The sequence below is a fragment of the Piliocolobus tephrosceles genome, chromosome 5 (assembly GCF_002776525.5).
Source record: "Piliocolobus tephrosceles isolate RC106 chromosome 5, ASM277652v3, whole genome shotgun sequence".
In the NCBI taxonomy this organism is placed as follows: Eukaryota; Metazoa; Chordata; class Mammalia; order Primates; family Cercopithecidae; genus Piliocolobus; species Piliocolobus tephrosceles.
The window spans coordinates 23,930,926-24,211,492 of NC_045438.1; the positions used below are offsets into that span (position 1 = coordinate 23,930,926).

Here is a 280,567-nt window from a genome sequence, read left to right on the forward strand (position 1 = left end):
AGATAGATAGATAGATAGATAGATAGATAGATAGATAGATAGATAGATAGATAGATACATACATACATACATACATACATAGATACATAGATAGATACATAGATAGATACATAGATAGATGTGGGAGGAAGGGGGAGAGAGAGGTGTTATAACGGCCATTACTAGTTTACAAGCAGCCTCGTGAGTTCTTTTGAAATTGATATTGTTCCTTTAAATTGCAGTTTTATATTTTAGTTATTTAGTCCCTAAAACTGAAATACTGCACATAATTTGGAGTTAGGAACTTCAAAAAATTTTTGTTCCTAAAAGCTGTATGACAAGGTTTCATTTTAAAGCAAAGAAAAATTTTCATCTCTCAACCTTTCCATTTCTCCTTTCACAGAGCTCTTCTCTTTTTCCTGGATGATTTTATCCCACCTCCATAATCACTGACCAGTTTTTTTTAATGTAGTTATAACTACACTACTTCAGAAATTCAAATAAATACACTGTATTAGGGGAAGGGAAGGATAATTTTAAAGGAAATATGCAAAGTTGTGGCCTGTGGCCAAGGCTTGACTGACAAGAGTCAAACAACTACTGAAGGATTTGAAACACTTGTTAATTGTAAAATTCCCAATTGCATTAAAATATTCACTGACACTCTAGTCCCGAAACAACACAGTGAATAAAAGCTTACACTAATCAAAATGGTATCGAGAGTGTTTTAAATAAAATTTGTAAGCAAAGAACTCACATATGAATGAGTAAAGATGTGACTTGAATGGAGCAAGTACCTACTGCAAGTGCAATCTTGTCCGACCTGCAGGCCCCTTGCTGCCCAGGACAGCTTTGAATGCGGCCCAACACAAATTTGTAAACTTTCTTAAAACATTACGAGATATTTTTTGCAATTTATTTTAGCTCATCAGCTATCATTAGTGTTAGTGTATTTTATGTGTGGCCCAAGACAATTCTTCTTCTTCCAGTGTGGTCAAAAGATTGGACACCCCTGTCGTAGTGAAATAGAAAGACTATTTTTAGGAGGTCTCATTTTAGTAGCAGGAGAGCCGGGCAATTGTATTAGTCCATTATCGTGCTGCTATGAAGAAGTACCTGAGACTGGGTAATTTATTAAAAAAGAGAGGTTTAATTGACTCGAAGGCCTCAGGAAACTTAAAATCATGGCAGAAGGCACATCTTCACAGGGCGGCAGGAGAGAGAATGAATGCAAGCAGGGGAAATGCCAGACGCTTATAAAACTATCAGATCTGAGACTCACTTGTTATCACAAGAGCAGCATGAAGGAAACTGCCCCCATGATGCAATTCCCTCCACTTGGCCCTGCCCTTGACACGTGGGGATTGTTACAATTCAAGGTGAGATTTAGGTGGGGACACAGAGCCATACCATATCAGCAGTGTAACCAAAATATTATTTATTTTGATTAAATAATGTTAATTTAATTTATGTTGTCTTTTATTATTATTCATGCAGCAAAGTATGTACAGATAAAGATGGCTCTAATTTATATACAGTACCTTTCCATGAGGATTCTAAGTTGAGTTTCCAATTTTATCTCAAAGAGTAAAGCCTTGATTATAACATGGTCTCAGTGCTTGAGGCGGTGACTGCCACACTGTATGGTATATATGGTGTATGTATATATACTATGCCTGCACTGTATGGTATATATGGTGTACATATATATGTATATATGGTGAACTACCCAAAAATGAAATCCTTGTTACATGATGGGTGAAGCTGTGTTTACATGTAACTTGACTGCAACAATAGAGGAAGGTACTTAGTTGCACAGATGGTATTGTACAAACAGTTCTACAAACAACACATTTACAAATACTATTAGAGCTGAAAACTAAAATGATATTGCAAATACATTTATATCTGCTATCATTTCCTTCAACAAAGAGACTTCTGCTTTTTGATATTTATTCACAAAAACTTTTATGTAATCCTTTCTTTTAAGGAATATTCTTTATCTCTGCCTATTCCCCCAAGCTGGCTTATTCTTGCTGATCCATAGCAAAAACAAAATATATTTTCAAAGCGTTTTAAATTGCCTCCTAACCACTGAGTTAGGTGTATGTCTGGAAGAATAAATGCGTCTTCCTTGGAATGTGTTTGCTTTTATATTGGTCAAGACAATTGAGTACTTGATTGAGTACTTGAAATATTATCAAGCTCTGCACACAAAAAGTATTTGGTAAAAAGATAATCTTGGAGGGTATGATTATAAGCAAATTCACAGCCTCAGGAGTGCTATGAGAGACTTTTATTTTGGTGAAACTGGTAAGTGTTGTTTCATAAACAACCTTTGTGATTTTACTTTTTAAAAACTTGACTAACTTTCCTTCTCTTTCCCTCTCTTGCTGATACAGATCCACATCCAGCGAACTGAAGGATGTGACCATATGACCTGCTCACAATGTAACACTAATTTTTGTTACCGATGTGGTGAAAGATACCGCCAGCTCCGATTTTTTGGAGACCACACATCAAACCTCAGTATATTTGGATGCAAATATCGCTACCTCCCAGAGAGACCTCATTTAAGGAGATTAGTGCGAGGGTCAGTCTGTGGTGAGTGTCCGATATGCTTAAGGGTATCTTCCCTGGGAATTAAGTAGTGAAAATAGAACTTGGAAATGTGCAGCCATGGTAATTCAGAGCACCTGCCATGTGCCCTGTATTTACAGGAGGATATTCTCTCACCCTTTAAGATTAAAATTTTAAACTTAAATTTTGTTACCAGGACACTACTTATGTGAGCAAGTAGATTTTGTTTGAAAAAGCAATTTAGTCATCACTCATAGAAATCTGAAATTATTTGCCTCTTAAATTTCTGAAACCCTGTTGTAAGCCACTTAACAAGAGGGACTGTGTCATGTATATTTTTGTAATGGACAATATCCAGCAGCAGGTCAATATCCTCCACTCATTCATGGAGGACATGCAATACAGTACAGCATGGAGCATAGTCTAGAAAGGCAGGGGAAAGAAATCTACCTTTTAGAGCCCTGTAATAGAGTTCCATTATATCTATATAATTGGTAAGTTGTATATATTTTCCATTGTTTTAATTATTAATCGATAACAGTTAATATAATAATATCAAATGCCCTCAGTGCATACAAACCCAAGTTTAATTATCCAAGTGAATTATCCAAGTGAAAATGCTTTTGTGGATTGACCCCCTCTTCCTCAACAACACATACTAGCCTCATACACAACCCCTTCCCACACTGGCACACAAATACGCAAACAGAAACACAGACACCTGCCCATAGACAAATCACCCTGGCCAAATGCCACTGCCTTTGGGTAATACAAGGTTCTTTGATGGAATATTTCTTCTTCTCCTCCTCTGGAATGTATTCCATTCCCTGCTGCTCTGGAATGTAACCATGTGAGATTTCTTCCCCTTTTTCATCGTGTGGATGTCTGTTAGAATTCCTTTACTGGCAGTGTTTCTCATGTATAGGCAACACTTTTTATCATCTTCCACATTTCCATTTTCCTTCTACTTTTGCCTAGTTACTTGATGAAAATCTTTATATCTCTCCTTAGCCTTTGGTCACTTCATAACTGTTGTGAACCATTTTCCTCCTTAGAAGCGTATGATACCTGATCAGAATGAAGTTGATGTTAGTAATACGTTTCTATCAGGTAACAGATAGAACGTATACATGCAAATGCACTTTCACATATGGAAACCAGTGCCATCATTTTCTAAAATCTATGTGATTTCTATGAAAATATTCTTCCTGAGGTTAATGGAGCATAATTTTCCACAGCCAATAACATTCAATAGTCAAGACTGCTTTTAATGATTTTCCAGTGTGTGCCGCTTCTTAATTTGCAAATATGGTGGATGTTATCATTACATAACCAATATATATGTATTAAACAGACATTGGAGGGATAACTAGGGAATCTAACCTTAACCTCTAATACCATGAGAAAATCAATTGCAAATTAAGTTTTGAGATAGAATCTATTTGCAAATCTGTATATGCAGAGAGCAACATGAAAACACAAAATCACTGTATTTTCTGCATTGCTATTTTATTTTCTACTTCAGTGCCACCTCTAATTTTGTCATGGCAGCATGTTTCCTTCCATTCTTTACTTTAAATAGAGAAGACATTTATTTGGCTCATGGTTCTGGAGGATGAGCAGTCCAAGATCCAGTGGCTGCATCTGGTGAGAGCCTTCATGCTGCATCATAGCATGGCAGAAGGGCCAGCAAGCCCACGATACAGAGAAAATGGGAGCCAAACTTACCCTTTTGTCAGGAACCCACTCCACTGGTAACTAACACACTCCTATGGTAGTGGTATTAATCCAGTCATAAGGGCTCTGCTCTCAAGACCTAATCACCTCTTAAAGGCCCAACCTCTCAGCCTCCTTTTTGGCCTGTCTTTTGTGGGTGCACGTGCATGTGTGCACATAAAATTACATCAGGTTAAACCTGTCAAAGTAGGAAGCAGCTGGCTTTAAGATAAACTCTTTCATTCACATATACTTTCCCCACCCCAAGCACAGCTGCCTCTAATTGCTGTTGGACCATAACTCCAAGTGAAGTGGTCCTCCCTCCCCCATCTCCACAAAAAGCAGGAAGAGTAATGTTGTAATTTACAAAGTTACTTACTCCCTGCCATTTCAGAGAGAAGATGGAGTATAGGGAAGCCCTCCCACCCACTGTCCTTGTGTGATGTAACACAACTTGCTCCCTCGGTCTTGGAATACAGCCTCATGTGGTCCTTGGCCAGAGCCAGAGAAAGGGCCTTCATCTCTCACAGCTGAAGGGTTGGAAACATCGTCTTCATTCCGTGTAACCTGTAACCACGTGCTCAGCTAGAGATCAGAGGTTCTGCTCATATATTATAAAGGAGAAGAGAGATTTGGGGATGATTAGCAGCCTCTGAGATAGAGGCATCTCCCCAGTGAGGTGTGGGCAGATTATTAAAGGAATGGTACTGGGAATAAAAGAGGCTGAGGATAAATTTTAAATTCTCATATTACTCCATACAAAAATTCTGAGTTTTTAAATCAAGTCATGTAATTTTTAAGAATAGGTCTTCAATTGATTTCTAGATGACAAATAATTTATATGAACAAAAACAAGGAGCCGTCTCTGAAAACGAATACCCAATTAAAAAAAAGAAAGACAAGCCTGGAGCCAGAATTGAAGAAATACAAATAGCCAATACATATGCTCAAAAATATTCATTGTTACTAGCTGTCAGAGAAATGTAAATCGGCAGTCTCAAAATGAGATACTTTGAGTATTGAGTATTAAGTATTAACTTGATAAAACATCTGCTAACTATTGACTAGCAAATGTTTTATAAGTTAATACTTCATACTGGACTTTCATGCTTAATGAATTGAAAATTGTGTACAATTCTTTCTCAAAGAAATTTGATACTAATGTGAAGTACATTTTAAAACATGATAAATCTAGATAGACTGAAAATGGTTTATGTGCAAGTATAATTTAAAATACAGAAAAAGGAACAAAAAAGTATAGGAATATTTAAATAAAATATGATATATGGATATGATAGAATATTATTTCAGCAATTGAATATGATGTTTTAGAACAATGTTACTAACCTAGGAATAAGAGATATTATGCCCAGTCCCTTAAGACAGTTTCAAAAGTAGATGTAAATTTGTTTTGAACATGGATTACATAATTGGAATAAGCTTATTTCCTGTCTGGTCCCTTGAATTCTGTGATGTTTGAGAGGAAAAAGAAAATCAATGCTGTTAACTTTTTAGTCATGTTTTATTATTAGGAAAATATACTGATAATTAAAAGGAAATATGAATGAACAGACTGAGCTATGTCCATAGGAGAAAAACACATTATTTTAAAATATATGTGCTTATATATTCTCAACTCTTAAGCATCACTTTAAGAGTGTACTAAATGTAATTTTCAATGGGACTTACTACTTACTTGGATTCTGTCATTGGCAAAAAATATAAATAAAACCCATGTCTAGACATGGTGCTAATTGAATGGCGATCTTTTTAAATTAGATATTTAAAACAGTATTGTACACATGCCTGGTCATCTGGTTCCAAAGATCATTTCTTAATAATAAAAAAGTTAATATGTTTTGACAAACTTCCAACAAATGGCTGTGTTCGTTTCTTTTTTTAATGTAATTGGTTATTCTACATTACTGTCCTTAATTTATAGAATGATGTTGCTGTGTCATTCTTAAATTGCCATGTGAGTCTACTGCAAAGCTTCTCTCTCTCATCTCTTGTGGCATTTGAGTTGTGCAGCTCTGAAGCTGTGTCACATGCCTTGAGGTTTAAAATACAAAAGCAATATGTTATTTATTAGCCTCTTTTTTGTGCCTGTGTCTTTCAACATCAGTGGGATTCTTATGTTGTACTGTGCTATGTATACTTATGGCTACAGTTTATCATCACTGCTTAATGATTCATTTAGAAAAGAAAATGCTGGCTGATACCACTTGACATCCTTACCAGCACTTTGCCTTTTTACTTTATAAGTGCTTCCTTTTTCAATTTGTTAAAATGATTCACTTGAGTAACTTTCAGCATACTGCATATTTATTCGTAGTTTTCTCTAACATCTTGAAATGTCCCCTTTGTAGTTCAGTCCATTAGGCGTTCATATTATTAGTTTTCTTTGGACCCAGGATGTAAATAAACCACTTCTTTAGATGTGGGCTTGGACAGAAGCCCTCTGTAGAACCTACCAGCTCTCCATGTTGTGAGCTAACAAGATTTTCCCCTACCAACTCAAAATGTGCCACTTCTTTCTTAATCTTCTAGCATTGCGAACACTGAAAATGGAAAGGATCTTAATTAAGGAAAAGCACAAAGATGAACTGTCTTGTAGAATACAGTAAGCCAGTTGCTTTGGAATGTTTTTGGTTAGAAAGGATAAGTGATTTATATTTGATGCATGTGCTCAGGATTTCAGTGAGGTTACTAAACTTACACGTTTCTATACCTAATCCGGATATAGTTCTTAGATATATACAGCCTTAAGTGTAATCAGACTACTTAAAAAATAATATACACTGTGGTATTTAAAAAGCATCACTGTAATTATATAGTAAGTTAGTTTTAAGACTCCTTAAATTATTTTGCCTTTTGTTTTCCAGCTGGAAAATTATTCATTGCACCTCTAATTATGGTTTTGGGATTGGCACTAGGGGCCATAGCAGTTGTAATCGGTAAGAAACACTTCATGTATCTGAGATTAGAATTATCTGAGGGCTATAGAGAGAATATGAGTGTAAATGTAATAATACGAATCAGTTATTAAATGGACATAATTTCTATTGTATGCCTGCTTTAGATAGAGTACCAGCATATCATTTAAAAGATCAGAGGAGTGTGTTTCCTGTAGGATATATTAGTATGAATTGTTCAGTCTATGAACATTGTGATTCATGTATCTTATAAAGCATTATTAACTCTTTTATGATACAAAGTTAATAGAATTAGTATCTTAGGGAAAAAGGCAAGTGGAATAGAACTCAAATTTTCTAATTCTGAGTTCAGGTTAAAGCATCAAGGAAAAGAAGTTCTAGTGCACCTTATGTGTTTCGTTTGGTCCAATAAAAGATGCCATGGATACAAACAGATAATCAGTGTGTACAGGAACATATACCCAACATACACTTGAGCACTGACAAATAGAAAACCTTGTAGTGATTTGCTTGCGTAGTTTTATTTATGCAAGTATATTAAAATATATATTTTAAAGCAGTGGTTCTCAGACTCTAATGTGCTTTAGAACATCCTCAAGGGCTGGATAAAACACAGATTGCTGGTTTCTATCTGCAGTTTCTGACTCAGTATATGGGAAAAGTCCATTGATTTTATTTTTAAAAAGTTCCCAGGTGATACTCATGCAGCTGGTTCAAGGACCATACTTTGAGAACTATTGCTTTAATAATTTTAAGCTAAATGCTATAGATGAAGGCTGCTTTGATCATTGTTCCGTACATTAGATTTTTTTTTTTTGCTAAAAAAATGATTTTCATGTGTCAACTTCTGTTTAGCAAGTAATAAATGTGCAGAACAGAATTATAAAGCATCTGACATTTAAGTTCTTGCAATGTGAGTTAGGACATTATGAAACAGGTATTATTATCTGTATTATACAGTTGAAGAAATTAAGACTTACTAGGACCTCATAAGTGGTGGAATCGGGACTCAAACCCAACATTTGGCTCCACAGCCTGTATTGTTAAGTGATAGGCTATACTGCCTGAAACAAGTATGAGTATCATAGTGTGCAAATGATGAGACTGTGGACAGTAAAGAAGATTTAAACCAAAGTTTTGATATTTTGATAGGAATCATTATTATTAAACTGGTATCACTGAGGGTTCTAAAAGGGGAGAAAAGCTAAAGGGAAATATTAAAGAAGGAAGTATTGTAGAAGTAAATACATTTCATAGTGTAGATGTCTTCCTCTTTTCATGTTCATAGATTGCAAACAAATAAACATGGATATTTTAAAATAGGAAAACCTAAATGCCTCTCATCCTAACTAACTTTAATTTTTTTATCCCTAGGTTTATTTGTATTTCCTATCTATTGCCTTTGTAAAAAACAGAGAAAACGGTCACGGACAGGTATGCACTGGTAGCATGCGGATGATTTCATCCAGCTTAGCTGGTTGGAGTAGGAGCGATACCAAATGGTACACCCATCTGTGAGTCACGTCTTGAAAAATACTGAGAGGAACCTTCTACCATCTCATCTCCCAGTGATTCTCCGTGGGCCACAATGCCTCTAGCTATGGTGCACTCCCAACATGGTATCCTGTCCTTTCCCTAAACCAATTGCTGCTGCTTTTAAAAAATGGTCACTTTCATAAACTGTAAACATCTGTATCATAACTCTGACCTTTGTGGTTCTTGGAAGAAGATACTTTAAGAACCAGTTATCCTCAGAATTCTTCTGAGCACACCTCTTCTGAGAACTGCTTGGACTGTCTTTGAACTCTACACCTCCTTCCAGGCCATCTTGTGAGACTTGGTGTGAATAGCTGAAGTCCTATCTGTACCAACAAGCAAGGCCACTTTTCAGAAGATAAGAGTTCACTGAATGCACCTATTATAATCTGTGGCCCCAGCAGTATAATTTCTTTATCTTTCAAACGTTATAATTGCTAAAAGTCTCAATGTCCAAAAGGGAATGAATGAAAGTAAATTAATGAGAAGAATACTAAGTTACTGAAGTGTATATGTGTAGGGGTGTGAATGTGTGTGTATATAAATATATATTAAAACTAGGCCCAATAACCTTGTACTTACCCAGTTCCATACCGCTACACTATTTTTCCACATTTTTGTAGACCTATTGAAAGATGATGGTTCCTTTGTGAACGTAATTTGGCAATGTATTAAATTAAAGTCAACGTAGACAACAGGCTATTTTGATGCTGAACTTTTCTATTTCTTGCTCTTTCTTTTTGTCATACAAACACAGAAATTTGTGCAATGTCACCCCAAGGAGTATTAAGCTTTGTAAACTGACAAAACTGGCTGCTTTTAGGAAATCCTCAAGATCCAAATATTCAGTCTTTTTAAAAATCTCATATTTTGAAATACATGCTTCACTCTATAGATAGATCCTTCACATTGGGATTATTTAATCTCAGAAACAAGTTTGCCCTAGAGAACTACTTAAGCCTTTTTTTAAAAATCCTATTCTGCTAATTTTTTTAGCCAACTTGTAATTACAGAAAATTCTGCTTTAGGTCAAGGTCTTACATCATTTAATATCCTAACCCTGTTCTCTCTTGCCTCCTCCTCTCTGTTTTTATTTGTTCTCAAGGTTTTTCATAAAAACAAATACTAGTTTTGAAAGATTTTTTCTTACATTTAACTGCTCAAACATGTTATATTTTTGGGGGCGTCTTCTTATGGAGGAGTTAGTTTGAAAACTTTTTATGTTCTTGAGTTTGTCCAATATCAGCTGCTTTTGGAGAAGGAAACAAAAAAGTGAAGGAAATATTTTCAGGAAGTTTTTCTCAACTTACGAAAGCTTTAAAAATAAGAAATAGACAAGTAACTGGACTCTGATATGCCTTTGTTTTCATCACAAAAGTTCATCAGCAAACAGGAAAAAAAAAGACCCCTAAAAAGCCTAAAGCTTTGAATTGTCTCCAAATTCTTAAAATTAGTCGTCTGTCTTAGATGTACATTTGTCAGCAACCTTGTCTGATTTGAAATAGATGATATGATAAAACATGCATTAACATGAGTAGTTTGTTTTTGTTGAGCTCCAGAGTGTAAGAATATTTTATTTTTGTTTGACATAAAAAGTGAAGTTTACTTGCGTGAATAAGAAGCCAGCATGCTTTCATTCTTTCCAAATAACACAGAATAATTGTACTACAGTTTCTGGATTAGTTGTCTATTTCCACTTAGAGGAGTGTATGACATTTATGGTTTGAGAATAACATATTTCTAAAGCATAATATAATACAAGAAATAGTGATGCTCTGGTTTCACAAACTTATCTTTCCATTCACTCATCCATCCATTTGACAGATATTTATTGAGTGCCTATGTTAGGTGTCCTAGTGTTAAGACTGAAGGAAGGAGAATTTCTAGCCTGTCATAAGAGTACTTAGGTTTTGTAAATTCATCTTTCCTGAACTTAGGCATTAGTTTGGCAATATGTGAATATGATGGACTCTAAACCTAGCTGATCTGTATATGTATGATGTATATATATCATATGTATGGTATATATGAAATATTCCCATAACTGCATATGAACACATATGCCATATACATATGTACCAACTGGCTGAATAACATACTCTTTGGTCTTGGATAATCTGTTTTCTAGGTTATGTATCTGTTATCTTTGGCCTACTCAGGGATTTTTATTTCTTTCTTTAAATAACTTATCTTTTGAACATATTTTTATATTATTTAGAAAACTTTCCAATATTCCTATTACAAAGTGGTGTCTGTTTTCAGTGAAGGCTATTTCACCAATGCTTGAAGTAGTGTGCGCTGTGTTGCACAGGTTTTTCATTTTTCTATTGAGTAGATATTTTTAAATTAACATATACATTTTTCTCCTTAAAGGGTCATATCTATTAGGCCTTTCCCTGCTGGTAACTTAAAATGATTATTTGTGAATTTTTTACTAAGTTTCATCAAGATCTTTAAAAGAGAGAAGAAAATAAAAAGTATTATTTATATGTCAGTGCCAACTTTGAAGGTAAAACAATAGTAGTAACTTTTGGGAGAAATTCTAAAAACTACTTTAAAAAGAAACGTGCACATAAAATAAGTATCTTTCTATCCACGGCCTGTCATTTTATATGCTTTTATTGTAAATTTAATATATACTACTTTAAAAAATTGAACCATACAGAATTTATAAAATACAACTTTCTCTGCTTACCCCACCCCTTATTTTCTAGGGGTAACCACTGTTAATGGTTTGGTATGTGTCTTTGCAGACACTTTCTACAAATAAGTGTGTTTGTGTATGTGTCTGTGTGTGTATTCATTTTATACAAATAGAAAAATATTCTTACTGTGCTGTGACTCTTTGTCATTTTATTATATATCAGTAGATACCTTTCCGTAAGTGTTTAAATAGATTTACCTCATTCTTTTATAAATTACTGCATAATCCATTCTAGGGGTATACTTTAATTTATTGAATTAGTCCCCTGTTGAATGGACTACAAGATTATTTTCACTTCTGTATTACAAAGAAAGCAAGAGTGAAGACCCTTTTGCATATAATTTTGTCACCTTGCGTGAACATATCCATAAGATTGTATGTTTGTTTTTTACAAGATCTTTGTAAGAAACATTGTAATGTAATTTCAGGAGATGAGGTCATAGAAATAATATGAGACCCTTTTTTGGATAAAAAGAAAGATTGTACAGGAGTGCATAATTTTTAAAGAAAATCATCTTTTGAAGGATAATTTCCTTTCTGCCTGATTAGCCAAATAAATACCTTGCCAAAACTTACAATAGGAAATCTTTTTTTAATAAAAATAAAATTTGAGGAGATGTCTGTCAGATAAAGATGAATTGACTTTTGGATTGCCTCATTTTAAAACTTGAGGGATTTAAATGAAATACTCAAGCCAAATTGGTGATACTTTTCACATTTTTAATAACACTATCCATTTTTGTGTATGTTGCTTGACAGAGGAACTTAATTATGCCATTGTGAAAAGTAGAAAAGAATATGTTGGCAATTATAAATGCCCACAGCAATTCCCAGAAAAATAGATTATGTATGATTTAGTGATTTGGTGGGATAATTATAAATCATGGAATAGTGTATGTATGTGGAGTTAGAAGAGAGGGGTCAAACCTTTTGGTACAAGCAACATCGTGTTGCCACCACCTTGATTTGCTCATAGGTGCTATTGTATCCTAAGAGTAGAACAGACAAGAAAACAAAGATAATTAAACACAAGTCAGGTTACAACATGGTATCTGTAATTGTACTTTCTCTGCTGTGGTATCAAGATTCAGTGGTGCTTGTCAGAAAATACCTTGTTCTGTGACACCCACTATCTCTTAAGTCCCAAGGCTCCAACTGAGCCTTTATCTTTCAATCTTACCACCCAAATATATGACCAACTGCTCTCCTAAAATACCTATGAACCACTGTAATCGTTTCCAGTCCCTGGTGCCCTTCCTCATCCTCATTTTTCTCCATGCCTCTGCTATTCTAACTATTCCTCTTCACTGACGGAGAAGAAGAGAGACAGGAGGGGCCAAAAAACTCACTCTGGCATGTGCAAAGCATTAGCATTCCTTCCTGACCTTTGTCAAATGAGGGCACATCTGCCAAGACATTGATTCAGCTGCTCCCTTGTTAAGTGAATTTTTTTTAACATTACACTTTTACACTGGCTGTTACATTTAGAGTTATGAAAAATTTAGTGGCCTCTATAAACTTAACTGGCATACTTTATTAAGTACAAAAACAAGAAAATTTATGCCAAAAAACATTTTTAGATTTTGATTTTATAAGCAAGCTGCACATAAGCCTTAATGTGAATCTTCACATTGGATTATATTTTTATTCTTCCATATTTGTGGCTGAAATCGCTCCCAACTATTGAAAGTGATCTTTCCCATGGTCTGCTTTATTGTTTTATGTTAATATCTGTTATAAATATAGCCTTAAAATTTTGTAATGCACTTTAAAGTACTTGTACCATTTAAATAATGACAAAGTTAAAGCAATCAATGCATACATTTTAATGGAGACAATATGCAATATACATATATTTCGATGGAGATAGTAGGATAACAGTGTTAGCAAATATGTGTCATCTCTTTAAATTTGAGAGGAATCAGAAGCTAAAGATTTAAAACAAAACATACCTGAAGAAAAGTAGCAATTTCTGAAATAATAGTAATCTTGGAATGTTTATCAGGACCCCAAACCTAGCAAATAATACTCAGTAAGTGTTACCTAATATATCTACTTGGAATGTTTGTTTAAAATATTGAGTTAATTTCTACTGAAAGTTTTAACTGCAGTTTCATAATTCATGAGTTCTATAAAAGAAATCTCCCTGACTAAAAATACGATCAATCAAAACTACCAGTTTTGCATACCAATCCCAAATTTAAGCATATTTTGTGTTTAAAGTTATTATAATTTAATTATGATACTGTCCCCCCTAATATGGAAAATAAGTTATAAAATTCTTTTTTTTTTTTTTTTTTTTTTTGAGACAGGGCTTCTCTCCACGTTGCCCAGGCTGGTCTCGAACTCTTGGACTCAAGCGATCCCTCCTCCTTTGCCTCTGGAGTAGCTGGGATTACAAGCATACACCTACTATGCCTGTCTTCAAAATCACATTGTTAATTTGTATAGCCACAATTATTAATTTGATAAAACAAATAATTTTATAGAAGCATTAAAGTATTATCAGAACAAAATCAGAGTTCCAAAGTTTGGGGAGTATTTTAAGATTATGAAATCTTACCTTTTGGATGCAAACCAATGATACAAACATTTAAGAGAGAATTACAGTGGGACTCCTTTGTAACTGTGATTTTGAAAATAGAACAAATACACATTTCATAGCCAAAAATTGTGTGGGACTTCTATTGTTACTCTTTGTAAGGCTGAAACGTTAGTTGACTTCTTCCAAATCCAAGAAACAGAGTCAAAGTAGTGAGACTATTCTCATTGCTACTTTGGAGCATTAGCTGAAGCGTTACTATATCACATACCTTACAAAATCTTTATACATATTGCCAGTTTTAAAATAAGGCAATTATGCATGTTACAAACTATATATATCTTTTTGGCTAAAGAACTATTTTAGAATAACTATGAATGTAAAAGGCAATAATTTTTTTAATACACAAAACATTGCCATTGCCTTTTTTTGTCACTTCCTTTTTTCTTTTAAAAATTTTCATTTGGTGTATCTAACTTTGTATTACTTAAATTATTCAGACTTACTAACATAAAAAATACTTTTTTTCAGTTCTGTGCTATATTGTGTCACTCTATTCCATTATTAATACTAAATGACTTTCCTTGTGAAATGATACCCACATACTTCAACATCAAGCTCCTTTTTCTCTTAAATTTCCTAATTATCTTGATTTTTGCCTTTCAGTCTTCTTCCCATCTTGGCCAAGTGTAGGATAAATTCTGTCTTGCCCTTAACTCCTTTCACTGTAATGAAATGAATTCAACACTGAACACACTCCAGAATTTAGCTCTGGTAGTGAACATAATTTACCTTGGCTTATTTTATCGGTAAATGGAAATGTATTAGGAGTGCCTGGAGCACTTTTCCTCTTGATAGGAGTTGGAGAACACTGCCTAGCCCTCTGCCAAGAAGTAAGTCAAGCAAATGAAGATACCAGTTGGATCAGAGGGCCTAATAATACTCTAAAACCAAGCTTCAGAAATTGCTTCGTGACTGTTGTAAGATCAATATTGTGTTTGCATATTAGTTGGGCATTCATCCAACCTGACCCCAGGTCATTCATTCTTCATCCAAAAAGGGTTATAGGTATGGTTTATGGTCTTTGTTTCAGCAAAAAGTCCTACAGCTTGGACTTGGGGTGGATTTACATAGTGTAGCATTTGTATATAAGATTCAATCATGGATTCATACTCTGTGAACATTGTTAGATTTTTGATATTCTAAAGTAGATCACATTGAATGTAACTGATATTAATCCTATGCTAGAGAAAACATTTGTCATTTGCAAGTGTTTGACGTTTTTATTGATATGATTTAGATATAAGTCACACTCAATGTATTTAGTATAGATTCAGTACATAACAAAAAAGAACAAGGGAGAGGCAGACTTGAGTGTTAAAGGACCCCAGAAATTGCTGAAATGTCCTTTTAGATTCTTGTGACTGGCAAGCTATGCTGTCACTGGTTCTCTGCAAATTTGTGATGTGTTCACCTCACCATGCCCCAGCTTGGGAAGTATTATTAGTAATCCAATCAAATTCTTAAAAATAGCATTTTTGTGAATGTATTACTTCTTCAATATCCCAATATATCTGTATTGTTTCAAGCCACTAGTATCTAAATATTTGATATAAATATCTAAATTCTTTCATTTTATAGAAAATTAGCATGCTTTATATTTCTTTATAATGAAAATTTTAGGTAAAGCATCATAATTTCATTATCAGCGGACAACAAACCCTTCTAAGACCCATTTTTTAAGTGTCATATGGCAACTCCTCAATAACTTTTATTATTTGATCATTTTCATCACAATTACAATCCTCTAGATGGTATTTTAAAAAGTAGACCAACTTTATATTTCACATGAAACAGAATAATTAGTTTGTGTGTGTGTGTGGTGTGTGTATGTATATATGTGTGTGTGTGTGTGTGTGTATATATATGTATATGTAAAACCATTTACCTTGACAAGGACAATGTTACAGATTTTGAATATGAAAATTAATTGACAATTTTGTTCCTTTTAGAAGAAATTATTAACATAGTAATTAGTAAATTCCAAGAGATGACAGAAATGATTTTCTGTAGAAGGAACACAACGGTGATGTTAAAATATTAACGAACTAGTTGTTTTGATTCTATTTTAAACAAAATTGTAAGGCATTTTTATGAAACAAATATATTTATATCAATGTATATTTCAAAACTGTGGACAATTAAATTATTCATTCTTTTCCCAAATAGAGTAAAATAATAAAGAGAAAAAAATTGAGTGTTTATCTGTTATTACTGTATATTCAGAAATTACAGTTCTAAGGAATTATTGCCATCTTTTACTTAAATATCAGAATATATTCCATTTTAATTATGTTTTCCTTAACAATAGAAAATTAGAAGAAATTTCTTGATTATAAGATGGATAGTAATTAGTACCAGATCTTGTCCATCATTTCATTAGATTACATATTTTTAGTTTTCTACAAAATTTGCTGCCATTTTCCAAATAAAGTTATAATATTTTTCAAGTTTAAAATGGGCCTGGTTGAAAAGAGATGTCATTGATTCTTTTTAATGATATTGGAAAATATTTATGCAATTTTATTTTTAACTTCTCTATTTCATTAGTTATACTATTAACTTTGATAATCACAAAACTATGTGGAAGAAATCATTCTGAATATATTTCATGAAAGAGGGGGTAGAGTAAATTTTTTTCTTAATTAGACAATGTTGATATGTGGAAATCTCTCAAAAGAAATTGCAAAGGAAAAATTCTGTTGAGGTGAAATGTTAGGAAATAAGGAGTATCTTTAAAACCTGATTTCTTACACTTCTTAGAGCAATCAACTTATTTCCAAATGATTATTTCATGCTGTTCCATGAATTGTGTTTTTAGTATAGTATATACTTTTCTTCCACGTTAGCATTTACACTCTGATTGATGAAAGTAAGGGAAGAAGTTGGTGAATAAAAGCCAGGGAAACTGGGTTTATTCTCATTTTCCGATAGCACTAATGTATAATCCCTTTAACCTTCCATATGGTGCTCTGTGTGATGAGTATATAACATTTATATATGTTAATAGTGCCTTATTTTTTTTCACTTGACTTTATTTCTTATCTAAAGAGCCATATATTTTTTGTGAGTGTTCTTTGGTCCCTCTATTTAAAGTGCTAAGGAGACAGTGTATCTTTAGGGTTGTATATAGGCTGCATTTGCTACCTTAATCTACTGTATTATCTCTAGAACAGCAGGTTAGCCAATGTATTTTTCCTAAATTCATTGTTCATTTTTAAGCTAACCTATACAAATGGATGTTAAACACCAGAAATTAAAGCCATTAAAATTGAACTGTACTTTAAAACCATAACAAATGCTAATTAAGTTTAGAACAGGAGTGGAAATGACTCTCAGTTTTCTCTATAGCTCCAATTAGGACAAAACTACCAAAAGCATTAAAAATAAAAGTAACTGTATGGTACTTCAGGAATTTGACCAGTTCCTTACAACTTATTCTTGGCAATATTTTGTCAGTAATATACTTTCATACAGATGCTGGAGAACCATGGTGTCTGCTATTTACATGTTATTCATTCCCAGTGAGCTTTATCAACATCAAGCCTTTTTGTATAATATGTTATTTTGCTCTTCTTGATCTGTGCCTTTTGTTTTAGCTTTATACAAAATGCTGGGTTTGTTATATTCTTTATGTATCATAATATATAATTCAACCTTTCCTGATGAATGTATGCGGAATAATTAAAATAAACCATGTGCTTAGAAAAGACAAAGACAGGTTGTATATGCAGATATGTGTAAATATTTCACAAAGAAAAAGGAAAAGAATCTTCCTGCCAACAGGTAGGTCCTGCTGGACAGGACCTGAACATTAAGAGATTTTTTTTTTTTAAAGCGGTGAAATTTAAAAATCTATTACCTCAAGAATTTTCAGTCGATGTGTCAATGTACTGCTCCTTCTTAGTAAGTGCAGTCTCACGTGCTGCTGGCGGTAAAACCAACCCAAGTGTCAGATCACACAAATTTTAGGGACAAGTCTTTCAAAAGACGGACACCTTGTGATATTTCGGAGTCTAATTTCGGACTTTTCATAATGTCTCAATGACCTTTTGTTGTGGTTGGGCTTTTATAAAAAATTATTTTTGGTTGGTTGCTTTGGAATGGAAGAGTAATCTGAATTATGAAGTCAGATGCATGGAAGAATATAAAGACACTCAGATGAAAACTGTAATGGTTTTCAAACTATTTTGATTGTCATTGTACGAGCTATTGTATGGATTACTGTGGAGTGCTGTTTACCGCATGATGTGTGCAATACATCGTGCAATGTTATTTAGCAATGCGTAATAAAAGTTTTTAAAAGAGAAAATTCTTGTCTTTTTTTCCAATAGATTCCAATTTTTAAAAAATTAAAAAGTAAAATTTGACAGCAACAAAACTATCATGCCTAGAGTTACTAGAGTAATTTCTACATTGGATTCTAGAAATGGAGGAGCAGGAATGAACCAAGGGTGTGCTTTTGGGAAGGTGGATTGCGTTGTGTTGCTGTGGCATGTTTTGGGGAAAGAGCACAGAATAGTGAAGATCAGTGCGAACATTCTGCATGAGGCATGAAAAAGAAGCAGAGTGTGGAAGTAAGAGATTAGCTTAGGGTGGTCATTATTCACTATAGCAAGGGGCCTATACAGGGATGGGAAAGCAGAAACCACTAAACTGCTAAAGCCAAATATATATGCCTACTCTATAACCTAGCAATTATTTTCCTAGATCTGTCACTAAGGAAAGAATGGCCTTTGTTGACCAAAGGGTAAGTACAAGAATTTTCCTCAACAGTAAAATCATGAACACGTTGTAGTATATTCATAGAATGGAATATTATAGAACAATTGGAATGAAAATAATCTTAATTTCTAAAAATTACAGAGCAATCCACGCAAAAATACAGTTGACTCTCACAGATACTATGTTAAGCAGATGAAGCCAGGCACAATAGCGTATATATATTGTAGGATCACATTTATATGATGATCTAAAACAGACAAAATTGATCAATGATAATAGAAGTCAGAACAGTGATTACTTTTGGGGTGGGTATTATTGACTGGTAAGGAAAATAAAAAATCTACGATTATAGAAATAGTCTGTTACTTCATGAGGGTGTTATTTGGGAGGCTGAGGCAGGTGGATCATGAGTTCAGGAGCTCAAGGCCATCCTGGCTAACATAGTGAAACCCCGTCTCTCCTAAAAATACAAAACAAAAAATTAGCCGGGTGTGGTGGTGTGCACCTGTAGTACAAGCTATTAGGGAGGCTGAGACAGGAGAATCACTTGAACCCAGGAGTTGGAGGTTGCAGTGAGCCGAGATCGTGCCACTACACTCCAGCCTAGGCGACAAAGCCAGACTCGGTCTCAAAAAAAAAAAAAAAAAATCTGGATCGGGCGCAGTGGCTCAAGCCTGTAATTCCAGCACTTTGTGAGGCCAAGGCAAGCAGGTCACCTGAGATCAGGAATTCAAGACGAATCTGGCCAACATGGGAAACCTGTCTCTACTAAAAATACAAAAATTAGCCAGGTGTGGGGCGGGCGCCTGTAATCCCAGCTACTCGGGAGGATGAGGCAGGAGAATCGCTTGAACCCAGGAGTCAGAGGTTACAGTGATTGGAGATTGCACACCACGGCACTCCAGCATGGGCAACGGGAAACTCTGTCAAAAAAAAAAAAAAAAAAAATCTGGAATGTATTTTATACTTCCATTTTAAAAATTAGTGGAGCAAAAAAGATACTATATTGTCTTTCTTGGGTCACTAAAAACCTTTGAAAACATGATGTTTAACCTTTCAAATGGCATATATTTTAGCTCTTTATAGTTTCCTGCTATCAGCAGACTATAGTGAAAATTATTGAACAAAAATCTTGAGATAAACCCTTAGTAATGGACTTGCAAGGTCAAATTCTAAAAACAATTATGAAGCATGTGTTCCCACATATATCCAAATGATACCGTTTCAGTTGATGCAAATTTATGTTCCCATCACCAGTTTACAGGAGTATTTATTTCATTTCATTTTCACCAAAACTATTTTATCTCTTTTTAAAAAATACTTGCCAATTTGGCAGGTAAAAAAATGGCATCTAATCTTTTTAAATCAGACACACACACACAAACACACAGTGCCAAATGTGTTTTCTAAATTAACTTTTCCTTAAATCCATTTGCATTTAGTTCCTTTCATGGTAATAAGCCCTCATAATTTCCTTCTGTTTTCCTATATTTCCAAGCCCCAAGCTGCTATGTTTAAATACAAAAATGGTGATTTTTTTTATTATAGCTACAGTTGCCAACACACACATACATAGATCAGCAGAGATGTATTTAACTTAGACAATTTACCACAAATATGTGTCATGACATATGCTCCAACATAAACATGAGATGGGAATCAGGAGTCTCCTGTTTCTTCTGGCATTCTGGTTGCAGAGTACCACTTCCAGTGTTGAGCAGGCCGAATGTGATTCTGGCATTTAATAGCGTTTATCAAACTACATACCCCCTTATTTTGAGCCAATTATGTCATCTGGCACACAACAATTTTTTCTAATGCCTTTAATATAGCTAGAATAGTCCATTGAAAGATGATGAGTCAGTCACCAATGGAGCCCCTGCTTAGGGAGTTTCTTACTCACCGTTACCCAATCCTGTGCTCCACATATTTGTTAATTAAATGTATATTTCAATAAGGTACTGTTAGGAGACTGGTATTGAAAGTGAAATGGTTAGATTATTAAAAATGAAACTCCTGATAGGCCCGGTTTTAACTCTCAAATCACAATTAAGGTAGGTTTGTGAAGAAGGTAAGAGCTCTGACGCTAGGCTCCTGTATTTAAACCCCAAGTTGGCTTCTTTCAGACTATATAACCTTGGGTATGTAACTTAACCTCTCTGTGACTCAGTTTTCTGTAAATTGGGAATAACAGTGCAATGCCTCCAAGGTTAGTTGTGAGGATTAACTGAGTTTTAATACATGCTTAAGCACTTAAAATAGTGCCTTGCTTTTAACAAGCTTTCAGTAAATGTTAGTTCTTGTTAGTGACCGTGCTTCATTTTAAACATGTTGGCCAACACAAAATGATTCATTGATGTCAGTTACAAGTAGTACAGAATACTGGCTTAGTATCACTCCTAGACATTGTGTCAGGGCTGTGATATGAAGCATTCTAAAAGGCAAATTATTTTAATGGATAATGCTTAACATGTACATTTCTAGAGTAGCATATTGGTTAAATATAAAGTTTTGCTCAAAGAGTCAATTATCATATGTTAGCTGACATCTATTGTTCTGTCCTCTGAATAATTCTGTCTTACCCACCCAACCATGTTGTCCATTAGGAAGCTGCCACCTTTTCTCATGCTCCCCCCATCAATGAAACCAGTTGGTTCACAGAGGGACACCCAAGTCAAGTTAAGCCAATTAATCCGCTCCCTAGGATTTTTGAACTTGAGACAATAAAAAGCCTGTCTCTGTCCCCTTTTAATGATGTAGCTGTGAAATGTGAGCTTGGAAGCTTCCAGAAGCTATGTTTCTGCCACCTACAAGAGACGGTCACGTGACTAAAGTGATTCACTTAAAGCCAAGGAATGACAAAGATTGCCAACAAACACCAGAAACTGGAAGAGACAGGGAAGGATTCTCCTCTAGAACTGTCAGAAAGAGCATGACCCTGCCAACATCTTGATTTCAGACTTCTAGCCTGCAGAACTGTGAGACAACACATTTCTCTTCTTTCAACGCCCTCAGTTTAGAATGAAGCTGCTGACAGAGAGAATGTGAGATGAAGCTGGAACACTCCTGGCAGCATTCTCAAGAATCTCCATCATCCCAGAGACCTCATTGTTCCTCTGTTTTTTCCAAGCATTTGGTTATGTGAGATAGGGCCTGGGTTCTTTTTCCCATAAGCCTCACAACAAGCTTCTCTGGCCTTCTACCAATATGGTGGCTGAATTCTGAGAGCAACATCCCAAATAGCCTGGAAATTGAAGCTACCATTTTCTTTTCTCTCTCTTTTTTCATTTTCATTTATTTATTTATTTATTTATTTATTTATTTATTTATTTTTTTTTTTTTTTGAGGCAGAGTCTTTGCTGTGTCTCCCAGGCTGGAGTGCAGTGGTGCGATCTCAGCTCACTGCAAGCTCTGCCTCCCGGGGTTCACGCCATTATCCTGCCTCAGCCTCCCAAGTGGCTGGGACTACAGGTGCCTGCCACCAGGCCCAGCTAATTTTTTTTTTTTTTTTTTTGTATTTTTAGTAGAGATGGAGTTTCACCATGTTAGCCTGGATGGTATCGATCTCCTGACTTGTCTCCTGACTGTGACTCCTGACACAGTCTCCTGACTGTGATCCACCTGCCTCGGCCTCCCAAAGTGCTGGGATTACAGGCGTGAGCCACTGCACCTGGCCAAAGCTACCATTTTCTTAAAGCCTGGACCCAAAAACTGGTACCACACCATGGAAACAGTCACAGCAGATCATGAAACTTGTCCCTGTCTCCTGACCTATAGAGACTGACTCTCTGAGGCACAGTTGCCATTTATTCATGCAACAAATATTTTTTGAGTTCCTACTACATGCCAGACACTATAAGTCATGGTTATAGATTAGAGAACAAGAGACAAAAAATGTCTGCCATAGGAAGGTTATGTTCTAGTACAGGAAACAGAAAAATAAGCTAAATAAGTAAATCATGGGAGTGAAGGGAGAAAAATAAAGCAGGGGAAAGTGACAGGTAGTGGGGGTAAAAGGGCATGGGCTTCTGGGAAGGTAAAGTTTGAGCAAAAGTATGAGAGAGGCAAGAGAGCTGTATTGATGAGCTAACAGGGCATTCTCGGCAGAGCAAACAGCAGAGACAAGGGCTTAGAAAGGCAAGACTCCAGAGTAAGCTGGAATGGAAGGAGAGGAGAGGAGGATAAACAGAGAGGTGGGGGCAGTGCTGCAAATGTAGGTGAGTAATTATGGTGCATTTGCATTCAGTTCGAGTGAGAAGAAAAGTCCACTGAAGTTTGTAGGCAGAAGGGTGATATGGCCATCCCTAAGTCCCAACAGGATCATTCTGGCTGCTGCAATGAGACTAGAGTGAAGCAAATGGACAGAAGAAAAAGGTACAGATCAGTTGGCCAGAAGGACAGCTCCAAAATAAATAATGGCCGTATTCTTCTTCACGCAGCTGAACTTCTCCCCATCTTCGCTAATGAAAACCAAATCACTTCCTCGGTAATAGTTTACTTTTTCTCTGTATTCATTCAATAAATAGCTATTGAGCACCCATAGGAGGATGTCCGTGTTTTCATGGATCCCCAAAAGAGAATGGCAAATATCTTCGTGACAGTCAAACTCACAATTTTTTCAAAATTCTCAAAAGTTGGTCCAGAAAAAAGTTACACAGCTATTTTACGCTTAACCAAAAATATTTTAGTGGACTTCGGCATTCAAACCTTCAGCTATGTGAGGGTGAGAAGTTCCAATTTGGGGCATGGATTTGAGATGCCCAAGACAGAAACCTGGAGTTCGTCCTGTCTGGCTACCTTTCACCCGACCTAGCTCAATCTATCGTCAGCCCTCTCAGTTCTATCTCCTAAATGACTCTCTATTCACACCTTCACCCCTTAATTCAGATTGTCCTTATTTCTTACTCAGATAATAGCAAGCATTGGGATTCTTGCCTTCAGGTTTCCCCTCTGTTGTGTCCATGCCTGTGATGTGACTGGCCACAGGCACTGTCCACTGCATCCTTCACAGTGCTATTAGGGTGATGCTACAAAAAACAATCTGACTTTATCACTTCTGTCTCAGGATGGGGTTTTCTGAGAAGCAGATTCCTAAATGGAAATTTGCACGCCGGATGTTTATTGCTAAGGTTTACTGCACATCTACGAAGGAGTGAAATAAACAGAATTGGGCAGAGAGAGAAACTAGACTGCAGTGAAGTCCCCACACAGGCCTGAGCTCATCAGTCATAACCTACCGCTGGAAGCTGGGAAGGCCCTGCAGAGAGTTGTCCCAAATTGAAATGAGGATAAGCCTTAACACTCTGCATAGATCAGTCATTGAAGGGGAGCTGCCCTTGGGAGCATGACTTTGGGAGGAGGTGACTCTTTCAGCTGAGAACACTCCAGAGTGGGTTCAGATTAGAACTCTCAGTCATCAACACTCTCAGGCTGGGCAGTGAATGAATCAGCCCTGGGAGAGGGTGGTTGGGATGAGACAGAGTAGCTTGGGGCAGGAGGAGGGCGTGGGGAAAGGTAACCGGTGCAGGTGGAACCTGGACAGCACCTTCCAAGTTACCTTTCCAGTCCTTGCTCACTGTTGAGACATTGGGATCCCCCAACCCCTGACATTTAAACAGAACTCTTCCTTCCACCATGCGCTATTAATATAATCAACAACAGATTGGTTATCTATTTTTGCTTATATTATGCATGAGACCTTCTAGCAAGAACGTGAATTCCCTGAGGTCAGGGTTCATGTTCTATTCATTTTTGGATCCCCTGCACCGTCTATGGTAACTGGCAGGTACATCATAGGCATTGAAACGTTTGAGGAACAAATTACAAAACTATAAAGCAAAAATGTTTTATAAGAGATGTACCCAAGACGCCTCCAATTCAGAATGATGAAGCCAGGGATTCCAACTGGGTCTTCCTTCTCCGGAGTTGTAAGTGCACTAGGTTAGAATCAGTGGAGGAGCAGGAAATGGGAAGAACACGAGGCTGGAAATGGGAAACCTTAGTTCCAGCCTCGGTTCTCATCCTCCAACTGGCATGCTAACTTGCCCTCTCTGGGCTTCCTCGGTCTCTTATTCCTTAGATTGTAGGTCTTGTTATGAATAATTTCAAAACAAATATTTATCTAGCGCCTACTATGTGTTCACATAGTCTGTCCACGTGTATGTAATCCTTACAACCCCTCTGTAGTGTTATTAGTATCCTCATTTTACAAACAATGTGGGAAAGAAAAAAACAAAGCTAAACCCAGTTAAACTAAAAATAAAAATAAAATTTAAAAAATACAATTCAATGGTTTGTTTGAGGTCACACAGCAAAGGCTCAAATCAATCTCAAGTCTCCTGCTTGCCAGCCTGCGGTTCCTGCCCTGGGAAAATTCTGTTATCTCTTAAGCAAATAATAAGTAAGGGAAGAGAAAGATGCCCTTTCACAACTGCAAAATTCTCTCCTCCCCAATTTCCAGCTCCCATCACCAACAACGAAAACAAAAACAAATCCGGATTGCCTTTGTCCACAGTATAGAGCGCGAGGGCGAGGGCGAGGGCGTCGGCGGGGCTGCAGCCTCCACACAGAGACCGCTGATGGCCCCGCACCACTCAGTTGATCCCTTCCCAGCGCACTGAGCAGGAGACTCAAGGCCCACTGCCCACGGCTGCGAAAACCTTCCTTCGGGAAAGCGGAGCTGGTGCACGCGGGCATCTTCGTCCCCCGCAGCCCTGGCACACACAGGGCGGCGGCCTGTCGTCCAGAGCAGTTGTGCTGGCCGGGCGGGGGCTGCTCTGGGTCTGGGTGCACGGAGGGGAGCGCGGAGTGAAGCGCACGGTGCACACTGCGGGACGCTGCCTGTCACCTCCCTGCCCCTGTTCGGAGCACAGTCCCGGGAGGGCAGACGTCCCCTGGGAAGATGCGCGAGGAAAGCGACTGGGAGGCAGCAAGCAGCATCTGCGTGTGGGCAACACGACCCGAGGCTGTCTCCATTACCTGCGTGCTGAAAGCATAAAGGCTTTTTTTTTTTTTCTTTGTTTGAGGAAGTAAATGTATGAATTAAATTAAAGTACTTTGGCGGGGGTTAGAAAACAGTTTTCCTCAGAGTCCTGATGACATCTTCCATCTGCCAGTTCATTTTTCATAAACCTGCTGATACATTTTCTACATCTCATTAAAAAGGTAACCCAAAAGTAAAGGAATGGAAGGAGAAGGAGATGAATGGAGAGAGAAAGGAAAGACAAAACGAAGAGAAAATTTAAAAAAAAATAGGCTAGGAAAGAGGGCCCACCAGGAAGAGCCCTGAGGATGGGGTGGGGACGAAAGGTGGCAAGAACTTCAGCTGACTGGGTTCCTTAAACGAGTAGAAAAGTGCCGGGTTGTGTGTGATTTTCCTGGAAAATCCTCGCAACCCTATGAGTTAAACATTATTCCCATTTCAGAAATAAGGAAAGTGAAGTCAGGACAGAGTTGCATCATCAAGCTGATTTGAATACCAAGGGCAAGTTTTTTCCCACTACATCAGGGTATCCTGATCCGTTTTAAACTATTAGAATCACCATTGTTGCATTATTTATTAGCCTTGACAGAGACTGATTAACCTCCCCCCATCACAGAGTCTGCAAGGACAGAGGTGTGATCTAAACCTGGGCCTGGGAGCCCTGAGCTATCAGGCTAGACTGCTTCTCAGAGCCCTTCTCTTGTTAACCAGGGACTCTCAGGCAGGGTACCCAAACCATCCTTTGACATCTGCAACTCTAAAAGAGTAATTGGAGACTGGGTAATAATAACAAAACAGGTATGAAGCTTTTGTTCCCATAAAATGAGACAGTGTATCTGAAAGTACATAGTACAATACTAGTTATTTTCTTTCTGACATTCAATTCATTGAAAGTTTATTCAATATTACTTAATTCAGTTTATTATTAGTAGTAGTAAGCATGTTTAGGGCTCCTCCTGTGTTATTAGACATACCCTGTACGTGCAGTTTGGTGAAGGCTGGGCTCCAATCCTAGTCTTGTGGAGAGTACTAGGCAAAGATTTAGGACAAATGGATGCCTATCTTGAATTCTTACACTAATTTGCTCTGTGATATTGGCATAGCCACATACCTTCCCAGACTTTGGTCTAAAATCAAGGAGTGCAAGGGTAATCTCTAAGATCTCTTTCAGCAATTAAATGTGGGTCCATGTAACCTATATTTAAAGTTAGTTTCAACTGTTCAGTTCTATTATTTCTCTAACCCAGACAGGCCCTGTCAAGAGGCTGTGCATCTGCATACTCCCATAGACTGGGTCTCTACCATCTCCTCCTCCTCCTCCTCCTAACTCCTACTTCTTCATTGTCCACAGCCCCAACATTTTCTCCTGCTAGATGCCATCCTGCCTGTACCATCCAGGGTGCATCACCATGGCCCCTTCTATTAAGGACTCTTTGTAAGTCACCACTGAGTAAGGCACTTGTATTAGTATTCTAGGGTAGAAGTAGCAAAATACCACAAACTGGGTGGGTTAAAACAACAAACTTATTCTCTCATATAGAGGCCTAAAGTCTGAAATCAAAGTGTCAGCAGCACTGTTTTCTTCTGGAGGCTCTGAAGGAGATTGTGTTTCTTGTCTCTCTCCTCGCTTCTGGTGGTTGCCAGCAATTCACGGCATTCTTTGACTTGCTGTATCTTCACTTCAGTCATTGGATTTAGGACCCAACCTTATCCAGTGTCATCTTTGGGGCAGAAATGTGTTCTCTCTAAATTCATATGTTGAAGTACTAACCCCCACAACCTCAGGCTGTGACTGTATTTGGAGATAGAATCTTAACAGAGGTAATTAAGGTATAATGAGGTCATACAGGTTGGCCCTTACCCAATATGACCAGCATCCTCATAAGAGGAGACTGGGACACAGGCATACACAGAGGAAAGGTTATGCTGGTGACATAGAGAAAAAATGGCCAGCTGCAAGCCAAGGAGAGAGGTCTCAGAGGAAATCAACCCTGCTTACACCTTGATCTTGGACTTCTAGCCTTCAGAACTGTGAGAAAATAACTTTCTATTGTTTAAGTCCCTCCCACCCTGGGTCTGTGGTACCTTGTTATGACAGCCCTAACAAAGGAATACAGACCTTGACTTAAATACTACAATGACATCCACAAACACCCTACTTCAAATAAAGTCACTTTCTGAGGTACCAAGAGAACATTAACTTTTGGGAAGACACCATTCAACCCATTACAGCACTTTTCAGTTTCCTTCAGGTCTTTGTGTTCCTCCAAGGCAGGGACAATTATCCCCAACAGGGCACAAGTCCTGGCCCTTAATATGTGCTCTACAAAGGGGGAAGGAAGAAAGGAAGTAAAAAGTAAAAGAAGAGAAAGAGAATAATAACAGAAAAGAGAGAGGAAGGAAAGGGGAAAAAAAGGAAGGAAAGCTGCATGCTTTTCTAGTTTCCTTGTTTCAATAACATCCTTCAAAACAAAATACTGTTCTTCTTGAACAAAAGATATCTTAAAGCATCTTTGAATTTCTGTATGCAATTTACTTTGAAACATGCAAAGGAAAGAAATAAAGGAAACGTGATAATATCCTGTTGCCTCATTGCTGGCCCTGAAAAACACTTCCAAGGAGTTACCTGATTAAATATAATACACTCAGTTAAATTTTAATTTCAGATAGACAAGCAGTAATTTTTAGCATAAGTATGTCTTATATGTGAGAGAGAGATATATATGTATGTATGTGTGTGTGTGTATATATATATACACACACATGTATTTACACATGTACACTAGACATGATAGAAAGAACATAGACATTGGGCCCATACAAATTTAGGCTCCAATTTTTACTACCTTTTAGCTCAGGGACCTGGGGCAAGGTACTTAATCTCTTTGCATGTCAGATTCTCCATCTATAAAATTATAATAGACTTATGGGAAAGGGTTGTTGTGACTTTAAAATGTCTGGTATGTGGTGCTTCCGTAACTAGAACAGTGTCTAATACATAGTAATCAATGACTCAACAAATACTTTTGAAGGAATGAAAGAATACATTCCCTTCTTCCCCATATGGAATTGCCTGGAGTATTGGGACAGCCAACCCCATAATAGCAGGGGCCCTAGGACAGGCCACAGCACTGTCCAGGGAGCACCCCAGCCTTCCATATTAGAAAACCCACTCCACATCCACTGTTCCTCAGAATAATCTGGTTTTAGGATGCAGGGGACATACAACTAATTTGATACAGGCAGAGTTTTCCTTCTAGAAAATGTGTGTTTTTATTACAGAACAAAGGCAACAACATCTTACACTAAAATTCAAAAGTCTTTAAACCTTAGAGAACCTATTTCCATATGTATTGCATTGAATTTAAAGGCACACTCCTATTTGTGAAGGTGATTCTAACTAATTTAAATGGACCTAAATAGTTTTTAAATAGCAGTATAAGCAGATTCTATCTTATTAGAAAATCATTTGAGCAGCACATTTATTTCCTAGAGCTGGAATCAAATCATTCTGTCTCCTTCTACAGTATGCATTTTTATGTAATCATTTGGTAATAGTGAAACATCTTAAAAGTGTATTGTTTCTTGACAGAAGGCTATTTCTTGTCGGAAATAAAAATCATTATAAAAGAAGATGTTTATTCTTAACGTTACAATTGAAACTAGGGGTTTTGTTCTTGACTTGCTTCCTAATCAAGAAACTTACATCATATAAAAAAGGTGGTCTGGGTAGTGAAATGGACATTGAGTTAGGAGTCGAAAAGCCTGGTTTCTATTGCCTCCTCCTGGGTGCTGCGGCCTTGGACCAGGTGCTCAACCCTGTAGCCAAATTTCCTTCCCTTGACTATGAGGGGAACCAGCTTTCTCACATACTTATACAATACTATATAACCAATAATGTGCAATAAAATCAAACTACAGCAATTATAATCCTCTTTTACAATTTTATAAAGTTAAATTTTGCTTTAATAACTCTACAATGGGAATAAGGGTACTTTGGATCCCATTCATGTAGGAAGACCAAAGTAGTATTCAATGAATGGAAACTCCCTTCCCCCTTCCATCAAGCAAATCACTCTTCACCCAGAAAATGTTATTGACAACTGCTGGGTTATAATTGTGACCTCAAATTAATATGCTTCCCATACTGGCCATTCATTCGACATTGGATGAACACATATTAGCTTGCCAATTTAGAATGTTGTTTTGCTCAGTTAGACATGATTTCATACCTTAAGACTTTTTTAAGGCTTATATTTTTTAGCCTATCTACTATTTAAATTGGGTACAGGAAGTGCCATTTTAAGGAGGACAGCTCCAAGAAATGGTCCAGGCATTTCATGAGGGAGATTGGATGATTTTCCCCTCAACCAGCGGCACAGAGGCCCTTTCAATGCCTAGAAATAGATCTCTTATTGAGCCTCTGTTTATCTCCTCTGACCATAAAAAGCAGCTGGCTCTGCAGGAAAGGCTGGCGGCTGCAATTAACTCCAGGAGGCCAGAAGCCGGAATCCTGTGCAACAAGAATAAAGGCTACTCAAAGAACTTGTGGAGTCATGTTGCTAGCTCATTGCTAGAACCATTCAGTCTTCTGAGGAAGAAATCTGTGAGCTAAACAGCACACAAATCACTGTAAAATTTCCTGTAACCACCAGAGGCACTCCAAATCATTCCATTATTCTCAGAGTTGCTTCATAGTGACCAGGTATTAAATCTGCTGTGTGGCTAAATGCTGATGGCGTTTTGTTAAATGAAAAGCATAAAGAAGATTGGTTGATCCAATTTTTCTCATATTCTATTACTTTGTATTCAAGCTTAACTCAGTATTAGACTAACAGTAATTATGAAAATAAAAAGAAAGCAGAATCTGATTTGTTTAAGTCCACTGGAGGCAATAAGAAGTTTCTATTTGAATACTTCACATATCGTTGTTAAACAATTACCAGATTATTAGAAAACACTTTCAAACACCTCTTACATCTTTACTGAGAGCCCTGAAGAACATTTTTCTTACTGCTTATATTCACCACAAATAAAATACCAAGACCTGGAAAATAGCAGTTCACCTATCCCAGATGAACAGTTCAACTTAACTTGGTGCTGTTATTCTGTTTTGTTGTTGTTGTTGTTGCTTTTGAGACGGAATTTCATCTTGTTTCCCAGGCTAGATTGCAATGGCACGATCTCTACTCATGGCAAACTCTGCCTCCCAGGTTCAGGCGATTCTCCTGCCTCAGCCTCCCAAGTAGCTGGGATTACAGGCATGTGCCACCATGCCCAGCTAGTTTTGTATCTTTAGTAGAGATGTGGGTTCTCCATGTTGGTCAGGCTGGTCTTGAACTACCAACCGCAGGTGATCCACCTGCCTCAGCCTCCCAAAGTGCTGGGATTGCAGGCATGAGCCACCGTGCCTGGCCGGTGCTATTATTCTTAAACCAAAAAAAAAAAAAAAAAAAAGGCTCTAAATCTTCAACCTTCAACAAATGTGTTTAAAGCTATAGGTAACCATAAAGTAACCAGAAATCTGAGGAAAGGTGTTGACTGATTACACTTGATAGCAACTGACTGCCTCTATATGGTGGAAGTGAAAGGACAGACCTAGGAAATGTGAGACAGAGCATAAGAGGTATCAATACAGGGTGGTTGGGATAAGTATAACAATAAAGGTAAATAAAGCTTTTTTTTTGAGACAGGGTCTCCCCCTGTAGCCCAGGTTGGAGTCCAGTGATGCGATCATAGCTCACTGCAACCTTGAATTCCTGGGTCCAAGTAATCCTCTCTCCTCAGCCTCTCACGTAGCCGAAACTATAGGCATGCACCACCAACCCCAACTAATTTTTTTTTAGGTTTTGTAGAGACAGAGTCTTGCTGTGTTGCTCAGAGTGGTCTCAAACTCCTGGTCTCAAGTGATTCTCTACTTTAACAATATTAATTCTTCCAGTCCACGAACACAGTTTATCTTTCTATTTATTTGTGTCTTCTTCAATTTAATCAATGTTTATAATTTTCCAAGTAGAGATATTTTACCTCTTGGCTAAGTTTATTCTTAGATATATTCTTTTTCATTGCTATTGTAAATGGAATTGCTTTCTTGATTTCTTTTTCAGACAGTTCGTTATTAGCATATATAAACACTACTCATTTTTGTGTTTTGATTTTGCATCCTGCAATGTTAATACATTTGTTTATTAATTATAACAGGTTTTTGGTAGAGTATTTGGGAGTACTGTAAATCATCAATACTGACAGTATTTGGTGGAGTATTTCTGTATATAAGATTATGTCATATGCGAAGAGGAACAATTTGACTTCCTCTTTTCCAACTTGGATGCTTTTCATTTCTTTCTTTTGCCCAATTACTCTCGTTAATACTTCCAGTACTATTAATATGTCGTACAGAAGTGGTGAAAGTGGGCATCTTTGTCTTGTTCCTAGTCTTACAGAAAAAGTTTTCAGGTTTTCATTCAGTATGATGTTAGCTATGGGTTTGTTATATATGGACTTTATTGTTATGATACACACCTTCTGTGCCTAATTTGTTGAGAGTTTTATTCATAAAGTAATGTTGATTTTTGTCAACTGCTTTTTACTTTGCATCTGTTGAAATGACCATACACGTTTTGTCTTTCTTTTTGTTAATGTAATGTATCATGGTTATTGATTTGCATATGTTGAATCATCCTTGCAACCTTAGATGAATCCCACTTAATCATAGTGAATTATCTTTTTGATGTGCAGTTGAATTTGTTTTGCTACTATCTTGTTGAGAATTTTTGCCTCTATGTTCATCAGGGATATTGGCCTGCAGCTTTCATTTTTATGTTGTTTTTGTCTGATTTTGAAACCAGGGTAATGCTGGCCTCATAAAATTTATTCATTTATTTGTTTAGATAGGAGCTCACTCTGTTGCCCTGGCTGGAGTGCAGTGGTGCAACCATGGCTCATTGCAGCTTCAAACTTCTGGGCTCAAACAGTCCTCCTACCCTAGCCTCTCAAGTGACTAGGACTGTAGGCAGCCACCACCATGGCTGGCTAAGTTTTATTTTTATTTTTATTTTATTTTTGTAGAGACAGGTCTTGCTTTGTTGATCAGGCTGGTAGTTCTTTAAATGGTTGGCGGAATTCAGCAGAGAAGACACAAGTCTAGATTTTTTTTTTCTTTTGGGTAGAAGACTTTTTACTACTGATTCAATTTCCTCACTTATTATTGGTTTGTTTGTATTTTCTATTTCTTCATAATTTAATCTTGGTAGGCTGTATTGTCCAGGAATTTATTCACATATTCTATGTTCTCAAATTTGTTGGTATATAATAGTTCATAATAGTCTCTTATGATCCTTTGTATTTCTGTGGTATCAGTTGTAATGTCCCCTTTTCATTTCTGATTTTATTTGTATATTTTCTTTTTTTGTGTTGGCTAGTGTAGTTAAAAGTTTGTTGATGTTGTTTATCTTTTAAAACACCAACCCTTCATTTCTGTATTAGTTCATTCTCACACTGCTATGAAGATACTACCTGAGATTGGGTAATTTATAAACAAAGGAGGTTTAATTGACTCATGGTTCTGCATGTCTGGGGAGGCCTCAGAAAACGTAGAGTCATGGAAGAAGGGGAAGCAGGGACCAAGGCGGCAGGAGAGAGAGAGAGAGTGAGCAAAGGAAGAACTTGCCAAACACTTATACAACCATCAGATCTCATGAGAACTCAATCACTATTATGAGAACAGCATGGGGGAAAACTTCCCCCATGATCCAGTCACCTCCCAGTAGGTTCATCCCTCAGCACGAGATAACAATTAAAGATGAGATTTGGGTGGGGACACAAAGATAAACCATATCAATTTCATTGATCTTTTGAATTTTTTTAGTCTCTATTTCATTTATTTCTGCCTTGAGCTTTATTATTTCCTTCCTTCTTTCAACTTACTTTGAAAGAAGTATTATTTGTTCTTACTTTTCTAGCTTTTTGAGGTTCATGATTTGGTTGTTATTTAGGAATATTTCTTCTTTTTTGATGTGGCCATTTGTTGCTGTGCATTTCTCTCTTAGAACTGTTTTTGCTGTGTTCATCATTCTCATTTGTTCCAAGGAATTTGTAGAGTTCCCCTTATTTCTTCATTGACCCATTGGTTATTTAGGAGCATATTGTTTAATCTGCATGTATTTGTAATGTTTCTGAAGTTTCTTTTGTTGATTTCTAGTTTTAAACCATTGTGGTTCAAAAAGATGCTTGATATGATCTCTATCTTCTTAAATTTGCTAAGACTTCTTTTGTGGCCTAATATATGATGTATCCTGAAGAATGTTCCATGTACAGTTGAGAAGAACAAGTATTCTGCAGCTGTTAGATAAAATGTTCTGTAAATATCTGTTAGGTTTATTTAGTCTAAGGTAGTTCAAATCTGATGTTTCTTTGTTGATTTTCTGTCTAGATAATCTGTTCACTGTTCAGAGTGAGGTGTTGAAGTCCCCTACTATTACTGTATTACACTATATCTCTCCCTTCACATATAATAATATTCGCCTTACGTATTTGTGTCTTCTGGTGTTGGGTGCATATATATTTATAATTGTCACATCCTCTTGTTGAATTGATTCCTTTATCATTATATAATAACCTTGTCAGTTTTTATAGTTTTTGTCTTAAAGTCTATTTTATCTGATGTAAATATAGCTATTCTGGCTTACTTTTGCTTTCTGTTTCCATGAAATATCTTTCTCTATTCTTTCATTTTCAACCAATGTTTGTCTTTCATGATGAGATTGGTCTCTTTTAGGCAGCATATAGTTGGGTCTTGTTTCTTTATCCATTCAGTTGCTCAATATCTTTTAAATAGATAATTTAATTACTTTACATTCAAAGTTTTTATTGATAGATAAGGACTTTCATAATTTCCTTAATTGTTTTCTGGTTGTTTTGTAAATCTATTCTCCTTCTGTTTACTGCTTGGTTTGTTTTTTTTTTTTGGAGTGTTAAACTTTGTTTCCTTTCTCTCTCTCATGTATGTGCTGTAATTTCATTCTTTGTAGTTACCATAGAGTAACACAAAGAGTCTTGTAGATATAATAGACTATTTTAAGCTTATTAAAAACTTAACTGTAGTCATACGATAATACTCTACACTTCCTCCCCTCTCCCTCTCCCAAATAATTTACATTTGTTGCTTTAATGTACGTCTTCATCTGTTATGTGTCCCTTAGCTACTAATAGTAGCTGTTGTTGTTTTTGACCATTTGGCATTAAACTTTCATACTAGAGAGTTAAAAGATTTACATAGCACCATTACATAACTGGAGTAATCTGAGTTTGATTTATGAGTTTATCCTAATCGTCCTGAGTTTTATATTTTTAGGTTTTTATGACAGTGATTATTGTTGTTTCACTTTAGTTGTGACACTCTGTTAAGAATTTTTTGTAACACTGGTTGATATATTTTGGATATTTTTCCCCTCCACATATCCTGTTGAAATTTGATCCCCAATGTCGGATGTGGGGCCTTGTGGGAAATGTTTAGGTCACGGGGCTGGATCTCTCATGAATGGCTTCATGCTATTTCCCCAATAGTGAGTGACTTGTCACTCTTAGTTTTCAGGAGATCTAATTGTCAAAAACTATCTGGCATCTTCTCTCTTCTCTCTTGGTCCCACCTTCATCATGTAACACACTAACTTCCTTCACCTTCTGCCCTGAGTGGAAGTTCCCTGAATCCCTTACCAGAAGCAGATGCTGGCACCACATTTCTTGTATAGTCTGCAGAGCTCTGAGACAAATAAGCTTTTTTCTCTACAAATCACCCAGCCTGAGGTATTTCTTTATGGCAAGGCAAATGGACTAAGAAGACACTGGTCTAGTGGTGATCAGCTTTTCTGGATATAGTGTTACTGGCTGACCTTGTTTTTTTCTTTCAGCGCTTTGAAAATATGGTCATTCTCTCTTGACCTACAAGGTTTCTGCTGAGAAATCTGATGATAGTCTCATAGGAATTCACTTACATGTAACTTGACATTTTTCTCTTGCAGCTTTTAGAATTTGCTCTTTGTCTTTGTTTCATTATAATGTGCCTTGGAGAGGAACTTTTTGGGTTGAATCTATTTGGAAACTCTTGAGCTTCCTGAATCTGGATGTCCATATCTCTTCCAATACTTGGGGGAAGTTTTCAGTTATTGTTTCCTTAAACAGGTTTTTACACCTTTCTCCATCCTTCTTCCTTGGCGTATCTATAATGTAAATATTTGTTCATTTAATAGTATGTCGTAAGTCTCACAGGTTTTCTTCACTCTTCTTTACTTCTTTTTTGTCCACTGACTGGCTTATTTCAAAAGATCTGTCTTCAAGTTCAAAAAGTATGTCTCCTTCTTGATCTAACCTGTTGTTGAAGCTCTCAATTACATTTTTTATTCATTTATTGAATTATTTACCTCCAAGGCTTGTTTGATTCTTTTTAATGATACTTATCTCTTTGTTGGATTTCTCCTTCAGTTCATAATTATTTTTTGAGACTGTGTCTCACTCTGTCACCCAGGCTGGAGTGCATTGGTGCGATCTTGGCTTACTGCAACCTCTGCCTCCAGGTTCAAGCAATTCTTCTGCCTCAGCTCCCAACTGGCTGGAATTACAGGCGTGTGCCACCATGTCTGGCTAATTTTTGTGTTTTTAGTAGAGATGGGGTTTCACCATGTTGGCCAGGCCTGTCTGAAACTCCTAATCTCAAGTGATCCAGCTGCCTTGGCTTCCCTAAGTGTGGGGATTACAGGCATGAGCCACTGCACCTGGCCATAAATTGTTTTCTTAATTCCACTGAATTGTGTGCCTGTGTTCTCTTCTATCTTACTGAGTTTCCTTAAGATTATTTTGAATCCCTTCTCAGATATTTCATAAATGTCTCTTTCTTTGGGATCTGTTACTTGAGGCCTATTTGAGTTTTGGGAGTGTCATGTTTTCTTCCTTTTTCCTGTTTCTTATGTTTCTATGTTGATAGCTGCACATCTAGTATAAAAGTCACTTTTTCCAATTTTGTGAAGTAGCTTTTGAGTGAGAAACTTTTTCCTCTAAGTGGGTTTTAGGATGCTGGTTGGCTGTAGAGAGTTGGATTTAGTTCTGAGTGAACTTGGTATTTTGGTCTCTGTGTAGTTTCTTCCATTGTAATCCTTGTCAGATATGTCTGTGATTGCCTCAATGGCCAAGGCTGCTGGTGTTTGTGATGGTGTGGTTTTGCTGAAGACGGGGGCACTAGGCTGGATGTTGGGCCAGAAAAATGTATTTGTGGAGGATTGACAGGTAGTTCCATGGGCTCTTTGAGGAGACAGTGGCAGCTGCTTGGCTGGCTGTCAGAGGCTAGTCATGGGTACTCATGGGTGCAATGGGGCCAGGTGGTTCTGCAGTGGTCTGTTCAGAGGGCAGGGCTACTGCCAGGCCTGCTGTTGGAGGCCAGGTAGGGGTGCTACTGGGTGTATTCAAGACCAGGTAGCTCTGTGGTAGCTTGTCCAGAGGGATGAGGTTACTTCAGGACCAGCTGTCAGGCTGTGCATGGGTATTCATGGGCACAGTGGAGCTGGGCAGAATGCAGTAGTATATCCTTCAGGCCAGGCTACCACATGACCAGCTGTCAGGCCAAGTGGGAGCCCACAAAGCTTCATGGATCTATTAGCTGTGCAGTGTGGGTGTGTGCAAGCCTGGTAGCTGAAAGGCTGTTTGGCAGCTTCTCCTGTATGCAGTTCCACCTGTTCTCTGGAGGGGTGATATGCTGTATAGGTTCAGATGCTGGGTTCTTGGTCATTCCATCTGGTTTATACTCTAGACAGCTGGAACTGTGGTATTGCAGGCTCTTGTGTGAACATGGTGGCACAATGGCAGGGCCTTAGCAATGGAATCAGTTGCTAGTGACCACAGAGCAGGACAGACTCTAGTAGTGGTCCCAGTTTCAAGGTGGCACCAAACTAGAACAGTGTAGGTTGTGGTGGTGGAGCATGCTCAAGAAGAATTTTACTATGAGACAGTGTAGCTGCACAGACTCCCAGCTACACTCTAGACTTGATTTACAGCCTGTGAGGACTGCGATGCTCTCCTATAGCAAGGACTGCTAGCATATATGGAAGCAATGGAGGCCACTAGGGTTCTCCAGCTCACCTTTTCCTTGTAGAAAGAAGTTGCCTCTGACTCCAAGTTGTTCTCTGTGTGGGAGACGTGTGGCAGAGGTAGGATGCCTTGTTTTGTTCTCTAAGGTGCTCTTCTGGATTTCTGTACTCCACAGAGTTTTTGCTGTATCCCTGGTGCTCTCAGTGTTCTTCCTCAGTCACTCTACTTGAAATACAGTTGTTTATTCATTGTTTTTGCTCCTTTCTGTGGTTAGGATGAAATCCAGTTAACTCAAATTGGCCGTCTTGCTGATGTCACTCTGAGATATTATGTATTTAATGCACATGAAAATGCAGAAAGAGATAAAGGGAGAGAATTTATTCTGAGATCCTTGAGAGGTCATTTGCCTTAGTAAAATATGTAGTTTTAGCTTCCGACCGAATTGTCTCCACGAATAACTGCCTTACCATGTACTTTGAGCAAATTAATTAATCTCTCTAAGCTTCAGTGTCTTCATCTACAAACAAGGAATGCAATATACCATAACTCATAGGGTTACTGCAAATTATAACTGAGGTCATTTACATGGATGTCTTAGCACAGTCCTTTGAGCAATGTTAAATGCAAAAAAACAAATCAAAACAAAAACAAAACAATGAAACATTGTTATTATCTGAAATAGTCTCATTTACAGAATGGAGATAATAATAGTTACTTTTAATAAATATTGTGAGAAGAAAATGAGTTTATATATATAAATTGCCTAACAAAGTGCTTAGAACAAAATAGCTAATCAAGAAATTATAGTTATTATCATTGAATTTACCATTGAAATAAAGTCATCTTTAACATGCTTATATCTTAAAGTGTTTATGATTTGGCGCCCTCTGATGTTCATCATGGGCCCTGCAATTTTGAATCAGTTGATAAGTGTTAATAATGTCATCAGTTAGTGATGATCATTTACATGCTATTTTGCCATATCCAAATAAGCTGTTTTTATTTTAAATTTCTATTTAAGTTGACTTACTTCTTAAGATAAACTCAATATATTACACAAGCCAATTTTAATCATTATGGTAGAAAACCAGTATGTTTTAATACATGCTAAAATGAATACATAACTATTAACATAAAACATTCTTCCTTTGAGTGCCAACTAGAATCATACCTCATGCAACACTTTGGAAAAGCTAATTTTGTATAAATAGGTTTTATAGTATGAGGGTTCAGGGAAGCTGTCACAAAAAAAGTTATTTTTCAAAATTGAAGCAAGAATGATGAGAAGTTAGTTTGATAGGCAAAGAACTTTCCCAAGAGACACTAAAGTACATGTGAATGCAAAGTGTTGTGGAAACACTTGCCTCTTGGGGAAACTGCAAGTTGTTATAAATGGCTGGACCCCAGAGTGCAATGAATGATTGGACAGAGACGGGCAATGCGGAGAGAGAAGTGGGCTGAGGCCCCACTGGGTAAGGCCTCCTGTGTCATGCAGAAGACTGTGGACTTGCTTACTGTAGATTCATCACTTCTGCAAAAAATAGAGGCTCATGAAATTTTAAGAAATGTTCCCACCACTATTGAAATATGTGTATTTGTGGTGTGTGTGTTTGTGTGTGTGTGTAGTCAACTTTGGGAAATGCTGAGTTAAACCAAATTAAGCAGAATTTTGTTTTTAATTATAGAAATTTTTACAATATATTAAAATTATAAGAGGAGTGTTAATATGAAGATTTCACAATGTGATCTTGAAATCTGTTTACTTTTAAAAAATGTTATCTGATTTGTTTTTATTTATTTTGGAAGCAATATAGATAACATCAGGTAGATCAAATTTTGTGAAACGTCCTTGGGTTATGGAGAGTTTTTTTAATTTATGAAGATAGTAATAACATGCTTAGATTTGTGATAGTAATAACATTATTAGATCATGGATAACAATATGGTTGTGACTTTCAGGGGGAAAAAACTAGAAGCTGCCAAATAAGCTAGATGATGACTGGATCACCCCTAATTCACATGTAGAAAATGTAACACACTCACTGTGTGTGTCATGAATTTTACACTATGAGCGCATAAAAACAGATTTAGGGTATAGTAAATTCAAGGACAGTAGTTTATGCTCTTCAAAAAAGAGACTCATTAAATAAAGCAATGATCCTTGTTGGAAGAAATGATACTACCCAAGAGACAAAAAGAACTGACAGACTTCACAGAAAGATATATAAATATTACATGCCAATCAGAAATTAGTACAACATTAAGCAAATTTGAGTAACAACAAACAGGAAATTGTGATGACAGAATCAAATATATAATAAATGCTCCACGGCAATGCATAAATTACAGAATGTAACTATAATTATTATAAATAAATAATGTATGTCAATATTCTGCTGCTTTTATTGAAAACAATAGATCTAGGTGGAGCACTCTAGCTTATGAATTGTAGAAATCAATTGTGACTATTATCATTTGTGAGTTATTGAAACCAGATGAGGGAGTGTGTGTGTGTGTGTTAGTGCAGGTAAGCTGGAAATAGGGAAAGGAGGAAGGAGAAAAGATAATAAGGTAGAAAGCAAAATTCCTTGAATATTTGAGTTAAAGGGGAAGAACACACTTTTTCTACAGGCCATTGAATTATGCAAGCAGTTTGATGGATCTTGTTTGCTCTCAGATTGATTTTCTTCACCAGCATTTAGAGTGGCTGCTATATTCATGTGACAGCTATGAGCAATAATTATGTATTTTCCTTTCTGAACTGGTTTAAAATGTCACACAGCATGAAAGTTCCTACAGCTTGTCAAACTGTGTTAATTTTCTTCATTTTTCTAGTGAATGCTTTAAACTGTTGACCCAGTTCATGCATAGAGCAGCCCTTTTCTTCCTCCTCTGAAAAAACAGATGATTGTTTAACAGATGCCATTAGATATGCAGAAAATGCAGCATTCTGGTATAGATGGAGGTCAATATATTTAAGAGGAAGTTGCATATTTTTTCTTTTTTCAAGTTTGTCCACCAATATGGTGCAACATTTACTTCAAGTAAATTTAATCCACTAACCTTGGTTGTTCATTTGTATTTTCACTGAATATTTGCTAATGTTTTTTATAGGATGCACTGTGATAGTAATTATTTAAGTATTCCCAGGAATGGAGAGAAAGAAAACTAGAAATTGGAGGCAATGTGGCATAATGGTGAAGAACGAAGGCTGAGGAGTTAATCTTGGTTTATGTCCCAACTCCACTGTTACTGGCTGTTTGATCTAAGCCAGTCAAATGATCTAAGACTCAGTTTCTTCATCTGTAAAATGGGGATAATAACACCAACCTCCAAAGAGGTGTTACACACACACACACACACGTGTATGTGTGTTTGTGTATATATGATGATTATTTTAGCACAGTCAAAATAAACTTGCTAATATTTACTTAAACTAGTATAATTACTTTGGTTTTTCCTTTCAAAATGAACATTGGAACATAACTTCTAATACTATTGGTAATAGAACCATCAGGCTTTCCAGATTCTCTGTGGGTTCCACTTACCCACTTACCTATCCAACCTTATCTATAACTAATTCTCACAATTAACCCCTCATTTCAGTGGGGCTGGACTTATTAACCAGCCTTCCTCCACCTCTGCCATTCTTGTATCTGTCTCATACTGTTTTCCAACTCCTTAAAAAGCCTTTCCTTCTCCCCATCAACCATCTCACTACACAGATCTGATTGGATGACATCTTGCTCGAAGTCTACCTGCTTGTTCTTAAATACTGCCTGAGATTGCTATTAAACACACTGATTCTGAAAGTTCTGAAATCCCAATCATCATATTTAACATTTGTAAACTTTTTTTTACAAGTATAACCATCATATTATAGATAATGAACGATATCTCAAAAGTTTTTGTTTTTTTTTTTTAACATTCTTTGAACATTCTCTGGAACCGTCTTTCTTGCTTTCAATAAATTCTATTCTCTAGACACTCCAAATGAACCTTCACTTTGAAGTGACATACTATTTTTGTTTTTCTCAATCCAACTTACCAAACTCAAGTCCCTAATTCTTTTCTTGAGATATTAGCATACGGGGGTGTGAAAAGGGGGTAGAAAATGAGAAATTACTTAATGAGTAAATATATGTTATTCAGGTGATGGATACTATAAAAACCTTAGAGTTGACCACTACACAATCTATGCATGTACAAAATTGCATTTGTATCCCATAAATTTATACAAAACATGCATTCACATATGACAATGAATTAATATATCACCCATTTGTAAGAACATATTTGGTTTTTAACAAATATGTTAAAAACAACTGTCTTCAAGGTATCCAGAATAGTGACTCACAGGAAGAGTTCAAGCATCATCTTAAGAGTCAGGAGTTATTTTTGGCAAAGAGCTGTATTGACACCTCATTAACACCCCAAGGTGATGTGTGTCTGCTTTGTTCCTCTTTCAGTGCATCCTAGTTCCATAGGGTAAGATTTGAAGATGACAACTATTACTTCTTCAATGTCTAGGGAATGAGAAAGGAAAAATTTGGAATGAGAAAATATTGTATTAGTATTGTAAATTTGAATTTTACAAATGAACATTTTGAAATTCTTTAATTCTAATATGATACACTAGACAACCTGATAGCATTCCACTAAATACAAATGTATATATACTTACATTGTTGAAAATGTTAAATATACTTTTTATACAAAGAGATAAGACTAAAAAAAGTAAATATGAGGATGGAGAGAACTGTCAGAGGGTATCTGGAGAGATAAGGATCCTTGGAGGCATACACAGTTTCCTATTTCCATGATGAGAGAAATAAGGCGCTGGGCGGGGGGGTGGGGAAGTCTTGGAATTACAAAGGGTGAAAAGCCAAATGGGAGAATATCCTTTATAAAGTTTCAACTCAAAAAGAACTATAACCTCAGATAAAGGAATTGTTAAATCAAGTTGAGTGTAAAGCTGCCTCCCTACACATTTCAAGTTAGGCTTAAAGGTTTTTCTGTACATCATGAACTATAACAAGTGAAGGTGTAAACAGACTGTAGCCTACACCTGTGCCAATCACCAACTTTTGGCCAATCAAATGTAGCCAACTGTTCGAACGTGTTCAGATAAAGCAAACACTGAGCTGTAACCAATCCAACTGTTTCTTTTCCGCTCTTCCATTTTCTGTATGTCATTTTCCTTTTTCTGTCCATAAATCTACCATGTGGCTGCTCCAGAGTCTCAGAGACTACTCTGGCTGTGAAGGCTGACCAATTCGTGAACGCTTTATTAAATTAAATTCCTTTTCATTTAATTCTGCTGAAGCTTTTCCTTTTTTTTCTTTTCTGAGACGGAGTCTCGCTCTGTCGCCCAGGCTGGAGTGCAGTGGTGCCGTCTCGGCTCACTGCAAGCTCTGCCTCCTGGATTCACACCATTCTCCTGCCTCAGACTCCTGAGTAGCTGGGACTACGGGCGCTCGCCACCACACCCGGCTAATTTTTTGTATTTTCAGTGGAGACGGGGTTTCACAGTATTAGCCAGGATGGTCTCGATCTCCTGACATTGTGATCCACCTGCCTCTGCCTCCCAAAGTGCTGGGATTACAGTCATGAGCCACCATGCCCAGCCAAACTTTTCTTTTATCAGATAGTGATGAGGATGGGATCCGAAGTGGAGCTTCCAGCGACCCTCGGGAGCGCTGAGTGACCAAGTGAAGTACCTACAGGACCCATTTAGTTCCATGGATCTATTGGAGCAGCTGGGGATTGTGGAAAGTTCTCTCTGGCATTTCAGAGCTCCGAGGATGTGTGTTTTGAGCTCTCTGAGTTTCTTTGAGCAAATTTCTGATCCAAACTGGCTTTGGAAGTCATGACAGAACCTGGACTGGGTCCAGGATCAGATTTGATCCAGTAATTAACTGACTTGGATCCACTTAGAGGCCTCTCACATCTGACTGGGTCAGAAAGAAACTAGTAGTAAATAGTAATATTGCAGGGGGTGTAAAAATTTGACTTTTGAAAATTCAAAGGGATTTTTGTGTTTTTTTTTTTCTCTCGTTTCTTGCGTGCTTAGGTAGGAAAAAAAAATAATTGACTAAGTCAGTCAAGGGAATCTGAAAACAAAACCAATATTTTAGGTAAAAAACGAGATCCTTAAATTTGGAAAACTGAGTTCCCTCCAGCTTATACATGCATAAGGGTTAGGCCCCAGAAGTAGTGAAGTCTTAGAGTAATAGTGAAATCTTACCAAAGATAACTTACAGTGGAACATTCCAAATGAACAAAACTGCACCGAAGTGCCTTTGAAAATGAGGGCTCCCAAATTAGCCTCCTGTAGGCATACCTATTTGATATGCAGAAGTTTCTAAAAAGATTTCAGTATTTTTATTTAAAGACTTTACAAAAGGCAAATAAAAAACTTAAGCGACTAATTAATTTTAAAAAATTAAATCTGCCTTGCACTTTTTGCTGACAGCTATGGGTGACAGGATGAGGCATGTATAGGATCACTGGACATAGGGAGCTTTCTTTCTTTCCAAAGCGGGAAACATGAGAGCTGTTGGGACTGCTGGAAAAGATCCCTTTGTGGCTGACAAGCAACTGCCTGAACTTTTGATTCAGCATCACTGGTTGGTTGGGTCTTTCTCTGGCTTCCCTGAGCTCCTGACTTCCCGACTGCCACAGGCAATGCTTTTCTGTCTGTCTCTCTCTCTCTCCTTTCCCTTTCTTATCTTTCCTGTTACTTGGTGCAACCGTCTTCCCCAGAGACCACATGTTGAAAATCTTTTAATCCACTTTAAATGAATTAAAGATGACAGGGCCCATCCAGGGTCAAGTTTGAGACTTGCCAATTTGATATTTGGTGCTAAGCAGAGTGGCTAATGTCTATGTTTTGTCACATGTATTTTGCTCTGGCTGGAATGAAAAATGTATATTCAGTTCCACTGGTTGGGCAGCAACTTGCAAAATTGAGAGGATTTTGCCTGTGGTTCCAAGATTTTCCTTTATGATGTGGCTTGGCCCCCAGAGCTATGGTGTTGTGAGCAGGGTCACTAAGGCCACTCCAGGAAAAAGAACCCAGAAACCTGACGTGCCAGCAGAAGGGTAGGAATTTCTTACCAGTCAGACTTCTGGTCTCTTTCTTTCCATGCAAACTGGCTGAATGAATGGTAAAAATCACTGTTTATCTCCTCCATGAAGTTTTGATTAATGGGAAAAGGATTTGTGAGGCTAGTCATGAGCTGTAGCGAATCTGTTACTTTGTGCTATGAATGTCTTTCTGTATTTTTCTGTCAGAAAGAGGGTTGCCTTAGGATAGAACACGAGCTTAGGACCCCATTAGCCTCCTGTTCAAGATGGCCCAGAAAACTGGTCAATAATGTGCTTGGGAGTTTGACCTTGTAACCATGTGGTGGTACTTTCTCTTTGTCTCCACCACTCAGAGGGCAGGAATTTTGGAGATCGTGTTTTTACCGGTGGAAGGCATCCAGATTACTGGCAGCAAATCCATATGGGTCTGCAGCAACCTCGATTCTTGCTTCTCAGAAGAACGAATTCAACTGAGGGACATAAGGCAGAAAAAGAGACTGAGGCAAGTTTCAGAGCAGGAATGGAAGTTTTATATTTAAAAGGCTTTAGAACAGGAAAGAAAGAAAGGAAGGTATGTTTGGAAGACACTCATGTAGGCAATGAGGTCAAGTGTGATAGTTAGACTTGATCCTAGGACTTATAGGCTGGCCCCTTTCCCATGATTCTTCCCTTAGGGTGGGCTGCCCGCATATGCAGCGCCCTCCTTACGCTTGCGAGGTAAGCACGCGCAGTGTGTTTAGTAAGTTGTACGCATGCCCGTCTGAGGCTTTCTTCCCTTTCCTGGTGGAGTGTACCCAGAAGATCATACTCTGCCATTTTGTCTCTTAATGCACATTCCTGGGCCAACTTGCAAAATACCTGAGATTGTATTGGAAGCCCCTTTTTGCTTCTCCCTGGCATCTGCATTCAATTAACACTTTAAAGCAGCAGGTGTGGACCATCAGGAAATGGCCTCTCCCTGGTGCTGACTGCCAATTTATCACTCTTAGAGAGGCAATGTGATCATTTCTGAGCCATCACTCAACATTCTTATTGGGTGGGGAGAGCCCTCTCCAGTCCTGCTCATGCCTAACTACCTGTAACAATAGTTAGCTCTAAAAATTATCTTGAGTAGTTAAAAGCCATTGCAAGCTCAAAATGGACTGCCATAGACTGCTTCTGGGAAGGGCAATGGAAACTGCCCAATGCTGTAACTCAGCAGCTAAGGCTTTGCCATTTTACAATAGCAGCCCGGGTTCAATCCTGGCTTAGGGAATAAGTACTTTTTGGTTGATATCTGTGTGACCTTTACTATTTGTTGATTCTCTTCCCCTCCATGAACAACTTCTGGCATCCCTTCTTGAATTTTCCTTTCTTTAAGCACCTGGGAGGTTACCCTTGGTAAAGTTCAAAGGCCAGAAATACTGACCATTTGGCTTAGCTAGGGTCTAGCAATAAGAAATTTAAAAGGACTTTTTTTTCTTTTTTCTTTTTAAGAGTGCTATGGTTAAAAGTCAGTTTAATTAAAAGTGGGTATTCAAGCTCTAGGAGCCTGGGACTCCCTGGGAAGAACAGGAGGTACCACCAACCCTGTTTTTGGAAGAACATCTGATTTCCTCATGAAACCCCAGGAATTGGAGCCAGATAGACCCCTCTCAAAATTTGGGGCTCTGCTGTGTTTTGCATTGCATTCTCTGACATTTTTGGCTTTGGGGAGGTATCAGAAATTACTTCTCATTATGAGAACGCTTTGGTGTTCGATACCTAGGTATGAAATATACTTTAGTAATGGCTAATGGCAGTTACGAGGGAATACTTTGCTTTTGCACCTTTGGATTAGAGAAGCATGCTCTTGGCCACCTAGAAAGTATGAAAATATCTCCACTCCCCACTGAGATAAGACTCCCATGGGAGATGAGTTAATCACAGAATGGGCTGACTGACTGATTGACTTTCAGTTGCTTTGCAATGAAATGCATAGTAAAAGCATTGCACTGTCTTATTCCATAGCATTTCCTTCTTTTTGGGGATCCAGGATGTGATATAAAAATGGGACTCTTGGCCAGGCACGGTGGCTCAAGCCTGTAATCCCAGCACTTTGGGAGGCCGAGATGGGCGGATCACGAGGTCAGGAGATCGAGACCATCCTGGCTAACATGGTGAAACCCCGTCTCTACTAAAAAATACAAAAAACTAGCCGGGCGTGGTGGCGGGCACCTGTAGTCCCAGCTACTCGGGAGGCTGAGGCAGGAGAATGGCGTGAACCCGGGAGGCGAAGCTTGCAGTGAGCTGAGATCCTGCCCCTGCACTCCAGCCTGGGCGACAGAGCAAGACTCCATCTCAAATAAAAAAAAAGAAAAAAAAAAAAAATGGGACTCTTAATTTTGGAGATCTACTTTTGCCTTCCAACTGTGCCTGCTTATTAGGTCTTAGACACTGTATTGTTTTCCTACTCTGTTCCTCCAAGGACTCCACCCTAAAGCCAGCAATCCAATTAAGAAACTTACAAACTGGTAAATGAAAAATCCTACAAGCACTGGGTCTTCTATCTGTCTGTATAGATATATATGTGTTGTGTGTCTAATGTTTATATAAAAGAGCTCTAATTAATTGTCTTAAAGAAAAATAAGTGCTTAAATATTTTGAAAGAAAAATAAAAGCTATAATTCCTTTTAGTTTACATGACTTTAGTCATCTTTAGGAAATAAAAACAGCTTTAAAGATCGTTGGTAAAATATAGACATTTGGTCCAAATTAGGCAGGTCAGATATTAAGTTTACTAAATGCTTTAAGGTTGTAAATTGCCTTGACTTTTGAAAATTGTTCAACTTGCCTGCTTTACAGCTAGGTAAGGCCTGGGGATGTGTGGAGTTAGTCATGCCCCCTAGCTATGCTGGAAAGAGTCAGACCTTATCTGCACTTCTGTCTAATGTCCTAGGCTCAAACCTAATACATAATTAAAATTATTTACTGACCAGGTTTTTCACTAAAGTTGCTAAGAGTTAACAGTATAACATGTACTGGAGACTTCTAAAAAAAATAGTTTTACATGCCAGGTGTGTGAAGAAAGTGAAATGTGCCTTTAGTAAAAGATTATAAGAAGACATGGGAACGTACATTTTTGCCTAGTTTAGAGGGTTAAAGGATTGTTTTAAATTAAATAGGATGGAAGAAAGATAATCATGGCAGATGGGAGGCAGGACTAGATTGCAGCTCCAGACTGAGGAGTTTGCGAAAGCTCTCATTGTAAATTTTGGCTCCAGATTGACTGCAAGAATAAACCAACAATCCTGAGAGGACCCACAGAGCCTCTGAAGGAAGTGGACTGCTCCTACAGGACCCGGGAGACACCCCAAATACTGTGAGGGTCCCAACTACAGAAGTGGAAAAGGGAGACCCTCCTCTCCTGAACATACACCCCCACTGGAGAAGAGGAAAGTCTGTTTGCAGGAGAAGTTTCTGACCTTACCTGGAGCTGAGCCAATTTAGAGAACCAAGTGAAGTGCAGGGGTAGAGGAAGCAGCAGAAAGGCCCTGGGAGCTCGCTGGGTCCCCCAGCAGGCCATTCCTGCCTGCCACCACAGGGATCCATCAGGTGGGTGACCAAAGGAGCAGGGGGTAAAACCACACAGGGAGAAGGACATCTCTAGCAGAACTTTGTAATGTTTTGAATGGGACAGAAGCCTCCTTGCCAGAACTCGGGGGAGGGTGCAAATCTATTGTGCAGACTCCACAGGTGGAGGGAGAACCAAGCCCTTTTCTTCGCAGCTGGGAGGTGGGGTAGCTCCAGGCAAGTTTTCAACCCCATCATGCCCTCTGCCTGGCAACAGCCTCGGGGCTGTCTGTGGAGGGGTCACAGTGAGAGTGAGACTAACCCTTCATTTTGCGTGGGAGCTGGGTGAGGCCTGTGGCTGCCAGCTTTCCCCCACTTCCCTGAATGACTCAGCAGAGCCAGCCATAATCCTCCTAGGTACACAGCTCCAATGACCAGGAAGTGCCATCCTCATCCCCAGCAGCAGTGACAACAAGACCCTCCCAAGGACAGTCTGAGCTCAGACACACCTAGCCCTGCCCCCACCTGATGGTCCTTCCCTACATACCCTGTTAGCAGAAGACAAAGGGCATATACTCGTGGGAGTTCTAGGGCCCCACCCATGGCCAGTCCCTCTCTATACTTCTACAACTTATGCTTTCTGGATAGTACCACCTCCTGGGAGGAGACCAACCAGCACAAAAATAGAATATTAAAGCACCAAAGCTTAGAACCCTCACAGAATCCATTGCACACTGCTCCCCACCCACCCACGGTTTTCTCCACCAGAACAGGCGCTGGTATCCATGGCCAAGAGATCCTATCACAGGACTCTATGCAGACATCTTCCAGTACTAGCCCAGAGCCAGATAGACTCACTGGGTGGTTTGACTCAGAAGAGAGATAATAATCACTGAAGTTAAGCTCATAGGAAGCCATATCCATAGGAAAAGGAGGAGAGTACTACATCAAGGGAACACCCCATGGGACAAAGGAATCTGAACAACTTCCCTCTGACATAACCTACCCAAATGAGAAGGAACCAGAAAACCAACCTTAGCAATATGACAAAACAAGGCTCTTCAGCACCCCCAAAAAATCACAATAGTTCACCAGCAATTGATCCAAACAAAGAAGAAATCCATGATTTACCTGAAAAAGAATTCAGGAGGTTAGTTATTATGCTAATCAGTGAGGGACCAGAGAAAGGCAAAGCCCAATGCAAGGAAATCCAAAAAAAAGATACAAAAGTGAAAGGAGAAATATTCAAGGTGAGAGAAGAGAGACAGACCTTCTCATATTGTTTTATACTCAGAAATGGCAAGAAAAGTGAAACAAAAGGCAGGTAGCCCGGCACCCAGGAACCAGACCCGAAACCAAGGAACCAGACCCGAAACCAGGTCTGGGCCTGCCCGATCTAAGCCTGGTAGTTAAAATTCCACCCCTGACCTAGCAACTGATGTTATCTCTAGATTCCAGACAGTGTATGGAAGGACATTATGAAACCTCCCGTTCTGTTCTGTTTCACTCTGACCACAGGTCCTTGCAGCCCCTGTCATGTACCCCCTGGCTTGCTCAATCAATCACGACCCTCTCATGCGGACCCCCTTAGAGCTGTGAGCCCGTAAAAGGGACAGAAGTTGGGCACCTGACAAGCTTGGATTTTTAAGACGTTAGTCTGCCGATGCTTCCAGCTGATTAAAGCCACTTCCTTCACTATCTCCGTGTCTGTGGGGTTTTGTCCATGACTCGTCCTGCTACAAAGGAAATAGACAGCTTAAAAATAAATAAATAAATAAAAAATTCAGGAAACTTTGGAAACTCTTTTAGAAATGCTAAATGCTCTGGAAAGTCTCAACAATAGAACTGAACAAATAGAAGAAAGAAATTCAGAACTCGAAGACAAGGTCTTTGAATTAACCCAATCCAACAAAGACAAAGCAAAAAGAATAAGAAAATATGAACAAAGTCTCCAAGAAGTCTGGGATTATGTTAAACTACCAAACTTAAGAATAATCAGTTTTCCTAAGGAAGAAGAGAATTCCAAAAGCTTGGAAAAAATATTCAGGGGAATAATCAAGGAAAAATTTCCTGGCATAGCTAGAGATCTAGACATCCAGATACAAGAAACACAAACAACACCTGGAAAATTAATCATAAAAAGATCTTTGCCTAGGCACATTGTCATCAGGTTATCCAAAGTAAGATGGAGGAAAGAATCTTAAGAGCTGTGAGACAGAGGCACCAGGTAACCTATAAAGGAAAATCTATCAGATTAACAGCAGGCTTCTCAGCAGAAACCCTACAAGCCTTTGGCCCTATCTTTAGCCTTCTCAAATAAAGCAATTATCAGCCAAGAATTTTGTATCCAGTGAAACTAAGCATCATATATGAAGGAAAGATGCAGTCTTTTTTCAGACAAACAAATGCTGACAGAATTTGCATTACCAAGCTTCTACTACAAGAACTGCTAAAGGGAGTTCTCGGGCCGGGCGCGGTGGCTCAAGCCTGTAATCCCAGCACTTTGGGAGGCTGAGATGGGCGGATCACGAGGTCAGGAGATTGAGACCATCCTGGCTAACATGGTGAAACCCCGTCTCTACTAAAAATACAAAAAACTAGCCGGGCGCGGTGGCGGGTGCCTGTAGTCCCAGCTACTCGGGAGGCTGAGGCAGGAGAATGGCGTAAACCCGGGAGGCGGAGCTTGCAGTGAGCTGAGATCCGGCCACCGCACTCCAGCCCGGGCGACAGAGCAACCCTCCGTCTCAAAAAAAAAAAAAAAAAAAAAAAAAAAAGAACTGCTAAAGGGAGTTCTAAATCTTGAAAGAAATCCTGGAAACACATCAAAACAAAACCTCTTTAAAGCAGAAATCACACAGGACCTATAAAACAAAACTACAAGTTAAAAAGCAAAAGCAAAAACAATAAAAACAAAGGACACAGGCAACAAAAAGCATGATGAATGCAGCAGTACCTCACATTTGGAAACGGACATTGAATGTAAATGGCCTAAATGCTCCACTTAAAAGATACAGGACCGCAGAATGGATAAGAACTCACCAACCAACTATCTGCTGCCTTCGGGAAACTCATCTAACACATAAGGACTCACATAAACTTAAAGAAAAGGGATGGAAAAAGGCATTTCATGCAAGTGGAAACCAAAAGCGAGCAGGGGTAGCTATTCTAATATCACTTTAAATTAAAAAACTTTAAAGCAACAGCAGTTAAAAGAGACAAAGAGGGACATTATATAATGGTAAAAAGGCCTTGTTGAACAGGAAAATATCACAGTCTTAAAGTCCTAAGACTTTAAGGAAACACATACATCCCAGAATGAACCAGGTTTGCTTTTCTCCTGTAAACAGAACACTTCAGCATAAAGAGGTACCCTCTACTCAATCCTTATTTCTACCTTGCAAAACATTGTTCTATTGTTTCCCATTGGGTTTCAAGACCAATGGTGATAGTGACATCAATTACTAAACTTTTGGTCAATCTCTCAAAATTAAAATGACCAAAAGGGAGGAATTGTTAAATCAAGTTCAGCTTAAAGCTGCCTCCCTACATATTTTTAATTAAGCCTAAAGATTTTTCTGGGCTGGGTGTGGTGGCTCATGCCTGTAATCCCAGCACTTTGGGAGGCTGAGGTGGGCAGATTGCTTGAGTTCAGGAGTTCGAGACCAGCCTGGCCAACAGGGTGAAACCCCATCTCTACTGAAAATACAAAAATTAGCCAGGCGTGGTGGGAGGCACCTGTAATCCCAGCTACTCAGGAGGCTGAGGCAGGAGAATCACTTGAACCTGGGAGGCAGTGGTTGCAGTGAGCTGAGATTGTGCCACTGCACTCCAGCCTGGGTGACAGAACAAGCCTCTATCTCCATCTCAAAAAAAGAAAAAACATGGTTTTTCTGTGCACCATGAACTATATATAACAAGCAGAGGTGTAAACAGACCATAGCCTATACCAGTGCTAATCACTGAGTTTTGGCCAATCAAATGTAGCCAACTGTTTGAATCATGTTCAAATAAGGCAAATGCTGAGCTGTAACCAATCCAGCTGTTTCTGTACCTCGCTTGCATTTTCTATATGTCACTCACCTTTTTCTGCCCATAAGTCTTCTTCAACTTTGGCTGGGAAGGCTGCCTGATTCGTGAATCATTCATTGCTCAATTAAACTTCTTTAAATTTAATTAGGCTGAAGTTTTTCTTTCAACAGAATATTTGAATAAATTCTAAGCCTTAGAAGTATACAACAAGACTCTACTCTGTCTTTGGCTGAAGGTTAAAACACTTTTCCCAAAAATGTATTCACAAAGGCTGGTCATCATTTGGGTCTGAGGACTGAATTAACACCATTTGCATGGTTCAAAAAATATATATATACTAGCCTGGAATTGTAATTTAAAGTGGATCTTCAGTTGTCTGGCAGAAGCAAAGGCAATTTTTTTCAAGATGAACAAATGCTCCTCCTAAGGCATAAACATACTGCAGATAGAGTTTCAGAAACATGGAATCAAAATGAAAAATCACAAAACATAAAATGAAATAGACACCACTAGTAATAATCAACAGAATCAATGACTTTTATTAGAATGACTAGACATAATACAAAGTATGCTTACTACATTTTAAAAAGTTACAAGGAGAATTAAATCATGATTGTGGTAGGCTGGAAAATGACCCCTCAAAAGATAGCTGTATTATAATCTCTGGTATGAATGTATGGCCAAAAAATGGTTTTGCAGATGTGATTCAGTTAAAGATTTTGAGATGTGACTATTCTGGGTTAGCCAGGTGAGCCCTAAATGCCATCACATGTATCTGTCTAAGAGGGAGACAGAGGAAGATTTGACACAGGAAAGCAGAAGAGAAGAGAAAAGAAGAGAAGAAGGCAATATGACCTCAAAGACAAGATGAGAGTAATGCAACCACAGAAATTAGAAGAAGCAAAGAACAAATTCTTTCCTAGTGTCTCTGGAGAAAGTACAGCCCTGCCAACAGCTGCATTTCAACTCAGTGATACTAATTTTAGACTTCTGACCTCTAGAACTATGAAAGTATAAATTTATTCGTTTTAAGCTGCCAAACTTGTGGCAATTTACAGCAGCTATAAGCAATGAATACAATGATTAAATAGCATGAGATAATAACAATAAGATACTTTTTTAAAAGAACAAAATTAAACTTTTACAAATTGAAAGTGATATTTATTATTAAATGTAAATATTGTAACCATATACAGTATACAATAAATTAAAATTATAAATATGTATAATATATTAAATATAAGAAATAAAGAAGACCAAACACTGCTGAAGAGAGAAGTGTTTACTGGAAAGTATAACTAGATAAATTTCATAGATAAAAAGGATGTGAGATAAATACATGAAATATACGAAAGCTTTAAAGCGTATGTAAGCTTGATTATAAAGATTACTATATGTTACACCAGAATTATATAAAGAGGTGACAAAGAGAATAGAGGAAAAAACAATATTCAAAATGATTAAAGATTTTTCAGACTTGATGGAAGTGCAGCATAGCAAAACCAAGCATAACATATAAAGAAATTGAAACATAGACAAATGTTAAAAGAACTGCAGAATAAAACACCAAAGAAACAGAGAGTATCTTAAAAGTAGCTGGAAGAAAAAACAGAGATTATTTACAAATAAAAAGCATTATTTTATTTTATTAATAGCCAGCTTTTCAACTGGAATGATTAAAGGCAAAAGACAGTGTAATAATATTTTTAAATTTTGAAATAAATCAATTTTTGACCTAGAATTAAATAACAATCTTTCAGAAACAAATGAGAAAGCAATTTCTAAAAGACGTAATTACTACAAAGTTAAATGTTCCCAGAAGATCTGAAATGCAGGAGAGTGAATTTTTAAAAACGTACAATGATATAAAACAATAATGATAATGTTTAGCCTAGAGTTAAAAATAATATGACAGAGCTAAATTAATAGACACAATTATATATAAGGTGGGGAAGAAATGATTGGTGTTAAATCTTTCTTAAATACTTTGTATTATGCAGGAAGAGATAAAGATATTACCTAACTTTAGACTTTTTTTTTTTTTCCAGAGACAGGGTCTTTGCTCTGTTACCATGCTAGAGTGCAGAAGTATGATTATAAGTCATTGCAACCTCAAGCTCTTAGGCTCAAGCTCTCATCTCAGTCTCCCAAGGAGCTGGGACTACAAGCACGCACCACCACACCCAGCTAATTTTGAAATTTTCTGTAGAGACAGGACCTTGCTATGTGGCTTAGACTGGTCTCAAACTCCTAACCTCAAGTGATATGCCTAGCCTCAAGTGATCCTCCCACCTCAGCCTACCAACGTGCCGAGATTGTGGGCATGAACCACCATGTCTGGCCCTAACTTTAGACTTTCTTAAATGTGCATGTTAAATATAAAGGGCAATCACTAGAAGAATATAATTATTGTGTATATAATCAAACAGAGAAATAAATGGAGTCAGAGAAAAGATTTGGGGAAAAGTAAATTTTAGAAAGAAGGAAATGCAAACAATAAGATGGTAAAAATAAATTCATACATATAAATAATTACAATTGATGTTGAATGAATAAATTGTCAGACTATATAAAAGAAATAAAAATCCAGTGCTATTTTTTTTTCATAAGAGATAACCCAGAAAAATTTAAATTAAATCTTGGAAATAGTTATATTAAGTAACTACAAACCCAAAGAAATGCAATATACCTATGTTAATACTTGTTAAAACAGATTTTTCACCACTCTAAATAGGAAGAACTAAGCTATTTTATAGAAATCTTTAACACACAATTCTTAGTAATTGTACAGAAAAAAATTAGTAAGAATATTGAAGATGTTTAAACATAATGAACAAGTTTGATCTAAAAACATATACATATCTGTAACTGGCAGTATACACATTTCTTTCAAATCATGTGAGTGAAACACTTATAAACATTGATCATCTATTAGATGACACAGTATTTCTCAACAGATTTCAGAGAAATACTATCCTAGAGACCACATTTATTAAACACAATAAAATTAAATTGGAGCCGGTCATGGTGGTTCATGTCTGTAATCCCAGCACTTTGGGAACCCAAGGAGGGCGGATCACTTGAGGTCAGAAGTTCGAGACCAGCCTGGCCAACATGGTGAAACCCCATCTCTACTAAAAATGCAAAAATTAACCAGGTGTGGAGGTACCCACCTGTAATCTCAGCTGAGGCAGGAGAATTGCTTGAACCCAGGAGGCAGAGGTTTCAGTGAGCTGAAATCATGCCACTTTACTCCAGCCAGGGCAACAGAGTGAGACACCATCTGAAAAGAAAAAGAAAAAGGAAAAAAAGAAAATTTAAATTGGAAATAAAAACACACAAAAGGAATTGTACCCCAACAATATCCCACATATTTAGAAATTTAAAACAGAATTCTCAAACAATTCTTAGGTCAAAAATGAAGTAAAAATAAAAATTTAAAATTACTTAGAACTGCGTCATAATAAAAACACTACATGGCAAAACTCAGAAGGGATATATGAAAACCTCTATGTATATAGTAGATAAAAAAGACCAGTCTAGGCAACATAGTGAGACCCCACCTTTACAAAAAATTTTTTTAAATTACCTGGACGTGGTAGCACGCCTGTAGTCCCAGCTACTTGGGTGGCTAAGGTGGGAGGATTGCTTAAGCCCAGGAATTCGAGATTACAGCGAGCCATAATTGCACTACTGCACTCCAGCCTGGGCAATAGATGGAGACTTTGTCTCAAAAAATAGGAATCAAAAAAGAGACAAAAAATAAAGACAAACATGAAAGAAATCAGAAAAATAACAAAAGAATAAAGAATGTAGAAGAAAGGCATTAATAATAATAAAAACAGGAACTAATAAAAGAGAAAAAATAGAAGATTGATAATTTGATGCCAATAAATTTGAAAACTGCAAATAGACAAATTCCTAAAAAATACAGCCCACTGAAATTGATCAAAAAGAAATACACTAAAATTGCCCTATAAACAACTAACGAAATTGAACAAGCAGTTCAAAGTCTGTCTACAAGAAAACTTCCTGCCCAAATGATTTTACATGTGTGTTCTACTGTAGTCAGTAAAGAAATAATTCCAAACTTATACAACCATGCTGACATACGTAAGTAAAGAACTCTACCCATCTGATTCTAGGAGACTAATATAACCTTGATATTAATTACTGATGAGGACAATATGATAAAAGAAATACGGGCTCTTCTGAAATGACATTGCCTATTGACACTTTGCATCCATGCAAAAATATTTTTTAGCGGTAATTGGAAGGGGAAAAAAGTTGCGTTTGAAAATTACATAATTATTTACCAAGAAAACTCAAAGGAATCTTCAAAAATAATTGAGAGCTTAGCACATTTAGTAAGTAAAAAATCAATATTAGATCAATACTAACACTTCTAAACATTGAAAGGCTAGAGATAGTCATTTAAAGGACCTCTATTATTAATAGCAACAAAATACACAAGGAGCTTAGGGACGAGTATAACAAAACATATACGAAGCCTTTATTAAGAATATGATACAATTCTATTGAAAGACATTGAAAAAGACTTAAATAAATAGAAAGGGCCACTCTGTTTATGGATGGGAAATTCAAATTTCTTTACATTTACCTGTAGATTTCATAAAATTTAGATAAAAAGTCTAATAGTAATATTTGTAGAATTTCTCTTGCTGATTCTAACACGTGTGTGAAAGGATAAGGGCCATCGAGAGCCAAGACGTATTTGAAGGAGAAGTATGAGCTGGGAGATATTCTTGAGCAGATATTAAAATTTAGTATAAAGCTTTATTAATTAAGATGCTGTAGTATTGACCTAGTGGTAAACAAATTGAACAGTGAAACAGAATAGATATTTCAGAAATAAACTCATATACATGGAAATGTGATATATTATTGAGTTGGCATTACAAATCTCAGAGGAAAAATTACACTATTAATAGAATTGTACCAGGCCTATATGCAGGAGAATACACTTGGACCCCTTCCTCACGCTGTAAGCAAAATTAAATTTACTTACATTGAAAGAAAATTTTATTTAAATAAGAAAGGCAAAATATTAAGACTTTTAGGAGAAAATGCAATAAGAATATATTTGTAACTCTAGGGTAATGAATGTTTTCCCTTGCTAAACACAGAAGTACAAAAAGTAAGTGAAAACTGATCAGTTTATCATATTAAAATGAGAGTACCTTTTAATCAAAGATATAGAAAAAAAGAGAAGAGTCTCAAAGTGGAGATAATGTTTGCAATCCATGTAACTGACAAAGAACATACACGTAGAATATGTGAAGAACTCCCAAAAGTCAACCAGAAAATGCCAGCAATCCAATAGAAAAGTGAACAAAAGACATGAACATATATTACAAAAGAGGAAACAAAACAGTCAAATAATCATATGAAAAGATATTTAATCTCATTATTGTTCTGGGAAATCTGTTTTAGGAATACAATATAACGTGATTTTATACCCACTAGTTTGACAATGCTTAAGGAACATTTATTTAATTTGTAAAAATGTTTATAAAAATAAATACACATTGATGAAGTGTGTGCAGATAATAATAAAGATCAATATTGATTATATTTGTCCATTCTATTTGTACAGCCTTTACAATTTACAAAATATTTTTACATGTCAGGAAGGACATGGAGCAAGAGTAATTCTTACAGTACACTGCTAAGAAAGTATGAATGGGAATGCAAATAATTTTAAAACTAATTTGGAATTATATCATAAAATTGAATAATATATTCACTCCCTTCAATTCAGCAATTCCACTTTTAAGTATACCTGTTAATAGAAATATTGTACAATAACACCAGAATATATTTACAAGAATGTTTATAGTAGCCCTGATTTATGATAGCACAAAACTAAAAATAACTCAAAGGACATTTAAGAGAGGAATAGATACATAAATTGTGTTACATATTTAGCCCAACCAAAATTACATGTGTTTGTTTTCTTAATGTAATTTTAAAGTTTTAAAGTTTTCATTTTGTTCATTGGAAAAGTAGAGGACATTAAATGAGAACTGGAAAAACTCAGAAATCAAATCACTCATACTTCCATAACTCAAACAGGCACAACTCAATATAACAAAAATGTTACATTTCCTTCAGTCTTTTAAAAGCATCTGTTTTTTGCCTTGACATGTGGTTAAAATACATTTTTCTATATCATTTTAAACTTTTTTTATTTGAAAAACACTGTATCATATCCTTTTTCATGATCTCATCTATTTTTTATTCACCTCTCTTTGAAATCATAATTTTAAAGAACATTTAATGTTTCTCTAAGCAAATATTTCAATTTATTTAGGAATTCTCCCACAGTTGGAATTTTAGAGTTTTTGCAAATTTTTATGATAATAAATCTCTATAAATATGATTTTGTGCATGAAGTTTTTTCTGCACTTGAAAATGATTTTAGGATACATTATTATAAGTGGAATTACTGGGACAATTCAAACGTGATTTTGTGCATAAACTTTTTCTGCACTTAGAAATGATTTTAGGATAGATTATTATGAATGGCATTACTGGGAAAATTCTAAATGTTCCAGCTAAAGTTAAATGTTAATGTTAAATGTTGAAAGGGTTGCACCAATTTACTCTCCCTCATTTCCCATTTTGTAGAATGTTAACCTCATGTTTGAAAGTGGGATCATACATGAAATTGTAGGTTGGATGTTGTTTACAGTCTGTGAATGATTCCATCTTCCAACCAGTTGTGCAAGCCTGCAGAGTGAATCCCATGCCACTTTAATTTCCTTCACCCCATACATAAACCATACCACATGTTACATCTTATTGTTTTTATCTTCCAAGTACTTCTCACATCCCTCCACTTCTTTCCATTTTCAGAAACATCACCTTTGTCTGTTCTGATCTATTTCTACCCCTGAACTATCTTTTTAAAACTTTCATTTAATTATAAAATATATAAAAATAGTACTGTAAAGGACATAGTATGAAATAAATCCTGTGTGCTTACTACCTAATTCTATCCAATGCCTATATTTTGCCAATGTGGTGTCCGATTTTAAAAACAAAACACTACTGAACTTGTTAAAGCCCTGCGTGCTTCTACTTAATTCCATTCTCTTCCCTTCCTTCCATATTATTATGAATTTGCTACATTTCATTCCTGGAAATCTTTTATACTATTGATAAATATGTCATACCCATTAGTATTATAAAGCATTGTTTCATGTATTTTTAAACTTTATAGAAAAAGAGAGTACAGTAAATATTTTATGTTGCTTTTTTTTTTGCTCATCATTATATTTTTGAGATTTAACCATAGTGATACTTGTAACTCCAACTAGTTTATTTCAACTTATCTCTTGTATTTCATAGAAGTATACACTTATTTATCCACTGTCTGGTTGCTAGACATTTAGGCTGCTTAAAACATTTTGCAATTACAACCAATATAGCAATTAGTATCTGTGCATGTCTCCTCATGCGTGTGGGCAAGGGTTTCTTGAAGTCTGGGATGTAGATCTGCCTCTTCAACTTTACTAGACATTGCCAAATTGTCCTCCCATGCTGTCATCTAAATTTACACTCCCACCAATAATGGGTGAGAATTTATAATTCTCCTTGTCCCACCCACACAATTGTTAGTTCTTTTTACCTTTTAAAAATTGATGAACGTGCAATAATATCTTATGATGTGAATTTGCATTTCTTTGATTTCCAGTGAATTTGAGTACTTTTCATCAATTTATGAACCACTGATGTTTCTTCTTGAATCACATTTTCATTACTGTATTAGGCCATTCTTGCTATAAAGAAATACCTGAGGCTGGGTAATTTATAAAGAAAGGGGCTTTATCTTTCCATGGGTCTGCAGGCCCTCATCTATACAAAGCATGGCACTGGCATCTGCATGGCTTCTGGTGAGGGTCCCAGGAAGCTTTTATTCATGGCAGAAGATAAACGGGGAGCAGATGTCTCAGATGGTGAGAATAAGAGCAAGAGAGAGAGTGAGGGGGTGGTACCACATTTTACAACAAGCAGAGCTCATGAGAACTCACTCACTATCCAAATACAGCAAAAGCCTTGAGGGATCCAACCCCATGATCCAAACACCTCCCACCAAGCCCCACCCTCAAACATTGGAGATTACATCTCAGCATGAGATTTGGGCAGAGACAAATATCTAAACTATCTCACTTACCTTTGACCAATTTTAATAGGTTAATATCTTTTTGTCTTGATTTGTAAGTCATTAGATAAAACATTTATCCTTGACTTAGGACATTATAACATTAAGTGGTGGTTTTACCTTCTTTCCAGACAATCCAGGATTCTTAGAGCACCTTAACTCCTGACATAGATGCAATTATACCATATTCCTTGTCTTTTCCTAGATCTTTCAAAACTCACACCTAATGCTCTAGAGATATGTGTCCATTGTGCTTCCTTCCATCCCCCTCACCTCTCATGGCATTAAAATGTTCCATTCTCCTTGATCAATTACATGCCCAGTTGATTCTTTAGCACTGCTCACAGTATGCAAACTTGAAACTCCAGGCCGGGGTGTCCAATCTTTTGGCTTCTCTGGGCCACATTGGAAGAAGAATTGTCTTGGGACACACGTAGAATACACTAACACTAAAAAATAGCTACTGAGCTAAAAAAAAAAAAAAAAAAAAAAAAAAAAATCGAAAAAAATCTCATAGTGTTTTAAGAACGTTCAGGAATTTGTATTAGGCAGCATTGAAAGCCATCCTGGGAAGCACGTGGCCCACCAGCACGAGTTGGAGAAGCTTCCCCTAGACAATCCAATTTAATCCTTCCCCAGTTAAGATTTTTAAAAAGCATCAGAAGAAAAAGCACACAAGTAAACATAACCTTCAAAACACAACTGGAATTCATTGCTTAATGTCCAGGACTTTGTTCTGTGTATCACTTTAAGAGTTGGTGAATGGACTCTGTGCCGTACATTTTAATTCCTGCATATTTTAAACCACAAAATGACACTATTTTTAATTTTATTATGCAGTCCGTTTATTTTGCTTTACCACTCATATTTACCATTTCAATTGCTTTTCATTTCATTCTGTATTTTTTACCTCTCATCCAGATTCATTTTCTTCTTGCCTGACTAAAATTCTCTTACATTTTATTTGAAAATTTGACAATCAGATTTCATCAGACAGTATAAGCTGGCTCCAATAATCCACTGCTTTCATTGCTACATTTTCTGGAGTTGAAACCATCCATTGATTCCTCAGTTCAACCTGGATTGGTAAAGTGATACACACACACATGCACACACACACTTAATACACTACAGAATTTTAATTGCCTTCATTTTATTTAGAATGTTTGCAATGATAGTAATAATTTTTCATAATCTCTTTCCTAAGACTGTTCCTGTTGAGTTTTGGCATCAAGGCTATAGCCTTACAAGGTCTTTTAGAGTCTAGGGAATTCAGTCCATTTTCTATTGATGAAGTTTAGGACATACCATCCCAAAATACGACTCTAGGATATCAGAATAGGCCACCCCCAAATATGCCACTTTTGCATACTGATTACTTTGAGCTAAAAATAATTGAGAGCCAGCCAAAGCAAGAAAAGCTCTTTCTCCCTTTCAACTTCCTAAAATAAAACATAAAAATTCCCTTGTGTGCAGCAATTTACACCCATGAAGGAAATTTTCATTAGTAAAGATATGTGACAATTGCATCACCTGAGAGACTTTTACTTGTGTAAGAAAGCAACCTCTATTCACAATACATTTCCTCCGTTTGCCCTCCCGTAATTTGCCTTTACCATGACCTAGAATCCCTACACTCCTATTCCTTTCTGTAGGTCAGGATGATATGTAAGGCTAATTGTCTGGTGAGTCTTATATTTTTGTCAAACTCCTCTATGGACTTAATTAAAATTGTTTTTCTTCTGTTGATCTTTCTTATGCCAGTTTAATCCATAGACCAGCCAAAGAACCTGGAAGGGTAGCTGGAAATATTTTTTTGTTCTCTACATCTTTTTGTTAAATTATTTTTTAATTTGCTAATTTTGGTCATTTTTGATGGACAGAATTTTTAATTTTTGAAGCCACATATGTTAACCTTTCCCTTAATGATTTCTCTCTATCACTTTTGAACTCGGAAAGTACTACTCACACTTTAAAACTTAATATTCAATTATATCCTATTCTAGTTTTTCTACATTTTAAAAATATTCAATATTTTAATTTCCATGGAATTAATTTTGATGTATGGAGTGAAATGAGTGCATAAATTGATTTTTTTCAAAGTTCCAAATCAGAAACTTAAATGAATGATGGAAATTCTTGGATTCTTTTTCTCATTTTTAAATAAAATTTATAAATTTTTTGTTTAGTCTTATTAAAAATAACTCACAGATTTTCACTAAGAGAACATGATTGTTTTATGCTTAAACAATTGTTTAAAATTTTGAAGTTAATAAACTAATGTAACAATTCTATAAACATGAACAACAAAATAAAACTTAGAGTTCTTTTTACATAGATTGTGTGATTGATTGGAATTAGTGAATGTAAAATGTAAATAATTCCTGAATTAATTATAACCTAGTAATGTTGGGGAGGCAAAGGTGTGACACTTCCTCACCCATCATAAGAGTCACAGCCAACATCACTATAACAAAAGACAAGTTAACAAGGCAAAAGCACAACAAATTTATGCAATCAAAGTTTGTCGTGACATGGGATACTTCAGAAACAAAGACCCAGGTAAAACAGTCTATTTTAATGCTTACATTCATTGAAGAATAGACAGCTGTGTAGAAATGTGACTGGACAAAAGGGAATCATCTTATGGTAATAGACCCAGGAGGGAAACCCAGCAAGGCCTCGCTGCTCAGATTCTTCTCTATCTTTCTGTGTGGCATTCCTTCCTCCTGGATATGAAGCAGGGCCCTCTGGAATGAGTCTTACGATCTACTATCTGACAAGGTAGGTTAGACATTTTCCTTATGGCCAACTGGTATACTGAAAGGCAGGTTAAGGTTAGAATAATGTTTGTAGGTTTTATGACTGCCTCTGGGATTGAGGGGTTCTAATTTCTATGACCCACTGATGTGGTTTGGCTTCATCCCCACCCAAATCTCCTCTTGAATTTTAATCCCTGTAATCCCCAAGTGTCATGGGGGAACCTGGTGGAAGGTAATTGAATCATGGGGGCAGTTTCCCCCTTGCTGCTCTCATGATAGTGAGTGAGTTCTCATAGGATCTGATGGTTTTATTTTTTATTTTTTTATTTTTTGAGATGGAGTTTCACTCTTGTTGCCCAAACCAGAGTACAATGGTGTGATCTTGGCTCACTGCAACATCTACCTCCCGAGTTCAAGCAATTCTTCTGCCTCAGCCTCCTGAGTAGGTCTGATTATAGGCAAATGCCACCACACCCAGCTAATTTTTTGTATTTTTAGTAGAAACAGGGTTTCACCATGTTACCTAGGCTGGTCTCAAACTCCTGACCTCAGGTGATCCACCCATATCGGCCTCCCAAAGTGCTGGGACTACAGGTGTGAGCCACCATGCCTGGCCCTGCTGGTTTTATAAGAGTGTGGTATTTCCCCTGCTGGCACTCATTTTCTCTCCTGCTGCCCTGAGGAGAGGTGCCTTCTGCCTTGATTGTAAGTCTCCTGAGGCCTCCCCAGCCATGTGGAACTGTGAGTCCATCAAATCTCTTTTCTTATAAATCACCCAGTCTCAGGTATCTCTTCATAGCAGTGTGAGAACAGACGAATACACTCACCATGGGGAAGAGGAATTCTGGTTTCTATAACTCGCTTTGGGTGAGAAAAAGGAATGGGAGATAGGAAGGTAGGAGAAGATCAGAGGGAGACTGCATCTGAGACTGCTTCCGAGCCCTTCCAGTACTTCCTTCTTTGGTTCAAAGTACTCAGCATGTCAAAGTACCATACTTTGGGGTATTGTTCTCTGAGCCACAACCGTATTATATGGGATATACTTGACTTCTAATTTTTCTGATATAAATTTGCTTCATAAACTGATTGTAGGAATATTCCCTGAAAAACTGAGTTCTGTGCTTCAACTATTACCATGAGAAGGAACTTACCACCAAAAAACAACTCCTAAGAGATAGCTCATGAAAATGTCTTTCTCTGCAAAATTCTATAAGTGCATTTTCTTTGCTGGCTTTTATTCAAAAGTTTAATAATAGAATATTTGAAGAACTGAATTTTGTAGTGCTCATAAGAATTTTTAAATTCCAAAATGATTCCTTAAATAATTATTTATGCTAGACATTTTTCCTTCTTCCACAATATGCTGAAACACTGGGTAATATGCAGTAATTCAAATTCAAGTTTAAATTGTTTCATTCTATTTTATGGTTTGCCAAATCAAAAATTAATTCACTTATTTACATCCCTAGCAGAGCTGACATTCTCATTGGGTCTTAACTGAGACAAAGTCTACCTACTAGGCCAGGTCCTTGAATTTGACATCAGCTAGTGTAACAGAATTTACTGTGCCATGTTCCTATCGACCTACTACATAGATTTTTTTATTTTTATATTGTCCATTATGTTTATTTAAGATTCAGTTTAGGCTATGTCAATATGTGAAAGTCATATCGAAGATTTAGAAACTGGCTATTGTTGTCACTAAGCAATTATTTGCGGTTTGCAGTGTTGCTTATGGTCTACTCTGTGATCATGAACAATAGACGTGTTTGCCATGATCAAGCTATCACCCAGATTTCTGCTTTAAAAAATTAATGAGCCTTCGGACTCCTTCACGTTTCCTTAAGGACATTATCAATAATCTTTGTGACATTCTACTTCAACTTTCTTAAATTTGTCTATGTCACCTGTAAACAGTGAGCCCAGAAGTGCACATTTGTGTTTGAAAGGAACCTAATGACATACAACTTTCTGCTTTTATTTTATGAGAATGGTATGGTAATATTCATTTACTTAGAGGTCAAACTATGCAAGGGGAGTCATGGAAAACATTACCACCAACGTAATAATCCTCTAATCAGCAAAAAGCCATCCCGGAGCTGTAAAGAAAAAAAAAAAAGCATCTTTGAATAAATAAGTAAAAAACTTCTTTTTTTTTTTTTTTTTTTTTTTTGATACTAAATCTCAGTCTGCCATCCAGGCTGGAGTGAAGTGGCATGATCTTGGCTCACTGCAACCTCCGCTTCATGGGTTCAAGCAGTTCTCCTGCCTCAGCCTCCCAAGTAGCTGGGACTACAGGCGTGTGCCACCACCAAAGCCAACTCTCTGGTGGCCTCCTCCAAAGCCAACCCTCTGGTGGGTAGACTCCAATTTCCAGGTTTCCTGAGAACTGGGAAGTTGGTAGAGGTGGAAAAAAGGTGCTGCTGGCCCCCTTTCTGAGCAATCAAACTATCTCTCTTCATTCCTTTTGCCCAGCTTAGCAGCATGATGTGGGGTGAAGTCAGTAAGTCCTCCAGCTAGGCTGAGTTCTGAGTGCCTCTCCCTTTGTGTAGCCCCTCCTACCCTCATGAATGATTCTGTTGCAGCCTTTTCTTCATGTGGCTTCAGAAAATGGAAGCGGCCTTTTCCAGCCTCCTGGTAGTATTGACTTACTAGCTAGTTCTCTCCCCCGCTAACTTCCACACGCCACCTGGGGCTTCAGTGAAACTCCTCTCTACCTTCCTACACCACTTGAGAGGGTGAGAAATTCAAAGTGACAAAGAGCACTTGTTCTATCCCTAAGGTTCTCAAAACTATCTGGCCATCAGAGTTCCCAGTGCAACTGTCGAGGCCAGGTCTTCTTTGCTCTCATGGGAGTAGGGAGAGGAAGGGTGAAATCTGTAGGCAGAACATGTCTAAGTCTTTCATACTTCTCTGCCCTCCTCAATGTTTTTTCTCTCTCCAACTCCCCTGTAACTAGGGGTAAAAATTCTTGTGCTGCCTGCTCATATTTCTTTTTCATTATTGTCTGCTTACTTGGGTGACAATGTTTTAATTTAAAAGCTGAGAATATAGATCCTTTCATCTTTGTTGTGGACAGTTTCTAAAATGGTCATTATGAATCTTGGAAGCACATCAGTATCACAGAGAGAGATTTCAAAAGACAAATCAGAATACTTGGGGGTTAGAACCCAGGTATTAGAAATGTTTAAAAGCCACTCATGTGGTGCTAATGTAGAAGACAACTGGAAACCACTGCTTTAAAAGCACAGGTGCCCAGTGGGAGAGGAGGGAAAGAACACGTCCATTAATACCTCGAATAACATCCTGACGCAAATGCAGAAAGCCAGGCGCAGAGAGGCTGAGACACTTCCTTTGGGTGATACAGCTGGTAGTTTTCAGAGTGAGAATCTAATAGAGTCCCATACCTCATGTTCTCTCTCAATGTATTTGTAAGGTTCATAGGCCAGAGCAGCACACTTCACCTGTCCTTTCTACTCGTTCCTCTCATTTCTGTGCCCCTTCCACCTCCCAGGATGCCTTCACACCTGTACATTATAAGTGACCGGGAACTGGTGTAAGTAAAAACTGTTGAATACACTTTCCCTTTGGACAGTTGAGATTTCTACTGCATTTCACCACTACAGAATGATCAACTTTCTAAACAAACTTCGTACTTATATGAGTTATAGTGCTGTTGGTAGAGACGTGAGCTGATATTTCTTACTCTTTGTCATGCTTTCTAATCGCATGACCAGGCAAGCTGTGGAACAGGACTGTGAGTTTCTAGTCTTGTCTGAAAACATGACTGTCTCATGTTAATGTTAATGTCAATGCCAATGTTAATGTTAAAGCAATGAAATACATTAAGTAAGGTACTTTTAAACAGAATTTCATTGATTCAATCAAACACTTGCCCAGTGTTTTCCATGTAGAGTGGCTACAGAGATGAAGGAGGGGGTGAAGGTGGCTCTTTTACTAACTTTAAAAGAAGTTAAGAAAGTTCACCATCTTAAGTGACAAGGAAAAGACAAAGACAGAAAAGACAAAATAGAAAAATCTTTATTTTTATAAAATGTTAACTTCAATAATAGTCTTCTTTGGCTAAACCATTATTTGGGGGATAACACAAACTTACCCGGCTAATTCCTTTACTCTTAAGACACAGTTGATGCAAACATTTTGAAAGAAACATTTCTGCATCTTCTCACCAGCCTGAGTTAGGAGGTTTCCCTCAGTGCTAACAGATGCACTGGGCTTACCCTCTATGCACAGCACTTACCATGAGGTGCTGCTTTATAAAAACCTGTTTCTCCCTGCTTCTCACCAGATCATGAACTCCCTGGTAAGGAAGGATCATGTCCTTTACCCACACCCTTAGCATCTAGCACAGTCCCTGGCATATAGATGTTAAATAACTTTTTCAGAATGAATACCAATATTTTATTATTGGTATAAATAATGATTGAAAAATTAAAAGGGTAGTAACTTAAAATGTTATAAATCAGAAAAATGAGTCAGAGTATACATGGTTAGATGACTCAAGCTGGAAAATCATTAACTATTTTTAGCTCATTTTAGCAGCTGGGAGTCAACCCTAACCTGGTGTTTAATTTCCAGGGTATAGAAGACCAGAACAATTGAATAGACTCTAAAAGTGATTTAAGCACTGATTCTTCACTTCATGCATCCCTGGTCACTATTACCAAAAGTCATTTAAAAGCCCTATGCTTAGTGTTCTACACAGTAATTTTAATGGCAATGATTACAAATCAGTGAGATCTTCAACATAACAAAAAACACACTGAGATGCTTGTACATGTGCCAGGAAACCATGAATAGTATTCTTTCTTTCAAGAAAAAAATGTAAGACTCCATTTATGTTTATTAGTCTATACTGTGCAAACTTGGGTATGGATAAAATATAACCTACTGGTTAGTTAACTATTTATTCAATAAATCTTTTTAAGCTGCGAAATTTTTATAAGACTTTTTGGCAGGAATTATGGGAGGTTTAACATAATATCCACACTCAACTCTGACAGACTTTAACATCTATTTTAAGAAAGGAAGAGGAAACAAAACCCAAATGGCAAACTATTCAAGACCAAATGTAAATAAGTACCACACTGTATTTTACAGATGAAGATTGTGTAGATGTTGAGAAAAAGGGGAGATCTGTAACACCCAAAAGGCAGTGGAGTAGAGATGGGAGCTGATATTTCTTACTCCTTGTCATGCTTTCTAATCTCATTACCAGGCAAGCCTTGGAACAGGGCTGTGAATTTCTAGTCCTGTCTGAAAACATGACTGCCTCATCGACCTACAAGTACAACCTACAGGGACTCATGGACAGAGACCCCAGAAGACTCAAGTTTCCTGCTGAGGAAAAGCAGGGCGGCTCTGCCTTCTTGTTTCGTCCTCCAGTCTATAAGCAAACCTTTTTTTTTTTTTTTTTGGTGATTTTTCTAAGCTCCCAGGGATACCACTGAAGTACTGTCTAGTGTTCCTAGGTGCAAAAAGGTTGTGATGTGCCTTAGAGAGAAAATATATACATGAAATAAGCTTAATAAACTTGATTCTGGTATGAGTTCTAGTGCTGTTGACTATGAGCTCAATGTTAATGAAGCAACAATGTACATGATATACATGAAATAAGGTGTCTTTAAACTAAAATATACATAAAATTGTGTATTGATGAATTGACAAAAATGTTGGAACCACGGCTTGTGGAAATCTACCTTCATATCTCCACTAAGAGTGATGGCTCGGTATTGTAAAACCACGTTCTCTTCCTCTGTCCATGGCATAGCATCAGACCTTTACAGGCACACCTCATCTTATTGCACTTCTCTTCACTTTTTTTTGTTTTGTTATGACGGAGTCTCACTGTGTTGCCCAGGCTAATCTCGGCTCACTGCAACCTCTGCCTCCCAGGTTCAAGCGATTCTCCTGCCTCAGCCTCCTGAATAGCTGGGACTACAGGTGCCCGCCACCACACCTGGCCAATGTTTTGCATTTTAGTAAAGACAGGGTTTCACCACGTTAGCCAGGATGGTCTTGATCTCCTGACCTCATGATTTGCCCGCCTGCCTCGGCCTCTCAAAGTGCTGGAATTACAGGTGTGAGCTACCGCATTTTTAACAAATTGGAGGTTTGTGGCATCCCTGTGTTGAGCAAATCTATTGGTGCCATTTTTCCAATACCATGTGCTCACTTGATGTCTCTGTGTCACATTTTGGTAATTCTCACAATATTTCAAGCTTTTTCATTATATTATATCTGTTATGGTGATCTGTGATCAGTGATCTTTGATGTTACCATTGTAATTATTTTGGGGGACCATGAACCATGCCCATATAAGACAGTGAATTGAATCAATAAATCTTGTGTGTGTTCTGACTGCTCCACCGGCCAGCCATTTCCCCACCTCTCTCCCTCTTCTTAGGCCTCTTCATTCTCTGAGACACAACAATATTGTATTAATAACCCTACAATGGCCTCCAAGTATTCACATGAAAGGAAGAGTCACTTGTCTCTCACCTTAAATCACCTGTCTCTCACCTTAAATCAAAAGCTAGAAATGACTAAATTTAGTGAGGAAGGCATGTTGAAAGCTGAGATAGGCCAAAAGCTAGGTCTCTTGTGCAAGTTATTCAAGCTGTGAATGCAAAAGAAAACTTCTTGAAGGAGATTAGAAGTGCTACTTCAGTGAACCCACAAATGATAAGGAAGTGAAACAGTCTTCTTGCTGATATGGGGAAAGTTTAAGTGGTCTGGATCAAACCAGATCAGAGCAGTCACAACCTTCCCTTAACCACAGCCTAATCCGGGGCAAAGCCCTAACTCTCCTCAATTCTATAAAGCCTGAGAGAGGTGAGGAATCTGCAGAAGAAAAGTTGGAAGCTAGCAGAGACTGGCTCATGAGGTTTAAAGAAAGAAGTCATCTCCATAGCATGAATGTAAGGTGAAGCAGCAAGGGCTGATGCCAAAGCTGCAGCAAGTTCTCCAGAAGATCTGGCTAAGATCACTGATGAAGGTGGCTACACTAAACAATGCATTTTCAATACAGATGAAACAGCCTTGTACTGGAAGAAGATGCTATCAAGGACTTTCATAGCTACAAAGAAGTCAATACCTGGTTGCAAAGCTTCCAAGGACAAACTGACTCTCTTGTTAGGGGCAAAAGTAGCTGGTGACTTTACACTGAAGCCAATGCTCATTTACCATTCTGAAAATTTTAGAGCCCTTAAGAATTACGCTAAATATATTCCGCCTGTGCTCTATAAATGGAACAACAAAACTTGAATGATAGTGCATCTGTTTACAGCATGGTTTATTGAACATTTTAAGTCCACCGTTAAGACCTACTGCTCAAAAAAAAGTTTCTTTCTAATTATTATTGCTGGTTAATGTCATACTTTGTCACTCAGGAGTTGATGGAGATGTAAGAAGAGATTAATGTTGTTTACATGCCTGGCAAAACAACGTCTATCTTGCGGCCCATGAATAAAGGAGTAATTTTAACTTTCAAGCCTTATTATTTGAGAAATAAATTTTGTAAGGATATAGCTGCCATAAATAGTGATTCTTCTGTTGGATCTGGGCAAAGTAAATTGATAACCTTCTGGAAAAGATTCACCATTCTAGATGCCATTAAGAACATTCATAATTCATGGGAGGAGATCAAAAAGTCAACATTAACAGGAGTTTGGAAGAAGTTGGTTCCAACCCTCCTGAATGACTTTGGGGGTTCAAACTTCAAAGCAGGAAGTAATTGCAGGTGTGGTAGAAAGAGCAAGAGAATTAGAATTACAAGTGGAGCCTGAATACATGACTAAATTGCTCAATTTCATAATACTGAATGGTTGAGGAGCTGCTTCTTATAGACAAGCCAAGAAAGTGGTCACTTGAGATAGAATCTACTCCTGGTGAAGTTGTTCACAGCATTGTTGAAATGACAGCAAAAGATTCATAATTATATACACTTAGTTGATAAAGCAATGGCAGAGTTTGAGATGATTGACTCCAATTTTGCAAAAAGTTATATTGTGGATAAAATGCTATCAACCAGCATTGCATGGTACAGAAAAATCTTTCATAAAAGGAAGAGTCAATTGATGCAGCAAACTTCATTGTTGTCCCATTTTAAGGAATTGACACAGCTATTCCAGCCTTCAGCAATCACCACCAGGATCAGTCAGCAGCTATCAACATCCAAGCAATGCCCTCCATCAACAAAAAGATTCCCATTAGGTAAAGATGATCTTTAACATTTTTTAGAAATAAAATATCTTTTTAAATTAAGGTATGTACATTGCTCATTTTAGATATCATGCTATTGCATACTTAATAGACTACACATAGTGTAAACGTACTTTTATATGCATTAGGAAACTGAAAAATTAGTGCGACTCGTTTTGTTGCAATACCCGCTTTGTTGCGGGGGTCTGGAACCTAATCGGCAATATCTCTGCGGTTTGTCCGTATAGCGCCAGGAGTGGGTGCCTTCCGCCCGCTGTGCAGAGCGCCGGCAGGTGGCGCCCAGCGGCGAGCTCTTTCCAGCTTGGTTTGGGCCAGGTGGACTGCAAGGGGCGGAGGTAACCAGAAGCTGCCAGTGGCTGCTGCCTGCGTCCCCAACCCCCTCCGCGCAGCGCTCGAGACACGCGTGCCAGGAGTGGGAGAGAGCGGCGGGGCCAGCTGCGTTCTGAGGCTGAGCACAGCTGCCATCTGCTCTGGGAAGCACCGGGGTGTCCCCGCCGCCCTCAGCTCGAAGTCAGCCACCATGGAGGCGCAGGTACAAGGTGAGTGGACGCCGATAGCCCCGAGAGTCAGGTCCTGGGGCGCGCGTAACTGCTCTTTTCCTGCACCTCCTAACTTAGCTCTCGGACAGAACAGACTGGTGCCATGCTACGCGTCTAGAACTCCACTCCCACCCGCGCCTTCGGTATAATGCCTGCTCACCAAACTCAGGATTTGCTGTGGGTCTGGGGATCAGTAAAGTGACGGGGGATCTGTAAGTGGAGAGGCCCCTCCTCAGGAAATGCGCCGGTGGAATGCTCTACCCTCTTCCGCAGCCAGTCGCCCCCGGCCTTCCCAACCTCGCGGGTGTCCAAAGGACCTGTTGTGCCGGGTCCGGAAAGCGTGTTTCGCTCCCTTTCCCTTGAGGGAGTGGGGAGGGAATGTGACTCTTTTCGCCCAGGGCCGTGGACTCGCGGCTTGTGGGTCCCAAGTTAGGGAGTGAGGGGATCGTCAGCCGAGGGGGTGGCTCCGCAGCCCGGCTACGCCAGAGGCTTCCAGTGCGGGGACTCGCCTTCAGAGTCCAGGTGAACGTTACCGGCCCCCTGACCTCCAGCAGATCCACACATGAGTCCCGGTTTCCCGCTATCGGGGCGCGACCTCTGCCTCCCGTGGCGCGCGGGGCCCCTGGCAACCCAGCTCCCTGCTCCCGGGGCTGCCCGCTGGAGGAACCTGCGGTGGCTTCACGAAGGGCGGCCTCATATCTTGGGGTCACACTTGAACAGTGTTGGGGAATTCCGATGGCACCGTTCAAGAATGGGGGTAAACGGACCGTGGAAAGGGGCAGAGCTGGGCAGATGTGGAGCGAGAGACAGCTGGGAAGGAAACGGACTCAGTGATCTACCTTGGGGAGCAACGCCCAGAAGGTATGGCTTGCGGAGTTCAGCCTTTAAGGCAGTCATCGCCACCACCCTTTTACACTGTAGGAAACTTTGTGTTGGCTCTTAATATAAATAAAATCCCATTTAAAAAAAAAAAAAAAAAAAAAAAGAGGTTCATGACCTGATGCGCTCGCCCTCTAGGGGCAGAATGCCCTGAATGAGTGTGCTTTGGCGAGTGCGTGGGCCTGGAGTCGCCCAACAGGTTTGCTGCCAGGATTACAATTGTCTGAACAGCACGAACCTTACTCGTTTGTTCCATCCGCCTAGGTCCTACCCATAAAGCTGCCGCTACCCATATTCTTTCCTCTATTATGTAGACAGGAAAGGATAATTCAACCGAGGGTGCGGGCTGTTGGTCAAATTCAAAAGCAGAGGTCAGGTTGGAGGCCTTCACACCAGAACTGAAGCTGGTGGGAGCAGCACCGGAGCTTTCCAACCTGACTTGCAGATTAGAATTTAGAGAGTCTTCAATACTGGCCTTGGCCAACCCCATCCATCCCAATCAAACTGGAATCTTTGGAGCCTGAACATGGGTATATTTGAAAGCTTCCGGGGTAATTCTATTAGTGAGGTTGGAGAAGAACTGTAGCAGATGGGAAACATTCATACAACTTCTGAAGACATCCGAAACTACAGACTGGTAACCACTGGTGTCACTGGTTTGCTTTATTGCTTTGCTTTAGTTCCAAGATTTACTTAACAAATATTTCAGTGCTTTCCTTTGCCAAGCACTGTGCTAAGAAGAGCAAAGACAGACTTGGTATCTGCTTCATAAAATTTGCAGTAGAGGAAGAGACAAGTATTAATTTGATAGCTATTTGAAAAATAACCTGTAAAATCACTGCATGCTAATGCTAAGAAAGGGCCTCATGGTGCAGTGAGAGCCTGAAAAACTATAACCCTAGTATGCAATAATCAGAAGAGCAGATTGTTTATTGTGGGCCTGTGTCTGTTCTTTGTGCTTTGCATGTTGATGGACTCATTTCCTGTGCACAGCAGTCCCATGAGGTAGTTCATGTTCTCATTCCCATTCTACAGAGAGGAAACACGCATGGAAGGTAATAGATTGTGGCAAAAGTAATTGCAATTTTTGCCATGACTTTTTAATAAATTCCTTGTTTACAGCCAGATAGGTAAAAAGTAGCAAGGTTGATGCTGTGAGGGACTCATTCTCACTCAAAGCTTATGACTTTTGGAGGAAAGGTAAACTTCAGTCCCCTCCTGAATCTCCAGCTGCCCTGTGGTGCCCTTCCTTTCCCCTCATGACTGGATGGAACCTTTGGGTGTAAAGAGGACTAGTAAAAAGGCAAATGGATATGAGAAAAGTGAACAGATTTAAGAAATAAGAGGCCAGGTGCAGTGGCTTACACCTGCACCCAGCACTTTGGGAGGCCAAGGTAGGAGGATCACTTAGAGCCCAGGAGTTCAAGACCAGCCTGGACAACATGGAGAGACCTCATCTCTACAAAAAATAAACAAAATTAGCCGAGTGTGGTAGCATGTGCCTGTAGGCCTAGCTACTTGGAAGGCTGGAGTGGGAGGATAGCTTGAGATCAGAAGTTTGAGGCTACAGTGAGCCAAAATCCCATCATTGTACTCTAGTCTGGACAAGAGTGAGACCTTATCTCAAAAAAAAAAAAAAAAAAAAAAAAAAAGGACAAAAAAGGCCAGCCACACCTGTAATTCCAGCACTTTGGGAGGCTGGAGGAGACAGATTCTTTTGAGCCCAGGAGTTTGAGACCGGCCTGGGCAACATGGTGAAACCCTGTCACAAAAAAATTACAAAAATTAGCCCGGTGTGGTGGTGCGTGTTGTATCCCAGCTATTTGGGAGGTTGAGGTGGGAGGATCACCTGAGCCCAGCAGATCGAGGCAGCCGTGAGCTGTGATTATACCACTGCACTCCAACTTGGGTGAGAAGGCAAGACTCTGTCTCAAAAAAAGATAAACAGAAAGAGAACAACAACAACAAAAACTTAAGAAAAGTCAAAATTGGATTGAATGTGAAGGAGGGCAGTGTCAAGGATGACCCCAGCTTCCTACTTGTACAATCAAATGGAAGACACTTACCTCTTAAATCTTCATTTGCCTAGCATTTTAAAATTTTCATTTTCAGAGTTTTTGTTATTTAGAAAGCAGACATATTGAGTTCTTTAAGAAAAAACTTCTCACAAACTGTTTACAGCATATATTAAAGATAAATCTTTTTTTCCACTTGCACATTTTTCTGGCTAAATGAATGATCTCTCTCTTAGATTCCAGATAAGACAGTTCTGTGACTTTCAAAGTGTAAGTTTCCACCTTCGGCACAGTTTATTTTAGAACTATCTAGAGTGGAGATGGCTTACCTTTCTACCTGCTAATCTAGAGACAGGTAAAGATAAGTGAGATTAAGCAGGCAGGTGCTGATGAGTTGTACCTCATATTGTCCAGGAAGCCACCAAGGTGTTGTGGACATGATTCGCCCATATAGCTCAGTAAGTGCAGCAACTTAGTGCGCTAGAAACTTTCCCATAAGTGAAATTATGCCAATATGTTCTTTGGCTTTGTAAAGTAATAGACTACTTCCAGCAAAACAAGAGGACTTTCAGGGGAGGTGGTAGGACAGAAAACAGGAGGTGGGATTATGAGTGGAGCGGTTCACTGAGGAGGGCTGGAAAACAAAGTGGAGGGAGATGTCCACAGGAGAATGGCATTCCTATTTGCTTTCCACTGGTACCAGATAATTTTGCTTTAAGATAATTGATGTGTTAGAGAGGGAATTGGGTTAGAAATGCAGCATTTTCCTGAAACATATGGTAGTCCTTTAAAATAAAAACTTCCTGATCCTTTTAAACTACCCTTCAATATTTTATTATTCTAAATGGAAATAACTTTGTTGTTTTTGCCTTTCCCGATGTCTTTAATGTTAGAAGGAAAACTGTCTCTTTTTAACATTTGCATATATTCAAATTAATAACTGTGTTAGTTTCTCATTGCCAATGTAAAAATTACCACAAACTTTGTGGCTTAAAACAATAAAAATATACTGTCTCGTAGTTTGAAGGTTAGAATTCCAAAATCACTATCACTAGGCTGAAATCAAGGTATCGGCAGGGCTGCCCTTCCCTGGAGGTCTTTGCCTCTTTCAGCTTCTGGTGGCTGCCGACCTGCTCGGGCTGCGTCGCTCCAGTCTCTCTGCCTCCACGGTTACACTGCTTTCTCTTCTATTAGTGTCAAACCTCCCTCTGCCTCTCTCTTATAAGCACACTTGTGATTTCATGTAGCGCCTACCTGGATAATCCAGGATAATCTCTCTCTCTCTCTCTCAGACCTTTAACTTAATCACATCTGCAAAAGACTCTTTTCCACACAAGGTAACATTTCCAGGTTCCAGGAGTTAGGATATATTTAGGAGCCATTATTCAGTTTAGTATAATAATTATTTTTTATATTCAGACATCCACTCAAGAAGATTCTCAGATGTCCATGAATGAAATAAAGTGATAAACATCAGATTCATCGTACTGTTTGCAAAGTCCTTTAAATGAAAATGTCATATATACCTTTCATTGTACTTTGCTCACAGAACATTTATAGAATTGTCTCTTGTTTCAGGAAGGCAGTTAATAAGGCAGTTAATATGGATACTTGAAATGCAACAAGATAATATAAATTTAAAATAGATGAAAGAAAATAAATGAGGATAAGAAGAGAAAAGGAAGCAAGGGATGAAGCTCTAGAAAAATGAATATAATCACATTACTTTTATTGATATTGCATGGAAAACAAATTATTGCTTTGTAAAGGAAGTATGACATTTTGATATAAAACAATAAAAGAACCGTTCTTCCCTCTGTCAAACAGCAGCAGATTCAGTCTCTTATACAGGCATACCTTGGAGATAGTGTGGGTTCAGTTCCAGATTACCCCAAAGAAGTGAATATTGGAATACAGCGAGTCACACAAGTTTTTTGGTTTTCTAGTGCGTATAAAAGTTATGTTTATAGTATACTGTAGTTTACTAAATGTGCAATAGCATGATATCTAAGAAAAGGCACATACCTTTATGCAAAAGATCCTTTTTGCTAAAAATTGCTAATGATCATTTGTGCCTTCCCTGAGTGATAACTGTCTTACTGGTGGAGGGTCTTGCCTGGATATTAATGGCTGCTGACTGATCCAGATGGTGGTTGCTGAAGGCTGAGGTGGCTGTGGCAATTTATTAAAGTAAGACAACAAGGACGTTTGTCACATAGATTGACTATTCCTTTCAAGAAGATTTATATATTGCATGTAATGCTGTTTGGTAGCATTTTATCTGCAGTAGAACTTCTTTCAATATTGGAATCAATCCTCTCAAGCCCTGCCACTGCTTTATCGACTAAGTTTATATAATTCTAAATCCTTTGTTGTCATTTCCACAATGCTGTGAACATCTTCATCGTGAGTAGATTCCATCTCAAGAAACCACCCTTTGCTCATCCATAAGAAGCAACATCTCATTCATTCAAGTTTTAGCGTGAGATTAAAATGTCATAAATTTAGTTACATCTTCGGGCTCCACTTCTAGGTCTCTTGCTATTTCTAACACACCTGCACTTCATTTCCTCCACTGATATCTTGAACTCCTGAAACTTATTTAGGAGGGTTGGAGTCCACATCTTCCAAACTTCTGTTAATGTTGATATTTTGACCACCTCCCATGAATTACGAATGTTCTTAATGACATCTAGAATGGTGAATCCTTTCCAGAATGTTTTCAATTTACTTTGCCTAGTTCCAACAGAAAAATCACTATCTATGGCAGCTGTATTCTTATGAGATGTATTTCTTAAATAGTAGCACTTGAAAGTCAGAATTTCTCTTGGATCCACAAGCTGAAGAGTGGATATCATGTTAGTAGACGTGTGTTAGCAATGTTAATCCCTTTGTACATCTCCATCAGAACTTTTGGGTGACCATGTATGATATCGTTTGCCTGTGTCCCCACCCAAATCTCATCTTGAATTGCAGCTCCCATAATTCCCATATGTCATGGGAGGGAGCCACTGGGAGGTAATTGAATCATGGGTGCGGGTTTTTCCCATGCTGTTCTCGTGATGGTAAGTCTCAGGAGAGGTGATGGTTTTATAAAGGGGAGTTACCCTGAACATGTCCTCTTGCCTGCCACCATGTGAGATGTGCCTTCCATCATGATCGTGAGGCCTCCCCAGCCATGTGGAACTGTGAGTCCATTAAACCTCTTTTTTTAAAAAATAAATTTCCTATTCTCGAGTATGTCTTTATTAGCAGCATGAGAATGGACTTATACAGTTGTGTTATCAACCAGAAGTAGTATTCAAAAAGAAATTTTTTTTCTGAGCAGTAAGTGTTAATAGTGGACTTAAAATATTCAATAAACCATGCTGTAAACAGTTACCCAGACTTTGTTATTCCATTTATAGAGGACATTTTCTAAATCTATAGATTTAGTACACTTATTTATTTATTTATTTGTATTTGCATTTTCACAGATGAAGGATCTTGCTCTGTTGCCTAGGCTGAAGTACAGTGAGATCATCATAGCTCACTGAAGCCCTGAACTCCTAGGCTCAAGCAATCCTCCTGCCTTAGCCTCACAAAGTGTTGCGATTACAGTCATGAGCCATTGTGTCTGGTTACAGTTAGAATAATTCATAAGGACCTTAGAATTTTTCAAATAGTAAGTGAACATGTAACTTAAAGTCACCAGCTGCATTAGCCCCTAACGAGAGCATCGACCTGTCCTTTGAAGCTTTGAAGCCAAGCATCGACGACTCCTCTCTAGCTATAAAAGTCCTAGCTGACATCTTCTTCCAACATAAAGCTCTTTCATCTATATTGAAAATGTGTTGTTTAGTATAGCCACTTTCATCAATGATCTTAGCCAGATCTTCTGGAGAGCTTGCTGCAGCTTTGGCATCAGCCCTTGGTGCTTTATCTTGTACTTTTATGTTACAGAGATGACTTTTTTTTTTTTTTTGAGATGGAGTCTTGCACTGTCACCCAGGCTGGAGTGCAGTGGCACGATCTTGGCTCACTGCAACCTCCACCTCCAGGGTTCAAGCAAATTCTCCTGCCTCTGCTTCCTGAGTAGCAAGGATTACAAGTGACTGCCACCACACCCAGCTAATTTTTGTATTTTTAGTAGAGATGGGGTTTCACCATGTTGTCCAGACTGGTCTTGAACTCCTGACCTAAGGTGATCCACCTGCCTCAGCCTCCCAAAGTGCTGGGATTATAGGCATGAGCCACCATGCCCGACCTGAGATGACTTCTTTCGTTAAACCTCATGAACAAATCTCTGCTAGCTTCCAACTTTTCTTGCACAGCTTTCTCGTTTCTCTCAGCCTTCATAAATTGAGGAGACTTGGGACCTTCTCTGAATTAAGCTTTCACTTAAAGGAATGTTGTGGCTGGTTTGATCTATCCAGACCGCTCAGACTTTCTCCCTACCAGCAATAAGTCTATTTCACTTTCTTATGATTTGTGTGTTCAGTGGAATAGCATGTTACGTTTCTTTCAAGAACTTTTCCTTCACATTCACAACTTGAATCAAGAGGCCTGCTTTGGATCTATCTTGGCTTTCAATGTGCCTTCCTCGCTAAGTTTAATCGTTTCTAGCTTTTGACTTAAGGTGAGAGATATGTGTCTCTACATTTCACTTGAATACTTAGAGACTATTATAGGGTAAATTGTCATACTAACAATGTTGTTGTGTCTCAGAGAGTGGAGAGGGCCAGGGACAGGGAGAGAGATGGGGAAATGGGTGGCTGGCAGAGCAGTCAGAACACACACAAGGTTTACTGATTAAGGTCACCATCTTATGTGGGCATAGTTCATGGTTCCCCAAAACAATTATGATGGTAACATCGAAGATCACCAATCACAGATCACCATAACAGATATAATAATAATGAAAAAGTTTGAAATGTTGTGAGAGTTACTAAAATGTGACACAGAGACAAGACATGAGCACATGTTGGAAAAATGGCACCAATAGACTTTCACAACCTGGGGTTGCCACAAACCTTCAATTTGTAAAAATAACAGTATCTGTGAAGCACAATAAAGTGAAGTGCAGTGAGGTATGTCTAACTATTAAATTATCCAAGGAAAAAATTATTTTGCATTTTTGTTTCATATTTAAAATGTTACATTGCAGTTTAGGCAACATAATAATAAACCTCAAACTATGAAAGCAAGCTGTTATATATTTTGATTTATGATTTTTAAGAGTATTATTAAGACTATTCATACTGTTTTCAAAGTTGCCTCCTGTAGTTTTATTTCCTAGTTAAGTAAAGGTTTTGAAATAGGTGATGATGTGTATTTTAGATGAAGTCAGTCATTTGCAACAAATCATATACCATTGTTTTACTTTAAATTATTTTAAAATCCAATTACACAAAACGGCAACTATTATAGTACATGGGAAAATATTTTGAATTGCCTTCCCTAGTATACACATTATTAATTATCTGGGTAGGCAGAATCTGAGAATTTCTTCAAAAACTTGTAAGCAAAGGAGTCCATTTTTGTGGTCTATAATAAAATGTGCTACTTAATAATGTATAGTAAATAATAAATACGTCAGCAGATATCGATTCATTAAATATTTTAACAAATACTTATTGATTACTGTAGTAATAGCAAATATTTGACAAGCACATACTATTGGGAGGGAAAAGGACCTAGTGATTAAGATCCCAGGATGAAGGTCAACTGCCTGGATTTTAATTCTGCCAAGTTACCTACCATTAATATGACCATGAACAAGTTATTGATTTCTCTCTATCTTGGTTTCTACATATGCAAAGTGAAGATAGTACTAGCTCCAATATCATAGGATTGTCATGAGGATTTAACATGTTAATACATACAGAGTGCTTAAAGCAGGGCCCAGCGCATAGTAAGTAGTATATAAATGTTTGCTATTGCTTTTATTAGCATATGCTGAAAACTTTGCATCCATTATTTTATCGAAACCTTATAATAACATCATGAGGTAGATACCTTTACTTTTAACTCATTTTATAAACAGGGAAACTAAGAGTCAGAAAAATTAAATGAAGAAGACAGGATTCAACTCCAAGCTTAATTGGGTCCAGAGAATGAGCTTAACTGCTATATTGCACTGTGCCTTAATGTGTGCTGTGCCACATGTGCAAAGGGGAAGCTAAGATGAACTTGACATGGTGTCATCTTTTCAGGAGGATAGGCAAAAAAGAGTTGAGAGTCGTGCCTGTGGGTTAACACCTAGAACTAATAAGAGGACATATTTCCATCCTAGTGGGATTTTTTGAGTGCTAAAGTGCTAATTAGAGCTAATTCACATTGAGGGTGATAATAATATTTTAGTGTTTTTACAAATGTCAAATACCATGGCATGCGCTTTTTTAAAAAGCATGTTATTTAGCCAGGTGCAGCGGTTCCTGGCACTTTGGGAGGCCAAGGCAGGAGGATCACTTGAGCCCAGGAGTTTAAGACCAGCCCAGACAACATAGCAAAACCCTGCTTCTACAAAAAATAGAAATAAATAAATTGGGCGTGGTGATGCATGCCTGTATTCCCAGCTACTTGGGAGGCTGAGGTAGGAGGATTGCTTGAACCCAGGAGTTTGAGGTTGCAGTGAGCTATGATTGCATCATTGCACTCTAGTCTGGGCTGGACAAAGTAAGACCCTGTCTTTAAAAAAAAAAAAAAAAATCCAAACATGTTATTTAATAAGTACAACAGGCCGGGCATGGTGCCTTACACTTGTAATCCCAGCATTTTGGGAGCCCGAGGTGGGCCGATCACCTGAGGTCAGGAGTTGAAGACCAGCCTGATCAACATGGTGAAACCCCATCTCTACTGAAAATACAAAAATTAGCTGGTGGGCACCAGTAATTCCAGCTACTTGGGAAGCTAAGGCAGGAGAATCACTTGAAACCAGGAGGCGGAAGTTGCAGTGAGCCGAGATCATGCCTTTACACTCCAGCCTGGGTGACAGAGTGACACTCTGTCTCAAAAAAATAAATAAATAAAACCTACAATAATAATAACAAACTCACAAGGAAGGTAACATTTTGATTTTACAGATGATGAAACTGATTGACAGACTAGTTACACAACATTCTCCAACTCATACAACTTGGAAGTGTTGGAGTTGGGATTTGAAATCAGAAAGTTTGACTTCATACCTTGAGATTTCAATTACCATTCTATAGGTACTTCATATGCACAAGCAGTCAGTGTGCAAAGTTTTAAATAATGGTTTTGCTTTATTTTCTGTACTATCAAAGACGCTTTAAATGGGCAGAATTTAATTGTACAGTTCATTTCATATGTGGGCAGGGTCTAAGTCTGGGAATATGAATGGGACTGGAGATCTTTAAGAATAATCCTTGTGACATGTCAAGTTGTGGATAGAGGATGCTCATTTATCAACAGCTTGCTATTTTTGTTCTGTTTTCAAGAAGAAGAATTCTATAAACATCACATGACATGTGATTCTTAAACCAATACAGAGTTTTATCACCAGCTCAAACAAAAGTCAGTTCAAATATGTTATTCCTCTTGGTGTTCATCCATATTCAGTCATCTCAGGACTTTAAAATAAATAAAAGTCACAGGATTTGCATGCTTCTTTCCAGAAAGCACAATGTGCATTCTTCAATGCTAGCTGAAAGGGCTAATTTCAATGAGTACCCCAAAAAAGAAAGCATTTTATTGCCTCATGAACATTGTAATTACTTGCTTACATGAATATGTTTTGTTCATCTCACCATCTCCCAATCATATTAGCACAATATCTACTTTAAGAAAATACCTAATAAAACTGTTGAAAAAAATGAGCCATCAATGGATTTGTCCTTAAGCTACTCTAGCCATCTCTGTGTTGAATTTTCATGGTTTGAAGAGGCAAGTGCAGAAAAGAGGGCATCTGCCTCAGCCATTGATCAGCTGGCATGCTCTCCATGCAGGCAGAGGTTCACCATTACTGCTGTCGCGAAATGTCCCCAACAACACTGTAAACCCAGTTACTTCTTCAATTTACTGAGTTAAGCTGATCATGGTGGTGAGTGCTTATAGTCCCAACTAATCAAGGTGCTGAGGCAGTGGGATCACTTGAGCTCCAGAGCTCAAACCCAGGCTAAGCAAAATTCCTGTTTCTTAAAAAAAAAAAAAAAAAAAAATTATATATATATGTATATAAATTGTATATATTTATATACAAATATATATATATATAACTAAAAGAAACAAGTAAAACAAGAAAAAATTTACTGAGTTACTATGCCGTTAAGAACATGTAAAAGATGACCTCAAAATGTGGATATTCGCATCTGTCATCCCACTTTTCATTGAATATTTAAGCAATAAAGTGTAACGATTTAAAATATATGCATTAAATTGAGAAGCATAGTTAATGTACCAGGGAAGGCAGGAGAATATTTTAATGAATTTGAAATGGCTAAAAGGAAGCTTTGGGTCCTCAAGGAAAGATGAATTTTAAGCAGTTTCTCACAGTGTGAATCGTTTATAAGTGATGCATTTTGATGCAGAGGAAGTGAAGTTCCCAGAATAAAACCACAAATCTCCAAGAATACCCTTAGTCACCAACATATTGCTTCTTTCTCAAAAGGCAAAAATCTAGCACTTTGCTCTAGCCAGACCATGTACCACACACGAAAAATGCATGTATATGTTACACCTCATCTCCAAACTTACCTACGGTTATTTGTATCTTATACAAATTACAGTTTCCCTGACATATATCTAAAATATAGAAAACTCTTCAACTCCTTGGAAATACATTTTTCTTATAATTAGACGTTTCTTTTGTCCATTAATAGTAAGAGCGTCTTGTCAAGGATCATGGAAGGAGAACTGATTCAAGATTAAAGAGATCTGTAAAAGTCATATGACATGTAATTCTTAGAACCAGTATAGAATTTTATCACCAGCTGCTAGGAAAAGTCAGTTCAAATATGGAATAGTTCAAATATGTTATTCTACTTGGTGTTCGTCCATACCCAGTAATCTCAGGATTTTAAAATAAATAAGTCATAGGATCTGCGTGCTTGTTTCCAGAAAGTAGGATTTGTATCCTTTAGATGTTGGCTGAAAGGACTAATTTCAATGAGTACCCAAAAAAAGAAAGCTTTTTATTGCCTCATGAGTATTATAATTACTTGTTTACATGGATATGTTTTATTCATTTAACCATCTCCCAAGCATATTCACGGAAGCAGAACTGATTCATTCAAAAGAAAAAGCCAATTTGGGATGGGGGTAGTGGGAGGAGATCTCTTCAGATCTCTCAGTTTTAAAGTCTCTGATGGTTGGATATTTGTAGTTTTTCACTGATTTTTCTCCCCTTCACATGAATGAGGAAAGAGCTAATAGTTCGTTGTCTATAAATATTTTCCAACATTTTGTTTTCCAAAATGGACTCATTTCTACATAAAGACATCATGGAAAGATGTTTTTTCTTACTGAAAGGTTAAGTCAGCCCTGGAAAGAAGTATAGACCTTGGCTCCTGTTATTCCTCTTTAGATATCCCAGGGTTCCAACAGGAAGTTACAAGATACCTGCACTACCTGTAAAGTTTATTTTAAATGATAGGAAGGCTCTCATAAGCATTGGATGGGAGGAAAAACTTTTTTTCTACCCTTTTAGGTGAAGTGCCTAAGAGCCTGTGAATTAAACTTATAGCAGACAGATTAACAGAAGAAAAAGCTTACAAAGCTACTTATTTTAAATTTTACTTGCACAAGGGTGTCATGGAAAGAAATGAATACCCCAAGGAGTGATGAGATTTGATTTTCTGTATCATTTTACTATAGGAAAGGGAGGTGGAGAAAAGGCAATATTGAGAGAGCAAATGACTTCTTTTTTTTTTTTTTTTTTTTTTTTAATATAAATGGGCCCTTAGGAGAATAGATGGGAGATATGACAGTTTGTGACAATGTCTAGAAGAGAAGAAAGAGTTGCTCCCAGTGGGAGGAATTTCTGACAGCTGAGTTCTTTTGGAAACCTCTGCTTTTAGTCAGATAAAGGATTTCAGGAACTCAAATGCCTTCAGCTCAAAATAACTCTTATGTGCTGGGTAGGGTGGCTCATGCCTGTAATTCCAGCACTTTTGGAGGCTGAGGCAGGAGGACTGCTTGAACCCAGGAGCTCAAGACCAGCCCAGGCAACATAGCAAGACCTCACTTCTACTAAAAATAATAATTTTTAAAAATTAGCCAGACATGGTAGTGCACGCCTGTAGTCCCACTACTTAAGCGACAAGGTGGGAGGGTGACTTGAGCTTAGGAGGCGTTCATCCCACTGCACTCCAGCCTGGGTTACAGAGCAAGACCCTGTCTCGAAAAAAACAAAACAAAACAACAAAAAAACACCTCTTATGGCAAAGTGGCATACTTTGGCATGGAAAATGCTAATCCCTTTCAGCACTCATCATTTGCTCATATTTTACCCACTATATGAAGGGCATTACTGGAAAGAAAAATACCTGTTTACTGTTGGCCTACTGTGTATCTGGTGTGACTTCATTCATTTCTAAGATGTTCCACCAGGCTCTTGTAGCCCATTCTCAACAACAGTAGCCTTCAAAGCAGGAAGTATATTCTGAGATTAGGACTTGTAATTTTCACGTGACAATTTAGAGAACATGTAGAAATAAGAATACACATTCGGAAAGTGTTTGAAATATTGTTACAAATATTTTTGAATTTTTACAATTTTCAAAAAAACCTGCATGTAGAAAATATGAGAGTGCTATTCATCGGTCAGAAGATGTGATTACATCGTGCAGTGCATAACATGTGCACTTTACAGTTCCTCCTACATGTAGGAAAAGACACCAAGACGCTGACCCCTCCTTTACAGAAGTCACTGTGGCATCCACAGGGTAGGAAAGCCCCATACTCAGCAGTGAGCAACTTTATACATTTGCAAAGCAAATCTTGTACTGAAAACACAGAACAAAAAACAAAAAAAAAAAAGGATGGATTCAGTAACAGTAAACTATCATAAAACATACATCTGAAAAGAGATTCAGACATACTTTTGAAAAGAATTAAAGTCACAATATATTTGCCACCTTGAATTAAATTCATTTGGTTATGGGGTTGGTGACTTCTTTCATTAAGTGATGGGAAAATAGATCAGTTCTATCAAGCACTGCCAGTTTATCACTTACTATCTCAAATCTTTCAATTAGACACAAATAGAACTTTGTACGACCTTTGCTAATGAAGAGCAACAGTAGAAAATTATTCATCCCACGTTTGGGGTACTTACCATTAAATATACTTGTTTTCAATGACCCAGGAATTCACAACATATGAAAATACAAAACCTACCTTATTGTGACATCTGGCCTCAGGAAGAGAAAGAACTTGGTGCCAGTGTTCTTCGACTCTTGACCCATCATAAGGGACTCAGTAACCTCTCCCCTGAGATGACTCCGAGACCCATCACAGGGGTATCTTCTCTTCTTAGTATCCTCTTCTCTCAGTACCCTCTCCCCTCAAATGATATCCTGAGATCCACCTCAAGGGGTATCCTCTCCTCTCAGTCCCCTCTCCTCTCAGATGGTGTCCTACACCTGCCTCTGTAGAACTGGCTTCTGTCCTGTCCTTCTCAGGGTTTTTTTTTTTTTTTTTTTTTTTTTTGAGACGGAGTCTTGCTCTGTCACCAGGCTGGAGTGCAGTGGCACAATCTTGGCTCACTGCAAGCTCCTCCTCCTGGGTGCACACCATTCTCCCACCCCAGTCTCCGGAGTAGCTGGGACTACAGGCGCCTGCCACCACGCCCAGCTAATTTTTGTATTTTTAGTAGAGATGGGGTTTCACCATGTTGGCCAGGATGGTCTCGATCTCCTGACCTCTTGATCCACCTGCCTCGGCCTCCCAAAGTGCTGGGATTAAGACCGTCTCAGATTTTTATTTTTTCTTTTTATCCCTTCTCCCAAACTGAAGGAAAATAAATGTTTTGGTTTAATGTAATAGGACCTGTTATGTATGTTTCAAACATAATGGCCCCATGTAATAGCTTGAATTTGGATTCCATTAGATTTGGAAAAAGAGAAAGTCAGCACTCACTTGCACATAGTCGCTTTCTTACTCCCTCTTTCTTTGTGCCCTCCCCTTCCTCTCTCTACTCCTTTCCACCTCTCTTTCTCTCTCTCAAAGTACCAAGTCCAGTGCTATATTCTCAGTGCTCATCTTCACTGACCTATTAGCATATCTTGGCAGGGTTGCCCACTATCTGCTCCTCAGAGCACTTTGTTCACTTGGTTTTCAGGATACTGAACAGTTCTCCTTCTTCTCAGGCTCCTTTGCTAGCTTCTGGCTTGCCCCAGGGATCCATCCTTGGCCTGCTTCTTCTTTCTATCTACGCTAGCTCTGTTCACCATCTCATGACTCATGGTTTTGAAATGGATCCATGTGCTTACAACTCCAGAATTTATTTTTCCTGCCTGGACCTCGCTTCTCAACTTCAGACTGCCTACATGATGCGTCTGCATAAGTGTCTAATAAACATCTTGAACTCACCATGTCTAACATTGACCTCCTCCAAAATGTCCCTAGTCCTCCTAAATTCATCTTGATTTCAGTTAATGACAACTCCATTTCAAATGCAGAAGCCCAAAACCTATCCTCCACGGTTTAGCTTTGTTTCCCCCCATTGTACCCCATTTCCAGTCTGTTGTCATGCCACCTCTGCTTTCAAAATGTATCCAGGATAGCACAGCTTCCTACCACCTCTGCTGGTACTGCCTTGGTCCCAGCCTTCCTTATCTCCAATGTGCATTACTGCAGGAGTCTCCTAGCAGCTCTCCCTGCCTTGGCCCTGGACTGGCTTCACTCCATTCTCAACATAGTAATCAAAGTGATTCTCTCAATCATGGTGTATCATGACACTCCTTCCTTTGAAGTTCTCCAGTAGTTCCTCAGTTCACTCAGAATAAAGGGCAAAGACCTTACAATGGCCTTTGCTTCTTCCCCTTTTATTTCCTGGACCTCATTTCCTAATGTTCTCTCCCTTAATTCCCTTCGCTTCCTCTTAGGAGCCTTTGAGTTTATTAATCCCTCTTCTTCAAAACGCTTCCTCAGATGTCTTCTGGGCCTGTTTCCTCACCTTCTTTGGTTTCTTACCTAAATGTTGCTGGTCACTACCACCCTTAGATCTGGCAACTGGACCCAGATCTTTTGGGACAGATAGCTATCCCTGGGTTTTGTCAAGTTCCTGCACAACACGTCTTCTGATCAAAGGTATGAACAGATAATTTTCCCTGGATTCTCTTTTCCAGATGTTTGCATGTTACTCACAGCAATAGCAGTAGCCACAGTAACGTCATTCTACCAGTTCTCTGAGGCTCAATTCCAAAAGGATGATGTGACAAGGGGCAGGTGTTGCCTATTAATGCAGTCAGGTGTGTTACAGGAGAGTAACAGTGGGGTTAGGAAACACTGAGATTAGGTTGTATAGGGGCTATTGTGTAGTCTTGAAAAATAGAAACTTTCTCTCTTAGGGGCAGATTTATTTACTGTCCAGGATAATAAAGGTAATAAAGACCAGATGTTGGGCAGATTTGCTAGTAGCTCTCATATAAATCGGGGTTTCCTAATCTCAGTGTTACTCTCCAGTAACACATTAGACTGCATTAACAGGTAATACCTGGCCCTTGTCACATCATCCTTTTGGAATTGAGGCTCAGAGAACTAGAACAAGGATGTTTCTCTGGCTACTGCTATTGCTGTGAGTAATAAGTTGTCTTTTGTCTATGACCCGGAAATCTTGTGTTTTCTGCCAACATCAATGAAACTGGCAGGCTAATGTCTTGGCTTGCAAATAGGGTAAAATTGTAACCCTTCACATTTCTGACACCTGTTCAGAGCCTTTGGATTTAGAGAGCCCCACTTTATCCCTCTTCTGGCTGAGACTTTGTTTAGAGTGAGCAGCTTGTAGGCTCACGTAGAACCTGTGCCTCCTCTTCTAGACCATGCTCTGGGTATCCGAGACTTCAGAATCCCCTATCCAAACAACCCTGAGTGTGTTACCAGGTGTCCATGAGCCTTTCATGGACAGACTATGCTGCCAGAATGTGTATTCCTCACCCCAAGAGATGACCAAGGGCTGACTGATTTTGGGGGTGGCAATGAAAGTAGCTTGAACATACAGGCTAGGAAACTAGTTCTCAGTTGTGATTCCTTGACCAGCATCATTAGCTTCACCTGGAGGAACTTGTTAGAAATGCAGATTCTTAGGCCCCACCCATTTCTGTTTCTACCAAATCGGAAACTTTGAGAATGAACCATTTGTGTTTTAACATGCACTCTAGGAGATTCTGATGCCCACTTATGTTTGATGATATGATGCCCACTCAACAGACTAGGTTATCCACATACATGTGCATAAGGTGCCTATCAATGCTTGTGGCAGACAGACCCTAAGGTGACACCCAGTGATTTCCGGCTTCTGTTATTGATATTCTTGTATAATCTCCCTAGTTAGACTGTGGACGAGACAGTAACTTGCTTCCAACCAATAGAATATGACAAACTGATGGGATGTAACTCCCATGATTACATTACATTAATAAGACTTCGTTTTAGCAGACTGGAGCTGAGGCCCTCCTTGTGGGTTGATGAAGTAAACAGTTGAGTTGGAGAAACCCACATGACCAGGAACTGTGGGCAGCTTCTAGAAACTGGGTGTCTTTTAGGACATAAGGAAGGCAACAAAAACCTGCTTCTTTAGTTTTGTGCTGCCAGAAAGTGAGTTCTGCCAACAGTCTGCATGAGCCTTGAAACAGTTCTCCTCCTGTCCAGCCTCTAGATGAGAGTGCAGTATGGCTGACACTTTGATTGCAGCTTCATGAGACCCTGGGCAGAGGACCCAGTTAAGCTATGCCGGGATTTCTGATCCACAGAAACCCTGAGATAATAAACGTGTGTTGTTTTAAGTAGCTAACTCTGTGGTCATTTGTTATGCAGCAGCATTCGAGAGCTAACATAGGGCAGGGCTCTGTGTGGGAGGAGAAGATGGGATGTATGTTTTTCTTTGTGCTCTTGCTTTGCCTTCGGATCTGCAAATATTGATGATGGTCTGTCATGGCCCCTCTCTTTAAAATGGTACCCTTCCCCCGCTGCCTCCTTCCCTCCCTCCCTGCCTCCCGCCTTCCCTCTCTTTCTTTCTTGCCTTCCTTTCCTTTCCTCTTTCCTTCCTTCCTTCCTTCCTTCCTTCTTCCTTCCTTCCTTCCTCCCTCCCTCCCTTTCTTCCTTTCTTTTCCTTCCTTCCCTCCATCCATCCTTCCTTCTTTCTTTCTTTCCTTTTTCTTTCTTCCTTAGACAGAGTCTTTCTAGTCACCCAGACTAGAGTGCAGTGGTGCAATCCTGCTAGTGTTAAACTTCTGGCCTTAAATGATCCTCCCATGGCAGCCTCCTGAAGTATTGGGATTATAGGCATTAGCCACCACATCTGGCCTGGATTTGTGTGTGTGTTTGTGTGTGTATGTGTGTTTTGTTTTTTGTTTTTAGCAGCTATTCCCCTCTATCATGCTATGTATGTATTTACCTAATTTATTTTCTTCATTGTGTCTTCCCACCCCTTCTAAATGTAAGTCCTGCAGGCCCAAGATATTTTGCTGTTGGTCACTGCTTACTCTTCAGCACCTAGAACAGGGCTTGACACACAGTAGAGGTTCAATCAGACTTTATTGAATAAATAAAGTTAGCTATAATGTTTTTGAAAGTCCACTGGATCCTGGCAAATGCTCCACTGAAATTAACAGGTCTTTCCTACTGTCTTTCCTCATTATTAGGCAATTGCATGAATGATACAAATAAATGAGAAGGAAATAATTTCAACGAAGGAGTAAGCAAATGAAAAAACTTACTTCATTCCCTGCTCTTCCCCCGTTAAAAATAACAAATTGACTCTGGGTTTGCTGTTTTTACAAGACCAATTGGTTTATCGACCAATATTGCAATTGAATGTAACCTTTAATTTCTATCAGCCTGTCTCTTCTCACTCCCTGGCGGCCTGACTGCTGTGTGTTTGTGAATGTGTGAGCACATGCTCACAGAAGGAATCCAAGAGGAAGAAAAGTCCAACATCCTGTTAACCTGTGCCCCGTTTGCCTTTCTCTCTTTTCTTAATTACAAGGCTGTTCCTGGCTCAGTCATTTAAGCTAAAGAACTTTCCACTTTGAGTCAGGCGCCCGGTCTGAGGAATGGTTTATAGAGAAGCTTGGCTGTCCTCCCCATTGTAAATCTAAATTTTTCTCTGGTAGTTCTTTTCTGTTGTTCTCTGCCATTTTTCTCTTGATCAAACCCTTTGGAGAGGCAGCCTGATGCAGAGAGTGTCCTGGCCCAAGAGCCAGGAGGTGCAATTTCTGATCTTGGTTTCGCCACCACTCTGCCACTCCCTTCTCAGGTCCTCTGTTTGCTCACCTCTTTCTTACCCAAGAGGGTTGGATTAGTTGCCCTTTGAGATCCCGCCCAGCTTATTCTTAAAAAACCTGTTTAAACTCCTTCAATAGGTGATGCTTTTTAAATACATATACACACGTACATACATATAGACAAATACATGTATTAAGCTGTTCCTTAAACTATGTTTGCTTTTTTATTTCCTATGAGGAAAGTCTGCAGTCAAGTTAGATATTTGCATTTTTTTAAGTAAGTCCTAGAATGCTACTCTAGATGCTGATACTTCTTGTTTAAGGAATGACTCTGCATACTCATATAAGTAATTCCTCCAGTCTGAGATGACTGTGGTCACAGGGAAGGAAGTCAGGAGGAAGAACACAGAATAAAGCAAAGTAAAGGGCCTGTCACATAAAGGGATCCTAGTGTAGTGACAAAGAGCCTACATGTTGTCACAAAGATTTGGATTCATTTCCCAGTGCGGTCCCTTATCAGCGATGTGACTTTAACTTCCCCAAGTCTCAGTTTGCTCATCTACAAAATGGTGGCAATGTGGGGCCCCCAGTGGATCTTGTGGTGATTGAATGGCATGATGCAGATGAATTGCTTACGACTGTGCTTGGGTAGTATTATGGCAATGAAAGAGAAAAACGAGATTCATTTATCAATTTCTCGTGAAATATGCATTTAACATCCCCTGTGCTGGGCCCTAAATTAGGCACTACTGAAACAGACATGAAAAAACCAAAGTCCTTTCCTTTGTGAGTTTACCACCCTATTTTTGTTATAGCAGTTAGGTGTCAAGTAACTATTTGTAATGCATTCTTTTACCCAAAAATTCATTGGATTTTGGTATGCTACCTACCACAAAGTTAAAAATAGCTTTCTGGAGCTAAGGAAAGATGAGTAGGTTGAAGATAGAAATAAATATGTAAGTTGATGGAATTTGGCTATCTGGCCTGCATGCAAATCTGAAGCATAAATTGTACCTACTAAAAAAGACCGAAATTTTGCTAATGAGACGATAAATGTTTTAAATGGTTGCTGCTTTTGGTCCTTCTTTATTTACTAGGATGAAAGCTTAAAGATTTGCATAGCAGATATACAAAGCAATGTTCATTGTTTGGTTACATTTTGAGGAAGAACAGGTTAAATGTTTTGCTTACATTTCCATTGCTTCTTTCGAAATAACTTAGTAGAGCACCAGGGAAAATGCCAACAGTGCTTACCTCTTCAGTTAGCAGATCCTATTTCCGGTGTCTTGTGGCTTGGATGTTGCTGATAACAAGACAGCCTTGCTGAAAGGAGTGCAAAGTGCATGGAGAAGGGTGCCTGTCCTCCATGGCAGGACTTTGACAATCCTGGTGTCTGTTACTTAACACCATGCTTGAGACCTCCAACTGTTCTGATTTCAGCTCTTGCCATTTTAGGTATTTCAAAAAATAGATAAGGCACAAAATGAAAGCTTTTAATATGTTTGTGTATATTTACATATATACGTGTGTGTATCCTATCATTATCACCTTTACTCTGCCTTATTTTTCTTCATAAATATTTTATATTATACATAATCATTTACTTTTTCTCCTAGCTAGCATTTAAGCTCCTTGAGGGCAGGGGCTTTGATCATTTTCTTTATTGCCATATCCCCGTGTCTAAAACAGTGACTGTTCATGGAGAGCACTCTATAAATACATGTGGGGAAAAAACAATGAATGAATTAATAAATGAATGAATAGTATTCATTCATAAATACATGTGGGGAAAAAACAATGAATGAATATATATAGCATTATATCCAACCAGGCAGGTGGTAGCAGCATGGACATTTCAACTTCTATAAGAAATGAATAGTTTAAAAATTTTATAAATTATTATAAAAGCTCCTAAAATTAAAGAAATGCTAGGACGATAGAATTTTCCGTACTCCACCACTGGTATTAAATGTTGTTCCCAACACTGAAATCCTGAAGATAACTTTAAGCTTAAGAGTCCAAGTGTGTCAACATAAAGATAGAATCTAGGGTAGAACTAAATCACCCTTCTTAAGAAAGAGTGAGAAGAAGGGGAAAATATGGGAATTGGAGAGGAAATTACTCATAAAGAGTGAGCTCCAGAAGGAGAAAAACGAATAGGGAGAGAGGACAATATGCCTGGAGGCTAGGGAGAGAAACGTAAGACAAGAGATGCTTCTAATGTTTTCCCAGGAAATGCTATAAACCAACTCCTAGCTTCCCCTGTGAAATAATTAGTAAAGTTTGCATTGCTCGTTCAAACTTTTGTGGGATTAGAGTTTTGTTATGGGAGAGGTTAAAAGGAAAGAGGTCACTGGACAGCTGATGTATATTTTACAAAGAAATAGGTATTCATTTTCTCCCTGTCTCCACTAAACAAATATTGAGGAAATTCTTACAGACTATCAGCATGAGATATGCAGCTGAGCCATATGTTTTGCGTGTCTCTGTTCTTCTGCTGTCCTGATTTGGAGGTTCCAACATAGTAGAAGGGATGGAAGGGGAGAATGTAGCCGAATGCCATGGGAATGGTCTCTTAGATTGCCATGGACTCTTAAGCTTAAAATTGTCTTCAGGGTGATTTTCAGGGTGATCGCAGACCTTGGATTGGCAACACCTGTTCAAGTTATTTTAACCTGGCAAATCAAAGTCTCATTTACAGAAATAAAAATGACAATAATTTGGTGGCATTTTCTTTTATAACGCACATGTGGCCTGCTCTGCTTAGCTAGTTCATAGAGATTTATGAGAAAACATAAATCTGTATTCTTGTTGCTTAAAAACATTATTCTTCATGTTGCAAGTAGTTACTGAACTAAACCTGTAAAATGCTGATTTCCTTCCCTGTATGTGCCATCTCCCCAAGTCCTCACTTATAGCCTGCTAGGGTTTGAAATATTGATGAGTACAAATCCATTCATCTCCAAATTTCAATGGCCTTTCAATGGAGAGTATTTTTAGCTTTGTTGAGAATTTGGGGCAGAGGAAATCACTTTCAGAAATAGCAGATTATTCTTTTAGTTTTATAGAACTTGAGATGGAATCTGTTAAATAAATCTTTGAATCCTTGTTGGCCTTATACTAATACAGTAGTATCAGATCATTTTTGTGTAAGTAACTGTGAGAGTAATTTAAGAGCATATCCTTTCTGCAAAATCTAATCTTAATACAAATAGATGTTAAAATCATGATAATCAACTGTTTAGGTCCTGTGTGAATACTATCATATATTATTAAACTATCTCTGGCAACCTGGTGTGGTGACTCACGCCTGTAATCCCAGCAACTGTGGGAAGCCGAGGTAGGTGGATCACTTGAGCCCAGAGTTCGAGACCAACCTGGGCAATGTGGTGAAACCCCATCTCTACAAAAAAATTAAAAATTAGTTAGGTGTGATGGTGTGTGCCTGAAGTCCCAGCTGCCTGAGGTGGGAGGATCACTTGAGCCTAAGAGAACGAGGCTGCAGTGAGCTGTGATCATGCTACTGCACTCCAGTCTGGGAGACAGAGCCAGACCCTGTCTCATAAATAAATAGATAAATGTAAAAATAAAAAAAAAATCTCTGTCATCTTAATGGATACAGTAACAGCTGGTACTGGTACCTTAGCTCTTTGAGTTTTGAGATACATTCACCAGTACATTGGTGAAGTCCACTCTTGATCAGACTTGATGGCTAGCTCACCATTGACCATTTTCTCAGATTTCCAATTTTCCAAACCCGTTTTCTATGTTCCCTAATTTAGAGCATTTGCTCAGCTGGTTTTGTCCACCTGCACTGCTGTTACCCTCATTTCAGCTTGTCAGATCTCACCCATATTGTTGACAGTGAACTCCTAATTTTCCTCCTGGAAGTCATCCTCCTTTTTTTTCCTCAACTCTCACAGCATTATGAATCTTTTTAGTGTCCTTAAAAAACAGCATCATAATTCAAAGTTGGAGAGGACTTAATAAATGTCCTAATATAGTCTCCACATTTTGTAGCTGAAAGCACTTGAGGGATCAGGGGATTAGCCTGAGCTAGTATCTTATATATGGGAAAACCAGAAAAAGAACTGAGGTTTTCTAACTACAGCCCAGTGATCCTTTCTCTGTATTATCAGCCCTTCACCTTCTCCAGCACTTTGCAGTTATTCATCCATATGTCTTATTGAATAGACTGTTTAGAGGCTTATTTTTAATTTAAAAGTTAACATTTTATTAATTAAAGTTTAGGTTTAGAAAACTCCCACTTTTAAGTGAAGCTTGCAAGTCTTACACTATTTATAAAATTGACAAACCATTACTTTTAAAGCAACTTTGATAAATATGATATGTAAATAGTATGATATTAACTGATATACAAATTCAACTAATATACTCAATTTCATATTTAAGCACTTCAATTTTCCATTTGAGTAGCCTTCCTAAGTACTTAAATCTTATAAATTTAAAAGCTAAATATATAAGTGAATCTAAAAATTCTCTTTAGCTGTTTCAATATTACTTACAAATTTAGTAAGATTTCCACTTAAAAATCCGAAGTTTAAGTCACTAACCTAATTAAACATTTAAAATTGTAATTATAAGCCTGATAGTCTCTCAATAGACCATATTCTTTCAATCATAATATAAAACACCAAATATTTGGGTGCCTTCTCACAAAAACATTAGTTCTATGATTTTGCTTTATTTATTTCTTCATTCAGTAATTATCTAAAATATACCTGTGTGCCAGGCAATACTCTAGGCTCTAGAAAAACGTTAGCAAACAAAATAAAAATTTCTGTTCTTGTGAGGTTCAAATTCTAGGGAAGCGGCAAATAGTAAGCAACATAAATTAGTAAAAAATACAGGCCAGGCGCAGTGGCTTATGCCTGTAATCCCAGCCCTTTGGGAGGCTGAAGTAGGAGGATCACAAGGTCAGGAGTTCAAGACCAACCTGGCCAATATGGTGAAACCTTGTCTCTACTAAAAATACAAAAATTAGCCAGCTGTGGTGGCGCATGCCTGTGGTCCCAGCTACTGGGGAGGCTGAGGCAGGAGAATCGCTTCAACCCGGGAAGTGGAGGTTGTGGTGAGCCAAGATTGTGCCATGCATTCCAGCCTGGGCGACAGAGTGAGACTCCATCTAAATATATATATGCTAGATTTTGGTAAATGTTAAAGAAAAAAATCAATGAAGACAGGATGTGAAATGTGAGGGATGGGTGGAATGGTGGTTGCAGATGATGCTGCCTTTTTCTAGGATTAGTACTCTGAACAAATACCTTATTAATTAATTAAGGCTACTTTCCAACAGAGAGGTGTTACCTTCTGAGTACACTTGAGGTTGTACCAGGACCAGAGATTTGGCTTGTTACATTGACTGGATTCTCACTGGTGACTCTGGTGAATACTCTGAATTTATTATTGTTTGTCCACAACTCCCAGACTTCCAAAGGGAAACCTGTAGCCCCCACATCACTTGATTCAATTTTGTATATCTTTGGCTCTTAAAATAATATGCAAACAGACTTCCCACCCAAGTGGAACAACCTTTGACACAGCCCTGAAGTCCTTCACATTCTTCAGACCATTCAGTCTAAACAGACACATCTGGCTGAATTCTGGGCATCCCTCATGGTTTTGTCCTGAAATGTGGACACAATTTTCCCACTTTCTTGATCAATTTTAGCTCTCCAAGAGGATAGAGAACTTCAGGAGGATAAATACTATTATGTCTTAGCTCTGTTTTGTTTCTCATTTATTACTGTGTCCTGCGGAACGCAATGGGTTACCCAAGCAGTCCCTCAATACATGTTGTTTAAAGCAGAATAGTGCAGCTCAATGACATAGGGTCATGTCCCACTCAGCCTCTTGGTTGCAGGCAGTGGCTCAAAGACTGGACTTCCTCAAGTGTGAAAAGGAATTATAAGAATCACTACGTGTCCCAAAGCACTGTCTAAACTAAGAACCACTATATGAATGCTAGTTTTCCTTACTATTAATGGTTGAATGCTTATTTTAAAAATCCCTCAAAGCATTTCACAAGCAGATAGTCCCTTTCCCTTTGTATTTAGGCTTTAGGATACTATGAGTGGTACCACTGTTTTATTTTCACAATGCTGATCATTTTATTGTGCCTGGTGTGTATACTCAGGCGTAAGTTCTTTTTCACAGGATAGCTTCAATATATCAGGATGAACTTTCATTTATTTATTTTCACTCAATAGAACTAACTTCTTTTTTCTGTTCATTCAGTTATCCCACTCTAAATACCAGTGTTCTCTTTATAGATGGAAATATGCAGAAGGCAGCTCTTACTTAAAAGGAGTTTTTTTCTGCTCTCATGCACTATACCATTATTTGAGCATTCTATGGAAAATTCAGGAGTGGTTTTTAAGAGGGCCGTGTTGCTCTGGGGAGCATCATCTTGACAATCTTGTTAAAGGAGGGTGTTTGAAAGCCACTTCAACTAGAAAAGTTACTTTCTACCTAGAGCCTGTGTGCACCTGTATCCGTCACTGGACAGAACTCTGATGCTGTCCTGACAGTGCCTTTTCATGACCCTAACCTGTGGCTCTGGTCATCGCTGTTCCTCAGTTCTCACTCTATCACATGGGTAACTGTTGTACTCAGAGGCTTTGGGAGTACTCAAATGTCTTTCTTTCCTTCTGTCATTTTGAATAACTGCTGCACAGCCCTCATTTATTTCTATGTAATTATTACTTCATCATATATGATGTTTTAAGTCAATTTGATTCTTTTATGGGGAGAAGGTAGAAGGGAGGGGAGATAGGAAAAGAAAGGCAGGCTTGTACTATTACATTTTCACAGATTTATTTGAAAAGTGAGTCTTTCCCAGAATTATCTACCACTTCTTAAGGTCAGTTGGACACAGTTAATGCCAAACACGGTTTATAACTTTTTTAAATTGATCAAAAATTTACCCTAACTTTTAAGGTACTGAAATTACTGACACATATAAGAATTTGCAAATTAAATGTGGTACATAGTTTTTAAATATATATTTAAGATACACACACACATAATATATATTTTATACACACACACACACACACACATACACACACACACAGAGAGAGAGAGAGAGAGAGTTATTTAGTCTTTTCTTGATAGAGGATGTAAAGGAGAGTATTAATTACCCCATTGTGGATAATTCAACTTACAATGAAAAACATGAAGGAGAGCTGTTTAATATCTGCATAAAACACTTGTTTCCTGGTCCTTCTAATGATGCATTCAGGTATGAAAAATGTTTTCTATTTACTTGTTCAGAATTATTTTAATAAAGGAAGAGAACCACAGCAGCTTCCTGCTTTGGAGGCCCACAGAGTTGCAGCCAAATGACTTGCTATTACCATAGGTCTTTATATTTGCTGAATGCTTTTCAGTACATTTGATTGTGAGTATTCAGAGCCCTTTCTGGTGATGTGAAGGAGGCTGGTGTTGCTCTCATGCAGGTTACAAAGCTAGAACCAGGAAAAGGGGAAAAAATGATGGCCTAAGGCATTCTTAGAAGTTGGGTTCAAGCCAGTTTGCTTTTCTCTTTAAGATCTGGAAAGATGAAGAATCTGATGGCAGTGAACCCAGTAATGAATATGATGTTAATATTATAATGTTATTTATTTTATTTACTTATATGCTATAGAAATTAATTTATAGTAATTAAGTAGTAAACCTGATAATATCTGATCTAAATGATTAGCATAAAAAACTATGTCAAGATCGAAATTCAGGATGACTAAGAGGTCAGAACACAAGATACCCATTCAGAAGGTTGTAGGAATAACCAAGAGAACTGAATGACCTCTCTAAGAGCACCAAGAAACATTTGCGTCAGGATACACAAAGAACTAAGGCATTTGGGGGGTTCAGCGATGGTGTGAAGAGGTGCTCGCTGTTTTACATTATTATATGTATGCTTTCCATTTTCTAGAGACCATAGAGAGAGAGGAAGCAAAACTGAGACTTAATCAGCATCATGGGATTTAAATATCAAACTGTGAACAGATAAAGAATGTATGTGTTTTACACGAGTACTGCGGAAAGACCTAAATTGAAGCATGTGTTATATTTATTTACTCACAAACATTTGGTAAACATCTTCCTTGTGCTAGGCCATGCATAGATTCTGGGGATACAGAGTGTTTGTCTGATGAACTAGAATGGATGCTAACTTGTATCAGCACAGACAACTCTGAATTACTAGGACTTGCCAGTTTACATTGGCATGATGCAAGCCATAGATCTTTAGACATATTCTGTCTTCTCCCAGACCTTCAAAGGCCAAGATTTTCCAGGATAACTGGGAGCAAGTCAGTAGTAGATTCTGCACTGACTCCAGGAACTAAGGTGTCTCAGGGATATTATGATAATTTTAGGGCAATGGAGTTTGATTTGGAAAGTTGGCTTTGCACAGCCACTCCCCAGGTGGCCCTTGTCTAATCACCCCTTCATGTCAGTGCTTATGGACAAGGCTTCCCCTCAGATACCTCTGGCATTAGGGAGGCACAAGTGTACTTCTCTGCAGCTGTACTTTCTGGAAACCAGGTAAAGATAATGACCAACAGCCACTTGAAAGGCAGGTAGGTATAGATGATGAGTAACTGCCTGGGGCCTTTCAAAAGCTAATATTTATAAACATGTATTACTTGGCTGGGCATCGTACAAATCAATTTAAACCAATTCTGTGCTTTCTCTAGGGCAGATGTGCAAACATCATAAGCATGTAGAGCCCAGAAAAAGCATGTAAACACGGATCAAGTGCACAGCGCTGTGGACTTTTGTCACTTTTCATGATATATAAGCACAGCTGCCTTTTTCAGGAGTCGTGAGCTGGAGTCGTGAGCAAAGTGTTGTAGGAGTTGCATTTTTTCAGGAGAGTGAGGTGCTGATGAGTGTTACCCTCTCTGATAGTCAGGAGAGGATCATTGAGGGGGTGGTTTTTGAGAGTTGGTTTAAGGTAGAAAGGGAGGGAACCTGCCATCTGGAAGTGTGATGATGTTCCAGACATTAGGTACAGCTTCTTAAAGTAGCCTTTGCTTCTGGAGTAAATGAAAAAAGGGGACATTTAGTTACTTGACTGAGAACAGCTGAGAGAGCCGGGCAGTTGAGAGCACTTGATTAGCTGTCAGATACCATTCTCCATACAGCTTTCTGGCCTCCCAGCCCTGAAGAACTGTCAGCAAATATTGCCATACAGGATCGATTCCATTTAATCTTTTCCAAAACACAACTGTGCAGTAGGTGATGGCATCATCATTTCACAGACGAGCAAACAGAGGCCCAGAGAACTTAAGCAGCTTGTGTGCCAAGTATTTAAAAATTACTGTGTGTTTACATATCACATATGAATTTGCACACACGTAGATGGTGAGGATTACGAAGGCAAGGAATGTTATTTTTTGAGTCCTTTAGGCCAGTCACAATATTATAAACTGTGAGTAGAGCCAAAGGACAAATTCCCCTTTTTTGAGGAATTTCCAATATAACCAGTCTTTATACAATAAGTAGGGATGAAAAGCATAAAAGCAACATTAAAAATGCATGAAGAGGCCGGGCGCGGTGGCTCACCTGTACTCCCAGCACTTTGGGAGGCCAAAGCAGGCGGATCACAAGATCAGGAGATTGAGACCATCCTGGCTAACACAGTGAAACCCCATCTCTACTAAAAATACAAAAAATTCATGAGACATGGTGGCAGGCACGTGTGGTCCCAGTTACTCAGGAGGCTGAGGCAGGAGAATGGCGTGAATCCTGGAGGCAGAGCTTGCAGTGAGCCGAGATCGCGCCACTGCACTCCAGCCTGAGTGACAGAGCGAGACTGTCTCAAAAAATAAAAAATAAAAAAAAGTAAAATAAAATGCATGAAGAACACTGAAGCACCCAGAGGATTTCAGGGTGGCCAGCCTGGGACAGGGCTATGCAGGATAACTTTTGAGTGGTGAGATTGGAGCCGGGTTTTGTAGTTAGAAATGAAGGCCAGGCGTACTGGTTCAACCTGTAATCCCAGCACTTTGGGTAGCTGGGGTGGGTGGATCACTTGAGGTCAGGAGTAAAAGACTAGCCTAGCCAACATGGCAAAACCCTGTCTCTACTAAAAATATAAAACATCAGCTGGACATAGGGGTGTGTGCCTGTAATCATAGCTACATGGAAGACTGAGGCAGGAGAATGGCCTGAACCCAGGAGGTGGGGGTTTCAGTGAGCTGAGATCACGCCGCTTCAGTCCAGCCTGGGTGACAGAGCAAGACTCCATCTCAAAAAAAAGAAAAGAAAAGAAAAGAAAAGAAATGATAGGCTATATGTATTGAGAAGAAGCATAGATATATGAAGAGTGCCCAGTCAGTGAAGGGCCTTGAGTAGAAGCACATGATGTAGTTGATATTTCTCTTTATGACTCCCCAAGATCTTAAGGGAAGTATTTTTAATGAAAATGATGAACAAAAAGCATCACTGGATTACATGAGATTAGAACTGGAAAACATAAAATCTGTGAAGGTAACTAATATAGAACAATAAGAAAGAGATCAACTTTTAGCAGCCTTTTTTTCTGCAAAGTCCAATTCCCGGCAATGTGGTTGACACTGAAATGTTGGATAAACATAAATGGAATAAATGGATTATGATAGTGACTGGGAATATATAAGATATGAGCTAAATATAGGTTCTTGATACAGAAGAGACACATTGAAAGAAAAACTTTTTCTAAAATTAAAAATATTAAATTATTATTATCTCAGTAAAATCTGGAGATTCTATGGGGAGATAGGGAGAACATCTATCAATCAGGTTCCAGTTGCAGAGGACGGAATCCACCCATCTATTTTAAACAAGAAGGAATTTGTTACAGAGCCATGGTAAGTGGGCCTCAGAATCACTGCACAGCTGAAGTAGTAGATTCTAAACTAAACTTTCAGGAACAACTCTCAAACTCAAAGCTGCTCCCAGAACTGGGTCCCCACATTGCTGCTGCCATGGCAGCTTATTAAGAAGCTATTAGGATCGGGAAGGCACTGCCATCAGGACCTGCCTCAGCACCAAGCAGTGGCTCCTTTCGTTGGCTCCATAACTGCTCCTGTCTGCACCAGCAAAATGGATGGGATATTTTTGACACCATGTAGTTAGGGGCAGAAAACTGGGACCTCAGCCACAGAAAACTGATGCCTCCAAGACTGTGCTTGACTATAGGAACAGCAGAAGTGGCTGCTCTCTCACAAATCTCTTAGAAGGCCTTTCACTGACCAGGCCAAAGTTACCTTTCAGTCTCTGGCTCCAAAGAGGCCAGCTTCCAGCACTTTGCAGCAAAGGCAGGTTTATCCACACAGAGAGGGAGAAGCAATGTAGCAGCAAGTATCTGGAAGGAAGAAATAGTTGGTATTTTGTTTGCATATGATAACAAACATTTGGTTTCATTTGATTCCTAGTATTAGGCATTTTGTTTTCAGAACATTTTAATACAATTATTTGTGAAGGGTGGGTAACAACTTACAGAATTGAAAACAATGATAGAACATTTACATTAACAAGAGAAAAAAAAGTAATAAGCTGAAACTCTACCAAGTCAGCAAATAGTAGAGGAAAAGAGGAAAAACCAAAAAAGTAAACTAAATTGTAAATATAAAATAAGAAAAAAAAAAAGGAAAAAATCAAGTGCACCATTGTTACATTAAAATGTAAAAGGACTAAATACCTCTATATAAAGAAAGATTAGGAATATGTTGGATAAAAATAAAAACACATATGAGTTTCTTGCAAAAACTTTAAGCAATATTTCTTAAAGGTTAAGGAAGTGAAAAGATGAACAGAAATATATAAGACAAAGAGCAAACAAAATAAAAACACTAAAAGCAATTTGTGTTGGAAAGGAAGCATAAAATAGTAGAAAGAGGAGCAATAGGTAAAGTCATAAACTTGCATGTCCAAATAACATAGCAAGTATAAATGCATTTTTAAAAACTGTCACAATGCAGGAAGAATTGATTGATAATTTGGTTTTATGGTGGTATATTTTAATGAGTAGATAGTAAGTAGATCACAGGATAAGACAGAGAGGCTTAATGATCCAATTTAGAAACTGACTTACTAGGTATATATCCCAGAATTTTATATAGAATTTCATGTCCTTTTCTCTAGCCTCCTAGTGCCATGAAACATTTAGAAAAATTAGTCAAGTACTTGGCCTAGAATACTTGACTATTCTAGCCAATTTTCTTGGCTAGAAAAATTCAAAAGAGCTTTTATAGGCCACATTCTTTAAGTATTGCCCAATAAACTAGAAATAAGTATTAAAATATAACCAAAAATTTTTAACAACTTGGAAATTAAGAAACACACTTTGGACAAAGATAAAATCAGAATGAAATTCTGAACTACCTAGAAAACAATGAAAAGGAGAACACTTCAAAATCTATGAGACAAAGAGAGACTGCCAATAATAAAAGTTAATACATAAGAAACTAGAAAAAAAAAATACACCAAAAGAAAAGAGAATGTAAAAATATGGGAGCAGAGGTTAATAAAATGGAAAATAGCAAAAACTAAAATAGCAGAATGGATAAATAAATTCAAAAGTTAATTTGTGGTAACATACAAATCCCCTTTGAAACCTTTCTCTGGAGAAAAGTTAGAAATGAGAAAACAAACATAACCAAAATATTGAAGAAGTTCTAGAAGGTGGAGATACCATGTGTAACTTTTTGGAAACTCAACTTTTTTTTTTTTTTGAGACAGAGTCTCACTCTGTCGCCCAGGCTGGAGTGCAGTGGCGCGATCTCAGCTCACTGCAACCTCCACCTCCCAGGTTCAAGCAATTCTCCTGCCTCAGCCTCCAGAGTAGCTGAGATTATAGATGCATGCCACCACGCCCAGCTAATTTTTGCATTTTTAGTAGAGACGGTGTTTCACCATATTCTTCAGGCTGGTTTCGAACTCCTGATCCACCTGCCCCGGCCTCCTAAAGTGCTGGGATTACAAGTGTGAGCCACCGTGCCTGGCCTGGAAACTAGATTTTTAAACCTAGAGCAGGGATCTGCAACCTTTCTCTGTAAAGATCAGAGAGTAAACGATTTAGGCTTTGTGGACCATACCGCCTCTGTCACAACCACCCACCTCAATCATTGTAGCACAAAAGGAGCCTTAGACATTATTATATCAAATGGATCAAATGGGTATGACTGTGATCCAACAAACTTTATTTACGAAAATAGGCCATGAGTGGATTTGGCCTGCAGGTTATAGTTTGTCAAACCCTGAACCAGATGAACCCAGTATAGCAAAATAAAAACTACCAAAATTGAGCCAAGGAGAACTGAAAACTTGAATAGATGAATTAATATTATATTTAGTGTAATTTCATTTAAAGTCCCAATAAAGATATTTTGAAATTAGATTAAGTGCTCCTGGAGCGTCTGTTGAAGAATAAACTGTGAGACATGACAAAGCATTATGATAACTATAAGCAGAAGAAATTGCCTTATGTGCTGTTAATATGTACCATAAAGCCACCTTCATCAAAACAGCGTGATGTTGACACCATGGCTAAGCACCACAGATCATAGAAATTTCTGGAATTTAGTATTTGTGATTCTGTGGCAAATAGGCTTTATTTAGTAATAACTGACCCATCTATTTAAAAAAATAAAATGTGACTTTTATTGCATGCCTTATAAAGTTAATTTTATATAAATTAAAATCTCAACCAAAAATTATAAAACAATGCAAATATTCACAGAAAAATGAGATGATCAAGTACAACGTAGTAACTGGGGCGACTGTTTCAGCCAAGGGATTGGAAAGGCAAAGGTACAAAAGAAAAAAATAGGCATTTTATCCTTTATGAAAATGTTAAACATTTGCATGGAAAAATATATCATCAAATTTAATAGACAAACAATAGATGGGAGAAAGAATTTCATCACATATAGCAGTTAATAGATTAATATCAATAAAACATGAAAAAATCTATTAATTTGATAGAGCAATAGAAAAATAGGCAGATAATTTGAATGAGCAATTTATAGAAGAGCAAAAATAACTGACCAACCGTGTATGAAAAGAGTCTGCTAAGGAAATGCAGATTTAAGTAACAATATGATATTATGCTATATCCCTTGGACAGGCAAAATAGTAAAAGTATGATAATTCCAATTGCTGACGAGGATAGAGAAGAGTAGTTTCATGTGTTGCTGGTAGAAATGTGAATTACTACACTCTTTTGGGGAAATAATCAGGCAACAGCTATTAAAATGTAAATTCTTCTCCTGGAACTAAAATTAGCTTAATGATGCATGTACAAAAATTATGCATTGCAGCACTGATTATAGTAGGCAGACCCCCTCCTCAGAAAAAAACAAAATAAAATAAATATCCATGAAAAGAGCAATGTTTGAATACATGCAGTGTTTGCTTACCGTGAAATATTCAGCAGTCTTTTAAAAGAATGAGTTATAACTCCAACATTTGGCATATACACTGAGTATGAATTTTGAAGTTTAACAAGATGGAGAGGAGTTTATAGAATATGAAATCATTTTTGTCAAACAGTGGCAAAGACTCTAGTATGTGTATGTATAATTATATATACTGTAGTGTGTATGTATAATTATATTGCAAATGTATATGTACACACATACACGCACACATTGCCAAAGAATAAATGAAATCTTGTTTTATTTTAAATCCAGAAAGTGTCAGATGCACTTTTATTTGTAACCCCCCCTTAAAGAGAAGATATTAAACTACCCTCTCAAACACTGGGAAATTAAGCTCAGATTTTTTTTTTTCATGTTGTCAAGAAACACAGCATTAGCTGGGTGTGGTGGAGAGTGGGGGAGCGTTTACATTTAAGAATAATTAATAGAGATCTTGTTTTAGAAGTTTCTATTGAGAAGAGGCCCTGGTTTTATGGCATCACCTATTGAATGGGAGTATCTCATAGTTAGCCAAGCATATATCAATTAGTACATTCTACCAAAGCCTTCAGCTTCTTAGGTTTTGGAACCAGTTACCATATTTGGAAAAAACCAATGACTCAAATGGAAACTTTACAGCGCTTCTCTCTTCTGTTAAGATATCCACGTCTCTTCTGTTAAGATATCCACGTCATCAGCTTGTTATCCAAGTGGAAAGGCACATTTTTATCCTTCAGTGGATCTGTCTTCTTCACCTAGTAAGAGTTGATTCTTCCTCCCACAGCTGTGTTCTTAGTGTAGCTAAAAGTGGGTGCACCCATCCTGTTTACTCCCACCCTTACCTTCTTGAAAAGAGAGAATAGATTGGTAGTATGTGAACATTTAGATATTATGTGAAACAATAAAATTAAATATCCTTCTTAGAAGTGGTTTTCAGACTTCTCAAAAATTGACACAGGGTAACAAATACGTTTTATATCACATTGAGTTGTGTTGGTGTGTGGATGCTTGTGTGTGTGCATATAAAATAATGAACAAAATTTATGATTACGTGTTCTTATCATATGCACTCCAAACAATTTCTACTCTCTTCTAGTCTACTTTATTTTATTTCATTTAAAAAATACTGATCACAGCACACTGAGTTGACTTAGTGACCCACTAAATGGGGTAGTGATCTGCAGTTTGAAAACATACTGCATCAAAGGACTCCTATCAAAGCGGCATGCTATGGCATTCCATGGTCAGAAGATTCTCACTGGACTGGAGAGACAGTTGCTCAGTGAGGTCAAATACAGACCTAGGCATGTTTTACTTCATTTCACATATGCCAATAAGGTCAGCTTATGTGAAAGACTTTCTGATAGCAGGTTCCTTAAGGTAGTTTTAAGTTTGCCTTGGGCAAAAGCATTGCAATACTTTTAGAGAATTAGCTTAAGCTAGAGGCAAATAAATTTTACCTGCTGTGGTAGATGCCTTAGCTAAGGATGTTTCTCCTACAGTTGGGACTGCCATGAGAAGACTGGTTATCTTGGTATAAATAGAAGGCATCTCAGTTGATTGCAACTCTGCCCTAAGCTTTCTTGGATTCCAATTGCATTTAGGCTTTAAAATAATATGCTGAAGCTGGAAAAAGAATTTCCATATGAAACTAAGCAACACTTAAGTATATGCTTTTGTAATAATAACCCCGGTTGGGCATATTGCCTAATTAATTCTTCATAGAGTCAGTAGAGATCAGTTGTACACTGTTCCAAATACAGGATTTGTGAGGGTCATAAGGACACAGGTGACTTATATACAGGTGTTTAAAGTGGAAGTGTTTGAAAATCTGACTCATACTTTGACTGCAAAGTAAAATGATGTGTGTTATATCTAACCGGATTTGGGAGCAAAGAATTTCAAAAAGCCAGTGGAAATTGGACTCTGCCTATGGCCTCTTTTACAATATACCTAATTTAAGATGTGTAGAAGAAACATTTTTAGATATTCGCTAGGGAAACAAAGCCTTTTCTATTCTGCCATTTACTTTATTTTTTAACCTAACTTATTTTTCTGAATGATAAACACTGATGCCTTTGATTGTGTGGGTGTTGTCAAAAGATAGTTCATCACAAGGGGAAAGGTTGGCAACCTCTCTCTGCCTGGTACTTTTCCGTGAGCCTCCTTTCACTATTCTCATTGTTATTTCCTTTCACTCTGAAGTAGTTCCAAATCTGATATTGAAGGAACTCGATTTTATTTTACATGAGTATTTGAAGTAAATTGAGCCATTTTTGCTTTTAGGTTTGTTTAGTATACACCACACAAAGAAGAATATAAAGTAAAAGCAATAGCAATAATAACTTAGGTTTGACAAAACACAAAACCAAAAAGGGTATTTTGAGACACAGAAAGTCAAATTACAGGTACTCCTAAAACTCATCCTTCCACTTTCCTTTCTTTACTAGAATTCTCTGCCAACATTGGAGTGTTAGTGGTTAGGATAGAAGGAAGTATAGATATAGCTATCTGCTTCTAAGACATTTGCCGTGTCTTTCTATGGCCGAAGACAACTTCCAAGTAACTAAAAGTGCCACTGGAAATAGTTCCTGTGAACTATATTGATCATAATTTGAAGAATTTCTACCAGCTGTGACATTGTGAATGGCAGGAATGCCTTTCTTAGTTTGTAGAACTCTCAAAATATGACCCCAATTTTGTGACCAGCCTCAAATGAAGCTGACTGTTGTCCCTGGTGCTCCATTTTCTGCATAGGTTCTAGGTTAATTTTTCTGAAAACACTACTGAAGTTGGTGGCATGCGGGAGTCACTGCAACAACCAAACTGATGACAGGAACCCATGAGACTCAGAGCCATGAAGACTGTCCCAGCAGGCTTTACAGCAGCAGTCCCCAACCTTTTGGACACCAGGGACTCGTTTTGTGGAAGACAGTTTTTCCACAGACCAAGGTCGGGGGATGGTTTTGGGATGATTCAAGCACATTGTATTTATTGTGCACTTTATTTCTATTATTATTATAGTGTAATGTATAATGAAATAATTATGCCACTCACCAAAATGTAGAGTCAGTGGGAGTCCTGAGCTTGTTTTTCTGCATCTAGATGGTCTCATCTGAGGGTGATGGAAGTCAGTGACATCACCAGGCATTAGATTTTCATAGGGAGCGAACAACCTAGATCCCTTGATGTGCAGTTTACAATAGGATTCGTGCTCCTTTGAGAATCAAATGCTGCCAGTGATCCCATAGGAGGCAGAGGTCAGGCTATAATGCAAGCAATGGGGAGCCACTGTAAATACAGATGAAGCCTTGCTGGCTTGCCTGCCACTCACCTCCTGCTGCGCAGCCGAGTTCCTGACTGTCTGTAGCCCAGGGATTGGGGACCCCTGCTTTAGAGTATGTTGTACTGAATATATCATTCTCTGTTGCTACATCAAGGAAACAATGGCACCATTATTGCAATAGCAATAATATTGTCTTGTTGTCTTCACTCTACATATTGACTATAGTGATTTGTATATCATATAACATGTGGAATCTTAATATGATTTTAAATTCACTTGTCCTCACAACTACAGTTAACATTTCTCTCTTACACTGAATCATTCCTTGCTGATCTTGGGTTTTCTTTTCTTGCTGTGGAGCTGTGGTGTTGTTTATTTTGTTCCAGCCATGTTTTCTTTATTCTCAGTAATACTCTTAGCCTTATTTCCTGGTGGATGATTTTGCAGAAGAACAAATTGTCCTTTGGCTTTTGCACCTGCGTGTCGCTCATTGTCCACTTGCTTGATGTGTTTCTGTGAAAGGGAGAAACTTTTCCTTTTCTAAATGAAGAAGAGAGAGGCCAAATGTTTTTTTTTTTTTTTTTCCAGCTCTCATCAAAATATGGACTTAATTCCTTTTCTTTGATTTTGAAAAGAAATGGTGAAGGGATAATGATGTGTTTAAAATTGGGTGAATTGTGTTCTTTCTTCTAACTGAAAAAGTGCAGAGAAACCTAGCCATTGTGTAATGTTACTTGTGCAGCATTGTAGATGTGCAAGAACAGCAGTGTTTTTTACTTGGCTGGCTATCCTGGCATATAGTTCATCAAAATAGAGAAAAAGGGTGCAGGCATTCTGAGTGTAAGACCAAATGAACTCTAAGCATGTTTATCTCCCTATCATCTGAGGAGAGAGAGCTGGGAGCGAAGGAAGAAGTGAACAACTGGGGAATGTCTCCTTGTTCTCAGTGGCATCCAGGTACCTCTGTTTTTTCTCCCCCTCCCTTCTGTTCATTGGGCACTGACATACCTTGTCATTATGAGCTATTATTATTTTTAACAAGGTAAGTTCAAGAAGAAATTAAAAAGAGCCAGTATTCATACCATATGATAGCATATGGACCTTGCTATTCTAAAGCAGAATCTAAGTAGAATCAAAAGATTTGAACAAAATTATGAATGAAGGACCCTGACATATCAGCTTTCGTGATAGCTTCTGTAGCATGCCAGGGGAAAGAAAGCCACGTTCTCTCCTCACTGTTCCCTTAGGGCCTTTGTTGTAGGAGAATAGTGGGAGGGGCTGAGGTTGGCTTTGACTACAAGTGGAAATTTTTGTTTTCCTGATGAGCCTGGCACTCAGGACACCAGACATTTAACTGTAGGTTTATGATTGTCACCCAGTCATACTGACACCAGCTTTTAATGCCAAGAGTTTCAGAACCCGGCTGACCTGAGCAGAATAAAGTTCTTTGGGTTCAATCTGCAGCAATCAGAATTTTGAGAACAACGTAAAAAACTTTTTTTTAAATCTGGTGTTGCCTCAGCAGGATCCCAGAATGTACTTGCTGGTAGCTTAGAGCATAGTCTATCCCGGGTAGGAGAAATAAAATTGCAGCTGTGATGTGACTCATTCATACTTTCTTCTTTTAACGGAGAAAAACTTGCAGTGACATCATCTGGCCACCAGGGAATGTGCTGTTGCCAGAGAGCCCTTGATTTTATCTGCCAGCAAGTCCTGGGGCAGGAAGTAGCCCCTTAACAGAGAGCCCCATCTTAACTCCTAAGAAAATCAGCATCAGTTTTTTGTTCCCTGTGTTGACTTTCCAACTAGGGCTGAGTCCCCTTTTTTGAATTAATAAGAACCGAGAAAGAAAAGGGAACATTAGTCATGGTTCCAAATACCAACCAAGCACTTTGCTGCATACGGTCGGCTTTGGTGGTGGGCCTGAGTCTGCACTGACCCGCACGGACTCAGCTCTCTCACATCTGTACCTGACTTGCACATATACTTTGTTGATAAAGCCCAATGACAGTTGGATCTATCACAAGTGTCCCACCTGATTTCTTGGAAGCTTTGATTAGCATCCGTGTCCTCCTTGGCCAACATTTAATTGTAAGGGCTGGTTGTTAATAATCATTGTTCACATCTATTTATTATCCTCATGTGTTAAACATTGTGCCCACCGGTTTATACAATTTAGTCTCATTTAATCCTCCAAGTAGCTATTTGAGATAGTTACTATTATCTTCTCTGTTTTGCAGATGAAGAAAGTGAAGCTTAGAGAAGCTAAATGTGATGACCAAGATCACTCCACTGATAATTGTGTTGCTAGGACTAGGTTCAGGCCCCTCGAACTCTGAAAGCCATCCACTTAAATGATACTTGATTTTCAAGTTGGGGGAATGGAGGCTGTGGCTAAGACCTGTCCTGGTAGGGTATAGCAGAAGGACTTAGGAACTTTTTTGTTCAAACTGCTTATATTTATATTCCCCTTTCCTTTCCCTCATCCTTTCCTTTTCCCTCTTCTGATATGCTTTCTGGGTAGGGTGGGGTGTGGGTGTGTCTGTTGCTGTCACACGGAGTCACTGTTCCTCATAGGTGTCCTCAGGAATATCGGGGTGGAAAAATAGCTGAGAACCAGTGGACTGAAGAATGGTTGCAAAAGTCCCAAGCAGCTTTTCTGTGAATTATTGCCTTTGGTGCTCTCTCTGTGATGGCAGAACTTCGTAGGCCACCACACTGCTGCGGGTGCTGAGGAAGGACAGAAAATAGCCATATATATGGAAAACATATGACTGTTACAAATATGAAAACATATACATGAAAAACATACATGTGCAAAACACATATGATGAAAAATATGTGAAAAACACATATATGAATTCATGTGTGTATATATGTCCTCCTCTCCCAATTCCAGCATCAGTGTTAGTAAGAATGCAAGCTGTTATGCATTCATTAGGCAACCAGTTTTCATTGAGCAACTGCTAGGAGCCTTGCAGAGTGAGCTGGGGCCTTGGTGGTCATGAAGCCCTGGCCCAAGTCTTCAAGGAGCTCACAACCCAGTGGTTTTTTGCTTTTCTTGAGGCTAACACTGATGGTTCAATTTATAGATCAAGTCTCTTAAATCATAATGATTCAGATAGATAGAGAATTTTGTGGAAAAGTCTTCTGAAAAGTTTTTTTTTTTTTTCCTAAAAAAACAGCCGATGAAAGGACAAGGCCCCATGCTTTTTAGTTTCTAATAGTAGTGGACTGGAACTACTTATGGATTTTGAGTTTTTGTTTTGCTTAATTATAGGATTAGTATTAGGTTGATTTTTCCATTTCCTTTGGAAGCTTCTAGTTTACAATAAATTAGAAATGCCAGCTGACAGCAGGCTAAGATCCAGAAGAACCATTAACTCTACAGTCTCAGCATTACTGAGCTTTTTGTTTAAAGGTTAAGGACGTTTATAACTCAACTACCCCTCAGGTCATGCATGAAATGCATCGTAGCACCAAGAAAGTAGTGTTTTCTTCCTTAAACACATCTCTTATCCTATCATTCCCCTGCTCAAAAATCTGCTTCTCTACTACTTCCAGACTCCTTATCGTGCGATTCAATGTCCTCTATGATCTGGACCAAATGTCCTTTTTGGCATATTTCCTACTATCTTTAGGATGCCCTAGAACCCTGACCCTACACAATTAAGCAACTCTTGGTTCTTTTAACATATCTGATACTTTGCCAATGACCTTCTATATAAGATGGCCTCCCTACCTCTATCTGTCAAAATCTTGTTTTAATATATGTGCTGCCGAAACGAGAATGAAATCTTCCTACTTTGTAAGACCAAACTCAGACAATATTATCTCTATGAATATCTTTGGTATCAACTATTGGAATTAAACATTCCTTATTTGTGTTAATAGTGCATAGTTTAAACCTTGGTTAAAGCATTTAATGTCTTCTTTTCTTATTTATCGTTAGTCGGTGTCAACCTAAAATAATCAAAAGGGTCAGAATCTGACTTAAAGAGAGTTTATTCAGGGCAAAGTTTGGGGATAGCCCACCTGGAAACACCAGCTCCAAAGGAATGGAGTCAACATTCCAAAGTAGGGAAGTTGAAGTTTCATTTATGTATGGTCAGAGACCAGGGAGTTTTTAGCAGGATTACAACATTTTTCAGACAAAGTTGGCACACAATTGCGGCAATTTGATTGGTTGTATAGGCTGTGTTTCCTTTTGGGAAAGATACATTTAACATTTGTTACAGAGGGTATAGTAGTTATGGGTTTTCTGTCAACTGGCCTAAGCAAAGCAGGACAAGAAAGGGGAAGTTAATCCATAACGAGTGTCATTAAGATGGCAGCAAGTTTTTGTCCCTCTTGTTGTTTAAGCCTCTCTAGTCATTGTACAGAACAAGAACAATAAGAAACAAGTTGTTCTATGATCTGAGAAACAAAAGTCACAACCCTGTGTGGCTCAGATCACAGTCACATCCCTCTCAAGGCTTAAAGTGTCTTCAGGGTTCCAACAGCTTTTAAATCATATTTATTTTCACACTAGGTACATCATGGACCTCTAGGTCCTTTGAGAGTAAGAAGCATGTCTTATGCATTTTGTGTCACCCATCCATGAGAGGAAGGCTTTATATAAAATGAGTAAATTTTTGAGTGGTATAAGATTAAGTAAATTTTAGGTCTATGGAAAAGGCACTTACGTGAAATTCTCTGATGATACTGAACAAATCGCATTGTTGTCTTGCTCCAGTCAACAGGCATCTTTTTGATCCTTTGATGTACCAAGCAGGTTTTACCCTTAGGGCATCTGACCGAGCTATTACCACTCCCTGGAAATCTCTTTTATTCTGGAATGTCACATAGCAACTCCTTCAGAGGCTTTCTGCAACTTCTCGGACCATCGCTGCTCTTGCATGGTGACAAAGCCTGTCTCCAGTCACTCCATCACATTGCCCTTGTGCTATCACAGCCAGGTCAGTTGTTGCTCACCTGCTCATCATGTGTCTCTTAAGCTTCAGAACAGAGCCCTGTCTGCTCTGATAATCATTGTCTCTCCAGGACCTAGAATAGTGCGGAGCTCACAGTAATGCCCCTTACATCACACTATATTATTTAAAATCAGTGGGTTTTGACATTGGCTGCCCATCATTGTCACTGGTGGAGATTAATAAAACACAGATGTGCGAAGTTAACCTCAAAGATTCTAATTCAGTAGGACTAGAGCAATGCCCTTAAATTTGGCTCTAAATGTATTAATCATCAAAGACTCAGGAAAACAAGGGAAGATAAGTTTTCCGTAGCTTCCGAAGTTGTAGCTGTTTTTAAAATTGTTTATATTTTCTTTTAAACCCTCGTCCCATATCCTTTAGCCTTGTGACTGCCGCGGAGAGAAAAATAAGATCAAACATGAGCTTACATTAGCCACAGAAACACCTGGGGCAGTTCCAAAGTTTTAATTACTGCTTCATTAATGTAAAAGCTTAATTATAGTTTTAATGTATAAACAACTTTTGGCATGTGCCATACAAATACAAAAAAGTCTAAGTAATTATTATCCTGGCTCCTGTCTCAACGTGAGACCAATGATCGCCAAATTATTTTTAAGACACGAACTACATTTAAATGGTTATTGAATTGTTTTCTGTTAGCTTATATAAAGCACATGACATTTAATAACTTAAAAAGAAATACTTATTTTATCTATAATATATACTTTGGTGTTTATCAGATTCTATTCAAATTGTGTAGCAAATTTCCTTGAAAATAGAACTTTCTTTTTTCCTCACATTCTTGTATTTGATATCAGACTATTCTTAGACTCTCCACCTCACTCATCACCATGGTGTCTACGGATTTATATGTATGACATGCTGTCACCCTTACTTATACATGAGGCATGGAAGTGAGAGTGAATAAAAATCTTGCTCAGAGCCAATTAGTTGCAGACCCAGCATTGGAATTCCTCTCCCATAGTATCAAAAGTGTAGTCATATTCCTAGATCATTAGGCAGGAAAAAGAGAAAAGAAAAGCTACTCAGAGACATCTGGCCGGATCTGTGCCTTTCATCAGAATAATCATGTCCTGAATCTCCCACTGGGATTGTCAGAAAAGATTTTTTCCAAGCTTTTCTACACCACGGAGAGCTACATTTAATTTATAACCTGAAAGTATCCCCTAAAACAGACTCATAATCATGCTTGCTGAAATTTAAGCCCAGCCTTCTTGCTTGCTGAGAAAAGAGCTGGCTGTCCTTTCCCTTTGAATAAGCCCCCTTGTATGAACAGTCTCTAGAGATGTCCCTTTTCCAGATGAAAATCTGTTTTATGTGTTATCATGTTGACCTTCCAACCCCTTGAATGATTTTACTTTTTCATCTTGGTGAGTCTGTTCTCTCTACACTCTAGTTTAATAGCTCTAATCTGCACATATCCACCATATATCTAGTTCAATACGAAGCAGGTATCCAGTGAGTTCACAAACTCAGAAGGGCAAGAAATACAACTTTTCTTATTTTTCGGCAACTCACTTTCACTTCTATTTCGAGTTCTTTTTCTTCCAGGGGAATTTTAGGGAAATGTTTGTCCCCAGATCAAGAGACACTCCTCTCTTTCTGCTTGCTGGGCCCAAAAGTACAGACTCTTTTGAAAAGTGCAGAGCTTAGAACTCTAAGAGGAAGTATAGTCAGAAGGATTTTTTTATTAAAGCAAAGTCTATTTTTCACCCAAGGTAGAATATAATATAAAGCACTAATCAGTTATACAAACATGTTATTTATAAAATAACAGCCCACTAAGCCTCAGAGATGAGGGGTTGCCCCATCCGATTTTCGGAGTCTAAAAGAGGCATTTGAGTGTCCATTACCTGAAACAGCACAGGCACTAGTGTCTCCAGAGAAAAGGAAATGGAAGAGGGGCGCAGGGGATGTTACCACAGGATGTGATGAATAGCAGCTCACTGCTGGAGTTCACTCACAAGAGGCTGGGTAAATGCTGCAGCTCAAGGTCAGTGTGAGGCAGGCCAAGGGATCGGTTAGCCCTGGAACTTCTGAGTGAGTCCTTGGCTCCAGTTAAATAAGAAGCAGCCAGGATCTGGGAAGGTCAACACAGTCAAAGCCCTACCAGGAACTAGGATTGTACCCTGGACTTCAAGCCAAGACCAGGGCACTCTGGCTGATCTGAGTGGGATCTTGAACTCTGCTTTGCCCTCTGAGAGGAGCCAGAGCTCTGTCTACCTTCAGGGACAGAGGTCTGCAATTAGTTTCCTGATTACAACAGGAACAACCCAAGAGACCGTCAGATATTGGAAGGCTCTTACAGTGCTCTAAACCCTTTCAGGCAATTTGAGTCTTCTGTGTCTATTGTCTTCACAGTCATCTTGTATAGCATTGGAAACCTATAGTGATAAGTGATTTTCAGCTACTTACTAGAGATGGGAGAATTCCAAAGTTCTTTCCTTCATTGTCCATCTCTACTCATTTGGGTAGAGTAATACCCAGTTCTATCCCTGCATACATGCTTGCATGCATTGGGTAAGGGAGATCTATTTACAAACACATGACCACAAACACATGACCAGCTTCCAAAGCTGAGAGTGCCAGGGACACACGGGGGTTATTGGTCACCTGAGTATAGAAAAAGCAGAGAAACCCAGCTCAACCACTTTCTCTCTGTGAACATCAATTTTCCTCTTTATAAATTAGGGATGCATATGAAATAATGTGCATAAAATCTTCGGCACAGTGCCTAATGCATTGTGAACACAAGTGTCAGCCAAAATTACGGGCATGCAGCTGTCTCTGTGTCTGATGAGCAGAGCTTCCTCAATGCATTGTCAATGGCTCAATTTTGGAAATGGTCAATGTCTAGAGACAGTGCTGATTGCCACAAATGGGGGGATGAGTACTACTCGTATCTAGTTGGCAGAGGCCAGATATACTGCTGAGCATTGTACAGTGAACAGGACAGTTCCCCACAATCACAACAAAGAGTTCCCCTACCTGAAATTCCATAGTGCTGAGGCCGAGAAACCCGGCAAAATGGTCATAGCAAGATGAGATGAGTTTAGCTGATTTTCCTTCATCCTTAGGAATAAAAACATGTTAACGTATTAACATTATTGACCTCTACCAGCACTTAAAGAGAGAAAGAGCCTATAGAATCTAAACCCTGCTATGAAACAAAATCTGATTCCGGTGAGAGAAAAGTCTTCCTTGATTCTCAAGAGAAAGTAAAAGGTTTTTGTGGTTTTGGCTTAAATAATTCTAATGACTCAATTTGTTTATTGAGCAATAGATTGAAGGACCTAAGGCTGGATTTTGTTGATTTTAATTTTTATCAATAATGTAGTATAGAAAAATGTTTTGCTAGACTTGTATGATTTACTAAATAATTATTGATATTTGCATATCATGTAGGATCAAGAAAAAGTCACATGTTAAATTCTGTGTACAGAGATAATTATTTTCAGTCAAATGAAAGTAAAAGATTCCAGGCGCAGTGGCTCATGCCTGTAATCCCAACACTTTGGAAGGCCGTGGCAGGAAGAATCACCTGAGGTCAGGAGTTCAAGACCAGCCTGACCAACATGGTGAAACCCCATCTCTACTAAAAATACAAAATTAGCCAGGCGTGGTGGTGCATGCCTGTAATCCCAGCTACTTGGGAGACTGAGGCCAGAGAATCGCTTGAACCTGGGAGGTGGAGGTTGCAGTGAGCCAAGATTGCGCCATTGCGCTCCAGCCTGGGCAACAAGAGCGAAACTCTGTCTCAAAACATAAAATAAAATAAAATAAAAGTAAAGGAGATATTAAGTTTAGCTTGCCTGAAATATACAAATTAAATGTGCTAGAATTGAGCACTTACAGCACAAATTATAGGAAATAAGATGGTGAAAAATTAAAAATTACTTAGGTCATAAAAATGCAGAAAATACATAAAAATGCTTTGGAGTCATAGAGCATTTTTTAAAGCTCGACTTTCATTGTATTTCCATGTTGTTCCATTACATTAGGGAAAGCCTCCTTAGTGGCTTCCCTCATTACCTAGACTAGGTAAGCGGGGACACAGGGTCATTGCCTAGACTAGGTAAGCGGGGACACAGGGTCATTGCTACCTTTCATAGTTGTTTACTGTGCTAAACTTCTGAAGAGCCACCTTTTAAAAGGGAACATGCGTTTTCAAAGCCACTGATTATTAAGCCCCTCTTTCAGTCATCTTATTTGCAGACTTTCATTTTTGAGCTTTGTTTGCCATCTGGGAAGGATTTTGAAAGAGAACATAGGCCTCTTCCTGCTTTTATGTTCAGCATGCCATAAATTCCATTAATGAATTCTTAAGATCGTTTGATCTATTTAAAAAAAACCCTAGATTCAGTCAGTTGTTAAAAAAAATGTGTTCAAGATTGTCTATAATTGCACTAACCACAAACAGATTTACATAGGTATTTTCTTTGTAAAAAAAATCTATTTGAAATATTGGAAATGTTTTCAGGAACTAGATACAAAAGATATACCTGGTTTGTTGAATAATTTAGCATGTCCTAATTTTTAAATGTTCCTCAGTAGTCATTTATCTCCAGAGCGAGTAAATACAAATTAAAAAAAAAAATTAACAGTTATATATGTGCTTATTGTAGACAGTCAAGTAATACAGAGGAATATAAAACAGAGTGAATCATCTTCTCCCTGTCCAACCTCACCCTTTTGCAGCAGCCAACATTAACAATTTGGTGCATATCCTTTCTCACCTTTCTCAATGCTCATACAAATGCATGGACGTTCGTATTCACATAAAAATGGTGTTTTATTCCTCCCCCAAATGGTGCAGATGCAAATATGACTCAGCAACTTGATTTTTGCATTCAACAATATACAATGAAAATTCCTCCTAGTCAATACATGTCAATCTAATTCATTATTTTGTCAGCCTAACGTAGTCAGAAGTGTCAGAATCCAATTCAAGGAGAGGTTATTTAAGTGCCTATTGTGAGGATGGCCAACTCAAACATGCCAACTCCAAAGGAATGGAGTCAGTGTTCTAAAGTAGGGAAATTAAGGTTTCATTTATATAGTCAGAGACAGGGAAGTTTTTAGCAGTACTTCATTTTTCAGACAGGGTTGGCACATAGTTACAGCAATTTGATTGGTTTATAGGCAGCATTTCTTTTTGGAAAGGGTACATTTAACATTCATTACAGAGGGCATAGTAGTCATGGGTTTTCTGTCATGTGGTCTTAGCAAAGCAAGGTACCAAAGAGGAAGTCAATCTATAGCAAGGGTCATTAAGAAGGCAGGAGATTTTTGTCCTGGACATTTAATTATCTCTAGCCATTGTAGAGAACAAGAAAAATAAGAAAGTGAGTTAATGTATAATCTGAGAAACAGAAATTATAACCATATGTGATTCAGATCACAGTCACATCTTTCTCAAGGCTTTAAATGCTTTGGGGGTTCCAATAGCTTTTGCATTATATTTATTTTCACAAATTTTAATAACTGAAAAATAGCATACAGTGTGGGTATATTATACTTGAATATTGGTGCCCTAATGATGGACTTTTGGGTTTTTGTAGTTTTCTACCACTACCAACAATGATGTATACTCTCTCCTTAGGTTTGCACCTTTTTTTCTGTAAGATCGATTCTCAAAAGTGGGATGCAGTGTCAAAGGCTCTCCCAGTCAGGTGTCACAGTGCAAAAGCCAACAATGTGTGGTTAGAGGATCCGTTTTTTCACAACCTTACCAACACAGGCTCTTATCCCATTTTGGCTTCTTTGCACATACCTTAGATGAAAAACAGTATCTCTGTGATTCCAATTTGTGCTTTCCCTATTGCTAGTGAGGATAAGTGTCTTCATATTTCATCTCACCATTGCATTTTCTTGTCTGTGACTTGAGTGAAACTTTTCTAATTCTTGCTAAACATGTCACGACTCAGAAATACATATTTCCATTTCTTTTAGCATTTATTTTGCTGCTCAGATTTCAGGAGGAAAAAGGATTTTTTTTCTGGGCATTGTCAGTGGTAGCTATTTGGAAGCTAAAGATTTGATAAGAGACATTGAAGAAATGTGAATGTTACTGAACCGATTTGCTTAAAGTAAAGGTGAGACTGTCTACACCTCTGACCGATGCTTTTTGAATGTTCAGGCCCCTGAATCTGGCTGCAGTCCGAGTAGGCACGAGTCCAGGCTTGATGTGTTGGTGGTTACATCATGGCATCACTCTCTAACCCTCGCCATAGCTTTGAAGTTGTGCAAAGATTAGAGAACTGTAAAAATCTCAGGCCTGTCTGAGGAAGTATTTCTTACTATCTATCCCTTTCTTTAAACATGACTTGCAAAAAAAAAAAAAAAAAGCTTCATTTTGTCCTGCTTTGTGTTCATAGTGAGTATCTTTCATTGCCAAGAAAACTTTTTCCTGAACTGGCTCTAAACGATGACCCAGCACTTTATAAGATCAGTAAACCTTTAAGGAGTGACATAAGATGGAATGTATCCTGTCCAGTGAAGCTCAAGGCATGCACAGGTTGTGTTCATCTCACTCCCTCAGGAGTTGAAGAAGATGAGAAACTGATCACAGAGCCCTCAACTCTAGCTAGGGTGTCTCGTAACTACTCAGCTAACCAAAGAAATGAGTGGAAAATCAGTTCTCTGGTCTATTTTTGATGGTGTGAGAAGGAGGCTGAGGAGGAGAAGGAGAAGAAGAAGAGATTACTTCTCATTTTAATTGAAATGAGTGACTTTTTATTAATGAGTTAGAATTCAGAATAATGTATTACCTGGAGTTTTCTTATAATAAGTGAGACCGTTTTCCTTTTTGCTTAGGGCAAAAATGTAAGGAGGCTGGGTGTTAAATTTGGAGGTTTATCTTTTTTTTTTTTTTTTTGAGACAGAGCCTCGCTCTTGTCACCCAGGCTGGAGTGCAGTGGCCTGATCTCTGCTCATTGAAAACTCTGCTTCCCTAGTTCAAGCAATTCTGCTGCCTCAGCCTCCTGAGTAGCTGGGACTACAGGCGCCCGCCACTGTGCCTGGCTAATTTTTGTACTTTTAGTAGAGATGGGGTTTCGCCATGTTGGCCAAGCTGGTCTCAAACTCCTGACCTCAGGTGATCCACCCACTTCAGCTTCCCAGTGGAAGTTTATCTTGTCAGGTTTGGCTTCCTTTTCCCAGTCCGTGAAATGTGAAGTTGAATATGTGTTTGTGTGGTCAGGGAGAGTGTTGAGAAATGAGGGTGGGACACAGAGAGAAGGATGATTTAAAGATTCAGATGGTCTGGTTGTTTTTAGTTTGTCTATTCCCATTTTTGCAGTAGTTTTTATTTTTTCTCACACACTATGGGAGTTTGTTTATTCACAGAAGGAAGTTCCTGGAGTCTATCCATCAGGAACATTAACTATTTTTTGTTTGTTTTTTTTGCATAACTATTTGTTTAGTTTTTTCTTCACAAATTTGTGGCTGCGGTATTCTTGTGACTTTTTTGGGGAGTTGTTTTGATCTGGCTTGCAGTATTACCCACAATGCATCTATTTCGTGTGTATTAAACAGTCCCTTTCAAGAGCAGCAAGTAATGGTTTGAAATAGGAAGAGTATCCTAAATGCTTTAATCTTATATTTGAAATGTAGGCGATTGGAGGAGCTGAGGAAATTTGTGACACATATTTTACATCTTTTCGTTGAAAATAGAGCTGTTGATTGCATGGTTTTGAGTGTGGTCACTGACATGCTAATGACACAACAGAAGCCCTTGGTGTGTGCGTAAGGCCATGTGACCTCAGGTCAGGAATAAAAGCTCAGGGCTGAGCAGCTCACCCTTTGGTTGGGAATCGAGTTGGCTCCCCTGGAGTGAAGTTCTACACAGACCGTGGAGGAACCACCCCATCTGTAAGGAACCTAAGTTTCTGTATTTCTGACTTTCATTGCAGAAAACCTGATGTCTTCTATACTTGTTCCCTTGACCTACTTCTAAAACAGTTTCTAAACAATTTCAACAATATTCACAGTCAAGTAGAGCTGTCTTTTACTGATATATTCTAAACAACATAAATTAAGATGGAGCCTGGAAAATATAACACAACTATGTCCTAATGACATGAAGAGACACCTTTCTCCTGCAGATGGTCCCAGATAGACATTAGTTTTCAACTTGTCAGTATGGTGGATAAGATTCTGCTGTAGGTGTCTTTAATTACCAAGTGGAACTAACATTCTAGTGTTACCTGCAATGTAATGAAGAGCCTGATTCATCTTGATCTTTTTCACTTTACTTACTTATTACTTTCCTGAGAAACTGTGGATTTAGCATTCGTTTTACCTGAGCGTATAAAGGTATAAACTCAAACAGAATATTAATGGAATGAAACCTAGACTCTGGCTTAATGTAGTCCTTGAAGGAACAAGATGCATTAACAAAAATGGAGTGATGGTCCCAGTAGAGCTGGTATACTGATGTGTGCTGATTGTTACTTCTCTATCACATGTTATTTGCTACCCTTGTTAATGGTCATTGCATTGGTTGTAAGTCTTGGTTATTTTATCTTCAACACTTTAAGAAGAAATGTGCTTGGCCAGGCGCGGTGGCTCAAGCCTGTAATCCCAGCACTTTGGGAGGCCAAGACAGGCAGATCACAAGATCAGGAGATCGAGACCATCCTGGCTAACACGGTGAAACCCCGTCTCTACTAAAAAATACAAAAAATTAGCCGGGCGAGGTGGCGGGCGCCTGTAGTCCCAGCTATTCGGGAGGCTAAGGCAGGAGAATGGCGTGAACCTGGGAGGCAGAGCTTGCAGTGAGCTGAGATCTGGCCACTGCACTCCAGCCAGGGCAACAGAGTGAGACTCCATCTCAAAAAAAAAAAAAAAGAAGAAATGTGCTTCCTTGGCTAGTTATCAGATTATCAGATTTAATTTATAGGCATTTGAATAGTGCAAATGTAAGGGCATGATAGCTAATTAAATTATTCCACAAATATTTATTGGGCACCTAGTATGAACAAGGCAGCAGTGGCACAAAGAATGGAGTATCTCACAATCTAGAGGAAGAAAAAGATAATGAATTGTGGAATTAAAATACAGCATAGTAAGTGCTTCAATATTAAGTCACCTAACTCTCTTTATTCTCCACAATGTTTAGCACATTGTCTTTTGCTGTTCGTTTGGTTTTTCAAGTGGATTTTGTTCTGAGGAAGGAAAGAGAGCACAGAATTTACCTTAAGGTATTTGGCCTATTAGTCAAACCAATCTCCCAGCAGATTTGTTCGTAGAAATTGTCATCCAAGAGGCTAATCACCATTGTGTAAACTGGTGGAATATAATTTCTGGACCTGAGAAAACACAGGTGAAGGCTTGGAATATGATATCTCTCAAATATGCAGCCAACTTGGTGACCCCAACCTGAAAGGCCAGCTGATCTCATATGGTAATGAAAGTTGGGTCTTAATGCAGGGACATTTTCTGTAGTTAGCCCAGTGAAATGACATCCCAAGCCAACCACTCCCATGCTTCTGAGCAGTGTCACCTCAGATGGTCCTTCCCATCACTCCAAATTTCCACAGCTTCCAGTGCCTTCAAGAGTATACTGTATAGGCGCATGCTAGGGATGAGACCAGGGAGGCCTTGGGTAAAAGCAGCCAGTTCAGGCTCTCAGGTTCTTCTCTCTGGAGATGAATAGGAGTCCTTGGTTAGGTCTTGGCCACAGAGATAATAATTTAGGCTTGTGTATATTCCTGAAACCTTTAATTGGTTTGAGCTCCTGGAAGACTCCCCACTCTTTAGGACCATGTGGTACTTGGTTAACTGTTGGGTACCATATACTTTCTGCTATCTTTAGTATTACATTGAATTTTGGTTACTTCAATAATACACAGTTAACCTGAGATTGTTGTATCAATGGTATATTTTTCCTGGCTGTCAGAAGATGGCCACCTTGTACATATGGATGAATGAGAAAGGGAAGGAAAGAGTTCCATATATTTGTGGACCTCTATATGTAATAGCATATCACTTCCATTTTTAGCCCAAATTAGGTTTTGGACAGCCACAAATCTTTCTTTCGAGACTAGAGTCCATTTTAATCAACATCTAAGTATTTGGATTGTCACCTAAGCAGCATATTTTTTTTTTTATATAAAAGGAAAAGATGTTTAATTTAGTCGGCTACAACTTCAGAAGCATCTTCTAAGCTCTTTCTATAGTCAACTGATTAGTACATTCTCAGGCTGAGCATTAAGGACATGATTTCTTTTTTTAGCCACGTTATTAAATGAAACCAAAGCTTTAGAAAACAGTACTATTAATAGTGGTGACTCATATGTTCTTTATATTTTCAGAAGGACAATAAATGTTTACAGGACAGTGTCTGAAATATTTTCTTCATGAAGTATTTAACCATAATTACAGTAATATGTAATATTATGTGTCTTAGTGCAATTTATAATGCAATTTGTAATGTCGTTTATACCATATATAGTATATAGTGGTAAGGTATCTAGTAATGTATATAATATTATATATATGTGAGATGAAAAATATTTTAGATCAAATTAAGGCACAGAACATGATACTCATTATTCTAGTGCTGTTGGCAATTTGGTAGGATTCTTAGAAGAGAAACAGAGGAAAAAGAAGTTTTCTAGAGTGACAGATGGCACTAAAAGCTAGGGCTGAATAGAACATGACTGAAGAATGCTGTAAGTATGACAGCCTACCTGGCATAGAGGCTTTGGCAGGGACATCACAGGCAGTCTAGGTGGAATCACCACTTACAGTCAGCTATGGAGGGCTTTGAATGATTATATGAGATTTTTCTTTTTTTTTTTTTGAGACGGAGTCTCGCTCTGTCGCCCAGGCTGGAGTGCAGTGGCCGGATCTCAGCTCACTGCAAGCTCCGCCTCCCAGATTTACGCCATTCTCCTGCCTCAGCCTCCCGAGTAGCTGGGACTACAGGCGCCCGCCACCTCGCCCGGCTAGTTTTTTGTATTTTTTTAGTAGAAACGGGGTTTCACCGTGTTAGCCAGGATGGTCTCGATCTCCTGACCTAGTGATCCGCCCGTCTTGGCCTCCCAAAGTGCTGGGATTACAGGCTTGAGCCACTGCGCCCGGCCGAGAATTTTCTTTTCTTTTCTTTTCTTTTTTTGAGACAGAGTCTCGCTCTGTTGCCCAGGCTGGAGTGCAGTGGCCAGATCTCAGGTCACTGCAAGCTCCGCCTCCCAGGTTCACGCCATTCTCCTGCCTTAGCCTCCTGAATAGCTGGGACTACAGGCGCCCGCCACCTCGCCCAGCTAGTTTTTTGTATTTTTTAGTAGAGACGGTGTTTCACCGTTGTTAGCCAGGATGGTCTCGATCTCCTGACCTTGTGATCTGTCCGTCTCAGCCTCCCAAAGTGCTGGGATTACAGGCTTGAGCCACCGCATGTCCCGACCCGCAGGACAGTCCAAGGGGCCCTGGAAGGGGGAGTGGGAATGGAGGAGACAAGAAAACACGAGAAATGGAGACAAGACAAATAGCCTGATCGAGTCTCGTTTAATGGTGGCAGTGCAATGCCTTATATAGGCTGGCAGAGGAAGAGGTTGGGCCAGGGCGGTGAGGGGGGGCCGGATTTTCTCAAATTACAATTGCCCTTGCGCCGTGGGTTTGTAATTTTCCCGGGCGCGGGATCGCGCCTGCGCCGTAGGCTGCATATCTTCCTGGGCAGGAAAAATGCGCGCGCGCGCGGGAAAGGTTGGCGCGCGCGGGAAAAGTCTAGGCGCGCACGGGAACAGTTTAGGCGCTTGCGGTAAAAGCTTTAGGCGCGCGCGGGAAAGGTTTGTAATGAAGAACCCGGAAATGTGCCATCTTGTCTCCGCTTTGCGATCAAGCAACAGAGGTCGGCTAATTCCGAGCCTCATGGCTCCGAACAACCGCGCCTGGCCCTTATATGAGAATTTTCAAATCTATGCTGGAAGCAATGGAGAATCCATCCATTGAATATTTTTTGAATAGGGTTTTGGCATGATGAAAGCAATGTGTTCAAAATACTGAGTGTTGTGTAGATTGGGTGGAGGGGAAAGAGAATACAAGCAGGAAGATGAAATTTGGCTAAGACTTCAGTGGTCTGAGTATGTAGTGATGAAACCCCTGTGTTGCTGTCATATAGAAATGAAATTTAAAGGGTTGTTTATTTTTCCTCATGCAGTCTGGGAGTTTGTTCAGAGAAGGAAGTTCCTGGAGTCGATGCATCAAGAACATTAACTATTTTTTGCTATTGACAAACAGACATGACAGATATTATGAAAAGAGCATCAAGAAGACTTGGTTGTTTTTATCTTAGGGGATTCATTCAACAAACATTGGTTGAGTAAGTCCTATCAGAAACAGTTTGGAAGACGTAAGCCACCCTGGACACTTCCCAGTGGTCAAAGAAACTGCAGCTATTAAAGCTCCAGGCTTAGGCCTTCAGTAAGCCCAGATTGTTTGATTGGAGTCTTGAGTGGGATTGGGAGACATTTCAGTTCCTGTCAAATTTCTGCCTGAGGTGTTGTGGTAAAGTCACAATAGCATGAATTCTGCAACCTAATAGATTTGCATTAAGATCTCAAGTTCACCACTCATGAGCTCTGTGAGTTTGGGCAATTTATTTAACTTTCTGAACCATCATTTCCTTTTTGGAAAATGAGGAAATGCCACCTATGGAAGATGATTCTCCATAGATCTCTTGTGTTTCTACACATTTTGTAAGCAGAGACACTGATGGTCTTTTTTCTGGACTATTCTTCAAATTCATTTATAGTGAACAATGTTGGAAGACAGACGCAGTGTCTCTTTCTAGAGAAGTCAGTTTTGCTTCTTCCTCCAGAGCAAAGGGCCAACAGGTTTACTTACTGCCTATTAGAAAAGATTCAGATTCCCTGAGCCCAAGTTTCTTCAGCTGAGATGCAAACCCATTGCTTGTGCAGTATCCACCTAGATCCTTCCATTGCACCCTCCATGGGACTTGGTAGCAAGGGGAACTCACTGGAACATGATGTTCATGCTATATGCTGTGCCATGAGTCTCTGATCTAGGAGTCTGGAATCTTCTGCCAGCATCCATGACACTGTTGCATATTAACTTGTTAGCTTGCAAGTTGAGTAAAATCTCAGACCCTTAATAGTGCTTGATGCCACCTGCCCAATGTGTTTCTGGGGAGGATGAGGTAAGATAAGATAGGTAACACACCTGGAGCACAGCATGTGGTTAAAAAGAAACACACACATTTATTCCACTTCTTCCCTTAATAGAGTAACTGAGCAGCTGCTTCAAGAAAGTTCCTGCAGTGGTAGCAGCAGTTATCCCTTTTTCAATATAGTTTCAGAGTCAGGGCAGATCCTTTGTCTGAGTTTCAGGATATATTTGGGCATGACTCATAGAGAAGAACTCAACAAAGTTTAAGAACAGTAGATTATTATGCTGCTTGCTTGCAATTGAAGGTCTTGAGTCCCTCATTAACTTCTCCCAAGACCAAGAAATATCATTAGAGAGCAACAAAGAGTAACCTGATAGCAATTCTTTATCCATGTTACTAGAATTCAGTTGGGGATAAGGAGGAATAAACATAGTCATCTAAGATAGTTTCCTAGGACAGAGGAAAAAGGATTAGGGCCTAGGGAAGAGGAGGAAAACTGCTGTCTCTCAGAGGACATCAATCTGAAGGAGAAGATGCAAGCAACTGTTCTTATAAGAAGGATGGATAGTTCCCAGAAGGGATTGGTGGAGGAAGGAGCATCATCCTTGTAGTCTCTTGACATGTGTTATCACCTAATGCCTTTTCTTTTTTTTTTTTTTTTTTAACACTTTAGTATGACACTCAGGTGGCTGATGCTGGGTCTCAGTTTTTAGAGACATTTTCTTGTTGGTGGCTCCAGGCACAGTGAGTATATTTGCCCTTAGCTGTGGTCTGCCCTTATGCCCTCATGCTAGGACATGTGGAGGTTTCAAGGTGAACAAAACTGATTTTCTATCATTCAGTTACTTACATTGTAGTAAGGGAGGTAAGACACGTAAGCAAATAGACATAACCTGGGAGAAAAAGTTGCAAATGCCTGAGAGTGGGCCAGGTGCTGAGAGAGTGCTGTGTGTTGACAGCACTCCCAGGGAGAGTCTGGGTCCTGAGCCCTCACACCAGTGAAGAGAGCCTTTCAATCCCAAGGGCAGGAATGAGCCAGCAGGCCCAAGGTGTAGCTCAAAGCTGTAGAAGCCTATGCTGAGCTGTTGAGGCAAGCAATGCTGAGCACTGTCTTCAGAGTCTCAATATCATATTTCCATCATGTGCCTCTGACATAGCTTTATTTATTTCCCATACACAGCCTTGAACTCTGATACTGGCAGTCCAACTTGTTTTAGATCCTTGACTTCAGGCTTAATCCCTAGTGACTGCTATCATCAACTTGGAGACATATAACTCTTGGCTGCCATCTATGGCCACATGACCCAAATGAAACCATGGGTTCCAGCTTGGCCTATGCTCTCAGGAGGCCCTAGCCATGAAGGGCCAGGCACATTGAACTCAGCCTCAAACACTGGAGTAGAGAATGCCCATCTGGCATTTCCCAGGGCAGATGAAGACTAACGTAGCTTAAAGACAAGCCCACAGTCATGAGGTCTATGCCAAGCTTCAGGAGACCCCAGGAAGCCAGTCCTGTACCCTCACCTCCAGGAAATTCCTGGTTGGTCTCTCCAGGGATATTCACTGTAGTCCCAGAAGGGTCCCTGGCTCTTGTGGTTGAGCCAGCATCCCTGAACTTCTCTGTATGCATGTAGAGAATGTTTCCAGGTAAACTATTGAAAGGCCACATCTTAACTACCAGACCTATCTTCAGAATCCAAACAGAGACCACAGACCAACAACTGGTAGGTATAGTCCCATCTGTCTCAGAGAATCCAAATGCCTTAACAATGCCGCTGTGTTGAGGTATGCTGGGGGCACTGTGTGGCCTCTTCACTAGGGCCCCACACCTGGCTTGCTTCAGAGTGAAGGGGGCTGGGCTCCGGAAAAGCAAAGAAGGAAATTGTCATATTGTTCAGGTATGGTTTAGACTCCTAGACCATTTATTGCAGACAAGATCTTAAAAACTGTACAGAGGACAAAGTGACCTCTTCAGGCTTAGAGGAAGCCAGATTGGGGCAACAAATAATTTATTGAATTTTTAATTAATTTAATTTGAGATCATGGCAAGTCATTGAAGTCATAGAGATGAAACTTGATAGAGAGTTCATAATGATCTCTCTTTCACCTGAATTCTGTGATATTATTAGTCTCTGTTTAACTCAGAGCTCTTCTTTGAAAAAAAGAAAGTGACATTCAGACTAGTGCCAATGAAAAATGAGGCTTATTTTAAGGATAAAGAGAAAGCTCGTGGACGTTCAGAGAAGTCAAATAATCAGGCCTCAGGCCAGGCTGAATTATAAATTCCAGTGAGCTCAGAGACCTGCACAGCACTTAATAGATTCTTAATAAATGTTCACTGAATGAATGAATGAATGAATGAACGAATGAACTCACAAATGACCTAAGGGAGCTCAGAGAAACACTGAGGCCTCCACTACTGTCCTACCAATACCTGACTTAATCTTACTGCAGTTAACTCTCCTGTGTCTCTTGGCCCAAAATCTCAAGAGAGGAATCCAGAGAATACCCCTGGGTCAGATGCCAATCTCAGTCCATTAAGCAATAGCCAGAGAAAGTAATGCCAAATGAACGTAGGGCTCGCTTCTAAGGGTCGGACAGATTAAGCCAGAATAAGAAGCTGAACATGGCCTGTGGGTTTGTATTTCTCTAATTCATTCATTTTGTATGTAATTGCAGACTACCATGTACGGGTGTTACTTTAGGTATATATGTGGGTGGCACCACAGTGAAATATTTTTGCTTCTAAAGGACAGAATAATAGCTTCTGCTTTTTCTTCTATAGGGCTTCAATTTTATAAATAATTCTGACGAAGGAAGAATGTTACTCAAGTATGACCAGATTGGGAGCTAATGTACTAACTATTATATGCCAGACACAGTGCTAGGCATTTTACAAAACTGTAATCTCTCACAACTTGTTCTTGTGGGTAGGCATTATTATCCCCATTTTACCGATGAAAAGAATGAGATTTCAACTATCACAGTTACAAAGTTGAAAGGGGGTGGAGCTGGAATTCTTCCTGAGATTGGTTTGTTCCCCAAAATTATACCCTTTCCAATATCACTATATTATCTTGCAATCATCTGACGGATCAGAAAGTAAAATATTGGGATGAATTCTGTGGGACAGAGCCAGGTCTCTTCCTTGAGTCATTAGTCAGGTAAAGACACTTAAGGCACATAATTAGGCAAGCATGTAGTTTTTTATTGAATATTGGTTTGAGCAAACTAGCTCTAAACAAATTATGGGACCAGTGGGGAACCTTTGATATGGTCAGGGGTTAGATGAGATGAGAAGGATAACAGGAGAAATTTGTTGGAAAAAAATCAAGTTACAAAATCCTGCCATTTCATTTTTAGATATAGGGATCTATCTATCTATCATCTATCGTGTAACATATATGTTAAAGATGTAAAATACCCATTGTTTTATATATCACTAAGAAAGAAAAAGTGCTGTCAATTAATTGCAAGACATAATTGATTATGAAAGTCATCCTGATTTCAAAGATGTTAAATGTGTGGAAAAAAAGAGTCTGTGCTGCAATATGTAGGAAAAGATCCAGAGAAATGTGCCCGAGTCTTGCAGTGGTGATCTCCAGGAGGTGAGAGTAGGACTTGTGTTTTATGATTATTCATCTGTGTATGCAGATTTCCCTGCTCCACTCTCATCCCACTCTCAAAGGTTCAAGTAGGTGATCCCCAGCCCCAGGAGAACCACTTTTAAACTCTTTCAGCATGTCACACATTAGCGTTCACACATGAGATTTTAGGTATGGCTTTAGAATTTGGGCATATACATCTCCCGTGGTATTGATCTTGGCATTTGGAGCCTCTGCCAAAACTTCAGAGCAAAAGGAATAAAACACACTTTAAAGACCTTTCTACTACACACCTGATTCAATAATAGGCAAGATACGAGTTGTTAGCAAATGAAGGAAAAGTATGCTGTTCAATGATGGAAATTCTTCAGAAATAATATCTAGGTTAATGTAGTACATCTAGTAAATGCACAGAAAGTACAATTCTAATAAGTAAACTTGTTTTATATTTTTAATTTCCATCTAGAATTGACTCGTGTTAGATTTTTTGTGGTCTTAAAGATAATCATAAATCCAACAGCAATACGATTAACTCAATAATTTTTCCCTTGAGAAATACATGTAGATATTTTGAAGTTTTATGTTTAGGAATGCCTGAGGTTATTTTCACCAAACATCATGAAGAAAATATAATTAAGTAATAAATATTACAGTCTTAAATCTATTATTTAAAACATGGAAAATTTTCATGTAAGCTACTTTATTGCATTCCTTCTTTTATTAAGTCTTAGGATAATTTTGTATTCTTTTTGAAAGTGTAGCTGGGGGCGGTGGCTCAAGCCTGTAATCCCAGCACTTTGGGAGGCCGAGACGGGTGGATCACGAGGTCAGGAGATCAAGACCATCCTGGCGAACACGGTGAAACCCCGTCTCTACTAAAAAAAATACAAAAAACTAGCCGGGCGAGGTGGTGGGCGCCTGTGGTCCCAGCTACTCAGGAGGCTGAGGCAGGAGAATGGCCTGAACCTGGGAGGTGGAGCTTGCAGTGAGCTGAGATCCGGCCACTGCACCCCAGCCTGGGTGACAGAGCGAGACTCCATCTCAAAAAAAAAAAAAAAAAAAAGAAAGAAAGAAAGTGTGTGCTTTTCTCCCTTTGCTTGATTACACAATTGGATTTATTTAATTATCTAATACAGTGCAAGATTATTTTATGCAATTCTGCAACTTTTACATGTTTGCCAACAATGCAGGGTATGACCACTGATTGAAAATCATAGTTTGTAATCATTTTAACTCCCAGCCCTCTGTATTGTTTCAATTGTGGCCATGAAGCCATCACCTACTCCACAGGAGAGCTTGCCAGCATGCACTGCAAGTGTGTGGATGCCAATGAGTGATTTCATTGCAAGGTTGAAGGAGACACTTTAAAGCTGATCCCTGGATTCCTACTTGCCAAGATTTTGCCTGCATTCTTCAGATGGCTTAAGACAAGGAAGGGCATAGGCTTTGGAGCCAGACTAGCTTTAGTTAGAGCCCAGCAACTTGGGACTGAGCCCCAGGTCCCATGAATGCAGGTCTTCATTAGCAAGGCTGGGAGCAGACCACAGTGACCATTGTGACTTCTCAGTTGGAGCCGGTTTAAATAGAGTCATCATTGGCTAACTGTAGGTATAGTGAAAACAGGCACATAGTAACATTTGACAAATATTTTAAGGCCTACCTGTTTTCCACAGACCTCAGCTGGCCAACGGAGAAGTGCAATTACTCAATTATAATCAGATCTTTGATTATTTGTTACCTTTATTAAAACAATTCCATATATTGTATTGCATGTAAAAGAGTAAAATGGCTGTCTTTAAGTGCCAAATACTCCAATAGCAGGGTAGCAACATTTATGTACACTACAACTTGGTATATGTATATGTGCTTAATTTTTTTTTAACCTATACTTGTATGATTCTGAGCACCTAGGCTTTGAGTAGTGGGAAAAAAATATTAGGCCTAGTCCATTCCAATGCAATTATTTTAAAAACCTCTTTAAATATTACTCATTTCCTCAGTAAAGTTATCTTCTAATTCACATTTCTCCTTTTTCATATCCACCTTTCCTTTGTCCTAGCTAAGGAGGCATCTGGTGTGTCTGGTGTATGGAAGCCTGAAGGACTATGCAGTGCCTTGTATTCTGCTTGTATGGCTCTTCAGGCAGCTGGGAACATGATGTGCCCTGGTGCTGAAGTTTTTTTTTTTTGAGACGGAGTCTCGCTCTGTCGCCCAGGCTGGAGTGCAGTGGCCAGATCTCAGCTCACTGCAAGCTCCGCCTCCCGGGTTCACGCCATTCTCCCGCCTCAGCCTCCTGAGTAGCTGGGACTACAGGCGCCCGCCACCTCGCCCGGCTAGTTTTTTGTATTTTTAGTAGAGACGGGGTTTCACCGTGTTCGCCAGGATGGTCTCGATCTCCTGACCTCGTGATCCGCCCGTCTCGGCCTCCCAAAGTGCTGGGATTACAGGCTTGAGCCACCGCGCCCGGCCGGTGCTGAAGTGTTTTGCAGATACTACTCATGATCTTGTCCCCTTCAGCTGAGTTTCGGTTCAGGAGCCCCTCCGAGCTCATTCAGCTTTGCCTTGGCTCTCATTGGAGGGAGATTCTTTCCACTTCCTCCATTTGTCCTCTGGCCAGCGCTGGTAACCCAGGCCCCTGATGCAGGGGCGCCAACCTCTTGCTAAGGCGGTGAGTTTCTCCCTAAGTACTGTGAGATGTTCTGAATCCTATCCATGGTTAACTGACTATAGAAGAGTGAGCTGGAGAATTAAACACCAGGGGCCTCTCTGCCCAACAGCCCTGGACCTGCCAAGGTTACAGTGATGTGGCTGTGTACCAGATTGATGTGGGATAGCCTGAAAGATATTCCTTCCTAGAGTTCAAAAAGGAAATTGGGGCAGGCTTCCTGTACCGGTCAGGGACCAGGAAAGATGTAAATGAGTGGCATGCCCAAAAGGGATGCCTGATTCCAGAAAGCTTAATGAATGGGCGATCAGAAAAGTGGCAAGAGTTAAGGGCATCGAACAGGGGTGTTGAAGCACCTTGGAACAGCCACAGTAGGAAGTCAATACAGTCCTTAGGCAGAGGAGAGTTCTTGGAACCAGACAGTGGCTGAGCTGTAGAAGGGAGCTATCTAATGGGAGCTTTGGCCTATGGTAGTTGAAAGCTGAAAGCTGAAACTACAAGACGCAGCCTGGCAGGGAGGGAGTCAGTCAGGACTAGACATTTGCTAACCACTCGCTTCTGCCCTCCAGTGTCCTGCAGGGGCTTACCATTGGCCAAGGACAACGGAATCACATTGATATAATCCTTAGGTCATCTCCTGGGCACAGAGAAGGGTTTAGGAGGGTAGAGGGTGGGTCTGAAGGAGCAAACAGAATCTCCAGCAGATTCCTCTATAAATGTAACACATTTCATACTCTCTGGGCCATGCCCAAAGAGAAAGGTGGGACATACACATCTCAGGGCTTAGCTCTCCTCATTCTCTCCCCCTTCCCTCTTCCCACCATCTACCAGGGATAGAGCCAGAGACACACACCTCCTTGGTAAGTCCTAGATATCTAAGGGGGTATCTAAGGGGAACTGCTTGGGCTGGATGTCCTGGGCTTGGCTTTTGCTATGCCAAGAGAGAAATGATATGTAGAACATTGCCTAAAAAAAAATTTATTTTTGTAAATCTGTTTTCTTGCTGGTAAATCCAATTTCAAATGCCAAAATCTTAAATATTAACCTTTTCTTTGTGTTTCTTTAACTTCTCTGTCCTACCGCTGGCAGATGGATGCCTTAGACCGGCTAGGAAAATATTCCATTTTGGGAGAGGCAAAGAGAATACAGCACGTTAATACTTTTAAAAGCTATTACTCCCCAATTTCATACGGCTGTAGTTTGTATGGAAATTTTAAAATTTTATAGCATTTTCAAGTATATTATCTGATTTAACATCATTTAACCTTAGCAACAATCCTACAAGGTATCCATTTTACAGATGAGATAATTGAGGTCAAATGTACTCTGCTAGTTAATAGCAAACCCACAGCTAGAATTCCAGATCTCCTGATTCCCATTAGAGTGCTCTTTCTTCTCTGCCAGACAGGGGGCCACAGTTTGCACATTTGGAAAAGAGAACCAAGTTCATGAAATCGGTTCATAATATACTGTACTTGCTAAAAATGGTGACTCAAGCATTTGCCCAGTGATAATTGCTTTCATTGAAAAATATGTTTTTAATTTTTTCTAATATCTACTTCCATGGTAACTAAGTAATTTTATACTTATTTTATTGCCCTTCTTGCATTATCATCTGTCACTTGGTATCTTTTACCATTTGCTTTTTTCATTCCTGGTTTTGACTTCATTTCACTGGTTAGTTACCTTTTTAATCCACCTCCTCTTTTTAACTACTTCTTGATTCTTGAATTATCCTTTGACCTCATCATTTGATTGCTGCTTTCCTAACTCAGTGAGCTGAACATATTCTGCTGAAAACAGCAGGTCTTGTTTTCATTTTGTCTGTCTTTATGTGAGACCCTGTGTATAACTCAGAGAGCACCACTGGGACAAGATGCAACCGAGAAAAATATGTGCCTAAGTGGAGAAAGGATGAGGGGAACTTAGACCTAGACTAACTAGCAACTGGTCTCTGGGCAGATTTCTTGAATGGGTGGCTTGTGGCAGTGAGACTTTGAAAGATTCACGATGTCTCTGAGGAGTGGGATGTTTGGCCCATCAGAGCTGAAGGCCAGTTCAGAGTTTCTCACTTTATAAGGTTTATGCACCTCCTTCTCTGAAAAGTGGAAGCTACCGGCTGAGTGCTGCGTCTGCCTTTCCCTAGATTCACTCGAAGCTTCCCAATTCATGTATTACCAGTCAAATAGGATTTTGAACTTTCTTTTCATCCTAGAATATAGAAGGTACTAAAGATGTTTGAGGTCTTGAAAAGTCTAGGGACCTGGAACTATTGTTTATTCCCTGGACCATGTCTTCTCATGCTATGAAGACAGGGAAGATTGAGAATTTGGGTTCCAGCTAAGTTTGAGCAATATCTGTAAGTTCTTGGGCCAGGCTGAGGGGGGAGAAGTCCACATTGTGTTGCAGTACCCCCAGGACTGTCTCCTGACCCCCAATGCCCAGGGGCAGAGCTTACCTTCTGGTTCTATCTCTCATAGCTGTGCTTGGAATTGCTGCTGATTCCTGGTTTAGATAGTTATCCTAGAGTAGAGCATTGATTAAAACTTTAAATGACCTGTAAGTTACATTGTTTTACCAAGAGTCTGTTCTCTACTTTCTCTTGAGTCTGTAGTCTCATAGGTTGCCGATGTTGCACAAAACTGGTACAGCCTTTCTGGATGATAGTTTGGCAGTAGGTTACAAAACGTCTATGCCATTTGACTGAGTAATCCAATGGATAGGAAGTCATCATGAAGTACCTAATGACTTAGCTAGGAGGTGTTCACTGCAGCTTCCCAGCAAACAGGGTAAATTATTAATCATCCATAAGACAAAATAATACACAACCATTGAAAATACATAAATGTATATGTGTGTCTTTAGACATGAAAAGATATTAATATCCTATTGAATAAATAAACCAAGTTTGCAACAGTAAATCCAGTATATATATATATATATATATGAAAATATTAATACACCTATGCTCAGAAGAAGTACCAGAAAGGAAGGATCAAAATACCAATTTCTGGGTAATATGATTAATGTTGATTTTAATTAATAATGGATAATCTTATCTTACTGTCTTCTATGACGACCAGATATTACTTATGAGAAAGGAAATTACTTAGCATTGAAACTGTCTTCTGGCATAGAGAGAAGGGATGAGGATCTGATGAACATGGATCAGCAATATGCCATGTTTACTAATGTTTATTACCATGTTGGCAGTGACATCAGGGTGCCAATGGCACCCTAATGATTCAGACATAAGGATGAGAATACCAGGGACTCAAGAGAAGGGACAGCTTCAGAACTATACACACTTGAGCTATATTTTTCTTCTTTTTATCTAAAATGTTCTGATTTTGTAGGATAATGATTTACCTTTCTCTTTTGACTTTAGACAAAATGCACTTTCATTTGCTTATTAAATATAAGTACACAAAAGAGTATTTACAATATAAAGGTGAAGTGGAGAAAATACTCATGAACAGAAAGTCAGTGTCCAGAAATGGAGTATGACCATTGATCCTGTAAGAATTCCCTAAGGCAGCAGTCCCCAACCTTTTTGGTACCAGGAACTGGTTTCGTGGAAGGTAATTTTTCGCCAGACACAGGGTGACGGTGATGTTTTTGGGATGATTCAAGCACATTATTTTTATTGTGCGTTTTATTTCTATTATTATTATGTTGTAATATATAATGAAACAATTATACAAGTCACCATAATGTAGAATCATTGGGAGCTCTGAGCTTGTTTTCCTACAACTAGACGGTCCCATCTGAGGGAAACGGGAGACAGTGAGAGATCATCAGGCACTGGATTCTCGTGAAGCGCGCAAACTAGATCCTGCGCATGCGCAGTTCACAATAGGGTTTGTGCTTCTCTGAGAATCTAATGCTGCTACTGAACTGATGGGAGGCAGAGCTCAGGTGGTAATGCAAGCTATAGGGAGTGGCCATAAATACAGACGAAGCTTTGCCAGCTCGCACACCTCTCACCTCCCACGGTGTGGTCTGGTTCCTAACCGGTAACAGACCGGTACTGGTCCGTGGCGTGGGAATCGGGGACCCCTGACCTGTGGGATCCTCCATTCCTTTCTCCTTTACTCTCTGCCTTGAGAAAACCGCAGTCCTGAATGTTTTATTATTGCCTTGCTTTTCTTTATAATTTAATTCCTAAGTAATATTTTAGTTTTGTATGCTTTTGTACTTCATTAAGTGGAATTATACTTACTCTTCTGCAACTTGAGTTTTTCACTGAATATCTTATTTCCAAGTTTTAGCCATTTAGTATGTATAGTGATAGTTCACTCATTTTTCTATTGTCAAGTCTTTATTATGGAAATGCACCACAGTATACTTATGTATTGTCCTGTTTATGAACTTTTGTGTGACTTACAGTTTGTTGGTACTGTGAAAGCTTGTATTAATGGTGTCTGATGTGCATGTATAACATCTAATGCTCATGTAGATTGTCTCAGGTCTATACATAGTGGAATTACTGGGTTATAGGATATGTGAATGTCCAATTTTAATAGATAATGTAGATCATGCTTAATCATTTTCCAATTATTTTTATCTATTTATATTCTTGCCAGCAGTATATGAGAGTTTCTATCCTTTGCATAGTCACCAACATTCAGTAATGTCAGACTTGTAAATTTTTGCTCCTCTACTGAGCATGAACTAATTTAATTTGTATTTCCCCAAGCATCAGTGAAGTCAAGGATGTTTACTTGGGTTTATTAACATTTGTGATTTCTGCCTATAAATCATCTGTTCAGGTCTTTTGACCCATATTTCTACTGGATTATTTCTGGTTTTAAAGTGGGTCTGTAGGAATTCTGTATATATTGGGAACAAATCTTTTTACTTATATATGTGAGAGATATCATCTTCCAATTTAGTGGCTTGTCTTTTCATTTCCCATATAGCATCTTTGATAGAGAGACATTCTTAATCTTATTCGTCCTTTTTTCATGGTTTGCCTTTTTGTGTCTTAATAAGTCCCTTCCTAACCGGAGGTTCATAAACACAAACTCCTAGATTGTCTTCTAAAATGTTTACAGTTTTGTCCCTGTGAATGGTTTAAAGGTGTCCAGTGTGTTTTTTCTCTATAGAGATAACTGTTCCAGGACAATTTATTAAAAACTCTTCTGTTGTAGGACTTTCTCCTTAGTTCAACTTAAAACGGGGTCCTTGTCACAACGACCGTGAAAGATTAGGCTTGCAGACAATTTGAAGGGTGAGAAAAATGGAATGTATTGGGTGAAAAGGAAAAAAAACTCAGCAAAGCAAGAGAGCTTCCTGTTAACAAGCCCCCATTTCACAGATAGAATTTCCAGTTTACCACCCCGAAACAAGAAAGGTCAGACTCCTACCCCCTAAAAACGGCACAAACTTCCATGGCTCAACCTGTTGTCCCAGTGCTTAGGCCCGTGGGAGTTTCTCCAGGGACCACTTTGTACTTGAATGTCTCATTTCCTTTCCCTACAGAGGTGTAAATGCCAGCTCTGACTTGAATCATGTCGTAGATGAAGTTTCCCTCTGAGTGTGGGACTGTTTCCTGGGTTCCCCGGAGAACACAGGCATTTGAGTCAGCCAGATGTTGAGAGGCCCTACCAGGGAACTTCTTTATATTTTAAATAATAAGTCATTTATCTCACATAGTAAGTTAGAAGCTATTCTGGATTATCCCGAGGCACAATGATGGCATCAAGAACCCGGCTCTTCTCATATTTTCCTCTGCCAGAGTCAGTTTGTCAGTGATGGTTCCTCACAGCTCCAGCTGCTTTGAGCCACATCTGCAGTGGAAAAAAAGGCCTTCATATTTTAAATTCTGGACCACCCAGGTGGTGTGCATTCAAGTTGCAAGCTGCTTTCCCATGCAATCCCACTCAGGGTCACGAGTTCTCAGGGGAGGACTTTTTTCTCTGTCCATTCAGTGCTGAGTTGCAAGATGTGTGAAGAATGAAAGTATTTATTTCTAGTTCACCTGACTCTCAGGGTGCAGCCCTTGGGGGCTCCAATTTACACAGGAATCTCACATTAAACCCCTCTCCATGGGTGGGCCTTGGGCTTTGTCCTCTGCCCTGACACCCCACCAGACAGTGAAGAGCTAAGCTGGAATTCACCAAGGTGGTAAATGTAGACCTCCCAGAAAACTTGTCTTGTTTACATCTCTGCCTTCTCATTTTTTCTTAAATGTTTTGGCTTCTTGGTATTCTTTGCTTTCTTGGAGCTCATCAAACATTTAGGAGAATTTTGTCTTTTCTGGAATTCTTAGTTGTTTTTCAGTGGGACAGTCTGTCAGTGCATCTAGTCCTCTACACTATGGAAGCAGAAGTTGGTTTAAATTCATTTTAAAAATTGCACTCTCTTTTATCAATTTTGTCTAAAGGTTTGCTGGAGACTGAACCATTGCAAGGAAGAGATGAAGATGCAGTAGCCAGTGCTGACTTCTCTAGCATGCTCTCTGAGGAGGAAAAGGAAGAGTTAAAAGCAGAGTTAGTTCAGGTATGTTTAGTAATCTTATTGTTGCTATTTCTATCTCTGGATCTTGAGAGTTATTATTAGTTTGATGTAAGTCCCATATTGTAATTATATTGTCTTTCATTTATTTCTAAATGAATACATTACAAGATGATTCACTTTTCCAGGGTATTTTTCTAATGTTATCTATTGCCTATTGGTTACAGTTGTAGAATGAATCGTTGTGCTGCCTAAGCAACAATCATAACTGGTTTTAAATATGCACTTCTTATTCTTTTCACTATCAGAATACTATGGGAATAATAAATTACTTACAAACCTGATAGAATTCATTCCAGACCATGTTATAGGTGCAAGATCCTTTTGAAGACTGGTTCTGGTTTTAGATCAGCAACTTAGCTCAACAATTACTTTGAAATGATTTTTTAAATGAAAAAGTCAATCACAGAAGCAACTGAATTTATAAGTTGTGTACTTTTTGGCAGAAAAATAAACTCTGAGGGTAGAGAGGAAAGCTATGCTTCATCGAGGCATAATTAGATCTTGTGGAGCTGCTGTGGAGATCTGGACCTAGGGAGGAGGAGGATGTCAGGCTCATTATGAATACAAGTCTTTGTTCAAGTCTTTTGCTTGCAATACCCACTTTAGATACTTTGTTGAGAAGCCTTTACTTTCTAGGAGGAGAGTGTTGTAGAAAGGGCTCCTTGAGTAGGAGGAAGCATCAGAGCCAGAGGAGCCGAGGCCAACATTCCCTCCCCATTCTCTGTCCTGGCTCATAGGCCAGGAAGATCCTGTTCCCACAGAAGCAAGGCTTGGCCTTCCTGCTTTGGCCTCTCCACAGGCTGAGGACACAGCTCTGAGCTTCAGCTTACCCTCTCCCCACTTTGTCCACTCTGAACTCTGAGTTCTAACCTCCTGATAGTGTTTGTCTATAACAGCTCAGAATAATATTAAAGACTTTCAGGTGCTTTTACAAGACACACCCCCAAGTTAATTTCATTTCAAAATATTCCTCTGGTACAACCAGAAATGATTTCAGTAAGCACAGTGCCTCAAATCTTTAGCTGGGTCTGTCTGTGGCCACTGAGTGGCTGCACATACCAGAGTACACGGACCAAAGTTAGCATTAACAGATAATGGACTGACTCCACATATTCTTATGGCTTGAAATTCTGGCTCATGACTAGTTCATGCTAACTGCAGGGTCCAAATGTCATGTTCTGCAGAGTGGAGTAAGCCAACTGATTCTAAGCTAAAGCTTCACTCCATCATGGTGATAATGCTAGTTTTAGTTCAGGCACAATATCTGTAACAGACCAATTTCTATAAAATGCCTTGATTTTTATTTTTCTGGGCTCTAGGATTACTGGGGTATACATACATACATATACTAATATATGTTGATTTTTGTACATTCTCTATTTTCTAAATGTCAACAGTGAGCATGGTATTACTTTTATAATCAAGAAAAAAAGTATTGGTTTTAAATGGATGCCGCATGAATATAAAGAACTAGAAGTGTTTTCAGAAATTCCTGTCTCATTTGGCCACAGTAATACACTTCCAGCACATTTCATTCCTGAGAGTTTTTGAGCCTGACTTCTGGAAATAACACCAGACTCTTTGTTACTGTGTTCAAGTTGCTAGGATTCATGTTTTGCACTAGCCTCCATGCTACCTGGCTCTTATTTCTGGGTTCTTCAGAGATGAAGAAGTACCACATGCTGCCAAAGGTAGCATCCTGACTTTCAGCGGCACATGAACACAGCTGTCTGCCCCAGGCCTGGTGAAAAGCAGAGGAAGTGTATCTTTGTAATTTTTCTTCTTCACGTTTCTCTTTCTCCTCCTCCACGTCAGGCCACCTCTGCTCTATGCTCATTCTGTTTGTAAAACAGCTTTCCTTACCCTTTTACAAGTCTGCATGCAGATGTGTGCACACAGGAACTCGAGTTCTTTGATATCACATATGCATTTGGATTTTACCTTCAATGCTAGGATTTAATTTTAACAGGGACACACAGAAAGCCATCTCTGCAGTCTCACTGCTGGCCTTATGGAGAACTGAGGCATCCTCTGCCCCAAATCTCCACAGAGATTCTTTATGGGCCCCTGGTCACAAACAACTCCTCTTTCTGTCTGAGGAAAGATCCTACCGGGTCTGTTAGCTCCTTGGGTACTGAAGATACCTCTGAGACCAGCCTATTAGATGACGGCCTTGGAGTCAGGCACTCAGTTGTGGTCATGATCCAAAGCAAGACCTGTGTGTACAAGGACTTCTGACCCCTGACTGCTTTGCTGGAAAGAGGTCTTGAGTGTGCCAGGTGTCCAGCCTCCTCTTTGTTTCCTTCCTCTCCCTACTTTCCTCATCTCCTCTGTGAAATAAATAATTCAAAATAAAAGCTGTTGGAACTTTAAATTATTTTGAGTGTTAAAGGAATGTGACTATGGGACCTGAGTCACATAACAGGCAGCTGTAACCTAGGCAGCTGTAACCAGTTTCTCTGATTATAGACTAGCCTTTTCGTTACCTATATTGTTTTGTAAAATGCTATAAAAGACTAAAGGGCACCAGAGAAGACCTCTTTTATTATAGATTAACTTCTCTCTTTATTCTCTTACACAAACACCTTACATTGTCTAAGATGGAATGTTAAAAATATACTTTTAAATTGGAAAAGAAAAAATAAAAAAACTGTAACTAATCAAATTGCTGTAACTCATAAACCAGCAATATATGGAAGATGCTGTAATCCTATTAAATTTCTTTGTTTTTTGCCTATGTAAGTAAGACCTTAACTTTTCAGCTTCATAGCACTAACCACATTCCTTCAGAGTCTGTGTTTCCCAGATGTCTATCCTTAGCTTTTCCCTTGAATTAACTCTTAAACTGGATTCTGATCCACTTTATTATTTCAGGTTGACACCTCCTACAGCTTTCTGGCTATGCTGGATTCCTTCCTCCCAGTTCTCTTTCTCTTCCCTCCCCTCTGTCTTATCCTGCATGAGCTTGTCGATAATATTCCCATGAGATTGCCCGTAGACTTCAACCAATCTCATAACTCCATTCTCCCACACAGCCAACATATTTTTGTCTGCTTACCAAGTGCTGGCAAGAGGAAGACTTCCTCTTTTGGTAGGAGATGTAAAATAAGCCAGTAGTGTCCAAAAGGCTTGCTTCTTGGACAAATTCAGCATTTGAAAAGAGGAATCTCTTGGCCAGCTGTGGTGGCTCACATCTGTAATCCAAGCACTTTGGGAGGCCGAGGTGGGGGGTCACCAGAGGTCAGGAGTTCGAGACCAGCCTGGCCAGCATGGAGAAACCCTGTCTCTACTAAAAATACAAAAATTAGTCAGGCATGGTGGCACACACCTATAATCCCAGCTACTCGGGAGGCTGAGAATTGCTTGAACCCAGGAGGCGGAGGTTGTAGTGAGTCGAGATTGTACCACTGCACTCTAGCTAGGCAACAGAGTAAGACTCCATTTCAAAAAAAAAAAAAAAAAGAGGAATCTCTTTTAACATAACTTGATCTTTAATTTATTGTTGTGGTCATGCATTATGTATCGTTTTTAAAGTTCGTCAAATGTGAGGCCAGTATCACCTCTGATCTGGTGCACTGGTTCATGCATAAAAGGAAGGTAATTAATGTTTATAATTAGCTTGAGTTATTTTATATTTTAAGCAAACATTTATACATTTATATTTGTAAATGCCAAAAGTATAATATGCTTTTTTCTTTTTTTTTTACTAACCTTGTCAATAAATAAAGAAGTAATCTTCTGTTTCAGATATTTATTCTCATTAGTCTTATTATCAGACACCTTTTCTGAGGTCTTTACACAGCTGGGTTTTTTTTTTATCTCTCTCTCTTTAAACACACTTGCCCCAAATTCTGTGCCACTATCATCCACTCCCACTTTAATTTCACTAAGCTGCATTTTATGTTGAGTATTTCATAATGTTTCTTGCCTTTTGAAAAGGATAAAGTTTTGGCATTAGTACTGTAAATTTGTGATTATATAACAATCAAGTACTGCCAATGTCCCTGAGATAAGATGACTTAAGAGAAATAGGCATTAATAGAAATAGGAAAAATACCAGACAACATTATCAAGTAAGTAAAGCCTATTTTCATGCTCTCTCAATCTCTCCTTTGGCTCTTTCCTCTTCCTTTTGTCTGTGCAGTCCCCAAGAACACGCAGTGCCCTCAAGCTAACTGTGTCTTACGCTTGCAAAGAAGTGCCTTAGGCTCTGGGCCTCTCTCTCTTTCTCTCTCTCTCTCTCTCTGTTCCTTCCTGAAGACCTTAACAGACCTTAACTCTTTCTGGACTGAGCTAGTGGACAGCTAATGTGTTCATAACCATAATATCTTATTGTTATGCCCCTCTCAGACAGTATCTGCATTTTAATCTTGGGTCTCTTAGCCAAAGGCAGGAGGAGTAGCCCAGAGAGGCAGGCCTTGAAGCTACGTGCACATGAGACCAAATGTGGTGACTCCTAAGCAACATACTGATGATGCCTAGTTTATGAAAGTATTTTTCCTTCTGGGTTGCAGTTAGAGATTTTATGTAATCTAGCAGATAAAACAGAAAAACAAATTTTATAAATTTCATACTGAAGCTAATTCATTAGCTAATTCAGACTAGTTAGTTCACTTTTTTGCATTTTTCTTTAGATAAATTTGTATAACGTAAACTTACCCATTTTAAAGCGACCAATTCAGTGGCATTTAGTACACTCACAATGTTGTGTTGTGTAACCACCACATCTGAAAGGAAACTGGTACTCATTAAGCAGTCGCTTCCATTTCCCACTCCCCAGTCTCTGGCAGCCACTAGTCTTCATTCTGTCTCTATGGGCTTACCTATTCTTGATATTTCACATAAATGAAATCATACAATATGTGACCTTTTGTGTCTGGTTTCTTTCACTTAGCCTGATGTTTTTGAGGTTCATCCATTGTAGCATGTTTTAGTACTTCATTTTTTTTATGGCTGAATAATATTCCATTTTATTTATCTACTACAATTTGTTTATCCATTCACCTCTTGATGGACATTTGGGCTGTAGTCACCTTTGGTCTATTGTGAATAGTGCTGCTATGAACATGTGTGTTCATGTATTTGTTTGAGTACCTGTTCTCAATTCTTTGGGGTATATACCTAAGAGTGGAATTGCTGAGTCCTGGGGAAATTAATTCTGTGTTTAACTTTCTGAGAAACTGTGTGACTATTTTCCACAGTGGTGGAACTATTTTACATTCCTACCAGTAATGTACAGAGGTTCCAATGCCTCCACATCTTTGTCAACACTTGTTATTTTCCTGTTAATTCGTATTTAAATAATCAAGCTTAAATATCTAATCTTGGGCATAAATATTCATCCTACAAGGAGATCTTCTAGGGAGTCAAGAAGCCCAGGAACTAGACCATTAATTTGGAATGAAGAAATAATTATTCAAAATTAAAAGGAAAACAGATATTAAATACTTTCATTCATTAATGTGATTTACTTACACTTCATCTCATTCCAAATTGGATGTGGCTTACAGGAGCACTTACAATACAGAGTTTCTATACTACTTGTATCAGAATATCTGAGGATGCTTTTGCTAAATAACGTAAGTAGTCTGGCTCCACCAAATCTAAGGCCTTGAACTCTCAGGGCATTAAACGGCAGCAGATACCTGGGAATCTGCATTTTAACTATGCTTTCTTATTTAAACTGAAGTTGAGAACCACTGAGATAACTAGACCGAACGATCTCAGTCAAATAAAGGATTGAAGTTCAGCAGCAGCAGCCTTTAAGATATTTGTAATTAAAGACCTCATTGTGGCAGGACTCTTGGCTCTGTACAAAGAGAAGTGGTTGGCCCTTTGGAACCTTACAAGTTAATGTAATTAAAGAGTGTCTGTTTTTCCAACTTTAGGGATTTGCTTAATAGAGTTTTTGGCATATATTTAGATCTCTGATAAATATTCTGAACGTTTTGCGAAGTGTGAGTCTTTATATTGCACTAAAATGGTTAGAATTTTATTATATAACCTGAGAATACACCCAACTTAAATAGCTGACTTCATGTCTTCTTATTAGAGGTCTCTTCCCCATGTGTGCCTTTCAAAGTGTGCCTGGATTTTTAAATTATTAAATGTGGGACTTTATATTTCTTTTTTCTTTTTTAGAATGATTTTTGTTAAATTGGTCACTTTAATGTTTCTATCACTTTTTGGGGATCAAGATTTTATTAAAAATTTAATGGTAGCTCTGAATCCTTTACTCTCTCCCCCCCTCCAGATAACAAATGAATAATCCACAGCCCCCCATGATTTTCAATACACTTACGGGTCTCCATGGCTATGAGGTTGAGAATATTAAGGTGTTCAAGTCTCTTTCTCCTTGTGTACATCTGTAATTTATTTCAGCAAGTTAAAGTTTTTCCCATTCTTTTTTTACACAGTGGAAAATACTGTAACAATCAATATACCAAAACAAACAAACAAACAAAAAACAAAAACAAACAAACAAAAAACAGACTCTTAGTAACTTCAGTCACTCTAAATGAAAGAAAGCAGAAACGGCCTTTTTAATAGAGCATAAAAAGCTGACATGAACCCCAAACATTTTCTGTGGTAAAAGAGCAAGAGCTACAACCATGAGAAATATTGGGCAGTAGATTAAATGCGGGAGGACACATTGACAGAGATGAAAAAGAGAAATATGACATGATAACAAAAGAATAGAAGGGCTTAATTTTAAAATAACAGTGTATTCTCATTTAACAGAGAGACTAAAAGCACCATTCTCTTTGGTGGTCCCTAAATAGACTCCTTTTACAGTCATCAGTGGATGTGTGCACACTGAAGACTCTTGCTCATCAAGGAAAGACAGGGTTCTATTGATTATACTATGTTTATAGAATATGTAATCCACTTTAGATTTTAGAAAGGTGTCCATGTACATATGAAAAAATGTTCCATGAACATAAAGAAATGGATAATGTTAAATTGCCAGGACATTTTGCCGATATTAAAAACCCCAAGATATTTCTACTTCTTACTGTGGATGCTTAAGATGCTTGTGCTTCAGTATTTCTGCTTGTTTTGCTTACATGATTGTTTGTATATATAAAGGTTCACAGAACCATTTCTGTCTGTTCACTACTGGGGCTAGTAAAAGACTGGGGGTTTTATTGTATGTTTTGTTTTTGCAAAGGCAGATGCCCTTCTTGAGGTGCTTTCCTAGGAGCTCTGACTCTGGAGATCCAAGGACGCATTTGCAAGAAGACTGACAGGCTGACAGGGTTGGTGTGATGCATCTTGTGGTCCAAAGTAGAGTGACACTTTACATGTAAATGAGCCACAGTTGCTCCTTTTTTAAAAAATTCAGTGAGAAATCACTAAAGTGACAGACTTTTACTACCTCCATGCATGTGGGATACTAAGGGAGTTCTAATGATTCTTTTCTGGCTTAACAAGGAATAGTCATAAAATTTGTTTTCTGTTTTTCAGAAAACAAAGATGTAAATGTAAGCACTGTTACCAAAGCAATATATTATAGAGTATGATAACTAATTAAAATCAAAGACTTTGTGATTTATTCAGATTTATTTTCACAGGATAGAATAGCACTTTCCAAAATTTAAGTACTTTACAGAGCTCTTGTGTTAGAAATTGCATTTGCAAGAGCAATTTTATAGTGCTGAAGAGATCTACTTTTCTGTAGCACAGGGGAAAGAGGAAATATGTCCATACGAAGCCTTGTGCGTGAGTGTTCATAGCAGCTTTATTTGCATTAGCCAAACCTAAATGCTCTTTCAACAGGCAAATAAACAACACACTGTGGTATATCCATACAATGGAATACTACTCTGCAAAAAAAGGGGAAGAACTATCGATAATGCAGCAACATAGATGAATGTAAAATAACTATCTGCAAAGTCAAGCAAAAATGAGTATATATGCTATGATTCAATTTATGTAAAATTCCAGGAAATATCTGCAAACTAAACCCTAGGGAAAGGAGGTAAGTCAGTGGCTATCTGGTGAGAGTGAATTGGGGGAGAGGAAAGAAGAGGGAGGGAGGAATGACAAAAAGCAAGTAAAAGGTGATGAATATATTCACTACTTTGATTGTGATAATGGCTTGATGGGTAGATACATATGTTAGAACTTACGAATTATACATATACACTTTAAATGTCTGCAGCTTATCGTATGACAGTTACAGGTCAACAAAACTATTAAAAAGAAAAATCAACACAAATCACTCCTTTACCTACATCCTCTATTCCCTTGTTCCTCCCTTTCTTAAGGCATTAGCTTGGCAAAACCCCATTGTCTGCCAATTCCATTCCTGCACCAATGCAACTGTGTGTGGTTGGCAAAAAATAAACTACACTGAGGCCAGGCATGGTGGCTCACGTCTGTAATCCTAAAACTTTCGGAAGCCAAGACAAGAGAATCCCTTGAGGCCAAGAGTTTGAGACCAGCCTGGTCAACATAGTGAGACCCTGTCTCTTTAAAATAAATAAATAAAGTGACGCTTGAGAAGAAGTTATATAAAATAAGAGTACAGTAGAAAACCAATTTTTGTTCAAAAATTATGTCTATATACAACTTATAGAAAGAACATGTGGAAGTTTAGAAACCAAAACATAAGCAGTGACTATTTCCTAGTAGGATACAGGTGATTTTTATTTTCTTGTTTATGTTTTTCTGTACAATCTGACTTTTTTTTTTTAAACGAGCAGCATTGATTACTTCTATAATCATTAAAATGAAAAATTCTGTTTCTACTTTGAGATATTAGACTATCATCTGTAGGGAGTGTGTTTGGCAAACCCACACGTGGGGTTGTATAAACAGGAGGGTCAGAGGCTGCTTTGGAACACCCAGAGCTTCTGTAAGTATCCTTTTTTGCTGGTCTGACATTTTTCCCCACCATTTCCCCTCCACCTTATAGCTAGAAGACGAAATTACAACACTACGACAAGTTTTGTCAGCGAAAGAAAGGCATCTAGTTGAGATAAAACAAAAACTCGGCATGAACCTGATGAATGAATTAAAACAGAACTTCAGCAAAAGCTGGCATGACATGCAGACTACCACTGCGTAAGTATCATATGAACAGTGTTTTATTAACTCAGCCTGCTGGCTCCTCACTCTGTTGTGTTTTGTTTCATTTTTCCTACAACGCTGATTTGGTGCATGAAGCTAGGGAAAAAACAATACTTTCTCTAAAAGCAAAGCAAAGAAATGTGAATAATCATTAAGTATGTTGCATGTGAAGCAGATTCTATGAAGTAGCTTCATGAAATAAAACTTTATTCACTGAGACTCTATTTTCACTCAGACTACTTTCATTAGGTTTTATTGTTTGAATGTTTTTCTCTTTATATTTTTAAACATTTGTCAAATATATATTTTTTAAACTTCCTCTCATAAAAACTATAAATGAGAAGGTGTTTTCTCATTTATAGTTGTGTGTCTCAGCACACTTGACACTCATTACGTATGTCCTCCAAAACTAGAAGGTGTGTCTCAGCACACTTGATACTCATTACGTATGTCTTCCAAAACTAGTTGGCAGTTTCAATACTGACTTGTTGGCAATTGATTTACAAAGAAAACCTTGTACTTCTCGTCTTTTGTTTTGCACTTTTCATTCTCACTATTCTAGGGAGTATTTAGAGTTGGGTTTAGACCAGTAGAAATGGTTTTGGCCCTGTAATCCCAGCACTTTGGGAAGCTGAGGTGAGTGGATCACGAGATCAGGAGAGCAAGACCATCCTGGCCCACATGGTGAAACCCTGCCTCTACTAAAAAATACAAAAAATAGCTGGATGTGATGGAACGCCCCTGTAAATCCCAGCTACTCGGGAGGCTGAGGCAGGCGAATCGCTTGAACCTAGGAGGCAGAGGTTGCAATGAGCCGAGATGGCACCACTGCACTCCACCCTGGCGACAGAGGAAGACTCTGTCTCAAAAGAAAAAAAAAAGAAGAAATGGATTTTGCTTTGCCATTATCATCCTGTCTTGTGTTAGGCAAGGTACAGAATAATCTCGATTATTCTACAATCACACTTTTTTTATTATTCTTAAGTTGCATGAAACATTTAATGATGATGGTACTTTTCTAATGTTGCGAAGTATTTTACCTGCCAGGGGTCTTGTACCAAAGAGGAGTACTCCACATATGTGATGTAATTTTTCTTCTTTTTGTGTATTGGGGGTTAGGGGCTGGTGAGGAAATCACAGAGGCTTTATCCCTAGCCCTAACTTTAGTCCCAAATTTCACCATTAAGAAATTGTCTTCGGGTTATGCATTTTCTTCTCTACTATCACACTTTGGAAGGTAAAGATATTGCATTCCTAATAACTAAGTTGGAGTCCATTTTTCTCTCTTTCTCCTAGGCATAGAGAGACCTGATGGTAGGAAGAGGTACCAATGATTGACAGCAATTATTTCAGTTTTGCCAGCAGCCAACTTTGCCTGCTGGTTCCTAAGAACTAAAGTGTAAGACTTTTTGCTCCTATGTGAAGATGTCCTTTGTATGAGGAATTGGGCCTAAAACGAGCATGACGTCTCCCCAACTTCCTTAGTTTCCATAAGAATGAGAATGTTTCTCTCCCTCTAAGTATGGCCTAGCAGTCCTACTGGGCTCTATGCTTGTGCACCCTAAGGACTCAACCAGATAGGTTCAGGGCACAGCCCAGAGTCAGGCAGGATGGAGCCAGGGAGCTTGTCAGTTTATCTCCAGAAGTTAACCAACCTTCCCCAACCTAATGATGACAATTACGGGAAAAAATAAGAAATCACGCATTGATGTGCAGCAACTTAAAAGATAAATTGCAACACCGTATGAACAAGCTCCTGAAAGGATAACAGGATTTTAGACATTAAATTAAATAAGTTTATCTGTCAGTAGTTTCGCACTCTGGCCTAAGGGCTTCATATTACATTGGTCTGAACTTCCCTGTGGGGTATAAGTACCAGGAAGACCTTCCTGCATGGCCTTCCTAATCACATTGCACAGGTAAACTACCCAAATGGAAGGCGGGGCAATGCTGGCAGTTCTGTTGCTGAAGGAAAGAGGTGCCTGGCAGGGAGGTGGGAATGTCTGAGCAGAGGCAGTGTCAAGTTTGTGCAAAGTCTGCTAGGGGAAGGCAGGGGAGAGACTCATATTCCCTCCTGGGACTGGAAATAGAGCTGGCAAGTTCAAGGAAGGTTTCTAGCCTCTTCCCACAGGGGATAATGTCTACTTAGTGTTTTTCCATGTTTGAAAAACTAATAGGTTTTATAGCCAGGTAGTCTACTTAATGTAAAGCATTTTGTTGGATGAATAGCCCAGATGTATTCCCTGGGGTTATGGAGTTTAGAGTCTAGTTAGGAAGACAGAGTTTGAGTTTTGTTGTTGTTGTTGTTGTTTGTTTATTTGACAAAATCATTGGCACGGGAGATAGAAAGGATTTGGAGAACAGATCAACAGTGGTTTGCAGGTGGATGATGAAGGAAATAGGACCAAGTGTGATGTCTAGGCCTTTGACTTGGGCTACTGAGTGTTGGAACTGTTTACGAGCATTGTGGTTAGGCTCATTGTTGCTTGGGTTGAAATCTAGGCCTTGCTGCATTCATGAAGTGAGATCATCTTAATACCGATCCCATAGGTAGTGAAGATTCAGTAAGTTAATGTTTGTGAAGCCTGCAGGAGAGCATCTGACTCTTTGCAGGCATGCAGTGATTATTTGCTGCTGTGAGAAAGATTGAGAAACAAGTCTGGAGGAGAGGCCCAATAATTCGTTTTGGCCCCATAGAGTCTGAAATGCCCGATAGATAAACAGATTTATAGACTGAGAGGACAACTCAGTGGAAAAGTTTAACGCAGATATGGACATTTGGGACTCATCTGCATATAGATAATATCGAAAACTAGATGACTAGATGAGATTTCCTTGGGGATTACTTAATAAATACAAATGGTCATGAACTCACTAAACTTTAGGAGTGAAGTGAACTTCCCTTTGTAGGGAAGAACCAATCCCCGTCTTTAGGAGGAGGCATAAGTCTATCAACCTTATAATTTGGAGAAAGGGTTTGTCTCCAACCTTTTCTTCTTGGTTGCTGGGGGAAGGTAGCAGATCTTAATCACATATTTGGAGGAGCGATAAAATCTGTATCCTTCTGAATTAATTACACCCCTGCTCTTAGTGCTGTTCATGATACCCATTCCAGGACAAAATCTACACCTCATGTGATGAAAAATTTGACGTGAAGAAATGATGAGCTATGATCAGGTTAGGTTGGGTAGAATTAGATTTCAAAGCACTAAAAAAAATTTTAGCTGTCAGAGGATGTGTGTGATTCCCAGAAGCAATACTTTGCATACTGATTAAGCAATCATGACCTATTTAGTTTGATTTATAATGAAAAGAAAATCTATGGTATGTTAATGAAACATCTTGGCATATTTCAGTCTGCAGTAAGATTCAAACCGAAATAGGCCTTGATAAGTAGGAATAATTACAGAGCAGACTGAAATTATCTCCTTTACAGAAAGATTCCAGGAATACAGGAACAGGTCAAGGGATCATCGGTATCCAGGGTTTCTTGTTGCTGTCGTTCTTGTCATAGATTTTACTTGCCTAGATATGTGTCTAAGAACATACAAAAAAGTCCTCCCCATTTTTTGGTTTTCTGCTGCCTTTTTATGTTGTCATTAGACTTCAAGAAGACATGGAAGAGGTGGGCGACTTTGGGGTAAAGGAGGAGAAATGCAATCTCTTCTGTAGGCAGAAGTAGAATCAGAAAATGCAACTTTATGGTGGGCTATTCAAAGCAGTGGGCTTCATTTATTCAACAAGTGTTCTGCTTTCTAACCCATGAAATTCCCCCACTAATAAACCCCTCTGAATTGTGCCACAATCTAAATGGTAAGTCGACAGAGGGCAGAGGTTTTGGAAAGGAATTTAAACTATTCTATCTTTTTGAAAGCTTAATAACTTTATCTTATATAAAGAGGACTAAAAGCCTCACATTCAGCATTTTAAAAATGCACAGTGCTCAAAAATTGAAGGTTAGTTTATGATTTATTTACTCTTTGATTTTGCGCTTCTAAGACTTCCAGGCCATTATGGTCAAGAATTCTTATTATCTCTTTTTATGAGGGAGCCTGGTTGTAGCACTATTGAGTTCAGGAGTGCCAGTGAAGATTAAAGACCTAATTTTAAAAGATGTACATGCCCAATCTCTCACATGGTTGTTCATTCTTTTTACCTTCAGGCTTTCATCTTATTACACAAGGCAGGAAGTAGATTCTTTTTTTCTAGATTCAAGTAGTAAATTTATGTTCTGATAACATATTTAGGGACCCTTTGGAATAAAATAATCCTAAATGAATTGTTTTGTATCTTTGGTGAAATGTGCATATTCAACCATTAAAGGAATACTCTCTTTTAAATCTCATAAGAGGAAATATATTCGTGGTATAAAATACCTTCTTCTAAAAAGATGAACTTTTTATTTCTTCTAGTTGTATGTAGAAAAATGCTTTAAGTCAAAACAATTTAGAAAACAACATGCTTTCTCCTCTTGATTATTAACACCGATGTTCAAATTAGTAAAACATGTCAAGTGGATTTTGCATGAAAAGTCAACAGAATGCTTTTTATTTGGCTTGCAGAGACCCTTACCTCACACTACTGAAGATCCCCGGTTGGTGTGCTGGCCAAACAGCCAACCTGTCCTTGCCAATAAATGCTATCCATTTCAGCTAAATTGAGTCTCTGAAAAGTAAAGCCCGCTTTCCTGTTGACTTTCTTTGAAAAACAGGAAGTTTATGTGTACTCAAAACCAAACATCTCTCAGTAAACAGTCTTAAATGATTTAATGCATATGAGGTGCTCTATAAACATTAGCTGCCATTGCTTTCAAAAACATGAGCTGCTATTGCCACTGCTGCCAAAGAAAGGCAAATGTTTAACTATGAAAGTAATGGCAGCTAATGTTCAGCCCTAGACCAGATTTGACCCTTTCAGAAGTGCAGGTCCCTACAGCGGTGTTGTTTGCTGGAATGGCTTTAGAACACATAAGGGCAAATTTCTCTTCACTCATCTGAAAGCTTCAGTTGTTCTCTTGAGTTAGAAGCTTCACATTGGAAACTCCTGATTCTGCTCCTGTAGCTGAAGTGAGGACAGGCACACAACACAGACTTGAAGCATATACTTTCAATGTTTCTGCCACCTAATGCACAACTGACAGCAACTCAAAGATACCTTACACATTCATGCTTTTACTTAAGGAAAACGTATTGTTCTTCTGCTTTATGAACTGTGTAAGTCAGCAATGGTGAACCTATATTTAGCTTAAAGTAAGAGAGCTAGCAATCTGAAATGCTAAATACTATTTGTATTTAAATTACAAGATTGTCAAGTCAATCAGGGTATTAGTATTTAAGTTGTTTTTCATTATTTGAATATTATAGCACATACTTCTATATGATAGGGTTGAAAAACAATCTTAAGTATTAAAAATGTGCCACATTCCATGGCATAATAAAATGCAATACATCATCGAGTGCTGTGGCTCACACCTATAATCCTAGCCCTTCAGAAGGCCAAGGTGAGAGAATTGCTTGAGCTCACAAGTTCAAGATCAGCCTGGGCAGCATGGTGAAACCCTGTCTTTATAAAAAATGCAAAAAATTATCCAGGTATAGTGGCATGTGCCTGTAGTCCCAGCTACTTAGGGGGCTGAAGTGGGAGGATTGCTTAAGCCCAGGAGATGGAGGCTGCAGTGAGCCGTGTTCACACCACTGCACTACAGCCTAGGTGACCAAGTGATACCCTGTCTACAAAAAAATAAAATAAAATAATAAGAATAAGAATAAAGCACCAACTTCTTTGGGCTGATAGGAGGGTTTTTTTTTTTCCCCCAAAACTCAGACTCCTAGCTTCTGGATGGGGATCTACATTACTCAGGCAATTTTAAGATCCAAGTTCAATCAGGATGCAGCATAACGTTACAGGGCCTATGCAATACATAACTCCTGAGGCACTATTTGCTTAGATCAGGCATGTCCAATATCTGGGCTTCCTTGGGTCGCACATAAAATACACTAAGGATAGCTGATGAACTAAAAAGAAAAAAAGTTGCAAAAAAAACCAAAAAATCCCATAATGATTTAAGAAAGTTTATGAATTTGTGTTGGGCTGCATTCAAAGCTGTCCTGGGCCACATGCGACCTACAGGCCACAGGTTGGACAAGCTTGGCTTAGGCTATAGTGTGAGTGGTGCTCCTTGGTACTTGTAAGTCTTGGAGCCCAATGGCCTATTTCTCTTGGGGTCTCTGGTTACCGTGTTCTTGGAAATCATTTCCCTACATATAACCCTTTCTCACTGTTTATTACCCTTTTGAAATTTCTTTCAATTGTTGATTTCCAAGTAATGTGTATAAAATAGCAACTAACTGTTTTCAAGAAATGTGATGGTTAGCTGGGCTCAGTGGTGCTTGCCTCTAATCCCACCAGCTGGGGAGGCTGAGGAAGAAGGATTTCCAGAGTCTAGGAATTTGAGGTCAGCTTGGATAACATAGTGAGATCCCAAGTCTATACATATATATAAAAGGAATATGATGTTTAGCTTACGGAAGAGGTGTAAAAATGTGGGGAAAAAAATGTGCATTTTAGCATTCTTGAAGTGCAATATTGCTTCTCTCTCTGAACACTGGTGCTATAGAAAGCTAATCCAACTCACCTTTAAATGTCTATCATCTTCAAGGCAACAAGATATTTTAATGGACAGCACCCTGGACTAGGCCCTAGACTAGGCCCTAGACTTACCTGTGTCACTAAGAGTCACATAACTCTTTTGGACCTCAGTTTCATCATCTGTAATCTGAAGGAATTTGGCTCCAATGCCCTTCAGATTTAACATTAAATAATTATTGGAAATAAGGAGTCCTAAAATCTTTAACACTGCATTAAACTACCTGTATAGCTGAATTTTAACTATAAAATTTCACATAGAAATAGAATTGCATTTTTCATGATGGGGACATAAATAATATTAATCCACACTAAAGTAATCGGATCACTGCACAGGCTCACCTCCCATTTTGCCATAGAAACGTGTTTAAAACACAACGTAGCTATCACCTATTTTCAATATATACTTCTCTCTAGCTGGCTATATTTAAATTATGCATTAAATTCAGATTGTCACACACACAGAAAAAAGTGTTTTAAAAATCATATCTTAATTCAAAACATTCTCAAATATATAAAGTTAAACTACATGGAAAAGCTTAAAAGAAAATTAAATGTTGGGTCTAATTGTAAGAACTATTGAAGAAATGTGGAACCAACACAAGAATGAATCCTCTAACTAGCAGCCAGTCCCAACTTCATGCAAAAGCCACAGATATTGCAGACTATTTACTTTCCCCTTGAGTCACCTTTCAGGCCACACAGAGTCAGTGGCAGGTGGTTGCTCAATAGACTTTCTTCTTTTCCTCCACCCTTCCCTGGTTTCCTTTTTACCCTTATCACTCCCTTCTCCCTAGGGCTCAGTCCATTTTGTAGGCACCAAGTGGCCAAGGCCCCAGGGACCTCTGGCCTTGATTGGACAGAAAGAGGTTGCTTTTAGAGTCTTCCCAAGGGTGCAGGCTTAAATCTTTTTAATTCTTCAAAATGGGACATTTAAAATATAGCACAACCCTTTTCGTGCCATATTTTATGGCATCACAAAGCTGAACAGCTAGAGCAGAGGCCCTAAGGTAGGAGGTCTTGATTTTAGATAACCTGATGACTGTGTGCCTAGGTGATGATCTTTTTGTGAATAATTTCACAGGAGTTCTTTGAGCTTCTTGTATTTGGTTGTCTAGATCTCTAGCAAGGCCAGGGAAGTTTTCCCCAATTATTTCTTCAAATACGTTTTCCAAACTAAAATTTTTCTTCTTCCTCAGAAACAGCAGTTATTCTTAGGTTTGGCCATTTAACATAATCCCAAATTTCTTAGAGGCTTTGTTCATTTTTTTTTCTTTGTCTTTGTTGGATTGTGTTAATTTGAAAGCCTTGTCTTTGACCTCTGAAGTTCCTTTTTCTACTTGTTCTAGTCTATTGTTGAAACTTTCCACTGCATTTTTTATTTCCCTAAGCAAATCTTTCATTTCTGGAAGTTATGATTGTTTTTTCCTTATGAAAAATTTTTTATGGATGTCCTGTATTTTTTTTTTGTTTGTTTCTTTAAATTAGTTTTCAGCCAACTTACCTGTCTCTGGTATGTCCTTGAGTAGCACAGTAATCAGCCTTCTGAATTCTTTATGTGGCAATTCAGAAATTTCTTCTTGGTTTGGATCCATTCCTTGGGAGATAGTGTGACCTTTCATGGGTGTTATAGAACCCTGGTTTGTTATATTACTAGAATTACTTTTCTAGTTTCTTCTCATTTGGATAGGCTATTTCTTAAAATTGTTCTTGAATTTATTTTTGCTTGAATTTTTTTTTAAACTTAAATTTATTTTTTCCCTCTTAAGGATTAGACTTTAATGTTAATTGTAGCCTAATTTAATTCTTGGTGCTTATAGGGGTGAAGACTCTGTATGAGATCCTCAGTTACAGAAAGTTTTTTTGTGAGCTGGCTTTTCCTTATGCTGTTTGTAGTCGTTACATTCTTGGTGTGTGGGCGAGTTCACTGCCTCTTATGGAGTTGGAATGGCAGGTATCTCTTCAAGCTTATCTCGTTCTCTCGTGGTGTACCCTTTATTTATTTATTTAACTTTTTTTCCCACTGTTATTTACTGAGTTTTTTTTAACTTTTTTTCCCACTGTTATTTACTGAGTTGATGATTCAGGCTTTAGGCCACTAGGAGAGGTATCCCTGGTTAGGCACTGGTTGTGGCTAAGGCAGGTGGGTAGATGTAATACCTCATGGTGGACTGAGGTCCCAGCCTTGATGCAGGTGGCTGGAGGAGCTCTCAATTAGATGTGCTGAGGTTTTATCAGGGTGAAGAGTGGGAGCTACCTCAGCTCTCCTACCAGGTCAGCAGGAAAGCTACTCACCTCATAGCCTCATTCCTGTCCCAGTGTTCTGGCTATTCAGATCAGACAGGCACCTCTTTTCATCTATGGAAATGTTGATGTTCAAAGTAGAGAGGAATTGTGACGTTGCCTCTCATGCAGGCCTGAATCTGGGGTGTGTTCCTCCTGTGGGGTTGCACTCACCCTGGATTGTTCCAGAAAGGCTGTCTATAGGTGCCTCCATTCCTCTGGGGAAGTCCAGCTGTGTCTACAGTAGAGTGCCGGGGGGAACAAGGACGCCTTTTTCAACTCCCTACAATCACAGAAGCTGCCTGACACTTGGGGTAGAGGTGCAGACTTTCCCTACTGCGCTCAGCACTGCAATTGTGTCTCTGCTATGAGAACCTTCCCACCAGTGGAAAGATCTGGAACTCAAGGCCTGTTGTTCACATTCTTTTGTTCCATAGGGTGATCCTTCGATGTAGTGCTCACCCCCTTCCCTTAGAAATGGGACATCCTGAGATCTGGGCTGCAGTGATTGTTATTTCTCTTCTTAGTCTAACCACCCAGCAGGACTACCAGGCTCCAGGCTGGTGCTGGCAAATGTCTGCAAAGAGTCCTGTGATATGACCAGTCTTCAGGTCTCCCAGCTGTGGATACCAGTACTTGCTCTGGTGGAGGTGGCAAGGGAGTGAAGTAGACTCTGTGAGAATCCTTGGTTGTAGATAGGTTTAATGTGCCGGCTTTCTCAGATGCTGGTTATGCTAGCAGTGAAGTTGTCATGTGGACAGACTCAGGACCTCTGCTTAGCCAGGATGTTACTTACAGTCAGCAGTATTAGCTATTCTTTTCTTCTTCCTGGGATCAGGGTTATTCTGTCATGAGTTGCAGTAATGGCCTGAGTCGGTCCGCCTCCAGCCAGGAGGTGGTGTTCTCAAGAAGGCACCAGCTGCAGTAGTAACAATGGGATTTAAGCTTGCCCTAAATTGTCCAAGAGAGGTATTCTGGTTTCTCAGGAGATAGGTGAGTCCATAAAGCTCTCAAGAGTTTATGTCTTCTGTGTTCTGCTACCAGGGCAGGTAGAGAAATGCCATCAAGTTGGGGCAGGGATAGACTCCCCTTGGGCGGGTCAGACTCTCCTTGGGTGGGGCTTGCTGCAGCCACTGGTGGGGGGTGGGAGGTGTGGTTCTCAGGCCAATGAGGTTACCTTCCAAAGGGGATTATGGCTGCCTCTGCTGCCTCATATTGTTCATCAGGGAAGTGGCGGATACCTGGTAGCAAAAGGCCTCACCCAGCTCCCACACAGTTGGCGAGGCCAGTCTCACTCCTGCAGCGCTCTGCTAACAGAGCTGAGTTTCCGTCCAGGCAGCCTGCGCACACTGAACTCAGACCTGCCCCAGGCCCCAGGCTTCCCTGCTGAGAAAGCAAGCACAGCTTTCAGGCCGCACCCCTCCCTGTCTGCCCACAGTGTTGGTCGCTCCTGCGCTCCTATCTGCAGCAGTTTCCACTCACCCCCCAGATTCTGCTTAAGAAAGTTCATGCCCCGTGGAAATTATTATAAAATTCAGTTGGAAACTTCTTTCCCGCCATGACCCCTCCCTAATTCCACTGGCTGCCTTCCTTGAGGCGCGCTGTGAGATACAGTTATATACATTCCCTGGGCTCAAGCTAGAGAGACTGGAGTGCCTATAAGGCTTTTCCCATTGCTGCTACTGCTATATTTCGCCCAGATACCTAAATCCATGCCGGCTCTAAGTTAGGTTAAATCCTTCTCCTGTGATCTGGATTTTCAGATTCCCTAGTGGAGATGTGGGTTCAGAGGCAGGTTTTCTCCTCTCACACTCTAGGAACTCAGTTTTTCACCTGTCTCTCAGAATTTGCAGCAGTGTGCCACTCCTTTCAAAGGATCTGTGAATTCTTTTGGTGTCCCTGTTAAGTTCCTGTGGTGCTTCTTGGAGCAAAAGTTCATGAGGCGAGTCTCCACACACTGTTCTGTCTGAGCAAGTGCAAGATGCACGTTAGCTAGCCTGTCTGCCTCCTATCTGCCATCTTCCTCTTGTCTCCTTGATGATATGATTTGATTTCATGTATCAACTGCCTGAAATTCTATGGTTTCATGTAGTCAAAAAATGTTTTTCCAAAATTAAAACCCAAAATCATGTAGCAAAATGTAAAAATGAAATTTAATTTGAATCAGCTGATATTTTTTGGACCTTCACAGAAAAAAATAAATTAAGCAAACTTCCTCAAAGCTGTTCATTTCTTTCATCTTGTCTCATTTGCTGTTTGACCCAGTGCCATCTGGCATCCACATTCCTTGTTCTCCTCACACAGTCCTCTCCAGAGACGCAAATTACCCCCTAGTCACCAGATTCTTCTTTGACCTTATTCCCCTCGGCCTTTTCGTTTTTGATAGGAAATGTCTGTTTAGTATATGAACATTTGGTTTTATGATCTAGTTAATGTATGTCTTTCATACTTCCTAAAAAAACAGGCATTGTGTTAATAAATAACATATAATGCTAACAATATTATAGACAGATTCCATCCTGCTGACAAAAGGAATACCACATTAATAAAGTTATTTCTGTCCTAGGGAAGACCAAGGCACATATTTTAAAACATTCACTAGAGCCTGAGATCATACTTAGGACTGGATGACTTATGGGAGATGGAAGGGGTAGAGGGAAAAGGGCAGTTCCTACACAGCTGATTTCATAGGGTATAATGTTTTCTTACGGTTACCATATGCATGCAAGTAAAACAGGATTTTGGAAGAACTTACCTGGGAGCAGCATAAATCAGAAGAAGACAGCATATGCATTTTAAGATTTGAGTTTTTTTTTTTAATGTGTATAAAAATTTTGCTGATGTACTATTATTCCTCAAGTTATGTACCTTTTATTTCCCACTTTAATAACCAACTCAGAAATTTCAAATTTCTCAGCCCTATAAGTAGCACCATTGTTCTTCTTGTCATGATGCTCACATCCTCAGGACGATCTTTTGTCTTGCTCTGATTTGTCACTTACCATCTCCTGTTGAATCTATCCATTCTATCCCTGTAATCCATCATAAGTCTTTCTTTTCCTAGTGCCACTACTCCCAGTTCAGAGTCACAGGAGGTTGTCCCTTTTGATATCACCCACTCATTCATCTACTATTTATTGAGCTTCTCCTTTATCCCTTTGTCAGAGACTAGGGACACAAAGATGAATGGCTTGCTTGCCCTCAAGTAGTCAAGTCTAGTGTGACATAGGCTTATCAACAAATATTCACAGCACTATATTCCTAAAACTGTTTTGAAAAAAAGTCACTATGTCATCTTCAGATGATGTGCTTTTATTATTCCCAGCTATAAATACTAGAAAAGTAAACTAAATAACTAGCTGTGGTTTGCCTTTTTCTGGGTTTTCTTTTACCCAAATTAACAGTATAAGCTTAGATGTCCCTTCAAAACCTAAACCTGCATTCTCTAATTTCTGTGCCACCTTTGGTGCCTAGAGCTTTCATTGACAAGTGTCTGTTTTAGAACTAATACACTTGAAGAACAACATTCTGCTTTGTGGGCAGTTCCGTTATTTGTCATGAAAGACCTGCACATTCAGATCTGTATTTGTATTTGTATCTGTATATGCTTCCTAAATTCAGATTTAATGGTCTGACTTTCCTTCTGATGAACAGCAGCCAACCTGTCATCCCCAGACAATGAATGGAAACAGTTGGTTCTGTGGATCTTCTTCCTAAATCTATTGAGGAAAGAACGTTTTCAAAGTAAGGAGTGAGAAGGAAGATGAATTGTTTATGAGAGATCATGATATAAAAACCATGTTGTTCTGTTTTACTTCTAGCTACAAGAAAACACATGAAACCCTGAGTCACGCAGGGCAGAAGGCAACTGCAGCTTTCAGCAACGTTGGAACGGCCATCAGCAAGAAGTTTGGAGACATGAGGTACTGTGGGAAAATGCCATGGGAACAGTGCTAAGCCCTTGGCTTTCCATTTGAAGGGAGCACTAGCTATTAGCTGGTCATCTCAACATATGTATTTTTTTATTATAATGGATAAAAATGTTGAGACTCTGTCTCAAAAAATTAAAAAAAGGAAAAGCTTTGACACTGAGAGGCAAATATCTATCTTTACATTTATAGATATATCTTTATAAATTATATTATTAAATTTTATTTACTTCAAAAATTGCTGGACTGTCCACAATATTCATTCACTATTTTAACAATTAGGCATTCACAAGGACACGTGCATGAATCTGAGTACATTGTTTTATCTTCATTTTTACTAATGCCACAATAATAAAAAGTAATTGAAATTCTTCAGAAGCAGGTGTGATAAACAGGTAAACCTTCTGGATTATTAATTACCCCTAATTTTATTACAGATAAAATTTGTAATAATTTTAATGGCATTATAACATTTATCTAAACAAAATTAAATAATCCTTTAAAATAGGAAACACTCTATAACCTGTTATACCCAAGAAAACATATTTTCCCGTGTTTATAAAACTGGTTCTCTTCATACTGTGTTGAAATCTTTCACTTGAACCCTGGGAACTCCAGCATGATGCTACTAACTAGAATAGAGCCTCTGCATCTTTAGGAGACCTTACAAACACCTCTGAAGCTTGTTTAAAATACGTATTCTGAGGTTGTACCTCTCAGAGGTTGTGCTCAGTAAGTCTGGGGTGGAGTCTAGGAATCTGCATTTATAACAAGCTTCCGAATAATCTGACTTCAGAGGGTCAATTTATGAGGAAGACAGACATAACTTAGTTCACCTGTACGTGGGTTCTCACTAATAAAATGGAGATAAGAATAACAATGTCATCGGACTATTACAAAAGTAGCAGAAGAAACCCTGACATGTATTGTGCACTCAAAAAATAGCAGTTTTTTATCTTTAAGTGACCAGCTTGGTTACAAGATGGTAAAAATTAGAGAGAGGACATTAACAGGAGCCCACTGTATTTCATAAATTGTTTTTCCCAACAGTGAAGAATGAAGCATATGCAATATGTTGACATTCATATTCAAACACTAAGTGGGTATAATGTCAAGACTGTATTGACTGCCTTTCCTCCTGTTTCAATGTGGCTTTGTTTAGTGTAGTGGATGGCCTATTTTCCAGGACTTCCAAACCTTCCATTTGTTATTACCCCATGTAAAGGATACAAAATTTTCATTATACACTGTGGCTAAAAATATTGGAAAATATAGTCTATGTTGCTAATCAAATACAATCCTGAAATATTTTGAAGAGTTTGAAAATTTCAGAGCTTTATTTTCATAATATTTTATGTGTAGATTTCTCTCAAACTATATCTAACACTTGTATATAAATGAGAATAACTCTCTGTGAAAGCAACAAGTTTTACAAAGATTTTTACTTTTAAATTATGCCAAAACAAGCAATATACATAAAAGTCATTTTAAAAGTGTTTAAGTGTAAAAAAAGTGTTTAAAAGTGTTTAAAGGGCTTTTAATTTAATTAAAAGCCCTTAAATGAGAAAAATTAGTAAGCTTTGATTTTTTGTTCAAAAACTAATGTGCCAATTTGTAAATATGGGGGATATGTTAAAATTTGGTCACAGACCTTTTATTTTAAACTTCTTTTTGGTTAAAAGTGTCATATTAGTCTACATTTTTATTAGTTATAACATTTTTATGCATTCTGATAACAAATTTCTGAATTTATTCAAAAACATCACCAGCAAAATTCAGATACCTTGGAAGAAAAACAGCACCTCTCAGTTTTTCTTTAAAATTACTCCAAATTAATATTTACAGATTTTGTAAAACCTAGAATTTGGGCCTTTTAATAGCTGGAAAAAAAAAAGCATTATGTTAGGATTTAATTTGTATGTTTTGTAAAAATTAGTTGTCTTTTTCTGGGCTAAGTAAGATTCTCATTTTAACCTGATTGTCATGGAATTTTCCACTCCCTTTCTCCATCCATAAAGTAACATTGTTAATACCCACTTAACCAAAATGTTTCCTGTAAAGTTAAAATGAGGTCACACTTAGGAAAGTACTCCGAAGAAATCCAAGTGGTTGGAATCATTTTTCTAATAACATTGGCATCTTCTGGGAACTTCTCAATTAATTTGTTCAAACTGTGATCCAGTGGGGACAAAATGGTTGGAGAAGGCATGTCATTTTATTACAGTCCAATCAATGTTATATACGTATAGGAATAACAGTTAGAAGCAAAACCTGAGTTGGTAAAATGATTTGTCAGAGGCATTAAAAAGTGTAATCAAGAGCGGTAAATGAAGCTACCCCGTCTCTGCCCTGGGGCCCTTGAAAGGGGACCACCAAGGGCAGTGTGGTGTTTCCCCGCCTACTGTTTGCTAACTCTGCTCCTGCTCTTCTCTCCTGTGCTTCCGGGCTGCAGGTCTCACTCCATCGGGTAAGCGCCACGGGGCTGCGTGTGGGGCTCTGCCCACTGCCTTGCTGCTTCCTTGCTTCCCAGGGCTCCCTGTTTCTCTCACACTGTGCCTGAACCAACAAAACTACACTCTGTTTTCCAGAGAGTGTCCGTGACCAGGAGGATAGTTTATAGGGCACTTAATACATTTGAACTTATTGGAGTACGTCTGTATCTCATTTCTGAATCATTTACACCATTTCACTAGCTGAACAATCTCTCAGGAGTCTCTTTCTCTGCACCATTTCTTCCGGTGTTGACAGAGGTCCATAGAATTAAAAGAAGAAGAAGAAAAAACAAAGTGGAGATTGAAAGTTATATGTGTTTTCTAAAGCTTCTAGAAAGTAAAGTTGAGAAACAAAAACAGATTTTCTGTAGATTGTCATGTTTCTGTGAATTTCTTGTACCCGTAATTTGTGTTGATGTTTCACCTCCAACTTTCTGTGCCTTCTGAAGTTGAAGGGAAGAAAGGTTACTGGAAAAGCACCTATGAAGAAATTTGCAATTGTTAGTCCCAAGTCCCTGAACTAAGCCTTCTTTTAGCTGGAATCTTATTATATACTTTTTAAAAAAAATTTTTTCCTAAGAAAGTGGTCTATGTTTACAGAGATACACCAATTGGTATTGCAGATTAGGCTCTTTTAGTGATGCATTTTAAGTGTAATTTCTGAGGAAATATCTGCCTAATAGTTTCTAAATCGAGTGTCTAGGGTAAGACCGTAAGTATCCCATGAATTTCTTTGTCCTTTTCTTTCTGTGTTCTAGCAAAGTGCTAACCATACTAATGCCCTCAGTGGATATTATCAGGGAAGGGTGACAGATTTGGTCCCTGAACTACTAGCTTCTTGAGAGAAGAGAAAGCAGGGATGCTGTTGAAAAGTGTGAGGTGGGATCCAGCACTAGGCCAGGAAAATGGACCCATTGTACTCCTCACCCTACCCAGGCTGATTTCTGAGTGGAACTCAAAAGAAAGTAACAGGCAGTCAACCAGAGGGAAGATGAATCAGCTACTAGGATTAATAGGATGAGAAGTCTAAATCTCTTAAAATTCTCAGGAATGTTTGTATTTGCACCAGATGTTCTTGACAATCATCTGGTACAAATCAATCATCCTGACAATCAAACCAGAATGGATGCAGAAGTCCCTGCCCTCACATTGGCCTATGAGAACTGTGTTTGCCTGGCATGTGCTTCCTTGAAAGTCTTATGTTAACTTCTTGCTTTCCTCTGGCCAGTTTCTCTGCCATGGAATGATTAGCTTCTACCTGCCTGGCTCTATTTCCTGGGTACTGCCTTTTGCTCCTTACTGTCTTCCTGAGCAGAAGGGAGTAGAGACCTAGGCTGGGCCTGGAGAAGATGCCCATGGGCTACTGGGCTCACCTGGGAGAAACCAGACATTCTCAGATTTCCTGGCAAAAGGAGGCTGCAGAAAGTAAAATAATATGCAACTGTGGATCTACCATCTACTTTTCATTTATACCCTTGAAAGCTGACTATGCCTATTATACCCAACAAAAACAAATATCATCTTGGTTGGATGGGCAGGGAATATTTCAGATATTTGGAATTGCTGTTTTAGAACTACAAATAGGGAGTTTTTCATGTACTTATGTGTGCTCTCTTCTTTTTTCTTTTTTCCCCTTTAATCTGCTTTTGCTCTGAAGCTACTCCATTCGCCATTCCATAAGTATGCCTGCTATGAGGTAATGTGTGTAAAATATTTTATGTAATATTAATATGGAACGTGTTTAAAGTGTTACTTTATTTATATTTACTTATGGGGTTCCCCTGCTTTATGCGAAAGGAAATTGCTGATGGTCTTCAGAAGAAAAGGTTGACAATTCTGTAGAAGAATTGTGCAGCTTGGGCTTTTGACCAGACATCCTGGCTTAAATCTAGCCTTTCCTGTGTGACTCAAGACAAGTGACCTAACCTCAATTCTTTTATCCACATATTACAAGAAATAAGACCTACTTCATGTGGTGTTTGTGAGGCATAAACAAAGGAACCTACCTAAAGCACTTAGTACAGTGTCTGAACATGCCAAGCAATCTTGCAAAGGTAAACTTGGGTTTCTCATTTCAGCAGAATTAAATGCCAGCCTGGGGGAAAGTTTAAATGAAAGGACTGAAGACTAAGAAGGCTAAAGTTCTAGAAAGGATATCATTAGGATTTTTTAAGGTAGATATTAAGGTGAGATGTTTGTTGAATAATAAAATGCCAGTATAATTACTGACCAGATAAAAACTGGTGAGAAAGACATTCCTCACTTCAAGTTTGCATGGCATAGTGATGCAGTCAGATAAAATTAAACTAATAGCAAGACAGGAATGAGTGTTAAATTGAAAATAAGAAAATGCAGGCTCTAGCCCAGCTCTGCCAAGGATTAACTTTGCACTCATGGGAAAATCACCTCAATGGTATCAGCTTCATCAGGTTTAGAATAAGAGGCTATAACCAGATCAGCTGCTTGCCAAAGGTGCCCCTCCACCCACTGAGCCCTAAGGCTGCCTAGAGATGAAGCCTTTGGGATCTTCCCCCACTTCAGTCAGAGCTATGCCTCTTCTACCTGCTTTATATTAATATTGTGGTTTGAGTGCATTATAGAAGGAGTTCAGTTAATTTCAATAGTTTGAGACTGCTGAAGCCAGATTCTTTATATATATAATCTTTTCCTCTGTTTTTTAACTGTCACGAAGCCAAATTCTTCCTAGGGTCATTTGCAGCACTAAAAGTTTGTACATCTGATCAAATCTGATTAAAGTTGTACATCTGATTAAATCTGATTAAAGAGTTTCTCCCTGTTCTCCAGCATGTATCCTAGTATAATTTAATTAGATGAATGTCTGTTCTATTGTATTTTATGAAGGAAGGCTCTTCTGCACTGGGGTTATGTGGTTAATTGGTTGATTTGGAAATTTAACCACACTATTTAGTTCTCTGTATTTGGTGGTAAACAGAGAGTGCAGATTCAAGATTGCTTAGTTCATCTTTGAATGGCTTGCTCTCCCTAGCATAAGAATACCAAGGCGGGTAGTGGAACCTAAAGCTCTGTTCCCCTTTACCTGTCAAGTTTTGAATCTGGGTGTCAGAAGAAGACTTGCAAAAATTAACATGGTTTTCCCCTGTGGACCAGGAATTCATCTGGTAGTGGCTTACGGGTCAAACGCAGTCTGCATGAGCTTGCCTGAAACTAACTTGAAAAAAAATTATTTTGCTTGTCTAACATATACCCATGAACCATTTCCTCACCGTGGGCCTGTGTAACTGATGGATGACAGGCAGTCATGTGTGCACACTTGGTCAAGTAAAATCTGCAATGGAAATGAAGTGTCAATAACCATATACTTTTTGAGTCATGCAAGTATAATTTTACTAATATTTCATCATGAAACAGGATTATGGAGGATCACTCATAGGAATTTGACTCGTGTTTGAGTCGTACACAAAATGTGATGCCATGCCAGGACCCTCTGAACTCACCATTGTTAATCTGTGCAGCCTGAATGCAAGTACATTTCTGACCCTGTGGAGCACCAAAGACCCATGAGACAATTCCCAAATTCACTCATGAACATCTATGTTCATTGCCTTTTAGTAGTATAAGAGTGATACTTCATTCTGCACTATACAATGAAACCTATATTCTATAGCCATTCTCCTTTATAAAGTTTTTCTAGGCCATTCCTCTTATTTTACTTTTTTTTTTTTGCACTCAAGAGAGAATAATGAGTGCCTTATTAATTCAACATTTAGTTGAATTATTTGATCTGAAAATGATGGCAGTTGTTGCTGCTGAAAGCTGACATGGATACAAGATTTAAAATACACTTAGTTCAGTTCCTGTTTCTTTAGTAGGAGTTAGTGATATTTTTAATGGTAGTGATATCATTAAATTATATTATGAGGCCAAATCCAATATAGAACACCAGGAAGCACCAAATGAAGTTTTTAAGCTTAAAGCAACAAAATGATGTATAGATTATTTAACACAATGAATGAGTCACAAATAAAACGCCATTAGGGGCCAGGCATGGTGGCTCACGCCTGTAATCCCAGCACATTTGGAGGCCGAGGCAGGTGGACTACCTGAGGTCAGACTTCAAGACTAGCCTGGCCAACGTGGTGAAACCCCGTCTCTACTAAAAATTCAAAAAACATAGCTGGATGTGGTAGGGGGCACCTGTAGTCCCAGCTACCCAGGAGGCTGAGGCAGGAGAATCGCTTGAACCCTGGAGGCAGAGGTTGCAATGAGTCAAGATCACACCACTGCACTCCAGTCTGGGCGACTGAGCAAGACTCCGTATCAAAAAAAAAAAAAAAAGAAGAAAAGAAAAAAGAAAAAGCCATTAGGCTGCAAAGGTTCTGTTTGGTAAGAGAACAAATAGATATATCCTATTTGGTAGGAAAAATAACGCGTGCTAATAACACCATTTTGATTGGGTGTTAGGTAGGTAATGGGTATGTTTCATCTTAAAATAATGAAAGCATTAACTTTCCAAAACACCACTTCATGTGAGTTGTCAAAATGATTATTTTTCTAAGGCATGAAAAAGAAAAAAATATATGAACATTTTTTTCCTTGCACTATTTCTGAATTGTCTCACATTTGCTGAAATAAATAACTTTAAATACTGCCAAGTGGCAAAACTCAAGCATGACATTCTTCATATGGATTTTCCATTGCTTACTAAAAATCCTGAGTCAGGAAGAGGAGTGTTGTGATAGAAACAATAAATGCTAAATGAAAACTTAAGGTACCTATTGCTCCACTGGCTCATTGGAAATGATTTACAGTGTACCATGGAATTATTACAGTTGTGTCATTGCCAAATACCATATTATTTACTGTATAGTTGAGTATCTGATCATTTTACCTAGAAAAACTCCATGTCAGGTTATGGTTTCTGAACCTAACCTAACAGAAGGGTGACATACATTTTAAAACGTGGTTGGTGTAGATGGCAAGCTGACAGGTAGCTCTGTTGCAGAGGCCATGTTTACAAATATGAGCAGAAAACCAAACAGCATGGTTGCTAAGACAGCTAGGCCTTTGGAGCTGACCTCTCTCTTTTTGTTATTTTAGGAATTCTCCTACTTTCAAATCATTTGAGGAGAGGGTTGAGACAACTGTCACAAGCCTCAAGGTACAGATGAAGTGAATTCTGTGTGAGTGGGTCCATTGACTCAGGACAGCTTAGCCATTGCTGCAGTTAAAGTTGAGGCAGGGCCAAGAAGGCAGGCTTGCATCAAGTCAGACCTTTTCCTTCACATATAAATCTATGAATAAAACCACTATTGAATAGTGTTACTGTATCCTTAGAGTTGTTTGTATAAACCATTCAGGGGTGAATTGTTCATTAAAGTGAATTGGGGTATGTGTTTACCACTTAATCTCTTAATGCTATCCCTCCAAAAGTAGACATGTGAGAGATGACTGTGGATAGGATGAAGGCTATATGAATTCTGAATTTAGAGTGTGAGTGAAAGTTCAATAACAGCACAGAGCTGCGCTGTTTGGACATGGACCAGCAAAAACAAACTCAGGACTATGTATCCACTACCCATCAGCTACCTAGACTTGTTTATAAATTCGGGTACTGAGCACAGCACAGTATGGCTATCATAGAGGGAAAATTCAACTGAGTCACAAAATGCGTTTTATGATAACACAATAATGCATTTCATCCCTGGGTGTAAATTGAAAATGTGCCTATTACAGGGTAAATGTTTTCAAAATTCACTGAAATTATTGTTTGAGCATAGGTAAGTTTGAATAAAAAGAGTAAAATGAAATCAGTCTAGTCTTACAATTGAACTTTTAAAATAAGAAAAATCATTAAAACTACTAAGATTATTTTTTAAAGATATCACTTAATGACTTAATTACATCTTGCTATCATTATCTCTATTTCATATACAGTCCATTTCTGTATTTTACCATAACTGGGAAAATTAAGAATATGTGTGATCTTTAACCAGATCAAAAACCTTCGTATCCCATGCTGATTATTTAGCTGCCTCTGAATCCTGTGTCTCCACGCTGCTGTCACGTGTGCTGCCTGATAAGTGTATGTGAGGTTGTAAGTTATTCCTTACTCGCAGTTCCAGGTGCTCTTGTGGATTTTGACCTGGAGAGTCTTTTTCTTAGGGCAGCATCTTTCACATAGTCTACTTCTACTGTATTAGATGCATAATTCAGTGTTTAAGGCCCAGGAATGAAATAATTACTCAGCATTACCATGCCTTCATCAGTTTCATTCACCAGAAGTTTCCAGTTGTGCAGTTTCACCGCTCTGCATGCCAACATCATCCCTTATTGAGCGTACAGGCACCAGTGGGAGCTGTTAAACTGCCCCGTGGGTAGGAAAATTTTTTTTAAAGAGAGGAGCATCCAATGTTATGAACATTTCTCTTGCTAGAAGATCAAAATGAAAGGCTCAAAAATCCCACGAGTCAGTTTCTAAACGTTTGGTTTTCAGCCTTAGATGACCCAGTGAGGACAGGTTCCATTGCTTTTTACACAAGTTCTGACAGAGGAGAAGTTGTACTTTTTAGGTTTTCTTTAGAAGAAGGAGCTATGAAGAAGCAAAAGAAGAATAAAGAAAAACCTATTTTCATTTGCTTTTAGGAAACTCTGGTAAGCTCATGGCTCCCACAGGATTTAAGTGATCCACATGCTCAGCTTCTCACTTTTCTCACCTCATTGGGATAGAAGATATAGCCTGCCACCTCCTTCAGATATGCACATAACTAACCCAGCCCACCAGATACTAGCCTTTGTGAAGACCTCCTGAAAGTGATTCTATGCTTGTATGATTGTTTGTGGTTTAACAAGACGCACATCCCACACACCTCCTATCTCATGGCCAAAGCCTAATTCCTCTTTTTCTGTCCACCCAGGCAATGGAGAATAGCTGATAATTATGCTTTGTGTCAAACCTCCCACTTCCTCAATAATTACAAATTTCTCAGTCCTTTTTTTCCCACTAGACTAAATAATAAATATGTATAACCCTTTATTTATATAGCTTATTTTTTGCAATTTACTTTCGTGTTCTAAATCTTCTCCAAAATGTCTATATTGTTCTTTAAGCATCCTTAGACAGTTTTCTGCTGAGGGAATGACTCACGAATTGGTAAAGATGAGTGGAATTTCTTGCAGGTCTATGAGCTGCATTTCCATTCACATGCCCTGTTTTCAATTTGATTTTTGAAGACACTGCTGATAAGGAATCATAGTCATATTTATGTTCTGTGAGAAAATAGGTTCCGCTGTAAAGGTCCACTCCTGCCATCTTCTCACACAATCTGTCATGTACCATGTGGCACTTGTACCAAATCCATGGTTCGTTCTTTTTACCCATTTCTGTAGTTTGTTTTTCCGTGAAACACTTTTCCAGTCCTGTAAAATTTAGTTCTGCCTATGCCCTTACAATGTATTCCTTGACACCTCAGCTGGTGTCACCTGTATGGTCACTGAGCATGCTTCCTATTTCATCCAAAACAAACAAGCAAATGCAGAACCAACTTCTGTGAAACCACTTTTGGTATCTTCTACCATCTCCCAATGAGTCATGAGTAACTACATCTCTTCCAACCATTTTGCATCCATGTCAAGCAGACCATATTTTTAGTGCACCTATTTTTTGATAAATACATCACACGGCCTGGACCAAAACCTTAAAAAAAAAGGGGGGGGGGGCAAGTTATATTACATGTTTTGTTTCTTTTGTATTATGAGAGATTAGGAAGCCCAACTCAGTGATTCAAATGAAATTCTATGCAAAGAACGATTATAATTTGGCGGCAAAGTGACAAATACTTGTATGAAAAACAATTATGAAGAGAAGGGTCCAGGAGAATTGTATCATTCACATCTTTGCTTAAGGAGGTCCTTACCTAAGGTATTGCAGTAGGCAGTCATTAAACCTACGTGGTTGGGAATATCTTTGATTCCATCCATTCTTTGCCGAATTATTTCTTACAAAGCCATTCCTTCCTTCTTCATTTTACTACTCTGTTTTGAGGAAATCAAGAAACAGGAAAGAATAACGAAACAAAGCACAGAAGAAATTGTTGTTCACTGAATTCAATATTGTGTGTTATTTCTATTGCAAAAGAGAATGTGAATGGAAGGAAAAAGAGAGAGGGAACTATTAATAGAGTAGATTACATGGAATTAATCTTATTTGTTTCTCTCAGGGAAGAAATAAGCATAGTGAAAAATCACACAGTGAAAACCACCCCTTTCCCCCACCAGTTCCCAATGTTAAGATAACAGAGGGAAGGAAGAATCAGTGCTCTGCCAGAGGTCCATAAACTAAGCTGACCCCTTTCTTTTGAATGGTACATAAGCTGAGAATGGCTTTACATTTTTTAATGGTTGAAAAAAATCAAAATAAAAATAATCTTTGTGATATTTGAAAATTTAAATTACATAAATTCACATTTCAGTGTCCATACATTAGGTCTTACTGAAACACAGCCTTGGCCAAGCCTGGTGGCTCATGCCTGTAATCCCAGCACTTTGGGAGGCCAAGGTGGGCAGGTCACCAGAGGTCAGGAGTTTGAGACCAGCCTGGCCAACATGGTGAAACCCCATCTTTACTAAAAATACAAAAATTAGCTGGGTATAGTGGTGGGCGCCTATAACATCAGCTACTCAGGAGGATGAGACAGAGAGAATTGCTTGAACCCAGGAGGCAGAGGTTGCAGTAAGCCAAGATTGCACCACTGTACCCCAGCCTGGGCCATGGAGCAAAACTCCGTCTCAAAGAAAGAGAAGGAAAGAAAGAAAGAACGAAAGAAGAACAAACGAACGAATGAACGAAAGAAAGAGGGAGGGAGGGAGGAGAAAGAAAGAGAAAGAAAGAAGAAAGAGAGAGAAAGGAGAGGAGAAAGAAGAAAAAGAAAGAAAGAAAAAGAAAAAGAGAGAAAGAAAGAAAGAAAAAAGAAAGAGAAAAAAGAAAAGAAAAGAAAAGGCATGCTCATTCACTTAGGTGTTGACTGTGGCTACTTCCTACAAGAACTGATTTGAGTATCTGTGAGAGTGACAATGTGGTTCCCAAGTCTAAAGTATTTACTCTCTGGCCCTTTACAAGTAGAGTTTTCTGACACCAAGCAGAGTACAAAAATTCAATACAATAAATAAATGTAAGATGCAGAGAGAGATTGTAGTGACAATTGGAGAAAAGTGTGTTTTGTAATGATGGAACTGCCTTTGAACCCTGGTTACAGTTTTCAAAGGGCAGGCCGGGCAGCATGGACACACTCCCCAGTGTTGTTGATGTCTGTGAGTGATCACTTTGGTGACAGTGGGGCATCAACATCAGTTTGGCAATAACAACATTATCTATTCTATATCTTTTTTTTTTTTTTCCTTCAAAGTGTTTTTCTACATTATGAAAAACAATGGGAGGGAAGGCAAATGTGACTATTAATGGACTTGCACTAAGCATTTTGCATCATCAAATATACAGCAGTTTTAATAAGGAATGTTTCAAAATACTTAGCCATATTTTTAAATTGTAAGTTAATTTCTTTAGGTTTCTATTCTTAGTCAATAACAAATACACGAGAAAAAGGCCTTGTAAAACATCATAACTGCATTGTAAAGAATATTCCTACTATAAGGCTGTATTAATTCCATTTCACGCTGTTGTGAAGAAATACCTGAGACTGGGTAATTTATAAAGGAAAGAGACTTAATTGACTCATAGTTCCACAAGGCTGAGGGGACCTCAGGAAACTTGCAATCATGGCAGAAGGGGAGGTAAACATGTCCTTCTTCACACGGTGGCAAGAAGAAGAAGTGTAGAACAAAAGGTGGAAAGCCCCTTGTAAAATCATCAGATCTTGTGAGAAGTCACTCACTATCATGAGAACAGCATGGAGGTCACCGCCCCCATGATTCAATTACCTCCTACCAGGTTCCTCCCTGGTAGGATTATGAGGACTATGGGAACTACAATTCAAGATGAGATTTGGGTGAGGACACAGCCAAACCGTATCAAAAGGCAATTGTCTAAGATGATGTGAAATCACCGGTGATTAAGACTTGATCCATCTTCAACTTTCAAAGCAGAAACCGGAAATCATTTTCCATTGAGCCACTCTGACTTTTCAAAAGACATTTGTCAGAAATCCAGTTTGCCCTGCTAATTCCCGAGTAGAAAAATCTAAGTTTATGTCACGTAAGGATGTTTATACATTGTCAAATTGGAGGAATTAATAAAAAATCGAATTCCATTTTGATTAGATCCGTTATCTGGGTGAGTGGGGATAGATGTTCCAAGTCCATGGATCTGATTATGCTCCTGAAGGAATTAAAATCTTAGATGTAGAAGAGATAAAAAGAGCGTTGCTAAAATTGTACAAAATTAAAGTTTGGAATCCTATCCCAGAACCCAAGTATGAATAGCATTCTAGCACTCTGCAAAAGGAAACAAACTTCTGTACATTCTTTTGTCTCTAAAGATAGAAAGTATTTCTGAATTTGAAAGTAATCCAGCCTTTGGCATTCTTATAAAGACATTACAAAAATGATAGTAACAACTCACTGCATTTTTGTGGATCTGCTCATTTCAGACGAAAGTAGGCGGGACGAACCCTAATGGAGGCAGTTTTGAGGAGGTCCTCAGCTCCACGGCCCATGCCAGCGCCCAGAGCTTGGCAGGAGGCTCCCGGCGGACCAAGGAGGAGGAGCTGCAGTGCTAAGTCCAGCCAGCGTGTGGCTGCATCCAGAAACCGGCCACTACCCAGCCCATCTCCGCCCGTGCTTATCCAGATAAGAAGACCAAAATCCCGCTGGGAAAAACCCAGGCTTTGACATTGTTATTCAAATGGCCCCTCAAGAAAGTTTAATGATTTCCATTTGTATTTGTGTTGATGATGGACCACTTGACCATCACATTTCAGTATTCGTAGATGACTGTCACATTTTAAAATGTTTCCACTTGAGCAGGTACACAACTGGTCGTAACTCTTGTCTGTTTAATTCGATGTATATTTTTCCAAACATGTAGCTATTGTTTGCTTTGATTTTTGCTTGGCCTCCTTTATGATGTGCATGTCCTTGAAGGCTGAATGAACAGTCCCTTTCAGTTCAGCAGATCAACAGGATGGAGCTCTTCATGACTGTCTCCAGCAATAGGATGATTTACTATAAATTTCATCCAACTACTTGTGATCTCTCTCACCTACATCAATTATGTATGTTAATTTCAGCAATTAAAATAATTGATTTTAATGACTTTGAATTCTTAATTTCTTTGTCTTAAAAGTTGCTAGTTATGATTTTACAGATACAATTTTAAATCAACTTTTACCCAGGTGCGGTGGCTCACACCTGTAATCCCAACTCTTTTGGATGCCAAGGTAAGTGGATTGCTTGAGGCCAGGAGTTAAAAATCAGCTTGGGCAACACAGACCCTGTCTCTACAAAAAAAAGAAAAAAATTAGCCAGACATAGTGTTGCTTGCCTGTAGTCCCAGCTACAATAGAGGCTGAGGCAGGAGGATTGCTTGAGCCTAGGAGTTTGAAACTGCACTGAGCTATGATTGCACTACTCCAGCCTGGGTGACAGAGTGAGACGTTGTCTCCAAAATAATAATAATAAGTAGTCAACTTTTATGCTGGTTTGGTGAATGTGAGAGAGGATATGAAAATAAATATTACCTCAGCTATCCTAGGATGTTAAAACAATCTCCAATTTTAAAAATCTCTCCAATGTACATAGAGTAGTAGTTAGATAAAGGATATCCAAAAAAGAGATAGCTAGAAAATGGGAGAAGCAGAGTTCTGCAACCCCTTTCAGTCTGTAAATTGTTCACATGTATGAAAATGATATTTATCAATCCACTCAGATTTCTGCACTAACTTTTATCTTCCATATCATATGTATCTCTTTTCTTTTTCTAAATGGGAACATATATTTGTTATTAGGTAGCAGAGATATAGACTTAAGATATATTTGTAAAATGCACACTGAACAGACATCCAACCTAAAAAAAAAAATCACTATTTTAGAAAGCCCATAAATGTATACATATTTGTTAGTGTGCTAATTGTTCATTTTTTGTGTTTATTAAATAGAAGTAGATATATATGACATTTTGAAGTAAAGCACATCTGAAATATTCTACTCAAATTAATGGAGCATGACAATCTGTACAATTTGTATACCTAACAGAAAACCAAGGTGGTTCAGGACAGCATCATCTCTGAGGCCTGGAAACTTAGCACAGGGAATGGGGCTGTAAACTTGAACCACAGTGGATGAATGTAGACAAAAAAGGCTCACTAGCAGGAATGCTGGAATTCTCCCTTACTTGTGCTTCTAGTCTGTTGGTTGAAGTAGAGGCAGGAAGCCAATCCTGCCCAGCTGACTCGCAGGCCGTGCTGGCCCGCCCACCACAGCACGCAGGTACTCAATCTCTGTGCCCAATCTGTAGTTGCCTGTTGAGTGTGAAGTGGCCAGCTTGTGAAAACTCCCTGCCACCTTCTTTTTTTTTTACCATACTCGGCACACCACATTGTATTAGATAAAGTTATGGTACTTTAAACAAATATCTCCATTCACCAACCAGTTTCTGCACACATTAGTCTCAGCCTTACAATCTGAAAACATAATATTAGAATTGGATAGAAAAACAATCACGAAAACTTAGTGGTAATATCTTAAGGCCTCCAACATATTTTAGCTATTTATTTTATTCTGTTCATCAAAATTCTGATTTCATTAGTTTGGAAAGAATCTTATTCACATCATCTCTATTCATCTAAAAGCTTTTCATTATTCACTCTGACCTAGAAGTGATATTCGTAATGGTCATGGCATAAGTAGCATTTTTTCTTTTTGTCATAAAATGTGTGTGAATAACTCAGATTAGATGAATCAAACACTTGTTGGTAGGTGGGCAGTCTTGCCTAGTTTAGGCGGTGAGCCTACTCTTAGCCTCAGGAGCATCACTAAGAGCTGCCTGGTTCTCCCTCACCATTGGTGTGCAAGCTCATCCTGATGCAATTGATTGCTCAACTTCTCAATGACATCTAGTGGGGCTCAGTTCACAAGCAGTAGTTTAAAATGTTTTACAAGTCCTAAAAAGCAATTGCACACAATGAACATAACCTTTTACTAACAAACCGAAATGACTTCAGGTCAACACCATGTGTGTATGAAAGGATACCTCCACAGAAAATGTACAGTTGACCCTTGAACAACAGGAGTTTGAACTGTGAGGGTCCACTTATGTGCAGATCTTCTTCTGCCTCTGCCACATCTGAGACAGTGATACCAACCTCTCCCCTTCTGCAACCTACTCAACACGAAGACAATGAGGATAAAGACCTTTATGATCATCTGCTTCCACTTAATGAAGAGTACATATATTATCTCTTTGGTTTTTTTTTTTTTAACATTTTCTTTCCAGAGCTTACTTTATTGTAAGAATACCATATGTAATGCATATAGCATAAAAATATGTGTTAATTGACCATTTATGTTATCAGTAAGGCTTATGGTCAACAGTAGCTGTTGGTAGTTAAGTTTGGGGGGAGTCCAAAGTTAGAATCAGATTTTTGTTTTATTTATTTATTTATTTATTTATTTATTTATTTATTTTTGAGACTGAGTCTTGCCCTGTCGCCCAGGCTGGAGTACAGTGGCACAATCTTGGCTCACTGCAACCTCTGCCTCCTGGGTTCAAGCAATTCTCTGCCTCAGTCTTCCGAGTAGCTGGGATTACAGGTGCCTATCACCATGCCCGGCTAATTTTTGTATTTTTAGTAGAGACAGAGTTTCACCATCTTGGCCAGGCTGGTCTTGAACTCCTGACCTTGTGATCCACCTGCCTTGGCCTCCCAAAGTGCTGGGATTACCGGCATGAGCCACCGCACCCAGCCTAGAATTGGATTTTTGAAGTGCAGGCCTAACCCCCGAGTTGTTCAAGGGTCAGTTCTTCCAATTATCAAAAATTCTGATGTTTTGTGATTACAAAACAGACTAGCTTTTAAAAAAAGTAAACCATTCTGAAATTTAACCATTTACCACATTTTAAATACTGTTGTATGATGAACATATTTGTAAATTTATAATGTTAACTTTATCTCACAACTCATATCACATAAAGATTATGACTATTGGCTGGGCATGGTGGCTCACGCCTGTATTCCCAGAACTTTCGGAGTCCAAGGTGGATGGACCAACTGAGATCAGAAGTTCGAGACCAGCCTGGCCAACATGGTGAAACCCTGTCTCTACTAAAAATGCAAAAATTAGCTGTGCATGGTGGCACATCCCTGTAATCCCAACTACTTGGGAGGCTGAGATGGGAGAATCTCTTGAACCAGGGAGGCAGAGGCTGCAGTGAGCCGAGATCATGCCACTGCATTCCAGCCCGGGTGACAGAGAGATGAGATGCTGTCTAAAAAAAAAAAAAAAAAAAAAAAAAAAATTGATTACAACTATTGGCAGGTCATTTTAGCAATGCAGTCTGCATATCTTACTCTAAGTTACAAATTTTGTTAGAAATCTGTTCTTGAATCATAGCAAACAGAACAAACTGCATGCTTTAGGATGTAATGTCATGATATGCCATGCCATTCACAGTGGCCAGTGTGTGTGGAGGGAACCCAGGGATCTATGTGGCTCTTCTGTCACTGTTCACTGTTCCAAAATTACATGTAAGCTTGAAAGTTGTTGAACGTCAACCCCATTGTTCTCCTCTCACTTAGTATTCAATTTAAGTAGAAGTAGCGTGATAAAGGAAGATGGTGACAAGGTTAAAAAGTGACTTACTATGAAATATGGAACAACTTCTTCAAACCTGGCGTTCAAATGTAACTTCAAACTATAATAATATTTGGCAAATATTGTTATATTTGCTATTTATGGCTACTTTTGATAACCTCTAAGCATGGTAAAATTCTTTATGCTACATTTCTACTTGACTTTCAGTTCACACCAGAGGGTATATTATGTACACACACATTATATATAAAATATATGTAATACGTATATCCATCATGTATATAATATATATATATAAAAATTAAAGCAAACCAAAAATAACAAAATCTTGTCTTTCACAGAAATCATCCCATTTCACCTTTGAATGTGAATACTGACAAATTGCTTAAATGAAAATGCTGAGCACAGAGATGCTTTTTTACAAAGCGCCTCATCAGTCATTTACCCCAGAGCATGTATCACCACCACAAGGCTTTGAGGTGAATCAACATTTTCAAATACAACGGCATTGAGAATTATGTAACAGCTGGTAAAATACCAATCTATAAGGGAAAAACAGTGTAAGGAAAATGGCTGCACTTTAATCAGGAGTGAGCTGAGGTGGTGCTGCAAAACTGAATGGCCTTAGACATACTAACTGCTACCCAAGGAGGCACCTGTATCCTTTTAGGAACACAATGTTGTACCTTTATCCCTGACAATTGGCAGAAAATAACAGCAGCTCTGCAAGCAGTCTCATGGGAAATTAAGGTGGTTGAGAGCCTTACGGATGGCCCCTTGCAGAGATGGTGGACATTCCTGGGCTCTGGCCTTTGCTGGGTCCTAAAAGTCATAAGTAGTATAGCTGGGATCCTAGTAGTGAGCTGTTGCTCTCTGTATTGTTGTGGGTTATGGATCCAAGGCTCTGCCCTATGGGCATGTATCCCTACCTGAAAGACTCCCCTCCGCGTAGGGTGTAGAGTGTGAAGGAAATGGTTGTGCTTTAGTCAGGAGTAGGCCAAGGTGGCCTTCTGACGCACCATGACTCAGCAGGTTTGGAGCACAGGCACACAACTCCAGACATTGTGTAACCCTGCCACATGAGGCACATTAGGTGACTACTCACATGAGCTTGTGCTTGGCTTGGAGCCACTATTGTCTGTAAAAGGCACAACAATCCTGCTGATGCTGTACATATAGCTCACACCCAGAGAAAGAATAAAGCCATGTCGAAACTGCCTATCATTCCTTGAGTGTTTTTCCAGCTACCGACCACCTGTCCACTGGCTCCCTTCGGACCTCAGCTTGGGCTAGAACCTGACAATTGATGTGGTGAGCAGGATCATGAGGTGAGTGAGCCTTTGGTCCCTGCTGATTCTGGGTCGGCCACGTGGCCAGAACATGGGCTGTGGTACCCAGTGGCAGCTGTACTGCTCGGATGGGCTCTGTTGGAAACCTGGGCAGTGTTAGATGGGTCATGCTTCAGCGCATAGAGAAGACACTGAAGCAGCTGGAAGCACAGAGCACCAACAAGGAGTGAGGCTTCGAGGCCTGGGTCTGTTGTCTTGGCCGAAGATCCTCACTCAGTCTGATACTGTGGAAGAGGGACCTCTGTTGTAGGCTTGCTCAGTGGTACATCAGAAGGTAGATCATGAATAGCCATTGGGGCCCCAAGGGTGGGCTCCGGGACCCCCTCCCAGAGTGGTAACACAACAAAATTCGTATATTGCCTATACCCCAACTGAGTTGCAGGAATTAGGCAAGTAGGGCTGCCAGCTTCCAGGGGAACCCCTGCCTACCTGGATGCTTCATTTGTGGGATGAGGGAGTAGATAGTATCTCCTGTTCTGCCTCTGGGATGGAAAAGCTGGCCTCCATCATGACTCGCCTCCATCATGACTCCTCTCCCTCCTTCAGCGGTTGCAAGTGAGCAGGTGGTTAGTGGCAAGGCAAAGTGACCACACCCTGATTGAGTGGCTTTGGGCAGCCATATGGACTGTGTGAAATGACATTGGTGAAATATCTGAAACTGTGAGTAAATGGCCGTCATGTGCTGATTTAGTGCAAGTCATCTGGGCAGTGGTTATGTGGCAGGCTGTGTGTGATCTGAATATCCGGGGCCAGATGATGAACGTTTACCTCTGCACCTCCGAGTGCCTTTGGCTTCCTAGCTGCTGTCCTCACCCTGTAGGGAGGGCACCACATAAATGAAGTGACCACTGCTATGGCTGCTCTCTGGGAAGTAGAAGGCTGTTGGTGGTACTGAGGGATCCACACCATAAGGAAGAGGAAGGTGCCCTGTCCACAGAGGGCTCCCCCATGGGCAAAGAGGGGGCCCCAGCGAGTGACACGCTCACAGATGTGGATGGATTTGATTTTGGCCAGGGTTGACTGAGAAAAAAATCAATAAGCTGCCCAGTGAAGTAGTCTTAACTTTGTGGAGACAGTCGTCTCCCGAGAAGCAATTCTGGAAAACACCAAGGGGAAGAAGGACATTGCTGCGTGACCCATTCCCTCCCAAGTGCTCCAACTCAAGGACTACTTGCTGCAGCCAGGTTGAAATGTGGCGCCTTTCCTGTTTGATTAGGGAACTGGCCAAAGTGCCCAGCTTGGGGGGACAGCAGATGACCAGTAGCCACATGTAGAATTAGCAATTCACCGGTCCCCCACTAACTTAGAGCAGGTGCCAGTGCTGGTAAATATTGGCACAGATTGTAGCCTTGTGTATGGGAATCAGATAAGTTTCCGGGCAATGCTGTTACATTGATGGTTGTGGAGGCTGGTCACTGAAAGTGAAACCTGTGTCTCTGTACCTCGGCACTGGTTGCTTGGCTCCCTATTTATGTACTGTGTATGTCTCCCTCAGACCTGAATACATCCTGGGGGTGGACATTTTACATGGCCTGACTTTACAAACCCCGGCCAGAGAATTCAGACTTCGAGTGCATCTGGTGAAGCTGGTGCTGCACAGACATAAGCATCGCCAGCCTCAGGTCCTGCCACAACCCTAACTGGTTACTTCCACCCACCAATGCCATTTGCTGGGTGGGCATACGAAGATAACTGAGACAATTAAAAAGCTGGAGGAGGTGCAGATAGTGTGTGGCATCCACAGCTCCTACAATTCTCCAGTGTGACCAGTTAGAAAGTTTGATGGAACTTGGCAGATGACGGTAAACTATCAGGAACTGAATAAAGTTAACACCCCCTTTGCGTGCAGCTGTACCGTCAATCATGGATTTGATGGAATGCTTGACAATGGAACTGGGACAGTATCACTATGCAGTGGACTTGGTCAATGCATTTTTCTTCATCGACATTGATCCAAGAGCCAGGAACAGTTTGCCTGCACGTGGGAAGGGCAACAATGGACTTTTACAATGTTGCCACAGTGCTATGTGCATAGCCCCACCATGTGTCATGGTCTTGTTGTCACAGATTTAGTCACTTGGCAATGTCCAGAAGGGGTCCACCTATTCCATTATATGGATGATATTATGTTAACCTCTGATTCTCTTGTAGATTTAGATGTGGCGGTGCTCCTCTCGTGACAACATTTGGCAGCATGCAGGTGGGCCATCAATGAATCCCAGGTCCTAGGGTCTGGATTATCTGCCAAATTCTTGGGAGTTACCTGGTTGGGTTAGATGATGGCCATACCAGAAGGTAATACTGACAAAACGCAGGCATAGCCCTGGCCCACCACAGTGAAGCAGCTGCAAACTTTTATGGGCCTCCTGGGGTATTGGTGAGCATTTCGACCCCATTTAGCTCAAATAATAAAACCGTTGCATGGTTAACAAAGAAGGGAGCCACCTGGAATTGGGATGATACGGCTGAGACTGCTTTCCTGGCAGCCAAGCAGGCTATTCAGCAGGCACAAGCCCTATGGGTAGTTGACCAGGGGCACCTGGTTGAGCTGGATGTGCATGTGACCACAGATGGTTTCGGTTGGGGCCTGTGGCAGCACACGGTGCCTGAGAACACTAGTAGGCTTTTGGTCCCAACTATGGAAAGGAGCTGAGCTCCAACAGCCCGTGATAGAGAAACAGCTAGCAGCTGTATATGCTGCACTTCAGTCTTGTGAGAGTGTGACAGAATGAGCTATAGTCATCATGTGGATGGCTTACCCAATAGCAGGATGGGTGCATTCATGGGTAATGTCCCCCTGGACTGGGATGGCACAGACATCCACTTTGGCAAAGTGGGGCACCTACTTGGAGCAGCGAAGTTTGCTGAGTACAAGACCCTTAGCAGCAGAGTTGCAAGAGGTCTTGGAACCCATAGACCTAATGCAAGAGGCCGTAGGGCCTGAGGCACCCCTAGACCCCAAGCCATCACTGTTTAAGGAAGGGTAACCCCCATTCCCCATGGGGCATGGTACACAGATGGATCTAGTCAAGGATCTAATGCTTCCCGGACCACTGCTGCAGTGCAACCTAGTACAGACACCATATGGTTTGAAACCGGGTGTGGGCAAAGTAGCCAATGGGCTGAACTTAGAGCAGTATAGATGGTGATCACTAAGGAGCAGACATCTATGGTAATCTGTACCAATAGTTGGGCAGTCTCTCTAGGCTTAACGTTGTGGTTAACTACTTGGAAAATACAAAATTGGCTAGTCGGCCACTCACCTATGTGGAGCCAAGTGATGTGGCAAGACCTCTGGGAAATGGATCATCAGAAAGATGTAACTATTTGTCATGTGTCAGGTCATATGCCTTTGGCCCCTCTTGGTAATGTTGAGGCAGATGTCTTGACCAAGGTCCAATGGTTAGTCAGCACCTACACAAGATGTGGCCTTGTGGCTACACCAGAAACTGGGACATGCTGGGGGCAAACTGATGTAACAGGGCAATAAGCATTGGAGTCTGTCCCTGCCGATGCAAGATATTTGGGAGGCTCATCAGAAATGCCCAGCATGTACTCAGTCATACCCTAGATGGAGGCATCTGCCCATTGTTACACAAGTGACAATAGGGCGAGTGACCTTGGCCGGGTGGTAAGTAGACTACATTGGGCTGCTGCCAAAATTGCAAGGATATACGCATGTGCTAACAGCTGTGGACATGGTCACAGGCCTGCCTGTTGTACATCTACCCTTGCAGGGTGGCCAATCAACAGCACATCCTCCGGGTCTTGCAACACTTATGTACCCTGTATGGTTGCCCTCTGGCTGTAGAGAGTGATAGGGGAACCCATTTCACTGGACAACAGGTACAACAATGGGCACAACAAATGGACATAAAGCGGGGATTCCATGTGCCATACAACCCACAAGCTGTGAGTATGATTGAGTGATATAAAGGGCTCTTGAAGAATGGGTTATGCTTGCAGGTCACACCCCTGTCTTTGCAGGGCTGGAGTTCCAAGCTGGACCTGGTGGTTCAAACCTTGAATGAATGGCCACGGAAAGATGGCCCGGCCCTTGCGGAGGCTTTGTTATACTGGGCCACCACCCCTATTCAGTTGCAGATACACACTAAGGATGACCTCCTCCGACCAGGTATGGGGACGAACGGTAACCTTTTGTTGCCTGCCCCAATGCCCCTGAAGGGAGGGGAACAGAAAACCTGGCTGTGGCCATGGACCCTCCAGGCTCCCCTGCTGGTGGTTGACCATTGTAGCTCCCTGTGGGGAGGGCCTACAGTATGACTTGCATGTCACTCCTTGGGCGTTCAATGCATGTCACCCTTGGTTGACTGTTCTTAGGGCAATGGCCAGGGAAGAAACGCTCCTCTGGGAGACATAAGTACTGTCTGCATGGCCTACTATGAGCTCCTCCTTGACTTTGCTTGACTTTGGCATAGATACTGGACCCATAGGAACCATGAGGAGCTGAGAAGGTGTAGTACCATCGCCCAGGGCAGAAGCTCTTGGCAGCTGCATTGTTATCCATGGATGAAAAGTTAGCCTGTATTTTGCCTGAGGGGCATGATTTACCTGTTCGTAGCTGTGCCTGCTCTACCATTTTGGCCATAGGTTAACATGCTCCAACTGTATTGTAAACTGCACCCACACCTATGCTGAGGTGACCCATGTTTCCAACTTTTGGGTCTGCACTGCCCTTCCAGCAGCAACTGCAGATGACTTGCCTTGGCATATACATTCAGTGACTGCAGAGAACTGGACCTGGCTGGAGACTTGGGGTCCCATGGTTGACAACTGGAATGCAATGCGGCAAGCTTTAGACAAAGGATGCTGCAAGATCCATGGTGCTCCCATCACCTGACTGGCCCATAGCATTTATGATGGCTGGGGCTGGCTAGTGGGGGAACATGTAGTACCCCCAGCCCAGGTGTCACAGTGCATAAAGCAACATTGGGCTAACACTACTAATCTGTGTAACACAACATTGTTTACACAGGCCGGGATGGGTACCCATCACGGCCTGTGTAAACATAACACATGTCACCATACTGAAGGTATGCTGGAACAAGCAGCCCCACCAAGGTTGGGCCCCAATGGACTTTGTGCCCCCTGGGAGTTCATGGGTCTGTGGGGACACAGGGTGGCCTTACCTACCAGTGAACTGGACTAAATGTTGGACCTGGGGGTGGTCTTATGTACCTGCCACTGTTCTGTCCACATTGCCCAGACACTGCGTAACTGCGAGGCGCTACACTCTCATTTCTGAGTGCGACAAGCCCCTTGGTGGTTCTACCCCTTGACAGTGACTATCCCTGGAGTGGATGTCACAACTGTAGAAGCACAAGTTACCTCTCTTGCAGAGCACACCACCCGGGCTCTGAATTACACCCAAGTGGCCCTCCTCCTGTTAATGGATGAGGCTCATCAGATGAGAAAGGTGGTGTTGCAAAACTGAATGTGCTTAGACACAGTAACCTGCTGCACAAGGAGGCACCTGTGCTCTTTTAGGAACAGTGTTGTACCTTTATCCCTGACAATTGGCAGAACATAACAGCAGCCCTGCAAGAGGTCTCATGGGAGATCAGGGTGGTTGAGAGCCTTACTGGTAACCCCCTGCAGAGATGGTGGACATCTCTGGGCTCTGGCCTACGCCGGGCCCTAATAGTACTAAGTAGCATAGCTGGGATCCTAGTAATGAACTGTTGCTCTCTGTATTGTTGTTGTGGGTTATGAATTCAGGGCTCCACCCTATGGGCACATATCCCTACCTGAAAGACTCTCCTCAGTCTAAGGGATGGAGTGTAAGGGAAATGGCTGCATTTTAGTCAGGAGTAGGCTGAGGCAGCCTTCTGGCACAGGATGACTCAGTGGGTTTGGAACGCAGGCGCACAACTCTACACATTATGTAACCACGCCACGTGAGGCACATTAGGTGACCATTCACATGAGCCTGCGCTTGGCTTGAATCCACTATTGTCTGTAAAAGGTTTAACTACCCCGCTGATGCTGTACATATGGCTCGCGCCCAGAGAGAGAATACGGCCATATCAAAACTGCCTACGATTCCACAAGTTTTTCCAGCTACCCGCCACCAGCCCACCAACTCCCCTTGGACCTCAGTTTGGGCTAGAATCTGACAAACAGTAACAAATAATTCTTTTTTCTTGCGTTCAAACCATGAATGATTTACTCTGCATTGTAATTGTAGGGTTGTCATTCAGAGACAACCTCTAGGTTGTCAAAGACAAATTCTAGGTAAGTGGCAGGTATTTTCTAAGGAAAACATTTTTAAGTAATAATGCTTAAATATTTATAGACATTGCTAGCAAACTCAGGAGCTGTTATTTTATTGATCTTTATTTTGTTATTTTCTTATCAAATGTTTTATTTATAACACTATTATATTTTTTCTTTATTCCTTTAAAGGTGTATTTCCTCAGGAAGGAGGGTTTAGGGTTAATTGAAAACTCCCATTTGGCAGGTAGATGATGAACTGAGATAATGGTTAAGTGACTAGTTACAAAGTTTAACCCAGTAGAAGTTTCCAAAGTCTCTCTGTGAACTGTATTGTTAGTTATTTATGAAAATCATGGTAGACAAAACATTGAAAATAAAACTGCGAGGCCACAGAACACCTTCTGATTATAAATACTTGAACTTTATCTGGGATTATTTTGTGTGTATGTTTTCATGCCAAGGGAAAAACTCCACATTCCTAATAGATGGAGTTGTTTTCCTACTAACCATATATCCAGTAATGGACTTTACCCTCTTTCTTCTTTTTGATACAGATCATTTACACATACATATGTGTGTTGCTTCTGAAAAGATCATGCACCTTACTTCCGGCAGATTGGGTATCCATGGATACCGCAAAGAGTTTCCAAAGAAACGCTGCCTAGAATTTTCAGCATGCCAGCCTCAAAGGCCTTCAAATGGAAAGTGACATTTGAATTAAAGGGACAAGCATCATTGCTCCACACCAAAATCTGTGGCAGGTTTGTGGAAATCGTATTCCTTTTTGCACTATTCAATGTAAGAGCAGATGGGGTGGATTATTTATCCTATGAAAGGGAGAAGAGAGGAAGAAATTGGGTTGATATATTCCCTACCTAAGGCTCAATGACTCCAGTTCCTATTTACATTTCTCCCCTGATGATACACGCTCTTACAATCAAGGTCTCAAGATTTATAAGTCAGGGAGAAATATACAGAGGAATACAAGTTGCATTTTTATATGCCCCAGTTTATATCTCTAAATGACAAAAAGTACTGGGAAGAGGGGCAGAGCCTATTAGTAGGTTTATAAGCCTATGATTAGGAGTCTGAAGCAGTCTGCAGTGAAATTCAAAATCTGGCTCAAGAGAGTGAATCTGAATAAGGCAGCAATTTCATCTGGGGAGAGAATACATTACTAGTACATTTTCCTTTCTGGATTCTTATCACTAAATCAGCTGAAGAATCTGTTCTTAAAAGCAATCATAATGAAATTTTCTATTGTTCAATGAATCTGGCCTTCGGGGATATTGGTAATTAAGTCAGAATAAGATGATTTTCAATCTCCAATAAATACTCCAAAGTTTTAGGTGTTTAATATTTATTTATTTAGTTCATAAACAGGCACTGCCCCCTCCAGTCTTCATCCATGGCAGTTTCGTGACCGCTTCCTGTTCTGTGGCTTCTTTTAGTGCCCAAGTTATATCACATTTCTTGCTGAAGTCTAGACAACTGAAAACAAACAGACTCACATCTAGGGAAATCAACAGACCAACAATGGCAAAGCACAATACAATGAAATGGAAAAATAATGTTTTTTACAGGAGTGCAGCAATTTAGAGAGTGTCTCAGGAGTGTGGCTCACTGGCAGCTGCAGCTATGTTAGCGTTTCTTTCTGCCTCAAGTTCAGAAACAAGCTGGACTATCTCAGGGTGACTGAATTTTCCTGCAAAGCAAAAGAACAGCAAAAAATACATTCCCATATTGACAAGAGAGTACATTCATTTCCCCAGCTTGATCCCAGGGTTCACTGGGGGCTCTAGTCTGTGATCTGACCCATGCTTCGCTCCAAAGCAGAAGGAGATTGCAGGTCCTGGGAAGGGGCCGAAGGGGACCACTTGGCATTTACTCTCTGTCACCCCAGGTGCAACTGAGAATAAGGATGAGACTCAGGCAACAAATCGTCAATTAGGTAGAGCTAGGGGAAACTTCACCAGGCTCCTGAGTGCCTCTACCAGGAACTATGGGAAAACTCAGGTGTGAGAGCTCAGAAAGCTGAAGACAATCTCTGCCCATCCCAAACCTGCAATTAAGTAAGGAGAATGAAGCACCTACATATGAAAAGACAAGGAGGAAGATCAGAGGGGCTAGGCCGGCTCAGGATGTAAACAAGGATGCAGGTGTCTCTCTTGTAAACACCTCTACACTTCAATTGGCTGATCTGTACTGTCATCCCTGCTCCTCCTCAGACCTCCCCAGATTTCTGCTTTGGTAGCAACCAAGCTCTAAGCTATCATAGGTCCATGACGGCTAGCATGGGGGACTGTTCACCCCAACATCTCTTCTCTCACGGTCTGTTCTTGCCTGTGTTTATTGTCGCTTACTGTTCATTCCACATTAAACTCTATTCCATTTATTTCCTATCCTCGACCTCTTACCCAAATGTTTCCTTCCCTTTGTTTTTAGATGCTCCATGTGAAAGGGTCAGATAAGGGTACGAACAGTGGGCTTCCCTAATGTTAACATTGGTCACTACACTGAGTAAGCCAAACTAAAACAGACTCCTGTTGAAAGTGGCGTTGAGTACCTGCTGTGGAATCATAGAAGTCTTGCAGTCTTCCAGGTTCGTGTTCAAGGTCTTCATATTCAGATGCTTGAAGAATCATCTCACACTGGTCTAGCTGCTTCACAAATTTGGCTTCTGCACTAGATTGAGTCTCGTACTCCTAAGTAAAGGGACAATTAAAGCAGCATGATTAGCACTGCTTAATAGGGTATCCCGGGAAAATTCTGACTCTGGCACCAGAAATCAGAGTGACAGCTACAAGTACATTCTGTATCGGCCCCATTTCTCTACTGTTTAGAAATCCTTCAGAGATGCTTCTCCTGTAATTTCACAGCCTGACACCAGGACTCCATACAAGAAAGATGTGCTCTCCATTCTAAGTATTCTACCAGAAGCCGTGGAAGTCTCATATATTCATCTTACGTACTTCCAAGGTCTTTTCTTCCTGTTTAATACCTGTCTTCATTTTAAGATCATTATTCTTTAGTCTACCTAAGTAGTTTAGATATTTTTGACTTCAAGCTGATATTTCATCTTATGCATCTCAAACTTCTATTTCCCTCTCCATTTCATGTCAGGTTTCCTTGTCATTTGTAAATGAATTTCTAGCTTTATCATTTACTTTTGGTTACCACTTCACCTGGGAATCTCTTTGCTTACTTTCCACATAGGGTAGATTTAATTAAGTTTCTCTGGGTTAAGACTATTGAGGACACAGCTAAGATCTGAGGTTTACATGCACTGGTGTGTGCATGTGTTGCAGCGGGAAGGTGGTGAATGTGGTGGGTGGGAGCAGTTTTTTTACCTTTCCCTTCCCACTGGTCCTTCCCTCTGCAGTGCAGACTTCGAACAAGAAGCTCCAGGAGGTTGCTTCTTATAGAATGATGCTTGCCACCCAACCGCAAGTCCCAATTAATATTATATAGATTCATTCTTCTATTAAGACCAAAGTGCTCCCAAATGGTTTCCCTGCCAAGTTCTTGTTTGTAATTCTACCCCGGATGTGTTCAGATAATAAACATGTCACGGTTTCTTGGCAGGGTGATGTGATATGAATCACTGAAAGGTTTCTTAGTTTTTATTATATGCTTATCCTTATAAAGGCAGCTAGTTGGATTTGATAAAGCTGAGAACTGTACAGGGGAATCATTTAAATATGGAACCAAATACACTTTGCTTTATCTCAAAGGCACTTAAAAATAATTTCATTTTATTTTTTTATTCACATTCACAGTTACATATTTATGTTTAATAAATTCAAGTTCATGATTTCACAAAAGGAAATGGAATACTCCAGGCATAGCAGTCTGGAATTTTTTTTTTTCTGTTGAAAGTTGAAAGTTAGAAAAATATTTAAAGACCATTAGGAAATACAATACATCTTATAACAAATTCTTGTGAACTTAAACAGATTTCTTTTAAAATAAATATAAATTATTGAAATTTTCCCTCAAAAAATAATGATATAGGCATTCTCCAAAAAAAAAAAGGCAAAGCACACAAAATAATACTACAGACAGAACTCTAGGGGTAGAAGAAAGATTGGCATTTGGAGAAATTATTGCAAGTAGCTCTTAATGTCAGGAAGAGTTGGGTTCAGATTTGCATTTCAGAAGGGTCACTCTAACTACAGGTGGATAATATCTAGATTGGAAGCAGAGAGATCAGATTCTAAGACTGTAGCACTAGCACAGATGTTATAGGAATCTGGTGTAAGATAGTAACAGTTAAAATGGAAAGAAGTGGTAGGATTTAAGAAATATTAAGGATAAAGAAGTGAACTAAAACATAAAAGTAAATGAGAAGGAAAACTAAAAATGACTGCCTAGTTTCTGGTTTGAGTAACTAGGTTCATGATTAAAAAGTCAGCAAAAGAGAAGAAACAGACAAAAACTGACACAGCAAAGAAATAGCAAAACCCAAACAAAAACTGGGGGACATGACATTCCAATCAAGTCCAAATATATTCCAGTAGAGACAAACCACCTCCAGTCATAAGCCCTGCATGACATCAGCATGGGAGTAAGAGGATTAATGTCTGATGGACTTGAGAATAGGAGAATCTCAAAAGGGCCAAAAGGTTTTCTCTAGAAATCTCACATTTTAAGAACAGTAGTTGACACTGGGAGGGATCTTGCCCACTCCAATAGTGGATGAGCACAAGGAGCTTACATCAAAGACAGCCCAGCCCTAGTGAATTTTCCAATCTGACCTGCTGGGACTCCTTTCCAGGAGGGGGCCCACATGAGGAGAAAGTGCTGGGAAGAAAATCAAAATTGAGTGGGATACAAAATAACACAGATGAAAAAAAAACCCAGATAAAAATGGGAAAGGGGAACAAAGCCAGCAGGACATCTCTAAAAGCAAGCCACCACATTTTTTTTAATGCTACATTAAAAAAAAAAACAACAACAACAACAAAAGCAAAAGCAGCTCTGAAGTTAAAAATGCAACTTGTTCTCACCACAAAATATAGTATGTGAGGTAATGCATATGTTAATAGCTTGATTAGCCATTCCATATTTATATATTTCAAAATATCATGTTGTGAGCCATAAATATAAACAATTTTTGTCAATTTAAAAATAAATAAAAATAAAAATAAAAATAAACAAAGAAAAAGAGCAACTTGAACCAAATTTCCTTTCAAAGTTCAGTAAAACGAATTGCCAATCAAAATAAGCAACAGAAAAGCAGAAAGGTCATATCCTATATAGCTATCCCATAAGATAAAAAGAATAAGAAGCAAAATAACATCTCACAGCCAATTTGTGTCAAAAAGACATATCAAAAATATACTACATTTTTAAAAGAGAACTCGAATCTATATTTCAGAAACAGATAAAAGACACTAAGAAAATGATACAAGACGAGATTCCCCAGGCAAGATGGCCGAATAAGAATAGCTCTGGTCTGCAGCTAGCTTCCAGCAAGACCAAAGCAGAAGGCGGGTGATTTCTGCATTTCCAACTAGGGTACCCGGCTCATCTCATTGGGACTGGTTAGACAGTGGGTACAGCCCACGGAGGGTGAGCCGAAGCAGGATGAGGCGTCACCTCTCCCAGGAAACGCAAGGAGTCACGGAACTCCCTCCCCTAGCCAAGGGAAGCTGTGAGGGACTGTGCTGTGAGGAATGGTGCATTCTCGCCCAGACACTATGCTTTTCCCACAGTCTTTGCAACCCACAGACCAGGAGATTCCCGCAGATACCTACACTACAAGGGCCCTGGGTTTCAAGCACAAAACTGGGCAGCTGTTTGGGCAGACACTGAGCTAGCTGTTTTTTTTTCATATCCCAGTGGCACCTGGAATGCCAGCGAGACACAACTGCTCACTCTCCTAGAAAAGGGGCTGAAGTCACGGAGCCAAGTGGTCTTGCACAGTGGATCCCACCTCCACGGAGCCCAGCAAGCTAAGATCCCCTGGCTTGAAATTCTTGCTGCCAGCACAGCAGTGTGAAGTCAACCTGGCACACTCGAGCTTAGTGAGGGTAGGGGCATCTACCATTACTGAGGCTTGAGTGTAAACAAAGCTGCTGGAAGTTTGAACTGGGTGGAGTCCACCACAGCGCTGCAAACCCGCTGTATCAAGACTACCTCCCAAATTCCTCCTCTCTGGGCAGGGCATCTCTGAAAGAAAGGCCGCAGCCTTAGTCAGGGGCTTATAGATAAAACTCCCATCTCCTTGGGACAGAGCACCTGGGGGAAGGGGCGGCTGTGGGTGCAGCTTCAACAGACTTCAGTGTTCCTGCCTGCTGGCTCTGAAGGCAGTAGTGGATCTCCTAGCACAGTCTCAAGCTCTGCTAAGGGAAAGACTCTCTCCTCAAGTGGGTCCCTGACCTCTGTGCTTCCTGACTGGGAGATACCTCCCAGCAGGGGTCAACAGACACCATATACAGGAGAGCTCCAGCTGGCATCTAGGGGGTGCCCCTCTGGGACGACGCTTCCAGAGGAAGGAACAGGCAGCAATCTTTGCTGTTCTGCAGCCTCTGCTGGTGATACCCAGGCAAGCAGGGTCTGGAGTGGACTCCCAGCAAACTCCAGCAGACCTGCAGAAGAGGGGCCTGACTGTTAGAAGGAAAACTAAGAAACAGAAAGCAATAGCATCAACATCAACAGAAGGACAACCACACCAAAACTCCATCTAAAGGTCACCAACAGCAAAGACCAAAGGTAGATGAATCCATAAAGATGAGGAAAAAACAGCACAAAAAGGCTGAAAATTCAAAAAATCAGAATGCCCCTTCTCCTACAAAGGATCACAATTCCTCACCAGCAAGGGAACAAAATTGGAGGGAGAATGAGTTTGACAAATTGACAGAAGTAGGATTCAGAAGGTGGGTAACAACAAACTCCTCCGAGCTAAAGGAGCACGTTCAAACCCAATGCAAGGAAGCTAAGATCCTTGATAAAAAGTTACAGGAATTGCTAACTAGAATAAACAGCTTAGAAAAGAGCATAAATGACCTGATGGAGTTGAAAAACACAGCATGAGAACTTCGTGAAGCATACACAAGTATCAACAGCCAAATCAATCAAGGGGAAGAAACCATATCAGAGTTTGAAGATCAATTTAATGAAATAAAGCGTGAAGACAAGATTAGAGAAAAAAGAATGAAAAAGAATGAACAAAGCCTCCAAGAAATATGGGACTATGTGAAAAGACCAAATGTTTGATTGGTGTACCTGAAAGTGACGAGGAGAATGGAACCAAGTTGGAAAACACACTTCAAGATATTATCCAGGAGAACTTCCCCAACCAAGCCAGACAGGCCAACATTCAAATTCAGGAAATACAGAGAACACCACAACAATACTCCTCAAGAAAAGCAACCCCAAGACACATAATTGTCAGATTCACCAAAGTTGAAATGGAGGAAAAAATGTCAAGGGCAGCCAGAGAGAAAGGTCGGGTTAGCCACAAAGGGAAGCCCATCAGACTAACAGCGGATCCTCTGCAGAAATCCTACAAGTCAGAAGAGAGTCAGGGCCAATACTCAACATTCTTTTAAAAAAAGGGCTGGGCACAGTGGCTTATGCCTGTAATCCCAGCATTTTGGGAGGCTCAGGTGGGCAGATCATCTGAAGTCAGGAGTTCAAGATGAGCCTGGCCAACATGGTGAAACCCCATCTCTACTAAAAATACAAAAATTAGCCAGGCAGGGTGGTGGGCACCTGTAATCTCAGCTACTCGGGAGGCTGACGCAGGAGAATTGCTGGAACCTGGGAGGCAGAGATTGCAGTGAGCCAAGATTGTGCCATTGCACTCCAGCCTGGGCTGACAACAGCAAGATTCCATCTCAAAAAAAAAAAAAAAAAAAAAAGGAAAAAGAAAAGAATTTTCAATCCATAGTTGCATATCCAGTCAAACTAAGCTTCATAAGTGAAGGAGAAATAAAATCCTTTATATAGAAGCAAATGCTGAGGGATTCTGTCACCACCAGGCCTGCCTTGTAAGACTTCCTGAAGGAAGCACTAAATATGCAAAGGAAAAACCAGTACCAGCCACTGCAAAAACAAACCAAAATGCAAAGACCATCGACACTATGAAGAAACTGCATCAACTAATGGGCAAAATAACCAGCTAGCATCATAATCACATGATCAAATTCACACATAACAATAACAACCTTAAATGTAAATGTGCTAAATGCCCCAATTAAAAGGCACAGACTGGCAAATTGGATAAAGAGTCAAGACCCATTGGTGTGCTGTATTCAGGAGACCCATCTCACATGCAAAGACATACACAGGCTCAAAATAAAGGGATGGAGGAAGATTTACCAAGCAAATGGAAAGAAAAAAAAGCAGGGGTTGCAATCCTAGTCTCTGATAAAACAGACTTTAAACCAACAAGTATAAAAAAAGACAAAGAAGGGCATTACATAATGGTAAAGGGATGAATGAAACAAGAACACTTAACTATCCTAAATATGGGCTTCATCTTTGGGATGCAAGGCCAGTTCAGCATACGCAAATCAATAAACATAATCCATCACATAAACAGAACCAATGATAAAAATCACATGATTATTTCAGCAGATACAGAAAAGGTCTTTGAGAAAATTCAACAGCCCTTCATGCTAAAAACTCCCAATAAACTAGGTATCAATGGAACATATCTCAAAATAACAAGAGCTATTTATGACAAACCCACAGCCAATATCATACTGAATGGGCGAAAGCTGGAAGAATTCCCTTTGAAAATTGGCACAAGATAAGGATGCCCTCACTCACCACTCCTATTCAACACAGTATTAGAAGTTCTTGCCAGGGCAATCAGGCAAGAGAAAGAAATAAAGGGTATTCCAATAGGAAGAGAGGAAGTCAAATTACCTCTGTTTGCAGATGACATGATTGTCTATTTAGAAAACCCCATTGTCTCAGCCCCAAAACTCTTAAGGTGATAAGCAACTTTAGCAAAGTCTCAGGATACAAAATCAATGTGCAAAAATCACAAGCATTCCTATACACCAATTAATTATAGACAAACAGAGAGCCAAATCATGAGCAAATTCTTATTCATAATTGCTAGAAAGAGAATAAAATACCTAGGAATACAACTGACAAGGAATGTGAAGGACTACTTCAAGAAGAACTACAAACTACTGCTCAAGGAAATAAAAGAGGACACAAACAAATGGAAAAACATTCCATGCTCATAAATAGGAAGAATCAATATTGTAAAAATGGCCATACTGGCCAAAGTAATTTATATATTCAATGCTACTCCCATTAAGCGACCACTGACTTTCTTCACAGAATTAGAAAAAAACTACTTTCATATGGAACCAAAAAAGAGCTCATATAGCCAAGACAATCTCAAGCAAAAAGAACAAAGCTGGAGGCATCATGCTTCCTGACTTCAAACTATACTACAAGGCTACAGTAACCAAAACAGCATGGTACTGGTATCAAAACAGACATTTAAACCAATGGAACAGAACAGAGGTCTCAGAAATAACAAGACACACACCTACAACCATCTGATCTTTGACAAACCTGACAAAAACAAGCAATGCAGAAAGGATTCCCTATTTAATAAATGGGAAAATGGCTAGTCATATGCAGAAAACTGAAACTGGACCCCTTCCTTTCACCTTATACAAAAATTAACTCAAGATGGATTAAAGATTTAAACATAAGACCTACAACCATAAAAACCCTAGAAGAAAACCTAGGCAATACCATTCAGGACATAAGCATGGGCAAAGACTTCATGACTAAAACACCAAAAGCAACTGCAACAAAAGCCAAAATTGACAAATGGGATCTAATTAAACTAAAGAGCTTCTGCACAGCAAAAGAAACCATCATCAGAGTAAACAGGCAACCTACAGAATGGGAGAAAATTTCTGCAATCTATCCATCTGACAAAGGGCTAATATCCAGAATCCACCAGGAACTTGAACAAATTTACAAGAAAAAAAAACCCCATCAAAAAGTGGGCAAAGGATATGAACAGACACTTTTCAAAAGAAGACATTTATGTGGCCAACTAACATATGAAAAAAAGCTCATCATCACTGGTCATTAGAGAAATGCAAATCAAAACCACAATGAGATACCATATCACGCCAGTTAGAATGGCAATCATTAAAAGTCAGGAAACAACAGATGCTGGAGAGGATGTGGAGAAATAGGAATGCTTCTACACTGTTGGTGGGAGTGTAAATTAGTTCAACCATTGTGGAAGACAATGTGGCGAATTCTCAAGGATCTAGAACTAGAAATACCATTTGACCCAGCCATCCCATTACTGGGAATATACCCAAAGGATTATAAATCGTGCTGCTATAAAGACACACGCACACATATGTTTAATGGGGCAGTAGTCACAATAGCAAAGACTTGGAACCAACCCTAATGCCCATCAATGTTAGACTGGAAAAAGAAAATGTGGTACATATACACCATGGAATACTATGAAGGCATAAAAAAGAATGAGTTCATATCCTTCGCAGGGACATGGATGAAGCTGGAAACCATCATTCTCAGCAAACTAACACAGGAACAGAAAACCAACCACCATATGTTCTCACTCCTAAGTGGGAATGGAACAATAAGAACATACTGGCACAGGGAGGGGAACATCACACACTGGGGCCTGCCAGCGGGTGGGGGGCACGGGGAGGGATAGCATTAGGAGAAATACCTAATGTAGATGACAGGTTGGTGGGTGCAGGAAACCACCATGCCACATGTATACCTAGGTAACAAACCTGCACATTCTCCACATGTATCCCAGAACTTGAAGTATAAAAAAAAAAAAAAAAAAAAAAAGAAAGAAAATGATATAAGACATAGAAGAACAACATAAAAACAGTGAAATGTAAGATAAAAGGTTGTTTTAGAAACTAAGCAATAAGGAACACAAGGGTAATTAAATATGATAAATAATGCCTTAAGAGAAATAGAAATGGAAAAGGAGGATAAGTTTAAAAGTTGAACAGAAATGAAGATGATATAAAGGGTTTGATATAAGGTGACAAACAGTGAAGACAGGCAAAGAAGAACCAACATACAGATACAGAAAAGTCCCAGAAAAAAGAAAAGCAAAGCAAAAGGAAAACTATACCTCAAGAAAACCTTAAAATTAAATTTTTTTAAAAAAATTTCAAAGTATATATTGAAAATGCATGCTAAATACCTAAGGATATTAACCCAGAATGAGCAACATGAAGATACATTCTAATAAAATTAGCAGACTTAAAAGAAAAAAAGTCCTTTGGACACCTATGTAAAAAGAGTATCTGGCATTTAAGGAAAATAAAATTATGATCAGACTTCGACAGCTTCTCCATATTGTCAGAGGTTCAGTCAACTGGAGATACAGTTGGCTTAACAAGTACCCGTTTAAAAATGTCTCTCCCCATCTGTCCCTCAAAGTACAGGTGGGGCTTGATGTAGAGCAGTATAAGGATCCCGGGACCTTAAATCTTCAATCTGTTACTTCTATTTTGATATAAATAATCTGATTTAAGATATTCAAGAAAAGAAACTGGGAGCAAAGATTTTACATGCAGTGAAACTGACTTTCAAATATAAAGAACACAGAGAAACTATTAATAACATGCAAGAAGAAGGAATACTGTTCTGTGAGCCTTTCACGAGGAATCTACTAGGCAACAAGTCTCAGAAAACCAAAACTGTTGAGAAATTGACATAAGGACTGGTGATGAACATAACTATATGGTTACCTGTAGAAGTAAAACTAAATGCAGTTAAAAATGAAAAGGTTATAGTGTGTAATGGTGAAATGTTTTAACAATGTAGATATAGTCCAACTATTTAAAAAAAATAGGGTGACTCAGGGATAGTATAGGCAAAACCATTTTTAAAATTGTTTTCAGTAATCAGAATTAATGATGGTGGTGTATAAAACTGTCATTCTGAGACTGGTTCATGTGTAAAGAGGGATAAAGCAAATGAGTATGTATAAAACATTCTAATGCTAGCATCCTCTCTGTACTATATAGCCAGAATTCCTGTTGTGGAAAAAAGGATACGTACCATAATAGAGAAGTGGTTAAGTAAAACCTCTGTAGTACTGAAGCTGAATTGAAAACATCAGTATGAACTCACAAGGTATTATATGTACAATGACCGTCCATAATGCTCATTATGTGTGGTCTTGAAATACCATTTTCTATTTTAAAATAAACAAACAAAAAGCAAAACAGGAGGTCAGGGTGGAATATGCTCAAGATGAAGCTGGAACGCTCTGCCATTTCTGCTATCGAAGAAGCATTATTTCCTATATGAACTGTAATCAGAGTAGATGAGAGTGAAGCACAAAAGTATTTCAGCTAATAAATAAAACAAAAATAAAATATTAGAATATTACCATTCTGAAGCCCCGAAGTATTAAGGAATGTAAGCATGAAGAAAAACTAGTCATTATATAGTGCATGACAAAAGAATCCAATATGCCCCCCTAGTTTTGCCAGAAGGTTCCAACCTGAGTCTGATCCAATCTGTGGATCCAGCTGCCAATCTGTATAACAGAAAAGAACTGAGGAACGCGACCTGCACCACAAGTGTGCAACTGAGGAATTATGGGAAACTCTATAGGCCAAATGGTCTGGATTCAACAGGTAAATTATAAGAAAAAGAAAGAAATGAAGGGGGAGACTGTGGATTAAAGGAGATTTAAAAGACATTAAGCTTTAAAAAAAGTGAGCGTGATTTAAACTAAAATATCTAGAAAAGAAAAGTTAAGTGATTAAACCTTAAAGACATTCTAGGATATCTGTGAAAATCAGGGTAGTGGTTAATTTGGGTGGGGAGGGTGTTTGGATCAGGGCACAGGGAAGGGCTTCTGTGGTGAATGAAAAAGTTCTAAATCTTCACCTGAGTTGTAGTTAGAAGAAAGTTATCTTTCTAATAACTCATTATGCTACTCTTGGGCTTTTGCATGGTTTTGAGTTTTTTTATTTCTCGATAAAAGGCTTTAAAAATAATATAAATGGCAGAAGAGAACAGGTACAGGCGTGAAGCTGTTGAGTCGAGGTTCCTGTGGACGATTAGGTGGAGCTGTTCAGGAGGCTGCTGGATTTACGTGTCTGGGGTTTAGGAGGAAGGTTTTTCAGTAGAATCTATGGAGCAATCAGCACATGATTGCTGAAGCACAGGAGGGGTGTGGAGAGAAAAGAAGGCCAAGGACATGGCCCTGAGAGGAAGACACAGATTCTGAAGATGTAGGCTGAAGGAGGGGAACATTTGAAAAAAGAAACAGCCAGAAAGGCACAGAGAAAACCAGGAGAGGGCAATCTCACGACCTGAGGGATGAGGCTTTCAGCAGCGGAGTGGCAACACCTCACGCTGCCACAGTGTCAGGCAGCACACAGGCAGAGCGGGGTTGCCGGATTCAGCCACATGAAGGCCGGCTGTGACCTTAGCAAGAGCAGTGCCTGGTGGGCCTGTTGGTCACAGCATGGTGGCCGTGAGGAAGCAGAAGCGGGAAGTGCAGGCAACTCCTCACCTGTTTAGTTGTGAAGAGAAGTAGGGAAATGTGGCATTCAGGGAAAATTATTCCGAAATAGGGTTGTATGAACATATTCGCGAGTCTTCTAAAAAGCTGGAAGACTTCCTATCTGACAGCATCTATGTTCTCAAAGAAGGAAGAGGCAAGAATACTTGCTATAAAATCAGGGGAGAAGTGGCAAGGTAGATGCTTGAAGAGAGGGCTGAACAGCTGATGTGGGGCAGAGACAGGGGAGGGGGAGGGGGGCAGGGAGGTGACCTGAGGCCCACTGACGGGGTGCTAGCAGCCCTGAGGCTCTGCAGAGCCTGGTGGCCAGGGCGGCTGTGACCCCAGTCCCCAGGCACAGAGACTCTGAATCAGTGTTTCGCAGCCTTCTGGTAGGACAGGAGAGGACATGTGACCAAATGACTCAGATTGGGGTTTCGAAGAGCAACAGAGAGGCAAGGAGTCCAAGCAGGCCGGAGATTCAAATTCTAGGTCCTGAAAATGGAGGACTAAATAGGCAGAGGAAAGGAAAACAGTAAGATTAAACATTTCCTTCTCCTTCCTGGGGAAAATGTTGGCCCTGAGTGAAGTGCTGATCTCTTGAAAGTTTATCTTTTGCATCTTCCCCTCTCCAACCTCCTAGCAACTCTCCCTCCAGGGTCCTGGGGTCCTCATGCTGCTCTACATCAAGCCCCACCTGTACTTTGAAGAATGAATTGGGGGGAGACATTTTTAAAAGGGTTCTTGTTAACTTAACTGTATCTCCAATTGACTGAACTTCTGACAATGTGGAGAGAAAACTTGGGATTAGAAACAATCCAAGGACGGTGGGGAGTGCTAGGCATTTCACATGCAGGAGAGGCTCCCCTCATGCCTTGGGGCTGAAAAGGACATTTCTTTAAGGCCAAATGCAGGTGGTGGAGTAGACATCTTTCTGTGATACTTTCAGGGAAAAAAAAAATGTTTTTTCTTGGCTTGGTGAAATGTGATTTCACCTTCTATGATAAAAGATAAATTATAATCAAGGATGTTTAATGGCTGCAAATAGCTGTGATCCTCTGGGCTGAGAAACATTTTAAAGTGATAAATAGTTGTAATTAGCATTTCTAAAACCAATCAACTGTCATTTTCTATGTAACTAATGCTATTCTAAGCTCAATGGGTACAGAATGACCCTACTTTCTTAAACTAAAAACCATGATACATGGACTGGAGACAGAGAAAAGCAGAGCTTACTATGTGCCAGGCAGTATCCTCATTGCTTTATGTATATTAATTACTTTAATTCCTGTAACCCTATAATTATTGCCATTTTACAGATGAGGAAATTGAGGCATAGAGATTAAGTAAATTGCTCAAGATCTCACAGCTAGTAAACAGGGGAGCCACTATTTGAACCTTGGAAGTCTGAAGCTTATGTACTAACAATAGACATGAAGTATCAAATGCATAAATTATTACAGAAACTTGTACTGTGTTGAATACTATGTTGAAAAATGTATGTACACCTACAACCTATAAATGTGACCTGTGAATGTGACCTTACTTGGAAACAGGGTCTCGACAGAAGTGATCAAGTTAAGATGTGGTCTTACTGGATGAGAGTGGACCCTTATTCAATAGAGGGAAATTTGGACATGGGTTCTGACATAGGGCCAATACCATGTAACTACAGGGAAGAGACTGGAGTGATGTGTCTGCGAGACAAGGACTGCGATAACCAAAAGCTACAAAGAAGCAAGGAAGAATCCTCCTTTTGCTTTTGGAGAGAAATCTTTATCAGGCTTCATTAATTCAACCAATGACATTTATAAGATAGTAAAATTGTTACCTGTTTAGGGGTTATCAAGTGTCTTAATTCTCTGTGTTTTATATTTATTCAAATTCAAAGCCATTCTAAATAGCTTTTGTAGCATTTATCTTTGGAAGACACTACAGTAAATTTTGCAGTAGTTTTTCACCAGTTGCTGATAGCTAAGAAAATACTTTGATAGATAACTGCCACCATGTTTACAATAATTAGGCACAAAGGTACAAATTATTGTAGAAGTTTTTCAAATTATTAATACAAGAGTGTTTCCCCCTTAGGCGACAATACATGAGGTGCTATTGTTTTTTCTTTTATGTATAAGATGCAACCTAACTCCACTCCATTATTTCCCAACATATAAGGAATGTTCTGAAGGTTCATTTGAAAGTATGTACTTTGAGACAAGGCCCACTTTTCTAAAGAAACCCTGCTATACCTAGTAGTAACAGGTACCATCTGAGCCAGGTTCCAAGTTAGATACCACACATACTTTGCCAGGTTTAATTTTCATGATTATTCAACGAGATAGGTATTGAAGGCCTACAATCTCTCATCTTAAACCCTGGGGCCAGAGCTTTCAGATTTCAGCATTTTCTTATTTTAGAAAAATAATATGGTACATGCGGTATATACTAAGTCACGCCTCTAGTGAGGTCTGGGACAGCACTCAGTTGCTGGATGAAGATTTCTGCATCAAAGCATACTAATTTTCATGCCAAGAGAGTGGATGAGGACTCTAAATAGCCTCACGTTGGTTCAGGTAAGATTTGCTGCCTAATGAGTTCAGGTCAGGTCAAATTTCCTAAAAACTGGTTCTCTGAGCTTTTCGAATTTCATAACTGGGGATAAGGGTGTGGGAACCTGTATGACTCTCATTTTCTAGCAGAGAAAATGAGGTTAAATAGAGTCAAGTAACTCACACGTGGGTGTGTAAATAGGAGCTGGAATTCAAACTCAGGTCTCTGGCTGCAAGGCTGGTCTCTGCATCACACTTGAATGCCTTAAAATGGCTATTTCATCCCATCATCAACCCAAACCACAGAAAATGGCAGTGCCAGACAGAATCTGAGCGTTACATGGCATTTCTAGGAGAGGGAGTTGTATAGGGTTTCAACCCTGGGCACTTCCCCTCTCACTCCTAAGACAAGGGACGACCTGACCCAACACATGAGGCAGTAAGACAGGAAATTCTGCCAGCTTTGGTAGAGGCAAAGCAGGAAGGGGCCTGAGTGTAGAAAAGGAACGTGGAAGATCAAGCTCTAAGACAGGAGGATGAATATGGACTTTGAAGAAAACGTGAAAAGTAAGAGTGGGAGGGAAGGCTGTCCACGAGTAAGAGGAGATTAGGGCTCAAGCAAGGACGGGCCAGTGTGGACTGGCTGGAAGAGAGAAACTGTAATTGGAAATGGGAATTTTTTTTTCCCCTTCACAAATGAAAGACAACAGCAGAAGAGGGAAGCAATGGGAAAAAAGAACTGAACCTGCCCTTTCCTTCCAGCCCAACCTCCCTTCACTATCAGCAGCACTGGGAAGGGAGTGAGCACTGGTAGAGCCCTGTTCCATGCCACGCATCTCTGTGGCACTTCACCTTTGCCTCATCCAACCCTAACAACCCTCCAGGGTCTTACAGATGAGCAACAGACTCAGCGAGGGAAACGTGCCGAGGTCACAGGACTTCGAAGTGGAGAGGTGGGATTCAATCCCAGCTCTGAACTATCCCCAAGTCCATGTTCTTTTCAAGGACCAAAAATGGGTGCGTGTGGGCAAAGCAGCAAGAAATCCAGGGCTGTGAGTCAAGTGTCAGGAGTTGGGGTGGGGAGGGAAATGGGGAACTTGGAGAGATACAAAATTTCTATCCATCAGGAGAAATTTCTGCAGCAGCTGGGAAGTGACAAACAGACACAAACCCGACAGTAATAAGTTAGAGACCCCTTGTTAAGATCATCTAAGTCAACTACAGCATCAGGGAGCCATGTAAATTCAGTTACAAATTAAAAATAGTAATGCATTATATATACTTACTTCCCAAAGCTCATAGAGCTCCTTTCTGAGGCCCTCTGGTAGTAGTTGGGTTATCTGCTTCATAGCTTCCTGAAATATCAAACTATTACTTTAATTATATTGACATTTATCAAAGTTAACAACTACTCTGCAAAAGACAAAAAGTTCGGATTCTTACAAACAACTCCCACAGGGGCAGCAGAGTAAACTGGCCTATACTGGACAATATTTATAGCTTGTAAGGAAGGCAGGCAGTTGTATACCTTAAAAAAATAAGTGTAATCATTCATATGGGCTTTGCTTAGCACCTATTTTGTGATCTACAACACAACAGACATAGAAAAGGACAATGAAGAGGTCATGAGGCAATTACAAAAATATCAGAGGTGTTCCAAGGATTTTACATCTGTGGATAAATCACAACATACCACATACATTTCAATCATAAGCATATGAGAGTTCAAAACAAACCTGAGTATGGAGAATGGAAAAGGAATACTGAATTACAAAGCTCAAAGAGATTTTTTGTATATTCATTTTCTATTGTTAATATGTTTTTATTGCAAGATGTAAAGTACAACACAAATGAGCAATTATTGCCATTAACATAAATGAAGTTACATGATAGAATTTTGTAGACTCACAGACTCACAGGCTGAAAAGGGATATTAAACAGCACTTAGCTAAACCATCCATGTAGTATCTGAACCCTTCAATAGCATCATGGAACACTTCTATTCTCTTTCCAAAAATGTATGCAGTGGGAGGGAGCCTAGTATCTCAAGAGGCTGCCCGCATGGCTTTTGGCAGTACTGGCAGAAATTACTTTCTTATATCAAGCTGAAAATTTTCCCTGTAGTTCTTCTACCACACCTAACCCATCCCTCCTGCTTTTCTCTCTCACCCACAAACACAATGTCAAACAGGTGGACAGTGACCCCACTGGGCTGGACTATCTGTGGCCACAGTGACTGGTCCAAGAGATAACCTTATAATTCAAACCAGGCCACTCAGGGGCCATCTGCATTTGTCAAGCAGAGGCTAGGAGAGAAGCCATATTCCCCACCACAAGGAGAAGTGTGAGAGTTAGCCAAAACCTAATGAAAAGCAGAGACGAAATAAGAGAGTAGAGGTTGGCCTATACTTCTAGGCTTTCTGTACTTTCTAGTCCCAAAGATTTCAGGAGCTACCCTTATCCACCAGTCTCCTCCTTTATTTATGAGTTACTCCAGTATCCTTCCTTTATTTCTGAATTACTCCAGTATTCTCAAATGGCTTCAGATTCTTTCACCACCTTCATTCTATACCTTTTAATCAGCCTCAGTTCTTCTAACCTACAGAGGCTAGGCTCTTTGAACAGAATATGGCTATAAAAACCATTTTTGGCAATATAAAGGTCTTACATAAAATAAAATAGTGAGCTGCAGGAAAGCAATGAAAACAAAATTGGACATTTGTCTGTATATCAATTTATTACTGGGAGAAAAAAATATTACAGAATACAACCACTTTCAGAGCAAACCACATTTGCCAATGTCAACAATCCACTCTTATAAATAATATAACTATCTTGAATGGTTTATTGAGTTATACAGTGGTAGCATCACACTACGCTTAGTATGAAGAAATTTAGTGTTATGTTGTACATGCATTCTTCCTTGTTTCTTTTTCATAAATTTCTGCCAAGAATACTTGAGAAAATACTTTATATTTTCACAAAGCAACTGTGTCTTTATAGATTGCTTTTGTCTACACTATTTCAGAAACATAAGTTTGCCAATTACTTCCAGTTGAAAAGAAAGAACTAAATCATATGTACATACAGGTATATGAAAATCTCAACTTTAGAATGCAAATATGAAAGTCCTGCTCTGACAAGAGACTATTTTATTCTCTTTAAAACGACACACCCAGAACTGCATACAGTGATTTATGTATGATCCAAGGTGGAAGAAAATAGAATCATCACCTTCCTCATGCTAGATACTATATTCCTTTAAGAGCAGTGTAAGACTGATTTGGCTTTTTGGTGATGATGTCCAATTACTAAGTTATTAATAGGCTTCTTGTTGTTTACAATCACCATATTCTTTAAAAAACAAAACAGCAAATACGTTGTTGCTCTCTTCCTGAAACCGAACTATGATTTTCTGAATCTGGGCTGATTGGTATTTGTTATCACACAATCAGAACTGCATTTTTGCAACCTTGTAGAGAGTTAATATTCTTTCTTTGGCAGCATATACCAGAATCAAGCCTACCTTTTTAACTGAACCGTCTGATATCAACATGGCTCAGGTCCAGGGTACACAGCTAAGTATGCCAATCTTTCCCTTCCTGGCAAGCGATGAGCCCTGCCACTTCCACTTCTATACTGAGTTTCACCTTGTTGTTCAGACATAGATTTACAGTGACAGCTTCCCTAGCCTCTTCCTCTGTTAGCAAAATACGTCAAAAATCTGCCTAAAGTGCTGAGCTGAATGAAGCTTTCGGCAAATATTTTGTGTCAGTTTTGTGACAAGTATCTGGAAGGTATTATTCATCATTCAGACACTGATGAGGCTGAAGGGTGTAGCAGTCAACTGAAGACCAGATCCAGACTGGGTTTCAAACCCAGCTCACCATTTATTAATACTAATTGTGGAACCCTGAGCAAGTCATTTGACCTCTTTGTCCTTCAGGTTTCTCGTCTACACAATGGGGTCAAATAATGGTACCTACCTAAGAGGATCATAAGGATTAAGCAGTTAATACACATAAAGTGCTTATTATGTGCCAATACTAAGCACTTTATAAATCTGGCACATAATAAGCACTCTATACAAGTTTGCTATGTTTTTCATTGTCTCCTTCTTGTCATGCTCACTCTATAATAAAGTTCCATTCTTGCTGTAATCTCCCAGTTCTTTAGCAACTTCAACCCTTGCAGACACATGCATACCACGACTCTGCCTTCTGTTTCAATAAGGTTTTCCCTTTGCAAAGGAATATGACCTGCCATCGCTGTATTCCAGCTTCAAGTTCCACTTCACTAGATCATGGTGATCCTTATCAGACATCATTTATCAACTTGCATTATAATATCAAGTGTATGTTAATATGTTTAGGAATGAGGCCAGACTATAAGTATTGCTTCTGGCCCCCTTTCTAAATTTGCTTCTTCTATGCCCTCATTCTCCCTTTCATCTCAATACCCACTTTTCTCCAAAACAATCAGCCCTCCAGGTTTATCAAGTACAGCTGGTCCTCCATATCTGTGGGTTTTGCATTAATGGATTCAACCAACCATAGATTAAAAAAAAAAAATCGAAAAAAAAGATACTTAAATAAAAAACAATAGTGTTACTATTTACATAGCATTTGCATTATATTAGGTATCATAAGTAAAACAGAGATGATAAAGTATATGGGAGGATATGTGCAGGTGATATACAAATATGACACCATTTTATCTTGAGCATCTGCAGATTTAGTTATCTATGGGGGTCCTGGAACCAATACTCCATAGATACTGAGGGACCACTGTATTTTTTCTCCCTCCTACTTCAGTTTAGAGGCTCACTGATCTAGCCAGCAAGGGCAAATGAGGTTTCCTAGTTCTCATTAGGCAGATTCCACCAGGAGCCAAGAGATCCTCATTTAATTATCTTAATGCATGGTTCAGACATCCAAATCTTGTTCATAAACACCATCTGCACAAAGAATTGTTCACCTCCCTTATTTTCTTCTCTCTTTCCAAATCCTGACCAGCAGCAGGAAGAGGCAAGAGAACATCAGTGCTCTCCAAACCTTCGGTTTCTTGTCCAAGACCTTGTGATTCTTTAAGATGTTTCCCCATTGCCTTCTGCTTATGACATTTATTCCCCTGTGAATCAGCAGGAGTGGGCAGCAGTCAGGAGGTTTAACGAGGCCTGAAAGGTTTTTCATCAAAGCCAGGATATAGCATCCCGGAAGGCAGCAGTACCCTCTCTGATTGCTCAGGTCTCCTCTGTGCCTGTCCATGGGTTGTCACCAGCCAGGACTCAGCTCTTGTAGGAACAGTCGTAGGTCTTCCTCACTTCCAGTTGTTGGAGATGGTTTACACTGACTGGTTCTTCTCCAGAAGGTTTTGACTTGCTCCTCTGTGGAGTGAATCTCAAATTCACTGTGTGCTTCCAGAGGGAAGTCTGTCATTTTTCTCTGGGCCCCATTTCTCCTTGCCTTCTCTTCACTTTAAGGTCTTCGATGACTCACTGGTACTTCAGAATATGACTTCTCATCCACAATGTCCAGATTTACCCTTGAATAAAACTATCCTGCAATGAGCTGTATAACTGAGGAATTTTTTCCCTTCCTTTCCCTCTGTGTTATACTTCATTACTCACCATCCTCTGGTTCAGGTGCCAATTCCTTTTTGCAACTCAGAATCTCGAACTAATTGGTTTCTTTTTATATTAATTCTGCCAGGCAACAGAACAGTTCTTTATTCATAGCAGTGCAGACTCATATAGAGAAACATTTCCTTAGACTCCTCCCCTTTTCCTGTCTTGGTCAACCTGTATCTTGGACCTAAACTTTGGCAGGAAGAACACATTCCTTATACAATTCCCCTTGTGCCTATACTTTTGGGTAGGTTGGAACTCTTAAACTGGGACCCTCGTTCCTTGTGGCCCTTCTTACCTTTGAAGGGCAAAAATCCTGCTGGCTACTGAGCCCCTGTTAGTCTATAGGTGTATTCAAAATACAGATCAAAATGGAGTTTCTTATGTCTTCCTTTTCTACATAGACACAGTAATAGTCTGATCTCTCTTTCCTTTCCCTACAACTCCAGTCTCCCCAGCTCTGAGAATAGACATTTAAGCCTACTTGCCCTGTTAAACTATCTCACTAAAGACTCCTACTACTCAGCAATTTAGGAGCAATCTCTTAGGCCTCCAATAAAAGTAGCTAGCAATAACTCTTGAATTGAAAATCAACCATTCAGCATTCAAAAAACGCTTCCTTCATTTTCCAACTTCTGCTTCAAACACATCTTCCTCGTTTGCCCTGGGCTCTGGGTTTAGAGTCTAAATTGATGCTAATTTAATACATTATTGATGTTATTCATTTCTTTCTAATACAAATATTTGATTTTTCTTTACCTTCAACCCCTAAGTTAAAGGAGTAACTTAAAATTTACTAAATAATAATGATTTGATTTGTGAGTTATAGAACTTCTCTCCAAAGAGCTTATTTAGCATGGAGAATTCCTACAACCTCATTTAAATTCCAGCTATTTCCACTATTCTAATGAAAGTTGTACTACCTACATCTACATATTAGGGAAAACTGAAACCAATACAGTTTTCTGTCCCTGTGTTAAACAAAGCTGGGAGCAGACATAAACCCCTCTTACTGTGTTAAACAAGGATGAGACAAGTGGTAGGGTTTGGATGTTTGTCCCCTCCAAATCTCATGCTGAAATGTGACCTCCAGCGTCAGAGGTGGGGCCTAGAAGGAGGTATTGGATCATGGGGATGGATCCCTCATGAATGGTTTAACGCCATCCCCTTCGTAATGAGTGAGTTCTTGATCAATTAGTTCAAATGAGATGTGGTTGTTTCAAAGAGTATGACACCTCCCCACCCTCTCTCTCTTGCCATGTGATGCACCTGTTCCCCCTTTGCCTCCCATCATGATTAGAAGCTTCCCGAGGCCCTCAACAGGAGCAGATGCCGGCGCTATGCCTCCCGTACAACCTGCAGAACTATGAGCCAATTAAACCTCTTTTCTTTATAAATTACTCTACTATTAAAAAGTCAAAAAAGACTTTTTCTTCTCCACAGCTGGTGAGGCTGTAGGGAAAAGGGAATGATTATACACTGTTGGTATGAATGTAAATTAGTCCAGTCAGTATGGAAAGCAGTCTAGATATTTCTCAAAGAACTTACAGCTACCATTCAATCCATCAATCCCATTACTGAGTATATACCCAAAAGAAAATAAATCAGTCTACCAAAAAGACACATGTACTCATATCTTTACTGTTGCACTATTAACAACAGCAAAGACATGGAATCAACTTAGGTGCCCATCAGTGGTAGACTGGTTAAAGAAAATGTGGTATATATACACCATGGAATACTATGTAGCCATGAAAAAGAATGAAATCATGTCCTTTGCAGCACTGTGGATGGAGCTGGAGGTCATAATCTTAAGTAAATTAACACAGGAACAGAAAACCAAATACTGGATGTTCTCACTTGTAAGTGGAAGCTACGTATTAAGCACACATACACATAATCAAGGGAACAACAGATACTGTGGACTACTAGAGGGTGGAGGGAGAGGGGGGTTAAAAAAACTACCTATTGGCTGGGCGCAGTGGCTGAAGCCTGTAATCCCAGTACTTTGGGAGGCCGAGACGGGCGGATCATGAGGTCAGGAGATCGAGACCATCCTGGCTAACACGGTAAAACCCTGTCTCTACTAAAAATACAAAAAACTAGCCGGGCTAGGTGGTGGGGGCCGGTAGTCCCAGCTACTCGGGAGGCTGAGGCAGGAGCATGGCGTGAGCCCGGGAGGCAGGGCTTGCAGTGAGCTGAGATCCGGCCACTGCACTCCAGCCTGGGCGACAGTGCGAGACTCCGTCCCAAAAAACAAAAAAACTACCTATTGGCTTACTATCAGGGTGACAGGATCTGTACTCCAAACCTCAGCATCACACAATATTCCCATGTAACAAATCTACACATATATCCTGTATCTAAAATAAAAGTTGAAATTAACAAAAATAAAATAAAATAAAAATTACCTGGCCTCAGGTATTTCTTTATAAAAGCTACGAAAGAACAGATTAACACAACAAGCAAAATCCCATCTGCTGCTTACTCCAGAAAATCCCTGCTTCTGGAAGATAAGGCTGTAAACCCCCTAAAACAGAGTCAACACTAACAGTTTACTCTTTAAAACTCATTACAACCTTCCTTCATATGTTTACTAATCTAAATCTATTATGTCCTAAACTGTGCAATCCCAGCTAGTTGCCTAACTTGTCAGATCCATCTTAACACTCTCCAGCCCAGGCCCTGAATCTCTAAAATTATCCTCCTCTGACCTTCCCCTTCCTAAGACACTACTAAGACTATCAAGGCAGTATTCTCCCTAACTGCAACAGGTCTCATAAACTTAGCTTTGCTTCAGCAACAGGTTTTTCTGGTGGTTTTTTGCAGAGTCAACAGTCAACACTGACCTCTTCTCGCCTATGTTTTTCTTCTTTGGGGATGTTATCTGCTGGTGCTATGTCCCCAACGATGCATTCTGCCATATCATGAACCAGGGCTAGGCGTACACATCTGATCAGGCAAGAAATGTTGAATAATTACACAGAATTATATTCACTACAAGTTCCTTCTCTATACTCTTCCAAAATTGCATAAAATATATATTTTTTTCTCCACTTTAACAGAGTATTTTAATGTAGTATTTTCTAAAGTAGTTATATTCTGCCAGCCTACAACAGTTCTGATCAAAACTGTTAGTTCATATTCAATAAAACACATGTGAGTGTAGCGGAAATTGTTAGCATGAATTTTTTTTCTTAAATGGTTTGTCTCTGAAATCTCACTTTAAAAGACTGATAAATAGGCCAGGTGTGGTGGCTGACACCTGTAATACCAGCACTTTGGGAAGCTGAGGCAGGAGGATCACCTGAAATGAAGTCAGGAGTTTGAGACCAGCCTAGCAATATGGTGAAACCCCATCTGTATTAAAAATACAAAAATTAGCCAGGTGTGGTGGCGCACACCTGTAATTCCAGCTACTCAGGAGGCTGAGGCAGGAGAGTCATCTGAATCTGGGAGGCGGAGGTTGCAGTGGGCTGACATTGCACCACAGCACTCTAGCCTGGGCAACAGAGTGAGACTCTGTCTCAAAAAAAAAAAAAATTATATTTAACAACTTTCACGCTCCTGACACATGTGAATCATTCAGTAAGTGGTTATGACTATTAGTGGTTAAGGAACAGTAGTTGTGATAATCATCATCAAAACAGGAAGTCAATGAGATAAATGCCCGATCGGGCCGGTATGTTTTAGCCTCCCATACTACCCAGGCAATACAAGGCCCAACACTGTCCTATGAGATTTCCCTGCGTCTACTCTCTTTCTGGTCCAGTTCAAATCCCAGACTACTCCAAATTGCATCTCTACTGGACTTCACTGTCACTTTGTACTATTTGCCAAAAACCTCCTCAGCTCCACACCATCTGCTGAGTAACAGAGGGCTACTCAGGCTTCCCCAATGAACCCTTTGCTGCAGTCAAGTTGATTTACGTCTCATTTGCAAAATACTCCTTTACTTTCCTACACTCAGGGCTTTGGTTCATCTGCCCTTCTCTTTGCATGCAGTGCCTTCTCCTACCTCTCCGCCTATGTTAACCGTCTAGAGCTCAACTCAGATTGCACCTCCTTCATAAAGATCAACCAAGAACAGGTGATCTCCCCTACTCTTACAATACTTAACATTTTCGACTATAACTTATGTTTCACTTCTTATAGAAGTTATTTTGGGCCTGTGTAAGTCATTTGGGATTTATTTACTCTCTTATATGCTAGTAAACTTAATTTTGTTCTGTGCTCAAAAAGCATTTTAACACTTGTCAATTGAATGAAGGGGGAGAGGATACCTCTTTCTCAGCTGTCTCGCACATACAACTCCAAAAAGAGCCTCACGAATGTACGCTACTATCCATAAAAGGCTCTAGAAAAGAACACACAGTGTACTAATACAATGCTAGAATTTTAGACATAACACACTCACCTTCAAGGCCCCAATATCACACTTAAGTCTCCTCTGATAGCCTAGGCAGGCTCTATCACTTGCCAACAGAAAACCCAGACTGCAGTTTACAACCACCGAGGCAACACAACCCACAACCTAAATATGTATGGTTTGCTTCAAATAATTTTTCTTGACCTATAAACTAACCTACAAGGATTTGACACGGGTCTCAGTGGTAAAAACGGGTGCACACCCATAGACCAGAATCCCACGAGCATCAAAGTCCAGCTCAGCTTACCGGTCTTTGTTAAGATGGTCATCTTTGATCACCATAGCCATAACTGCCATCCGGTACATGTGATCTGACACGCTCTCCGGCCTCTGGACATTTCTGTATACCCAGCCAGTCCGTGGGACTCTCTGATACATATGAAGAAGAAAAAAGTTTAAAAAAACAAATACTAACTATCTGCTATGCTCTTCAAGAGATGTCCAGGATATAACACACAGAAGCCGGGTCACAGTTTCAGAACCTATTACAAAATGTTCTGCTAAACTAGCTGAAATGATAGACATCTGGAATCAAATGAACTTGAGAGCTCAGAGAATGAAAGGGGGAGAAGACAGAGAGAGATAAGTCACAAAGTCCATTCGTCAAATTACTCTGTTACTGATGTATAATTACAGAACATATGTAAGTTCTTTAAAAAAAAAAAAAAAAAACTGCATTTTTCCTAACTACAAGAATTGCGGCTTTTTGCCTTCAAATAATCCTACACAAGCAGAAAACACTGTATTGAAGGCTCTGAACGTGAACGAGTGATAGGTTTCTAAATTCTGAGGCACAAGGGGTAAAGGCACTTCTAATTGCTTGATACTACCACCAGCCGGGACTCTTCTTTTATTCACATCATAACCTCATCTTGTGAAACTGCATTTCTTCCTCAGAATTCTACATCGCTAAGGAATGTTATAACTAGTAGTCAGAGTGGCATGAAACAGATAATTTACTTTGAACTTGGGAGAGAGGCGGGGAAGACGCACATGATGAAACTCGTGTCTATGACATTAAATCCTGTTTGGGGGGTGGCGGGGAGAAAAGTCTTGTTTCTGGAGGTAACTGTGAGACAGAGGTAAAGCGCTCCACTTAAAATCTGCAGAGCCGACAGATTCTATTCTTTCCACCCATGCTCAGAAGCAGCCCCACCCTACACACACGCACACACACGCACACACACACGTGGTTCTGGGGTCTTGAGCCCCGGAAAATCTCAGTGCAGGAAGGGAGGGCGAGGCCGGCTGCTCTCCGGGAACCGGCGCGGCTGCAGGGCGGACATCGCGGCCCCCGCAGCCCCCGCGGCCCCGGGCTCTAGGCTCAGACTCCGCGCCGTCCCAGCAGGCCCGGCTGCCCCTCCGGCTTCTTCCTCCGTCCACCGTCCGCGAGGCGCGGCCACATCCCCTGGACTGGGGCCTTTCCCGAATTCGGCGTGGCCGACCCAGCGCAGGAAGGGGAAAGGCCGCGCGGGCCCAGCGGGGAGCCGGAAGCTCTGCCGCCCCACAGTCCCGCCCGCTCGGCCGCGGCGTCGGGCCTGGTGCCCGCTCACCTTGAGCTGCCCCACCAGCCGCAGGAACTGCAGTAGGGACCGAGCCCCGTGGCCCAAGAAGGTAGCAGAGGAGACCGAAGCCATGCGGCCACGGACCCTGGCTGGGCGGAGCAGGCCGCGGCGAAGCTCCTCCCCGCCCTCCTCCTCCCCTTGTCTTTCTTCTACCTCCTCTTACTCTTCTTCCTCTCTCTCCTCCCCCGCTTATTCTGACTTCTGCCCCCTTCCTCTTCCCCTTCAACCCCCTCCTCCTCATCCTCTTCTTCCTCCCCCACTTCCGCTTTCTCCTCTCCCTCTTCCTCCTGCCCCTCAGCCTTTCTCCCCCTCCTTCTCCTCCTCCTCCTGTTCTTACTCCTCATCTCCCTCCTCCATTTTCTCACGGTTTTCTCAGACCCTTCTGTCCAGCCTTCCCCTTCCTGGCCTTGGTGTCCGCTGCTTGGGCATGGGTCCATCCGTGGCAGACACCTTGCTTGGCACATACCGGACACTTAGTTTTATCTTTCTTTGTGAAAAATAAATCTCTCCTTTCTAAATTTATGAACCTGGTTATTCTTCAGTTGACAATGTAAAACCATGAAACTGGATGAGGTAACCTGGCAAGAGGGTGTGAATGAAGGAGAAAAGACACCCAAGGCCTGAAACCCAATATTTAGAGTTTGGAAGATCAAGCAAGCAGCCAGTGAGGTAGGAAGAGGATCAGTAGGTAGGATAGTTGTGTCTTGGAAACCATGTTCAAAAATATTTCAAGAAGGAAGGAATACAGTCAACCAAGTCAATGTTATGTCAGATCAGGACCAAGATTTTACTTCCAGACTTAGTAAATTTTGTATTATTGGTTACCCGGACAAAAGCAGTTTTCAGTGTAATGGGACAAACAGAACCTAGTGAGATAATTCTGAAGAGAATGGGAGCAAGTATTACAACACACTGGAGATGGGGTTGAGGTGCTGTTAACTATTGGAGAGATTCTTTAAAAACAGGAGATATTATGTATGTTTATTTAGTGATGAAGGGGATCTAGTAGAAAGGGAAACATTGATTATATAAAAGACAAAGGAGAGAAATGTTTGAATGTCAGCCTTGAGTAAGGAAAAGTAGTTCCCATCTGGTGTACAAGATAAAAGACGGACTTTAGATAGGACTATGGAGAATTCAATTATTGGAGGAGGACAGAGTATGCGGTGACTAATCAGTCACAGATATGGTCATGGGAGGTTGTAGAAGTTATCTTCTGATTGCTTCTATTTTCTCACCAATTTGGGAAGTAAAGTATAGGCTGGGATGTTATAATAACAAACAACCTCCTTATTTCCTGTATCTCAGCAGTTTAACACATCAAAGGTTTATTTCTCTCTCATGCTAAGTGTCCATTGTAGATCAGCTAGAGGATGCTGCTTGCTCTAACCTCACTCAGGGAGCTAGGAGGCTTTCTTTGCTCTCTTTTGCCAAGATTGTAAAAAAAAGTGGCACTCTGGCTCTTAAAGCCTGTCTCTGGAAGTGATATATGACCTTTCGTCTACATTATCATTGGGAAAATAAGTAACATTGCCACATCTAACTTCAAAGGGGGCCTGCGGACTGCAATCTTGCTAGGCCTCTGGGAAGAAAGGAGGCTAGAATATTTGTGAATAAAGGAGGAGGCATTTGAGGTTTAAGGAGTGATATAGTTTGGCTGTGTGACCCCACCCAAATATCATGTCAAAATGTAATCCTCAAAGTTGGAGGAGGGGCCTGGTGGTGTGTCCGGAATTGGTGGGTTCTTGGTCTTGCTGACTTCAAGAATGAAGCCACACACCCTCACTGGTGAGTGTTACAGCTTGTAAAGGCGGCACATCTGGAGCTGTTCGTTCCTTCTGTCCGGAGTTGTTCATTTTTCCTGGTGGGTTTGTGGTCTTGCTGGCTTCAGGAGTGAAGCTGCAGACCTTTGCAATGAGTGTTACAGCTCATAAAGGCAGACCCAAACAGTGAGCAGCATCAAGATTCATTGCAAAGAGCAAAAGAACACAGCTTCCACAACGTGGAAGGGGACCCAAGTGGCTTACCACTGCTAGGGCAGGCAGCCCGCTTTTATTCCCTTATCTAGCCCCACCCACATCCTGCTGATTGGTCTATTTTACAGAGAGCTGGTTGGCCCATTTTACAGAGAGCTGATTGGTCCGTTTTGACAGGGTGCTGATTGGTGCGTTTACAATCCTTTAGTTAGACGCAAAACTTCTCCAAGTCCCTACCAGATTAGCTAGACACAGAGAGCTGATTGGTGTGTTTACAAACCTTTAGCTTGACACAGAGTGCTGATTGGTGAATTTACAATCCTTTAGCTAGAGACAGAGTGCTGATTGGTGTGTTTACAATCCTTTAGCTAGAAGCGAAAGTTCTCCAAGTCCTCACCCGACCCAGAAGCCCAGCCAGCTTTACCTCTCAATGGCACTTGCCACGGGACTTTGCATCACCTAGGCTGGGCACTCTGGTAGCCCAGAGGGAGCTTGTCCCCTGATCAAGCCCAGCAGGCACCGGCCGGCTGCAAAGAGTGCAGGGCCCGCCCAGCCCATGCCCACCCAGAACCCACGCTGGGCCGTGAGTGCACGTGCAGCCCCAGCTCCCACCCGTGCCTCTCCCTCCACACCTCCCTGCGAGCAGAGGGAGCCAGCTCCGGCCTCAGCCAGCCCCAGAGAGGGGCCCCCATAGCACAGTGGTGGGCTGAAGGACTCCTCGAGTGTAGCCAGAGCAGACACCGAGGCCGAGGAGGCGCTGAGAGCGAGCGAGGGCTGCTAGCATGTTGTCACCTCTCAATCTCCCCTCTAAACAGGACACCCCAACTATTGTTGGGAATTTGGCAGATGACCTCCCCAGCTACTTCCTGCTGGACAGGGGCAATGAAAGGTCCCTGCAGTTGTAGTGTCCTCCAGTTGGGAGCTCTCTAGGCCAGTGAAAGTACCAGCAGGTTGGTCCAGGGGTCCTCGGTAGAAGTTGTTAGTTGAACTCATTTGGGGTTCTATTTATAAGACCATCTCTAGCTTGATGGCCTCGATTCTAGAGGAAACAAATTTAACAAGGAGGTTAAAAATACAGGGTTCAAAGGCAAGTAACAGCAAGATGGCTGCCACGGGACCTAGAAAGGGGAGAAGCCAACTCATGAGGTGGGTATAAGAATTTGAAAGGCGCTGCCTGATTTCAGAAGCCTTTTCCTGTAAATGCCGGGTGGCATCTCATACTATCCCTCACTGGTTAGTGTAAAAACAACACTCTTCCGCTAAGAAGATGCAGAGTCCTCCTTTCTCAGCAGTGAGGAGGTCTAGGCCTTGGTGGTTTTGGAGAGTCACTGCTGCCAAAGAGTCTATTTGGGATTGTAGAGTAAGGATAGATTTCGTTATCTCTTGCAAACTGAGAAAGAAAGTGTGTGGTAGGATAACACATGTTACACTGTTAACTTTTAGCAAACTTTACTTTTGTTGAAAACCTTCTAAGTTTGGGATTTTAATTATTTTTTGCTATTAATAAGAGCTCTTTCAGTTCATATTAACTTAAAATTGGTATATATGGCTCTTTCCTGATTGTGTAAGTACTTTAAAGTTTGGCTGAGTGCAAACAGCTCCCACGGTTGAGCAAACCAATTATTAGGCAATTTTCCTAACTCTGCTTCTACAAGAGTGTCCTTATCACTTACTAAATACCCATTGTGTCTTTTTCCTTAATCCCCTGGGAGGAACCATCTATAGTCCTGTCCTGAAGGGAGTTCCTCCTTTGTCTGGTCAGACGTTCAGATTTAGATCCCATTAGGAAACCTACGGGGTTAAGGATTTTTGATAGGAAGTTGTCAGTGGCCTCAGTGCTTTCAGGCTACACCCTTGTTTACACTGACAACAAGGTGGTATTGGAGTGTTTTAAGGTTGCAGAGAAGGCCTTCAATTATCAATTATAGGTTTTAACTGTACCCTGGCTTTTAAAGGAATAGGGTACACAGTTTTTTCTTTACTACTTCCATCTCTCTTTCTCTTTGACTTCTTCATTTCTCTCTTTCTGACTCCCTCTTTGTCTCTCTCTTCCTTTTTTTCTGACTCCCTCTTTGTCTCTCTTTCTCTCTTTCTGACTCCCTCTTTTTGTCTCTCTGTTTCTTCCTCTCTCTCTCTTTCTCTGACTTTCCATCTCTTTCCTTTCTGCTGCCTCTGCCAGTTGCTCATGCTGCCGTTCTCCCCTCTCTTTCCCATTTTGCTGGCTTTGGCAGTGTAAGACTGCCACCTCCTTGGGTTTTTGCACTGCGTGCAATAACTCCATGATTTCCTTGTAGTAGTTAATGGGGGTTCCCCCAGAGGTTAGGAGCTCCCTTTATTTCCATATTGCAGCATGGGCATGTAGGATTAGATAAGCATACTTGCTATCTGTATACACATTTATTCTTTTTCCCTTTTTCCCAGTTCTAAGGCTCAGGTAAGTGCCACTAGTTCTGCTAACCAGGCACTGGTCCCTGGGGGAAAAGGCTTACTTTCAAGTACAGTTACATCACTAACTATGGCATAACCTGCCCTTCGTATCCCGTTCTCCACAAATGAACTTCCATCGGTATATAAGTTAGGGTCAGGATTAGCCAAGGGGAATTCTAAGAGATCATCTCGGGTAGCATAAGTCTGGACTATAATTTGGTGGCAGTCATGCTCGATTGGTTCCCCATCCTCTGGGAGAAAAGTGGCAGGGTTGAGGGCCACGCATGTACGTATTTGAAGCACCAGTCTCTCAAGGAGTAGCGCCTGGTATCTAAGTAGGTGGTTGTCTGATAACCATAAACTTCCTTTGGTACCTAGCATGCCGTTTACATCATGAGTAGTCCAGACAGAGAGATGCTTTCCTTGTATTGTTTTGATGGCCTCTGACACTAAGATGGCCCCGCTGCAACTACCCATAAACAGTGAGGCCAGCCTTTTGCTACTACCTCAATTTCCTTACTTAGGTCTGCCACTGCTTGTGGGGTTGTCCCACGAGTCTGAGTAAGGACTCCAAGAGCTATCCTTGCTCTCTCTGTGACTTATAAAGAGAAGTTTTGTCCTGTGGGAAGGCTTAAAGCTGGAGCTTGTACTAGGGCCTGCTTTAAGATTTTGAAGACTGTTTCTGCCTCTGGTTCCCACTCTACTAGATGAGTATTTGCCTTCTGGGTTTCCTTGATTAGAGTATAGGGGGACCTAGCTATCTCACTGTATCTAGGGATCCACAGTTGGCAAAAGCCGGTGATTCCAAGGAACTCCCGCAACTGTTTTAATGTCTTAGGGTGAGGACAAGCCAGTACAGGCTGTGTTCATTCCTTGATGAGGGCCCTGGTCCCTCTGGCTAAGATTAGTTCTAGATATTTAACCTGCTGTAAGCAAAGTTGGGCCTTTGACCTAGATGCCTTGTACCCTTGATTAGCTAGAAAGTTTAAGAGATCTAGAGTAGCCTGCTGGCATGAGGCTTCCAAACCAGCAGCCAAAAGTAAATCATCCACATACTGAAGGACCAGAGTGCCTGGACTTGAGAAGTGGCCTAGATCTTGGGTCAGTGCCTGACCAAACAGGTGAGAGCTATCCCTAAACCCCTGGGGCAAGACCATCCACATAAGTTGGGATGTGTGATCTGTGGGATCCTCAAAGGCAAGGAGAAGCTGGGAGTCAGAGTGCAGGGGAATACAGAAGACGGCATACTTGAGGTCCAGAACAGTGAACCATTCTACTTCCTCTGGTATTTGAGAGAGCAGGGTATAGGGGATGGGTACAACTGGATATAGAGGAATTACTGTCTCATTGATGAGTCTAAGATCTTGCACTAGACTCCACTGACCGTTTGGTTTTTGTACTCCTAGAATTAGGGTGTTGCAGGGACTGCTGCATTTTCTTACTAAACCTTGAGCTTTTAAATGTTTAACAATATCCTGTAAACCTTTATAAGCTTCAGGTCTTAAGGGATATTGCCTTTGATAAGGAAAAGTGGTGGGGTCTTTTAGCCTGATTTGGACGGGGTGGGCATTTTTTGCCCTTCCAAATTGTCCTTCCAATGCCCAGACTTCAGAGTTGATTCCCTCTGCAAGTAGGGGACAATGAATGGGTAACTTGTTCCCCATATTCATGTAGATAATAACTCCAGCTTTGGCTACTATGTCTCTCCCTAATAAGGGTATGGGACTTTCAGGCATAACACGAAAGGCATGGGAAAAGAGCAAAGTCTCCCAATTACAACTGAGGAGGTGGGAGAAATACCAGGTTACAGGCTGTCCCAGGATTCCTCGGATGGTAACAAACCTTGAGGACAGTCGTTCGGGACAAGAGATTAACACTGAGAAGGCTGTGCCAGTGTCCAGGAGGAAGTCAATTTCCTGGCCCTCAATGGTTAAGCATACCCGGGGCTCAGTGAGGGTGATGACATGAGGTGGTGCTTGCCCCGGGCACCCTCAGTCCTGTTTTTGGATCATCTGTTTGGGGGCTTCTGAACCAGAGAACCTTTGTTCTCTGGAGCAGTGGCACCTTCCAGCGATTGCCTTGGCATAGTGGACATGGATGAGGTGGCGGCTTATTTCTCATTGGACAATCTTTTTTAAAGTGTCTTAGTAAACCACACTGATAACAAGCCCTGCCAGGTGATTGGGCTGCTCCATTTTCTGTTCTCTCTGAACCACCAAGGTTTTTTTGTCTGAGGGCCATGACTAAGGCTGTGGCCTTTCTCTGATCTCGCTTTTTGTTTTAGACCTGTTCCTCTTGGTCCCTATTATAGAACACCAAGATTGCCAGGTTTAATAATGCCTCCAGATTTTGTTCAGGGCCCAGAGCTTGCTTTTGGAGCTTTCTCCTGATATCTTTGGCTGATTGGGTAATAAACTTACCTTTTAGAATCAATAGACCCTTGAGTGATTCAGGTGACAGGAAGTATATTTTCTTAAGGCCTCCTGTAGCTACTCAAGGAGGGCAGAAGGATTTTCTTCCTTTCCCTGAGTTATGGTGGACATCATTGAATAATTCATGGACTTTTTCCTAATTCTCCTTAGTCCTTCTAGAACACAGGTCAACAGATGTTTATGACTCCAGTCCCCATGATCGGAGTCAAGGCCCCAGTGGGGATCCATACTGGGGATGGCTTGCTGACTAGTGGGGAATTTGTCCCTTTCTTCAGCTGTCATTCTATCCTTTACTTGACTAAGATACCAAATATCTCCAAACTCTCAGGCTGCAGCTAAAGCTGCATTCTTTCCATTAAAGGCCAGGGTTTGATCTAACAGTAGCATGACATCTCTCCAAGCGAGCCTGAAGGTTTGCCCTAGACCCTGTAGGACATCTATGTATGAATCACGATCATCTGAAAACTTCCCCAGGTCTGCCTTGCTCTGCTTTAAATCAGAGAGGGAGAAGTGGACATGTACCTGGGTTGGGCCAAATTCCCCTCCCCCTTCAGCTTGAAGGGCACGTAACGGATAGCCTGGGCAGAGGTTTTGTGGTCCTTTGGAGATTTCTTTGCTTATTTCCTTTGGGGCAGGGGAGATTAGAGGAGGATTATCATTAATAGGAAGGGGAGCTATAGGGAGGCTAGGATATGGGGGTAAGCTGAGAGGTCCTTCTATGGGATGTAAATTGCAAGCTTTGCATAGTTGTATATTCTCCTTCAATGAAAAGAAAGCTTGGACATAAGGTATTTCACTCCATTTACCTTCCCTCTTACAGAAAAGGTCAAGCTGCAGGATAGCATTGTAATTTTTCCCCATCAGAGAGAGAATATTGGGGCCAGGCCATAGGCAGAAAAAAATGAGCCGCCTCTTTTTTAGGGTTTGCAGGTCAAATTGGTCCTAATGGCTTAGGATGTGTTTCAAGGGTGAGCCTGTTGATGCTAGAGTGTTTCCCGTCTGAAAGACAAAACTGCCCGCGGTTTTGGTTTGTTTTCTTTCTCCCCCTGCCCAAGAACCCACAATGGTCCCTGGACCCTGCTGATCGGAATAGTTGCGCTCACCAAAGCAGCAGCAACCCCTGCCCAAGAACCTGCAACGGTTCCTGGATCCTGCTGATCGGAATAGTTGCGCTCACCGACGCAGCAGCAGCAACACTAGTTTTCCTCCCAGACCACAAGGAGGACCAAGGAAAGTCGGATTTAGTGGCCCTTACCGACACAGTCTCGAAAACCTGCACCCTTGCCTGTCCTCCTAGACCACAAGGAGGACCAAGAAAAATCAGATTTAGTGGCCCTTACTGACACATTCTCAAAAACCTGTTAGAGTCCTAAGCATTCTCCTGTTAGTATTGGAACCTTACCCGTGTCCTATAAAGATGTTAGGCCCCAAAAACGAAGTGGAGGGCCATACCTTGAGGGAGGGAAGGGATCTCCAGAGTTGGAATAGTAACACCTTTTGTCCACACTTACAGGAATAGGAAGGATAAAATTTCTGAGGCTTCCCATATTCTAGCTTCAGGAATAGCTTCTGTTAGGCCTGCTTGTCTGAGGAGGGATCCTAAAACTCCACATAGTCCCCACTATGATGGGGCTTTGGGCAAAATTATGTCTTTCTGATTGGTGAGCCCGGGTGCCTAAAGAAGGTAGCAGAGTCCTGGAGTTTACATTAAAAATCATTCTTATAAGCGAAACTAGAAAAGCACCAGAGACAGAGTGGTTTCTAGAAGCAGGACTAGCTTCAGAGAAGAGAGGTGAGAGGAAGTTTATCTGGCAGGCATTAGGACCCAGGAGGCAAAGGTCAGGGTAGATAGAATAGAATAGAGGTTAGCTTGGCCAACATGCCTTTGAGAGTTCCACTCATGGCCGGAGGGTCAATCAACTTGCTGTCGGGACCCGGAGCTGAATGGCTTTCCTCTCTGTTGACCCTCGGCTCAGCCCAGAAATACAGGAGAAACAAAAGCCGGTTCCAGGCAAACCAATGATCCCAACTCCAAAGAGTCGGGGGTTGTCAGAGAGCCCTTTCCCAGAAAGCCTGACACACCTGTGTCTTTAGTCCAGTGGCCGCACTAGTCGCTTTTAACTGGCCGACACGTGCCCGGTATTTAGTCCCCAAATTCTAAGGAAAAATAGGACAGAATAGCAAGCACAAGGAGTCCAATGGTACTCACCGTTTGGCGATAGGCGATAGTCTCACTGCTTGGCGATAGGCAATAGTCCATTCGTGGTCGCCAAAACGTGTACAGAATTGGTGGGTTCTTGGTCCTGCTGACTTCAAGAATGAAGCCGCAGACCCTCGCAGTGAGTGTTACATTCTTAAAGATGGTGACCAGAGTTTGTTTCTTCAGATGTTCAGAAGTGTCCGGAGTTTCTTCCTTCTGGTGGGTTCGTGGTCTCGCTGGCTTCAGGAGTGAAGCTGCATATCTTCACGGTGAGTGTTACAGCTCTTAAAGGCGGAACATCTGGAGTCATTCGTCCCTCCTGTCCGGAGTTGTTCGTCCCTCCTGGTGGGTTCATGGTCTCGCTGGCTTCAGGAGTGAAGCTACAGACCTTTGCAGTGAGTGTTACAGCTCATAAAGGTGGCACAGACCCAAAGAGTGAGCAGCATCCAGATTTATTGTGAACAGCAAAGAACAAACCTTCCACAACTTGGAAGGGGACCCAACTGGATTGCTGCTGCTGGCGCTGGCAGCCTGCTTTTATTCCCTTATCTGACCCCACCCACATCCTGCTGATTGGTCCATTTTACAGAGAGCTGATTGGTCCGTTTTGACAGGGTCCTGATTGGCGTATTTACAGTCCTTTAGCTAGACACAGAATGCTGATTGGTGCATTTACAACCCTTTAGCTAGACACAAAAGTTCTCCAAGTCCCCACCCAACCCAGAAGCCCAGCTGGCTTCACCTCTCAAGGGCACTTGCCACAGGACTTTGCAGCACCTAGCCCAGGCATTAGGGTAGCCCAGAGGGAGCTTGTCCCCTGATCAAGCCCAGCAGGCACCAGCTGGCCACAAAGAGTGCAGGACCTGCCAAGCCCACGCCCACCGGGAACCCACGCCAGCCCATGAGCGCTGTGCAGCCCCAGCTCCCACCTGCGCCTCTCCCTCCACACCTTCCTGCCAGCAGAGGGAGCTGGCTCCAGCCTCCGCCAGCCCAAGAGAGGGGCCCCCACAGCGCAGTGGTGGGCTGAAGGGCTCCTCAAGCGTGGCTAGAGTGGACACTGAGGCTGAGGAGGCTCCAAGAGTAAGCAAGGGCTGTTAACATGTTGTCACCTCTCAGTGGGAGGTGATTGGATCATGGTGGCAGACTTCCCCCTTGCTGTTCTTGTGAAAGTGAGTGAATTCTCATGAAATGTGGTTAATGGAGTGTAGCACTTTTCCCCCTTTGTTCTCTTTCTCTTCTCCTCCACCAGGTGAAGACGATGCCTGCTTCCCCTTCACCATGATTGTAGGTTTCTGCATCCATGCTTCCTGTAAAACCAATGAAATCTCTTTTGTTTATAAATTACCTAGTCTCAGGTAGTTCTTTATGGCAATGCAAGAATGGACTAATACAAGGAGAAAAAAGGCATGGAATAGTTTTTTTGAAGACTGGTTCAGCAACAAGATTAAATATGACTAAGAACCAAATAAATGCCAAGGATATTGGGGCTTGTATTAAACGTGGTTAGGATAATGACCTGGAAGCCATTTTTATGATAATAAGTGGTGCTAAATAAAGGAAATATCAAGCCAGGTGTGGTTTGTGCTTTTATCCCAGCTACTACTCAGGAGGTTTAGATGGGAGGATCACTTGATGCCAGGAGTTTGCAACTACAGTGAGTTATGATCACTCCAGTTTGGGAAACAGAACCTGTCTCTAAAAAATTAAAAATTAAAAAATGGAAAGATAAAAGATAAAAAAGAAGGATCAAGAATCAGAAGCAAAGTCAGACAGTCCACTGGAGGAACACAAAAGCAATGACCAAAAAGATCCAGGAGGATAAGGAAGATGAGGATGTTGGATTTGCAGAAGGATGTAATAAGGGGCTTTCTAGAGATTGCTGCCATGAAGCAATGGGGCTGCAAGCTAACTGGTGAATGTGCAGTGTAACCCTTATGGTTCCTTCTAAGCAGCCTTGTCTTCTTTTGCCAACAATGCGTTGATTTCCTTTGAGCTCCTCCTGATTCACGCAGGCTTGATTTAGTCTCCATGGGTATTTCTGTCTGTATTTGCAACTTTCTTTGCGAAATACATGTGAGTTATCTTAACTTTGTGTAGTGAGCTGTAAAGAATTTCTCCAGTTTCCTAACTGATCAGAAGTTGGAAGATGTCAAGTTGCTGAAAAATTATGAATTGAGTATAAATAGTTTTTGAGGGACACTATTTAAAGATGATATGGATTTTTGGAAGGGACATTACTATCTAAAAATAAACTGTTACTATGAAAATTCAAAATATAGTGCCAACTTCTTGCTTTTGTGAACTGCCTATGTACGTCAGGGCTTGTAACATGATTTATTCCTACTATATCATTAAAGACACCAAGATGTTTGACTCTAGTAGGTAGACTAGTAGCCTCTTAAGGATATCTGTGCTAATTTTTCCAGAACTTGTAAATATTTCTATATTACATGGCAAAGGAGAATGGTAGCAAATGGAATTAACTTTGCTAATCAGCTGAACTTAAAATAGGGAGATTATCCTGGATTATCCCAATGAGTGAGTTGTAATCTCAAGGGTTCTTAAAGGTGGAAAAGGGAAGAAGAAGAGTGAATGCCAAAGGGATGTAATGGGAGAAAGACTCAATTGACCATTGCTGGCTTTGAAGATGGAAGGGGCCATAAGCCAAGGAATGCAGGCAGACTCTAAAGCTGAAAAAGACAGGAAAATTAGATTTTCCCTTAGAGCTTCCAGGAGGGAATGCAGTGTGGCCTGCCCCTCGATTTTAGCTTAATGAGGCACATTTTGACCTCCAGAGCTGTAAGATAATAAGTTTGTGCTAAGTTTATGGTAATTTTGTTACAATAGTAATAGGAAACTAATACAGTGGATAATCATATTGAATGTCCTGAATCCCCTTTTACCAAATACCTTTCTTTTCCTTTCTGCTGAGAAAGGGAAATTGGCAAGCCTGTTTCTATTTCACAAAACCAAAGACATATTTCAATGATGTGTTGGACAGGCATCTTCCTCTAGCATTAGGTTAGAGGAAATAGTAATCAATTTATTTCCACAGAATGTGGTTCCATTTTAAAGCAGTGAGCAAGGAAGGAGATTTGGCACAAGGTACTTGAGTCAATTGGAAGGAAAGATGTTTGAAATTAGAAGGCTCTCATTAGAGGGATTCTTTACTTGGACCCAATACACACTTTAGGGGAACCTGTGGATACCCTGAAATTGTCTACAAACTGTGTTGCTTATGAGAATTCTTTTGTTTAGAAGATTCTTAAAGTGATCTGTGGCCAGAACAGGGGCAAAATCTGCCACTATTGGGAAAGCTGCTATGTATCTGTGATGTAGCACACAAAACTCTGGACTCAGAGTGATAATAATCAAAGGTGCAGCTGATTGAGTCTCTGTTAGTGTGAAGCATTGTTACATCTCTCATCTTGTTTTATTCTCTCAATATCACTCCAAGGTGTTAATGATTCCACGTTTCAGATGAGGAAACTGAGGTGCACCAAAGCTAAAGAATTGGCCTCAGTTTTCAGAGCCAGGAAATGGTGCAAGAACTGAAGCTCTAGCCTGTCTCCTTCCAAAGCTTTCTTTTGTGGCACTTGGTACTCCCCAGTGGCTATTAGTACCCACTTCTTAATGTTGTGGAAATTCAATGAAATTACATGTCTGAAATGGATTTTGTAAACTTATTTATGTGAAGAATTGGGGAAGAAAATAGGTAGCGGTAGATGGATCTGAGAAATTTTGTCAGAAAACATTCATAGGTACATTCAGGGAGATGACTAAAGAGTAGAGATGAAGTCTCACCAAAAATCCAAGTTCTGTTTTTTTCCTTTAAGCAAGGAAGAAGTGCTGCATCGGCCTGCTGCATCTTCCTTGATAAAAACAGTTGAATATGGTTTACATCAGTTATTCTCGACCGAGGTTCCTTTTATCCAAAAGGGACATTTGGCAATATTGGAATACACTTTTGGTTGTCGCAGAAATGGGGCAGAGGAGGGGAGGAGCAAATAAGAGGCAGAGGCCAGGGCTGCTGTTAAAATTCTTGCAGAGCATATGACAACCTTCTGCAACAAAGAATTATCCAGCACAAAACACCAATAATGCTAAGATTAGGAGACTGCACTCTATATGTTTAAAAATAAAATACTTAAAATTACATTCCTTACATCATCAATGAATTATAATCAGGAGAAAATTGATGCTATGTTTATATTAAAATGAATGAGTTATAAGGTAAACAAATAAGTTTCACATAGTATCTCCTCTTTTAATTAGTGTAGAAAAGCTCTCGAGCTTACCCCTGACAGAGACTGGAAAGATGAGAGGAATTAGAGGATGGCTTTGATCATTTATGTAACTAGGTTATAGTAGAGAAATTCAGCTCAAAGAAGATAAATGTAGGATATTAAGTCTGGGAGCAAAGGAACATTACAAAAGGAATGTTTATTCAAGGGAAAGAGATTGGGCTTTGTTCTATTTTGCCACTTTCTTGCCTGTGGCAAAGTATTGCAGCACAGCAAAAAAAAAAAAAAAAAAAAAAAAAAAAAAGTCAAAGGGTGCATACTACTTTCCCCATAAAATCAGGCATTCACTAAAGAGCTAACGGAGGTCTTTCTGTTCAAAGGAGCAGCAGCAGAGTGAACCAAGTCTCTGGTGGCTGAGAGTGATGGTGAAGACTTTGCTCTACAAAAGACAGGTCTCCTTCCAGTTAACTTGAAGCTAAGCAAGGACAGTTTGGCCTTCAGGTTTGAAACCAATCACCATTAACAGATGTGTTAGAGCCACCTCTGGACACATCTGACCTCCAGAGTGGAGAGGTTCTGCATATATAAAGACAATGTTACTGTTTTATCTTGTTTTAGTTCTCTGAGTCCATAATCTGTTACACCAGTGTTTTAGTGAGCCTTCAGAACTTCTCCACGGATGACCATCTTCAAAGACTATAGATTTTCATAATCGTACAACAGGCTTTAGCTACCCTACAACCCCATTTTTATTATATGGGATAGACTTGAACTTTTATCTTTTCAGAGTGACCAAAGCTACAGTTTGACTCTGCTTATCTACATGCATCATAAGGAATAAGGCAGGGTTTCAGGTGAATTTCACAGAGGACTTTGAGGTCTGCCACTGCCTCTGGCAGCTGCTATGTGATGAATCATCAGGTGTCTTAGACCTGGTGGCGTAATCCTTCTCCAAACAGAGAAAAAGAAATGAAACAATGACATACACTCAGTAGTAGCATTTTCCTGTTATATAAAGGAATATGGTTACTCCTCAAAAACAGCAGAAAAGTTAAGTAATATGCCGGATGAGTTACATGAAACGAGAACTAGGAAAAATTTCTGAAAATATTCAGTTTCCAATCATTTGGAATATTTCTTGTTCTAACCAAAGGAAATGCTGTTGTTGTTGTTGTTCTAGTGTTTTTCTAAATATTAAAGAGTAGATGTACATTTTGCAGCAAAATCTTAGTTATCCTAGAGGCCAAAATTGCAGTGATATTATGCATCTGGGATGGCACAGAAACCAGAAAATTAAAGGGGGGGAAGAGTTAAAAGTATGTCTAACAGAAAAAAAAATCTAGAGCATCCAGCAGTAAAACTATCAAACCAAAACAGGATTTGAATTTTGCCCAAATGACACTTGGCACTTAGTGGTCCCTTGGTTCGACGTCCAGAAAAGATAAAGCCACTGCAATGTTATAAGAGTCATAAAAGTCAAACCATGTCAGCATGCAAGCCAAGAAGTGTAGAAGTGTGGTGGAAAAGAGAAGAAAATAAGGAAGGGGAATGGCAAACAACAAAGGCAACAAGTGGGGAATATTGCAAGTAACAGATATTGACACAAGGAAAAAAATTAAATAAAAGGGCAGCTACTAAAATGGCAATGTTTGCTTCACTAAAAGTACAGGACAGTTGGGCACTCTTGTTGAAGGGACAGGAGTTGCAGGAGTGGCCAAGAGTTTCAGGGAGCGAGTACAAGAAGTATTTATATGACAATGATAATATCTTTCTTTACACAACACCTATTGTGCCAGGCCCTTTGCTGGGATCTCTACCATATCATTTGAATCCATACAACCCTGCAGAATGCATTATCTGCTTTCCACAGGTATGGAAACAGCATAGAAAGGTTAGATAACTTGCCCAATGTTCCACATCTGTGTCAGGACTTAAACTTTGTTAACACCATGGATTATATATTTTGCAGTACCTGCATGGTCTCCTGGATTTTCCAAAATTGAAATGTGGAGATTCTGGCGATCATTAGGGTCTTCTGTGTGGGGATAACACTTCAATTGGAGAGGAGCTATGCTAGAATGTTATACTGTCATGTAAATACTGGGTGAATCTGAGGTGGCTGTCTTGCCAAGGAATCATATTTCAGAGCTTGCAAGGTAATACTGAGCAGAAATGTTATTCTATATAAAGTGCATATCAAGAAATATGTGTGTCTTTGGTTCATCCTAATTGAAAAGACAATTTTCTTAGCTTATATGTTAGGCAAAGTTTCATTTTTGATGACTGCCCTTGTTATTTCAAAGTGGGACTTGACTTTAGAAAGTGGAAATACCAAATGACAAACCATAAAGTTGTAGAATTCTCTCACATTTTGGAACAGCATTTCTGATTTCATAGAGGATTTCTCAAGCAGTTTTATCATGATGGTGATACTAGACAGAAAGATTCTTAAGGGTAGACACTGTGTCTGATCCATCTTTTATCTCCAGAACCTAGAACCCAGTATGGCCTCCTTTAGACATGGTGATAAGAAAATTGTGGTGATGGTGGTGGATTTAGAAAGGAGACACATTTCAGGGACAGAATCACCTTGTCCAAAGGCAAGGATGTATGCACCATCAGGTGTTTGTAGAGCATCACAAATCAGGAGCTCAAAAAATGTTAATTTAGCTGGGCCCAGTGGCTCACACCTGTAATCCCAGCACTTTGGGAGGCCAAGGTGGGTGGATCACCTGAGGTCAGGAGTTTGATACCAGCCTGGTCAACATGGTAAAACTGTGTCTCTACTAAAAATACAAAAAATTAGCTGGACATGGTGGCAGGCGCTTGTAATCCCAGCTGCTTGGGAGGCTGAGGCAGGATAATTGCTTGAACCCGGGAAGCGGAGGTTGCAGTGAGCTGAGATCGCACCTTTGGACTCCATCCTGGGCAACAGAGTGACACTCTGTCTCAAAAAAAAAAAAAAAAAAAAAAAAAAAATTCATTTAACGAATAAAACCAATATATTTGGGAGATGTTTCCCAAGTTCCATAAAAATAGATGCTGCTAGTCCAAGGGTTGTGACTTTTCTTTTCTTTTCTTTTCTTTTCAAGATGGAGTTTTGCTCTTGTTGCCCAGGCTGGAGTGCAATGGTGCAATCTTGGCTCACCACAACCTCCACCTCCCAGGTTCAAGCGATTCTCCTGCCTCAGCTTTCCAAGTAGCTGGGATTACAGGCATGCACCATCACACCAGCTAATTTTGTATTTTCAGTAGAGATGGGGTTTCTCCATGTTGGTCAGGCTGGTCTCAAACTCCCAACCTCAGGTGATCCACCCGCCTCCACCTCCCAAAGTGTTGGGATTACAGGCATGAGCCACCGTGCTCAGCCAGGTTGTGACATTTCTATAAAGCAAGCATATTCAGGATTGTGACACACCTGTCCCTCTCTTCTCCCATGTCCAGGTGAGGCTAGGGTGGCAGGGAGTTGGGGAGAAAGTATGTTACACTGCCAGAGATGATTCTTCCTTGTCTCTAAGGCCAGGGCACATTTATTGCCAGAGCCACAGCTGAACAACATCTGTTCTCTTCTAACTTTCTGTTTCTCCCCATTCTCTCTTCATTTGAGCTTTTAAACTGCCTTTAAAGCAGGAGTCACAATGGCCCTGTATGTGCCTTCAGCTGTTTCTAATTCTCTCCCAGGCCCACTCTCTCCCAATAAATGACACATTGTAGAAGGTGTTTTATAGCCTGACTTGTTAACAGAGCCAGATCGTTCTGTTACCAAACCAAACATGGCAATCAAGGTTAAAACACAAAATCACCAAAAGCTGAGTGAGATAAACATAGAACTATTTGTTATCTATAAAAGAAGGAGCTGGACCATCTAATTTTAAAAAATGCTTCTAATTCTAAAATTCTAACCTTTAAAACAAGATTCCCTCACAGTTGAAGCACACAAGGCTTTATACTTGGGCTATTGGATTTTTTTCCCTATTGGTGGGCTTAGTTTCCCTCCATAGATTCTACTATAAAGAAGTGAATGAATAATACAAGGATAATTAAATCTGCTCATTTTCTCTTTCCTAGGGATTTAGGACTGAATCAGATAATGTCTGTAGAGCACTTTAGGACTCCTCATTCAACACCGTTGAGTGTAAAAGATAATTGTCAGCAAGTAGCTTCAGAAGCCACTATCAGATAAAACATTGTTCCTTATGCTTTCATAATTAACGATAAGCATTCCCCACCACCCACCCTGCTGGCTTTCTTTTCAGACTGGGGAAAGAGAATTCTGAATGGTGATCAAGGCCACATTTTAACTTGCAAATGTCAAGAAGAATCTCATCATTCTTTGTTATTTTTGATTGATTAATATATTAGTTAATTGTTGACGAGTTGCTAATGAGCTAATTTATATGCGCAGAGAGGATCTAACTATGACATAGGAGTAGCATGCAAAGTTGCAAAGCCCTGCTAAACAGATCATGGGTGCTGGCCATGGCACCTCTCAGGGCAGGTCAGGGAGAAGAGTGTGGAAACATTGTGCCTATCTTCCCAACTACTCAATAAAGACGAGGGAAAACACATGGAGGCTCCTTTGGTCGTGAACGCTTCACTAAGTAGCCGCCTGTAGTATTACAAGACGACCACTAAGTGGCACCATCTCATTAGTGTTCTCTTTTATCAGGCTCACGAAACCTGCTGGGCCTTCTCTTCTGGACCACGGAATACGTTTATTGTTCTGTGTTGGCTGATTTGGGTTTAGCAAAAGGGATCTGCTTTCAACATGCCCTTCCGGTTTTTTTTTTTTTTCTCCTTTCCCATGTTTTTGTTGGGAATCTGAGCCAATACTTAGGCATATACATAGAGATGAAGGCCATCGTACTGGTAATAACCAGAATGGACAACTTAAAGAGGACGAATACTGATAGTGAGCTTTTTAATTTGTTTGTAGAGATGAGTTCCCACTATGTTTTCCAGGCTGGTCTCAAATTCCTGGCCGCAAGCGATCATCCTGCCTCAGCCTACCAAAGTCCTGGGATTACAGGCATGAGCCACTGCGCTTGGCCTTTTTTTCTGCAACAATCCCCCAAAGCCTGATTTTTCTTTTATTTGTAAAAAATAGTGAGCTGTATTTGAAGGCTTTTATTTATATACTGGGGGCTTTCCAGGTATTATTTCCCACTGTGTAAGGTTGCCTACATTTTGTGAGCAAAAAAGCTGAGATTCAGAGAATTAAAGCAAACTTTTCAAAGATACCCAACGAGAGTGTAAGTGAGACACAACAGGAGTCCAAGCTTACATAATGCCAGAGCATTAATGATCTTTAAATCATTCATGTGACATAAATATTAGGTATAGTGAGAAAAGACAGAAAAAGTCTAACCCTTTGTGAAGTTCAAAATCAGAAAGGGAAAATAGAGTAAATGAACCAAATTATTTGTAATACAAAAAAATGAGTTATGTATGAAATCCATAAAGTTTATAAAGGGTCTGAAATTATTGGGGACACTTACTAGGTACATGTCTCCAGTCCAGGAGACATCCTGAAACCAAATCTTCTCTTGAAGTAGAATTTTTCTGAAAGGGACATAGCTCTGAAGATGAGAGTGAGGAAGTTAGAATAAAAAATATATATTCTCTGGTTTAGCCCTCAAACTCTTGAATCTTTACTGAAGATAATTTTGTTTCATGACACATTAATTTGTTCTATGTTATTTGAGGTGACATCTTAGCTCTGTAAATAAATAAAGGAGATCTAAGTAAATGTTTCAAGGGATAACAGGCCAAACTCTCCTAGATTGATTATCCCCCAGAACTATAGGAAAAGAAAGAGCCAGGAATCTCGTAATGTGAAGACAAACTAACATTGATGTGTTATGGGCTTGACCTCCCACTTCGTGTCTTGCATGCATCACTGTACTTATAACAACCCAACAAGGTATGTGTAATACTACATTCATATTCCATCAGGATGTTGAACTTAGGCAGGTTCAGCACTCACAAGAGGTCACACAGCTAGTGAGTGGTGAAGCTGGGATTCCATCCAAATTGGCAGGTCAAAGAGCTTGGCTTTTAACCTTTAAATACACTGCCTCCACTTGGCATGCTACATGGTGGTGAGCATATGCTCTGGCCATTGCAATACTAACCTAAACTTGATTTATGTTTCAAAGAAGTTTCAAGTACATTATTGAATTTGATGCTAAGAACAATCCAATGAGAAAGGCAGTTTAGATTTGCTTATTATCACACTTGCCCTCTAACATGTATGCGCGCACACACACACACACACCCCAGGAGAGTTTAAGTGACTTGGGTTAAACCACAGCTACTAAGTGGTTGGCCCTGAACTTGAACCTAAATGTTGTCATCCTCAGCCTACTACCTTTCTCCTGTGACAGCAACACCACTTTATAGTTTAAAAAAAAAAAAAAAAAAAAAAAAAGGTGAAATTTCCTCCATGTCTCTCAAAATATGACATTATCTCCAAAAGTTTCTGTTAAAAGTTAGGCAAGTGGCCAGGTGCGGTGGCTCACACCTATAATCCCAGCAGTTTGGGAGGCCGAGGTGGGTGGATCACTTGAGGTTATGAGTTTGAGACCAGCCTGACCAACATGATGAAACCCCATCTCCACTAAAAATACAAAAATTAGCTGGGCATGGTGGTACGTGCCTGTAGTCCGAGCTACTCACGAGGCAGAGGCAGGAGAATCGCTTGAAGCCGGGAGGCAGAGGTTGCAGTGAGCCGAGATCACACCATTGCACTCCAGCCTGGGTGACAGAGTGAGATCCTGTCTCAGAAAATAAATAAATAAAAAAAAAAGGCAAGTTACTTAGAAAATGTTATATGAATATCAAATCATATTAATACAAATTATATTAATACAGGTGTATATTTTAAATCACTTAAAAGCTCTCTATAAAGAAGAATCTAAAACTGCTTTTTCAAAATTTTTGCATGAATAAATTCAGACACATGTGCAGTGATTTACATAAGTTTATTCAGAAATCAACATCTGTGTTTTGTGTGTGTTGTGGATAGAGAGATTTGTACTTTATTAGCACTAGCCACATACAACAAATGTATAAAGATAAAATATCTATTTAGATACAGTCTAAGATATCACAATTAGTTTTTATTTAGTCTCAATTTTCCGGTATCCTCTAAGCCGTAAAATCCTGAGAATCCAAAAAAAGAGTTCAAAGGAAAGGGCCTGAGGGCAGCAGTCAGTGGCTGGGGAGTCAACAGGGTTGTTGTAGAAAGTCATTGCACCACTCTGAACCCCACATTCCCCACCGATAACACAAAGGGCTTAGAAGAACTCAAAGATCTCTAAAATGCTAAGGAATAATTCTTAACCTCGATAACATTTGAAGACTTGTTTTACTCTGTAAGGATCTACATTTTTAAATAGGTAGCTAAGAAATTTCTATTACCCTCTTTTAGTAGTGGATTCATAGTGCAAAACTATTGACATGGAAAACTCAGGGCTATTTTTCAGAGCTCAGGTTTATGCACCTCCTGTGTGCTTCCATTAAAACAGACACGATGCACAGTCTCAGGCACTTTCTCACTGTTTAATACAAAAGTAATTGGGTGAAGAGCAATGAGAAAATACTAGTGACTAGACGATTCACTCTTCCACTGGCCAATGGTTCCTCGGATTTTGGCCCACAGGGGGCCAGTTTGATTCACTGCTGAGAGGTGGCGCTCTTGACCAAAATATCTTCACATCAACACTGATGGTCTTGCCCTGTGTGGGCACTGAGGCTTCCCACTTTATCACTTCCTTATAATAGGCCACAGATGTTCAGTGTAAATGACTGTGCAACACATTGATATCAAAAAATGATTATCACCGTACCCCATTCCCTTTGATGATGAATGTCTTTCAGAATTACACAGGAGCAGGAAAAAGGAAGAGGAAGAGGGCAAAACCTCAAAAGACTTCCAATGTTTCAAGAAAACGTTGGACTTTTCTTGTGCGCCACTATCAAGCTTATTTCAAAATTTGGTTTCCAAATTACTATGGCAAAGAGGTGAGGTTAAAAGGTTTTGCTGTCTGCAGGCTGAAGGCATCTTCGTGCTGAAATGTACCAGCATTCATGTAGAGCTCTAGAGAAAGAGACCCAAGTATGCAGAGACTTTCAAATATACAAGTATTATTCTTAGTAATAAACCCCAAATTATTATACAGAGAAATTTTAAATTTAGGATTTAATAAACTCTAGTTCAAATTTAACAGAATCCTCAGAAAGCAAGGTATAAGGATTTGTTTCCCTGATTTAAACTGATGATATGACAGCATGCATCTCTTTATGCCCTCCAAATCATGAATCTTTTCATGGCCAAGAAATAAAACATGTTAGGGTTTTCTCTTGGCCTGGGGATAAACTGGCTGCCCTTCTGTTAGTCCCATAGATCGGGTCAACTGTCTATGGATATACCAGTACCCCCAGTTTCTGTCTGTCATGACAACTCACCTTGGACAATGCTTCATACTATTAGATAATTCTTATAGTAAAACAAAATTTGTTTCCCTGAAGTGTTTATTTTAGTTCATAAACAGGACAATACTTTAAGATTTTTTTGAGTATCTGCCATGTGCCAGTCCCTGTGAGAACTTAGGAATAAAAAGATGAGGAATTTATATGTAGTTTACCTGATCTTGTGGAATTTATAGTCCATTTCTCTGGTTCTCTGAATTTTTCCATCCTAATGCTCCTAAGAAATAGATCACATTCCCATTGTAACAGAGGCACTCTACAGCAGGGATATTAGCATCTTAGCAGAGAAAGGGATTATAACCTGAGGAAGTCCCCAAGTGACTCTACTTACCACATGCCCCTCTTCCAGAATCACTGTTCCAATAGCTCTATATTCCTATAGAAGTTTAATCCTACATCAACAGGGTGGCAGGTCAAATATCTGAAGACAATTATTACATATCTTCTCCCCCACCCCTCAATTTTTGCATCTTCAGGCTTAACATGCCACAGAATTCAAACTATGATGACTGTGCTCTTGAAGAAAAGACTGACTGAAAAAAAAGCTATTGAGAACAGCTGTAAATGCATTTACATCTGTAGTTAAATGGAACTGAATCTATCAGGCAGAACCAATAGCTGAGGAGGAGAAAAGGTGATGAGAAGACAGAAGCCTGGGCTACGTGCAGTGCACTGAAATGTCGCCCAAAATGAGCAACCAAAAATGCGAGGAACGTGGAGAAGAGAAGGGGGACGCATTGTCCCACCATCTTGTCTTTCTTCATTGTAAGACACAACAATAGATTGTTCCTTGTTGGGGGCTGGAAAGGAAGTATTATAGAATAAAGCATATTCTGTACGGATTGGTCAAACTTAAGATTTAAAGTGAGAGACAGAGAAGGAGGAGGAGGGGGAGGAAGAGAAGAGAAGAAAAAAGAAATGCTAGGATAAAAATCATTCCCCCTTATAGAGCTGGAATGTGTATAATGTAAAGAGACAGTTGCGTTAAAGCATTAGGCCTCATGGCCTGATTAACATCATTTGATCTTTTCCTATTGAAAAGACCGTGTGTGTTTCTAAAGGCAGTGCCTTTTTAAATAAAACCAGAAGTCTGGGTGAGCAGAAAGCTGTTAGAAGAGAAAGCAACTTGTTTTATATTTAATCATCTTTTTATCCTACCTGCTTCATGATCTTCAGTTTCCTTCTCTCTGTCAGTAGGGGCTGCATGTGAAGTTAAAAATCTAGGCTCTCGGAGATCTAATATGACAAAAACCAACAAATAAAAAATCACTAAGACCTAAATTGGTCAGATCAGACTTTCGGGCTGCCTGCCTCCAGGAGCTTTTTTTTTTTTTTTTTTTTTTTTTTTTTTTTGTTTGTTTTGTTTTGTTTTTTCGTCTTTTATTCTCCCTCCTCTCAGCTATTTAGCTAACAATCACCAGGCGATTTCAGTGAGATTGATTAGCACACTATTACACTCGCTTTTTGTGTGTGATTTACTTTTTATCTTGCTTTTCTACATTCTTTTGCAAGTTTCTGGTGAGATTGGCGTTCCTCCTGAATTTGAGAGTGACCATCGGACAGCCAGAAATTTCCACTAAGCAGTTTGGTGCAGCATATTGGTGGGGGCAACTGGAGCATCTCCACATCCATGCTGTCATCTCAGGGTGGTTGGGCTAAGAGATGGGGAGGGCTTCTGGTTGTTTGAGAGGACAGAGCAGTCGTCGTAACTGGTTCAGTCTCTGTGGCCCATTCAGCTCCTGGCATCGCTGCCAAGCCAGCCAACAAAGGACCATTGTAATCCTGACGGTTTCCCAGCAATGACCGGACAGGCGCAGACCACCAACCAGCTCATTTCACTTACACTGTTCACAAGTGAGACCATGAACGGAAAAAAGTCAATGGCAAAAATCCCACATCCTGCTAAAGTTGGTATGTGGACACTTTTCTAGCGAGTGAGTCTGCCTTCAAGCTGGTAATCCTCATACCTGTTTTCTTTGTTTGTTTGTTTTTAAGTACAATTAGCTTGAATGATAATGCAAAATGCTTGTAGAAGCCTACCAAAAATTAGGTATGAGTTTAAAAAAATAAGAATATAGCATTCAATACTTTGGAAAGCAATATGTAATAAAAATAAAATGCCATAAATGTAAAGCAAAATTAAGACAAGTTTTGAGGATAAAAAACAATAATTCCAGCTAGTGTGAGACTACTGTGACTGTTAATGAATTAAATTTCGGTGTCTAAAAATAGAGTTTTCAGCTATAAAATGGAATTATTTGAACTCAGTTGCAAATTTTGGATATGCAATAAAAAGTCTACCTTTTCTATGGACCAAACCAATGACATCTCTAACGCTGATTTTTAAAGGTAACAATACCCTTTGGGAGGTTGAGATGAAAGGATTATTGCCTAAGCCTAGGAGTTCGACAGCAGCCTGGGCAAAATGGTGAGACCTCATCTCTATTTTTTAAAAAAGTAGCAATAAGTAAAATAAAATGTTTAAGAACAAAGGAAATTCAGAGGTATGTATCATGTATTTACCACTGATTGAAAGTCAGGATGTGCTGTTTTTTTTTTTTTTTTTTTTTTTTTTTTTTTTTTTTTTTTTTTTTTTTTTTTTTGCCCAGGCTGGAGTGCAATGGTGCAGTCTCAGCTCACTGCAACCTCCACCTCCTGGGTTCAAGCGATTCTTCTGCCTCAGCCTCCCAAGTAGCTGGAATTACAGATGCCCACCACAACGCTGGGCTAATATTTTGTATTTTTAGTAGAGATGGGGTTTCACTGTGTTGACCAGGCTGGATGTATTTTTAATGATCAGATAAAATGATCTTTTAGTACATTTCAATTAAAACTGTGGCATGATTCTATTTATTTAAATTGCTTTCCTTGTAAGTACAAGTTATATTAATGGGATGCCACATTTACCTTTCAGTTATCAAATATTCAAACAAATGATAGTATTCCATGCTTGTGGGGGACATGGAATGAGAATATGGTGTTTAACTAGATTCACAATTTTAGAAAGCAGTATAGCAGAACTTTGATAATGGTCTACCTCTTTGACTTCATATCCTTCTTCTTATATTTTATGTATGTATATTCATCATAGAATTTTTTTTTTTTGATACAGAGTCTTGCTCTGTTGTCCAGGCTGGAGTGCAGTGGCATGATCTTGGCTCACTACAACCTCTGCCTCCTGGGTTCAAGCGATTCTTCTGCCTCAGCCTCCCAAGTAGCTGGGAGTACAGGCGTGCATCACCATGCCCAGCTAATTTTTGTAATTTTAGTAGAGACGAGGTTTCACCATGTTGGCCAGGATGGTCTCAATCTCTTGACCTTGTGATCCGCCCACCTCTGCCTCCCAAAGTGCTGGGATTACAGGCATGAGCCACCGCACCTGGCCTATAGAAATGTTTTAACTATATTATATTCCTAGCAAGATAAGAAAATAAATACAATATTGTTCATTAAAGAAAATAAAAGCAAAGCCAAAGAATATGAAGAAACAAAGGCCCCAAACAAAATGAGACTAACAGAGTAAATGTTAAGTAAATTGCTAACACATAGATGTATATGATTGAATGCTATGTAGCTATTAAAATTAATGCTTCCAAAGATTTTTAATAATATGGGTGAATAATTATTTAAATGTTAGTTGAAATGAGAAGCTATAATTGAGTGGCTGGTACTGATTTTAGCTTACAAAAGTACAGTAAAATATTTATAGTCATGATCTTGGTTAGTGGGATTTGGGTTGATTTTTCGTTGTTTGGGACTCAGGGAGATTTGATAAAACAAATCTCTGGGAGATTAATTTTTCAACATTATTCCCAAAGAGCATATGACATTTTTTATAATTATAAAGTAAAATCTTTGTTGAAACAAAAAAACTTCTTTCTTTTGTCGTAAAAAGAGTAATAAAGACTCTAAATTTCCACTTCCCTTACACGTAGGGGTTATTTTACTTAAACACAATCCAATGACTCAACACCTTAACCTTTTACCAGGAGGCCCTGTTGAGATCATCAGAGGATAATTTTTGATGCTGATTAGACTGATTTTTAGTTCCTGAAAGAGTACAACAGATTAAGTAACCTAACCTGGGTTTATTCTTCTCTTGTGTATATTGTTATCCCAGTATTGCCTATGGGCTTGTTTGAGACAGATTATCATGGATAGAACGCTGAGTCCTGAACTGTGGCAGAGAAGCCAGCATGCTGGAGCCTGTACTGTGTACTGTGAAAAACTGTCTTAGTCGAATAGCTAAGCCACAGGTGCTCCTCATGGAAAGTCTAACCAGGTGTCACAGGTATGAAAACTGGTGATAACCAGAGCCAGGGCTCTTTTACTTCTAGAGAAGTAAAATGCTGGGCTAGAGCCCAGCATTTTAAAAAATTTTATTTTTAAATTAAATTATTATTATTATTATTATTTTGAGTCAGGGTCTCAGTCTGTCACCCAGGCTGGAGAGCAATCATAGCTCACTGCTGCCTCTAACCCCTGGGCTCAATAGATCCTCCCACCTCAGCCTCCCCAAATACTAGGATTACAGGCATGAGACAATGTGCCTGGCCTAAACTTTTGTTTCATAGATAATATACAAGTCTTTTGCTATGAAACTCCAAGAGGACAAGTACCATGTCTCTTGTGCAATCACTTGTTCAGTTAGCAGTTTTCCTATTGTGTTCTATGGAGCTTATTTAGCCTAGTTGTTTAGAGCATAAATCTTTGGAGTCAGTCTCAAGTTGGTAGCACGAGGCTTTGACCATGGCAGGAGGTGAGAAGGCACATGAGGACCTGCACCAGGCTCCATTTCCCGGCTTCTGGGCTTAGAATCAGGCAGGGTCCAGGGCAGCACCCAGTGGAGCCTGTGCTCCCTGCACCCACTTTACCTTTTAGGCCACAGTCCAGGTACCAGGGACTGTGGAATTTCCTGGCCAAATAGCCCAGTCTATTCCTGACCTGTTCGGGTCTCTTGCCAGCTCTGTTCTGAAAGTGCCTTGCATCACTGGTAGACCGCTCGTAGGCTCAAGAGAGGACCAAAGAGCAGGCGTTTTGCAGAGGATGAAGAAGGAGCTTGGCTGTACAAACTGGCATATAGGCATCATGAACAATGAGAATATTTAGCAAAGTGCCTAACACACGATGAATGCTCAGCAAATGCTATTACGGGTCTGTTCCCTTACCATATTTGAAGGACAAAGAAAAAAAAAAAATAACCATGAGAATACAATATTCTACAGGGGGCACTATTTTAAGTTTAATTCTTGGAATAATCCATAATGGAGTCTTTTGGAAAAAATAACTGGGTTATTATCCTGGCCAAATTCCAATACTTTGTATTCAAGCTAATTACATTCCTCCCCCACTGGATGAATTATTCTTCACTTCCCCCATAAAAATCATCATGTTGTACTTGTGAAACAAAATAGCTTCTGTGTTGTACCACACATGCAAAAGTGTTTCAATTCATAGTGTATTTCTCTGGATGACTAATTTGAAGGCTACATTGGGATCCATTATAGTAGGATGTGAGTTTAGTTCAGTGATGCTTCTGAATAATGATACATTACTTATTAAATGGGACAATGTCACCAGATATGTTCTCCTGGTAACCTGAGACAATTTTTAAAGTATTATCTGGGTTGAGACTAGGCAGATGTAAGCTACTGAACTTACTTCTAAGTCATTGCATCTCTTAGCAAGCCATTTACCCTATCACATTGATTTTATTTTTAATGCCAAAAGTCTGAACATTCATAAAATGGCTTGCTAAGTATTCTATATTCATCCTGAATTATTAAGAGGTGCAATTTTAAGATAAAGCTGGAGAGAAAAATACTAAGAACTGTTGAGAAATCACTGTTCTTTTTCTTCTTGGGTTTAATGCCACTTAGATCTAAAATCCGTATCTGACAATTGATTTTGGAGTGTGAATTCATTTCTTAAGATGACAGAACATGGAATGGGTGGGAGTAACTAGCTCATTGTGGCAAATATTCATGAGGGAATAGTACTTAGGACCTAAGGTATGGCTGAGAGCAGAACTGGCTCCCGTTTGAGAAGTCCTGTTGATGGAATAAAAGGATGTGGGGAGAGGGCTAATGTTGTAATCTGGGAGAAAGCTCTAGTCCCATGCTGCTTTAGGAACATTTAAACTCTAGTTTCAAGTCCTTTACCTGCTTTTAAGAAATATGCCTAAATCTGAACTATTCTAACTACTTAATTTATTATTATTTTTTTAGAGGCAGAGTCTGGCTCTGTCTCATACATTGGAGTGCAGTGGCATGATCACAGCTCACTGCAGCCTCAAACTTTTAGGCTCAAGTTATCTTCTTTCCTTAGTCTCCTGACTAGCTAGGACCACAGGCATGTGCCACGACACCTGGCTAATTTTTACATTTTTTGTAGATATAAGGTCTTACCGTGTTGCCCAGGCTGGTCTTGAACTCCTGGCCTCAAGTGATCCTCTTGCCTTGGCCTCCAAAATGCTAGGATTAAGCCACTGCACCTGGCCTAAATTCTTAGTTTTTAAAGACTTCGGGAAAGAGACAATTCTCACCGAATTACCTTTTGCTACATTGTTTGGAAGGAACCTTGTTATTATCAATGGACAAGTCATTCCCTGTGCCTTGTTTGTGCAGCCCTGGCATATCAAGTAATATGCTAGTTCTGTTCTCTGTGCGGATGGAGAATGGTGGTCATCAACCTCTCGTGTATTTGAGGACTTACTGGATTATTGTTCCTAGTTCAAGATGAAGTAACCCAGGTCTGTAACTTTTCCCTTCTGCCTTTATTTCCCAAACTTTCATCTGAAATGCTCTTCTCTTTCTAAGTCTCCACTGGTAAAGCAAGGTAGACAACTGAGGCAATTACATGTGTCATTCAGACCTAAATAATTATTTGGGACTTGAAGTACTTGAATGATTCAATTAAAAAACAGCTTTCTACCTGACTAATTCTAAAAAATAATCTCAATTATTTGTCTTTTGGTTTGTATCTATTGAGGTACTATATCATTTTTATTTTTATTTTTATTTTTAAATTTATTGCCTTAGTTTCTTTGCAAGGATTGGGGGTGGAAACAATACACAACATTAGATTATCATCCCAGTTCTTGCTGTCATTTTGTGTAAAAGGTGTAGCCTTTTCTCCAAACTGGAATCAAATGGGTAACCCCAGAATAGATTTTTACTGTAATATGGGTCTAGTTGGTTTACTGTGTAATGATATGTCCACATCGTTTTGGAGTGCTATATTTTATTTCTCAAAATATGTTTCTCTACAGTTAATGAACTATGGACATGGAAGGAAAGTCCCTGTTTTCAATTTCTCCAACAGATTGAAGAGGTTGGCACATGATAAATGTTCAATTAATAAGAGACTTACACAAATAAAAAGGACTTCAGGATGCTGACTAAACTGGTTGACTAGCAATTCAGTTAAATAGCCAGTGAGTCAGGAGTGAGTGAAAAGGACACCTGCTAATTTTTAGAGAAAAACTTGTAGTTAAAAGCAAGAGCTTCATACAGATACTAAAACAGTGAAATCGGAAGCAATGTAAACTATTTGTAACCACGGACAAGATGTGTTGGAGTTGGGCTTAAAGCATGGGTTGGCCATTTACTAGTCATGTGTCTTAGGGCAAATTTCTTAGCATTTTTAAGTGCCCAAATTTCCTCATCAGCAAAATGAGAACAATAGTAGCCTGTGCAGTGCTATGGTAAGCATGTATTCCTGGAATGTGTATGAAGTGCTTAACATAATGCTTGGAACAAAATAAATACTCAAGAAATAGATACTATTATTTTTATTGAGAAACCCATATCGTTAGTTATTGCATCCCATGAAAAAGCATATGAGTAGATTACATATACACTCCCTTCCAAATGCCAACAAGCAACAAAAGTCTCTCAAAAGCACCTAGGTGGGACCAGGCATGCTGGCTCACATCTGTAATCCTAACACTTTAGGAGGCCAAGGAGGGCAGATTGCTTGAACTCAGGAGTTCGAGACTATCCTGAGCAACATGGAGAAACGCCGTCTCTACAGAAAATACAAAAATTAGCCGGGTGTGGTGATGAGTGCCTATAGTCCTAGCTATTCCAGAGGCTGATGTAGGGGGATGGCTTGAGCCTGGGAGACGGAGGTTGCTGTGAGCCAAGATTGGACCACTGCACTCCAGCCTAGGCAACACAGTAAGACCCTGTCTCAAAAAACAAGCAAGCAAACAAACAAAAAATCCCATGAATGTATAGGGAAAATTGCATATTGAGTCATTAGCCTTCATTGAAGCCTTCAAGGTGGTACATCAGGAACTTGAAATTTTTAAAAAATTTTGTGAGCTTTGCTATACCACCATGCCTCAAAAAAAGGGGGCACAATAGCAGCCTACTCAAAGCAAACATCTCTTTCTGGTTTTCATATTTCTCTCAGTTCCGTTATTCTATTTTTTTGCCTCAAAACTCTCATTTTTGGTGATTTTAGCTCCTCCATCTCATAACCAATCAGTCATTGTGATCTCAGTTAGATCCTTCCTTCCCATATCCACCCCCATAACTGGGGTTTAGATTGCCTGTGTTTTGACTACTGCAATAGTGCTTCTGCTTACAGGTGCAGCTGGAAGCCCTTCTCTCCCTAATCCCTGTCCATGAGGGCTCATGTGACCTGGTCCCCCGAGATGGGATTGTAGCAGGAGGGCATGTGTTAAGCCCATTTCAAGAGATACTCTTGCTCTTGCAGCTGCTTGCTCTCATCTCTGAGCTGCCCTTCTCAGGCTGCTCTTGCCTTACCGTGAGAATGGGAGGCTGTGGCAAGTGAAGAATGATGAGACTTCTGACCTTCCCCCCTCTGGTCCTTGTGAATAGCTGGCGTGACTCCCAACCTTGTTACAGCACAACCATCACCATCCCCTGTCTAAGCAGATCCAGAGAGAGTGGAATATTGAGAATTAAAAACATGGACTTTAAAGCCAGGAGGTCTGGATCCAAATTCCAGTCTGTTACCAACCCACTGTGTGACCTTACACAGCTTACTGAACCTTGTACCTTAGGTTCTTGATCTGCAAAATGGGCAAAATAATAGTGCCTACCTCATAGGATCATTCAGAAAATTAAACTAGTTAAATAGAAGATATTCTAGATACTGCCTGCTATATATAAGAGCTCAACAATTATTAGACATTTTACACTGCTCAAACACTCACATCCTCACTGCTGGGTAATATTCCCCACTCGGTGTTCTTTCTTAGATATTTATTAGATGCTGCCTCAATTTAATTGCTTTTAGAAATGTTGAACACACTCGCAATAGAGTATTCTCAGTATATTTGACAGGTACAAAGATGAACAATATAAACATCTGGACCTCCATGACCAAACTTTGGAGATGGAATGTTATTAACCCCTAGCAAGACCCTTGAGTATTCCTTCCAAATCCCACCCACTTCCATTCCCATCCCCATAGGTAACTGCCATTTGGAATTCTGTGTCTATCATTTCACTAAGTTTCTGCAGTTTTGTCACATATAATTTCCATTTTAAATAATAAACCATGTAGTAGGCCACTGAAAGATGAGCTAAAGTGATATGCACAACTTTTAGCCTAGGCCACATAAACCTTCCTGTCTAAGCCTCCTCCACTGTACTCTCTCTCTTTCTCTCTCTCCCCCTCTCTGCCAGTCAGATGGATAAATGTATTGAAGGACTCTGAGGCTCTGTACAATGTCAGAGCTTGGATACAGAAAGAGCCTGGATCACTCCTAAAGAAAAGCCATCTAACCAAAAACACTTACCTTAGACTGCTGCAGGAGTGAGAAATAAACTTTTATGTTGTTAGGCCATTTAAATTTTGGAGGTTACTTTTTTTTTCTGTGAAAGTTAATATCCCCTGACAAATACACATATTAGCACCAGGAAGTGGGGGCTGCTATCACCAAGAACCTAGAATGTGCAGCATTATCCTAGCAGTCAGTTACTGGGCAATATTCACATTGATATGGGAGGTAGGAGCTAAGATGACCCATATTATACAGTGGTTCCCCATTTGTTAAAGCTAGTGCCTAAGAAAACTTGGAAGACAAACCTTGTGCCTACTAAACTGGTAGCTCGGGAGAAAGTGATTGGAAGATACCAGTGTTTGGAGTATGTTGGCTACCATTGACTGCCTTTAACAAAGTATTGCAATTAACAGATGAGACAAGGACCTGTTTATAAGCAGAAATGAAAAACTTAGTTCTAAAATCTGGTGCACTGAAACACTGGAAAGACCAATTGCTGCTAAATAACCCAACAGCAAGATGTAGAAACAAAAAGGGCTCTGAGAGATAAAGAACCAGTAAAACTTCTTGATTAAACAAAATGACTTCGACCTAGAGAAAAGATCAAATTAAAATGTGGCTTTCCCACCTATTGTTTCAGATAACCATGGATCACTGCCAACATGTTGAAAAATAGAGGCATGGGGTGAGAAAGCTTGGGAATAAATCAGGCTTGAGAATGATCCCTAAGAAAGAACGATGAGTGTCCTTATTTGCATATGGAACTCATTCGAAGCAAATGAACCAAAAACTTACTAAGTTTTTGAAAAGATTAATAACCAAATAAAGCATGATCCTAGATTAAAAACCAAAACTTTTGACTGTTTGCAACTGAAAATATCTTTGGGCCCCATATTTGTACCAACAGGAATTAGGCTCTAAAAGCTTTACTTTCTCCAATAGAAAGGAAAAAAATTGTGATTATCCCATTCCTGTTCCCAGTTGAATATTAGATGAAAAACATAGATAACTTGTCATTTAAATTGTGGGTCACAGAGCCCTATGGAGAAGACTTCACATCACCCAGAAGTCCTGGACTTGAGCTGGATACAGTAACTGAATGGGATTACAATTGCCTCCCATGGAAAAAGGGCAAAGTGTTCTATGTATCACAGGATGAGCAAAACAAGTGTTTGGTGTCCATAAATGAATGACAGGCTGTGGCTAGGATTGGCTAAGTGTTCACCACACTGTCTTTTTTCTCCCCTGGGCACAGAGCTCGGCTACATTTTCTAGCTTCTTTTGCAGTGAATGCAGCTGTGTGACTGTAGCCAGTGGAATATGGAGAGAAGAGATGTGTACCCGTCCTAAGTTTGGCCCATAAAATGAACTTCCGTGTTATCCTCTATTGCCTCCTCTTCACCTATCTTATGGCAGATGCAACAAATAGTATCAGTGGACTCAGAGAACCAAAGTGATGGAAGAGTCATGGAAGAATGGAGCCTGGGACCTGAATCATTACTAAAAGAGGAACTACTTAGAAATGTTGCTTGATAAAAAACATCCTATTGGACTGTTGCATGACTAAGAAATAAGCTTTTGTTGTATTAAACTACTGAAATTTTGAAGTTGTTGCAATAGTAAATGGCCTACTCCAATTAATACAAGTGCTATACAGAAAAATCGAGGAAAGGGGTATTACTATTTCATGTGCAATGGCTAGAGAAAGTATCACTTGCAAATAAGTATTTAAGCAGACAGCTGAGGAAAGGAGAAAGAAAGCTTGGGGATATCTAGGAGAAGAACATTCTAAGCAGAGGGACCGGCAAGAACAAATGCTATCTCTAGTGGACACATGTGCTTGGCACATTTGAAGAAGACCAAGGAGGCCATTAGCGAGCTGGGGAAGAGTAGCAGGAAACCGGGTCAGTGAGGGCCCAATGGTGTAGGGACATACAGGACCTTGTAAGGACTTTGGATTTTATTCTCAGCGTGGAAGCCAGTGAGGTTTGAATTAAGATATTTGTTTTTAAAAAATCCCACTAGCCACTGGGGTTAGGGGATTGTGGTGGATAATCAAGGATAGAAGCGGAAAGATCACTTGGGAGGGGGCTGTTTAAATAATCCAGGTGAGAAGGGATGACTGCAGCAGTGGAGGTGGTGAGAAGGGGTTGGATTCTGGATTTACTTGAGAACACATAGGGTTAGCCGAAGGATTGAATGTTGGTTGTAACACACACACACACACACACACACACACACACCCCGCCACACAAAAAAAACAGGCACCAAAATGACCCCAAGATTTTTGGACTGAGCAACTAAAAGGATGGAGTTGTCATTACCGACATGAGGAGACTGGAAGCGGAGCCAATTCTAGGAGAAAAATCAGGAGTTGGTTGTGGACACATTTGGATTGATGCTTGCCTCCTCGGTCTCATCACCACCAACTTATTCTTCCTGCTTTCTCCATACATCTTGGTTTTTCTCACCATCTGAGAACTTCTTCCCTCCTACTACCCTTTCCTAGTTAATTCCTGCCCCTCAATTCATATATCAACTAAGAAAACTGTTGCTTTCTCCAGGGAATAATTCTTCCTTTATTCTTAGTTGGGATTAGGTCTCCTTCCTGAGTTCTGCCCATCACAGCTTCATCTTAATTCCTTGTTTCGTCATTTTCTTCACTGAACTGTGAGCACTGTGAAGGCAGGAGTCTATTTTGTCTTCATGTTCATCATCGTGACTCCAGTTTCGAACACAGAGCTTGGAATGTGCTAGGTGCTCACAAAATGTTTGCTGAAAGAATGAGTGAATGAATGAATGAATGTATGAATGAATGAGCACACCATGTCCCCTTCAAGAGACTTCTTCCAGAGAAATTCTGGTAGAATCTTAACTTTAAGCATGGTTAAACTACTGAACAAGTAACTTTTTCTGAGCAATTAGTATTTATCTGACATTATAAACTTTGTAACTCAAAGATTTCACATTTTTTTTTTCTGGAGACAATACCTCACTGTGTTGCCCAGGCTGGAGTGCAGTGGCACAATCATAGTTCACTGCAGCATTGACCTCCTGGTCTCAAGTGATCCTCCCACCTTAGCCTCCCAAGTAGCTAGGATTACAGGCACATGTCTGACCATGCCTAGCCAAAAGTTTCACTTTTTACATTAACCACTAAAAACTTTTGAGCAAATACATGACCCACCAGTAGCCTATGTGGAGGTCCTTACGATATACATTTTAAGCTTTGTTCCCGCTTGTCTTCTGTGTCATTCTTGTTTTTCATTTGTTTGTCTCACTTTATTATGCTTTCTCATCATTTGTATACCCTTGTAAGCAGTATTTTGGCCATTTAATGTATTTTTTATTTTCTAGTAATTTTATTTTTTAGAAGTTTTTTATTATACAAAATTTAAAACACATCTGAGTGTGGAGACAATAGTATGAGAAATGCCCAGGTACTGGCCACCCAGTGTTAACAGTGATCCACACATGGCTCATCATGTTTCAGCTATCTCCCCATTTTCACTCTCATGCTGATTATTTTGAAACAAAATCTAGACATTATATAAATTACAAATATTTTAGAATGTTTCTCTAAAGATAGGGACTCAAAAAATAAATAATGACAATAATATTCTCATGCCTAAAAATAAGAAATTTCTTATCATCAAATATTCAATGTTCACATTTTGCAAATTGCCGTGTGTGTGTGTGTGTGTGTGTGTGTAGTTAACAATTTGATTCAAGATCCAAATACAGTCTATACATAGAGATTGCTTTATAGGTCTCTCAAGTCTCTTTTGACTTCTTGGTTCCTCTTCTACCTTTTTCTAGCTTCTTTTTTTTTTCGTTGTAATTTTCTGTTGACGAACTGGGTCATTTGTGCTATAGAGTGTCCTGCAGTCTGGATTTTGTTGATTGCATCCATGAAATGTTGTTTAGTGTGTGTTTCTATGTTTCTTGTATTGTTCATAGATTGATAGTTAAATCTAGAGCTTATTCAGATTAATTTTATTTTTTAAGCAAGATTACCTCATAGGTATGTCCATGTATTTAAGTTCAGTTCTCCCTCTCTCTCTCTCTCTTTCTCTGTCTTAATCTCTCTTTCTATTCACCCCACCCTCCCACCATGCTAGCCACCATTAATGAGTATTTCCTAGATCCATTACTTTATTAATGTTGGCATACTTCTCATCTGACTCTAGAATTCCTTTATGATTTCTCAGCTGGAATAGTTCTATAAAGAAAAACATCCCCTTATTTGGTTAACTAATGTATAATTCATATAGGAAGAGCTTGACTTTTAAATGCTTGACTCTTTCTGTTTATTCATCAATTTTCAAAATAATAATTGATTACTGAGCATGTTCTGAAGTTATCCATCCAGTGTTTTTTATACCTCATATACTTATGAATATACATATATTTGATGTATTACAGATATTATTTTTAGTAATGTTTAGAATGTCCCATCTTTGGCCAGCAGGAGCCTATTTAAGATATATTTTGACATCTTTTGACATGACCTTGATTGTGGTATGATAAGGTGTTCCAGGCTTGTCATACTGTTTTGTTGCAGATTTGGAATTGGCCATTTCTCCCTGGAGAAAAGGTTATTTTCAGTGGGGCATGATATTTAGAGATCTCAGTTAAAGCTCTGAGAAAACTTATTGACACTGGTTAAGTTTTTTTTTTTTTTTTTTGAATTTGCAAGTGGGCAAAATTAGGAAAAGTGTATTTATTCTTGCAGATATGTGTTTATTAATATTCTTGCAAAATAGAGAAAGTAGTGTCTAATGAGTTCAACTTAGATTCTCAAGTACAAAATATTTGCTGATATAGCAACTTTAAAAAGTTTCATTTTATTGTGATAGGAACACTTACCAGATCTACCCTCTTAATAGATTTCTAAGTGTACAATACATTATTACTAACCATAGACAGTATGTTGCACAGCAGATCTCTAGAAGTTGTTCATCTTGCATAACTGAAACTCTATATCCATTGGTTAGCCACTCCCCATTTCTTCCTGCCCTCAGCCTCTGGCAACCACTGTTCTACTCTCTACTTCTGCGAGTTTGATTATTTTAGATGCTTTATATAAGTGAAGTCATGCAGTATTTGTCCTTCTTTGCATAATGTCCATCACTTAGCATCATGTCTTCCAGGTTTATCCATATTGTAGCATATTTCAGCATTTCCTTCTTTTTTAATGCTGAATAATATTCCATTTTATGCATCTACCACACTTTCTTTACCCTTTTATCCATCAATGGACATCTAGGTTATTTCTACATCCTGGCTATTGTAAATAGTGTTGCAGTAAACATGGTAGTGCAGATATCTCTTTAAGATCCGAACTTCATTTCTTTTGAATATATACCCAGAAGTGGGATTGCTGGATCATATGGTAGTTCTAATCTTAAATTATTGAGGAACCTTCAAAATATTTACCATGGTGGCTATTTTGCATTCCCACCAATAGTGTACAGAGTTTCAAAGTTCTGCACATCCTCACCAACACTGTTGTCTTGTGTGTTTTGGAGAATAGCCATCCTAACAAGGTGTGAGGTTATATTGCAATGTGGTTTTGGCTTGCATTTCCTTGATGATTAGTGATATTGAGCATTTTTCCACATACATATTGGCCATTTGTATGTCTTTGGAAAAATGTCTGTTAGAGTCCTTTGCCCATTTTTAAATGGGATTATTTGATTTTTTTATTTTTTCTAATGAGTTGTAGTAGTACCTTATATATTTAGGGTATTAACTTCTTATCAGATATATGATTTGTAAATATTTTCTTTTATTCTATAGATTGTCTTTTCATTCTGTTGACTGTTTCCTTTGCTCTGCCACAGCTTTTGATTTTGCTGTAGTCCTGCTTATCTATTTTTGCTTTTTGTTGTCTGTCTGTCCTTTTGGTGTCATATCCAAGAAATCATTGCCAAGACCAATGTCAAGAAACTTTTCCTATGTTTTGTTCTGGTAGTTTTATCATTCTTGGTCTTACATTTAGGTCTTTAATCCATTTTGAGTTGCTTTTTGTGTATGGTGTAAGATAAGGATCTAATTTTGTTATTTTACATGTGGATATTCAGTTTTCCCAGCACCGTTTGTTGAAGGGACTATCTTTTCCTTATTATATTTTCTTTGCACTTTTGTCAAAGACTAGGTGACTATATATACATGGTTTATTTCTGGGCTATTTGATTCTATTGATCTACATGTTTGTCTTTATACTAGTACCATATGATTTAATTACTGTAGCTTTGCAATCTATTTTGAAATCAGAAAGTGTGATGTCTCCAGCTTTGTTCATCTTTCTCAAGATTGTGTTGGCTATTCAGGGTCTTTGTGTTCCATATGAATTTTAGGATTTTTTTTTCTATTTCTGCAAAACATGTCATTCGGATTTTGATTGGGAGCATTTTATTCTTTTGATGGTATTATAAAAGAGATTGCTTTTTGTTAATTTCATTTTTAGATTGTTCATTGTAACTCTATAGAAATGTAATTGATTTTTGTATACTTATTGGTATCATACAACTTTGCTATGCTCATATATTAGTTCTATCATGTTTTTTAATGTATTCCTTAAGATTTTCTGTATACAATACTATGTCGTCTTCAAATAGAGATAGTTTTATTTTTTCTTGTCCAATCAGAATACCTTTTAGTCTATTCATTTGCCTAATTGTCCGGCTAGACCCTCCAGTGCAATGTTAAATAGAAGTGGTAGGAGCAGATGTCCCTGTCTTACTTCTTATTTTAGGGGAAAACCTTTCATCATTTCTTTCATCATTAAATATGGTTAGCTGTGAGTTCTTCATCAGTGCCTTTCATCAGGTTGAGGGTGTTCCCTTCTATTTCTAGTTTGTTGGGTCATCTAATTCATGAAGGTATTATTGATTGTATTTACTTGTTCTTGTATCCCTTCTAGTTTAGTCTTACATTATGATATTATTTTTCTTTTGTTTTAAAATCTTTCATAAATTGTCACCTTTCTTTTCAAATTTTCATTTTCTTCATTTATCGCATTTTTTAGTTTTTCTTAAATCTGATTGATTATTCTTTATTGTCTTCTATCATTTCTTGTGTTTCATGTAAGTGGTTGCTAAATATTGTATTACACTTTTGGTCTTTTGTAAGTATTCCTTTTGACTCATTTTAATTGTTTGCGTGGATGTTTTGCCTTTCTCTATCTCATGTGATATCTTTGTATGAGTTCAACTCTCATTTTTTTTGGATGCTAATTTTTAAGGAAAATGAGTTTTCCATCATTTCCAGTGGGATGGTAGTTAGGGTAGCTTTTCTAATTTGAGGCCTCTAATGTCCCCTTTTCTGTTGTTTTCATGGAACATATTGGGACCTTCTCTTTCTTCTGTTCCTTTAGCCACATCCTGCCCAATTTGGATTCTCCCCTAGCAATTTCTCCTCATTGTGGGATTTTGTCCTGGAAGGGAACTTCGGTGGAACAAAAGTAACCTAAGCCACTCTCTCAGCTGGCACTGGGCCTCCAGGGAGTGTTCATTGGGTTCTCTTATTCCCAGGGATGCTGATGCCCTGTTGACCTTACTTCTTCCTTCATTGAGGATGACCTCCCATCGGTCTTGCAGCTGTGGGTGGTTCATCTCCCAGTATCTAGGGGTTTGTAGGGGATACCTTGTCACCTGTTTGCTGCACACATTGCCCAAGGGATTATGGTTTTGCTATCATACTTTCCCTGCCTGTGCTTTATGAGAGGACTCAAGAATATTTAAAAACCATACCTCTCTCACTACCTTCTACCCAGAATCCTTGAAAAGTGTTTAAAACCCATTGTGATGGAAGGAAGATTATAAAACAAAAGAGTAAATAAAACATAAAGCTCTCCCTCAGATACATTATAAGCCTCTGTTATATGTAAGTAATCCATATCTACAGATTTCTCTAATTAAAATTCGGAAGAAATATAGCTATGCTTTCACAGTTCCTGACAAGCTGCTTGCTTATTAATTAGCTTTAGAGTCAGTATTTTGATTTTTGCTCCTTTCCATTTCTAGGAAGGACTATGCAAACATTTCAGAAAGATGAGGAATTGATCTGATCTCAAACAACAGAGGCAGCTTTTATTCCTTGTCTGTTTCCTTTACCTGCTTGTCCATCCTCAGTGGGGATAGAGAATGGCACTGTGGAGTCATGCTGTGAATATACTCAGGGGCTGCTTAATGTCTTTATAAACAAAATTAATAATATTTATATCACAAATATAGACATATCTGTGAATCTTCTATAAGCTTGTCAATGTTTCTTGGAATTACTATATCCCAACTGATTAGCGTGCTTTGGTAATATTGTGAGTGAATGTCAAGCAATAACTACCTCTGGGTCCTACAAACTATTATGTTCACCCTGAGAAAGTGACTATTCTACATGACTATAATAATTTTGTATTTACTGCAAGTAATACTTTTCTGTCATTCTTTCACATAAAAAGTTATTCTCAATAATTTCATTTGAATAGTCTAGTTTTCCTACTTCTAAATTAGCAGGCAGTTTTTCTCATTGATTTTAATCTATTTTTATCTGACCACATTTCCAATTTACTATGATCTTTTGGGATTCAGAACTTATCCCCTAAGGCAGAAGAACAGTTTTGGTCCCTCGGAAACCAGACTTTTATTTAATCATTCATACTATTGATACAATTATTAAACAACACTGAACCAGAAGTGTTCAACTCTTCTAAACTTAATCATGTATATTTACAATCTAATACTGCACTGTGTTATAAAACCCTTTAATGGAATAGATTGCTTTTGGAATCTGTGTAGATAGCACCATGATAAGCATTCAATTGTTACTGGTTAATACTGTTGAAAAAAGGAGGAAGCAAGGAAGGCAGGAGGGAAGGAAGGGAGAGATGGAAGGAAGAAGGAATTGTTTGCAGGTGTGTAGATAAGTGCTATGCATTGATATACCGTAGTCCTTGCAAAATGACCTTAGCTGGGGGGAAAAAAAGGTTTTTTTAAATTTCTTTGTGGGAAGGCGCTAAGTGAAGGTATACAATATTTCACTTAAGCAAACTATTTAAGAATTCTTTATGTTATAGAAACAAATGTAATACCAGCAAATACCACTCCTCTGTTGGGCATAGGCAGGGAGGTTGAGAAAACCAGAGTTTTCCAAAGAAAAGCCCAAATGTTAAATTTTTGCTTTTATAGAGTATATATTTTTAGATTAAAAATAAGCATTGATGGGCTGGGCACCGTGGCTCACCCCTGTAATCTCAGCACTTTGGGAGGTCAAGGCAGGTGGATCACCAGGTCAAGAGATCGAGACCAGCCTGGCCAACATGGTGAAACCCCATCTCTACTAAAAATACAAAAATTAACTGGGCATGGTAGTGTGTGCCTGTAATCCCAGCTACTCAGGAGGTTGAGGCAGGAGAATCACTTGAACCCGGGAGGCAGAGGAGGTTGCAGTGAGCCAATATTTTGCCACTGCACCCCAGCCTGGCAACAGAGTGAGATTCTGTCTAAAAAAAAAAAAAAAAAAAAAGTAAAAGGAAAAAAAAAAAAAGATGGAAATGCTTTATGTAGTGCTTCTTTACACTCACATCATTTACCATTTCTTTTTAAGTGGATTATGCAGATGTTCTTGAAGCCAACACATCATCAATTTAAAAATATATTCCCTGGATTCTTTTATTTTATAGCTCATCTTTAAAGCTAAATTAAACAGTAATTGTTGTGTCACGTGGAAATCCACTCCTGTCGACAAAAACCAAATCATAAAGTAAGAGTTGTGTTTTCAATGACTTCTGTGTATTAAGATTGTAGAAATACAGCCAAACCCCATTATACAATGTCTTCTTCTTATATGGATGTGGATATACTGGGGGTCAAAAAAATTTTCATTTAATAAATTGATTTTACAAGTTGGAAAGTTGTGTTTGTTCCTATCCCCAATATGAGCATTATAAAGTTACACTATAAATATATGTAAGTCTGTCTTTAGGGCTCTCAAAATAAAGAACTTAAATATAACCTTGTAAAGCTTTAACTTGCGATTAGATCATTTATTGGCCTGTGTCTTGCCACTTGACTTAATCATTGAGTTTTTAGTACTTAATCACTGAGCTTTTTAGCAAACTCAGCTCTATGTGCTTTCTTGGCCATGTGTGGTGACTCAACATGTATATTAGGCAATCTTAAGAACTGTGGGTGACCCATGTCTGGGCTTCCAGTGCAACTCGTACATGTCTCTGTCATAGCTCTTCTCACAGTGTACTGTAAATGTGATTACTGGTCTGTCTCCTCTATCAGACTCTTAACCTCCTTGGGACCAGGGACCAGTTTATCCATTGCTATGTCTGTTATGCCTATGACTAGCCCTGGCAGAGAGGAAGCACTCAGTATGTATACTTTATGGGGCCCACTAGAACCTTTCTCCAGTAATGACCTTGACTTTTCTTATTGTGTTAAGTGTTCAGAGTATTCTCTTTCTCATGAATGGCTGGAGACACTAAATTATCTGACGAGTATTCTCTGGTCATGGGCACAGGGAAACACAGATTGGGCTTCTAATTTTTCTATCTATTAAATTTTAGTTTTTTTTAATTCTATGCATTTTTCCTCTTCCTATGAGTAATGGTGTGTACATTTTGACACAGCAATTCTACCTTAGGAGATCTCTTCTACAGAAATAAAGGTACCTAGGCATAAAGGCTCATGATTAAGGAAGTCTCTGGCAGTATTTCTTGTAGAGCCAATAAATTGCAAATATCCTGACTGTCCATCTACAGGGCGGTGTTTGAATACAATTTGATATATCAATGCTACAGAGCGATACATGTATAGATAAAATTTTTTAAAAACATGGAGTCATACTGTATACAGTCATTCTTTGGTATCCACAGGGGATTGGTTTCAGGACCTGTGTGATACCAAAGTTTGCAATGCTCAAGTCCCTGATATAAAATGGCATAGTATTTTCATATAACCTATATACATCTTCCTATATACTTTAAATCATCTGTAGATTACTTTTAACACTAATACGATGTAAATGCTATAAGTAGGTGTTACAGAATATTGTTTTTCTTCTTTATATTATTTTTATTATTGTATTGTCATTTTAATTTTATTTTTTCTCCAAATATTTGTGGTTGCTTGAATCCTCAGATGTGGAACCTGTAGATGTGAAATGCTGACTATATATCATTCTTTCTTTTTTATTTAAAATATATCTTGACATGCCTCCAGGTTAATACAGATAACTGTTTATTATTCTTTAGCATGGATATTATATTAGCTCAGTTGAGCAAGATTAGAAAAAGGAAAGAGAATGGAGATTATTATTTTTTACTTATACATATCTTTGACCTGTACTGAGCATACATCACTTTTGTTATTAAGAATATCTGATAATGTTAAAAATATGACAGTAAATGTTCACTCAAAGAGGTCTGGCTTGATGTTTCAAGGTTACTTGGAACCAACTCTCTGAATGTGATGAGTAATCAAAATGATTAAACACTTTGATGACAAATTTAAGATGTAACTACAAAGAAATGAGTCTGCTTTTTGTTCTTAGTTTTCACAAACTCAATTCAACAGTGTTTCTAAAAGAGGAGTTTCACAAGGCTTTTAGATAAATGTAGTAGCATTGGAAAAAACCACAGGATTTCAGGGTTGAGGAAAATAATTTGGATGTTTAAGTTCTGGCATTTTTTTAAAGTCAGTTTCAATATTTTATGGTCACAGTTACTATGTATTCATATAGTGGGCCAAGTGTGGCATATCAACCAATGATGCCCATTGTTGAGCAGCTAAAATTCCATCCTAACTCATATTATTATCTCCAATTTTTTATTTGTTATGGTAATATATCTTTCTCACTGTTATTGTTAGTTATTACTTTGACTAGATAGTCTTGCGATTTTTCACTATTCAGCTGTCATTTAAAAATTGTATTGACATACTTTCTCTTGTCAGGCTGCCCTTGTGAGACAAGCATTTTAAGTGTTACAAGGAGGTGCTGTTACTATTACAAAAGTTATTATAAGAAGGATAAAAGGACTTGGTTGGAAACAGTAGCCCCATACATGAGAAAAAAATAGTTACATAGTTCCAGATCGTTGTAACAAGAGTGTAGGGTACATAAATGATCTCAGGTCACCAGATTAGCTCAGATAATAGAAGGAAATATGTGAACCCAAGTTCCCTGTATGGATATAAACTGGGAAATACAGAGGAATCTGCAGCATGGTGTACTAGGAGCAGAACAGGGTGCAAACGTATCCTGTGACTGGTTATCAGCAGAACACTGGGCCTGGGTCCAGCCACTTTGATCCTCTAGAGAAGCAAGATGGCTGCGTTGTATAAAGCTAATTTGGTAGAGTTCATGGGGAGTACAGAGTTGGGTCCTCAAGCAGGCTGCCCGAGTGACCTCGTTGTAGGACATACAAGGGCTTCAGTGCCCTCTATTCTCCTAAACAGAAATTCTTGGTATTGCTTTGATGTTGTTTTTTCTCCTTGAGATGCAATTTTGTCACTCTCAAAACAATTCCAAGGCAAAGAACAACAATAATAATAATGGTATGTGGTGTTCTGATCATTTAGGACGTTCTGCTGCTGTTTCTGATTCCAGGATCTAAGCAATAGTCCTTCTTCAAACAGTGGTCTTCTGTCCTTCCCAACAGATGGTACTGTGGTTGGAAATCTTTACAGGATTCCTGTAGAACCATAGTGACTTTGATGCGTCATTATGCCAAGGCTCAGAAGCTATGGAACATATTAGCTTACCATGAAAGGCCTGCTTTGCAATGCTTTGGCACTTGCAAAAATGGTCTTCACATTGAGAGTCCCAGAGTGTGCCTTACACAGTAATAAATTACATTACCAGCAGCCATTATGACTTCAGTGAGAGATGCATGCAGCCAAGAGCAGCTACATGTTACTGTCAGTTAATTAGCGTTGGTATTCATTAAAAGTGGGAGTGAGGGCCCGGAAACGATCCATTACTCATTGTGAATGGAGTCATGGGACAGCATAAAAGCTAGCCAAGCAACCACTGAAAGCAAGAACCTGGAAGCAGATTAGAGATCAACGAATTGGTTACTTGGTTGTAGTTCTTTACTATGTGCACACTCATTCACACAAAAACTCACACACACTCATACGCTCAGCCCACACTTGTAACTTCACACACACATTTCCATTAGAATCCATGATTCATGTTATAGGTTGAATTTTGGCCATCTACCCCAAAGAAATATTAAAGTTTTAAACCTTGGTGTCTGTGAATGTGAATTTGTTTGGAAACAGGTTACTTGCAGATGTAATAAATTAAGATGAGGTCATACTTGGTTAGGGTGGGCCCTAATCCAATATGACTGGTGTCCTTATAAAAAGAGAGAACAGAAACATAGGGAGGAAAATGCCATATGAAGACACAAAGACACAGAGACACAGAGGGAAGACAGCCGTGCGATGATGCATACATGTTGGAGTTATGCTGCCACAAGCCAAGGAATGCCTGGGGATATAAGAGGTAAGGAATGATCCTCCCTTAGAGGATTTGGAGGGAGTGTGGCCCTGCCACCACCTTGACATTGGACTTCCACACTCCAGACCAGAGAGAGGATACATTTCTCATATTTTAAGCCACCCAGTTTGTGGTATTTTGTATGGCAACCCTAGGAAAATAATATTGTAGCCCACGTTCATGAAATAGACATCCTCACACTTACGACCCTTCCTGTATCTTCTGTCACACCTTCACACTCAGGTTTCTGTCTCACTTACAACAATTCAAATTCAAGCACAATAAGCTCACGCACTCCTACTCTCCTACTATAATCAATGTATGTGTTTTAAGTAACATAGAGGATTAGTCAGAATTGCAAGGTGGACAATTACTACTTCGTGCACTACGTTGGAAGTGAGGAAAATGTTCTCTTTCATTACGATTCTTCAACCCAGAGACAGTTGTGATAGATTATAGCAAATACTTTTATTTGGCATATATTTTTCTTATTACTAACCTAATTTTGGTACTGTAGTAAACTTGCCTGTGAACAAAGTAGTCTTTAGGGGAATTTTTTTTTTTTTTTTTTGAGTGGGAGTCTTGCTCTGTTGCCTAGGCTGGAGTGCAGTGGTGCGATCTCGGCTCACTGCAACCTCTGCCTCCCAGGTTCAAGAGATTCTCTTGCCTCAACCTCCCAAGTAGCTGGGACAACAGGCATGCACCACTGTGCACAGCCAATTTTTGTACTTTTAGTGGAGACAGGGTTTCACCATGTTGACCAGGCTGGTCTCGAACTCCTGACCTCAAGTGATCTGCCCAACTCAGCCTCCTAAAGTGCTGGGATTACAGGTGTGAACCCCCACATCTGGCTTTGGGGGAGTTTTCAATGTGGCAATTTTAAACCAATTTCAAATTTTGGCAGAAAGAATGTTCATAGAAAACTTAAAATAGACCATGCACAGTGACTCATGCCGGTAATCCCAGCACTTTGGGAGGCCTAGGCAAGTGGATCACTTGAGGTCAGAAGTTCGAGACCAGACAGGTCAATATGATGAAACACCCATCTCCACTAAAAATACAAAAAATTAGCAGGGCGTGGTGGTGTGTGCCTGTGGTCCTAGCTGCTTGGGAGGCTGAGGCATGAGAATCGTTTGAACCTGGGAGGTGGAGGTTGCAGTGAGCCAAGATTACGCCACTGCAGTCCTGCGTGGGTGACAGAGTGAGATTCTCTCTCAAAAAAATAAATTAAAAAAATTCTTTTAAATATATGATCTTCCTATCATTCATTTAAAAACTATATTTTAAATAAGACACTTTCCCAATGAATATTTATTTTCCTTCCTTAAAATGATCTGTACCATTTGCTTTCATACATATTTACTATTTGCAGTAGTTACGGTAGCTTACATTTTTGTGTTGAACTTTATGGAAAATATAAACAATACGAAGTGGTTTTTGTTATCAAAGTGTTCATAGGCTATATACCATGTTCTTGAATTTATACCTCCTTCCCAACATACTTTTTCTTTGAGTGTCTACTGATGAATCAAACTATCTGCCTCTACATCTCCAATTGGCTATCTTAAAGACAGTCAAACTGAACATACAGAAAACCTAGCTGGTGATATATATATGTGTGTGTGTGTGTATATATATATGTACACACATACACATATATATGTATTTTTTTTATTATTATTTTTGAGACAGAGTCTTGCTCTGTTGCCCAGGCTGGAGTGCAGTGGCACGATCTCAGCTCACTGCAAGCTGTGCCTCCTGAGTTCACACCATTCTCCCACCTCAGCCTCCAGAGTAGCTGGGACTACAGGTGCCCGCCACCGCACCTGGCTAATTTTGCTTCTGTGTTTTTAGTAGAGACGAGCTTTCACCTTGTTAGCCAGGATGGTCTCGATTTCCTGACCTTGTGATCCACCCGCCTCGGCTTCCCAAAGTGCTGGGATTACAGGTATAAGCCACTGCATCCGGCCTGGTGATACTTTTTGTCATTCCAATTCTCTTTCACGTCCCTGCCTCCAGGAAGAGTGCCACCCTCCATCCAAGTCAAAAACCTGTGCTTCAAGCTTAACATCTCCATCTCTCTGCATCTTCATTATTCTACTTTTATCTAATTAAACACCACTATTTTATTTTACTTCCTGAATGTCTCTGGAATCTATTTTAAGTTCCTCATCTCCTTCACCACTAGTTTAGTCCAAATTACTATGATCTTTCCTCTAGATTACTGCAGCAGCCATCTAATGGCAGGAAGGACAACAGCCACACTGACTTCCACCCCATTCTCTTTTTCACACTGCAGTCAAAGGCAAATTTTTAGAGAGCAAATAGTATGCCACCTGCCTGTTCAAATATGCAATGGTTTTCCAACGTCCTCAAAGTAAAGCCTGAAATCTTTAACTTGGCCTAGAAGTCCAGAATACTTCTGTAAGTTTCAGCTTACACCACTGTCCTCCTCCTCGCACTCCAAACACGGTACCTTCTTATCGTGAAAGTGTAACCCATACACTTTGCTCCTCTCAACTCCAGATTTTTGTACCTATTATTTCCTCTGTCTAGAACACTTTTCTCTCCTGTTTTCCTCCCTGAATTCTTCCCATTGATTACCATACATCATTCAGAATTCCACTCAGACAACATTTCTTTAAGAAAGTCTTTCCAGGTATCCCAGAACAGATCAGGGATCCTAGTAGTATGTTTATTGGTTCTGTCATTTATTCAACAGTCATTGAGCATCACTGCATGTGGGGTGGCGGAGGGGGCTCTTCTAGGCACTTAGGCTGCAACATTGGACATGAAGACAAGGCCTCTGCTCACATAAGCTTATGACACGGTTGCAGGGAAACGAAAACAAACAAGTAAATAAATAAGAAATCACCAAGTAGTGATAAGTTCAATGGTAGAAAGAATTGAGAAAAGCATTAGGCTTCTCTTAGAAGATGAGATCTAATCTCAGACCTGAGTATCAAAAGGAGCCAAGGACATACAATTCCATGGGAAGAGCATTCTCAGCAGAGGTTCTAGGGAGACAGAGATTCTCTGGAGAAGAGAAAGATGGATAAAGTGTGTGAGTAAAGGGGGTTATGATATGCAGAAGACATAATGAGGGGCAGGACTAGGTCAAGGTGAGGTGTTTGGATTTTATTCTGAGGTTCGATGGGAAGCCATTGAAGGGCTTTAAGTAAGGACATTACATGTTCCCATTTACATTTTCAAAAGATGACTCTAGCTGCTCTGTGTAGAAGGATTTGAGATGTGCAAGCATCTAAGTGGAGCTATCAGATGGGGGCTACTGCAGTAGTCCAGGTGAAAGACAATGGCGGCTTAGATTAGGATAGTAGCGGTGGGGTTGGAGAAAGACAGACAAATGGAGGATGCAGGCTGGCAGTAGAGTTAAGAGAAATTGCTGGTAGATTGGATAGGGGGATACGGGGAAAGAAGAATTAGGGATGATTTCCTGATTGTGTAGCTATGTGAATGGCAGTAGCAATTATTGAGATGGGATGCAGCTTTGGAGATGGGGAAACAAGAGTCTGGTTTTAGGCATGTCAAGTTTGAGATGTCCATTAGACAGCCAAGTGGATGTGTCAGATATGCTGTAGCTTCTAAGAACCTGGAATTCAGGTGTCAGGTGAAGCTTGGAGTCACAAACTACGAAACCATATAGATATTGAAGCCATAGGTCTAGATGGAACAGTGAGGGGGAACCAGCACTGAGCTTTCAGACATACTGTCGTCTGGAGATAGAGCACAGGACAAGGTACCAGCAAACAATACTACAAAGGAGCAGCCAATGAGTGAGGACCACCAAAGGGTGGTGTGTCCAGGTAGCCAATAATACAAATAATCTCATTAACTTAATCCTATGCCAGGAGTTCTATTATTGTTGCAAGTTCATCAAAGAAATCTAAACAACCCTGCTTAATATATTTGATTAAAAAAAGAATCCTGTTTCAATCATCAAAATTAAGTTTACTTCTCCACCAGTAGGAGATAATCATCCCTTGGAGTAACAAATCTCATTCTTGTTAGTAAGTGGACACAGTACTAACAGTAGGTTTTCCTGTTTCCCAACTCAATAGCAGTGCTTAGCTCCTTGCCTTCTTTCTTTTTAGATATCCAATACCAATCAGGTAAAAGATGAATTTAAAACATATAAAAATTACAAATGTATGTCTGAGGATCATGGTCAAATACATTCCCAACAACATGTGAACACATCAAATATTGAAAGTAGAAGGTAGGATACCGTGCATATAGTGGTAATTTTGTAGCTTCATATTGAATATGTGTGTATCTATATTTAGTGTAAAAAGTTGAGGAATCTTCAAAAGAAATAAAGTTTGGAAGAGCAGGGAACAGGGGGAGATTTTAAAAAGATGAACATAAATAATTTGCCTTATCAAGGCATTTTCCACCCTGGGGTGTGTGTTTGCATAAACCTGCATGTGTGCTTAAGGGTCAGGATCCGGCATGCTCACTTGGAGTAGGAGAGGCTTGTATCAAAACATTAATCAAAACACAGGCTGCATTCCATTTCCACAGCCCAATATCAAGATTGCCCAGAATTACATCTTATGCCATTAGACATCTAATGCAAAGCCATCAAGGCTTTCAGCTTTCCTCGGGGACCCCTCGGGAGGAATTTTTGCCGAGAGTCGGCAACTTAGACCTGCTGCCTGTCAGGAAAGAACCGTGGTACAAGTTTCAGGGAGGGCTTCCGTTGTCAAAACAATAATAGCTGTAATTTTCTCTCCCTCTATTTACAGGAAACAAACTCTTCCTTCCTGTCCTCTGCCTGTAGCAGAAAATAGACAAGCCAAGCAGATGTCCAGGGATGGCGGAGGAGTACCTTGGCTGCAGCTTCCTTGAGAGAAAACAAGCTCAAGGGAGCCTTGGGGGCTGGGGGTGGGAGTGCGCGGCGCGGGTGGGGGCGTGAAGGAAGGTGGCACAGTATTGTATTCAGGTTCGCAACTCACTCAAGCTGAGTGCCCGTTGCCTTCTTTGTCTCCCTCCCTCTGCCTCTGTCTCTTTTGAACTTACTGTGAAACAAGTGAACTATATATGGCCAGGGAAATCTCCAGCAGTCCCAGTATTTTTAAACTCTTGTAGTCTCTGTTTGCACACTCATGTGACGTAGAGGAACTAGATCCAGAGACTTTCTCATGGGAATCCGGGATGCTTTGCCATAACTGCTGGCTTTGGTTGCATGTGTTTTTGCTCCTTGTTAATGCAGCCCTTGCGGTTTCATTTCACATCTAAAAGACCTGGGAAGCAGCAGATTCTGTGAGTGCACTAAGAATGTACCAGGGAGGCTGTGTTCAGGGTGTCTGTCCAGGATCGTCATCGAGGGCCTAAGAAACTTTGCAGGCTGTGTAACCGGCCTGGCTCAGACTGGAGGGTGAACTGCTGGGCATCTTAATGCAAACTGGAGAGCGTTAGCAAGGAAGAATTATTCTCAGAACATTCCGCGAGCCCTTCACTGATGAATTCCTCATCGTTGTGTCGGTGTTTTTTTTTTTTTTTTTTTTTTGCTGTTCTTGTGCATTATCCAATTTTACTCAAGCTATTTTATTAATATGTGCCCCAATCCCTACCTTCAGCGTGTGTTTCCAGTGACTGTTTATTTCTCTTTCAGATCCCCTTGCTGACGGCCTTTTCACCACTGAAAAGATGTTTCAAAATGTCCTGGAATCGAAAATATTTTATTTCGTAAGAAATGTATTTTCAAGCAGTTTATTCACAAGAGTGACATTATATTTGAGGATTAAATGAAAATAGGGGAACAACTCACATAGTTACTGAGTGGAAAAAATTACCTTTAAAACAGGATGGAAAATGAAATAGTGACTGTGGGTGTAGTTTCTTGTAGGAACACTAAGTGTAGTTAGTTGTCCAGGTCATGCACCACATGACTCGGCGACACCACTCATAATATAGATTTAATTTAATATGATGATTTCCTGTCATATATTAGTGAAATGTCTTGAAGGAAGAGTCCCTTTTGTACAAAGGGGGCATATGGACTATTAGTAATAACTTTTTTTGAGGATAGGAATGAATCTTACCCACATTTTTTTTCCTATTGCAATTTACCTGTTATAATCACCACTATTTACAGAGAGCTAACTTTCTATCAGACACTAGTATAAACAATGTTATGCTGGTAATAGAGCTGGGAAAAGAAAAAAGAGGCCCTGACTTGCAATGCTTGCCAATTTCCATAGTGTAAATATTCCCACCATAGCCACCTTCAGGCTACCAAAGTTCTTGAAAGTTAAGTGTAGTGTTGAGTAGGGATGATCACAGTTGGCTTTCCTGAGCCAGTATGAGCTGGCTAATAGAACTATTGGTTCTATAATAAGTTATTAACAGGCATTAATTGCTTTAAATATTAACAAGTTTTATTTGCTCTATAAAATGATATTATTATTCACTGTCATACAGATATGGAAACTGAGGCAATGAAAAGTTCTGTTACTTTGCATAAGGTGACAGAACCGGTAAGCAGTGGAGCCAGGCTTTGAGCCCAGGCTGCCTAAATCCAGAGCCCATGCACATAATCCCTAGACCATACTGGAAGCAATAGCGCAGGTGTCAGCAAATGATTTCTAAATGAGGAAATCTTGATGTCAAAAAGTGTATTAACTGCTTTAAGTATTGTATCTGTTAGGGTTCCACCAAAGAAACAGAACTAGTAATCAATAGACATAGTTAATATGAATATATAATAAATTCACATTATATATTTTTAATAAAATATATTTAGAAATAATGTAAATATATATGGATATATGTTGATTTATTGCAAGGAAAATTGGCTTACGTGATTGTGGCAGCTGGCTACAAAAGTCTGAAATCTGTAGAGCAGACCCTCAGGAAGGGCCAACAGAAACTCTCAAGCAGGGGCTAACACTGCAGTCCACAAGTAGAATCTCTTCCTCAAGGAAGCCTAAGTTCTGTTCTTAAGGCTTTTCAATTACTTGAATCAGGCCAACACAGATTATCTAGGATAATCTTTCTACACAAACCAAACTATTACAGACTTTAACAACACCTACCTTCACAGCAACATCTAGATTAGTGTTTGATTGAATAACTGGAGCCTATAGCCTGAGTAAGTTGACTCATAAAGTGTTGAATTGCATTGACCAAAGTTTTATGTTGAATCCTAACCTCTGGTATCTGTGAATGTGACTTTAATTGGAAATAGGGTCTTTGCAGAGGAAATGAAGGTAAGGTGAAGTCATACTAGAGTAGGGTGAGACCTTAATTGAATATGACTAGTATCCTTATGAGAAGAAAAGAGAAATGTAGACACAGACATACAGGTAGAATGCTGTGGAAATGGAGGCAGAGATTGGAGTGATGCATCTCCAAGCCAAGAAATGACAAGAACTGGTGGAAGCCACCAGAAGGCATGACGAGGCAAAAAGCCTCCTTCCCTAGAGCCTTCAGGAGGAAGACCCTGCCAATATCTTGATTTTGGGCTTCTTGCACCCAGAACTGTGAAACAATAAATTTCTGTTGCTTTAAGCTACCCAGTTTGTGGTCCTTTGTCATAGCAGGCCTAGGAACTAATACTACGGGGATCTTAAAAATAATGAGAGGTGACAACATGCTAGCAGCCCTGGCTCTGGGAGCCTCCTCAGCCTGGGCGTCCACTCTGGCAGTGCTTGAGGAGCCCTTCAGTCCACCACTGCACTGTGGGAGCCCCTCTCTGGGCTGGCCGAGGTCAGAGCCGCTCCCTCTGCTTGCCGGGAGGTGTGGAGGGAGAGGTGCGGGCGAGAACAGGGGCTGCATCCAGGCCAGTGCCAGTTTCCGCGGGTGTGGGTGTGGGCGTGGGCTCTGTGGGCCCTGCATTCCTAGCAGCTGGCCTGTGCTGCCAGCCCAGGGCAGTGAGGGGCTTAGCACCTGGGCCAGCAGCTGCCGGCGCCCTGGCGCTGCACTTGAGTTCTTGCCAGCCCTCTCAGCATCTGCCTGACGATTTCCTTCTGCCTTTTCTCCCTGATCCTGCTCCATGATGGAGTGCAGGCATGGCTCGGGACTAGCGGGCAGCTCAGCCTGCAGCCCAGGTGCAGGATCCACTGGGTAAGGCCATCTGGGCTCCTGAGTCTGGTGGGGACTTGAGGAACTTTTATGTCTAGCTAAGGGATCGTAAACACACCAATCAGCACTCTGTGTCTAGCTCAGGGTTTGTAAATACACCAATCAGTACTCTGTATCTAGCTAACCTAGTGGGGACTTGGAGAACTTTTATGTCTAGCTAGAGGATTGTAAATGCACCAATCAGTCTGTCAAAATGGACCAATCAGCTTTCTGTAAAATGGACCAATCAGCAGGATGTGGGTGGGGCCAGATAAGGGAATAAAAGTAGGCTGCTGGAGCTAGCTAGCTAGCAGCAACCTGCTCCAGTGGCCTTGGACGTGGTGGGCGGTTTGTTCTTTTGCTCTTTGCAGTGAATCTTGCTGCTGCTCACTCTGGGTCCACGCTGCCTTTATGAGCTGTAACACTCACCACGAAGGTCTGCGGCTTCCCTCCTGAAGCCAGCAAGACCACGAACCCACCGGGAAGAAGGAACAAACTCCAGACACACCATCTTTAAGAGCTGTGATACCACGAGGGTCCACAGCTTCATTCTTGAAGTCAGAGAGATCAAGAACCCACCAATTCCGGAAACAATAACACTGTGATAATAAATAATGTCTACTTCACCGACATCTAGGACATCACTTTTATTAAAAACAAAGACTATGCTTACCACAATTTTCTTGTGACACTCAGCAGTGGCATCGTTGTGGACCCTTTCAAGTCAGAGGTGTATCTATAAATCAATTTGAATTGCTTTTGTTTAATTAAATATGTGCAGGAACGTATACACATCCTCGTTGAAACAGTTACTGGAAGAAATAATTGACTTAAAGCAGTGGGGTTGCTATTGTAAAATCAACTTTAGTAACGCATTGAAATAAATATGTGCAAAAGAATGAGTGAGGAATAAATGTGTTCATTGCTTCCAGGGTGTTATTCATTCTTTGGACTTCTCATAGTGTTAGCAGTTCTGTTTAGGGCTAAAAATGATTGCTTTCTGGGTCATCTATTTATTCTTTGGACTTCTATTAGTGTTAACAATTCTGTTTAAGGCTAAGTGTGATTGCTTTCAGGGTTAGTTATTTATTCTTTAGATTATTATTAGTGTTAACTTTTTAAAGCTAAATATGATTTTGGAGAATAGTCACAAATCAATATCAGATGTGATGGGAAACAAAAATGGATTTGATTAATTTTTGCCTGCAGCCTATAAATTGTCTCTGATGGCCTTTCCTAAACAGAAGAATCAAGAACATTTTCAGCAACAATAGTAGAATTTGAATAAATGTATAGAAATGTCTCATAAGGTGACAGCTTTGAGGGTCAACAGTCCTTTTTATGTGTAAATTTCTGCATAGACCTTAATTTTTTTTTTCTAGTCCATCCTACTACTTTGTAATTATAACCATAATATTTTTGTAGCAGGCCAAATTACTTTTACTCCAAAGCCTAAAGCTCATTCACAGACATTCATTGTAACATTGGATCTTTTTTCAGTGTGTAGCAGTTAAATTTCCATGCTGCATATTTGATAGCTTCTGCTATGTATAATCACGTCTACTGAGTACTTGCTACCTATCAGTAGGCACTATTATTTTTATTCCCATTTGTTACAAATGAGGAAAGAAGCCCAGTAGGGCAAAATAACTTTCCCTTATCAAAAAGTTCCTTCATCAACTTTATATTATACTGTTACAATTAGTAACAGATGTAGGATTAGATCTTAGGTAGACTGAGTACATAACCTGTTATTTTAGCCTTCTTAATATGTAAGTAGTGTGCAAGTTACATTCAGCAAAATTTGCAATGCTTCATGTGTTCCTTTAAAAATAGTGTGCAGTCACTAGCATTAGACCAGTACTGGTTGTAGAGATTTTTAACTGGTGAATATATGGGTTGAAATGAAAAATAAACAAAAATCATTTTATCCAGATAATCTAGCAAAGTGTTAACTAAAAACTAATTGAAACTAAAAACTTCACATATCCTTCATTGTTTCAGCTTCACTGAATGCCTACTATGTGCTGCCTCCAACTAGAGTACCACATTGGATCAGAGCCAAGAGCAGCAATAAGTTGCTAGGCCAGGTTCTGAGGAAGCTCCACCTCCTGTGGAGTATCCTGGATGGGATGACTTCAGGACACTGAACACCCTTACTTTGCAGATTCCAGTGCAGGGTCCTGTAGGCTTAGTCTGTGTGGGCGGTAACCTGGGTCCTCTTTCTGCAACTAAGATCTCCTTCAATTCATGATTCATTTACTGTGTCTAGAAGGAAGCTAAGTAGCAGGACTACTGAAGAAATGCTACATGATATCCTGAGATAGGTTGAGGTTATGAATACGATCTGGTAGTCATCTCTGCTTGTTTCTTTGTCAGGAAACCAAGTCATGAAGCATTTTATTTCAGAAAAGAAGGGATAAGAGAAAAGCCATGGTAAGCTCTATAAATGCCCATTTTTTAGGACATGAAACACTCATCTGAATTTCTTCATATTTGATTTCTTACTATCTTATTTGCTTTAGAAATATGCCACAGCACAGGGATGATACAAGAAACACTTTGACATAGTTCAAATTAAATTATCTTCATTCCTTTTTATTTGAATACACCATGAGAAAATTGAGCTCTAAAATGCTCCTCCTGGGTATGCCTTGACAAAGAGCATTCTTGTTTCCCTGCAGCCAAGAGGACTGTGAGAAAGGGCAAGAAGTGCTGCTCTATTTCCAGGAGGAGGGCTCTACTGCAAGAGTGGGTTTTCTCATGGCTGTCAGTTTACAAGAGAATTCCATGGGTCAAGCCTATAGTTAAATCAATTGCATGCCTATATGGGAAAAACTCTGCCTTATCAAACTTTGCCATGTAAATACATGAGTCTGGACTCTTTCACATACATTCAGGTATTCAAATTATTTCAATACATATTTTAAAATTATGGTTGCAAAATATTTTGAATGCTCCTGAAGATAAATCAAGGCAGGCTTTTCTAAGACATTAAAAAATTAGTCACTACCCAGACTGCCTCTCTACCTGTTGTGGTCCAGGCCTTTCAGATGCATAGTGTTCTTCCAGTCATTCCTGTCAGCTCCATAATTAGAACGAATGCACTCCCTAGACCCCAGTGACATGCTCCATTGCTGTTGGATTATCCTGTTTTATGAACAAATTTCATTTGGTCTTCGAATTATCAACTTGCAGAAAATCCAGCTGAAGGTTTATTTAAAAGAAGATAGCCATTTGGACTGAATTAACTGGCCTGTTCCATCCAATCACTTCTTGAATAATCCAGATTTAATCAAGTCACTTTTACCCTCAAAAATTGTTTCCTAAATAACAACCACATCTTAATCTGCTAAACTCCCACTTTTTCCCTACAAGAGTCCTCTGCTCTGGACAAACCCATGAAGCCGTGGCCATCAAACATGCTACTGGTCATCCACTTTCTGTGTTTCACCTAAATCTACCCCTATGTGTAAGTGAACTAGAGAAACAAAGGCTTGATTCTCTAGCACTAAGGTGTGCTAACTTATGTTAAGAACCTTTATTTTAGGATGTGTATAAGTTAGAATTAAGTTCAGCTGCTGGTAATAGCGATCTACTGAGAGTGGCTTAAACAGTTTAAATGTCTATTATCCTATTTTTTCTTTTTTTTAAATAGGAGACAGGGCCTCTCTCTGCTCCCCAGACTAGGGGGCAGTGGAGTAATCACAGCTCACCGCAGCCTTAAACTCTTGGGTTCAAGCCATCCTCCTGCCTCAGCTTCCTGAGTAGCTGAGATTACAAGAATGTGCCATAGTACCTGGCATATTATCTTATATTTTAAAAGTTGAGGGGTATTTTTTACAGGTCCGGTGTGGTAACCCTGTCTTTACCCATTTTGTACTGCTGTAACAGAATAGAACAGACTGAGTAATTTATAATGAATAAAAAATGTGTTGGCTCATGGTTCTGGAGGCTGGGAAGTACAAGGCTGAGGGGCTGGCATCTTGCAAGGGCCTTCTTGCTACATCATCCTAGGGAGGAAGGGCAGAGTGGGATGAGAGGGAGGGAGACAGAAGGAAAGGGCAGGAGAGAGGGAGAGAGAGAAAGAAAGTGAGAGAGAGAGAAAGAAAGAAAAAAGAGATAAAAGAGAGAGAGATTGAGAACAGAGAGCCAAACCTATCCTTTTGGAATCCACTTCTGAGATAGATAAGAGCATTAATCTATTCATGAGGGCAGAGCCCTCACAGTCTAATTACCTCTTAAAGGTCCTACCTTTTAATACTGTTACAAAGGAAATCAAAATTTAACATGAGTTTGAGAGGGTACAAACATTCAAACCACAGAACTCTACAAAAATTTCACAGACCTAGGCTTATTTCTTGCTGTTCTGCCTTCTGTTCTAAAGGTCACAAGAGGGCTGACAGAGCTGTAACTATTCACTTCACAGTAGAAGAAGCAATAAGGAAAGAAGATGTGCTCCTCCTTTCTAAAGTGCCTTCTGGAGGTACTTTCTGTTTTCCTCCCATTACCCTGAGACTCATTGTATGGCCAAACCAGAGAGGCTGGGAAATGTAATTTTACAGCTGAACACAGTTAAGTTTCCATCATAAAGAAAAAGGAGAAAGGATATTAGAGGCAAGAAGCTGTTCCTGTCACAGCATTAAAACTGAAGTTGGAAAAGAAAATTTTCTCTTTCATTTAACATTCTATAAAACAACATTTATTGATGAAGTCACTGTCCTAGACACTAAGGGTTCAAAAACTGAAATGACACAGTTCTTGTCTTCAGAATATCACAGTCTAATGGAGGAAATACATGTTCATGTCCATAGATGATTACATAGTAGATGTACTCATAGATTTTTCTGAGAACAAGTAAGGTAAACTCCCCACTCAGACAAGGGTGAGGAAAAGGAAGAAGGCTTTATGGAAGCCACAGAAGAAAAATATGGAAAGAAAGAAGTAGACTTTGGTCAGACAATATATTGGGCAGAGGTCAAACAAGATAAAGATAGAAAATATGTTCATTGGGTTTAATAACAAAGGAGACCTTTAGTGAGCTTGGGAAACACTGTTTCAGGGGAGTGCAGGAAATCATATCCAGTGGGGCAAAATGTGAATATTAATGATAAAGTTGAGAGAGAAAATACAGAAAACTCTTTAAGAAATGTAGCTATAAAGAGGAAAAGAGAAGGAAAATGGCAGCTAACAAGGTCTAGGCTAAGGAATGGTTTTTCTCAGGATAAGAAAAATATGAGGATACTTCAATAGCACCAAGAACATACAAAAAGAGACACAGAGACAGAGATACAAATAAAGAGAGGAGAGAGAGCGAGCAGGTGAGATTATCCTCTGAAATGGCAGAAATCAAAGTAAAATCAAATGCCAAGGCAAGTGATATCTAAGAAAATGATCATAAAACTGAGACGTATCTGAATATCATCTCTATATTTTCTGTGAAGTAGAAGTCCCAGTTCTGACACAGCGCTAGAGTCAGGGAGAAGAGTAATACATGCAGAAGAGTGATATGCTTTACATTAGCCATTATTGGCAATAAGAAGGACAGGAATGGGCAAAGAAAAGAAAGAATAGTAGGAAGTAGGAAAGGGCATGTATACTATGAAAATCTCTTCTCTCACCTCTGTCCCCAGTCCCCACCATGGAGGCAATTACTGTCACTAATTTATTGTGTATTTTTCCAGAGGCATTCTATATCAATGCAAGCAAATATCTATATTTATTTCTTTTTCCCTTTTTACATTTTTACACATGGTGCATACGATACACATTTACCTTCTTTTGGATAATTTAAATATGTATACGTATTCTGCTACTCTCCCAATCCCTGAGATAGCATCATTAACTCCTCCCTATCTACGAACAAGATGACCATGTCAGAGATGTTAACCGTCTTGCTCAAGATTCATGGCTGACAAGTAAGTAGTGAAACAGGAAAATAGATTCCACCATTATATCCATATAATGGATCTGTATTACATTTGGAACTGTTCTCTCAACTTGAAATTAAATCTAAGAGAAAAATACACTTGGAAATTTAACCTCAGAATGAGTGACTTGAATGCTCCAACTATGCTGTCATCATCATGAAATATTCTCCTGCTGTGTTCTATTACTGTTTTGAAACTGTGTCAAAGACCAATTGATAGATAGTCCAGTCAGAAGATCCCAGTTGTGTATGGATATCAAGAGGCACTTAGCTCTAGGAAGGTAGCCTTCTTATGTCTCTTACAGAATTTCTCTCTAATTTAGTTGGAGACACAGTGGCCCTGTCTGCCAATTTTAGATCACTCTCCCGCTACAATTTACATAATTTACATTTTAACCTTACTTATCTACCCAAACAGGCCAATGACCCTCCTCAAACAGCTGTGCGTTCTATTTCCTGAGTTTCTGCACTTGTTTCTTTCACTTGAAACTGCCCCTAACACTGCCTCACTTGGACAGCTTCTTTATCTTTCCAAACATAGACTGATTCATTTGCTCATTCAATAAGTACACACTAAGTGCTGGCTACCATCCAGAAAGTTGCAGCCCAGAAGTTTTGATGGAACACAGGATAGGCAAGGGATCTGTCCTCAGGAACTTGTACTCTAGCGTAGAAAGCAGATAATAAACAAATAGATGTATTAACTAGAGATTGTTTGTGGTTCTATGAAAAAAATAAAGAAGGTTTTGGAATGGGACATTACAAGAGTGACTCATTTTAGATTGTTAGAGAGATTAAGTTGAGACCTCAAGGGTGAGAAGGAGCCAGCTCTGTGGAAAGCCGGAGAAGGATGTTTCAGGCAGAGGAAAAGCAAGTACTATGGCCTTGAAGTGGTAAAGTGGCTTACCCTTTCTAAGAACTGACAAAAGGCCATTGTTGCTGGTGCATAAATGAGGAAGGGGACAGAAGAGAACATAAAGGGAGGAGGTTAGACAGGTGGGCAGATGCAGACCCTGGAGGGCTTTGTCAGTCAAGGTAATCAAACTCAACTCTAAGGATAATGGGGAAGGTTAAAAGGCTTGATGCAAGGAAGAAAAGAGATAATAACATCTGGTTTTGTTGTTAAACAACTAATTTGGCTACTTTGTAAATAATGCATCAGAAGAGACCATGTGAAAGTAGGGAATCTGTTGAGGTGTGTGTCCTAGTCTGCACGATGGTGGTGTGAACTAAGGTAGTGGCTGCGGACATGAGGTGGGATTAACAGGACTTGCTAGTTGATGTGGTAGGTGCCAAGGGTGATCCTAAGTTTCCATCCTTGGTAACTGGGTGGATGGCAGCAGTGTAGCTCGCCTACACAGATCCTCTGTGGGGATAAATACGGTGTCTCTTCTGGGCAGATACAACCTCTTGGGCACTCAGCTTGTTGGAGAGGTGCCAATGTAAAAAAGCCTCCTTCTTCTAGGCAAGTGCAAGCTATCCTGCTCCAGGGCATACAGTCCGTTAAGGAATGTGCGGGTTGGAGTTCAGACCCCCTACCCCTCTGCAGGACACTTTTCTACAACCTCACTTGGTGAGCTTGGTGTTATGCTCCTGGGACAGCCATTGCAATGAGGGAAACTGGGGCTGGTGCAGATTTGGTAGTGGGGTGAGAGTAGAGAGTCTCATATTGGCCACATAAAATTTGAGTTGCCCAGAGGATAAGCCAATAGGTGATATCAAATAAGAATTTGGATATGCCCATTGAGATTAGGGAAGAGCTGAAGATTACAATGAATAAATGTTGGAGTTGTTAGTATTCAGATGATATTAAAAGTCATAAAAGTAAATGAGATCTGCCAGGCATGGCGGTTCACGCCTGTAATCCCAGCACTTTGGGAGGCCGAGGTGAGCGGATCACCTGAGGTCAGGGGTTTGAGACAAGCCTGACCAACATGATGAAACCCTGTCTCCACTGAAAATACAAAAATCAGCCAAGTGTGGTGGCAAACGTCTGTAATCGCAGCTACTCAGGAGGTTGAGGAAGGAGAATTCCTTGAACCCAGGAGACGGAGGTTACAGTGAGCCAAGATTGTGCCACTGCACTCCAGCCTGGACAACAGAGTGAGACTCTGTCTCAAACAAACAAAAAAAAAGTAACTGAGATCACTTAAAGAGGGAAAGAAAGAACCCAGGGTAGGCAACGAATGAACTCTGAAATGTAGGGTTCAGGTACAAGAGAAACACAAATAGCAGAGACTGAGAATGAAGAGCCACTGGGGTAGAAGAAAAATCTAGCGAGGTGGAGTAGCCCTAAATCCTAGAGAAGAGTGTTACAAGAAGAGGGTGGTGCTCCACTGTCAAATGCTGTTGACAAACTGAGTTGGATGAGGTCAAAACAATATCCTTTGGATTTGACACTAAGGAGGTCACTAGCAACTTTTGTGAGAGTGGATTAGTAGATTGCTAAGAACAAATAGTAGATAGAATGAAGTGGAAAGTAAACAGGTGAAGGAAGCAGCTACCACTGGAAGAACACTCTGGCAATTTTGCTCTGCAGAAGATTAGATAAATGGAGGCAGTGGCTGAAGGAGTATGTAGAGCAAATAAAAGTGTTTCTTCTACAGACTGGAGTCACTTGAGTACGTCTGTATCCTATGCTCCTTCCTCCAGGATGGCTGACGTGGCCCTCAGAGTCTGGCTTGGGCACACACCCTATGCAGTTTCTCTGCAAACCAAGCATACCGCCTTCTAGGATGTGCCTCGCTATGTTGTGATTGTACTGAATGTACTGGCATTCTCAAGCCTCTGACTGTCACTCAGCAGTCCTCCCCTGGGGGTGGGTGACAGGTTAGGTTCCCACTTACTAATGAGCTCATTTACATTCATGGAGTTTCCAGTATCTGCATCTTTAAATAAATCTCTATATTTGGTTCAAAAGATGAGAAGGTAAGCAGTCAGTTATCTGGAAAAGCCTGATATCCCCCACCTCTCAACTCCTCTGAAACACATAGTCTGATATTTGACTTGCTGTGGAAATTGTTCTTCACAAGAGAAAACACTGCTCTGGCTGAAAGGTGACATTGTTAGCATATAAACTGTATATTGCATTCTACTGGAGGTTTTCAGTGTGCACAAGAATTGGTCACAAAGAACAAGTTTGTCCCTGTATAGACTTGAACAAGTGTGTGTGTGTTTAATTCTAAGGACACCAGAGTTTTCAGATGTTACTTCTTTACTGGTTTTGTTAGCTTGAGAATGGGCCCTGTCCTGACCTTGCATATACTTAGCATGTTCTCAGCAGCAGCATCTTGGCAGGGCACTGCCAGGAAGCGAAACAACCACACAGCCCTTCATTTGTTTCTAGGACAACGCGTAGTAAGTACGTAGGACGCGTCTGGCCACCTCCCAGCTGTGTACATTTGCTGTCAAAGTATGCTGGTGGCCCAAGAGTGATTTCAGAAGAAAGGGCTGCCTGTCAGCTCTGAGGAAATGGTAGCAAACAAATAAACTGCTCCCAGACCCCTGGGTCAGCCCATGGTGTTGGGTCTCCACTCCAACAACTAATTCTTCTGTCCTCTCTTGCCATTGATTGGCACGATGAACGCAGGAAGCAGGTGAGAGAAGATGGAGCAAGTGAGGGGCTGTGTGCTGACAAGGAGAGTGTGAGAGAGCTACAAGGACCTCTCCATCCTCAGGGCTCCAATTAAATGACTTCCTTCCCTGGGGCTAAAGACAGGTCATGAGGGATAAAATTATCAACCCAGGAAAGAGAAGACGTTTATAGCTTCTGCTACTTTTACAAAAATAGATGAAAGGAAAGATTGTTTTTTCCACCCTTTTCAGCCTGTGAACTTCCTTAGCCCTGTGCATAACTTGCTCATTTTTCCAGAAATAGGAAACTTGTGGTTGTTAAGTGCATTGTACATACTGCTTATAAGGTGACGCGCTCTACCTTAGAGAGATGTTTTACTCAAGCTGCTCCTTTTTCCTGCCTTTCTTCCCTTCCTCCTTTCTTCCCTCCTTTCTTTCTTCCTTTTCTTTATCTCTTTTTCTTTTCTTTCTTTCTCTTTCTGTCATTTTTTCTCTCTTTCTTTCATTCAGCTTCATGAGATATAATTTGCATGATATAAATTCACATTTTACAGAGTTATGCAACCAATACCACAATTCAATTTTAAAGTATTTCCATCACCCTCAAAACAGCCCTTCTGTCTATCAGCAACCACTCTCCATTCCCAGCTCCAGGCAACCCTTAGTCTACTTTCTGTCTATATGGATTTACCTTTATGGGACATTTCATATAAATAGAATCATATATATATATGTGTGTGTGTGTGTGTATATATATATATACATAGTGGGTGTGTTTGTATCTGACTTCTTTCACTCAGCATAATGTTGTTAAGTTTCACCCATGTTCATCCATGTAGTTGCATGTGTGAGTACTTCGTTTCTTTCTATTGCTGAATACTATTCTTTTATATTGACATACTACATGTTGTTTATCCATTTATCAGTTTATTTGCATTTGAATTGACTCCACTTTTTGGTGACCATAAATAGTGCTGCTATGAACATGTGTACAAGTATTTATGAGAACATGTTTTTATTTCTCTTGGGTAGATACTTAGGAGTGGAGTTGCTAGGTCATTTGTAAATTTTTGTTCAACATTTTAAAAATTGCCAAACTGTTTTCCAAAGTCACTGCACAATTTTACATTTCCATCAGCAATGGATGAAAGTTTATACACATGATCATCAACATTTGCTATTGTCTGTCCTTTGGATTGCAGCCAGCCTGGTGGGGTGAAGTAGTATTGTAACCTTTCTTATAAGAGTCAGATTGAACCAAATTTCTAGGTTTGGCTGGCTTGGCAAGGAGACATTCTGAGATGTAGAGACCAAACAAAATGAGGATAAAAAAATGACCAAAATGACAAGTGGTTACAGTTTTTAAAAAGAAATGTTGAAAATAAATTATTAATGTTAAGGATCAATAGTAATGAACATGCTGAACCCCATGACTCATGCCTGTAATCCCAGCACTTTGGGAGGCCGAGGGGGTGGATCACTTGAGGTCAAGAGTTCGAGACCAGCCTGGCCAACATGGTGAAACCCCATCTCTACTAAAAATACAAAAATTAGCCAGGCATGGTAGCATAGACCTGTAATTCCAGCTACTTGGGAGGCCGAGGCAGGAGAATCACTGAACCCAAGAGGTGGAGGCTACAGTGAGCCAAGATCATGCCACTATACTCCAACCTGGGTGATAGAGAGAGACTCTGACTCAAAGGAAAAAAAAAAGTAATGAACATTCATATATACTCTTATTCTCCAAAGGGAGAGAGGGAGAGAGAGGGGGTATGAGAGAAAGAAGAGGAAGAAGAAGGAGGAGGAGAAGGAGGAGGAGAAAGAGGAGAAGAGGGAGGGAGAGGATGAGGGGGAGAAAAAGAAGAAGATAAAAAATAAAAAGAAGAAGAATCAATTTATCATATCTCTCTGCTTGCTTCCTTGTGGTACACACCCCTATCTCCTATTTTAGCAATACAAGTTTGTACATTTATATCTTTTGGGACATCTGAGATATAAACGATGCTCACCATCTGGTTTGCTACTCCAGAACACTAGTAAGTGGGATGTATGTCAGGTTTTCTCTGTAGCAGTTGTAATCAGTCCATGTGGCAACCACACTGAGCTATTCTGATTTAAGGAGATACTTCACAGCTGGTAAACTGATAAGCTGGTCAAATTTAATAATTTTAATTTCTGTTTTTCCACATACTTATAATTTTCCCCAGTAAGTATTATGTTCATCTTGCATTATTAATAAAAATTATAGGGTGTTTTGATCATTTTTGTGACTGCTGGGACAGTTCTTAATCTTCCAAGCTTTTTAAAGAATTTTGATTAAGCAAAGCACTACTAATTTTCAGACAGCTACATCTGCTTAGCTTATATAACTAGGTTTTTATAAGTTTCTTTCGAATTTTGTCTGTGCTGTAAATTGTTTGAAAACTCACTGGATAAAAATGACAATTTCTCACCATTAGTTCACACATTGTGAATGTCTGTGTATCCCGGAGTGGTCTTACCACTTTTAAATCAGCTTTTCCTAAGTTAATTCACTTTAAAAAATGATAAACTTATTTATGTCTACTGATGTTTACCTGTCTAGCACTAGTCTCAACTGTTCTTCAAATGTATTTTTATATTATTTTTATTTTTTATTCATGAAAGAAAAAAATAAAACCTCTAAGAAGAATGAAGGCCTATTTTTATTGTACTATTTGATGGATGTTACTGAAAAGAACATACAAGTTATAATTGTTTTCCTAATGTTGGAAAGCAAAACCTAGAAAAGGTACCACTTTAATCTGCAATTAAATGAACTACAGTGTATTCATTCAATACGATTTCATTTTATCATTTCTTTAATGACCACAAAATTGTTATGTATAAGTTTACAAAGTTGTTCTCATATTTTAAAAGTGTGAAAGCAAGTTTCAGAGAAGTATGTATAGTATGATTCTATTTGCATGCAAATGGTAGAGACATATATATCTTTGCTTATGCAGAAGAACTCTTTGTAGGCACCCGCATCTGTTAACAGCAGCAATCCTGGGGCATAAAATGAAGATATTTTCTATAATGCTCTGACATTTGATTTTACTGAAATTGCATATTTTTTCTAATAAAAGCTTCAAACAAAATTTCATGTCTCCAAAGAACCAGGGGTATCTCCTTAAATTTTGGCATATCTGTTTAGTTCATCTATCCCTTCACACACTTTTGTTAATGGTCATCAATGGATGTGGTTGAATGTGGTTAGTGTCTTGTTTTTCTAAGACCAGCCGAGCCGGCGCAAAAGAACCAGCGGGTAGGCAAGTGTAACAGCAAAACTGCTGGTTTATTTTGGTAACCTAAGGTGTGCGGGAGAAGTCTGTCGGCCTCC

At 39.6% G+C, this 280,567-nt stretch overlaps 3 protein-coding genes and 1 long non-coding RNA gene across 11 annotated transcripts in view; 2 read left to right on the plus strand and 2 right to left on the minus strand.

Annotated features, from left to right (window-relative positions):
- RNF217 (ring finger protein 217) overlaps nt 1-11,588 on the plus strand; it is a 127,899-nt gene extending 116,311 nt beyond the window's left edge. The window contains exons 4-6 of the mRNA XM_023230699.2: nt 2,382-2,583; nt 7,161-7,232; nt 8,586-11,588. Coding sequence (XP_023086467.1) covers nt 2,382-2,583; nt 7,161-7,232; nt 8,586-8,659 — 348 coding nt within the window. The 3' untranslated portion in view covers nt 8,660-11,588. The remainder of the gene's footprint in view (nt 1-2,381; nt 2,584-7,160; nt 7,233-8,585) is intronic.
- Nucleotides 11,589-71,981: 60,393 nt separating this feature from the next.
- Nucleotides 71,982-176,700, plus strand: TPD52L1 (TPD52 like 1). Of its 6 annotated transcripts, XM_023230714.1 has the most exons (8): nt 71,982-72,217; nt 139,999-140,114; nt 149,053-149,201; nt 161,957-162,058; nt 164,517-164,531; nt 166,214-166,252; nt 169,636-169,696; nt 175,140-176,700. In XM_023230714.1, the coding sequence occupies exons 1-8, from the start codon at nt 72,199-72,201 to the stop codon at nt 175,266-175,268; spliced, it is 630 nt and encodes a 209-aa protein (XP_023086482.1). In that variant the 5' UTR covers nt 71,982-72,198; the 3' UTR covers nt 175,269-176,700. The 6 variants fall into 6 exon arrangements, with proteins under 6 accessions (XP_023086482.1, XP_023086484.1, XP_023086485.1 ...); XM_023230716.1 differs by lacking the exon at nt 164,517-164,531; XM_023230717.1 differs by lacking the exons at nt 164,517-164,531; nt 166,214-166,252.
- Nucleotides 176,701-188,230: 11,530 nt separating this feature from the next.
- HDDC2 (HD domain containing 2) lies at nt 188,231-214,837 on the minus strand. Of its 3 annotated transcripts, XM_023230648.2 has the most exons (6): nt 214,558-214,837; nt 213,252-213,373; nt 211,425-211,527; nt 204,236-204,304; nt 189,454-189,592; nt 188,231-188,592 (listed from the first exon to the last, which is right to left on the minus strand). In XM_023230648.2, exons 1-6 carry the CDS (start codon nt 214,639-214,641, stop codon nt 188,495-188,497), a joined length of 615 nt encoding a protein of 204 aa, XP_023086416.1. In that variant the 5' UTR covers nt 214,642-214,837; the 3' UTR covers nt 188,231-188,494. The 3 variants fall into 3 exon arrangements, with proteins under 3 accessions (XP_023086416.1, XP_023086418.1, XP_023086417.1); XM_023230650.2 differs by lacking the exon at nt 211,425-211,527 and having other exon boundaries at nt 204,236-204,317; XM_023230649.1 differs by lacking the exon at nt 204,236-204,304 and having other exon boundaries at nt 214,558-214,777.
- LOC111554917 lies at nt 204,747-210,295 on the minus strand. The gene is made up of 2 exons (XR_002735366.1): nt 208,579-210,295; nt 204,747-208,504 (listed from the first exon to the last, which is right to left on the minus strand). It is a non-coding gene; the product is annotated as an uncharacterized LOC111554917 (long non-coding RNA).
- Nucleotides 214,838-280,567: the final 65,730 nt, after the last annotated feature.

What these genes read in the sequence shown, in the direction of transcription:
- TPD52L1 (XM_023230714.1), top strand. An exon ending in ATAAGTATGCCTGCTATGAG is followed by an intron (nt 166,253 to 169,635) that starts GTAATGTGTGTA and finishes TTGTTATTTTAG; the next exon opens with GAATTCTCCTACTTTCAAAT. An exon ending in CAACTGTCACAAGCCTCAAG is followed by an intron (nt 169,697 to 175,139) that starts GTACAGATGAAG and finishes TGCTCATTTCAG; the next exon opens with ACGAAAGTAGGCGGGACGAA.
- HDDC2 (XM_023230648.2), bottom strand. Translation starts at nt 214,641, where the DNA reads ATGGCTTCGGTCTCCTCTGCTACCTTCTTGGGCCACGGGGCTCGGTCC. An exon ending in GACCATCTTAACAAAGACCG is followed by an intron (nt 211,528 to 213,251) that starts GTAAGCTGAGCT and finishes TTGCCTGATCAG; the next exon opens with ATGTGTACGCCTAGCCCTGG. An exon ending in CTTCTATGATTCCACAGCAG is followed by an intron (nt 188,593 to 189,453) that starts GTACTCAACGCC and finishes TTTGCTTTGCAG; the next exon opens with GAAAATTCAGTCACCCTGAG.